Source organism: Pagrus pagrus (genome assembly GCF_965226575.1).
Source record: "Pagrus pagrus genome assembly, chromosome: 13".
In the NCBI taxonomy this organism is placed as follows: Eukaryota; Metazoa; Chordata; class Actinopteri; order Spariformes; family Sparidae; genus Pagrus; species Pagrus pagrus.
Genome location: NC_140197.1, coordinates 24,182,280 through 24,470,637, shown reverse-complemented (window position 1 = coordinate 24,470,637; position 288,358 = coordinate 24,182,280). Strand labels below are relative to the sequence as shown.

Genomic DNA, 288,358 nt, shown 5'->3' with positions numbered 1-288,358 from the left:
CTTTAACACTATTTTAAATAAAGTCCATCAAATAATAAAATACACACAAACACAAATACACAAACAAATGATAAATGCATTTTCATACAATCTACAGACCAAGATTGATATATTAGGACACAATTTCATATTTTATCAAACAGATAATGCATTTGTGTTTGTAGTGTCCAATATGTACATATTTGTAACTATTTGTTTTTCATATGGACGCCTCACAGCTCTTACGTCCATTATCAGACACACAGTAATGCCTTGTCGTCCAATGCTCGATGTCTGATTTTGTTTCGGCCTTTTCCCAGAATCACTACCAAATGTGATATTGACATTACTGAGCTCTGGGATGTAGGATTAGCCACTCAGGACCAGTGAAAACAACCCTGATCATAAATTGCTCCTTTGGCGCTAGCTTAAGCAGATGTGCCAGACCAATTTTAAATTGATTTGACTTTGTAACTTATCATTTCTTTAACCGATACAGTGTAATTAAATTTTTGCTAATTTTTGATTGTCTGGACACAAAGCATTACATTAGGTTAACCCATTGAGGTTTCATTGCATTAAAAATGTAATGCAACACAGTGAAAACACAGCCAGTGACAAGATGAACAACTTCAGATGTTAATGATTCCATCACATCCAAACCTTGTTTCACTTCTACATACGAGGCCAAACACTTTGCAGCTCTAATGATGTGTAACATTAGTGACATCTCCTGAGAGCACACCTCAGTTCTGTCTCTTCATTATTGCTGTTATATCTGATGATAATAGTTTTCCTCATGTAATGTTTCCTAATTGTCAATTTTAGACCAATCATTTAAAAAAATTAATCCCAAACTGCTGTATTATATTGCACATTCATTTTGTAAAATGTCTAAAATAAATGTCTAAAATAAATCCCCCTCTTTCATGATTCACTCTCCAGCCTACCAGCTGTTAAGGTTTTCTCACAATCATTGTGTTTATGTAACATTTAAAGTTGTGTCCAACATGGAAAACACAATGATTTATATGTAACAACAAAACAAACACAACTTACCATTACCATTTGCAGAAACAGTAATTATTTGAGACATACATTGTAGGAGACACATGTTTTTATTTGCTTGAGAGACCACAAACTCTAAATTCTACTCATCCTACAAATTCATGTAAATGTAAATCCATGCACCCGGTGGGAGCATAATGAAAAGGGCAAGTTTATGTGGTTTTGTTTTGTTTTCCAGAATGCCCTGTTGTCATATTATATCTTTGTTTCAAAGGTCTGACATAAAATAGCCAGTCATTATTAAAATGTGTCATATTGTGTAATGCTGTTCATGATAATATCAATAACCTCAGCAGGTTAATCAGTATTCAATTGAGATATGATTACCTTCATAACTGTCTGGGAAGAGAGGACATATTTATCTTGACTGAGAACTGTAACAGGCAGAAAATATGGTAACACACATGATCATACACATAATGTAGATGTGTGCAGGTTTTATGATATTATACAGTTTTGGTCAACAAATACAGCTTCTCCTATAACACATACTTTATGATATAACAACAGTGTTTCACTACATTGTCATTCATTATCTTTTCATGCACCCACCTCCATTTCCTCAAGAGAAGTTGGAGTTGTTGACAAGTATCTGCATCATTAATGTTTATACTGTATATGCTTCCAACTACACACTGTGTTACAAAACATTACTAAACAGTGGGATGTAAGTGTGAAAGTGTTATCGAGCAGGGGTCAGCAATTAGTGTCAACCAAGTATTTTATCCAATTAAGTCGGACCTGACAGATTTACAGCAGCTTAACCTGATACTCATTTGGCAAAAAAACAACTCATATACATGAAAGTATGTTCTGTGATGCACTTCAAGACCAGAAATGTATTTTATAGGTTTATCTGCACAATAAACACGGGTGTGCTTCATTTATGGTTCAGTCGAAGTGCTGCACCATCGTTTCTGTTGACTGCCATCAGCTGTATTTGTGTTTGAGAGAGACAAATCTGTTCTGGTCAAACAGACTAAAGCCGTGGAAATAAACTGTGTTAGAATCCACAGGATACTTGTTTTATGTGAATTAGTCCGTTAAATTTGATTTTCTATTATTTATTGTATGTGTTAGTTGTGTTATTCATCCGTTTGAGTTAATTAGCCTTCATTTCAGCACCATGCTCTGTTTCAATAGCCTGGAGTGTAACCATGCAAAGAAACCTCTGCTTTTATGCTTCCCATCATGCGGGGGCAGTTTTAGACGTTGCAAGGTCATAGTTATTATGATTTACTGGAGCCTTGCATTTATATTGTTATCTACGGTACATTTATGAGACAATTGTGTAAAGGTTCTTATGTTATCTATGAAGTTGCCCAGCCACTGTAGAGTACATCTGCAAGCTTGCTTGTAATCTGGGGTTCCCCTCACAAAAAAAGGTCAAAATTAATTTTCTGTCATTGTAAAATATTTAAAAATGCACTAACAGATAGATAGATTTTTATTTTCACAACAATACCACACCACTTGTCGCCACATAAAAGCGCAGCAGTAATCACCGGCCATAACGGCAAACAGGAGGATCCTGCTCTCTGCATATTCAAGAATGGACCGCCTCTTTATGGAGATCTCTCTCCTGATTGGATAAAGTGGGCAGGGATACCAGAACATTTATTTTCTGTTTTACTGCATGAGCAGGGGCAGGAGAGACATGGGCTACTGACAAAACACTCTGTAACAGATTACTGTTAGAATATAGAGCTATTTAACACTTATTTTATTAAAAATATATCTTTCACAGCAGCTTTAAGATGTAGAGGCATTGCACCTTTTTCCATCTTTTCAGCTGGTACGTCTGAGTTTAAACTGATAATAATCAGAAGAGGAGAAATTCACGATCATCAGAATCAAATACTTCATTTATATCCTACATATACAAGACGAGCACTTGAGATCGTCTGATGAAACCCTGCATGCTCAGACAGACTCTCGAGGTTTTCAGGGCAGCGTTGCTCAGGATCTCACGATGTAGAGCCGTGTACAATTTCTCAAAAGTACAAACGTAAAAATTCCAGACAATCAGTTAAGCTTGAGATCCAATTGCCGAATATAAATACCTCTTCTTTTTTTTTTTAATACATCATATTACCACTGCATAAAGTCTTACAATTTCATCAGCCTTGAGAATAGAAGATTCTGATTAATCCCTTCAGTCATCAGAATGGTCTTCAGAGGTAAAGGTTCTCTAACGTGGGGTAATGGGTGGGGGGAAGCAGAGGGGGATTATGCAAACTTCACAGTGATTAATTTTGGCCTGAGACGTATCTCCACTGATGGTAGCCGGGAGAGGAGCATATTGATTGATTGCAGCAGGGGGCGCGAGGTTCTGCACATTTACTTTTTGATGAATAGGCTGTCAGGGCCACGAACAACCAAATATGGCTCCGTAAATGAATGTTTAAGCGATTATGGTATAAGTGTAAATATTACACATCCATTAAGGAGGATTACATTTGGTGCCACTTTGAAGAGGGGAGGAAATAAAAGGGACAAGCCCGTAGAATATCCCACAGCAGAGTAGGTGCATGGAGAAATGTGGCTTTAATCTGCATGTATAATGTTTTAGAATCCCAAATAGGAAAGTCCTTGACATTAATCTGTGCGTGCGCAAGCATGCGTGCGCCAAAGTGTGTATGTTTATGTAGGCTGGTGTGTGTTTTCAAGAGGGCAAGGACTGCAGATGGGGGCTTTAAGTTGACAGAGCATGCCACTGCATCCACGCGCTTAAATTACCACACGATAAAAAGGGTGTCCGGGGTGTTGCACCGGAGGTGAAAGTGGGAATAAATGCCTGCTTCAAAGATGATTTGTGCTCAGCGCGGAATAATTCTCCCACCTAAGAAAAATCAATAGCGCTGTGTGCAATAGGAATACATTTGTGTCACCTCATGGGGACAAGGAAGTGAAAACACAGCTCAGAAGCAGGTTTCGACAATACACATCAAAATGACTAAAACCCAGCCAACAGCTAAACTGGTTAGGAGGCTCATCCTGGAGAGCCGCCAGTAATTAAGTACTCTCTCTCTTTGTCTCCCCGTATCTCTTTCCATCTCACAGCTCAGAGTGAATTAAATACATTTTTCCAAAATAGCACTTGTATAATCTTTAACTTTTGAAGCTTGAGCATTTGATCACTCAACACATGCAAATTTATTCACCATATTCATCATTCATTGTTCAAGTAGCACTTCCCGTCTCGTTTTTTATCATGCATTACCTTACATTCAACCCTCGTATCAGTAATCTATTTAAATGGGAGGTGGGCTATTTTGCTTGATTTGTCATTATTGGCGAACATACTTGAGTTTATGTACATAACCTGCACACATGGATGCAAGAAAACACATGAGCAGAAACATGAGCTACACAAAGACGTTCTGATTTTAAACATAATCAGAAATTCTACAGGGAGAAACCAAGTGCAATCTTTGTTTATATATTTTTTTTCTCAATGGCATGTCAAAACACTGAAATGAAAACAAATCTGTGAGCTCATTCTGTTTCAATTCGCCTAATTAACAAATATGAATACTTAATGCTTTCTCTGTCCCATAACAGCTTGCGATGTTTTCTTAAAAACATCTTGACTTTTGCCCTTCGCGGCTGTGTCATCTTTCAAAGACATTTTGGGACAATATGTGCATCATGCAAACATGCTGTATTGCAGAGTTTGCTGCGCATTTCCATATCCCCAGACACAACGTCCTCATCCTCACATTGACTACATGATAAACACCGGGGCCTCTGTTTGCCACTGATCTTCTGAAGAGAAGACAGACAGGAGATCAATAAAGCTCCCCACCCTCCATCCCATCTGTAGGCATTGGCTTTTCTTCTGTTCAAACCCCCCCGCTCTACCCACTCCCAACCCCTCTCTTTCCCCAAATTGTCACTCTGTCATCACATCCTCCAATAGCCCTCGTGCAGCCTCTGTGACGGCTCGATCCTCTGCCTTTCACACACACACACCCACGACCCTGTGCAGCCCTTCCCGCCGCCCCCACCTTCCTCTGCTCCGTCCTGCTTTATAAGAAATATAATCCCATTGATCCAAAACCCGATGGGAAGCGTTGATCTGTAAACACACGAGTGCTCAATAAGAGCTGTCCAGTCCTCTGGAGAGGAGACGGAGGGATGGTAGGTGTTAGGGAGGGTGAGGGGTGCAGCTGGTACTGGAGAGGTGTGCTTGAGAGGGGAGAGTAGGTGGTGCTGGTGGTGGAGGTGGGGGTCTAAGTATCTGTGTGTCTTGGCATCATTTATCAGAGTTATTGCTTTCTTGTCTTATTGCCGGGTGCCATCGCCCCTCACCTGGCCCTCCTGCTCCGGGTAAACCGTGCTCCCATCGCTGCCGCAGCCTCGCTTCGATAAAACTATGTTCCGCCTGTGCAATTAAAAGTCTACAGCTCAGGGTGAACAGATGAAAGGTGTGACATTTTGCCTTTGACTGACGATGAATTCAGAGTGACGGGCCGGACAGACGCATCCAGGCACGGATATGGATTTATTTTTTTCCGTTACGTTCCCACACTCTCCCCACAAGCCCTCTACTGCGCCCTCCTCCTGCTTCCCCTGCTGTCTTATTTTGCCTCTTTCCAAGGCGATGGGGCCTAGCTGTAAGGGAGTGTGCCCCACACTGCACCTCACCCTAAATCATTACTTGACAGTTTAAAAGGGCACAAAGCAATGGATGGCTTTTTTCCCTCTGTGTTTCCATGGTTATTTTCTTTCTCTTTAACCCTTTCTCTTTTGTGTCTTTGATGAAGTGAGTGGGTCTGTCTGTACTTACGCTTCTTATGTGTCAAGGTCATTTGTCATCGAGAGAGTGAGGCACAGGCTCACGAGCCAGATTGAGGGTTTTTTCACTGGCTCATGTACAAGAGATGTAAAATTGGGATTGTTTTTGGCTGTTCCATTTTTAGCTCCGAGTCCAAATACAGGATTTATGCGTTCCATCTGAACACGGGTTAACTCGGTCCATCTTAGCCACAGGTGGGGGACGCCTGAGCAGTAAAGGCTTTTTGTGGTCAGTCTATCGATCCCGAGCATACCTAGTTTTAGAGGATGCGGCAAAGTGTTACTTGCATGGTCACAATCAATAACAGGAAACATTCAGGAATGATCATAAAATGTTGGAGAAAAAGAACAAATCACAGAACTCAGAAATAATTGCTTGCTAACAATCATTTCACAGTGAAGTTATTCATAGTCACAAACTGCTCTTTTTTCTGCATCTGAGTCATTAGACATATATCTTTGCTCACGTTTCTAATGATAAGTCAAGACTGAGATGTTGTTACAGCCACAGGCAAAACAAATACATGCACACTATTACATAACATGGTAGTAAAAGGTACAACAGAGGTACTATAACACACTATTTTAATGAACAATCAAATTAATTTTGATTAATTGGAGACCGTAAAAGCCGTCTGACAGAAAAGTTCTGGACGACAACATTTATCTGCACTCAAACATGCAGCACATTTGCAGATACACACACACACACACCATTGATTGACACAGTCCAGAGAACCAGCAGAGGCCTTAAGGTCAAAGGCTCATTCTTGCTAATGACCTGTGAAGCGAACGGTACAGTTTATAAGGTGACATCAATACTGACACCTTGAACTCTACTAACACAGGTTCCTACCAGTGTGTGCCCACATGAAAACACTCCATCTTAGGATTCTTCAACCCAAAACCAATCAGACTTCAGAAAGCAGTTAGTGGAGTACATCTGCTGGAATAGACTATAATCAACACTGAGCATGCATTCTTGCTTTAGGCCCACCCTGAGCAATTATTTAGGGAGGTTAATGTGACTCATGTTGTCAAGATGTTGGGTTCAGTTTTTAATTGTTTCCTGTTTTATTTTGTACAGTTCATCCTCATGTGTCATGTGGTGTTACTTCCTGTCTTGTCTTGCGTTCCCTCCCTTGTGATTATCCTGATTAGTTTCACCTGTCCTTGATTAGCCTCCCATGATTTTGGGTTTTTCCTCTTTCTGACTGTCTGTTGCTGTTTGAGCTTCATGTTTCATCTGCTGCCCCCCCCCCCCACGCATGTTGTCTTAGTTTTTGCTGTGTACATGTTTTTTTTTTCATCAAAGCTTGCTTTTCGTTCCATCGTTAGTCTTGCCGGAGTCTGCATTTGGGTCCTTTTTTGCTACTACCATATGTCACATGAGACAATCAACACATTCAGCCCAACTATCCTCCTGGTCCTATCTGGGCTCTCCACTTGTGGAAATGTCACAAATACCCCAAACATGTTGTCTCATTCTGCTCTGAAATGTGGTCAGTGGTGGTCCAAGTAGCATGCTGATCACACATGGGGAGTTGTTATCTCTAGTTTGACCTATGACCTGACACACAATGGGCAAGAAGATGGTGTTTGATTCACAATTAAGCAGAGAGGAAAACAATCTCCCTTGGTATACACACGTCATGCACAGAATTTGAATTGAATCCACGAGACAAGAATAGTTTCCGTCTATTGAGTTAATGGGCAAAACACAAGTGGCAAACCATCCATCAGACACCAACATGACCAGTCAGGACCATTGATCCACTAATGTTCCCAGTCAGCAGTAATCAGGTGGCTCTCAAGCATTTCAAACCCCCAGAATCCAAACACGCTGTCCCGCTCTCTGAGAAATTAATTTCCATATGGAGAGAGAAAAGAAGAAAAATATTGTTTTAACACAGGCAAAGGTTGAAAATGTAGTAGATCAGTCCAAGAAGTGCTGGCAAAAAGCAAATCTGACTCATCACACAAATGTGCGGTACTATTATGCATAATTTTAAACAAGAACACATTATCATTTAATGTTAGAGGTTTTTTTTTTTATTACTATAGTTTTCCTCAACCTGTGAGTTGTCCAGAAAAGAGGATCTCGCAGACGAGCAGAAGCCAAAAAAAAATTAATGTCTTTTCTCCAAAATCTAAGCTCAGATTGGATATTTCATTATTGTGGGTGTTGAGCCAGCTGTAACCTGCCTTTATTGCCGTTTTATTGTGCCGTCTTAGATAATATTGTTTTTCCGCTATTACTATCAAGTATGACATTTTGTGCTTTTTTTTTATATTTCTTTCTGGCTTTCCTGCCTTTGATGTGTCCACTTCATCTGTCTTTCAGTGTTTTTTATTATTTATTATAAGTTTATTTGGTGAGCAAGCAGGTGCTTAAGCCTTTTTCTCTTTTTTTTTCTCCACCACACTGTTTTCAACTGAAATATGCAAAATGGGGATCAGTCCAAGAAATGCAAGCATGGGAATCCAACAGCCTTTCCGTGCCATCATCGTTTCAATCATGCTGTACTGCTGGCAGGATTTGCTGGTGCAGACTTGGGTATATTTGACCTGAGTATCAGCTGCAGTTAGCAGCACTAAGGGTAGCTTTGGGCCAATGTTGGCTCTGGGATTCATCCGAAGTATAATAAATATGCTGTAAATAAACTTTTATGTCCCCACTGTGATGCTGAGCGCAATGAATCGAGTCAATTCAAGTAAATTAAAACGTGTTTTGTCAAAAGCACATTTCTAGTCTTCTTCACGTCTGCATCCACATGCATGTTCTGTCGGTGGGGCGCTCTGCAATAGTGTGATCATTTTAGTTCATGTTTTTTTCTTGTTATTGCCCAAAAATGACAGTATTAATTAATGTCATGCCATGTGTAAATAAAACATTCATTCACCCTTGACTCCATTATTTTCGATCTCCTTGGTCATGTAATCACCTTCTTTGTCACCAACAAATGGCTGCAATGGCCAGGGTCGACTTAGCAAGTAGACAGAAAAATCATAGTTTGGCAGTGTTCATACATATTAATTGTTGCATATTTGGTTCGAACTAAATATATGTAATATTACTGTTTTCAACCATCATCAACAATGTGATGAGCCTGGCACTGTGGTGGCTCATTTTTGTCTGTGTGCAGACAGACCTGCAGGATGAAGCTGTCGCAGACATGGTGAGGGATTTGAAGCCGGACCAGTCGAGTACACTGGCTGGGTTCCAATGAAAAACATCTTATTTTTGACATCAGTTTCTCTACTTTCCTGTAGCTCCAGCCATTTTTCACTTGAGTATTACTGCAAGAAATCTCAGCAAGGTGTTTTCAGGAGGAAGAAAAGCCGTGGGAGACGCATAGGGAGATGCAGCCATTGCTATTGTTATAGGTGATCATTTATAGATGAGAGTAGATGTTCTGCATCTGAAGGAATGCAATAAATAAATAGAGGTCCCTGTTATGCCATAACATACAGCAGTTACTGTAGTTGAGATTGTCCAAAAGTACACAAAGTAACAGCTTCAGATACCAAATGTATGATTTTCTGATAAAAAGCAACAAGCTAAGACTGAATATACAAAAAGTTGTTAGTTTGGTAAAATAATTTAAACTCCTGTGGACTCATAAGTGGATAAGTGGTCTCTGTGCTCCATCTGTTCCTCTAAATAATTGCATGTTTTTTGCTCAACTCCTCACCAAATGTACCATAAACCAATTTCACAACATCTACTAGCGACATATTTAAACCGCCTTTTCTCAGGAAACCTTTCGTAACAGAGAAATTTAGACAAATAGGATCTAGTAACTTAAGTATTGCCTAACAAAACTTTTATCATGGTACTGAAAAACTCATCGTCTCTTTCGACGATGAGTGATAGTGAGAAGTTTCACTGGTCTTTAGCCTCTATTACAGCTTGTGTCTCTGCTGGAGAACAAAGGTGTTCGACAAAGTACATGAGGAGATCCCTCAGAGGTAACCTCTACACAAACGCCCGAGGCTAGAGAATAAATATGCAGTGCCTTTTAACTCACTTACCTTTTGATTTCTCTTATTGTCCTCAGTCTCAACAACACCTCCCTAAAGGCCGCTGAGCTTTAACTGAAGGACTTTGATGCTGCAGGCTTTACTTAATTGTTTTGTTCACTTTAGAAAAATCATTAAGTGTTTGTGTGCGTGCCGGTGTGTGTGTGTGTTTGTGTGTGTGTGTGTGTGTGAGTGAGTGGGTGTGCGTGACGGGCCATCTTTTCAGCCCTAAGGAACCAGGGGAATAATCTCAGATTGATCCAGTAGAACTCCCAGGCTGTTTTGGCACCTGTGCAGATGGCAGACCTTAAAATATCAGTTTCCTCTCAGAGGTGAGAGCTTGAGAAAGTGAAGCACCAGGCTCCATAATAAAACTCACACCAACACGTTGTCATAGGAGAGAAAGAACAATGTGCAACGTGTTGCCACTATGCTGTGGGCATGACATTGTTGGAGATCTTTGAATGTGCAGAATAGAATGATTGGAAAATAGATATTATATATATAGAAATAATACATCTTAAATGTTTACCGTAATTTAATTATTGTTATTGAAATATTTCAGAGCCATTTTATTTATAGGCAGTTAGGTGTGTCCTTTGCTGAGAAAAAAACAATCTAAATACTGCATGTTTATGCTTTACTATATCCAAACAACCATAAAAAAAAGCCACTCTACTGAAATATTTATACAAAGAGAGAAGGGTGACAAGACCAGGGTGTTGCATGGCAGAGTCATGGGAGGAGGAATAAAGTGTCGCACACTCTGGATCCATATGCATTTTCTCTTTAATTCAGATGATGTTTGGGCCCGCAGGCCTTCTTCAGGATCAACAATCGACACAGCTGCAAAGGAGGAAGTGAGGAGAAGTAGTATAAAGTGCAACATGTCTGCATAAGGAGGAGGCTGGGAATGGATGGTCGGGTGAAACAACGGAGGACTTTTAATTCAGGAGCTTTGTTCATGTCCTGAAACCAGAAGTCAACACTGAAATAGTTTAACTCACTAATATAGTAAAGTTACGTCATGTACCTAAGGTCGTAATCTTGGTACGCTTGTAACTGAAGTTATTTTAACCCAAACTGCACTGTTTTCCTCAACCTAACCAGGTTACAACGAAGGTCCGGTGTGTTCCTTGTTCATGTTGTTTTGGGAGTCATTGGCAATCGACTTATTCAGTCGTTTTTGGTATGAGCATGTGCCACACCCTTGTAGCCAAACACATCTGATGGTTGAGTTAGGTTGAGAAAAAAACAACGACCAAGAAGCCTTCAGCAAACAAAAACACAACCAGTGTCAGAAGCTACAGCCAATCAAATGACTTTAAATGAAGTGACAAGAACCACCAGGTGTCATACGAGATATACATTTTACTAAATTTTTTGTTCTTAGTATCTTTCAAGTATCTTGCGGATTGTTAAAATTCTATTCATTTTTCATTAGAGATACAGAAAGAGTTAAACATCAGCTCTAAATGAACATCATAAAAACATCTATATATCCAATAAATTGAGATACATTATAGGACACATTTCAAGTCATATTGTACATTAAATCCATGAGCTGACGGGTTTCTCTGACTTTGGATCCCATCGTTTTCACTACTGGAGAGGAAAACATCCAGGTTACCTCCTCCTCCTGGAGTGATACCAGGCTTGATCAAGATGAGCTGCACCTCGCCTGGAAAGTGGCCGAGAGCAGGTGGCAGCAGCAGCGGGCAGAGACTAAAAGCTGTAGTTTAGTCGGACAATTTTTGGAGCAGTTTTCAGTCTTTACAGGAAGTCAAACAAAAACATTTATTCAAATGTTATCAGACCCATACACTGTTGATAAACAGACTTTTGGTTATAATCAGGTTATTATGTATATGTATAATCAACAAAGCCTTCCTCACATCTACCAAAGGAAGTATTTTCATGTTAGAAGAGTCAGGTAGTATTGAAGGACGGGACGCTGCTGCAGACTCGAGCTGATGTTTAACAACGGAGATACATTGGTGTGAACTGTCCTCTGCCGTCAGCCTCAGACACTTTACTTGGCTCCAGCTCCATCTTCCCTATTCAGGTCTAATAGGCAATCTCTCAGTCCCTACTATCTTCACCCCTGTGATGGGCAGCTAATTAATCACAATTGTGCAGTGCTGCTTTTTTAACTTCTTCCACCTTCCAAGCCCTTTTGTCCACGTGTTGTCTTTTCAGCCACAGAAGCGAATGTTGCTCTGCGGTCGCTCCAACACTTTGATACAGAGTGACATATCTTGAAAATTATTTGATGGATTGTCATGAAATTTCCTGCAATCATCTATGATTGAGGAAGAATCCTATTATGATACTTCTATTTCTCATCTAGTCCCACCAACAGGTCAAAATTCATGCTAACTCATGACATAATATCTCATATATTACACTTAAAGGTCATAGTGACATTTTCATGTAGACAAATCGTTTTTTTTTTTAAATAATACATTTACAGAGCTTGCAGAAAGGTGCAGAATAAACTCCTGTACTTAAAAACATTATCATGATTGTGAATTAATAATTTTACAATGTTTGTTGGGTCCAAAAAAATATTGTTTTGTTTATCTCTGTGTGTTTCTGGTGGCTGGTTCCAGCTTCTAACAAGGTTTGTGAGCCAAAGCTATAATGCCGTTGGTATCTCGCTGTATCTGGAACGTTAGCTAGTGCAGCAGACTGGCAACCAGTAGAGCGGGCAGACGATTCGAACGACAGCGGTGTTGTGACGAGAATACAAGGAAAGGGGGAGATGGAAAACCACATTTAGTTGCTGATTGTTGTTGTCAATAACACCTTTAATTTCTAATTTCTTCTGAAACATAGTACTTTCTACTTTGCATTTGAATTACACATTATTATGTGTATATGTGAGTGTAAATATATCAACAAATGATCATTGTTTACTGATGTGTGCTTAGGCCTGAACCTGTGATTTACATCTGTAGAGATGATTGTATTCTGATTATTCAGGTAATTTCTGTCTGATAGTATTTTCTTAAAAACCCTGAAATGAGAATAGATGGCATTTATTTCCACTTTAAACGAAAGTGACATCAGACAGACAGTCAGGCAGCCTGTGTGAAAGAAAACGAGAGGCAGAGGATGCCAGGAACAGAAAGTGGGAGGCAGGGAAGAAAAAGATGGGCAGATGAAATTACACCTGCAGGTCTGTTAGCTTTAGCAGCCTGAGTCTAGCAGTGTGATGTCCCATAACATACCCCAAGGGTCCGTAAGGAATAAAGAGTGAGTAAACCTCACATATCAAAGTTTCTTTTCTCTCACACTCCTGTTATTGCTCCTGTGCCTCTCCTTGACAGCCCTGTGATTCATTTCCTCCTGCCTGAAAGACGGGAAATGAATAGAAAGCTTGGATATTGTCAGGCGCTAAATGGGAAAGCAGTTGCTCTGGAGACACAATGCAGGTGCAGGTAAGAACGGTGAGTTCAGTTTAAAATGCCACTCAGTCCCACTGCACGGCACGCAGCAGCACCTGTCTCACACGGCTGAGGGAGGAAGGGGGGCCGGTTGATTGGGTGTACATTCACACATCAGCGTGGTTTATGTTTGAGTGGGATATTCATCTCTTTGCTGCAGGATCCTGACACTTTGTTATAAGCGTGCACCTTGGAACGAGAGGGGCTTTTTTCACATTTGCATTTGGCAATAAGAATACAACTGACCTCAGAGTTTAACCTCTTTTGATAAAAAACAAACTGGCAGCTGGTCAAGTCTGTGCGTTGCCTACAAGACGAATCTGCTGAGATTTTCAGGAGTGCATGTGGGTTGAGCGTACCCACAACACCTTTGATGTTTCCTTAGCACCTGCTTAGATGAGCTCAGTGCTGAATCAAAAACATGTATACTTGCCCACATGCTGACATGCTCACATAGCGATGTCAGCACGGGGACTGAATAGCACATGAATGAGGTACAAAGCTGAAATGTGTATAGTGAGGTTGAATGATGGAGCGAGTTATTTCAGTCAGGGGATCAAGAACTAAGTCCATATTCTGGACTTATGGACCTTTTATTTTTTTGCATAGATGCTGTTAGATCCTCGCAATTGGAGAACCTCCAAGGCTTGGGTGGGCTTGAAACTCTTGCGGTTGAATCATCATTACAAAAGATGAAAACACCTCCATCTTCGTGAAGAAGTCGAGAACTCCCCAAGGAAGATATGGTTAAAAAAACACTCCAATAACTAGGGATGGTTTGTCCTTAAAGGCAGAGGTTGTTCGAAAATTTTGATGAAAATGCTTGAACAGGCCAAGACAGGTAAGAGGGGAAAGGGCACTCTGTGTGTGGTGGTGGTGTTGGGCAGAGGATGGGCTCCGGTTATCTCCCTTAGGACGGGATCTCTTTTATCAATTTAATGTACTTGATTTTTGAACCCCATTTTTTAGGAATGCCTTGAGTAAATATCAACTTGAAAGGATGAACTGATTAGATTTTCGTGGTCAAAGGTCACTATGACCACACAAAACACATTATTTGGCCATAACTCAACAATTCATATGATAATTATGATCCAAATATCTAATCAGATACAATTATCAAGTTATGACATTTCAAATCCAAAAGGTCAAATGTCAACTTCATATTGACATCATAATATTATACTTAAAACATTCTGGCCGTTATTCAGTGCCAAAGCTCAGGAACAGCTCAACTTGACTGGTGCACGGAGGCAAACGACCCTGAGTAACTAACATGTTGGCAAAAACAAAAATGGTGCGTCAATGGAGGACGTCCTCCCGACCCAATCTGGTAGGTCCAGTAGTACTTTCCAAATTTTATCTCCAGTTCTTTGTAATGTGAGAGATTCATACAGTAGCATATTAGAAAAGTAATTATCATGTTCAAATTACGAATTACTATAGCTACTAGCTTATTAACTATGTTTTTCCTATTTTAACAAGACATTTTTATTTATTTTCCTAAACATAAGCAGACATTAACCATAGTGTCACTACATCACAATACAGATTTATTTATTTAGATACTTTAATGTTTGGAAGACATGGACAAATAATGTTGTGATCAGGGGCGTGCGATCAGCAAATGCTTTTATGTGTTGCTAAAATGAAAGTCCTAGGTTTCAAAGCTATAATGATTTAATGTCAACAGCTTCTTCTATGCTTGAGGATACTGAGTCACACTTGAAATCATCGAGCCTTGACATGTGTCTGAGAGGTGTTGTAATCTAAACAGCTTCCCTCAGGAACATCTGAGATAATCAGGATTAACATATGAAATCCAAGAAAAACACTGCTTGTAAGCGTGGAAGACATATGGACGCGTGCTCTCAAGCCATGTTAGAAAAATAGATTTCATCTGACTTAAATGTCTCCATACATTTTAATATGCTATGCATAAAGCTCCACAGTGCTGGGATGACAGTAATTTACCCCGACAGGCACAGAGGGACTAGGGGACGTCCAGAATCTGAACCAGGGGGGGCTCTCCAAGATGTGGTCTCATACAGGGAGGATGATGCTGTTTGTGTCGGCTGGTTCAGCACGGTCGGTGACCTTCTCTCCACATGTGTGCTCCACGGGGCCTCACTCGTTGTTTGTGATGGTATTGGTCTTGCAGGGACGTGCCGCTCAGCATGTCTGTGCCTGAGGTGGCTACCTGCTGGGATTTGGACTCCAGATGTGAGAGGGTGGAATGAATGTACGTTAAGCTAAAAAAACAACTTGTTTTTTTTCTTCTCCTATATGCTTCACGAACGGTTGAGCATTGATATGAAGAATAATTGTATGCACATTGCTTTTGTTTTGTTCTTTGCATGTCTAGCCATGTTCACGCTGTCAAACTGAATTCTTATCCCTCTATGTGGATGAATGGATGTTTGCATAGAGCAATTATAAACAAGTTTGGCTCATGGCCATATTTTGAAATTAGTGTTAACATGGGGAATGGAGTTGGATTAGAGATACATTATATATCTCCTGTAACACACAACCCAGTGGAGAAAGATGTTAATACCGTAGGGTGTAGAACATGTAGTAGGCATAATGTTCATGTTGTGATTGATTAACATAAATCTACTCTAATGGTTCTGACTATTAGCCCACCTGGATGTTTAGGAAGGATTGTGGTAACACAAAAAGGAGGTAAGTCCTAGTTCCTGGCTGTACAGCTGGTTGGATGTTTTCCACTGATCTGGGGTCTCATCTCTCATCTCGTTCAATATTCCTTCATTTTTCTCTCTGCTGTCTTTTCCTGGCTCAAGGCTGTGGAAAATAAAGTTGTTTTATTTCTGGCACATTTTTCAGGGGCTGGATTACAGCGTCAATTAACGCTCGAGTGGTCACCACAGCCCGTTTTCAAGACTTAACTAAATTGATAAATCAGAAACCAGCATACCAGAATTGTGAACTGCAATTTTGCCCCCAGAATTACTTTATTTGCAACGGCTTTAAAAAGAAAAAAGCTGCAGTATTGTTAAAAATTGTCATCAAACTGGCAATAGACAAGTTGTCTGCTTCCACGTGTCGTTATGAAGTAAATTTTTTGCACAATGTAATGGATACAGAATAATGAAACCACCGTCATTTACATTGAAACCCTATAAACCATCAGCGATCCAGATTAAGTCACAAAAACTAAAAACTTGTAGGGTTAGGAAAAGATCATGTTCTGGCTTACCTGGGCCTGTCGCCACTAACACAGCTGGAAAATGTCCTGATTAAATATACATGTAATGTGAACATGATATGAAACTGATGGACTGAGAGATGGAAACCAGAGAAAAAACAGGCAATGGATGCAGCAAGCATGACAAAAGGTTTGTGTAATCGTTCTCAATTACTAACCTCTGTCACCTTTAGGTGTCGTGGACTGATTTTCACCCTAAAAAAACCCCCAAGTGGGTGAGATCAATCAGAGAGATGCATCACTGCTGCTTGGCTTCTAACTGTGTTATTGACATTTATTTGTTGAATTTTGGGCTAAAATGTGTCGTAACTGCAGCACACTGGAGTGTGCTTTGCCTCCTCTACAGCACTTTCAAACTCCTGTACTGCACTGTGGGAGAGAATGCATTATTGTTTCTGACACTGGGGATTACAAGTAAGTTTTGTCTGTGCCAGAGCCCGCTGCTGCAGAGCTGGGCCGACACTAGATTTAAAAGTCTTCATGCCGGGATGTTGAATTAAACATTGCATGCATGCCATCCTCAATCTGCGCCCCTTCAAACACTCCAAGAGTGTGTAATTAGTCACACGGTGCTGTCTTCTCTTTTGGAGATGTGACACACTGAACACACACAAGGCTAAAGTAGGGATTACCGCATGTGAACAAAGTGTCCCACAAAGAGGAAGGACAATTATGACAGCTTAAATCCCACAGCATGTCCCCATGGTCGCCATCATTTGTCCAGGATGTTTTCTCTCCAAATTTGTTGCCGCTGCTGCTTTTTGACAATCAAGCCACCTGTCAATTACTGTAAAAACACTTGCAGGGAGATGAGTGCCCAGTGGAGACACTCCAAAAAAGTTACTCACTTTCAACCAGGATGCATAGAAGTGTGGATTCGTGACATCCCTCTGAAGAAGAGAGATCAAGATCTGTGCTTGTGGTGCCACAGAGTCAGAAGAGTCAAGTACCCCCCTGTAGACAAGCCATATGGCCTAGGAAGAGTTTCATGGGTGAATATGTGTGGCAGCAAGCACCATGCCAGTCCCTCTGCTGATTTCTCATTATCGAGGAATAAATAGAACAAGACAACAAAACAGTGGCCCCGTTGTGTCATACGCATTCTGACATCGGTGTGAGACAGATGGTACAAACTAAATGGCAAGATTTGAATAGTTGGGGAACTGGGCAGAAGCACAACAAACAGAAAACTGTGATGAAGAGAGCATTTATTCTGCCCTTTTCTCTGTGTTTTGTGAATAACACTATAATTTTCATTCTTTGTTTTTTTGCTGCACAACCGAGTGTCACTTTTAACAGCAGTCACAATGACTGCACCCGCACCAGTCTCCTTGCTTTATTGCCTGTGCAAGCAGAGCGTGTGTTTGTGGCAGTGGCGTGGGAGGCTGCAAGGGAGTCACTGGGAACAGCAGATGCCAGGTCTCCTCCAAGGTGGCTGACGGGCGTGCAGGCACGGCAGACAAGTGCAGGATGCGAAAAGCTGAGGCAGAAAGGCTACCTGTAAATATAGCACGGCAGCTCAGAAGCTTCGGTTTCCATTAAATAGCCATGTATTTCCCAGCTCCTGGCTTTATTGCACCGCTGCTGCGGGAGTAGGAGCCCAGGAGGCTCTTCAACATTATTAGCAGCTCACAGTACATAATCCCACAGCAGATTCCCGTCTATCTTCAGACCAGACTCAGATATACAGAGAGATGAGGAGTGTGAACAGGGAGGGCGGTTTAAGAGAGGGAGTGGAGGGAGGGCTGGTGGCAGTTGCCAGTCTTCGTGAGTCATTGACGCAAAGAGACAGAAAGCGAGGCAGACGTATTGTAAAGCCTCTGTGTTTCTCATCATGGTGTCAAGCTAATTCACTGACAGACACCAGATGGTGGCCTGTCTCCAGAGGTCCCATGTGTCTCACTAAGTCATGAGGCCAGACACGGCGCCAGTGTCCTCCTCCGCCATTCCTTTAGAAGGGGGTCGAAGCCGCCGCGTCCGGCCTCCCCGATGTCTCGGCCTGGTTCGGCTTCTGACGCCCGCTGGACACTCAGGTGCTGTTTGCTTGCAGAGAAACTGAGAGGGGGTGAAAAGGGGCAAATATCCAGTTTTTAAAACCAAAATATCAGTTCCTGTACGTTAGAAAAAAAATCAGAGCTTTAAATCCTCCATCTTCATGTCAGTAAAACATCAGAGCATTCATCATCGTTCAAGGGTTGCAGAGTAAATTTGGGCTTGCAGAACAGACACTGACTCATCATCATTTATGCAATATGGGAGAAACACACTAGCTGCTGATGCAAAACAAAAACAGGAATACTTATCCCTGTTCAGAAAGGTTGGGTAGGTAGCTCCACAGGTGACGTGGTGCTTATGTCTTGTTATGTTATGGTCTTATTTTGTGAATTATTTTGATGTTAAACTTGATGTTAAGAAAAGTTCAGTCAGACAACTCATGTTTATTAGAGCAGCAAAACATAGTTGGAGTTAGAGCATCTAGGCTCCGACCTCATCACTCCCCGCAGATATGTTTCCACAGGTATTGGGGAGTGATGAGCAAAACATCTTGAACCCCCCCACCCAGCTGGAGCCTACAGGTGGATGCTGGGGTGGTGGCGTCGGTCCATTTAAGTTGAATTTTTGTTGTGAGAAATAAGAGCATGATGCGTCACAGCTGACGTGATGGACTGTAGTGCCGCTGTTATTCAAGGGTTCTCATGATGTTCCTCTTGGGAGCGGCTGAGTCACACCACAGCCGGTGGTGAAAATTGGCAGGAAACCTCACGATTTGAAAATGTTTAAATGGGCCCAACCTTATTGTTCAGTGTTTCATCTGTGGATGTTTACTCACTGGGCAGCAGATTGCACATCCTGTATGTGAATTCATAAACAAATTAATAAATATGTCACATTAGTGAGGTATGGTTTCTTTTCCACTCGCAATAGGTGACAAACTGAGAGTCATCCAGTCAACAAACTGTCCCCGCAGCTTAAGCATTACATCTGAAGATGCTGGAATCACAAAGAAGTGTTGAGACTGTTTTGTTCCATTTGAATCATGATCAGAAGGTCAGAAGTGTGTGTAGTTTATTGTATTTTTAAAAAGAACATACAGCCATACGCATACTTTCACAGAAGCGACAAAGCCTTTGATACACTGTGTTAAGTTTAAAGAAACGAGACAGAAATAAGCAGAGGAAAAATAAGGTGGCAACCACATGAGTACGTGAAATGTTCTTCAAATAGATGAGCCATCAGGATACCGGCATCCCACAATTAGACACCGTACACAGCAGCTCATCACACACTGTGTCGTTGACATCTTGTGTCAGAAGGTGAAGATACAATCTTAATATCCTTCAGCGAAATGTCTCATTAACATGGTTAACTTATGTGGTCGTCACGATGCATGGCAGCATCCGGTTATTAGATAATCAGTAGATTAGAAGCGGCGAGGGACGAGATGTTGGAGAACAAATATGACATCACAACATTCCTCATAGCACGGGCCTGTCTCGTGTGTCAGTGTGTTGCTATGGCACAAAACACACCTCCTCACCCTGTGCACTCTGTGATTATAGGCTAGTGATGGCACAAATAAACAGTGTCAAAGCATGAAATGCCCCGCTCGCCTGAGTGTTTGTTCTCCTTTTAGTTTGCCATGTAGAACCTGTAATCTTGCCCACGTCGGCTTGTGTTTTTGCTCTCTAAGTAATCTGAAAACAAAGGTGATCTGAATTGAAGATTGCAGCAAGAGGAAGGAAATAACTGGGGTTTGTTTTATTTTGAAAGATATGTTTCAAATGGGTAGTCCAATCACAAATGATTAGGCACAATCACAATTCTTAGTTTGTGATGTAAACTCATTTTAAAGAACATCTGCACTGACTTCTATCCAGTCATATAACTACTACATATAACAAACAAACAAACAAACAAACAAACAAACAAACAAACAAACAAACCATGTTTATTGTTATCCATACCTCTGACAAAATTATCACTTTATCTTACTTCAGTACCAAAGATAATTATAGAAAATCAATAATTTTGACAACCCTCAAGCCTGAGCATTGTCTAAATGCACATTGGATGGATGAAATCATTGTTCCTCCTCAGGGAAGGTGCATTCAGCCTTCTGTATGTGCATGTCATTGCTTCTCATGTATTTTGCCTCTCAACTCCCCCCGTGGCAAAACCCCTGGCTGCCTCTGGCTGGCTGCTCTGCTATCCTTGCTTGGCACGATCGCTATCACTGCTCGCCACTTAGCATCTGCCTGCTAGCATCTCAGCAGCATTTCACATCCTCCCCACTTACCAAACTTCTCCTCCCCTCCCTCCCCTTGCTCTCCGCCCCTCCACTCACCCTCCTCTTAGCACTCTGCGGCGGCCTCTCTGCTGGCTGGTGTGACATTTGCCATTTAGATGAGGGAAGAGGGACGAACCCTTATCCAATCTCTGACCTTTCCCCCCCCCCTCTCCCTCTCTGGTGTCACTCACTGCCAATTTCACTGACAATGAATTTCGGAGACTAAAAGTTAAAGTCAGGACAGCCATTGATTGCACATACTGCCTGCAATTGACTTGTGTTTCGGGTTTGTTTGAGCTGGGTTTCTCTATCCGATGATATCTATCCGATTACCTGTCTGAACACAGTACCTAACAGCCTTGCTTAATGCAGATAACTGCTACAGCAGCAATAAAGGTTAATGAATGCTCAGTGAATGCCACATGCCATGAGCCGCTTTGGGGCATTAGGTATTCAGCTTATTTAGCGGTTGGCCTCATGATGATCTGCTGTACACTTTCTGTCCACAGCGGAGCAACTAGAAATATCCTCTTGAGACGGTATAAATATCTCATTATGTCTGCACTACATGTGAAGGACAAGTGCTTAAAGTTTAAACCCTCAGCGTTTTTCCTCTGCTGTATCCTAACAACTACCTTTACTGCCAGAGCAGTTAAAGAGCTGTTATAGTCAGGGAGACTGTCATTACACAACAGGGTATTACTAACCCAATAGCCAGAATTAATTTACGCTCCTTTATGTTTAATTTTATGTTGTGACAATGCTGTGTTTATGGTCTGGTTAGGTTTAAGCACAAAACCGACCTGGAAGGGTTAGGAAAAGATCATCGCCATTACCCGGCTGGAAAATGTCCCGATGTGGTTGGGTGCTTTCAAATGTTGAAATGCTGCCTTGAACAGTGGTTTCTAGTTTGGCAGCCATCACGCCTCGCTGTCACACCAACACCATCCCCTCCACCTCCTGACATGAAAGTCAACTCGTGGCAAGAAATGTGAATTTAGGCAGGCCCTCTGGGATAAAAGATGTGCAGGAACCAAAGCAAAAAGTGGTCATTATTTAGAGAGCAGGAGAGCCGCACCTTTGTTTCTTCATTCTATGTTTCAAAAATTCCCCAATAACATTACAGCACAACAGTTGCAGCAATGTCACGCAGCTGACTGCAATGGTCTACTCATAAACATCTGCACGTTCGACTATTGCTGATAGATCTGTAACAGTTACAGCAGCATCGTGCCCGTGGGGGCGTGATGCTGTCAGTTTTGGTTTAGAGGCTCTTTTCTGACTACCCTTGATTGTTCCTCTTTCCCGATGCATGGCCTCCTAAAAAACTTGTTCAGAGAGCTTTGTTTTGACACATTTGCATTTTAAATCAAATCTCCAGGCCTGAGCCAGCTAGCTACTGTCGCTTTCTGTAATGATCTGTGACTCGCCGCCGACTGAAGAGTGTAAAGGCAGCAAACTTAAACCTTGAACTTTCTTTACAAGTGATTCAAAGTCTCTCTATAAGCCTATTTATTCCAATTAAATGTAATACTGTAAGAAATAATGTGATATTAAATATATATTGTTGAGTGTGCCAGCTTTAGATTTAGATGGCACAGGCACATGTGGTTATGTAATCTGAACATGAAATGCCACGTATTGTATAAGTGTTAGTAGTATGAAAACATGCACATTTAAGGTATCTGTTGTACACAGAACACAAACACTGGCAACATTTTATTCTGGTGACTGCGCTGCTAGTTTAAGACATACAAGGGCTCAGGGGTTCAGAAGTGTTTGCTAAGATAAGGCCTACCTGACATGTCAAAGCAAGCGCCATCCAACAATCACCTTGTCAACGCTGTGATCTCCTTTCCCTTCCCTCCAGCAGCAGCAGCGGCAGCGGCAGCAGGGCGCTGGTGACACATATGGCCAATTATAGGTGGAAGTGGAGAAGATGATGTGAGCTGAAAGCTTGTTCACACGTGGCGGGTGTCCAGACGGCCAGCGGCTGCATGGTGGAGGGCCGTGGGAGAGAAAAACTCATCAATAGCCGAGCCCTCCTCACTTTTTCCTCTCCTCTTTTCTCCTCTCCTCTCCTCCGTTCATCCGCGGGTCTGTGGCAAATCAAAGACTACTTTTAGGCCGGTCAATACTGCCCCTTAACTTCCCTTTATTACTCCACAGCTAGAATAAGGGTTAGAGAGGGAGATGCAATATTCAGTTCATAAATCATGCAGTAGAAAAATGTCAGGGGGGTAATTGTGGTTTTCTAACACCCTTTAAAGGGAGGCAGATTTTATTAGTGGGTTAACGTCGCCGGTCGACCCCCATTCCTTCTCATTATGGGCTCATGAAGGCATCATCAAACCTTAAACGTTGCATTGCTTCTCAGCGGACGGCGGCCTCGTTTCTCAAATTCACACCTCTGCTGAAGATGCAGGTGTAAAAACAAAGTAACATGATGTACTGATGAAGAAAAAGATGGGATTGTCTTGGTCAAACTCATTACCTGAGCTTTTTTTATTCTTAATCATTGATTAGTTTTGTATATTCCTTTCTATCTACTGCTGTTTCCTGAGCAAATAAAAAGCCTCCTCTCTACACAAATACACAGCACAAATAACCCGAAGGATTGTCTCATTAAGGTGCTACAAAGAACTGTTTTCTATAAGTCTTATTCCCCCTCTCTCGGTTTCTCTTCTCTCCCTCTCCAATGAATTTCAATTGGCCAATAATTTTCCACCATATCCCCGAGTTACAGGGTTTTTTGTCACATCTTTTAGTGATTAAATGGATCGATTTCTGTTCTCTGTGGGTGATTAATCCCACAGGGTTAGAGAGATTACAGCGAGGGAGCCACAGGGAAGCCTTCTTAATGGATTCACACAGAGAGACTTCCATTCATAGGGCTAATGAGATTGGATTACAGGACCGGGGCTTCAGAGAAGAGAGGGAAAACTCACAAGAGGGAACTCATGTCCAATAGGATCAAATTTAGGAAAAAAAGAAGAGGGGCTTTATGATGAGAAATATCACGGCACATGAAATGAATGACCTCGCCTGTGTGCTGTCCGAATGACCTTTCTTGCTTTTTTTTTTTTTTTTTTTTAACTGTGATAGAAAAACTGAACACCTGCTTGGCTGGTGGGGGTTCATACCTCAGCCCTTATCTCATGTGATATTCTTGCAGTGAAGTCTCACATATGATTGATCATAGTCATTATTAACCAGTGGGACGGGTGAGCAGTGCAAGGGATCATTGCAGCAAGCCACTGCAGCCACTACAGTCGTTTGGGTGCCCCACATAGCCCAGCTGTTTTAGGCTGCAGTGAGGCTGTTTGGATGATGGCGATGGTGGGTGGGGCCTTAAAGCCAGAGGCTCATATCTGTCCTCCACAGCTGGAAACAGAAGCGAGAAGGGAAGCCGTGACTCTTGAGGTCCAGAGAACTGGAACTCTCCCTCATCCTGGCGATCTATGTCACGCCCCAGAGCTTCAAACCTCCAAGCAACCCACCGTACACTTCAGGAGGGGGGCGGAGGTGGAAACAGTAGGCAGGAGGTGGAGGAAGGAAAGCGTGTTGAGTTTTAAAACACATGTATGACCCACAGGGGGGGATCAGAGGCCCCAATCACAACTGGAGGTCATCCGTGTTACTGGGAGGGAATAAAAGGCAAAGCTGGCTGGAGCTGGTTACTCCAGGTCACTGCACAAGCGATAGCCCCATTTTATCCAGAGTGTATAGACTAAATGCCCACAGAGAGTGACAGATTACAGAGCGGAGAAGCACAGTCTTTAATCTTTCTCTGCTCTCTCAGTGGATCTGAGGCTCTGACGAAATGGCGTGTGTCTGTATGGGGTGTTTGTTGTGTTTTTCATAATGATTGTCTTATGTCACTCTACAATGGGCAATAAATGGATGGAAGCTGTTTATTGCATCGAAATGAGGAACTAATATTCGCTAGCAAAAGGGCATCAATAAATCACTTTCCAACGTTTGTATGTTCGGTCGATATTTAAAAAAATAGACTTACACTTATCTCGACAAATCATGGGATAAATGTATTTGTTAAGACTTCGGTGCATGTTTTGTATCGGTCACACCACTGTACTCAAATGAGTACTGACAGGTCATGAGGGTGCAATGAAGAAGCAAACAGGGCCCTGAGGTAACATGTCTCATCCCAGAGCAAAGGGCGCTGCTGACAGGAAACTGTGCACCAACTAAAAAAGCAGACAAGCGACCGGGTGCCCTCAGCAAACTGTCCCCAACCCACCCTGTCTGCCGCAGCCTGGTCAGGATATCCCTGACATCCCAGGGATATCACAATTTGCATCAAAACATGTACTTCCTCTTGGAGTCAAATCTCAGTTGGATTGGATTGCACATGCATGATACATGTATTTTCAGATTCAGCATAGGCTTCGACTCTACAAGGATACAACCATCTCTGACAAAACATCTAAGGCCAAGTCCATACACAGTCTCCTAAGCTTGTGTTAGCCACAGGCAACCCAAAAACCCACTGACTTTGAGTCGAGGGAGCCAGAAGCGCAGTAATGCTACCTGGATTCACTCCTGCGGCACTCTGTTGACATAAGCTAGATAGCTTATGTTAAGATTGTTACTGCAGCTACACTTTGTGTCGGATAAAAGTAAATCAACCCTGTAACATCACAAGAGATTGCTATTGCTATTTTTTTTTTTACACACTCCTTAATTCCACAGCTTTGCCGTCCTTGAAATGAAAACAGATTTGAATATTACTGCAAACACACACACACGCGGAAAACATTTGTTGTGAAATCAGGAGACACAAACTTTCTAACACCCCAGAGGGACAACCACTTATACATTTACAGAAGCTTTTGTGACTCACATGACTCACAAATCTGGGTGAGCTGAGCTTGTGTACTCACGCAGGGTTACGGTCTAGAATCCAGTCCAAGGTCAGTTTCGTGTCACCCACTTCTGACGTCACTGTGTTGCAGTTACAGGGGCTAATTATGGACCAACGCAGGGGGATTTCTGCCTCTAGTGAGAGCTGTTCACGTAGAGGGGTTAGCCGTGCTGCTGACTCCTTCAAAAACTGTCTGTCTGAGTGAGGCACTCATATATATAGTATATATATATATATATATATATATATATATATATATACACACACACACACACACACTCCATATACACATACACACAAACCAAGTGTAGCCTATATTTTTTGCAGTGCAGAATGTCTCCAGGTAGAGAGGCAAGAGTTTTCCCTCAGTTGCAGAAGCCATTAGTCAGAATGGAGGTGATTTATGGGTTGTCTCCTTGCAGAATTTAAATTAACTGCCATGCTGTATAGAGGGAGGAGGGAGGGTACTACCGCTTTTTGGGCTGCTCCCCTTTGCACTCCACCTCTCGCTCTCTCTGTCTCTCTCCTCCACTCTGTCTTGCTTTCACACTCTCTCCCTCTTTAATCTCACAGGAGAAATTTGGACCGTTTTTTAGATCCAGGTGTGCTGTCAGGTGGTCAGCTCACTCATGGAAGATTTCACTGGAAAATATGCCCAGCCAGGCCAAATGTTGTTTTTTTTTTTCCTTCTTAGAGGAAAAAGATTAAGCAGGAATCTGAATCATAAACAGACACATACAAGGTCAAGGTCAGCAGTTACTATGCAGAAGGTGCTGTCTCTTATTGACCAGCATATACTCCTGATCCAGCTGCAGTAACAGCTTCTAATCTTTTAATGTAAATATTGTTTACACACAATGTTTCCCACACTTATATTTTGTATGATGAATAATAAATGTGTGCTCACTGCATTACTAATCATGGGTTTCTCATTATTTGAGGAAGTGCTCTCTCTGCTCCCAGATCCATATTAATGATTTTCATATTAATGATGTTTTGTACTGTAGTCTCTCCTCCCCTGATGGCTATATGATATATAACTGAGCTGGGAGACAGGCCTGCAGTGTGTCCTGGGAGCTTAAGGGACAGGAACTTCATCAGAGTTCATCGGAAATTCCCTCCACGCTGCACATGATTCATCGAGAAGACTTCATATACATAAATACATACTTATTGCGTAATACTGTATGCTGTGTGGATGGTCCGTGCCGTGAGATGGAAGCTGCAGGGCAGGGCGTGTAGCTGGCTGGGGTCGGAGGTTGGGGGCCCGTGGGTGACTGGCAGCATGAGGGGAGAGGGGTGAGGAGTGAGGATGACTCCATATGACATCGCTCTGTAAGGAACCCAGGGTTTTTCATGACATGTTAGTGTTGTGAATACGGATTTATACCAATTTTATTTTTGTTTCTATTGATAGATAGATAGCTTTTACTGTATTTGTCCCTCTTTGCTGATGAGCAGATTCTTCACCTGCAGCTTTATTGCTTCTATCCCCAAAGCGCGCGCACACACACACACACACACACACACTCACACACACACACACACACACACACTCACACTCACACACACACACACACACACACACACACACACACACACACACACACTGCACTTACACACACCTCCTGATTTCCTCCTGCAGGCTCAATGGGCTCACAGTGATATATGTGTTGATTTCTATATGCATCTTTCCCCCCTATTCCCTTCCTTAACAATTATTACTTATAACTTAGAGGTTTTAATTAATATTACTATATAAACAAGACAATACATTCAGCATTTTGCATAATTTAGAGTTGTTTCAGGGTCTTTGTGTTTTACATGAAGAGGTGATTTGAGGACTCAGGTAACACAGCAACATAACAAAGACTTTTTATTAAGTACACACATAAGAACCTGGTCTTGTGGGAAATTAAAGTTAATTATGTACAAATTGGTCAATAAAGTCAGAATAAATCATTAAAAGTAGAGAGTATTGTTTCTATCATAACATCAGAACAATTGGTACGTTGGCCGAATAGGTTTAAAGGGAAAGGTGTGAATCAATGCATCTATGTTCTGGCAATTATTTCAGAGAAAAAGTTCCACATGTTAGAGAAAAGACTACAATTGGCTTTCTTGTCAAGAGTTGAGACGACTGATCCACTGTCACGTCTGCATGCTAAGTGTGAAGCTATCGATAGTTTAGCATGAAGGCTGGAAAATAGGGGAAACAGCTATTCTGTCTCTGTCCAAAGATAACGAGACCTGCCAATCAGCCCTCCAGAAAGTTCAATAATTATCTACATGTTGCATCTCATTTTAATCTGCACAAGAAACAAAGTGTCAAAATAACACTTCACCACCGGCTGCAAGACAACTATTGCTGCCCGAGAAGTAGCTCAGTACATAACTCCTAGTAAAATGGAGAAAGATCTTTTTACACTTTTCTGCACAGATTAAACACATTAGATCACATGATACAATTCCTGACAAAGATGTACATATTAGGTTGATCGGTCACTCTGAAATTGCCCGCAGATGAGAATGTGAGTGTGAATGGTTGTTTGTCTCCATGTGTCAGCCCTGTGATGAACTGGCGACTTGTCCAGGGTGTATCCTGCTTGCCCAATGTCAGCTGGGATCGGCTTCAGCCCCCGAGACCCTGTAAAAGGATAAACGGTTACGGATAATGGATGGAAAGGATGGATTGAATATCTAATTTCATTATAATGTAATTAATGAGAGTTAGAGGTGCTGCTGGGCAGATTTTGTTGCCTTTGTACAGAGCCAGGGAGGCTGTGTCCCCTGCCTTCCAGTCTTTGTGCTATGCTAAGCTAAGCTAAGTGGCTGCTGACGTAGGCTTCATATTTACCATACAGACATAGGAGCGGTTATGATCTTTTCATGCAACTATAACAAGAAAACCAATAGCTGTATTTCCTTCAAGGGACCAGTGTAGGTTTTAGTGGCATGTAGCAGTGAGGTTGCAGATTGAAACCAACTGAATACTCCTCATCTCATCCTCATAGCTATGTAGAAACAAAAGGCTAATTCTATGTTAACGAAAACAACATTTCTTATTTTTAGGTAATTATACACTACAAAATGTGTCGTATCACATTCACAATATACGTTCATGACCTGACTCATTATCAGGCGGTGGAGGGGATGGTGGCGGACTAACAGCAGTTCAAGACTGCGTTTCAACATTCGTCAGTGCAACACCACTGGATATTTTTTAACGAGACCTCGAGACATTTTCCATCCGTGTTCGTGGTGACAAAATTGAGCGTTGTTAACAAGACCTCGGGACATCAATTTAAGCCAAAACATGGTGTTTTCTTAACCCTAGCCAAGAGACTTTGAGCCGAAACCTAGCCAGAGCATAAGCACAGGGTAATCACAAGAACCAATTAAAAATTTTGCCTAAAGAAACAAAGTTGCAAAAGAAAGAAATGCAAAGTTTTAACACATCTTTGCAGAAACATACAATGCTTACATTTATTCTGGCAACTGGGTTGGATAAATGCGCTGCACATATGCAGGGGATATAACAGCTCACTCCGAACACTCATCTCCCCCCTTCATCTAACCTTTGGGAGAGTTGTCTATTGCACAGACGCTTGATCCTTTTCCCCAGGACAGAATATTCCTCTGTGGTTTCTCTGCTGCAGCCCTTCCATGCTGGGAGCAAGTCCAGGCCACAGAGAGCCTTCGATGGACTCCAGCTGAGGTTTTGACAAGCTCTTGTCTTCATGCCTGGTTGAAGGAAACCACCCTGGGACTTCCCCTGGGTCAGACAAGAAGAGGGGGAAGAAGGAGAACAAGCACACAACGAGAACGAGTAACACAAAAAGATCCTCACTTCTACACACCTAATATTTCTCTTACAAAGAAATATTTACACCTCTCAGTTTTAAATACTGATTCTGCAGCGATGTGTGGTGCTTAGTCAGTTATTTACCAAAGTTGTTTACTCAAAGCTTATCAGAGGGATCATAAAATGTCGAATTAACTCTGATGAGTGTGGAGTTCCAAAAAACGCTTGTACAAAGATAGCTTTCACACTCTCAGGGCTGAAATAACAGTTTGGTAATGTTTTTGTCTGCACTACAATTTCACACAAGCGCTAATTAAAACAATTACCTTTTGCAACCAGAAGCAAAGCACTGACAACATCTTCACAGATTTTGACCACCTGGGTCAGCACTCGATCCACACTCATTACTCATCGACAGACAATGCACACATTTTGAATTTTATGTTCTTGAAGCAGCATATTTTAAGCTTCTGACATTTTTTCAGTCTTTATAAAGAAAAGAACAAAAACGAGTTTAACTGTACAAAAAATATGCACACTGTTCCAGAAATCTAATATGAATTTACACTGTGTTTCAACAATCCTGTTATCAAGGATAAAGTCCTGTAAGAGTAAAATCAAATTCCTGTATGTCTTACACGACTAATGAGGAATGACAACGTTTGTATGGTGCTTCAAAACAACACTCAGGCGATAAATCCTGCAGATATGATGAGCAAAAATATAGAATTTTGACCTTTCTTCCAAAGCATGATCCAAATCAGATGCAAGTGGAGGAGGAAGGCGGAGTGCTGAGCGATGTGAAGTGTTTAAAGAGGAGATGAGCTTTCAGTGCATGCTGTGAGTGACGCTGCAGTCCTGGCCGAGGTGGAAAGGTCAGCCCATCATTTGGGAGCCTGGAGGGAGAGAAGTCAAGACCGAGTGAAGCCACAACCAGCTCGCTGCGGGCGAGGCAGACTGAGGCAATGTGCGCATGAATCATACGCACACATAATACCCCACATCACCACATTCATTATGATACCTGGATATATTAGCCAGCCCTGCAGCAGTGAAAAAGCAAGCCTGTGATTTCTCACTTCTCCTAGTTCTAGAAAGACAAAGAGTTAAACAACAATACATTGGAGCTCTGCGGCTCAGTGAAGGAAAAAAATAAAGATAACGTGTAAACAGACTATAAAGATCGAGCCGTGCACATCTTTACTAAATTGTCTGTACAGTATTCTACTCTCGGCTGATAAGCGTGTCTGTGCAATCAGCCAGTAAGCATTTCATAATCTTGCATACAAAGCATGCAACTGAATAGTGCATGCAATAAAACTGATTCGACTGCACATGTGACATAACATGTCAAATGGTTAAAACGTGGCGTAATCACTTTGGTATCCGGGGACTTTCGTGCAAACATGAATCCCTGAATGTGAAGGAACACCAGGCTGACTCACTCTTAAGTGGATGAGCTCTGGTCGGCGAGTCAGAGTTATTATGTCTTGTAAAAATGCAACGCTGTCACATGCTTTGGTAAACAGGGCAGACGTCAGGCTTGATAGGAGCATGGCTGCTGTAGTGAGGACGAACACATGGCCTCAGGGTATTCTGAGTGTGTGTGCGTGTGTGTGTGTGTGTGTGTGTGTTACTTGTTTTCCTCTGGAGTCATGTCCTTCACTGTTCCTGCATTCACCTGGATATTCTGAGCATTATAGCGCGTGTCAGCAAGAAATCACTGAGGCAGAGAAGGCTTAAAGCAAATACATATTAATTTTCTCAGCACATATATAAAACAACTCCTCCCCAGACTCGAAGATTGCCCTCTTCTCCGCTTCTCTCGCTCTGTCATGAACAATAACGCACACACCACACACACACCTTTATTCCACAGACACTTTGCAGAAGCCGAAGGCAATTCCCTCCCGAGCTCAGCCTTTTTCTTTTCCCATTTTCCTTTAAATGCACAAATGCACCATCTCCTCTTCACTCACCATCTTCAATTTTGACTTCCTCTGCCTTGCCGTCTTTGTTTTGAAGCCACCCCCACACACACCCACCTTCCCCTCCCCATCTCCAAACCACCTCAGTGGGTGCCAAGCAGTCACAGCAGTGGCTTGATCCTGGCACTTATGAAAGGAGCTCTTTGATAAGCCTCGGCCAGGAGCAACACAAGGGAAGCAATCAGAGACACAAACTCAACTAGAGATGAGGCATCTACTGTGTTTGCTTGTGTGTTTGTGATGTTGTTTTGTTTCTTTGACCTGTTAAACTTTCCTCTTGAAAAAAATAAATCCTTGAAAGTCTTTTTTTTTTTTTAACTTCTCTTCTATGTTCTGTGTTTTCCCCTTGTGCACTTCTGAAACTCCTGCCTCCCCGTCTCTTTGTAACCAGGGAGAACAACAAAGTGATTAAAAGCGTTTGAGGTGTGTTTGGATGTGGCTGAACGCTGGACACAGTGCTACTGAGGTTGTGGTTTCCTGTTCTTGCCTTGTCCTCGCATCCGCTCACTTATTGTTTTTCAAAAGCTTTCTCTCTCATGACAGTCCAGTCAGCTGTGCAGCACAAAACCTCTCTGAACTCCCTTCAATCACAGGAATTAAAGTACATACATAAAAATAAAATTACTTTTGTAATATTGTCCATTTTTACTGGTTATGATGATGTTTTACTTACAAACATAGCTGCTATGGTGCAGTTTTTCAATTTATTGCATCCTCATGCTGCTTATATGTCTGAGTGGTGCTCAGCTAAAGCATGTACTTCACCTACAACTTTTGTTCTACGTAACCAACACAGGAAGGACAGATTATAGAGCTGTGTACTCTGTAAGTGTGAGTGTTTTTGGTCAATTATTGAGTTTGAGTGAAGAAATAGTTTAAATGGGGTTGAAACCAAGGAAAGACAGAGACTAAAAAGATCAAGTCTACTTCCCATGAACTGTGATATTTCTGTTCTTGGGTAGGAGGCGCTAGAGAGAAGCGAACATTATTGTCATAGTCAGTGGGTCTTTACATTTAAACTTTACATTTACATTTTTTGACATTTCACATGTGTGAGAAGAATATTACTGAGCCTCTGTAACAAAAACATAAATCATGGTTTTTATTGGCCATAAGTGAGCAGATTGTAACGTGATGTGAAAAATGAGACCTCTGTCTCCCGCGGTTGCCTATACGAGCCTGTGGACGTTTTGTTTAAGTTGTTAAGCCCATTTAAAGGTGATTTTTTTTTTTTTTTTTTAGATTAAAAGTATGGAAATCCTTGAAAATAGGGATAATCAGTATCTTTATGATGTAGCACATGACTATTTGTATATTACAGCTGTTGCTCATAGAGAGCCAGATATTTCCTTGAGGAGCTGGTGGAGACCAAAAACAGAGCTTAAAGGACGTGGCCAGAAACATGATGCTAATGTTGCTCTGTGACTGCTGGATGTTTAAATCACCATGTGTCATATCAACAACTTTTTGCCAATATAGGATAATCCGATCCTTTCCGATTCATTTTTGCCACTTGCTGATGCCGATATATGCCACCGGATTACAGAGAACATCAAGTCTCTCCTATCAATTTATTGTTATGCTTGATGTCCCACATGTTTTTCAACCTGGTCACATTCACTGGGCAAAATATTTAAACCAGTGAACCGTGCGTTCTGTGGGCATTATTAAAGTGTCTTCCTATTCCTATTGAGATCAGCAAAACACACCACACCTGCAAAGTTAACAAAATACAAGGAAGAATTCTTCTTGCACTTTCTATCTTCTCCTATTTTGTGATGCCAAATCCCTGAACACTGCAGTTCTTATCACAACAGTGTTGCTGGTCCTGGTGAGGACAGTGAACAGATATCTCCCTCCTGCATGAAACATAGTGTGATACCTCTTTCACAACCCAATGGCCAGAATTAATGTTGGCAAAGTACAACTGGAGATGTCCTGATGTCTCGTTTAAAACATCCATTGGTGTCATGCTTACAAATGCTGAAACGACTCAAACTGCAGTCACCCAGCCTTGTCACTTCTTACTATACCATTCTCAGCGCCACCTCGAGATACGAGAGTCAATAAACATGTGATGTGAACGTGACAGGATGCGTGTTGGAGACATATCAATATGGTACTTAGCATTCAAATTTGCTGTGGTTTGCAGAAATATTGACTGTTAACATTGTATCCTAGAGACTGGAGTGTGTTTCACATGTCAGGAAGGAGCCTCATTCGTGTGTAAAACATGGGTTTTCCCCCCATGGAGCGTCGCCACAGCAAACCAGTGGGATCCGCTAGTGCAGCAAAAAGGTTGAGAATCTTTGTCTGGTTTCCCACCGAACGTGTTTTCTGGAACGCATCTCGCCTGAGGTGAAGCAGACCTCAGACAGGGACTTTATCTCTGCACCTCTCACGTGGACCCTGACTGTTTTCAAAAAGTTGAAAATCTGTCGCCGTCACATCGAGCCATTCAGGGTTTTAAAATATGTCACTTCCATTAAAATACATTTTGCCATGACTGTCATCGACACTGATGGATTCTCTCCCTATATGCTCGAACAAATCAAGCAAAACAAACCAGCCCCACTGATATAAAGCTCAGCTGTCACAGCAGTTAACTCCCTCTCCATGTTGTACCTCTTGCTCCCCTTCTGCCTCTCGATTGCTTGTCTCCCCATCTTCCTCATCTCTCTTTCATCGCTATCGCACTCTGTTTGTCCTCTCGAGTGTGCATTGATCTCTGTGGTTCAGAGATTTAGAGATTTGGGGCACAGTGATCTGACTGGCAGTTACAGCCAGCAGGTGTGGAGAACAAACAATGGCCCCCTAAACAAACCCCAGAACCAATTTAGGGCTTGTGTGCTCCCTCATATAGGCAAACTCCATGTCTATTATGAGGAATAAAACAAAACAGGCAAATATGCATTGCAGGCACACCTGGTGTGCCAGTTATTTGGGTATGTCTCACAAACTCTGCGCAGTGATAAATTAGACAACCAACTGGAGATGCCATAAGTTTGCAACTAAAGTTTAATGATGATGAAGAGAGAGAAACGCGGTGAAATAACTCGTGACATGTCAGGTTTAGTGGTGACAAATAGTCAGGCATCCTGCTCATTGATCCATCTCAATCCGTCACAGGAGCTCGGTCCAGCTCGGGCACAAACAGTCCTATCTAAGCCAGGAATAGTCAACCATGTGACGTGGAAAGCCAAGAGTCTGCACATCTTTATTCCAACCAGTGACTACACCAGCTGATTTCACTGATGAGCACACGTTTAAACAGGAACGTGAGGAGCGGAAACACCTGGAGTGAATTAGAAACCTGGAGTATCCTCGAAGTTATGATAAACAGCACCAGATACTTCCTTTCAGACATGATTGTCAGTGACTGAATATAACACATAATTCAGATCTTTGTGACCTTGAACTGCACATTGTGTGTGGTATTGAGCAACCAGCTGTATTGGCTTCAGTTTTGTGATTCAAAGCCAGAGATATCAGTGAAAGAAAAACGCCCGCCTCTGCTGTTTTTACCACTGCCTCTGTGAGGCTGACACGAACACTTTTTTTTCCTCCAAAGCGGCAGTTCATTCGGACATGGACGTGCCATATTCTCCCCATCCAACTTGATTTATTTGTCCATTTTGTGTTCTGAACTGTATTAGACCCAAAAACACCTCTCTGCAAACATAACACGTTTTTCAAATGATGACTGCGTTTGTTTGCCATCTACAGACTTTGTCATTTGCTTTCTTACTTCACCATTCATCACTCTAAGGGATGAAAATGTCAAACAAATGACATCACTGCCACATATGGATTTCTTTCTCCCTACCAGGACCCTTAATTTGATAAAAAAACATGAAATCGATACCTAAAAAAAGACACCAATAAGAAAAGGTGTCAGTGCATTCAGGTGGAGAAACAGGGTTATTGACACGGGGGAAAGGCAAAGAGGGGAATACAATAACAACAGCAGAAGAGCATCATTGTCGGTGGCCCCTAACAGAAGGATAAATTGGCGGCTTTTGCCCTGACAAAGTGCTCCTCTGTGACGTGCCACCAAAAGTTTTCAATTAGTCCTCCTGGATGTCGGGTTGCATGTATGTTTAAATTGTATAATGCTGTTCAATCTCTTGGCTCATGCATACATTCTTGGCATTAACTTTTGTAATTAGCACCTTTTTTTTTATTTGAGAAGCTGCTAGCATTTCCTGGCGAAGCAGATTTAAGTGTTGTGTCTGCGCACATACTGTATATGCATGAATCTCTGGAACCCACCTCCAGGAAAAGAAAAAAAAAAAAATGTCTTTCCACAGCTCCATCTTTATTTTTAGAGGCTGGATGCTGATAAGAGAGAGGAGAAAGCAAGGGAGTGAGAAACGGCATCAAAAGTGGGGAAAAAGGAGGGAGAGTGAGGAGAGAGGAAAAAAAGAGAGGGATGAAAGAGGGGGGAGCGAGATGGTCAGGGGGGGTTGTGTTGGTTCCTCGGCGGGTTCAGGAGAGTGGTAGAAAGAAATGCAGTGTGATGAGAGTCCTTCCTCTGAGTGAGCCGGAGAGAGAGAAGGGGATGTAACCACACCAGCCCCTCACTCGATGGGGGAGCAAAGGGGAGGGAGAGGGGGAGCTCTGCTGCTACTGCCGTATAAAAAGCCAAGCCTGAGAATCCGGCACCACAAACTCACCACACATACACACATACACACACACACACACGCACACACACAGATCCAGTGGCTGCTCTGTATCTCTCACCCTCACCCACTCTCATCATTTTCTCTCTCTCTCTTTCTCTCTCTCTCTCTCTCTCTCTCTCTCTCTCCCTCTCTCTCTCTCTGTCTCGCTCCCTCTGTCTCTCACTCCATTCCTCTGGGCTCTGCATTCTTGTTGCTTCTTCTCACAAGTCAGATTGTGTTTGTAAGTATGCGCTGAATGTCTCCCTGTGTATGCTTGGGCTTCCTTGGGTCTTTATGCATGTGTGAATGACTCGTTACCTACTTCAGTGTGACTGAACAGAGCAGAGAGGAGTATCAAGTGTATGTGGGTCTCTGTCTCACCCTCACACACTTGCCGGTCCTCTTGCAACTCTTCTCGGGATCTCTGGGTCCCTTTCCTCGGTGACAGGCTCCCCACATCAAGCAGTCACCATTTCTGCCCCCGGGAGACCCACGCTGGCTGCGCAGCCCCTTCCCCGACTCAGCATCGGGAGGAAGACCCTGGTGGCGGCTGCCGTAGGGGTTATGCTGGTCCTGGTGCTGGTGGTCCTCATCCCTGTGCTCGTCAGCTCTGTGGGTACAGATGCCAGCCACTATGAGATGCTGGGCACCTGTCGTATGGTGTGCGACCCCTACCTGAACAAGGGCACCCCAGCCAGCAGCACCAGCTCTACCGGTCTCCAGGCTGAGGCAGAGGCGTTGAGCGACCACAGCAACGTGCTTCCACCTTCCACCTTACTGCAGGGCCCACAGGGGAAGCCTGGCAGGCCAGGCAAGCCGGGACCACCTGGACCGCCAGGTGAACCGGGGCCACCAGGACCAGCGGGGCCTCCTGGTGACAGAGGGGATCAGGGAAGGACTGGGATTTTGGGTCTGGGGGGGAACGGAGCTATCAGCACAGCCACCTACAGCACAGTGCCTCGGGTGGCCTTCTATGCAGGGCTTAAGAACCCCCACGAAGGCTACGAGATCCTCAAGTTTGACGACGTGGTCACCAACCTAGGCAACAACTATGATGGCATTTCGGGCAAGTTCATCTGCAGCATACCGGGCACATACTTCTTCATCTACCATGTGCTGATGAGAGGAGGGGATGGCACCAGCATGTGGGCAGACCTCTGCAAAAACGGCCAGGTTAGTGCTTTGAAACTTTTTTCTGACTTTCCTTACCTGACTCCTCTGGTGCTCACTCTCCTCATCTCCCTCGCTGCTGCCTCCAGCTGCTCTCTCTTAAAAAAGAAAAAAAAAAAAAATCCATATTGTGAGAAGTTGCTTTTTCATAATGCCAGGGAATAAAAAAAAGTGACATTGCGAGGAAAGCGTGCGCATCTGCCGTGCGCCTCAGAAAAGCCCAAAGCGCACAGCTGTGGCACCCGGCGCGCCTGGAGATAAAGACGTGTTGACTGGTTGCAACCCGCGTCTCCTCTGTGCATGATGCGTCCTGACACCGCCGCGTCCCGCGATCCAAAGGACGGTCACAGCGCGCGCCGATGTTTGTGTCTTCACACTGTAAAATTTGGACACCGATCATGCGATCCTTTTTTTTTTTCCTTCTGACTTAGGATTTTACATGTAGAGGAATTTAATGGCAGTTTGTGCAGGAGCGTGTTTTAAAGAAGGAAAGCAGAATCTGCTGGAGTTGGTCGCCATTTAATTATAATTCATCGCAAAGTGTTAATTGTCGTTTAAGAGTGATTATACCGCATTTCGAGTTATGCATTAGTTAAGCATTTATTATAATAATTATCGTTTTATTATGATTTATGTTAAAATCCAGTGTGCGCGCCTCATTTCTGTCGCATGCAACTTTTAGACTGTGTGTGGTTTCGCGGCTCGCTGCGCTCTGAGTGTAAAGAAAGCAGGAGGAAATATTAAAAAATATCCGCCGGTAATATTTTGAACACCTGTCTTTACGAGCCCACCGGGTTAATGCAGCCTGTCCGCCGCTGAGCCCATCCATCCTCGCAGTCTTGTTAAACGCATTAGGACGTGGACGTGATCTATTCTCGGCTTCTTTGATGCATCGTTTTAATGGGGCTCTAATTTTATTTAGCGCCCCGCAGGGTCTTCTCAGGTCGGTAATGTGTGCCAGTGTAGTTTGCAGCCTTCCGATCAGCCGTCACATCTCTTATCTTCAAAGTGGCTCCCAAATGCGTTTCATGCGGGTGAAAAAGATGGATGTTAGAGCGGAGTTGTTGCGGATATTGTTTGCTTTGTTTGCTCAGGATGCAAATCTGTCTCCTGTAGCTTGTCGTGGGCATCGTGAAGGAAAATGTATGTAGAAAACAAATCAGAAAATAATCTGTGTTGTTAAAAAATGCTTTCACACTTGCTCCTCCAGAACAAATTCAGTGAAAAAAAAATAAAATAAATATATATAAGTCAATATATGCAAAAATGTAAATCCTTTAAATACTAAGTGGAGTTCAGTTCTGTGTTAAAATGTGTTATATTATTTAAATATCATGAGAAAGTTTAGGAGGTGCTGGCATTGCATCCCACACACTGTCTCCACACATGCCTCTCTAATGTTTAACTGCATGCCTCACGAGCTCAGCTGCACTTTATTTCTTGCCTCCATAATTTAGTGCTCAAAGTAAATTGTACACACCGAGAGACAGTAGTGCAAGGAGAAATACCGGTGACAGACATTTTTTAGTGTGCATGATGAGTGAGTCACTTTTTCACTTGCTCTACTTCGCTGAGGTCACAGGAAACGCATCGTTTTGAGTCTATTTCATGAACACCTGGAGATTCTGATTCAGCATCATCAGCTTGTTCTGCAGTCAGGAGCACAGCGGCGAGTTAAATAATAAATATAAGCTGCAATCCACCTAATTATGATCCCCAATTGTCATGGCCCAGAAGCCTCTCTGACCTGCTTCACATGTGCCCGCTTGTGAATTACTTTTATTTTTTGATTGAATTTTCCTGTTCTGAACTTTAATATCAAACAGAATCGCGTCAGTTAATAAACACAGAGTTAGATCAAGGCAGAAAGCTGCCGGGGTCTCACGTGACGAGTGCTGAGATCAAGAAAATGTGCAGGACGGAGATAAAATAACACTTGGCATCGGCCCCTGTGTGCCGTGAACCCGCAGTCTCACCGAGGCAGCGACTAGAGGTTAATTCCTTTACCCTCGCCAAGTTCGCGCCCAGCAAGAAAAAAAGAGAGTTACAGCGATCACCTTCTATATATAATGTCTCACTCAACAGTAATGTTTATGGGTGGGCGTAAAAGCATTGATATATAATAGGCGAAGAAGAACATATGTTCCTATAAAACGCCTTCTGTTCCCGCTTCATTGTGCTCCCAAGAGGAGGGTGCGGAGGTACTTAAGTTAGACGCGCGCAGTGTGCATCTCCAGAGACCCGGGTAATGTTTATAAAGTGGTGACTGCCTCTCCTTCTCTGTCCTATGCACAGCTTATAGAGATGTCGTCCGCTTGCTGTGGTGTTTGTGTGCCTGGTTAATGGAGAAGGCCCCAGAGCCTCAGTCTGCGTAAATGACTGTGAATGGTTATAAATGCTCGGCCAACTTATGCTACATCATTGATGAAGTGCTGAGAGTCCAACCGAAGCTCCTACAGCCACAGTGGTGCTTTCCTCAGCTCATTAAAGCTGCAAAAAGCTACATTGTGAGCCGGGACAGGGCAGGCCAGGGAATTGTGGACAATGCTGGTATTTTATCATCTTTTGGCTTTAGTGAAGCGGCGGGTTTCCAGGCCCTGCAGTGCCGCTTTGCTCCAGCATGTGCTCCTCCCACTCCAGGGGTTCTTTCAAGCTGTGTCTAACATCAACATCCATGGGTTACTTTTCCTCCTTCTCAAATTCTTCCACTTCTCTTCTTCCACTTCCCATTTTCACTTGGCAGACTGGAACACAAGGATCCCAACACTGTCCCCAGAACTTTGACACTTTTCAAGTCAGACCCAAAAGTGAGCTTCCTGGTAAACAAGCAAATAAGAAATCTATTTTCAGCACAGCACACTTTATCCGCTTTCCAAGTTCCTCTCCACACACTCTTTTGGCTTCTTCATCGCCTGTTCTTTTGCTCCCTTGCCAAATACTCCAACCAATCCGCAACTCTCTCCAATAAATCAATGCTTTGCTATAACCTGTCTTGGACACATCCTGAGAGACACAGCAGCGACAATGAAGACAAATTCATTGGGCGCAGAAGAAGGGGGAGAAAGAAAAGAGGACAGAAAAGACATAGTTATTGTGCTATTGTGCCACCGAGTCTATTTAATTGTAATTAAAAAGCTTGAACCAGATCCAGGATGTGTTTGCGCTTCTCCTCTCCATTCCCTTCTTAATATTGTTATTAATCCGCAAAACCGTTTCAGAGTTAATTAAAAGCAATGACTTCAGTGTCAGTCTCTCAAGAGGACCATAGTGAATAATCACTCTGTCTCCTCCTTTAATAAGCCTCAACGTCCTTCGTGCACATGGCTCTTCCCTAGCAATTACCGCAGCAGTCTCCTCCTCACATACCCACACAGCCACACATGCTCACACACGCGCATGCTTGCACCCACCCCACCCGCCTAACCCACCGCCTCAACCCACCCCGACTGTGCACTGCCCTCCATCTCTCCTCTATGTCAGGTCTACAGGAGCTCACTTTTCTGAAGGAGCAGAAAGTTTTCATCTGTAAAGGAAAAGTTTGCTTTCGGCACAACAGAATCCAGATTGCGCTATCACAGAATCGATTTGCGAACACACAATGCCATCAATATACTTCATTGCTCTCAAGCGATGCATCGCGCAAAAAAATAAAAAATAAGATGGAGCGGACCATCCTTCCGTTGGATTCTGTTTTTGCGCTCACTTCTCTTCAAAGAAAGGTCTTTTTTTTTTTTTTTTTTTACCCAAGCTCAGTTTCAGACGTGTGTCACTTCCTTGTCAAACCATTTGCCATCTCTAACTCCTCCAGGGAGGTCTACAGCTCATGAACACAAGACTGTTTATCCTTTTTGCTCTGCACACAGGTGAAACCCACGCATTGTGTTTAGCATGTGCTATCAATCCCCACATTAAACATAGGCACTGAGCCATCTGGATGAAGGTCTGCTCTGTTTGAATTGGCTATTGACGTACGCTCTAAGAAAAGGTCTGAATAACAAATAAAGAGATTTCCAACAGCAGCTTATCACTCAGGATGGGCTGTGGTCTTTATTGATTTTTCACGAGGTAAAAGCGGCTTTTATTTTTAGGAGCATTTCTCAATCAAAAATGTACGGAAAACTGCGAGCGACATTTTGCAAACGCACAAGTTGTCCACACACAGATACAGCAATACCTCCACTTGATTGATTTTAACATTCTGGGAATGTTCAGACCTGCTATTCTTCATCGTGGTCTGACTTCAGCACTGAGAGGCCTCTGTGTGTCTGCCGGGTGTAACAGAGAGACTCTGTCTGAAATAGACAGACTGGGTTTGAGAGAGCCACCCTCAGTCTCTCAGCCCCTTCGCCTGAGGTATTGATCCCCTTATGTGTATGTGTCCATGCTTGTGCGTGCATGTGTCTCTTTCCCTTTTCTGACAGACTCCTTTCTTTCTGTGTGATGTATACTGTGGCATTTCTTCTATAATCAGCCAGAGAGGTAGTGGAGGCGGACCTTTGGCCTTGATCTGCTGTGTAATTGGACATTGGATTTGACACTCTGCCGAGTGGAACATTAGAGCTGGCCTAATTAGGTGCGAGGGCTATCAAATGAAGATTGGCCCATGTTGTTAGGAAATACCACACAGATTGGAAATGTCAAGATGACATCGGGCTGTCATCTGCAGCACGGGGAAGAAAATCTATCATTTATTGGTGAAGTTTCAAAACTTGCTCGAAAGCTGCCCACCACTTGTCCGTAATAATTATATTACTTTAAGACATCTGACGCTCAGCTCTTCAAACGGAGAGCCATTACAGTCCAGGAGTGCACACACTCCACGCGCTGGCATCTCACAGTAAGTAGCTCATGAAATACAGCTATAATGTCTCGTGTATTGGGAGAGCAAAAACACGCGGTCTAAAATAGGCTATGGATTGTCTCCTGTGACTGGCTGACTCAAGGATGCTATGGTGTTGACTCACAAGGCTTCTTCATTATAATGAGGGCCATATGGGAGATAGACAAGTGCCCCTGGCCCTCTTATGCAAACATCTCTCTCTCCGTCGCTCCCCACGCCCCTGACATTTAGCCGTCCCCCGAATTCAGTTTGCAGTGATACCAACAATTATCCTGTCCCTCTTCACGGGGAAGCAGCGAGTCAATGGCTTCAAATGACTCACAGTCTGCTGCTAGAGAACTCAGTGCATTTAACATCTCCTGCCCCACCCCCTCCTTAAAATGAATATCGTTAAGACATCAACAAACGCCCCAGTAAGAGAGGATGAATTGTATGAAAAATGGATGTCACAGCAACGCTTACAGTCAGCCTCTCATCCAACACTTAAACAGAAACTCACTTTGCCTCCTTTGAGTGGAACCTTTTTTATTTAACAAAAAAGGGAAAATTGCTGTGCCGCAGGGTGACTAGGAAGCACGCTGGAAAAATAGGCTCAGGGTGAACAAAGGTTGAAAATTTTGCAGCCTCTCAGATAACGCTGCGAGCAGTGATTGTGGTCTCGGTGCTGGAGGCAGACAGTGCTGTGTGTCTCAGTAATTAACTGAGCGTGATGAGTCAGACACAAGAAAGAAAAGAGTGGCTGGATTGCAGGTCAAAGTTGACGCCTGTTCTTTCCACCACTGTTATCCTCCGACGAACCTCTTTCAGAAGGAGCTGGTTTTTATCCTTTTTGTTGCCCCTGCTGAATTGCGTTGAGTTATTCTGGCCTCTTGAAGGTTTCCACAGTATTTGGATCAAGTGGTGAACGTGATAAATGAGCGCCCCGACACCAGCCTCACCTTAAGCATTAATGTAAGCAATTTCATGGGTTTGTGCAGTAAAAAGCCATTCTGTTTCAGAGGAGGCTTAGCAGGTACAAAGAGAACAGCTGGTGAAATTAATTCAGGAAGCCTTTTTCTACTCTCGTCTGACAGATGGCAAATCTCCTGTTACCATTTCGTTCCTCTTATCATGTTTTCATTTACGTTCCTCCGACAAATAAACCTGCAACACATGGGAGACTCGCCGCTTTCTGACACAACCGTTCTCTCGCAACCCCTCGTAGTTTCCTGTTCTCATTATTTCAGTAACATTGCGTCTGGTGTGAACGTGCGCCCACGAAATAAAGCACGTGGATGCATGTGCATGTCTCTCCTCCATTCTCTGTGTGTGTGTCTGCATGTGCGTTGCAGTGAAATGTTGGACGAGGCTCAACAGTGGCGGCAAGCTGTCTAAGCTGCTATTAAGCATGCAGTTCACGGCTGGAATGTTCAAACACAATTAGACAGCAGTACACTTTGATTTGAAGAGGACCAATAGACTCGTTGATCCAAAATGGAGGCTCAACATCAAGTCAACAAATCCCTGTCAGAGAAGCCACGATCATGTCCTTGTCACAGTGACAAAGCCTCTTGTAGGAAAACTCCTTACAGGCTCCTCCTGCACCAGGAACAACGGATAAAACTTCACATGTTTTATGAACAGCATTCTAATAAAGGTTTATAAAACGCAATCCACTCAACTCAGACAATACAGCGTCTAAATGAAGTTAATGTCAAATGCCTTTTCAGTAGAGACTGACTGAAATGCCACTTCATTGAGGAGCAGTATTTCAAAAACTACCATAAATGACTCTCTTTTCTTCACATAAGCACTGACGTTATTGATGACTGTGATATTCACATCCACAGCTGTAAAGTGCACAAGCTACAGTACGAGAATCCACACTCCACTTTTCCAGGCACGCATTATGTATTAAGCACAAGCACAGCCTTGAATTATCTGTGGCTCCACTCAGAATATTATTCAATCAAAGCCATCACGGTGACGATGTGACTGATGCAAACACGCACGAGCAGCCACAAGGAAGACAACATCGCATGACACCTCATTTACCATCGCTGCAGCCGGCGCTTACGCCCTCACGCTTTGTTTGTCTTGTCAATGTTCCTCTACATATTCTGCGTCAAGGTCACGCACTGCCAGTCGGCTGTTTGTCCTGCTCATCTCCCGCTTTACATCTGCCATACCCTGCATCCGAAACCTCTGGCTCATATCCCTAACAAGTTCCTTGTGTGCACTGGAGACCAAAAAAGGAAAAAATAGCTCCGATAGGAGCTCCCTGATCATTATTTCAAAAACAGTGAGAGGTTTTATTCATGCGTGCTTATCATTGAAAGCAAATGAAGGAGGCCTAGACTGCAGGCAGTTAGTCTCAGAAGGGGATAAAAACCATTAGAGCAAAGAAACAAAACAAAACAAAAATATCATTGTGGAAGAACTGGAAGGATTTCAGGGATTTCAAGTCTGCTTTCACCAGGGCTTTCCTTATTCTGTGTCTGTTAAAGGAAAATGTTATATTTGTTTTGCCTCCCTCCCCCTCCAAAACAACATCAATCGTGCACTTGAAGATGTTCTAAATTTAGCTCCTTAAAGAGCAGATGAAGCGAATAATTTAAGCTATATTACACATCTGTGACATTTCCTGAGGTTATGTGTGAACACCTGAAAGACAAATATTTTGATAAAGTTTCATTAAAAAATCTCAACTAATAATCCTCCTGAGCAGTCATCACCCACTGCCAACCCAACGCGGTAACCCTCTAATAGGATGGTGTTGACTTTGCACGCTCGGGGCACATCATATCATATTAATATGCACTGGACGCCGGCATCTCAGAATCAGAACAGGAGGCTTTGTTTGCACACCGATATGAGCTGTGCAAGATTTAATCAGCAGGATAAACAATAAAAAAATGTACAATATTCCATATATTACTCCTGCATCTTAAGACCTCTCCACAGAATTTCATTAACAGGATTAGCCTTTAAAGCACCCGCACACTTCACACCAGTGTGACTTTATCTGTCCCTGGTATGTTGTTAAAGACACCCTGCAAGCCTCCCCCTTATTTAAACATAAAGAAGGTGATTTGGAAGATATAGTGAAGTTTGCCTCGCTTTCTATGCAAATATTTCTTTAATTAAGTGTTGTGCCCATGCTTGATGTTCTTTAAAATTCATCCGTCTCACTCTAAACGATTTGTTTTTTCCAGCTTCTTATTCCTTCCACCTTCCTATTACAAATTTGAGGTTTATTTAAAATCCCTGACAATAATGCTGTTAAAAAGGCTGATGACTTGTCAACCCTGCTCCTCTCTGCTCTGTTATTCAACACACTGAGCTGAAGGCGATGCAAAGAACAGTTCTCTCTTTGAAAATCATTCAGAGAATTGAATGTCTGATGGTCTGCTAGAGGACTTCAGAAGATATCCAACAGAATATTGGCCTAAAAGCACAAAAAGAGCACAGTTAGCTGCAAGTGATTAAAACATTTTTATTTTGGTGGAACTTTTGGGAAATGTTTTGCAGTCCATGCCGGCCCTCTGTATTTAATGTTGAATCAGAGAAGAACATAAACTAGCTGGATAATTCCTCCTACCAAGCAACACGGAGAAACAGCACTTAGACGGTTGATTTCTGGGGGTTACTGGCAGAAATGTTGTCGCACCTAAGATGAAGTGTTGAGAAAAGATCTGTAACACCATGTTAACGAAGCACGCAGCTCGGTTTGGTCAGGTTCAAAATGAGGTGTCACAGATACGGCACCTAACCACTTTAATGCTTCTTGCAGATTCCAATCACAGGCTTTCAATTTTGTGTACCAATTACAGATTGAAAACATACACACTTAAAGAGCAATTTGCTGAATATGACTGTTTCTCTACCCTGTCATGTTCTGTAATCGTGATCCAAACTACTGCGCATCCAGTTTCAAAAACTTAGCTATTTTAATAAGACTTTGCACGCCTCTGCACATCCTCTGCACACTTTTATGTCTCCAACAGCAGATTGTTAAAGAACAACTGACGATGTGCTGAGGGTTTAGCATAATCAGTGATAACTATTGTGGCTGAACAGATAATAGGAAGAACATCCTTTAATAACACTTAGCTTTAACAACAGAATGAAAAGAAAAAGACACAGTCCGAATCACAGTGACTGACTGAGGAGTCACATCTGGGAAGTGATGAGTAGAAACACGACAATATTAATAAGAAAACTGATGTAAATTCTGCCTATAAATATATACTTGATTTTAATATATCTATATGTCAAGAGAACCTGTTCCACGTTCCCTGTTAGCTTTGGCAACAGATCTTTGCTTTCTGTGCAGGAGATCTCTGTCAGTATCTGGCCTCTCCTCACATTTGTCAATATGCCTGTTGTGTATACTCCTTAAATAGGCCAACTAATTATTGGGCATCCTCAGTGCCGCCTGTTGGGCCAGCTTGTCGACACCCGCTCGAAAAGCCCCGATTTAAAGCTGTGTGGACAAACACAGAGCCGAGGCAAGGGCCGGGGTGTTCTTTGGAGACCCGATAATGAGCCACAAGAAAACACTTCAGATGCACGTAAAATATTGATTTTGATTCGACCTCGCTGACCGGACTAAGTGACTAATTGGCTTATTTAACCAGTGGCTACTTTAAAGGATGTACAGTACGCTCCTTTTTCATCTGAGGAGAAAATAATGATCTTTTTGTTCAATTGTGTTTTATTGAAGATACTACTGACACGGTTCTCCTTGTTAGTAAATGTTTAATAGCACTGAGATACTGTGAAGATGGCACAGTTTTGCTCCATAGCCCAGCCTGCACATGAAAATGAAACAATGCCTATAAGATTAAAGTACCAACCTTTAGTTGAAATATAGCCTCCATAGGGTGAACAGCTTTGGATTTATAACTGTAGTTTATGACCCACAGACCCACGGACCTGAGGCCTCATTAGTCAAAATATTCTTAGATTTATGCTTGAACTGAAATCATTTCCAAAGGTGTGCTTACGTTTGATTAAACAAAGATGCTGAGTGTAAACATACTATTCACACCTGTGATGTGTGAACCTCAAATCAACTTAAACTGACAGCACCTGCCTTGTCCTTACCATGCATAAAGCCAGCACAAATGAAGGTTTAGTCAAGAAAAGCCAAAAGAGAAAATCAAACTTTCGGGGAGACGAGGGGCCTCATTTATAAAACTTATAATCCGCGTTGATCTTATGTAGAAAACCACATACACGTTTCTTTGATGTACAAGTGATCTTATCTCTAAGCAAAGTCTAGACTTGACTCAGGTGATTTTCCTGCTGGTTATGTACACATTTTGCGCCTGAGCCTGCGGTGTAATTTGCGCGAGCTTTAAGAAAAATGTGTGGCAGCGACACACTCCCAAGCTGCGTGTTTGTCTTTGTCAACTCACAGAATAATATGTGTTGGTCCATCTCTAATCCCCACTAAACCGTCATCTGTGCTGGCATTATATACGTCAATTTAAGTTGATTTGAGATTTATAGATCACAGGTGTTTACAAATTGGACTCTTAGAACCTGTTTAAGCAAAGTTTAGAGTAGCAAGTTTTTATGCTAAGCATCTTTTATGAATCGAAACAAAAGGTAAGAAAAGATCTAAAGACTTAGTTCAAGCATGAATCGATAAATTGTTTTTGCCTTCAGTCCGGTCTTTAACAATTGATGCACAGGCTAAGTTGGACTTAGATCAAGTGACTGAACTGCAGCATGGTCTAAAAAGTCCTATGCTGTTCTCCTGACACCTTCTTAGAGCTTTGTGTTGTTGTTTTTTTAATTGGCTAGGCCAGGTGAGAAGTAACAGGAAAGGACACAGCCTCTACACATGGCACATGCTCTTCCAGCTGAGCTACTGTGGCACCCCTTCTTCCAGCTTTAAGATTATAGTCATTGTTTAAAGGGGAGCTGCATTAATTTTACACCTCAAAGTGTAGTTCCATGTCTTGGGGTCTACAGCAGAGACTGTTCATATCTGATAAAACTTGTATAAGGTCTTTTGTGGCTCCAGAGGGAGCTGCACAAAAGTGAGGTTAGTGGGCCTCTGCCGCCCACTCCTCATGTCTGATTGAGGCTCTTTGCTTGAGGCTACGTTGTACTGCTACTAGCATAACACACCCAAATCTCTGATCGAACGGTTGCTGGTTGCATTGTGGGTAATGTAGGCACCAGGTTGAAATGGACCAAAAAAGATGATATCTTTGGTTCTGCTGCAAAAAACTTTATTATTATTATACAATAGTAATAAATAAAAAACTTTATTATTATTATACAATAGTACAATAGTTTTTTTTTTTTTTTTTTTACATACTAGACTTAATGTGCTGGAATGAAAACAGAAAAAAAACTTGAACTCGCCCTCCAAATACTTAACAGACTGCACTGTACAGAAGTTTTTTGGACGACTACATTTAATTAGGCCTGGTTGGCTCATTAGACAAAGGCACACATTGTATGCTGGCAACATCCGGCCAAATGACCTTCTCTGTATGTCACGGCTGATTTCTCCGAACTTTCTGCTCGCTTTGCTTTTGATTTCATTCCCTTTGTATCTGCGGTGGAGAAACTTCCAGAGCAAGCAGTTACTCATCTTAAAAATTACAACTTTAATTTAGTTTTTTTTCCTAGTCATTCCTACTCATAACATGCACAATTAGTCTGCCAGACACACACACAAAGACTCACACATACGCTTGAAAACACGGCTATTGTTTCAGTGCCCGTTTGGCACTGCAGCTACTCTTTCCTCCCCTGAGAGAGAGAGCATGTTTGTGGTGGAGGTCTTAATTAGCCAGGACAGGTTATTTAGAAACGGCTCCAAATGTCCTATAGCCAGACTGTCAGACACACACACACACACACACACACACACACACACACACACACACACACACACACACACACACACACACACACAGTCAGGCAAACATAGATATAAAAATTCTCATTTCAATCATCCTTGTCACTCTTCACTATGAGTTATCAAATATTTCTGCTCATATTCAGCGGCTGTCCTCGATGTTTTCTATTCGATTGTATTTCCTCCACAATGAGAAGCCCTCAGAGCCGGCCCTGTTGTGCGTTTCTCAGTCTTTCTCTTTCTCTGGCCTTTTTGTTGCAAGGTTGAATGTTAGGTCTTCTGTGAATGACCACCGGCGTGATTGAAATCATAAATCTGTCTGACAGAAAAGCCTGAGGTGACTGACCCTCTGGTTGCTCCTGTAGATTTAATATCAATATGAAGAACTATTTGTGCCATTGTTGTGCCTGGTAATTCATTTAAATTCAAAATAAAAAAGTTTGTGAGATTAAGTAGTTGAAAAAATATACTGGAGTTTTTATTTTGATATTCCCGAACTGATACATTCTCCTTCTGTGAAACACACTTAGTTATTCTCTTGTGGTGCAGCAGCACAATGATTTCTCAGACTGGTCGCACTTTTTCATGCTCTTTTTGGTTCTTCTCTCATTACCTCTGCCAAGAAGTAAGAGAAAGTTTTTATGTTTTGTTTTTATCAATTTGGGTCTCGTCTGTTTGTTTGCGAGTTAATTAGCAGAGTTTCTCAGCACACATCAATAAAAATGCTGAACTTAAGGCCATGGAAGAAGAAAAATGTTACTTTTGGCTTTGGTGGTGATAACCAGGTGTTAATCCTTAAAAGAATATTTAAAATTAACAAATGCAGGATTGTGAAGCCTCGGTGGAGACCCGTGAGAGTGTTTTCAAGTTCCAAATACTTTCAGTCTTCAGTGTTCAACAGTTTTAGTTGATGAAAATGAGATGACAACTAAACTAATGCTGATTAAAACTCTGATGAAACCCCTTGACACATATGTCAACAAATAAAACCGAGACAGAAATGTTAAAGGAAACATAATTTTCAGGCTAATATTTTTATTTTGCGTTACTAATGGAATAGTTTTACACGCTTTATTGCTTATTCCCCTCTGTCTAAAACTGTTTTAGCTTCCGTCTCTTTAAGGCCGCCCCTCCCAAATACCCAGTCTTCTCTGATTGGTCAGCTCACACACGCCTGAGCCAGCACCCCTAACACCAACGGAGCAGCTGTGCTAAATTAAAGGCGAGACTACTGAGGAGGCGTTTCAGGTGCAGTGTTTTCTGTGGGAGACAGGAGCATCCGTTGGTGCGGACTTTGATCCATTTAACTTTCAAGGTCTTTTACATGCACAAAAACCTTTATGAAACACTGAAGGAAAGGAAACAAAAAAAAGTATAATAGGTCTCCTCTAAGGAGGGAAAAGTTGGGAAGAGATCCAATCAGAACTGAACTCAAAAAGGACAAAATTAGATAGTACTGACACCTGAGAAGTTGCTAGTTGACTTCTGCATTGCTGCATTTCTCATAAACTGTAGACCGGTTAATAGATGTTTCTTCCAGGACTATATAAAAACAATTAAATAATGCTTTATATTGGTTGGAACTGTCATTGCAGTCGAATGATCAACTAAAATCTAAGACTAGACTAAGAAAAAAAAATATATAATTCAGATGACCAAAGTGTGAGTAAAACTAAATGACATTACAACTAAATGACAAATTTACTATCAAAATGAGAACTTGTCCTAATACGTTGTGTAGCTAACCAGCCTGCCTGCTCTCCTACGTGTTCGTCTGTCCCTGTTCTTCCAGGTTCGTGCCAGCGCCATTGCCCAAGACGCTGACCAGAACTACGACTACGCCTCCAACAGCGTCATCCTCCATCTGGACGCAGGGGACGAGGTTTACATCAAACTGGACGGAGGCAAAGCCCACGGAGGCAACAACAACAAGTACAGCACCTTCTCTGGCTTCATCCTCTACGCAGACTGAGAACAGACAGACACAGAGACAGTCAGACAGGAAGTGATTGAGAGAAAGAGTTGTACGACACAGGGGGGTGGGGGGTGTGTGTGTTAAAAGCCGGAATGCTTTCTAGTTTTCCTAATTCTCTCCATCATCATGGACACCTCTGCTTCGTATCCATCAGACGAGACATCCGGGCTCTGTAGCCGAGCCTGGGTGCACATCTCCTGAGGACACACTGAGAGGGGCCGAGTGGGAGGCATGGGAGGAGCGGGACGTGGGGAAGTGTTGTTTTCTGCGCTCCTCGCCATGATGCCGACATGTCAGGAGCTCCTCGCTTTCAGTGTCCCTCCTCTTCAGCCCTGCTCCATTGCACAGAAATATCAACGACAAAAATGAAAACCCTGCAGAAGTGGATGATCTCACCTCCTCTCTCCACAGTGGCAACAGTCAGCTGTGCTGTCAGTGGACTCAATTGACTGAAACTCGTAGTGTTGTTCCGTGCAATTTTACTTAGATTGTGTTTTTATTTTGTAGACATGCATAATATTCTACACAAATGAGATTTAAAAAAAAAAAAAAGAAGAATATATTTGTCCCTTGTGAAGATATTCTGTTTGACTGAGAGAACAGATTTGTTGAGATGTTATATGTGATGCAGCTCAGAGATCTAACAGCTGGAAAAGAAAATCTTTAAATTAAGACTGTCAGTATTTCTTGGCAGTGGGTGTTTTTCTTCATCGCTGGGTACAGCAAGGTAACTATATATTGTTCATGTGGAGAATAACATTTCTGCACCTGTACCTTCCACTGTATCTGAATAAGGAAACATCTCATATCGACAGTATCCTCTCCTCAAACCACCTCACGCTGTCTCGCACACACAAACACAATGTCCTGCTGCTGTTTGGATTAAAAGTAGAGTTCAAATCGTCTCTTCGATGTTCTAGTTTTATGTAGACGCTCTACTCGGCACAAACAGCCATGTGATCAAGCAACATCTTCACATTCGGAGGTAACCCAGTTGAAGAGCGCGTGCGTTCTTTCTTCTCCTGTGCTGCGCCGACCTCCGAGCCGTCTCGCGTGGGACAACAAAAAAAAGTGTCTTCAGAGGCGGAGGGAGAGAAAGTTACGAAGACAGGAAGAAGAGAGTGAGACGGTGGGGAGGTAGAGGCGGAGGGGTTCAGGCACAGTAAGAGTGAGTGGGCAATTTTTCTGTTTCAATGTCTCTCAGCTTCACTGGATGTCATCCATTCATTAGCTGCATATTCACTGACACACAGGCATTATAGTAATATTTACTCAACATGGCGGCCTGACAGCTTGCTTGAGAATGAAATTGATTGGGTGAGTGACTTGGTCTGTTATGACTGCACGTTTGTGTGTGTGTGCGCGTGCGTGCGTGCGTGTGTTTGTACGTGCGAGTACGTATGTGTCTGTGCATCTTAGCATGTGCCGTGCCATAGCTACATCGTTCCTTTTTCCAAGAGTTATTCTGTGCTACAGCCAATGACAGATATTTTACTCAGCAGCCAATGAGATTGTGCTCTGTAGGGTGGGGAGCCTCTATAGAAACGATGAGAAGAACAAACAGCTTGTAAATGAAATCTATGACATGTTTGTCTATCTTATCTTTTGGAATTGTTGAATACATTTAAATAATAAATGGGATTTTTTGAGCGACTTGTCTCACGAGAATTCTTGTATCCCAAATAAGGCTAATTAGAGAAAATGATCTGTAAAGGATCTCATTTGCTCTGTGAGACTAACTAACTACGGCGCAAACAGCATGACTGGAGATGTGTGTTTCTTGTTGTGTTTAAACTCAGAATTTTAACAGTGGCCTGTCAGTGCAAGCATTAAAAAAAGATCCTATCAGCAAGTCCCTCATCTCTCTTTTCTCTCCAAAAAGTGAAGTATATTTAGGTTGATGGGTGTCGAGGGAATGTTTACTGTGTTTATTCTCCCTCCGTCCCCTCCTAAAGTGATCCTGTGAGCTTCTCTCCATCTGTAAAGGTGCGCTTGGAGATAAAGACCCTCCAACTTTAGCAGCATCCACCAGTGGAATAAAATGCAGTACTCGAATGCTGATGAGTCCTTAAGGAAATGCAGCCTATTCCTCAATCGGCAATCACGGCATCTTTTCACAGATTCTCATCAACAGAGGCATGATATACCCAGCAAGGAAGTTCGGATGGAGGAGAGAGGACAGGGGGAGGAGAGATTGAGCGAGAAAGGAGAGGAGCGGTATATGGTTTGACAAAGACAGATGGAGACACGAGAGAAAGAGTAGGCCACAGAGAGAAGTAATGGGGAAGGGATAGATAGGGAGGGAGGGTAAAGAGAAATATAAGGAAGACAGACAGAGGGAGAGGGGGGCCCGGTACCGATTTGGGGTGGAGAGGGAGGAGGGCTGGATTGTTTTCAGGGTAGAGTGATTCCCTGTCGGGGCTGTGTGAGGTGTCAGGAGAGATTAGCTGGCGTGAAGCTGGAGGAGAGAGCTTGAGATAGCTTGGATTGGACAAGTGTCAAGGAGTGGACATTCCTCAGACCTGGCAGGAATGGGATGTGACACTGGCTGCTATGTTGGTCTGCACTACTCCACGCTTAAGGGAGCCAGTCACCCCTCTCTGTATCATTTTATTTATTTCCCTGCAGTAAAAAAATCAGGCTAATGTGCTGAGAGATATTTGAGCCGTGTTTAACGGCACTTACATCTGTAAATTGTCTCCACAGTAATTTCAAAGACATTATTACCATCGCTGAAAAGAAGCATCTAACACCTGCGCTTTAGTGTTTGACACCAGGTTAGATTTTGTTTGAAATGTTTTGATTTACAAAAAGTGGGAAGTGGCTGCTGTTCAGCACAAATGGACTGAACGCTGTTGGAGTTTCTTGTAAACACAGATGGTGAAAGAAGTAAAGGGGCAAAAGAAAAATTGATTTCCTGTTTCATCTTTTGACAAAAAAAAAAGGATCCGCTTTGCAAAAGGGAGCAACGTGGAAAAAATGTGTCTCGCACTTTAGCAGCTCAACTCTTGGAAGAAAGAATAATAAAGCAGTTTGGGTCAAAACTGTAAAGGGCTCAATGGATAGAAGGTGTAAAGAGGTCTCTACTGGACCGGATGATGACCCTGTTTATTAGTTGACACTCCTTTTTCATGTGGTACAACCTCCTTACCATCGGCGTGTGGCAAAACAAACTCACGATGGATGCAAACAGGGAGAAAAAAAAGATAACACGACTTAACATGAAGAAATAAAGAACTGATAATGATCGTGATGACATACCAGACAGTCATAGTCTGCTGCTTTGAAACTTTCCTAGCAGAGGTTATACATGTAAAAAAAAAACAAAAACGTATAAGAGTAGAAAAAGCAGACAAGACAGAGGCTGAGGTCTTCCAGAAAAGATTTCACTCATCACAAATTCCTGTAATGGAAGCAGAGAACCGTCTCACTAAGCTGAACCATTTACTTGTCCTTAACCTTCAGCTGTCAATCAAACCTTATGCCCAAATACTTTCTAAATCTGTTTGCGCAGTTGATTGCACAACAGCTCCTTAACAGTTTCACAGTCTTTTAAATGTTTTTTCTTGTGGATACACCTGGCAGATGTTGACTGATTGCTCATTTGCTCAGTTCCTCTCTAGCAAGGAGCAACTGTGGTGACTCCGGGGTTAGTACAGTAATGTCACCTGTATATTGTCATGAGAGAAGATGGGCCCAGGTGTGTCTCATGCTGCTAAAACAGGATGCACCCATTTGCAAGCAAACCGTGCTTGCAAACTGAACCCATATGGGAGGATCCTATACGAAAATGTGTTTCAAAAAGTGCTCGTGTGTGAACATCTGAGCCTTTTGATGATGACTCTTTCACACCCAATCATATCACCTGTTACTAATTAACCTATATTTACAAAAATCACTGAAGTTGGTGGGGTAAAACATTAAATATATTGTCGTTTTCAACTGAGTATATGTCAAAAGGGTAAGCAAATGATCACACAAAGTAGTGTCGCCAGCATTTACAATGCTACAGTCCCAAAAAGGAATGTGTCTCATTTTTCTGTCGTGAAAATAACTGTTTGTTCTGCAACTGTCCACCTGTCACTGACGATACAGTAAACGATCTTGGACACTGCGATAGAGCAAAAGACCGGCATGTCCTGTCTATATTCTCAACTGCTGCTGCAAGTTTCAAGAAAATTTCAATTAGAGGGACGATGAAGTTGAGTGAAGTTAAATTAGGTGAGGGGCCATTTGAGAAAAAAGGCCAAATCCTAAATCCTTTAAATCCCAGTCTCTCATTTGTTAGTTTAATTAAACTAAGGTGTTGATTAATGTGATCCTGACAGTCATATTTCATTTTATATTAAGCAACTTTAACAGCAAGGTTTCACAGCAGAACCCTGTGGGCAGAAACTGTTAAGCTCACGAGTGCAGCCAGTTGAGGTCAGAAAATTTCTTCTTCTACAGTGATTACTTTTAGAAGTCCTACTTGCATGCACTCTAGCACCATCAACGTCTTTCTATGTTCAAGCCTGACCTTTTTCTCTCACTCTCTTTTTTCACCTACTTTCTTTTCTCCTTACTGGGCCCTGCCGTTAACCTGGTATGACACACACAAAGGTCAGGAAAGCAGTCAGCTGTTAGTAGACCAATAGGCCTCCTCCTGCTGCCCCAGAGCCTCTACTATACGCACACACACACACACAAGCATAAACGTACACACAGAAACCGGATGGATGATAGTGCAGTCACACATTAGCACTGTCAACCTTGCTCTGTTTGCTCCTACCGCCGCGCATGATTCCCCTTGTCAGTTTGGGTTGCGGCCGAGGAGGAAGCCGTTCCCAGTTGTCCCTGGATGGTCTGATGCTGCCAGGCCAGGTGTACTCTGCAGTCACTCCCTGTGCCGGCTGGGCTGAGCTGAGTCGCCCAGGCTCTTATCTGCAGGCCCACCCTTGGACTCTGTGACCCGGTGACCCCACCTTGCCGCTCCGCCGCCTTGTATACATTTGTTGAACACTGCAACAACATATTCCTTTTGTTGACTCACAGAACTTCAGACACCTCTGACCCTCACTCCTTTCTCTGACTTCAACTCGCCACAACTGCTGTCTTACACTCTAATCGCCTTGTGCCTTTGTTCTTCGCAAATGTCTGATCGCGGCCTGCATTTGCCCTAACATGCTGCGGGCAGCAACCGACAGAAGGAGATGTGGTCAATGTTTCTCTCTTTCTCCGTCTCCTCCACCCTCACAGTGAAAACACCACGGTATCCTCACATGTTGCGGCGCCGCATCTCCAGAGAACGCACTGTAAAGAGAGATAAAAAAGCACAAACAAACATCCAACATGCCTTTTTCTCCCCTTCAGCAGGCTGAGTGCATTAGTGACCTTTTAAAGTGCTGTCTCCCTAGTGCTTTGCACACACCCCAAAGAAGAACAAACTACTAATAGGGCTAAAAAGCTGACACACTTTAAACAAAGATCAAACCATTTCTTGGCTATGAGGCAGTGCTTGCTACATTAATGGAATTCAATTATGTAGCCAAGACAAACAAACATCTCTGTAGGAAAACAGCAGCCAAATGTGTAAATGTTTGCACAGAATGAGGACCAGAATATGTAAAAATACTGTTTTACTTCCTGCATAAAGTGTTCAGTGTCGCAGCCACGCAGTGCTTCAGGATCTTATATAAAACGCTGTAGATCTGTGCCATAATCCACAAGAACCTCAGTGACTTTTGTGTTTACCTGTTAAACAGCGATGGGAAACAAAAGGCAGAGATACAAAAGGCAGAGACTCTGGAGAAGAGATGCAGATGGAAAGAGACGAGGACACTGAAACGCAACTGTATTAAACACATTCAATTCAGCGCGTGGTTCAAGGAAAAGACGGGGTTGCAGGGTACGTTCGAAAAACAGCAACTTGCAGAAATGGAAGTATTTGTTTTCTTCATCTGCAAAATGACCTTATTGGTTAGAACCGTGGGAGGCAGTAAGCTCACACCATATGACTCTAATTGCAGCAAATCTGTATGTGTGTGCGTGTTTGTGCTCGTGTGCAAGCTCGTGTGCACAGAGTGCAGTGGAGTTTGTGTGAGTGGAAATCAGACGGAGCTACAGGGCCTACGGCGGGGAGCTGCGACGAGGTGGATGAGGTCAGAATTGCAGAGGGCAAATGTCAAAGAGGAGATATTACCGTCCACATTACTCCCACTCAACCAGGATAGGCTATTACATGGTGTATTTCAGACATTAGCATGCAGATAAAATAGATATTGACAAGTAAGAGAAACATTCACCTTAGCTGGCAAATTAAAATGTTGTTGATAATACATGAAGGCCCTACATGATGTCTGAGAGAGACGGCGCTACCAGGAAGTAATCAAGACAAACTTCTAATATAAAATAGCCTCCAGATTCTTGCATAACTTCGAGCAGTCGGCTTGTACTGAGTAATAACTCCCCAAATTTAGCTCAGTTTGCTCTCTCCTGCTGCTTCTCACAGTCTGATGGATGTGTGGCTTGCTAGTCATGCCGCCTTGTGTCACCTGTGCTGCGTTCACTCCGGGCAGGGAGGCAAAGAGAGAGCCATGGGAGGTCTGGAGGAGGCCAGAGAGGGAAAGAAATAGACATCTGTGATTAACACATACAGACACGTGTCACTGTGGAGCATTCGCTCGGAGGCTCGCTGGGAGACGCTCACACACAACCTGCTCCTGACAGCAGAAGTTTGCCTAAATAAAGACACGGATAAGAGGATGAGAAAACCTTGGGAGGCCACGATGAGCCAACCATCACGTTCACATGGAGATATGAGCGTTCGTAGTCCATGAGTGTAAATCAAGTAATCCACTGGTTTAAAAAAAGGGATGCATCTGTCTTCACTTTGCCTTCGAAATGTGCTACAACAATAAATTGTTAGTGGTGTTATTTCGAAACATGAAAGGACCTCTGGAGACGCGCCAAATTAAGGTTTGGGGGTTGAAACGACAGTTCCATTATTCTTTTCTAATACCATATGTTCTCGTTACACAGCGGTCTCTCTGTCTTTCTCTGTTTTTGCATACTTACACAAAGCATTATCACCCCGACTGGCAACCCTCACCAATTTTCAATCTTAACCCTCATCCTAACCTTTCAGCATGCCAGCCGTTAGGAATTATTGACAGGGGGACACATTTTCTAAACTCATCCACTCCAACACCACCACCAACACTGGCAGTTTCAAATGAGTCCTTTTTCATTAGCCTAGTAGTGACACAGATGGAGTCTCTAACAACCATTTCCAAATTCACTGTTGTACACCTGTCCAGGCCATGCTTCGTTTCGCATTCATATTCTCATAATTAAAGCTCAAAGTGGATGTGAATTATTTAAATAAATACAGGTCTTTTCCCTCTTTTACCTTTAAACAAAACAAGGAGAGAAAAAAAGGTCAAAAAGTCAAATCAAACACCGATTACAGAAATTACAGCAAGGCATTAAATCACGAGATAGGATCAGAATTTAGTCTACATCCGTCAAATTTATTTTCAAGGGCTACATTAATCAAAGTACTGTTCAAATTGCGCTCGCACCTAGTTTCTGATGGAGTAGATATGATAACAAATGAACAGTCTAATTTTCTTGCTGACTTCAGGCCGAACAATTCGGTAGTTGCAAGCGTCGTTAATAGCAGCAGGCTGCAATAAAGCCTTACAGGCTGGCCACACTGGATGCTTGTATAGTGCAATGTGGCTGCAGCGCGGCTCCTGCCTGCCCTGTTTACATGTTTGCCTTTGATGATTATCAGTAAATATGATGACGTGATTTTCCTTTTTCCCTTCTGATAGAGTGAGAAGGCGGCACGGGGAAAGAGAGGGAGGGAGAAAAAGAAAAAGCGACTGCACAGGAATGAAAACTGCCCTTCACCTGTTGTGTGTGTTCCCTTCGTGTCTGTGACATATTCTACAGACACAGACATTAAAATTGTAGTGAAATGCTGGTATGATGTTGATATTACTTCCTACAGGTCGTTTACAGGTCTGTAAAAACTAGGCGAGTCTCCGAATCTCTAGACAAAGTGCTGCTGCAGCCTCGCTTGACATGCGTGTGTGAAGCACGACTTGTGCTGAAATGAAAAGCAAGATGTTACACCCTGCACACGCACTGCTCATGCATCCAGTGTGGCCAGCCTGTCATAAAGGCAGGGCAGCAGTATTTTATAATCTAGTTAGAACACACTAACGTTACCTACGGTGAGGCTAGCCAAAGTTTTTCTTGCTTTTTCACTCTTTCCTTTGGGCCAAAACTTTGACCACAGCATCTTCGCTCCTCTCATTATCTTGTTGTCTCTGCACCCTGGCTTTTTCTCTATAAGCCCCTGTTTTTGGGAGGTATTTTGACTTTGCTGGTCAGTTCACATTACATTAGTGGCAGATGTGTGTTCTGCAACGTTACATCTGATTGAGGTGTTTTGATCGAACCATTTCACAATAACAGCAAGGGGCGGGGTATCAGCTTTTAATGATATTAAATACATGTATTTGTCGTCTAAATACATAAAAATTGGATTGTTAGTAATATAGTTTAGTGAGTACATTTTTGTAGTAGTAGATTGTAGAAACCATTGGGGCCCCTGAGGCCATCTGTATATAAAGCGCTTATTCTAAGGTAATAAAAACACAAATCCTAGTGTGAGGTGATTTTTAATTGCAAAGATGTAGAAACAAGCAAAACAAGCAGTCACACGGTCATACAGACTTAAAACTAACCTCCAGCTTAGCCTCAGCCCTAGTATCTTATTTCAGTGTGAAAACAAAGGCGAATACTCAAATTATTACCACCGCCAAATGTCTGCTGTAAACACCCATCGCATCTTAACTTCCAGATTCAACTTTGACTTGCTGTTCTTGCTGTAGCTGCAAGCAGATAGTATTCCTCTGCAATGAGAGACTACTAATACCATTTTGTTCACTTTCAGTTTTGGTTTGACCTCCACAAAGGTTCAGATATTCTGGCTTGTTTACAACCAGTCTGATCTCAGTGAGTACAATTACAGCCAAACAGATATGATGGCAGCCATGCAAAACTAAGAACCAAGTTATGAAAAATCCTTTAGCCATCACAATTACATGCCTGACCCAAACCCTGAACCGAAACCTAATTCTGAATTCACAAGGTCTAAAACTGTAATTGGTTTTCACAATACAACAAATACATGAGCAGACCTGTACGAGTGGACAAGGTTGAATTGACTGCAAAATGGGGAAAATCTGACACGAAGACTGGGCTGGACTCGACGACGACTGCAGAGGCAACAACAAATGCTCAACATCTCTTTAACCGAATACATTAACCTGGTGATTGGCTGGGAATAAGAAAACGTTTCGAATAAACAGAAGAAGTAATGAGCCCCTGCAAGGTGAATGAGACCACAGGGGACGACAGAAGGGCAAAGGAGGCCTGAGAGGGAATAAAACTAAACCAACACCAACACCCCTCACCTGCGTCTGGCTTCCAACTTCTGGTGCCGATCCTGATGTAAACTTAAAATTGTTAAAAGGACGCTTTGAGGAGTCTTCGTCTCTGAGGAGTTGCACAAGCAGAAATACACACACGTGGACACACACACACACAGACACACACACACTTGAGGGAACGGCTCCACGGAGAGATTCACTGAGCCATCTGCCAAATTAGGCCATGAGCCATGAGCCCACAACTTCACTGTTCTATTCAATTTTCAATTACTGGGCTAGAGGCTTAAGCGCAGGGTCTGTATACATGCATTTGAACACAGACACACATTAATAGATATTTTTTTCACACATGCATCCAATATGAGATAAGATGAATCATGCAAACGCGACTGAGTTAATCATAATGTTTCCATAATGGATAACTTACACGGTGCCGCCGCTTTTTTAGGTTTTCCGTTCTTAAATTCAACACTTGGACGGAAAATGCAGCGAGAGATGCAACGTCTTGAGTGAGAAATCAGCTCCAGACAACACTGACAACACTGGTCTACATATATACATACACATGAGCATACAAACATACAGTAAATTCTGTTCGTTAACCGACACATAAAGACGCCTCTGTTGGCGAGAGCTGCTTCTGTGCCAGCTCTGCACGTCCCAAAATGTCAGAGGCATACATAGCAGGGAGGGTGTGAGGTGATAAACGCACCCGACTGAAAATGTCAGAGTGTCACCCGTTGCCATGACAGCCGGCAAAGTTTGGCAGGGACTGGAGTACTTCAGCCAAAGGCCAGATTACTTGCTGAGGCTAATTGAGCCTGTGGTTTCTAGTATGACTGTATACAGACGTGTGCTATAAAAAGATGTTGGAGAATCTGCATTTCTTTGTATTAACAAAAAATAACAACAAAATAGCCCTCCTACGTAATTAAACTCTGCCGGTGACAGTAATCATTCAGAAAAAAATGAGTCACAGACACCAAAAACAGGTCTGAAACATATTTCAGAACCAGGGTGTCGTTGAGGATAGGAGAGTTGTTCAGACGGTAACCTGAGGGAAGAGGGCAGATGGAAGGAGGTGAACGCTATTTAAGGGAACGTTCAGGGTCTCTGTGGTCCTTCCTGCTGATCAGTCATCAGTAAGCCCACCCTAAGGCCGCGGTTACATGTAAAACCTTTTAATGCAGCTCGGCTAGTCCGAACAAGGTCACACAAAGTTGCTTTACCGACACTGTAGCAGAGTTGACACTTAAAGCTGGGGTTGGTAAGATAGATTTTGAAAGTTTCCAACCGATAAATAAATCCTACCCCCCTCCTTCAGGCCTCCCCCCAAAGCCTCTCCTCCAAAGCACATGAACGTCTGATCATCGGATGGATCGCTGCCTGACTTCAGCGACTACCCTGTAGATCTCCACGGCCAGCTGGGAGATCTGTTGGCAGCTGCTCTCTTGGCTTTTTTTTTTAAGTCTAATAAATACATAAATAAATAACTAATCATATAAATACAAGGCTACCTGGCCTGGCAATTACTGCTGTTTGTTGTAGGGTTATGCTTTGTGCTAAAATCACTGCGTTTGCCGCTGAACGTGAGCGTGTCACTGCAGCAGCGACTTGTTCTTCGTCTCAGGGGCTGTGTTCTGTTAGCGCAGCATCACATTGTCACTGCTTACTGTTTCCAACTACTTCATGTCTCATTCACTTGTAAGAGAAAATTGTCATTATACTTAAACAACAAACATGGCTATCGTCAGTACTCCCCACTGTCAAGCTAGGGTGTTAGCAAATACAAACTAAACTGATGAGGGGATGAGGCGCAGGTGGATAGATACTGTAGGTGGTATAGCACAGGTGAAGAGAGAGGAGAAGAGAAGCTGAACCGCTGGGGAAAACACCGGGAACAGGGCAGGGCTAACGAGGCTGATGCAGGGCAGGTGTGGAGGGAAACGCAAGCTGGGGAGGAGCCATTAACACAAAGTGCAGAGACACACAAAAAACCCCAGTGAGAATAGGGCTATTGTGTTGGATTTCATGCTGTACAGTGTACAGTAAGGGTTTGTAGGCAGGATATCTAAAAGAAAATAGATTTTAGTGGCATTTGGTGGTAAATGATGTGAGGTGCTAAGACAGAATTAATAAGTCAACCAAACAATCTCAACAAAGCGTCCATCGACTCACTTACATATATTCTACAACAACATATTTACATGTATTTTAAAAAAAAGCTTCTTTTTTAAAATTTTGTCATGTTTTCAAATTGCTTTATGCCAAGAAATTCATAAATGCAGTGTGAAGTTCCTGTCAACTTTACACAAGAGTGATAAGATTTGGACCTGCATTTCTCTCACAGGTGAAATGAACACCTGCCTGTCTTATTTGAGTATAAGCTCCAAATAATCTTTTGCAAATTAAAATGGAAATTGTGACATTTTTCGAAGTATTTATTTTCACCCGAAAGGCAAAGTGTGTGACTTTGAGCCAGTGTTTGTTGCTCTCTGGCTGTGTGAAACAGCTGCTGCCTGCGTTCCTGGAGGCGGGATTGAGCCTCACAGTTGACTAATTATTATGGCAATGTGATAAATTACTATAGTTGGATAAAACCTTGTGGCTGCTAACACTTACAAATGTTCAAAGCACTTCAACGTGATATCACTTCCGTAGTTTGAAAGCTTGAAGGGAAGTTTTGAAAGACTGAACCTCGGTTCAGAGAAATCATTTGCAGTGGTGCTTTAGGTTCAGATTAACACCTACACAATCTGTAATGTAACTTCAACTCTGCAAAAGCTTTCAGCCTGTCTGTTTCCATGTCTAAAATGCATCTTGCAAGCAGCTGTTTGAACACACTGTTCCAACTGATTTCACCATTCACACTAAATATAAATAAAGAACAACAAAGTACAGGACACGATAACCAATACGGGCAACTTCTTTGACGGCCAGTGGAGAAAGTCCCCAGACTCAGAGCTCAATTTTGTGGGTGGTTGAGTTAGGAGAAAATGTACAAACTCTGTGAAACGCTGTCAACGCACAGCTATTTGGGCCTTTCTGTTTATTCGGCAAATGTTATACACAATGATATTTCTTCGAGACACGTTCGAGGTGTGAACTGAGGGGCTTAGAGGTGTCCCGCTGTGATCACATCAGTTTTGAGATGCCACTGAGCCTGATCTTTATGCGATATCAAAGAAAGATTAGTAGCTACATTACATGGAAGCTACAAATTCCACAAATACAGTAGAGGCTCGGCTTACAGGTTATAATAGATGGATAAACATCAGAGTTTCTTTTTTAATTGCAGACGGTAAGCCATCTGCTTTTTCAAGGCTTTTACAAGTTCCAGTCACTTCAGGAAAGGGCTGGATGCCATTTCTGTAAACAACATTTCATGTTGTGACCCTGACCGGTTGATGTGCAACAGGAACAAGACAGACAATACACTAACTTACCAGTTTCAGCTTTAATTAAAATGGAGTTTGTAACTTTAAGACACATTTCCACATCTGCACCATCTGGTTTTTACTTCTTAAAAATGATTCTGTTTTGATGTGACGTGATGTGAGTGGACACGTGTAAGTGTGTGCATGTTTTCTCTGTGTCTGTGTGGGTTTTCTCCAGATTCGCTTACCTGTCTGTGTGAGTCAGTCCTGTGCTGTGCCCCACCTCTCATCCAACGTGTGCTGCCCTACAACCTTGAATATATACTGATGTAGAAAATGGACGTGCACATTTAACCTGCACAGCTGCGATATTAGTGTTTGGTTCGGTTCTGTCAAGAAATTATGCATCATCCATGTTTCCGCCCTGAAGCTGCAAAATGAGGTAATGAATCTTCATTAATTGGCTGAGGATCTTTTATAGCAGTGTACTGGATGTCCCTGGACACTGATTACTGCATAGTATTCATAGTAATATATTTATTTGCCTTAAAAATGTCTCTGTTACGAAACATGTAGACATTTCCGCATAGGTATAAAAGATTATTCCTTTTGCACTGTCCTGTTTGGTTTGTGAGTGTTACATACATAAGCAATGGAAAAAGGAAAAAGGAGGTTAAAGAAATATAATAATAATAAATAAAACAAATGAATAATAATTTATCATCCACTCTTGTGATGTTCAGATAGATGTAAGTACTGTAATCCCTGAGAGAGTTTGGAGAAAGAAGGTGAAGATAAATCGGCTTTCACAAACTGCAAACTAGCAATAAAAAAAATGGGAACAGCCTAAAAAATTAAAGGCTTTTAATGCAAGAAATAACGTAGAAACACTCTTCACTCTGCACTCACTGTTTTAATCCTGACAGTGAGAAGTAACTAATGTCAGTATATTGTGATGCAAGCGAGCAGCCACAGTCACAACCTGTAATACGAGCAGAACACCACTGTGTCTCCGTGACACGTTAAAAGCTTTGCCGTTCAATTTCCATTTCACCATTGAAATATTTAAAATGAGATAAATAATGTGGACAATGAAAAGTGAATTAGGAGTTAGGCTGCTGCGTGACACTTTTATTTTGAGCAGATCAGAGCAGCTCCTGTTTGTTATAAGTGAAAAAAACAGAAATGAAAACAGACTGATCATAGTGAGTTCTCCCTTTTAAACGGCACCTCCTCACCCGTACGAACAGGGTAAGTAGGATATATATTTTTCCTTTTGCTCAGGGGAGAGTCGTCTGAATTTCTGACAGCCCATGGGAGGGTATTTTTTTCTCCTGATTTATGTTATTCAGCTGTTCCTAGCGAAAGTTGTGGGCAGTGTACCAGCACATTGACTCTTGAACTTTTTCCACATATCAATGAATTTATTTTTTCCCCTCGCTCCAACAAATATACCTGTAGTATGGATCATTTCAGCGGGTTCATTTGATGGAATCTGACGTCTTTGCTCGTACGGCTGCGTGTTTTATCTTTACGCATCGCAATGACAAGAAGTCGCGCTGACAAGATGCACCAAAAGCACGTCTTTTATCCCTCTGGCTGTTTGCTCATTATTTGATTGGAGTTGACTCAGCCCAAACAGAATCAATTATGAGGATTTGTGCGCTTTGTTTACTTTGTTCTTGGAGAACAGACAAATGCTCAAAGCTCCACCACTCCCCACTTAATACGGGTCAGTGTTAGTGTAAAGACTGAGCCTGTATAAATCCAGAGGTTATGAAAACCCTCACACACAGGAACAAGCAAACAGATGACTGATATTCTGACGCAGTAATTCTGACATGGCGTACATCAAACACACCCTGACAACACTCAAGCTTGTGCAACACAATCACCTCCTGATCTGCAAAAGGCCAAGTGTTGACTTTGACAAAGGCCAAATCACTTTTCACTCTCCCCCAATCCCCTCCTTTCCTGTCTTCCTCTTCTCACCCTGGCTCTCTGTTACCTGTATTACCTAGTAGTTGATGGTGTACGGTAAGATTGCAACTAATGATTATTTCATGGTTGTTTAATTTCGACTTCTTTCTTACATAATTGATTCATCATTCAGTTTATAAAATGTCAAATAAATTGTGCAAAAATATAAGTGTCAGCCCAAAAGCACAGTCCGAAAACAGCCCAAATTATTATAACATGAATGAGAGAAAAGCAGAAAATCTTACTCCTCAATTGCCAAATTTAATGCTGATTATTTTTCTTTTGATAATTGATTCACAGCATTTCCTGCAGCTTTAGTGTTTCACCGTATGTATCAGAAAAAGGTACACCTGGCAGCGTGCATTAGATGCTAAATTGTGGTGTCTATTATAGAGAGGTGTCTATTCTTTTCAAAACATGTTTTTTGCTCTGTTAAATGCACAGCATTGTTTGGGCTTTTCCAGTATAAAGAACCTGGTGGCGAGACAAGATAAAAACACGTGTTGGCATCACAGTCTCCAGGGGATAAATGTCCAGTGTACCTGAAGCTCTCACTCTGCCTGGCTTTTACCAGCCGGCGTTTCTGTCCAGGCCAGTGGATTCTTCCTGGATAAAATCTTTTTCTCTCTCTCTGTCTCTCCTGGGCTGTTTCTCTGTGGCGCCACAGGGGAACAGTGAGACCCAGAGTGAGCCTCCGAGAGCAAATTATGTACATTTAAATGAACCGTTTCCTTGAGTCTGCTCAGCTCAGCGCTGAGAAAGAGTTCAGACGGAACGGAGCTGGAACAGGAGGTTGAGAGGATGTGTGTGTGTGTGTGTGTGTGTGTGTGTGTGTGTGTGTGAGTGAGTGAGTGAGAGAGATAGTGTATCAGGGATACATACGGTGCAGCCCTGAGTAGGAGTGTAAAACTTGAGTGGACCCCAGGCCCTCGCTTAGCCTTAATAGCTTTCCTGTCCACCTCCTCCTGCTGCATTAGAGTTACATTTCCACTCTGGAGGGACGTCCCTTCTTTTATATATTTATTTATTCTATTTTCTATCCCTGCACAAATGCATCAGCTTCATCCACGCAATCACCTCACAGAGGTGGTACTGCAAGGCTCACTTCAAAAGCTGCCTAAATGTTCCTGCAGGGGTCTGGCAGCAATGGAGAGACAAGGAAAGTTTCAGCAACCATCAGTCCTGCTCAGACACACACACACACACACACACACACACACACGCAGACACACACCTGTGGCTTTGTTTCACATTCAGACAATGCATCACGGAGCCTCCTTTGTTTGTCAGGCTGTTCCATTATTTACCTCCTCCCCTTTCCCATCCACCTGGGCCTTCGGATGCCATTTATCATCCCTGAGAAACCTTGTGTCCGCTAGAACTTGAAAACCTGATGAATAAGTAAACTAGTTCCTCCACACTGCCACACACTTCCTGTCCTTTTTTCACAGGAACAAAGACAAAAGAGCTGGGATTGCAGTGCTGCAGGCTTGAGTGGACTCCACTCAAAACCAGACTGTACAGGCTTTTGCTCCTCTGAAAAAAAAACAAAACAAAACAAAAAAAAACTATTCCCTGACCTCCAAAAGACTTTCTTTGATTCTCGAAGCCTTTCAGAATTTTTCTACAAGTCATTAAAGTCATTAAGCTACATGATAAGACAAACTAAGAAATGGTGGTAAATCGCTCCCTTGTGAGATTACACCGCCTCGTGCCTCATCCTCTGCTCATGTACTATCTGCTCTGTAGCTTAGCACAGCCCACATTCAGCTTCGGTCTTCAGCTCCGGCTTCCTCCAACAACTTCCAAACAGTTTGCTGTTCGGCCAGCCGGCGCTACCTAAGCATTCCTGTCGATCCAATGAGCTGGAGTCAGCCAAATAGTGATCTGCTGTTAGTTATTCAATTACTCCACCCGGCTGGCCTCCACTCCCTCGGGCTGCAGGTGGGGGGTACCGGGGAAGATGGGTGTGAGTGCCGCTCCCTGCAGAGAGAGACGGAGACCTCCCAGCAGTATCACGCTCATTTCCCACCATAATGGAACAGAATTAGTACGGATTTACTCAATTAAAAAAAACAAGAGTCGGTTGTCATGTCATTTCCCTAACTGCCTCCAACCTGTTCCCCCCTTCTCCTTTTCTTCCTGTCTTGTGGCTTGCGGTGAATGTGTGTGTAAATCCCCGTGAGTGCCTGACGTGTGTTTGAAGTAATTGATATTGTGAAAGTATTCCCATGTGGACTGTAAGCTCCCAACAACTTTTAGGCGCACTAATACCAACAAGGCTCTAAGCCGCAGGCATACCCAGGATGAAATATCTGCTGTGTCTGCCAGGAGACAAATCTATTCTCTGCTTTCAGTAAAATACTGTCTATGCGGCAATATCTTATTTGTAGGCTGAAACCAGAGTCTCACAGGGACCAATTGAAGCGAGCTCTCTCCATCCCTGTGCTTTGTGTGCTAATTACAAGGGTCAGAAAGACTGATGGCTTAACAGAGAAGGTTATAAGATGAGGTTATCATGTCCGACTCCCTCTCCTTCTTCCTTACGCTCCCACTTTTTCCCTTTTTTGTCTCCAGTTCAGCCCGTTCTGCCTCTCCACAGGGTGCTCATGGATGAATAGACCATCTCAGCTGACTATCAAATCCATGAGCTGATAATGGCTGACATGGGTGAGTTTCCATATCCTCTGGATGCCATGCCAATGTTTGTGCTCCAGGTAGCACCAGTGGATGTACACGGAGGTCATGTGAAGGATCTGCCTTCCCTCCTGCTACCCTTCTGCCCCCTCAGGGCTTTCTCTCTCTCTCACTATCTCCCTGTCTGTGCTTCATGCTCGCTATCTTTTTTTCTGCGCGTTGACACAGGAGTCAAGCCTCCTCTTGCGCGGCTCAAGCTCAGTGGGGATAACACGTATGGCATGACGTGTCATCCCCCCCACATGTGGCTGCGCAATTAACACCCCGCACATTAACGGGGAAGAGCTTCACCCAGCGTGTCGCAAATTCAAATCAACCATCACATTACAGCTATCTTAAATTCCTAACCTCCTCTCAACCTTGTCACGTCGGTATGAGAAGGTTAGAGGAGAGTCAGAGAGACAAAAAGACAGGCTCACATTTTCCACCTCAGCCTCACACTCCTGACTTCACAGATGTTTCTGCCTCTGCTGCCTGAAAGCATTTCACAGTCGTCTCTTTTTTTGCATCTTCGAGGAATCGGCCATGTGTCAGCAAACATGGTGCAGTGTTGTGTACAGTCTATCCCACCAATTACATCATCAGGATTTAAAAGCTGAGATATGCAGATTGCAGAGCGATTACCCTACACTTACAGCACTATGTGTTTTCACTCACCCATGCAGAATAAACGTGACTCCGTATTCATCATCTCAAAAAGCACATATTAAACCATTAATGCAACGCACGCCCTCGCCTGCCCTCTGAATAACCTAATTAGTCTTCAAATGAGATGTCGGCTGGTCTCTCATATTGTCTCATTTCACAGAAATCAGGGGGGTGAATCCACCGAGACAAGACAGATAGCGCAGCTGTCCTAAGAAGTGCTTAACTAGACCTCGGCACCATGACGATCCACGAGGGATCATTCACAAATCACATGCACGCAGCGAAGATACTGATGAGCATACATTCCTCATGCGAGCAAACACATACATACGACTGGCACACACGCCAACACACACACGCCACTCGCTCCAGGTCCTAAATGCACAGGCTGGCTGGGTAGGTGGGTGGGGGTTCCCAGTCCCCGGAGTAGAGCTAGCACCCTCAGGTGATAATTAGCACTGCAGTTCAGCGACCTTGCTGAGGTTCAACCACGAGAAAAAAGAGCCCTGAAAGTTTCAGTCTTACATATTGTTTCCCACATACAGTATACAGAAAGAGACAGAAGATGACCATGAGAACTGGATGAGTTTAATGAGTGAAACTGCATTGTTATATCAATACAATGTCAACAACAGACTGCTTGACTGTGAGGGACTAGCTCTCTAATACTTTGTCAGAGGAGGCTCTATTATCTATCAAGAAAGAAATGACAAACATTTAATGGTTTCAGCTTCTCTGATGTGAGGATTTTCTGCTTTTCTCTGTTTTAAAGCATCATAATCTGAAAATGTGAGAGTTTATAGACTGAACAATTAATGAAACAAAGACATCGCTTGATAATGAAACTGACAGCCATTATAGTTAGTTAAATACTTTTTGTCAATCGATCAACTCATCGATTAATTGAATAGCAATTTTAACAGTCAAGAGAATCAGCCATATACAGTTTACAGTAACCCCACTAACATCCTTTTGTTTATCGATTGCTTACCTGTAATATAAAAATATGATGCTAAATGCAACTTATGGACCTTTCAACATATTTACATATGTATTTACATAATCCTGCCAAGCAATGACAAATATACTGCATTGACATTGCATGGGTGCAGTCGATCAACTACTTAATAAATCAGTGGTGTTGTTTTACAGACAAAGCAGCATTCATCTCACTCCATCAGGGAGCCAGCGAGTCCACAGAGCTGCTGGATGATCGAGCATCAGAAGCCATCACTATCACTTCAGATCGCCGGCAGCCTTCGCTGCAACTGAGCACGTGTGTCTCCCAACACCCCGAGTCCCTCAGGGTCACCTCCACCCACCTCTCCTCTCCAACACAGAGCTCTGGCTGTTGTGACAGCCCTGCTGCCATGGGAGCATCTATTTTGGCGCAGACCTTGATCTTGGTTGACTTCACATTCAACCCTCAGTTTCCGATCAGATGTGCCACACATATACTCTGGCCTGATCAGCTGCAGGATCTCGAGTAAGTGCAGACCCTGGTGGGAGGAATAGGTAAGCCTCTCTGATGGCCAGAGCTCGGGGTTGGGAACCAACCATCATGCTTAGATGTAAGAATAGTCCACCTGTGCCAACTTCCTGACAGGCAGAGATCGAGAATCACTAAGTTGCTCATAAAAATGACTCAATAATGATGGAGATGCAGGACAGGATCACCAATTCAACCCGAAATTACCCTCTCCAATACCGTTCTCCTTTTCTAAGTGAGTCACTCGTCTTCAACACACACACACACACACACACACGCACACACGCACAAATCTTCAAACTCTAGTGTTATTGCAGATGTCCCACCCTCCACAGGCGGATAATTACAGTGTTAGTGATGGGGTGAGGTGGAGGGTTGGGTGTGGGACAGACTTGGGGAGGGGAGGGGTAAGGGGAGAGAGTGGAGCAGCACAATGATTCATCACCACAGTGCTCAACACACACCCCTCCTCGGCAACATGCCCGCTCCAACCGCCCGCCAGCAGTTTGGCAGCGTGCCTGAGAGTGACAAGGTGACACTGGCTCTTTTTTCATGTGCTGCAGCTCCACGCCACTCCAATCAAACCGCGAGCAGCACCTCTGCTTCACAACAACACACCAGCCGCTGACTGGCAGGAGGAGAGGCGAACCAGAGCTGCGAACGGACATAAATCATTCGCTGGTTGACAACTGCCGCCAAATGTTGATTGCTTTCTGGTTATCTTCAAACCCCTTGTTTCATTGTCTGTGTTTGTGGCAACATATGTTTAGCGGGGGAAAGTGTGATGGAGATGCAAATGGAAAACTCTGTATCTATAAAGCTTTGCAACATCTACTACCTATCGTTATTGTTTTGTGTATAAAAAGCATGTATTGTTGGAAAGCTGCTTATGAATAAGAAACCAAAACACTATCAATCAAAACAAGTGGGTGGCATTGATAATGCCTATTGTGTCTGAAATGTGATGTATAATTAGGCGCAGATTGTGTTACCAATATGGCCAGTCATTACCTCAGCGCCCTCATAGCTGTTTAAAGGGTTTAACAATGACCATCATGGACAGTTTCAATTCATGTTTGCCTATTCAACAATCAAAACCAAAGCGCAGCTCCACTGAAAAGAGAGCTGGCTCCTTTTCCTATAATTCAACACGGGACAGCTGGGTACTCATTATCACTCCGCAATATGTGGATTTCTGGGCTCAACAGTCTGCGATTTAAAATAGAAGAAATGATTCAAATAAAACTCATTCTGACCACTTTCTTTTTTCATAAATGTGTACTAATATGTGATTTAGCTGGCAGGTTAACAAGCTTTTCCAGAAATAGACACCCGAGGTAACACTGTGGAGCAGTAACAACAGTGACATCAACACTGCATTTTGAATGCAAGGATTCCTAATATGACATTCACCATGACTCCCTAATGATTCTCTCTAATGTGCCTCTGAAATGCATCTATTGACGGCGGCGCTGTCACTTCACCATGAATTGTTTCAAGGTTGACCTAGTACTGAACTTAGCTTCTCCATTTGGCCTCTTGACAGCTGTATCTCTACTCTACTATGTGCATCACGATAATGGTCAAACAACTGCGACCACATCCCATATAAAGAATGATTGCTTATGCTCGGAGGATCATTTTCAGTGCCAGACATGGCAGAATTATTCACTTGAATTAGCAGCGCTGCTGTTGAATCGTGCATTCTCCAGCCTCATCCACTGCAGCGCTAACAGCAGCACTCAATATTTGACTAACTTCAACAGGGGCAGGGGTTATACTGTAAAATCTTTAAAATCCAAGTGTTGAAAATGCACTGCACAGTTTTTTTTTTCCCTCTGAGGGCTAAAAACACCCACAGCAGATGATTCACAACATACTGTGATGTTTGCATTAATTTTTTAATGCATCATTAGGTTTTCCTATGTGACCAACAGGATGCATGTTGAGGAGAGCAGCAGAGTTAATGTGGGTTATGGTAAAAGGATGTAAACTCCTTGTACTACCAGATAATCTGTGCTCACCTTCAGTCCACCCGACTACATCTGAAAATTGGCATTGCCAGTTTCACCTGCTGCCCTTTGTATTAAGCCACATTATTACTGTATGCTTCAGGACAGTGACTGACTGTCTTCCTTGTTAAACCTTAAACTACTGCGTCTTATTTTTCAAATGTGTGTTAGTGTGCCAGAGGCTTTTTTTCCAGCTCACACCTATTTATGTTGCTTTGGCAGATCACTTCCTCAATTTAACAGAATTAATAGTCCAAATCACTCAGAGAGCACTTTATTTGTCACGGGATTTCAAACACCATTAACCACCTACCATTAACTTCTCAAATGTCACAGGCCAGTGCCTGATGATCAAATCACCAACCCCGAGCCAGAGCGTCTGACACTAGCTTGGGTCGCAGCCCGAGCCTTCGCAACAGCTTACACCAGAAGTGATGATTAAGCCCTGATCACACCTGGTATTGAAATGCGTCTTGGGTGATCCTTGTGCCTCGTCTGCCGGGTGAAAAAAATATTATAAGAGGTTTGCAAAGACCTTTGCGTGTGGTCAAAATTAAATCAAATCAGACAGCGTGTGTCATGTGTAATCCAATCTGCCTGATACAAGAAGCTCTTCTTTCCAGCCAATTTGAAGAAGACGCAGTTTGGTCTGAAACCAGTCGGTATTTTCCTTTTGCGATTTTGCTTCACTTACTTTAACTATTTATTACTTAACTACATTTTTTAATATGCCCTCGCCAATAAGAGCCTTTTAACTACATGCATGGCTCTGTGTGAGTGTCTGAAGCAGTTTTTCATTCAGCCTGTTGTTATTTCGCACATTAATATGATGCCGTCGGTGTGTGAACAAGAGCGTACTTAGCACGTCAGCTGAGTAGGCGGTCCTTCAGTGTAGCCTTAGATCCGTTTGTCAGTGCACAGTTTTTATAAAATGTACATGTATAATGAATTGCAGTGTGTTGCTGACACAAAAAAAAACTCACAAAGAGAAGGACACAATATGACTCACATTGGCAATGAATGAAAATGAATGAAAACTAATTAGGCCTCCCTGTAAAGTGGACCAAATTTAAAATGGGGAAAAGATTACAATGAAGTGTTTTGTACACACAGTTTTATTGATAATGTCATTCAAAAATGAAGAAATGTTGTGAAAGGCCCACAAACCTTATAAAGTTTTAGTGATCTGCCTATCATCTGTAAACAGAAACTAAGAAAGAGCTTCACACGTTTAAAACAATAACAGGAATGCAGGAAAAGTACAATTTATATGTAGGCTGTAAGCTCCGTCTGCCTCCGTTAACAACTTCTAACAAACGCAGAAGAGAAAGAAATTTCCTTGTCTCAACCAGATGCTCTCTTAAATGCTCAAGGACAGTGTGTGTGTGTGTGTGTGTGTGTGTGTGTGTGTGTTTTTGTGAGAGCGAGAGTGTGTGCGAGTGTGCGTGCATTCCTTCTGAACTCAAACACAGCTAAGTAGTTCATTCCCACCCAGGGATATACAGTAACAAAGGGTCAAAGCCTTCCGAGGCGATCAGATACTGCGGCTCCTCCGCCATAAACGGACACCGCAGTAATGCAGGACAGATTGATTTCTACGTATCGAAGACAAACAGTGTTACCTTGTGGAAGGCATTGTTTTTCTTCAGGGCTGATGTTGATTAAAAAGTGTAGAAAAGAGAGGATCGATTTGCATCTGACAACCTGGAGGTAAGCAGAAAATGATAATGAAGGATCTAATTGAACTCCTGTGCGCGGAAGAGGAAATAGATGAAGAGTATGGGAAACAATGCTGTACGGAGGGGCGTGCAGAAATCGAAGTGTAAGGCCTCATTCTTATAATTAATACACTTGACTCATCTGCGGTCCGACAAACCATCGTGAGTAGGCAATTTGATAATGGTTTAAATAAGGAAGGTTCAGCCACACACACACACACCAACATATATAGAAAGCCAAATCCGTGCAAACAGTAGGAGGTGTTGTAACAGTTTTCCAACAGGAGACATTCACGCTTTGATGCATCTGGAAGGGTGCTAGCTAACGCCCCTGACTTCCCATCCCATATGAGAATTGTGGATGACTTTGTTCGTCATTAGCCATTCACACAAACCCCCAGCTCTGCATGTGAGCCACTGCTTCTCCGCCTCCCACTGAGATCTCCTCTCTCGAGTGTCTAAACTCACACCTTTATTCCCCGTCTTGTCAAACCCACACATCATGACACAGTCTGTGACCACATGACATGTCATCTGCCGATATACCTCTGTTGTTACAGGCAGCAGGTGCTGATTACTAAGGATGTCACCCATTGTGCCCCGTGGTATCACACAAAGGTATGTGATCACGACGAGCGCAGAAACTCACAGTGTGTGCCCGATCCAACTGGGTGGCGGAGGAAACGTTCTGCCACAGAGACGGCTAATTTACAGCCTTGCTCACACACAGGTAATTTTGTGAGCTAATTGTTTGTCTTGTCATGTTTGTCTGAACAGTACGTGATATGGTGAAGGGAAAGTTTCACCATAATTCTGGCATTAGAGGACTTTCTGTGCAGTCACGGCAAAAAGTTATTTATCCATTGTCACAAAACAGGTGGTGCTGGAGGCTTGGTGAGGTAGGAGACCATACTTACAGGAACTGTTGCAGCTCGCACCATTTAGGGTAGGGATGATGTTGATGTTGACGTATGATGTTGATGTTGTTGTACTTCTTGCAAAGACATCTAGTTGTGTCTTTAAGAGGCCAAACCTACAGTGCATAACTACATAATTAAAATGCAATTTAGTTTTTTTTTTTAAGAAAAGATTGAAAATATTGTATTGAAGAAATAAAAACACAAGGAAAAGCACAGGCAGCCCCCTCAGGTTACACCTGCTTTGCCAACGGCCGACATGCAAATTACGATAATGGATCAATATTGGCGCCCCTTGAGGCTTGCATTGAAAGTAGGATAAACAAGTGTACAGATATCTTTACCAGGAAATGAATGTGCTCGCTATTTAAAGGCATACTGTATGCAATGGAGACTCTTGTTACGGATAAATCCTCTTTTTAAATCCTAAGCATTTATTTCTTTGTTTTAAATGAGCATGATGTTTCATGACATTATCATGAAGTTATTATATAAAATGTGATCTCTTTTATAGACCGATGTAAACATAGAAGTATTATAATCAATGACTATAGAATAATTTAATGAATAGTCGTCAACATTTCTAGTGAATAGGCACTGAACCTCTTATTTTGCTAACTTTTTTCATGCTGACAAGAAAAATGTCTTGCAGAGCAAACCATTTATCCAGAGCAACTCAAATCTAGCTGGCCTGATTACCAGAGCGGAGATGAATAACCTCTAATGTGAAGGATATATTTATATTTCTGAGTGTGACAAAAACTTTGTGCTGGAGCTGGTAAGTGAGAAAGTTGTGTGACACCAGCAGGGGTGTGCTCGGCACCATTGCACATACAGCAGCCGGTAGCCGGTGCAGTCGACTGTGGCAGGAAGCGAAGAACTCTGCAGAGTGGTCTGATGAAGCTGTCCGTGGTATTGTCTGCTGTCACTGAGAAAAAGTGGGTGGCTGCTCTCCTTTTTAAGGGCAGCACCCTGAAGGCTTGAAGAGGCTCATTCTGATTGTCTGAGTACGAACCTGAGTGGCTATTGAGCCCTGTCAGAGAGACGCTTGAGTAAAAATAGAAGGAAAATATAGATAATTATCGAGAGATTTTAGATTCAATTATTATTTTCCTCCGTCTTTTCGATTCTCATGTAAACAGTGCCTTCTCTTTTGCAGCCATTCTGCTAAAACTGACTTTCAACTGCGACTGTGTGTGTTGTCCCAGCTGTGGATGGAGTCCGACATCACTCATTAGGCACTCAGTTTTGTGACACATCCTCAGCCAATTGCGGTCCTTTCACAGAGTCCAACAGACTTAACCAAATGTCATTACAAAAGCCACAGCAGCTGTTTACATTCTGCTGTTGTGTTTGTAAGGGCAACAAAGTGAAGCTCAGATAAAGTCACTCTCAAAGAAAGCATGAAGTTACTCATGCTTTTAGGTGGGAGTACGAGCAAAGTGGGCGAGTCATGTGCCTGTACGGTCTGTGGCCAGCGGACATCCGCCTGTGCATTCATCCATGTTGATACAGCGTGAGCCTCAGCTTCGATTGAGAGAGAGAAGCAATGCCTCTGTTCTACTACTAACAAGAGCGTGTCATCTTCAGAAATAATACCTCCAAGCTCTGTACTGGTTAACAAAATCTACTGCTGGACTACTTTGCTTACAGAGCAAGAGAGAAAACACTTCAAACCTCACCAGTCATCTCAGTGACAGACACTGGGATCTCTCCAAGAGTGAAAAACACCACAGGTTAGTGAATAGGCAAGCTGACCAGCCAGCTGGTAGGATGGTAGACTCACACAGCTCCACAGCACTGTGTCAGCGCCGGAGAAAGGTCTGTCTCCACAGACCATCATTCTGGTATAGGGGGAAAAGAAGCCCTGGCTTTTTTGCAAAATATTGCCAGGGGAAACTTGTTTTGCACGTGGGGATGCAAGCCCTGACATTAAAAACAACCAGACCTTTGTCATATATTTTGTTGAATCATATGGTGACATTATTCCAGTGGTTCACCACCAGCAAAGCCAGTTTGAACACAGGATTATTTGTGTTTATTCATGTTACTCGTGCGGTGTTTAACTGCCCCAAACAGCCAGAGGACTTTATTGTGCACAAGCCATAAAATGACGTTAGCAAGCAACAGCACACATGATGGTATGTCTGTTCTCTCTCTTCTCACATTACAGCACACAAATAAACTGACAATGGAGGTCACTTCAGTGGATCAGTGCTACAGTCTGGTTGATAAACAGGAGTGAGGAAAAATCCACTTTTTAATCTGAATAGATGAAAAGTCATCTCTGAGCTCCACTTCCATTGGTAAATAGATCCAGATATGAGCCAAATCCAATCTGACTTTGTTTTGTTTTGACAGGGAGCCCCCAAGCGGCAGAAGTTACATCTTATGTGTTTAAAATGGATTAATTCCTCACAGTCAGTCCATTAGCTAGAGCAAGGCTAACTTGCCATTTTTAGCCTGCAGTTTGCTAGCCAGAATGTTGTTGTCTCTCTTAGTGACAAATGTATTAAACTACAGTCATTTGAGGGTTTCATCTCGGTTCTTTTTTAAACAGTTTAAAAGCTAAAAATCATAGTGCTACGACCCAAATGTCACTTTTAAACTACGACGGCTCGTTTGTCAGACTGAAAATAAAATTAATTACGTCATTGTAAACATATTTTGCACACGTTGTGCGTCTCATGGTTTTGCATCAGCACACTGTGTCCATGTGTCTCATCAGCTGGTCTATTTATTTATTTATTTAATCTTTATCGTGTCAATTTTAACTATTGTTTCGGTATCGCATATCGGGATACTAAACTTGGTATTGTTATCAAAGTCAAAATGTTGGTATTGTGACAACACTAGTCTGCAGGGGCTGCCACCACCATGTCCCTGGTGTGGTGTACAATTAAGCTAAATTGTAAGCTATAAAATCATATTATTTTAAATTCAATGTATTTACTTATAAAAAGTCAGTTTATTTCTCACATTTGAATTAATTGCCTAAAATTAAAACAACACTGCCTCTGTTATGTGTGAAGCTGCTTGTCAGCTGCTGCTTTGGGCTTATTATCACCTCTTTGATCACATGTTTTTGTAAACTTCACTCGAGGAAAACCACAGCACCAAGCACAATTGCATAATCAAGTGTACAGATGATGAGGATGAGGATTTCTGCATGTCTGAGTCTGCACTGTATGCCCATTTCTTCATTTCATGAATCTTGACTGAAAGCTGGAGCTCAAATCCCCAAATACAGAAGCCTCCACAATCCAAACAATTCCTATATTTTATTAAGTTTTATTTCAAGTGGCAGAGCTGTCGATATTGAGGTTTACCACCGTTATTCATGAGAGGAGGATGTATGTAGCACAGCCCTCCTCAGCCAAGCAGAGAGAAAACAAGAGACAGAAATAGAGGGCCAAGACTGAGGGCCCATTTTCATTTTAATCAGTCAGCTTGTTGGTTCAGTTGGCTATGAGCACTCTACAAACAAAACCAAATGGCAGCTCCTGGCACTGGCTGAGGCACAGAGACTTTGGGCAGAGTGATGAGAGAAGAAACATACAGAGAGGGAGTTGGGAAATCAAGGTTTCATTAAGCTGGCCAAACACAGTAAAACTCAGCGGTGATCAGCCACTCCAATGGACGGCTGCTGAAGACAGAAGACTGCACAAAACTGGACATTTCTTGTCTTTGAGCCCTACAGTGTCTGCGACAATGACTGAACACACTGCAGGAATTAAAGCAGGAGGCAGAACAGACAGGAAGAGAAGTGTTTCATTACCCCAAATGAAGAGCTCAGATAAGGCCGGCTCTTCGCTGTCCATTTGAACTGGTCCATATGGTTAATAACAGGGGCGTAACAGATCTGTGAATGACATGTTTGGAGTCATAATGACATAATGAAGATAAATTGACTCCTTTAACTACGACCATGTCTCATAACCTCCAGTATTGATAACAGCTTCATTATCCCTCCCCCTCTTCCTTCCTCATCTTTTTAAACTGAGCCACGGGTCCTTCTTTGCAAGTGCGCCTGCTGAACTGCAGACTGATGAAGTTCACGGCGTAGACAGCCCAGAGGGACGTCTGTGTCAATCACCACCCTGTGATCTACGGAACGCGTGCGCAGGTCATGCTACCAGGCCGTCCGACTACATGTTAAACAATTAGGGAAAAAGCTGCCTTTGCACCCGTGCTTAATTGGGAAAACGTCAAGCTCCCCAGCTGAAAGCAGCCTGACATATTACCCTGATTACTGTCTCACTTGAAGGCTTTCCCATTACCTAAGGCATGTCTCCCTGTCTCCTTCCCCTTTCTCTCACCCTCCTCCTCAATCTTTCTCTCACTGTCTTGCTCCTCCACTCGGAGATCACTCTCTGCTCCTCCATGTCAGGGCTGCCCTTTTATATACATGAGAGGCAGAGATAGCAAACTGAAGAGAGGTACCCATATTTTTGACTATCTCCATGATACTTTGTGTGAATTTTGAAAAAGCAACCGATATTTTGCCTTTTCCGAATTTTCTGTTGGATGAGATTTGGTAAAAACTGACAAAGATTGAGGGCATAAAATGTTTTGATTGATATTAAAAGATGAATAACGAGGCTTGTGTACTGCGTGTTAAGCACAACAGCATCTGAGTTAATTCTCCTTGGATAACAGGAAAAAACTAAGTTAGCTTAGCTTCACCTAAGTGATGTGGGACTTTGAAGGTCAGACTTGGTTCAAAGTTTGCTTTGAGATTGAAAAGGTTCTGTCCCACCACATTTAATAAGCACATGCCTGACTTTATTGGGACTGATAAGCCTCAGAGCTTAGTATATGCTAGGCCTCTTCTTCATGTATGTGTTCCTGCATCAATTACTTTCCCCAAATCTCTGAGAAAAGGGTAAAATGTAGACATAAACATCCATAAGCCAAACTGAAAGCGCGGAGACATAGTAGTGCAATGACTCAAACTGCTTCGTGATAATTACACACATTTGATAATTTCTGCAAAACAACAAACAAGCTCAGTTCTGCAGCAGCCGTGGGTTTATTTACATTATCCGCTCCTCTATCACGAGTCCGATCTCACCGTCAGAAGCGATGTCCCACCATGATAAACACTTTTAGGCTTTGAACTCTTTGATAAGCAGCACAGCGCCGTCTCTTAAGTCTGATAGCCATTTATGTAACAGGGTGTGACATAAAAACAGGCAAATTGCTGGGACAGCTGCATCAAATCTGTGCTGATCAAGATGAATTAGCAAAAACGCAGATACTTCTCTACTGATTAGATAGGATTGTCCATGGTATAACATATCCTTCAGCTTTCATGGCCAGCTCCCAACATTTTCCTCAACTCTCTAAATACATTTGATCCCGCTTCTATAAACTAATTACTGACATATGCTGGATATGCAGGTTGACAAAATAAAAGTCTATAATCTCTCTCGTGTCTTGATGCCGTACGAGCTAAGATAGCTTATAAATGTCATGTTGCACGAGCTATTTCAAAACGTTATATCAAGGTTTTCACTCAAAGACTCGAACACTCAAGGCTTATGACAAATAGCTGCAGAACACCAGGGACATACTCGACTAAAAATAGATGTTGACGATCTTACAAGTGCTTGCGACTATTGAAGTCTCATTTGAGGCCACGCTGAACAGATGAAAGGACCTTGGGTCTCTCACCTGGGTCTGGAGGTGTAGCTGAACTTTCCATGCTCTTTGGAGCTGTTTGATTTGATTCAGTAAAAGTCTTTAAATTATTTAGGCCTGTACAATTTCAACCAAATAATTTATTTCATTAATATATCATCTGGTTAAGTAACAATAGAAAATGAACCATTTGGCTAACACTTTACTTTACACACATTTTAAGAGATGTTGCTCGGTGTGCATTGTCCCTGTAAAAAAATGCATTAAGGTGATTCTGAAATATCAATAACAGTAAACTGCAATTGTTTGCATGGTAAAGCTTGTGCTTGCTGGAATATTGAAAGCAGTAGACACTGATGGTTGGTGATTTTGCTGATGAAATTCTCAGTGTGATAATATAATCAGAATATGCTTCTGCAATTGCTTCTAAAGAGCCATCATTTGCAAGGGAAATGCTTAAAAATGTGAAAATTATTCATGGTTTATCCTGGTCAGGGTCTAATTCTCAGGCAAACATTACTCAACAAACGTTGTTTTGATCCTCAGATCTGCTTTCTTTTTTTTTCTCTCTTCTGTCGCGTTCAATTTTGAGGAAAATAAAGACTGCCATTTAATAAATCTTCCTTAGGCTACGACTGCACTCACTCAGTAAACTCTCCACTGTCTACAACAACTTTTTCCTGACTTGACACTTTGATGGGAGGCGAGCTGATAGAGGATAGGAAAGGCTTGAGGCTGAGGCAGACAGACAGACAGACAGTTGACGGACACTTCTTAACCCCTCAAGGACTCGCTGCATTTTTCTACTCCAGCTTGTTGTACAAGTCATTGCTTTTTAATCTTGAAGTCAGACCTACTGCGGTTTCCTTAGATCACATCTTAGCGGGAACATCAACCTCATGTTTTGATACGTGGAGGTGAAATTCATGATGAGCTTGGGCCCGAAAACATCTGAGAGACTATCGAAAAGAGAATTTCAGTAAACAAGGTAAATACAAACAGACATATCCTCCCTCTTGATTTCTTAAATTGTGAAAATGTTGCATATTTCATCTCTCATTATGACTTTGTGTTGTTTTGTGCACCCATGCCTGTCATATTAACTTATAAAATCAAAACTAAACCGATACAAATACTCTACGTCATGTGGAGCTGAGGTGGTGCTTACCTATTCCCTAATACCATGAATAAAAAATGAACTAACTAGGAATAGAAAGCGGCAGGACACAACAATAATCTCACCGGACAAACGAGCAGAGGAAAGAAACAATGCTGTCCTTGCTCTGTGGTTGGAGTGCATAAAGGGTGAATATCTCCACAGCCAGAGAGTCTGTCACTGCGTTGGTTTTCACAAACACTTCAAATGAAATAATTAAAAATTGTCAATTATTTGAATAACTTACTCATCTCAACAGAGTCCAAATTATGTTGGATTTAATATGTTTCAATTTGTTATCAATAGCATCCAAATATAATAAACAAAGGTGGCTGTTTCGTTCAAATGTGGATATAATCTTATAATCGAATGTCCATTACCCTTCATATTCAGCTTAAATGGGTAAAAACAAGCACAGTACTGAATTCCTCCTTTAGCTCACACATGGAGTTAGAAGGGAGCTAAGTTGTCCCAAGGTGTTTACGCATTTCCAAGCTAGGAGCAGCGTGGCATTTGCACTGTCAATTAACAAACATTTCATAAGTCAGCCTGAAAAATCCAACAGCGTAAGGCCACTTAATGTTTGCCACCCTCGGCTCATTGAACACATTCTCACAAAATTAACCTTCTAATACCCACAGTATATACTCATCAAGTCTTAAAGGAGTATGCGGCGAGAGCAGTCGACAAATCAATATGGATACGGGTCGAAGATGGATACATGTCTGAAATACTGACATTTGTGGCCTCTTAAATTCCCTGGTATATAGAGTACTTAGAGACGAGGCACGCCCCTGAATAAATGTCAAACTGAACATTTTCTTGGCATTACCCACTGACCCATATAGAAGCCCCTTGCCCAAACATTTCCCTGTAATGTAGTACTCAGCCTTTCCCAGGAGCTGCCTTCAGAGAGCGGGACTGTTAACATGCTGGAATGAACACCAAATTCCTTTTAGAGCGCTAAAAACCTCCGATGGTCCAATAAAGGCCTGTCCTTCTATAATGGCTATCTGAATCTATTTCTAAGTATTGTTTTCACAGGGAATAAATGGTAAGTAAACCGAGCCCAGTGTAAGATATAGTTCAACTGGGAGCTGAAATCATTTTCCTGCAGAGTTTCTTCATACCAAAGTGTGAAGGACTTTGACTAATGAGTTTAGTGAGGATGTGAAACGTGTATCCTCCTCCAACAGCAAAGGGCAGGACCAGGCCTCGCATCTGTAAAAGCTGCCTCAAGATCCAACCAGCACATGTTATTGTGTATGTAAGCGCACCAATTAAGAACTTCTCTCCTAAAAGACGGAGAAAGCCAGCACATTTCTCCTCCGCCTTATCTTGTTGTTAGAGTGGCAGATTGGCAAGGCTACTACCAGCAGCAGGTTTGTAAGTTGGCTTAATTAATATGTGGAAATGGCTGTGGCGGGTAATGAGGGATTTACACAAGCACACGTTCTTCCTCAGCCAATAACCCCTCTTTGCTGTGACAGCCAGCCAAGAACAAACACACTATGGTCTGTAGTGTATGTGAAGTTAATTTTTTTTTTTCTTGAGAGTATCAGAGGATGTGCTCTAGAGATGCAACAATACCATTTTTTCCTTCTTATATCGATTCCTGTACCTGAACTTTGTGTATCGGCAGATACTGCGTACCAATCCAATACCAGTGCGCTAAAAAATACATGTACATGTATATTTCATATCATATTTTTGGTGAATAGTCTACACCAAAAATAGGAACCAAGCTTTAAATGTAGAAGGGTAATGTTTCATACATAAAGGCTTTATTGTGGATCCAATTGCTTTTCTTAAAAACCTGCCCCCCTCTACCTCTAGTTGGTCAACAGACTCAACCAAAGGGATCATGGGACTGCCAGTAGACGGCTGACAATCATCCTAACAACAGCAGAAATTGCTTTCACCATAAAAAATGGATATTCACAAGACATTTAACGCTGGACTTCTTCAGGTTTGTTCAGGGAAAACCAAGAATAGAGATAATCGCACTGTATTTCTGTACCATGAGTCTCTGTGGCAGCTGTTAAGCTAATTTTTAGCTCAATCACCAAGGCAACAAAAGACTGCAGACACAGACAAAACAGAGCACAGAAACAATATTGGGAAATAACTAAGATGTGTGTGCAATGTTCACTAATCTGTCATCAGGCAGCAACTACTAAAATCTGTAACTGAAGGTTGCTTTTGATCATCGAGGATAAAGTCCATCACTGCGAACGAGCAGTACAATGTGGGTGCCTGAGAACGAGTAGAGCAACCAGTAATCAAAGTGAAGTCAACACTGCAGACTTCAGATTGACATCGTTGTAAATATAGCCAATGTGTAGGTGGTCAAAACTGCTCGCAAATGAATAACAAGCAGCCATGACCCAAGAGAATCACAGAAACAGCGTGAGGCTACTGCAGCATGAAACGTGGTACTGTATCGGCTGTCACTGAATGTACTGTAGGGGCGTGTACGAACAACACTCTCGACTGTGAAGTGTCTCGGAAAAAGAAGGAAAAACAGGAAACAAAGCTGATAACAAACACAGAACTTTATTGGTGGGAATCCCTTGAGGGCAATGGCATCACTCAAGCATTTAATTGGATGGGACTGACATTTGCAGAGCAGGGTGTTGTAGCATTTGTGTCAGTGCTGAGACACAAGTTGCTGCCGTACACATGCATCATGCTCCACTGACTCAGGAGGGGCAGTTTTCCTCCTCAGAAAAGAAAACTCACAGTCACACTCGGCGGAGTCGACACACACATGCGCTCACATTTCAGTTAATGGGCGACTCGCTGAGACATCGAGGAGCGGCTCGGGTAGAAAATCAATAAGTGTGATCAATCGGCCTCCACATTTTCATCCGCCAGTGTTTGAAGACATTCTTGACTGTCAACTTCACACAAATGTCACGAGGCTCATTAATCAACTTTAATAGATATTTAAGTGCCCTTGACTTATCTGCTGTATCATTCTGTAATTACAATCCTTGAATCCAAGATGAGGGGAAGAAAATGGCAAGTGCTTATATGATGTGCGCTTCAGTTATTCAAACCGGCTTCAGACCGTAATGCACTGAAAGATTTAATATGACACAATGCTCCATTATTTAAACGGCACAGCTCATGCCCATAGCACTAATGTTTTACCAGGAGAAACAAAATGCATGGACAGTATTCATTTCTGCTGGCTAACATATACAACAAATCCTCATTCGTAGACAGAAACAACAAAACTACAACAGGACGGAAGAAGAGACGAGTTTTCTTATTAGAAAAAAATGTTTGACAGTATTTGTCACACACTGCAGCATGATCTTTTTGATACTCAATCTGCCTTGATACAGATTTAAGTTCTGCAGTAGATCTTTGTTTGTGAGACAAAATGTGCTCTTGATGGACGTCTTCTTGTCAAAAAGTGTGAAAAGATCAGTGAAACAACATTATGCAAGAATTGGTATTTACAGTTTCCGAGTGCAGTTCCCTTTTACATCATTGTTGTAAATGACACTCCCTCATGGGCAGCTGTATGTCTGCATTTGTTGACGAGCTGAAGGATTTTGAATCAGCATCAGCAGCCAAAGAACTAGAGGCTTGAAATTCACATATTTTTGGGAAAGTGATTGTACGTTAGACAAAACCACAAGCACAAATAAGCAGAAATGTCTACTCATACAGGTATTTAAAGACATTTTTGACATGCCTACAAATCTGCCCTTAGTGAGAGAGTTTACGCTCCAACTTCAGGATAGATAGATCTTTCTATCTTGAAGTTGGAGCTTAAAAAAAACATTTTAAGATAAAAAATGTTGCATTAGGTCACTTTAAATGATGAAACAATGCACTGCAACAGCTTGGAAAGCTACTTTGCAAAATCTGTTTTTGTGTGAAGATTTTTTAATGTAAGAAATAAAAATGTATCCAAAACTACAAAACATAATGATCATTTTAAATGTCAAACTGAGTTATTGAAAACCTGGTGTCCTGGTGTTCCTGATTCAATGTTACCATTTTAAGAGGATCAGCATTATTGATTAGTATTTTAAGTGGCTAACCATCAGCACAGAGCAGCCTGTCAAGTGAAATCTAGGTAACAACTCCTTCAAGACTACTGCTATCTTAATCTCCTCGAGAGAAAAGAAGACAGACAGACAGCTATATGTGTATATATATATATATATATATATATATATATATATATATGTAGAGAGAGAGAAAGAGAGAGCGAGGAGGAGGCAGCACAACAGAGATAGCGGCAGTCAGAGGGACACACTGTGAAATAGTGTTAAATATGTAATGACATTTATGTGTAGCCTGTGAATATAAGATGACCCCACGTTTTTATGTGTAATTTACTGAGGGAAAACACTGTTATATTGGGGCCTGTGAGATATGACACATAGACGTGTGATGTGAGAGAAACTTTAATGCCCTCTACTTTTCCGTCTGTATACTTTCACCCTTATCTGTGGCCTTGTTGTTATTTTCTCCTTATGACTACAACATCTTCCCTGCACTCAACAGACACAGCTGAGACCATCATGCTGTCTCTCACAGCACCTGTCCTAAAAACCTCATAGTGTGATGGACGAACAGACCATCTATATGTGTCCTGTTCCTTAGCACTCTTGTTGTATTATTACGATAGCAAATATTACATAGTTTGAGTTTCCATTCATGTTGATCATCTGGTTTAATGATCATTTGGGAAAAATTCAGATAATGTTTATAACTTAACAACCTGTGAACTTGGTGTAATCACCAAAACTGGAGACGTGCTTTTACTCCACTGTTACTGTAATAGGAAATATGTAAGTTTGGATGTCTGTTTCTTTTTTGAATGTATTTGTGTGTATGCAGCTGTCTGACTATCTCAGCTTGTGTGATTACATAAAGTCTGCACGCCAGCTGTAACCAACATCGCTTTATGCCTGGATCTAATAAAGCCAAGCTCATAGGCTCAGTGTGTTTCCTCTAGCATGCAGTGTACCAGGGTGTGTATAATACCTTCTGTACAAGCACCAAATGCTTCTCCTTCCTCCCTGATCCCACATCACCTCATCTCAACTTCCCAACTCTGAAAAGTTAGCCTTGTGAGAGCTTGTTCACACCAAAACGAGACGAGCGGGGTGGCCGCAACAACTGGGACAACAAAGTACCCTCACTTTCACAGTCCCACCGAACCGAGTGCTGTGTAAAAGTGTAGTAATTGGGGGTGAACTATCCCTTTAAGAGATGGGTACACTATTGTATTACATTCTCTGGACATACAATAGCCTGATTGTATTGCATTTATTGTGATGAAGTGTTTTGACAAATGCCCTATAAATAAAGTTTATTATCTAATATATTTAACATCTTGTTGCACCTGTAACGACACAAACCAGTGATGTCACAGTGTCCTGGAGCATTTCATCACAGTAAGATGCAACATTAAAACACTGGAAGTCAGGAGAAACATGACTGTCACCAGGTGTTTACCTTCTGTTTAAAGGTGTGGGTGACTTTAAAATTCTAAGTTTAAAAGAGCCTAAATTGTCAGGAGAAAATACAAAATACATGATTTAGTTGTTTTTAGATTGTAAGATTCTTCCCCTCCATCCTTTACTCCATTGATCCTCCTCCCCTGTGCTCCACCTCCAGACTAAACAGACCCAACGCCACATGATCCTATTGAGTGATGACAGACAGCCTGCCACCTCCGAGCAACCAGTCCTCGGAAAAGTTGTGCCGTGTTTATTGTATGTAATGAGGCATAACCTGCAGTACTGAACAGGGGACGCTGTCAGGAAAGGCAGAGACTCACGGATATTTTGGAGTTGTCAAAGGTGTATGTGAGCAGAGCATGCACACCATTTAATTTAGCGAGGCGATTGCTTAAGTGAAAAATACACATCATTATATAGAAAAACATCCTCCCTCAGTGATGGAAAAAAGCCCGCAGGAATACAGAAAAAAGCAAATGAATGATGCGGTTATTGTAACCAAATAGGCCAAGTGGAAGAAATGGGAGTTCCATGATTTATAAATAAAGATGTGTACTTTCTCACTTCCTAAATGGAGGGCCAGAGGACGGCCAGCGGAGGGAATGAAGGCGAGAGAGAGAGAGAGTGCTACAAACGTTTATCCCCTCGTAAACATGGAGTTTCACTCAGCTCACACATGTGGAATCGCCACTCTGGTCAGTCTGATGCACTGATGGAGATAAACCAAAGTGACACCACGTCTACATTTGAGACGTTTCAGCAATCTCCTCCAACTCTTTTCTCATCCTGTCTCTGTCTTTCACTGTCTTTTCTGTCTCCGTCCTCTCAAGGGCACCTTGCCACTGTGAATAGACACATCACTGTTGTTCTCCCTGTTCCTGCCTCTTTTACTCCGTATCTTGTTGTCTCTCCACTGATTATCAATGCAACACATCTAATAAGATCCATCAGCCCACCGCTCTCCCGGCCTCTCACACCCACTTCATTTACACGGGGAGTGAGAATCAACGACGGCCAGTAATTTGGGATAAAAAGAAGATGGATGTGCTTCTCTGTGAACAACATGCTGAAGAGCCCCACTGCTGCCTGTAAATGGAGAGGACCTGTGGGTTAGGGACTTGATAGAGCCCTTTGCTATCTCCATCTTCATTCAGCAAACATTAACATAAGGATGGTGTTGTTACCTCTTCAGGCAGTGTTAGATTTTGCAACAAAGACTTTACTTATAAGTAAGTGCAAATTAACATCACCAATTATCAACAGCGCAGAAGAAATGCAACAGTTTCGAGATTCAAGATTACTTTAATTGCCCCTTGGGAAAATTGTCTATAAGCACAAAGCCTGCCACATACAAATACATACAATTATAGTTCACTAACAGGCATAATGTGAATGCAACACAGTCCTCATTTAAACCCTCCTTATATCCTGAGTTAAGGAGATTCACTGGCAGAGGGATGAAAGAGTTTTTATACCTATTTACGTATCTTTTTGTGTATTTATTTGGACTAATCTACTTGATGCGTACTGGTTATGGGAGGCATCATCAGTCATTTTCCTAAAATACTTACTAATAGTCTTCTTAAAGAACATTTTGAGGGTCTGGAGGGGACCAGTCTTATTTCTTATTCAAAAAGGTCCCATGTGATGCTCATTTTTCGGGTTCATACTACAAAACAAATGATTTTTCTCTTTGCTTTATTTGTGCAGCATCTCTTTAAGGCCCCCCTCCTCTAAAACCCAGTCAGCCCTGATTGGTCAGCTCTTACAGGCCTGAGTAGGTACTGCCCACAATGTTTTTACATCTAGCTATGTTGGTATTATTGCAACCTTGCTCATGCTGGAGGCGTGTCTGATAGTAGATACACAAATAAAGTCCCTGCTAGACATCTGTCTGAGTCTACTAGGAAGGATGTGTGGCTGCAGGGTATTAAAAGACAAACTGAAGTTTACAAACAGGAGTGTAACATAGGCCTTGGAGTTTTCAAGGTATTGCAAAACAAAATGTATTATGTATTATTTGAAGGCGCTACATTAGCATATTACAGTACCACCAGAAAACCATTATATTAAGATATTAGCAGGTTGAAGGCAAAAGAAATGTTTCTCACAAATGTGCTTTTAAGTGTCAAAAATATTAGCAATAACAAAAGCAATGACATGAAATAGAAGATATCCACGCTATATTTTATACGTGTGTGTTTAGCACTTGATTTTGTAACCCTTACACGCAGACTGTACAATACAAACAATTCAATCAGAACATTTTTATTTATTTCACAATTTCAGTAAAAGCACAAAGCCCTGAAATGACTCTAATCTTTAATGTTTTTCCAGCGGTTAGGGCCCACATCTGTATCCTTTCACCTGAATTCACAGCAAATTCAAAATGATGTCATGACAAACACGTGAGTGAGCTGGACAATGATGTCAAACAAATTTTCTCTCCTCTCTATCGACGGGACGACAGGAGGGTTCCCGCTCCGTTTCTCAGCACGGAGCTGATCCCAAAAACGACATGCCACGATGGCTCAGTGTCACCCTTTCTGTGACTATTTTTAACACAAGATGGCAGGAGGTGGGAAATATTGAAGAGATCTCCCTCCTACTGCCATCAGCGTTAAAAAAGAAAATAAGAAAAAACTTGCCACTGCGGCGACTAATGTGTCCTATTGTCATTGTGAACACAAGTTGCTGATAAATATGCAGCGGCAGCTGTCAAGAAATCCTTCGGTAAATTATTATCCCATTATTCCACAGCCAGTTTTTATACGTATAATGCATTCATGTACTGTATTCCTCTCTACAACATGGGTTAAGCTGGCTTCAATCATTATCCGTGAATTTTCATTTCAAGTCACTGGGGAAGCGACTGATATTCCAGCGCTCAGAAGAACTAGCGTATGTAAGAAAATATTACAATAACTGATGCGCTGGGGGCACTTTCAAGGCCTCAGAAGCCAGAGCTAAGTGGCGATAATAATAGTGATAAGTGGTACTCACTCACTAAAGTCACTAACTTAGAACTTTATGGATGAAAGAAATGATTAACTATCACACTGAGAAAGAGAATTAGTGGTTAGGTGGCAGTGCATGCTGGAAAAAATACCCATAATTCTTACAAGGTATCATGGGGCTAGGAATAATGTGGATAATACAAAGTAAAATAGGTGTATTATAATCATTATAAGTGACAGAAATGTTTTTGGTTGTAGGAGGTTAGTTTCACACACAAGCTATGCTGTAGCATGTGAACCTTTCAGAGTCGCAGCATAGCAAAGAAAAGTTGACACAGCCGGAATGCAATTTAATGAAAGATGGGAATGCTGATACATGTTTGAGCTTTAGGTAGACAAGAAGGTATGTCTTCTTTGTAACAAGGCAGTGACCAAGTATGCTAACCTTAGCCACCAAGAAAGGCAACAAAAAGTCAAAGAATTAAAAGGCAGCCTGTGTTCTCGACAGATGAGGCAGCAGCGAGAGACAGCTTTATTGTGCCTGAAGAAATCACTCGATCGTCTTTTTCAGAAGGTGCATTTTTGAAGCATTGTATGCTGGAGGTATGTGAACAAGTGTACCCTGAGCAGAAAAGGGCTTTTTACAACGCCAGCTTGTCAAGAAACACTGTCGAAGACCGAGTCAGGGGGCTTATTAATTATGTAATGTGATAACATGTAGATACATTTATATCATCTTACATTCACAACATGAGGGCAACCATAATGCTGGTCTTCAATATACCACTGCTGGATCCACCTTAAGAACTAATGGCATCGTGACTACATGACAGGGAGAGGCTATCACTATCTCATCCATAACCCCAGGGTCAGCAGCTGGAAGCACTAACCAAAGAAGCTGAGTAACACAGCCGACATCAAGGCTGGAGATATACCTGACTTTATCTCCTTCACACGTCTCTCTGCCGTGCCATCTATACAAGCACAGGCTGCTTGGAGGGGACAGTGCAAATAAATGATACACTTCTGGATAGAAGGTTATCTTAAATAGACTGACTACAGTTCTTGAAGCTGGCCTGCCATGATGGGTCTTGCAATGAAAAGTGCAGCCCCCACAAGGCCCTGTGACATGGACAACTGCTGAAGGGCTGTCCCCAACAATCACGTCTTCCGACAAATGGGCCAGGGAACTGAAAAACACAAAGGGCAGCAGCCTAAAAATAATTACTGAGCCTGTAGAGATCCCCCACTTAATATAGTGGCCTTGAACAATCATCATCAAGGCATCAGATAAAACAGAAATAAGATTTGAAAGGGATAATGCTGAAATAAAACACATAAACACATCTTGTTAATCGTTTTACCACTTTCCTGTTGAGTCTCCTCTCACCGCGTCTGTTCTCCAATTAAAAATGACCTCTTCTTAATTTGAAACATCCTTTTCAAGCCTCTCCAATAAACAGTCCTTTGGAAAACTAGTAAAAAAAAAACAACCTATTGTATCTCTGCAGCCTCCCGTGGGCCACACTCTCTATCTTCACTGCTCAACAACATCGCCCCAACAGACACATGCATCCCCTTTCTATAACCTACCCTCCTATGTTTGCCCGTGGACACTTATCATCGATGCACACAACATCTTTTCCAGCATCCCCATCGATCCCCTTATTGAAACAAGCCTCATTTGCAGTCTCCTTCTTGACATTTTTTTTTCCCTCTCCTGTCTCTTTCTTTTCCAAACTCTGACAGGCTGTGCAGATTTTGGCAGTTTGCTGTTCTCCCCTAATCCTTCGCCAGACTTTCCTCCTCCTTCACAAATATACAAGGATTTCAGAGAAAATGCAGTCAGACATCAGATGGTCACAAAAACATTCCAGCTTGTGATATACAGTTTTAAAATGGTAAAATAAGAAAAGTCAGCTTCTTCACTTGGTTACTGAGTTGATATAAAAACGATGATGAAGGTGTCCTGATACTGAAAAATGATAGAAAAATCCAAGCCCATTGTAGTCTATATCCTGACACATGGAGCACATTGTCACTCAAGAAACAATAAAGAAAGACCAAGAAAGAATCCCATTTAAAATGTACAGACATTCAATATTAATGGACATTTGACAGCCAGTATTTCCATGGCCATTGGAAATTATAATGCAGAGGTTAGCAACCTGCAGGTCAGGACTCCCACAAGGGGACTCAAGTCAAATTTAATGGGTCAGGAGATGATTAACAGGATAGAAAAGGGGGGAAAATATATTTCTTTTGCACCAAATTATACAGACTGCAAGAATTTCCAAAACTTTACTTTTTCCTTGATAAATACTGAGTCGTTTAACCTCTAACAATTATTATAATAGTTAAAAAAAACACTCGTTTGTCGGGGTTAAACAAAAAGGCAGGTAAACAAACAGAAGGCAAGCTTTACCAAATCAACCTGTAAACCAAAAGTCCATCAAATCCAAGATACAAAATACAGAGTCCAAGCACAAAAGCTGGCAACAAAACAGAATGAGCATGCAGGTTAAATGACTACAAAAATAACAAAACTACATAAAAGTACCTGGGACACAGGTGAACACAGAAAAAGGGCGGGAAAACACACAAATGGAGGAAATGAAAAGCAAAACATGACACACAAAGACAGAACTTCAAAATAAAACAGGAAGTAACTGAACCCCAAACTGAAAGCATGACATCGTCATCATGATTGGTACACGTTTGCAACCTGTGATGAGGGTCCACAAGCCGAAGAGGTTGAAATGCAGCCGGGCAGGAGAGAAAGAGCTGGTACACAAGAAAGAAAGATGCCATGTCTGTCGTGCACTTTGGCTTCAATCAACATGATAAACAGGATAAAACAAAGCTCAATGTAAATATTGCTTGAAATACTAGAGCAGTGCAGTCTAACTGGGAGTGTTCAGAGCAGTTTGTGGCCAGTGTCAGAGAGAGAGAGAGAGAGATGACAGTCAGGTAAGCAGTTAACCGTGATTGTTATAGTAAATGTTCAGTATGAGCTACAGTACAGTTTCTCAGAAAATAAATGCTACAGTTTCTCAAGCAGCAGCTGAATATTGTGATGTGAAGGTTGCATCTCACCTCTGATGGAGCAAAGAAGTCTTCTGTCTGGAGTATGGTTACAACAGTGAGATTTTCACTGTATATTAACCATCTCAGAAAATTACACAATAATTTAAATGATATTTAAAGGTGTGGAAATGTCCCCATTCTAATATGCATCTTGGTGCAGACGTGGAAGATCCTGCATTGATGCAGAGAGAGAACATAACCTGGAGATTGCAGCCCACACAAAATGATAGCCTGCAAACGCTGAATGCTTTGCTGGACTTTAAAAGTGTGAAGTTATGTTGCAACGTCACTCTCTTGCATTCAGTTGAGCGTTAGGCTAACCTCAGAGATCGGCAGCTGAGCACATTTCGGATTTTATTAACGTACTGCAAAACACAAACTGGACAAGTCGCATGCTGTGTGTAAAACCTCCTTCACAACAACTAGGAGCCATGTTAGCCCTTTTCACCCCGAGCTAACGTCTGCTACCGTGAAGAATACATCGAGTCCAGCCAGTCTGACAAGAATTGAAGAGGGGCTTCCAGCTCTTAGAGAGGTGTGTGCAGCAGAGTCATGTTTGTGGGGTTTGGCACATTCAGAAAGTGCCCTGTCTTACAGCTTCTATATGGAAATGATATTTATGCAGACTACAGCACACTGCAGACAGATTTATGGTGTTTTTTTTATAGCTATGTACTGAAATGGGTCAGAATATAGCCCAGTAGCTCTGTGGGGATCTGCTGGTAATAACCGGTTAGGTAACGGTTGTCTGTGGGTTGATCACTGCAAACGAACCCTTTCACATAAATGTAATAACGTGTTCCATAGTTAACATAAAAATACCTGATTGTAGTTCCTTTAAAGGCACGGTCGCAGAACGATGAATCATATTTGGATACTGTGAATCAGCTTAAAGTGTGTTTAACTAAATAGCGAGTAGCGGGGGACACACTTGGATGAACTCAAAGGTAAAACCTCTCCCTTTTGTAATCTTAAACTGCAGCATCCTGGATTCCCTAAAAGAGAGGACACTGGAGAAACTACTAATCTGCAAGCTGACACACATTGTCTGGCATCCTAAGTCCGACTGCCAAGTCAACCAAGATACTTCCTCCGAGGATAAAAGTGTTTTTTTTCCCCCTCCACAGTTGAGATCCCATACCCGGAGACTCAGCACAGCAATGTCCTCCCTTTTCCCTTTTCCCTCCTTGCCTTCACTCTAATCCAGAAAATGCATATTCAGCCAGAGGAAACAAAGGAGCAGAAGACGAAGAGAGTGAGCGCGAGAGGTTGCGAGAGAGACTGAGAGAGAGTAGAGTCCTGCATCTCAAGCCCTCCAGAGATCAATTGTACAAACTTCTCCATGAGTGCTCTCCCTTGCCCCTGTACGCTCTGAACTAGCCAAATCAATGCCCAGGCATGTGTGTTTGTGTGTGCATGTGTTATTTAGACAGGAGAGGGAGCAGGGGAGGACAACTCCGAGGGTGGAGGAGAAGGAGAGAGAGAAAATGGAGGAAGTAAGAGAAGCAGCAGTAAACGATAAGAAATTCCTCAGATCAGATATTTCTAAATGTCACCGAGCTGAAGTGTCTCTCGATGGTGTTGTGTAGAATATAAAGGCTTCCCGGTGGCGGGGACGACTCTCATTGAATTCATCACTGACTTCCACACTGGGTATTGCTCCTTAGCATGCCACATAAAAGCCTTTTCATGTCTAAACCCCCTATCCCAAACACACACTCCTATCATATGTCCCTCGATTTTCGATGATCATGTTCTCGTTCAGGAAAATGCTTCGATTTGCACCGGAAACATGAATGTTGTCAGGTTCCTACATGGAGCCTCAAACAGCATTAACATTTAAACACATCTATCACGTTCCTCTCACTGTTATTGTAACAAAGAAGTCGGATCATTGTCTGTATCCTCCCACTCACTTATAATACCATCATTTTCTAGTGATCGATGTCTTATGTGTTAGTAATTATGATGGGACTATTTATTTCTGCTGCGCTGCCAGTTTGAATATTCTCAAATGGAGATTTAGAGGCATTTAATGTCAGGTTTGTGGATTTGTAAAGAATTAAATCATCGTTTGATTGTCTTTATTTCAAATGAACGCCGATGTTGTTGTTTTTTAGTTACTTTTTAAATACTGCTGGAAAAAGAACATGAGGGGTGCATATATTACAAACTCGTCTTTGTGATTTTAAACAACTTTTTCACTGAAGAAAGCCAGCGACATAGCAGAGTGTCTCCTTTATTAAGGCCCCTCACACTGGGTCTTAGTGGGAGATTTTGGCTTCACGCCTCCCTGCCACGGTTTCAGCAAATCGGCTTTCTGTGGCCATGACAGTCATTAGCCTTGCCCCTGGCAGTAATCCTCTAGTTTCTGTCTCTAATGGAAGCAGGAAGGGTTAGTAGCATTCACTCCGTTACTCCTTCTGCTGCTCAGCCCCATAGGGAACCTACAGGCTGTCCAAAGCCAAAGCCTGATGCACCTCTTGCTCCGCGGTACAAACCAACACCTAAAAACATCAAAGGCCTCTCTCTCACTTGATGTAAGTTGTTGTTAAGACAAAGGCACCGATGGAAAGTTGTGGAAAATAAATGAGAAGATTCACTTAAGAGCTGTACTGTAGTAAAGTCTGAGGAACTTGTACTTTACTGGATCATTTCCATTTTGTGCTTCATTGAACTCCTCCACTCAACCTTTTGATCCAACTAAAATTATTTGACAGATGCAGTTACAACTTTGGACTTTATAGATTAAGATTTGCCATAAAAAACACATGCAGTAAGTTTAAAACTGTGTCTGGAGTCTCAGAGTGAAAATGATTGAATATTTCAAAAAAGCAAAGATTACAGAATACAAATTTGTTCATTAGGGTTTGGCTTTCCTTCTTTTATTTCCCCTGAATCACCTCATTTCTTAAGGTGTTTTCCACACTTGTAGTTTGGTTTGTTTGGTCCAGACCGAGAGAAATAAAATGACACATTGGTGCATTTTAGTTCTAGTATGGTCCCTGTGTATTTATGTTCAGGTAGAGAGAGGATGAAAGGGAGTCTTCTCTGATGATTGAAGGTTTATTACTGTGGGGTTGCCTTCACACACTTTTTAATAGACTTAATGAACTGACATAGTACATGAAGTAGGATACAGCACAGCAGTTTTAACAGCTTTTGATGTATTAATCAGGGAAAATGATTGTGCTGGAGTGCAGTCGCTTAAAGGCTATCGATCGATCGTCGCTTCCTGAACGGTTCACGTTCACCAGATGGATTTATGAGCAATTTAGCTTTTGAAATCGTGTTAAAATCATAATACATACTACATAAACTAGCTCCACCTCAACTACCTGCAATAATAAAATGCTGCTTACTTATTGTTAATATCTCTTATATATAAGAATAAATCAGTCACATTTTACTGCAGAATGAGTTCTTTTACTTTTGATACTTTCAGTATATTTTGCTAATAATACTTTTTCCTCGGTGGGATTTAGAATGTAGAAAAACAATTGTACTTTAAATGAGTATTATAACACTATTAGACTGGTACTTTTACTTATAAGTAAAGGATCTGACTATTAGGTGAAACACTAACGAGGCCTGAATAAAAAAAATGCTCACGTCTCAAATGTATCTGATGGTCAGCAGTTGTTGTTGTTGATAACCATAGTCAGACATCTTAGAAAACCAATACAAAATAGTGACAAATGGAGAAAACCACCAGGTGATGAATGGCAACCTGCCCAAAAATATATCATTTTTACACTGTAAGCAGTTAAGTAACAACTGAAAAAAAATTACTGACGCAAGAGATGCTGATGCTGCATTCACTGTAACATTAGAGGCACGACTTTGATGAAATCACGGAAAAGTTTGACCTCAAGCTAGAGCGCAGGAAATGTTGACCAGAACTCAAAACAGGCTAAATGTTGTTCGTTAGCTACAGATTGAAGGCCAGGCACTGACTGGAGGGATAAAAGAAGATACTGTCATCACTGGAGTCAGACAGTGATTTAATTTAAGCCGCGTATCCATCACAGCTCAGACCTCAGGCTACATACTGATGGTGTTGATTTGAATTGTAGCAAATGACAGGACCTTTCGTGCCGGCAGTGACCAAGCGAGTTCACCAGCTGTCCATGAAACCTCAGTGACAAAGTGCAAATTGCACGCAAGAGAGGGGTCCCAGAGTGGGTCAGGGCTGTCATCAGCCTTGTGATCAGGCTGTAATTTCAACAGTAGATATATATTATCATAAGAGCTGAGAGAGTCTGGCTACTTTAAAGACCCTGAGAACTTTTCTGTTCAGCTTCGACTTTATTTTCTGACAAAGTTGCAAACGTTTAATTAGAGAATTATTTATCTTTTAGCTCTTCTCACTGATCTGAAACAGCTGGGGCTGATCAACCCACCCAGTTCTTATGAAGCATATCAGCTGTGTTTTTGAGCACCAGAAGATGATTTTTAACTTTATGATCGTTGCTTGTTTAGTCATGAATATTAAGTGTTATATAAATCTACAATAACTGATATGTATCCCCAGCGCATGATCTGATATCGTCGTGTTGGTGTTGTTTCTGGAACATCATAATTAATGTTGCTCCAGGACGATCATTGCAACGGACCATTTATGTATAGCGACTCCAAGAAAAAGACCAGAAAGGGTCTCTTTTAACCCTAACCATGTTTTCCTAAACCTAACCATGTAGTTGTGTTGCCTAAACCTAACAAAAGCCCTGGTCTCAGAAAGTGATAGTCGTGAGCTTAACCCCTCGGCCATGACAGTTGAACCTGGTAAGCTGAAATAATAGTCCAATCTTAATTATGATGATCCTGGTCACCAAGCTGTACCCCTTCATCAACACCACAAGTTATGTTACATGTTAAATTTTAATACAATTGAACTGTTTATGTCAGTAATCATTTCCTAATTGTGATAATAATGGTGATTTCGTGGGGAATCCAACCTGGTGGCAGCCATTAAAAACAGCTATATAGAAGAAGCTTATCTTCTTGCTGATGGTCTTGTTCGCTTATGTAGGTGATAAAGTGGCATCAGTATTAAACTGAGACTGCTCCATAACCATTTAAACTGTTAAATGTTCCACTACGTTCACTAGCTAGTCGCTAACTGTGTCTGCCTGCCGTTTGGTGACGAGCAGTTGGTCTACGGTGTAGGCAGCTCCCTGCTGCAGCTGAAAACAACACTATGATAGTGGTGAGAGTGAACCAAAGCAGTAAAGCTAAATGATGAGCGGAAACTCACTGTAGCTGCTACAGTAGAGGAGCTAATTTCTTTATCACTACAAGTACTTTGTAACATTTTTTTTATCACATTGCCTTTTGATGCGTCTCATGTGATCTTTGACCCTTTTTGATTTGTGTCTGTTCGACAGCAGAATATTGGAATCTGATATATTACGGTGCCGCCTTTATTATACTTGCTCGGTTGACAGATGACAGTGATATGTGGCCCGCTCACACATCTCTCTCCGGACAGACCGGGAAGGGAGGAACAGACAGCTCCAGGACATGCAAAGGGACGGCTGTAAACCTTGCGGTCCTCTGCTGAGTTGAGGCTGGGGGATTTCAGTGTGTTTCTTCGCCGTGCTGAGTTCCTCTTTACTCAAGGCAGCTCAACTTCACTGCAAATGCTCTATTGTCAGTTTTGAATGCATGCTCCAGGGCGTCTATGTCATAATTACGTTCTTATACAACTAGGGCTGTACCCAAGGACTAAATCCTTTGTTGGTTTATCCTAGTGTGTCTTAGTGACCTTAGTTGATAGGTTTATAAAATGTTAGAAAATATGAAAAATGTCGATCAGTGTTTCTTAGAGCAACAATGTAACAATATGTAACTTTTTTACAGCAGCTTCAAAATCATTATGACGGTACAGTGTCTTGTAATAGGGTGAACAGTGTCTCTGGCACAGACGCTCTGCCTGCCTATCACTTGTCTCTGCTGTAGCAGTAATTCAGTATTTCACTGGGCCCATCTGAGCTGCCTGTTTTGTTTCAGATGATTTCAAAATCTCTCTAAATTGACTGCAATGGACTCAGATCACTTGTTGCTTAGGGTGTGGAGACTGGCTCCCAACTAATGAGTGAAAGCAGCTTGGGGCATTTCCTTCATAGCCAATCAGGGTGTGATTACGTCCTCTTCAGGTGGGGAATGGCACCCAGGTCAGTCCGGGCTCAGGTCACCTCTCATGCTGATTCTGTGTTTGACACACTGTAGCCCTCATCCAAACAGATTGTCACCCAGAAACTCTGCTCTGTTCGTGCCCTAGTTGAGGGAAGTTTTGAGTAATCTACAAACTATTTGAGTGACGATCAAAAGTCACCATTCAACTGGGTTATCTGCATCAGGGCCACAATTATTTATCTGAGAGCTGCTCGCCTTTCAATAGCCTGGCGCCTGCCGGTTTCATTAGCTGTTTGTCTTAACTGAACCCCTTGATGTCCAAGCCCTTCTGTGTCTTTTTCCCCTATTTAATCACATAGGGGATTTAAGAGGCAGTAAAAGAAGTATATTTCAGTTTCATTATTCCCTGAAGAGGCATCATTTTTTGATTATTATGAAAATATTGGTGACTGTTGCTATCCCCATAAATATATATATTTTTGTTTATATTCTTATCTACATAATGCTGCTTAAAGGTCCAACATATACTGACATCAGGAAAGTAAGACCTGCAAATTTTATTCAAATTCACTTGACTGAGTAGTCCCCGGGTCTCACAAGTAAAACAGGATTCTTTAACAGCATCTTGAACTTACCTACGGCAGCTTTATGATTTTTATTAGCAAAACACAACATCTGTGCCTCTGACATTTCCCTGTGAGACATGTTCGACAGGTAAAGCACAACAACGCATGTTCCTGGTTTATCCCCCACTTGATGAGTATTTACACAAAGCCTTTAACTGTCAAGATGCTCCTCCTGCCCTTTGAGAAACCAAACATGGGGCGCAAACCTTTATTTTTAAATGACAAACAGATTGTGACTGATATCCCATCCCCATGCTAGGGTGGGATCCATTCATCATTTTCATTTATTTGTTCATTTAATTCTTTGTTTGCTCCTTTGTTTTTGTTGGCTCATTTGGTCTTCTGTTTGTTCATTCATTTGTCCTCTGTTTGTTTTATTGTTAATTCATTCATCTGTTTATCTGTCACACGTCCTGAAACAACACTGATCAGATTTTAATGAAACTTGAGGAAATTACTGTGATGCGTCTAAGCTCTGCGCGTTGGTCGTAGCACCCCAGCCGTTCCCAATCTCATCCCGCTAGAATTACAAGATGAAATAAGCAAAGATTTTTGTTATTTATGGCCCAGTGGGACGGTGTATCATTTGTTGAGAATGACACATCTACTGCTGAAGTGTTTGTTTGTCACTGTGTTTTACTGTCTGCACTTCATGGTCTGATTCTTTGATTGATTTTTTTTCTTTCACTTTTACTTTCCTTCGTATTCACCGTCTGAATGGGGTTTCTAAAGTGGGGTCATTCTTTCCTTTTTCATTCACATGCATTCTTCATTCTCTGCCGCTCTACGTCCATCCTCTCTTTATGTTTGAACTCTTTCTATTTCCTTGCGTGGGCTCTGTGAGAGATAAGTCCTCGGGGTTTGTGATGAACTATTTGTTGTATCTCCTGAATGCCACAGACCTGACATTATTGAACACTCTCCTGGCAAGAACAGGACACACAAGGCTCCAGGCAACTACATGTGAACACATGTGAGCGCAGACACATTCCAACTTAAACTAGGGACTAAAGGAGCTCCAGAGAGGTGACCGGGGCAAGGACGAAGTGTGGCTGTACCGAGCATTAGAGATGAAAGTAGCATTCATGGATAAAAGGACAAGCATATTACAGGAGCCACAAGAGCTCACCTCTCACCCGGTTGGCTTTGATGGGTCCAACTCCAACCCACTGCTGACTACTCATAATCAATCACATCTCAGCCCAGGTCCACAATTAATCAATCAATTAAAAACCCACACAAAGCCACAGTAGTGTAATCAATCAATCCAGCCTCTGTGGAGGGCCATTATTGAGAGCCGGGCATCAGATCTATAGGGGCCGGTCCCCAGATGCTTTTGGCCTAAGTCACATGCCTGAATGTGGATGGGAGGAAAAAGAGAGGAATAGGGAGGTGATACAAAATGCTGGGGTGTGATCCACTACAGGGTAGAGAAGAGGCTCTGAACACTCCCATGATACACCGCCAGTGCCTGAATATTCATGCTGAGGAATCGGGTACCATGGAGGCGCTCAGTTATTCATTATGCTTCTGCAAAAAGAAACACACCATCGTCCCACTGCGATGGAATATTAATAGTTCCCATTAATAAAATATCCCCCTCCCCATCTTAAGTCTTGTCTTCAACTTTCTTGGCCATTGCACATATCGAGGCCTGGGACATTTGGGATATGACCATGAAAGTAAGCCAGACAATTGTCATTTGGTATATCTATAAACCAGAAAAAAAATTATTCAAATACTCCACATCCTTACCATCTGGTCCAAAGTGAGAGAAAGTGTCTTTTTCCTCATTTGGCCAAAGCCGTCTATGAGAAGAAAATAAAAAAAAAAGATAGTGTGGGAGGGGATGGCAAGAACAGCTCTATAGCTGTATACTCAGAGGGGATGAATGTTTAATTTAGAGCAGCCTGAAAGTATGCTGACATTTCGCCATTGTTAGGAGAGATGAATACATGCGACACTGTCTGCTGAGGAAATGGAAATGTGCATCAAGGCTGTTAAAAATTCAACTGCCTTCCTCACCCAGACATGCAGATCTAGGCTCAAAGTACAGTAGGCAACCTAACATGTTTGCCACTGTAAGTCTCCTCTGATTAAGTCGGTGGATGTTGTTGTAACGTCATAATCTCCATGTTGCTCTACATCAGAAACAAGGTACACATTTCTGAAATTCGAGCCCTCCTCCCTTTGCTTTTATTTATCCACCGAGCAGCAATTCCACCTCCCCTCTACCTAACCTTTGACATCAAGCCACTCAGAAATTCTCGTAAGAATTGGGACTTTAACCTCTGCAATAATGTGACACAGCATGCAAGACTGCACAGCAGCGAGATCAACACTACCACGAGGCGTCCTCGCTTGTATTTATTGAAAATAGAGGGAATAAAGGAACAACAAATGCAAGCGTACTCAAGTGTACTGGGACTGTTAGCTCCCTGACAACACCCAAGAGGCTATGGGCCGAGATTGGTCAGCCCGTGGCGAAGCTGTGACACAGAGCACGAGAGTGAGAGGAATGGGAGCGGGAAGAAAAGAGAGAAAAAAGCCAGAGAGAAGGTCAAGTACCTGCCACTCCTGTCAAACACTTCTTATAACAGCTGAGCTGTGTCCAGCAGGGTGGCTTGCTGCTTTCGGGGCCTTTCATCTCAGAGGTGATGGGTGATGAGGACTCTTCTTCCTCACATTTTTAGTCTGTCACAATACATCCTGCAGTCCTCGCAACTTCAGGACACCGCTGGGCTGCTTGGACCTCTGGGAAAATGTGTGTCTGCTGCTGCAAAGGGCACAGAAGATACTTAATAAGGGACAGCCAGTCCCACATGTCAGTCTCAGCGTAAGAACCCCTGTTGAGGCTGTTGTTTATTCTGTTAAACTCTAAATAACAGCCTTCATTGCACTGGAGAGTTTCAGGATACAAATCAAAGGGGAAATTTAGCTGTTGTTTGTGTTGCTACTCTGCTGTCAAGTGGATTCAGACTCTGATGTGCGTAAATGCATGCATTTGAGCATTTGAGCATTTGAGCATTTAAGCGGTGTGCCTTTGTGCAAGCAGAACTATCACCGGGCTTGCAGGCCTTTACCTAGAGGCAGGAGGAGCAGCTGGACCGATGGTGTGACCAGTTCAGCACAGAATCACAGCCCTGGATCGGCAACAGAGAATGAGACTCAGACTGAGGTTTCAGAGTTGAAAGGAGTGTCTGGCAGTCGGAGGAAACATTCAGACAAAGACACCAGAAAAGAATGAGCTCCTGCCTGACCACTGGAGCTGCAGACCAGCAGACTGTGACTGACTGACAGACTCTGAGTCGAAGATGGCGATGCGGTCACTGCGCCACACCAAGCCAACTGGCTCGTTCAAACAGGATCTGTTTTTCCGACCCCATGGGGACTCAGTGAAGAACTTGCTGCCATCCCTGTATCTGAACCCTGCTCAGGGCTAGCGCAAAGAGAGAATTAGGAACAGGGTTTAGTTTTGGTGGGTTGCGAGTTTCAGGGAGAGGAGTTCTCAGAGGTAGCTCCAGATAGCCTCATCTTTAACACTCCCCTCCTGCTCTTCCATCCCCAAGACGGAGTGTCAGAGGACACACGGTTGAGCCAGAAGCACCTGGCAGCTCCTTCAAACCGGCAGGCAGATTGAAATTGTCGCAACAGGGGCCGGGAGCAAGAAGAAAGCCGGCAGATATCTCCAAAGAATGGTCTGGAATTCGCGGGCTTACTGCCGCTGAGAGCACACGGATGTGAGGCTGATGATGGGGTGCTGGGAGGGAAAAGAGGAAAAATGAGGTATGGAGGCAGCTTCAGGGATGAGGATCTGTATCTAAGAGATCCGACTTAAATTCATTAGATGTAGATGTATAGATTTTTAACACAGTCTTCTCTCAACATAAATGACACATTTTCAGCTGAAAAGGGCAAACACATCTAGAATTTTCAAATGTCGTGAGCAACGTCAAGGACTGCTGCTCAGTGTGGTTGGATAGTTGCCATATTGCCATGGTAATATTTGCCACTTATTATATCAACCCAAGCAAAAATCAAACAGGAAGAAACCAAGGAAAGGCTGCAGAGAAGAAAAATAATTTCCACTTATATGACCGTTCCTAAATGAAACAGCAGCAGCCGAACAATAACAGAGGTTACTCCTGTGATCACACGCCAGTCTTCTTATGTACTGTCACAAATGCACAGCTGCAGGACATGTTGCAACATACTGTAGTTATGTTTTATAAAAGTTAACTAACTGTGCTTCTGTAGCTCGACCAATAAGATTGTGCTTCAGCAGCTCTTTCTGTCTGTGTAACTAAAACTCCTGTCTAGCTTTGACAGATCAATATACAATAAGACTTTGGGCGTGTTTGCTTCATTACTTATTTCAGTGCTATGTGCAGTCTATTCTGCTCTGACTAATAAGATGGATGTGGACTAAATGGACTTTGTTAGAAGCATTTCCACCATCATGTTTCAATTTATCCCTCGCCATTTTTCTGCTATTCTAAACAGCGAGAGGTGTCAATACAGAAAATCACGACGCATATTATTCACTAAGTTCAAAGACTGCAACATGGAGAGGCGTCTGGATAGATGATTTTTTACCCTGCAGTGGTTAAAATGAAGAAAATTGATTATCAATATGCACGCCCATAAGTGTGTCTACAGTATACCATCTTCTGCCATGCATCATCAGCAGTACCCTGCTGTTTAAAATAGATTACTGTGTGTACTTGTCATAAATGATGGATTGTCATGAACTGGATCCATACTCTCACCAACCATTTCACCGATGAGCAGGGAGTGACACAAGGAATAGATAAACACAGTGAAGCTGTCTCAGAGGAGACAGTTGCTCTTTCAAAGGCCGGACAATGTAGACTCCACTGCAGAAAACTGTGGCTGGAAGGAAAAGGTGTTGCGGCGTATCTCCATCTCTGTTGGCTTATCCTTGCAAGGTGATAAATGCTGCCATTTACAGAGGTCTTTAAAAAACATCAAATGGATTTAGTGGTAAAGATTGATTAATGGGGAAAAGAATAGCTTTTGTTTACTGTTTGTGGATTGACTACACTTGCAGAAGTCAGCCATACCAGTTTCTAAATACGCACATAATAGATGAATGAAGATCGGCTATTGTAGATACAAAATAATGGGAACTTTTCTGATAACTGTATCATCTCAAAAGGGACATATTTTCCAAAATCTGGGGGGGGTGTGTGTGTGTGTGTGTGTGTGTGTGTGTGTGTGTGTTTGTGTGCGTGAGGGGTTTTAACGGTGGATCCTCTGGCAGTCCTCTACCTTAAGTGATGCCTCTCCGCTGTTTATGGCAATAATCTCAGTCACAGCTGCGCCTGTAGATCGTCGTTCAGCTCAAAATGTTTTGATAACTTTGAGTAGCGCAGTGGGACAGAGAGGCTGAGCTGCAGACTACATTTTGTTTTGAATGATAAAGCAAAGAAGCTGAACCTTGAGCAGATTGTGGAGGACTTGCTGCCGCGCTCAAGGCTCACAGAGTGCTGCTCAGACAGGTGAGTACAACAACAAACACGGCGTGTTGGTTGTAGCACTCTCTCCAGAGGACAACGTCGATGTTGCTAAGCAACGTAGCATTGTGTGCATGTGTCATCTGCATTTTTTACAAGCACTGTGCAGCTCTCTTCTTGTTTTAAAATGCACTAGTTGTCTTCTAATTTGCTTTCCAACAAGAAATGTTGACTCACTTAACACTGAAGTTCTGACGCTCACAAGCCAACTACCTATCACCTTCTTACTCTGGTGGGCGGGGAGCTGTGCCACCCTCCCCCCTACCCTATGAATAATGTTGCTACGTGACTGCTGGATTTGTCTTAGCAACTTAAAAGTTGACGTGAACAGAGATGGATCTGCTATAATACAATACTATTTCTATTTAAAATGAAACATATGTTACATACATTTAATTTCAGCAATAAATGCACAAATTCAATCTGTTGCATTTATAAAGAATATGGAAATATGCACAAGAAAACACAACCTTTCAATAAGACAGCGCCTCTTGTTGATATTCCCTTGCCCTTTAATCACTTGAGGCTTCCTCTCTTAACTCATCCATGATCCGCTCACTCCTCCCTTCAGATTATGTTGGAGGGAAAAACCAAACCTCAACCTTTTATGAGCATTAAAGATGGTGAGGAACTTTTCCTCCAACCCAAATGTTAATCGTAATCGGAAAACACTGCTATAAAGACGTGGCTATCGCCATCCACAGATTGCCTCTGACTGTTTGTTCCCTCCCCAGTTCTCAGGGCCACTGTGTCCCTCGACTATGTTTGCGGCTGTATATCTAAACAGAGAGACAAAGGCTATGAAAATCTTCAGACAGAAACTTTTAAAAAGGAAAACCCTAGTCGCTAAATTCTGTTCTTCTCTATCCCCCATTCTGTTTCTACAAAACGCTTCACTTGTCACCACAGACTCCCAAGCTCCTTTAATAAATGCTCCAAACGAAAATGTCTGGCTTTGAGTGGCAGAGTGTGACTGTTTAAGACCATTGGGATTCTGGTGTAATCCTACACGGAAGACGCGGGCATAACCCGACTTTAAAGTCGCCTTGTCGCTCCACATCCAAGCGAAGAACCTGGAGAGGAGAGGCTAAGGACTGTGAAGAGGGGCTGTTGTACGTGTACATGTTGGCTTTCCAGGGAACCGGGCTCTATTTGATACATGTTGAGTGGAGAGACCCATATGTTTTGGTAAGGCCTTGCATCTGACATTAAGCTTAAAATAGAGTGAAATGTGGGTTACTTCCACTGAGGGGGTCCCAAGGATGAAACTTTGAGGACTGTCAGTCAGTAGTTGAAGCTTGCGTCAACTGAACAGGTTGCTTAGGAACCGATCAGGGAGAACAAACATTGAACAATATTGTAATCATCAGCACGTCACTGCAATTATCCACAGGGAAATGCTTCAGTCCATGGGATTTACGAGCAGGGCAGAGACCCGTGGACTGAGAATGGTCAAGGGTCCAGCTGAGTGCAGCGGCACAGTGCAGTGAATTGCATTTCATACTAAAGGAGGGAAAAACAACTTTACCAAACTTTCCAGTTGCTCCTTGTTTTGTTTTTTTTCCCCTCATTCCTTTGTCTTTTTAGCAGACAGCTGTCTGAGACAAGATGCTGCTTCCACTGGAGACCTCGCTCTTTTCACTCACACGCTCGCTGGCTCCTAGTTGCCATGGAAAAGCCCAGAAATGGGGCAGATAACAGTTCAATGAGGGAGCAGAGACTTGGGAGGGTCTGGAGGGAGGTAGCAAGTTTCTAGGGCCCGTCCTGTCAAACCATCAAGCTCTTTTGATGCGTGAAAACGAAAAAAGGAAGACTGAGCAGGAGACAAAAATTTGAAAAACAGGGAATGAGAGGACGAGAGCAAAATGGGAGGAGGGATCTAATCTGTTGACTGAAGTTAAATTTGTGTTTGGAGACTTAACAGCATTTAAAAAAACCTGATATACGTGAATAGAAAAAGGAAGATCTATCTGTGTTGGGAATATTGTACACCAGGTGTAATTTTAAGTGAGGGAAAACCAGAGTGAAACCCTGATGAAATATGATCAAGACGAGTCAATATCTTACAGCCAGAGAAATGACTCACTGAAATACAGGAGAACTCAGCATGATATCCTGTCTCCCATTTCAGAATTGACGGTCTATTATTAGGATATTAATAATTTCATAAGTACACCTTGATGATTAATTACCACACAAAGTCAGAGCAGGTGAAAATAAGGCTGCCTGGCACTAAATGCCCATCTATCAAACCAACAAATCAAAATTTAATCTTAAAAAATAGAAACGGGCTACATTTCCTGAAGAAAATTTGTGTGTGCGCTTGCTTAAACAGAGTATCTTTAACATCCAACAGCTGGAGTGACGATCAAACTCGGGACCTTCTTACTGGAGATTTACGCAACAAAGGATGAAATAACATGCAGTCACAATAAAGTCATCCTGGGAAGCAGGTAACAAGTTGAGAATTAAACCACCACCCTCTGAGAAATGACTTCATACAACATACTCACTGATTATGAAGCTTGCCCAAACCCCAAAGTAGGAAAGAAATACTATGAAATATGCAAACAAACAGATATGGATGAATAAATAAATACTCAAAGGTTTGAAGCTCTCTGACATATCGTTGGGGATTTGCTGGTGACAGCACCACCTCACTTTTTACAGAAGGTTTTGAAATAGCACTGTCAGGAGCGGCCCCTCGGAGGTTCTTGAGTAAAACACCTGTCTGAAATCAAATTCTCCTTTATTTCTATCCCTCCCAGAGACTGAGGAGCAAAGACATGGGACTCTGTTGTCTGTTTCAAACGTGCAGCACCGCGGCGCATCAGATGAACGCCATTTTGTTGTACTCTTGCAGTGCCCGTTCAAAATTTAGCCTGTTCAGAAGGGGCTGATTTGCTTAGCCTCTGGTATTGCTGCTTGCAGCTTTGATGAGACCTGCTCATCCAAAGTACTTCACGCTCAAGATTAACTGCAAAGGATCATCAAAACACAAATTTGCTGATGCGTCATTGTCAAAGTTAATCAGCACCGTTGAGATAGAGGGCTAAACCTAACTGTCTCTGTTTTAGGGCTGCGTCTAACAATTATTTTTTAGCAATTAATCTAACAATAATAACTGGCAAATTAATGTTTTGTACCAGCGCGGGGCAGGGTAAATAACTGAAACTATTTACAGACTGTCTAACAGTAGTTTAAGACACTTCACTTCTCACTCTTACATGGCAGTTAAAATGCTGAAATTAATTTTGTTTATTCAGCTTATTAAACGTGTCACTATCCCCTCAGCAATACCTGATTGGCTACTGTAGCTATGCGCCTGCAAGGCCGCCATATTGGAGAGGTCAGGATCCAACTAATGTTTACTTTTAATGATACCTTTAACATTTTTCATCCATGATCCGTGAAACATCCTGTTGGCATGCTGATGTTAGACTTTTGCTCAAAGCACCGCCGTGCCTACAAGCACAGCTGCACCGAGCTGCTAGTACGACTGTGGACGCTTCTTAAGGTTTAAAGCGTGAGTTAAGACTTCAAAGTGTGTCGAGGAGTTTGTGAACACCTCACTGAAAAACTGAAGAAAATGTCTGACTCACGCCAAACACACAAAGTCTGCCACTTGTAATTCAGCTTCTGGTGATGATTAAGATGAGAGGGGGTCAAAGAGGATGAGTCGAAAGATAAAGTTGGATGATGAATGACATAAGAAGAGTGAGTACATTTATAGTCAGGAGAGATTGATTCTTCGAAGAGACTAAGGAGAAACGGGGTGGCTCCAGCTCTGACACTGATGATCCTTCAATTCTGGCCTTATTCATCCGTCCTTCCTCTACCAGGCTACCAGACGCCATGATTGACATCATTCTTCCGTCTCTGTGATTACAGCATGTCTCCTTTCCCTCCTCTGTACGATCAGTCTTCTATCTAAGCCCCAACACAGCTGTCTGCCAGGCCTTCTCTGCTGGCGCTGTCCGAGGAGGACAGCAGGCATCAAGAGATTGTTAGAAAGAAAGGATATGTGCGATCAGACAGGCCGTGACACAGAGCCTCTGAATTTGTCACAAACACTTACACCTACAACCGCTAGACCGTCTCCAGCACCAAAACTGCTCATGCAACCTCAAAGATCGTGTCAGCGGCAGTCTACCATGGAGGGGAAAAATAGATGTAAATAAAAACAAATAATTTCTCAGCAATCCTCCTTTGCTATCGTCTCTTTTTCTGTTTAAAACAAGCAGGAGGCCCTCAAGTGATGCCGGAGAGCTCTAGAGGAAAGAGAGAGAGAGAAAGTTTGAAGGACCATGGATGAGAAGAAATGGCAAGACACAGATGAAAGACGAGTGTCACACTGAGTTGTCATGGGACCATCGAACAGGCATGCGTGTCCAGCAGGCTTGGTGTTACATGTGAGAAGATGATGGAGTACACAGCCATGGCCTCTGAGGAGCAGCCATGCTCGGAGGGCAACAACACCAGCATGGAAGCCAAATCCCGACCGTGTTAAACAACACTACTGCCCTCTGGCCTTTTGCATTTTCAGGCCATTTGAGTGTCCAAATAAAACCTGTCTTTCGTTTGTTTAAACCTTAAGGAGCTACAGCCATAACTCCGAATTTAGAGTTGTGTGTATCCTGTATTGTTAAATGTTTTCAGCTAAATGTCTTTTTAAAGCACTTGCAGGCAAAAGTCACCTTCGTTGAGATTTCCACAGTTACTTTCTTGCTACCGTCTTTGAAACAGGAATTAAAGAATGGTGTGACCGCTGCAGACGGAAAAGGAGGAAAAAGGAAGACATTTTACTTCTGCACCCCCTTCTGTAAATTCAACCAGCATCGACCAATGGGAAATCAATGCGCTGACTGCTGCTGTGAAATGTTTGGAGGTGCGGTCCAAAAAATGTACCCGCGTGGCTTCAGACTCAGAAGCAAATCAGGACACACACACAGGCACGCACACCTATACTCACATTAACACACACGCATACAAGGACAATTAAATAAGAAACAAATCAACAGGGTGTCTTTTTAGGTAGATTACTTCATTGCCAGGGATTTTTTTCAGACCCATGAGACAGCCTTCTCTAAGTGTTTCCACATTAAATGAAAAGACACGAAACCGATTTTAATCCAGGGATAAAAACTAGACACCAACAAAGTTTTAGGGAGAAACTGTCTCCTGTTTCACTTGACTTCGTAAGGCTTTCCTCACTGTCACACCAGAGTAAATGGAAGATGCAGCTCTGTACTGTAACACTTCGACTGAAATATGAGTCATTTTCTTTATTTTTTATACCATCTGGGTGTTTCTAACATAACCCCAACCATCTGTGTCAGCACACATGTACCTGACAAAAATGTTAACTTTCAGCAGCAAATATGACGAAGGTAAAATTTAACCGAAAAATACTTTGGCATGGAGGAGAACAGCTTAGATAAAAGAAGAAAGGAGAGGACCGTAGTCAGGGTACCTTTGTCATCATCCATCATCAGGTTAACCTAATTGTTTAAATAGCAAAGATAAAACGTGCAAGAGTTGCAGATGGGTTGGGTTAGGTTTAGGAAAAAATTATGTTTGGTAAGTTTATGCAAGTCAACGATGAGATTTGGTGTCACATGGGACACGACCTGCATTGTCCATCAACCCCAACCTCCTTTTTTAAATGTATTTTAACGCAATCGTTTTCAAACAAACTTAATGAGAAGGATTGGTGCATCATCTTGGACTCTGGCGTACATACTGCTCACAATTTGAAAATCGACAAAAGTTGTGTGATTTGTATGCAGATTGAAGTGACATGGACACTAAGCTTAGCATAAAGACTGAAAACAGGAAACAGCCAGCCTGGCTCTGTCAAAATAATAACAAAAAAACCTACCAACACCTCTAAAGCTCGATAATTATCACTTTTTGTTTAGTCCCAGTGCTATCTTTCCTCTCATCCAGCTCTGATCTCTCATCTCAAGAAATTTCCCAAAATGTTGACATACTCTTTTAACAGCCAGTAAAAGAAATGACACTGTCAATACAGGATCCAAACTGTATCACTTCCACCAGCTCCTCATTTATTTCCCTTATTAAATGGCCATCGACAGTGCAGATGGTACTAAGTTCAGCATCACACTTGTTGGAAATATCCACAGTACTTGAACAGATAGTGAGTCATGTATTTACTTCAGTGAAGAGCTCTAGGCTCTGAGGATCATCTTCATTTTGCTGATGTCATACAGTACCCGCCATGCACGATACCGACACCACCACTGTTAAAAAAATAGCTTGAAAGTAGACCAATTAGATAAGTAAAGATTATGATAAAGATAAACCAGGGTCACTGTCTGTGTGTGATTGTCTCCTGAGCTGCTGCCGTCAGCTGTCTCACTCTCGCTCATGCTGTTCAGTTCTTAATTTAGCCCCCACTGAGCCCAGGCAGATTACAACGGCCTACAACGGGCTGTGGTGTACTCCTGCGCTGCACTCTACAAGCAGGAAGTGGAAGAAGGACAGGGGGGTAAATCAAGATACATCCCTGGGTTGATAGATGCCGAATGGAGCCGATAGAGAACATGGAACAAGGTCAACATCCATTAGCCATGCCTCGAAGTCACCGATGGATAACTCCACACCAGAAGGGTCAGCCCGTGGTGTTGCTGTTAACACCTTTGCTTCACATGGGATATTTCATGGTGTCTGCAAGTGTAACACGACAACACACACTTGTAGGGAGGCATATAAACGTGCAAAAACACGTGTGTCACGCAGATACACGCTGGCCAGGTTTCCTGTATTCCTGCCATATATCTGAACCGCTTGCTTTCGTGTGAAACAAACTTCACAAAACACACACAGCAGTAAACATGTGATGCAGTCATCTTCATTGATCATCAGTGATAAACTGGGGTGGGTGGTAACCATAGTAATGTGGATATTGAATGCGCTGGGAGAGAGGAGCACCTTCACTGCAGATGCCAAGTTGCCATCTGTCTCGAAGAAAAAGTCGCACCATCTATCCTTTGACCATGATGCACTGATGACAGAGCAAAACCCAGAACACCAAGCAGTATCCAGGGACAACTGCTGGCCACATCTGGCCACACTTTTTAAGAGAACGGTTACATGATGACATGCTTGCTGTGCCTCCCGAAAAAATACTAAGATCTCAAATAAAAAAAAAAAACACCTCTTGCATATACTGAAAAACTCCAGTCACATATACTAAAGGTGAAAATGTTGTTGGCTCTGTGATCTTATAATGATAATTCAAATCAAACTGCTAAAGTTATTTGTTTATTTATTTATTTATTAAGTAATTACACCAGAGATAAAAGGAAACATTTGTAAAATTGAACTGCATCTTACATACTGCAAGTTTATTTTTCTTCACCATCCATATAGTTAAAATTCACAGTAACTAAAAACAGCACCCATTATTAAATAATTAACAGTATAGTACGGTCCTTATCAGTGCACATTGCTAACAAATATACAAGCATGAATAAACGACACCAGACACGTATGTACACACATTTAAATTGTAAACACATTAGCTCATTGCATCTAAAAAATAGGATAGGATACAGCACAATGTTTTCACTTCACACAGACAGCGCTCTTCCCATCTGCCTGACAGGAGCGGAGGTCTTGCACCAACAAAACAACGGATGGTCTAACAGCTTCTCAGCTATAAAAGCCAGATTTGGCGTCTTTCACTGCCCGCAGTCCTCCAGGATCCCAAACCTGCGCGGCAATGACGGCGCCAATGTCATGCTGTCACCTGCGCTGAGCCATTATTACACAGGCATTCTTAATAGCCCTATAGATTAAAGTCCAGAGGAACAAGACACCAACAGATTAAAAAAAGAAAGATAGGAAAGAGGATGATGAATTGCCTCAGATTGCCAGGCAATCATGCATAAATTACTAGGATGTGCTAAGGTATAATAACCAGCGCTGTTTTAAGTGATCGCTCACTCTCGGGGAGCTGTTTTGTAAGGAAGAGTGGGTGGAGATGGAGGGGGGAAAGAGATGGGTGGCGGCTAAAGAAAGGAGCGGGTCGTAGCTGTCTACTCAATCACATCACCGTCAAGGGTATCGCCCTGACACTGTCTCCACTCTGTGCCCTGAGCATCCCCATGAATCTCCTGATAGACAGACGCAGCAGTCAACCAGCACCCTCATCCCCCCAGCCGGGGCCCCCAAGGTTCCCTGGGCATGTCTCTGTGGCCCCACAGGCTGCCACTGGGAGCCCAGGCAACAACTGATTATTCAGGATGTAGGCTAACAAGAATCTGCCATGTGGATCTCAAAACAACATGTTCTGGTTGTGAATACATCATGAAGCGGGGGGAACAGGCTGTCTTCTGCGTCGTTCTCTCTGGGTGCGCTGCACTTTCAGTTGCTGAGCAGATTGTGGAGGAGCAGCTTCAGGTAGGGGGGATCGAAACCAAACAGTTGACTGTAGCATCTGTGTCAACACAGCACAGGCTTATATTGTAGAGAGCAGTACGTAAAATAGAGAGCAGCTTGGGCCGCATTTATCTGTCCGAACCCAACTGAGGGAGTGGTAATTGAGCCCGACTTGAACTCGACAGGCGTCCTCGAGCCCAATGCAGTTAATGTAAGCTGAAGCACAGAGTTTGTGTTACCCTGTCACGCCATTGTTACCATGGTAACAGCTTGCCTGTTTACCCGAATTTCAGACATGTGCTGTGAAGATGATGGAAAAAAAGATATTGTTCTACGAAAATAGAAATTGAAAAGAAAAATATAGATTATTTTATATAGTTTATATCGATGTTTACGCGTGTACCAAACTGGAGTTACATCCAGGCAGTAATTATTAGTCCTATTGGTTTTAACACACACACAAACACGTAATGTCATAGCTATCACAAGCAGTTATAAATAAATCCCCACACTTAATAGGACAAATGGTTCCAACTTAGACAGCAGGTCCATAACTTATAATAAATTATATCACTCTGTTACAAGACAGTGTGCCATCAAAATGATTTTGAAGCTGTTATTTTAAGGGAAAAAAGTGACGTAATGTTGCTTTAAATAAATATACCAAGTTTTTAGTGATGACCTGCACTGATGCTGAGAAAACATCTTCCACTCATCACTGCATCTGTTTTGTTCTATACTCCAGAAAAGGGAACTTGTATTAAAAAAACTAGGAAAACTGAACTTAAATAAACATTTTCAGCAATTCAAGCAGCCAGTTGAGTACAAAAAACAGTATATCATTAACTCAGTGGTAGACGTAATCAGGTTTGTTTATTCGAGCAGCCACACTTTAGTTTTTAGTTCTGCATCATCTCATATATCATTAACACTGAAACAGGAATCGCAGACCCTGTCATTTTGAGTATGTTATTATTATTGTGTAATATTTGTCTCAAAGACTTCACCACATTTTAAAACTTTGAGGTATATCATGAAGTTTGTTGATGAAGGTTCTCAGTCATCAGGTCATGGTAATTCTAAGTGCTGTATCGCAGGCAACTGGACGTGTTTCAGTTTCTTGAAGACCTTTCACTTCTCATCCAAGAGGCTTCTTCAGTTTTAACTAACTGGAGGGGAGTTGCAGGCTTTTAAACTCTGTGTGGGAGTGTCCTTACAGAGTCGTTAAGGACATGTGTGAGCTCTGAGTTTCAGAGTCGTTAGGGCCCCTTGTGGGTCATTGACTTAATCGTCCTTTATGTGGGTTGCTAGGGCTAGGTGAGCCCAGGTGTGAATGGTTGTTAAGCTGTCTGGGGAGAGAAGTCAGTACTGCATTGAAGGTGTGTGACAGACAAGTCCTTATCATTTTACTGGATTTGCAGACTCTGTCCTGTTACAATGAAGGATGCTGCAGTGCCACTGTGGAGCACTAGAGCAAAAAATCCCATTGGTGAAATGTAAGAAATGTATTATTAATCAAGTACATCTTCCCAAGTAAAATTCAACGTATTTGTGTGTTACCTGAGTATTTCCATTTAATGTAACTTTATACTTCTAATCCACATCTCCAAGACAAATATTGTGCTTTTTACTCTTTTACTCTGTTTTCTTTATTGGTTGAGAAGATTTTTCTACTTATTTCCCTGAAAAAAACAATTTAAAAATCTTCTTGACTTAGCTGGAAAATGCCTCGCCACAAAGCTGAAAAGAGGGCTGTTTTTCTGAGAGAAACACAGCTTCACAGGGCAGTGACACTACAAACATATTATGATCATATAGAATATGATGCATTGCTGTAGATTAAACTCTTCAGCAGTATATAAAATACTTAAAATCAGCTCAACTGTAAAATCTACATCAGGGAAATGCACCAAAGCATTAATGTGGCACTAATATTAATCTAATGACATATAATAGTGTTTGTTTTGTGTATTGTTCCATTATGTGTACCCCGCCACATCAGTGCTACTGTCTGTGCCATCTGCAACAACTCAAACAGCCAGTGAGCTTGGCAGGAGTTCAGGCGAGCCACGGTTGACTCTCCACCGCAGGGGGCCTCACAGGGACCATCTCTCAGACTGGTACAACACTTCAGGGCCCAGGCATTCGTCTCCCTCCACCACATCCTTCTTCATCAGCATCACTTGGCGTGCTTCTCACTTAAAACATGATACTGCAGTCCCTGGTCCTTTAAATCCTTCGTATCTCTTTCTCGCTCCCTCTGATTGCTTATAGCCCAAGTGGTGTAGTAATGCTAGCGCAGCAGGGAGCTGGGGAGCAAAACAAACTTAGGCCACTTAACTCAATAGTATTCACAATGGCAAATTAGGCAGAAATACAAAAGTGGCTGCCAACCATCCCACCCAATCAAGCACACGCACACACACAGGGAGAGCAGGGGAGTGTGTTTGTCCTCTGTGACTCATTATAGGCCTGATAATAAGCAGAAAATGGAGGTGAATGGGCAAAATTGTAAACGGATACACTGGTTAATATTTACATGGCACTTTGTCTCCATCATATCCTATAGTGCACAGCGCACGGTGAGAAAGGAGGATTAATAGTCCCATTTTTCCTCCCATTAATCCAAGAAGACACTATATAGCAACTCCCCTCCTCCCTCTCCGTGTTTTTCTTTCTCTCTTTTTTATCCCCAATGACCCCGAGTTCAAAGTAGAAGCACAAAGCAGTGTTTGTACAGATGAGGGCCCTCTCCAGCAGAAATGAGAAGGCAAGTCTGTCAGCCCTTGTCTCTGAATAGCAGGTGGTGAAGACAGAGTGAGAACAACAGAGTTTATGTGGGAAAGACACGGCGTGTCGTGATGGCAGGACAGCCGCGGCCTCGGGGAGGAGTCGGGGAGATGGGGACTCAAATAAAAACACACGCTCAACCCCTTCAAACGCCACATGCATGCACGCACACACTCACGCAGATATGGAGAGCTCATCTGGCACTGACGTACACGCACATGAGCTTTAAGTGCAGCCTCGGGTTCTTCTTAGCTTAGCTACATAGCTTAAGTAAGTTAGCCAAGGTTTACTCCAATGGACCGAGCTCCAACTGGATCACACCTGAGGCTTAACGTCACACACAGAATAGAGGCCACTAACCAAGGAGCCGGTTGCCAAATCGTGGACGGTTAAAGTGCTGTGGGGAACGACACAGACTTGGCACCACATACATGTCGCGCTGCCATCACTGGTCTATGCAACATCACAAATGCACCAGGCATGCACACAAAGCATGCAACATGAAGAGGCTGCTGACCTGAGAGGCTTGAGCTCGCCTCCAGGGTAGAATCAGTTAGTATCCAACACTCACATGTACTACTAGTACATACTACACCAAAGTACACATTCAGTGACCCGCAGTGACACACGCAGAGGACAAACTGGATCTGTATGTGTTTTTAAGTGGCAGTTCACTACTGTACCATCAACCTTGGAGAAAGAAACTAATAAAAGTGTGCTTCTGTACCCTTTCCTTGTCTCTATTTAATTTGCCCTTTAAATGAATTTCCCATAGGTGTTCTGTCTGAGCAGACCTAAGAATAATAAAGAAATAATTGCGGGAGAAAAAGAAAGAAATTGAAAGCAGTTTATAGCTCAAACATCGCACAAAGGAATCATGCCTGCCAGTAAACAATGGTTTGGAAATCCATCTGAAATAAAAATGCTATCTGCCCTTGACCTTACTCTATATAGGGACATCTGTGCCTGAAAACTGCAATGAATTCAGCACCATTCTTCGTTTCAGAGCAGACCATGAATGGTCAGCGGCGTCACTGCAACGCTGTTTCTTTCAAAACAAATCAATGAGGGTTGATGCCTAAAGTTGTGGCTTTCACTACATCTTCGTTGCAAGTCCCTGCATGTAAGGCGAGATATCGAAGGTCTCAAGTGCCTTTCTTTAGTCTTCTCCACTAGCCGGTTTCATGTGTCCTGTCCTCACACATTCCCGGCAAATCAAGAAGGCACAAGAGCAACGACAAAGACAGAATGTGGGTGTCTACAGAAAAAAGGAGGTGACACAATCAGGTGCGAGATTGATATACATCTCTTTGTACTTGGTCCAAATGGGCCAAATCAATAAAGGAATGGAACACATATAGCGTCTCCTCACCCAGAATAACAAGTAATAAAGGCAGAGCGAGAGAGAGAACAGAGAGGTATTTGAGAGAAGGGCAACAAGGAGAGCAAAGGGCAGGGAGGACTGCTGCTTCTAAAGGGTGAGCTTGTTAGTAAAAAGGAGACGACATAAAAAGCACTGAATGAGCTCCTACACTCACCCACAAATGGATATGATAACACACACTGTATATTCATGTGACAGGCGATCGTGTCCCTGGGTATCCTGGAAGAATGTGTCCCTGTGACATCAATATAACCGGAGCGGTTAACGTGCCAGGATTTGCCATTTCGCCTGCCGTTCATTCTCCACGCAAACCAATAGACCAAACCTTGCACTAGGTGGACGGGAGAATGGGAAGGGGGAAGGAAAGAAAAACAAAAGCGATTGATATAAATGATCTGCCGGCCGCAAGAGGCCCCCAGGCAGGGGCGAGCGAAGGTCTGCTCGATACCAATTGATCGTGGGAGGCCCAGGCATTCGTCTTAATTCTGACTAATTAGGGCAGTGGCTGACGAGGAGGGGGTTAGAGGGACAAGCTGTTAGTGTGTGTGTGCGTGTGTGTCTGTGCGTCAGTGGGACCTCCCAGATTACAAAATCAAGCCCCCATGTTTACAAAGCGTGGAACAAGTGGAGGATTAAGGAAATCAGTTTAGGAAACAACAACCGTCACCACATTAGTGTTGCTGCCAAAATAATTCCCCTGTCTGCAGTGGGTTGCCTGACAGGCAGAATGGGAGTAAATCCTCTCACTTTTTTTTATTTTTTTTTATTTTTTATCTTGTTTGTGCGAGAACTGCTGATTATCTTCTGCCAGCACAAGTCTGGCCTTTGGTAGCCAAGAGGCAGCCGAAGAGAGACGCTTCTTCTCGCCTCACCCATTCCACAGATAGACATCAAAGTCTTTTAATTGGCAGAAAAGAAAAAGTTAGGCTTGATCACCGGAACAAAAAGCATGATTTAGGAGCACGGTCCTCAGGAGGAGGGCGCGTGGTGCGAGGGTGAAAGAGGCAGGACTGTGCGGACCCTAAGGCAAATTGCTTTAGTCTGCCGTCCTACAGTAGTAAATAGCAGTGGAAACCTGAGAATGTGAGGGGCTGGAGGGCGTCTGGAGGCAAAGCCCTTTTAAAAATCGTAGATTTTTTTTTTTTCGCAGACACTGAGCTGCTGAGAGCCTGGCTTAGACTCTGATTTCTATCTGTCACTCCCTGAAGATGTCGGCAGTGTGAAGTGGAATGTGGCAGGAGGGGGGTATCGCCGCGAACGAGGGCAGCGGCGGGGACGACTCTACCTGACTGGAGATCACAATCTGACGACAGAAACGCACACAGAGGCATTCATGTGAAGGTGCGCGAGCGGGACTCACGCAGGACTGACCGCGCAGACAAAAGTGACAAAATATCAGCGAGTGAAAGTGACAGACAGGAAGCGTATCTGTATCAGACAAGATCCCATTGTCGAGGAGAGACAAAAAAGCTCAGACAGGCCGGGCTGACCTGCTCCCTCTGTCACTCACTCTCAAAGGCCAGGAGAGACTGACAGATACACTTGAATATCAGCTCCTCACTCTTGTTCTCTGACACATAAACTTCGCTGCCCTTTACACCTCTGGCACCCTGTTCCCTGCCAGCTATTCATATCCTGGCCCGCCTCGCTTGCTGCTCCCCTCGGCTGTTCTCTATCAGGAGTTCACAAAAAGAAAGCACACAAACTATCGGGTTGCGTCTGGATATCCTCACCCAGACTATGGCTCCAGAAACAGTGTCATTCCACTCACATCAAATTAACCAATCAGGTTGGACATGCCCCCTGAATTCTCCGCTCGTCAGCTCAAGTGTGATGTCCTAATGACTGCCTGGCCGTCAATACCGGTCCACATAACAGTGGGCCCTGAGGGGGACAATTAGGGAGAGTGGGAGATGTTTTCCCTGATAAATGTTGTCACTGCTGGTATTGGTACTAATAAGCTGTAATTTGCTGTTGTAGGCTCTGATGACACACACTGTAACAGCACAACTGTAGACAGATGGGTGAGCCCTACAAGGCTTTACATTAAAGTGACACAAATGCCTTCATTAACTCAGGAGGCTCGGATCCACAAATAGGTACGCAGTGTTTATGAGATTAGTCCTGTGTGACTTACTGGAAATTCAGCAAATGTGCGGTATTGTGCAGAAGAAGAGGAAGAGAGAGAGGAAGACAAATGTCATTATGCAGTCACACCAGGGGGGTTGTTGTGATTATTACAGCCCCGATTCAGCAGCAATTCTGAAAACAATGTGATGAAATTGGTGGTGGTGGTGAAGAATTCATAATTCTTTTAAGAGCTCACGGAGAGTCGTAGTACGTTTGAAAGTTTTATTTTGATAAGTAAGTGTTAGTTGAGGATTCTCAGTTGACTTTTTTCTGCCATAAGTGACATTTACCAGGTGGTATAACTTCTCAGGCTGAATGCCAAAAATAAAACCGTAATTTCAAGATATTAGGTTACTGATGGGTCGGTTAAGGCATGTAACAAATAATCTGCTCTTATTTTAATTGGTGGGGCTCCTTCTGGCATTGGTATATTTGTAAGGAAGTTTTGTGGCTGGGGGCAGATTTTATTTGACCCAAGCTTGTAACAGTAATTTAAAACTCTTTATTATTTTAAAATTGTCATAAAAAATTAGAGTGAGCAGTTATATTTCCACGGTTCGTTCTGATTTGACCATACTTTGCAGAAATAGTGAGAGAATATTGCAAGTTCTTGTAAATAATGCCAGGATTGTTTGTATTTTTATTCATTCTTGCAATCACAAAGCTGTAAATTCTTGCAGAGCCTGATTATTGTCTTGATCATTTATTCTATATTAGAGTATGAATGTAATGACAAATGCCCATCCCAAGTTACCAACACAAAAAAGTCCAATTGACACATGACATGACAGTGAGTCCCAGCAAAGCAGATCCTCATATCTACGAGGCTGACTAGAACCTGTGAGGCGCTTTCACTTGATAAATGACTCGAGATTAATTTAATATCAGAACTGTCACAGATAAATTTTCTGCTGATCAAATTATTGATTAATCGGCTACTTGTGTCAGCGCTGCTTGATAGCTGCTGATGGTTCGTGAAAAAAAAAATCTCGAGATGGATTTCCTCTTCAACATGCATGAGTGTGTGTTAATCTCTCTCCCATCAGAATGAAAGAAAGCTCTCCTGACTGGCTGCGAGCGGAGGGACCGTGCAGAGGAACAATAGCGGACAGATCATCGTGAAGACACTGTGAGAACACAGGTGGCGTGAGACTGCGCCTCGCTGTCTGATGTGTGGGTGAGTGACGGCTACCAGTGGAGCAGGGTTGACTCAGCCCATCAGCAGACGCGACACCAGCGCCAGTCTGCAGCGCCAACCAACAATCAGCAGGAACGACTGAGCATAAGCCTCGCCGGACTGCTCTCCCTCTCTCTCTCTCCAACTTTTACTTTCCCCTCTGTGACACCACCCTGCCAGAACAGTGATGGGAGGATGTGCATTGTTGTCAGCGTGACAACACAGTGTCACATAAACTGTCATGTGCTCGTTCGCTTGAGTCAATATTTACCCTGATTTGAGTAGCCTTGTTAGGCTGTCTGTCTGACAGCAATTCATCTGATTACAGACTTATTCAAATTGGGCATAGGCGGGGAGAAAATCCATGGGAATTTGTCTGGATTGGCGGAGCATTTGGGGTAATATAGGAGAATATCGAAGCTTGCATGTAAACACCAACAGTACCGTCAGATTTCACCCTGAAGCTGTTTGTAAGGAAGAGCGGAAAAATTGCATTCAGCTATCAACGGCGAAATAACAATTCATTTTAAAATGAGGTGACTGATGTGTCACAGTGGATAATAAGTGATGACTGTGGGGGCTGTTCTGCCTTTAGCAAGCACACAACCCAGTCAGCATTACATGCATTCACTTACAGAGACCCCTTAAAAGTAGCCTAAGTACTGCTAAATCTACAGTATCCATTTCCTTTTCATATCATCCCTCTGAGAAGCCCCCCAAAATCCATCCTTTATGGTCCATACCAAGCCAGGTCTTCAATTTAATTCCCCATCTGTGGCCAGCTTGAAATATTATCCAAGAAATGAGATCCGTGCCCCTGAATACAGAGTGTGAAACAGCATTGGGAGAAGGATGGAGACATGGCCTGATTCTGTGGCTAAGAGGCATGCCTTAGTGGGGGGAGGAGGCCTGGATCCCCTCCCCAAGTGGCATGGCTAAATATTTGCCCTCCTCCACTTGGCTGTCTAGACACATCCACTCAGCCCCCTTCCCATCACTCTTCTGTTCTGCTCAGAAGCGGCGAGACCTGGCTCGGTCAGCCAGGCAGGGCGCCAAAGCCACGACAAAAAGTTTCTCCTCACTGCCAGAGGTCACCGAAGTTCAACAACCTGGAAAGAATGAGCTTTGCATTTTTAAAACCTCTGGGCCAACATTTGGGGACTCACGTGCACACTGAGCGAGGGACAGGCGAAAGAAGAAAAAAAAAACCTCTGTCAAATGGTCTTTGTGCTTCCCAATGATTCGGAGAAAGGAACCCTCAGAACTCGACGAGCGGTCTCTGCAGACTTCTCTGAGCTGGTGTTCCATATTCATTACCTTTTCTCCACACTCACATGGCGGGGTTTTAATTGCCTACAATTCAGACTAAAAAGCTAGATGAGCAGAGTGAAAGCACCATGTCTCCTGAGAGGAAGATGTGGGAAGTCCACCACCAGCACACTCAACCTGATAAACGCATAACTACTAATAAGAGCCCTCATTAAACATAACCAGATTATTCCCCTGGCTCTCGGCTCAACTTAATTTTTCTCCTCCGAAGAGACACGCAGTCGCTTGGCTCCAATAAACTGAAGAACCGGCGCGCAAACGTAGTTGAAATACAAGTACAAATCATTAAACAAGTCACACAAAACATCTCCATCAGACCGGGCTCCTCTTTATCCATCAGAAGTGTCGACTCAGACTTGAGTCACTTCAGTTTGCACAAGGCTAAATCAGCCAGAGCCACCAAAACTATCGTGATTAGTTACTTTTCAGATTGGGATGTTCCATTAAAAGACATTATAAAATGCAATTAATTGTTAAAGATAAAACAGTTGTTATTCACCTTTTTGGTCTGGTATGAAAGCAGTGTCTAGATCTTGGGGCACCTGGTCTGACGCATCAGTATTCACAGTCTGATAACTCGAGCTGAAACAGTGAGTCGGTTAATCAAATCGAGTCGAGCGCCACACAATTAATTGCCAACCATTCTGTTAGTCGATTATCTGTTGAAGACATTTTTCAAGCCAAAATGTAAAACGTGTTAGTAATCGATTATGACGATTTTCTGCTTTTCTTTACCAAAACAAACCATATTGTCGACTTACGCTTATCTTATTTTATAGATGAAACCATCAATCGACAAAATAATCTGCGGATCAATAATGAAAATCATTGTTAGTTGCAGCCCTTGTGCTTTTACTTTTGGTACTTTAAGGACGGCTATCTGATTATACTTCTGCACTTAAGTGGGATTTTAAATTGATTGTGGTTGAAATTTAGTGGTAAACTCAGAAATCATAGTCACTCAACTTAGTTTCACTCCATATTTTGCCCCTGGTCATCCACAGCCCCTCTACATTGGCTCTATCCCCCAGTTTGAGAATCAGCGCCCTGTTTCGCGTATCAGCGCGTATGTTTCCACAAAGATCACGTGGCTTGAAGCTGAGAGCTAGTATCCTTTTCTAACATGAAATCAGTAAGCCCTATACACAGTAAATGGGGTGAGGCAATCTGGCTTCCAAGATTTGATATCCCTAATGATGTTGTGCAAAATCGATAAGCAATCAGCAAAGTTTAATAATGACAATCTGTCACTGATGGATGGACAGCAGTAGCCGAACGTCACCGCTGACACTACTGTCTACTGTAACGGTGACATGAAAACTGTCTCTCTCGCTTCTCTCGTCACTTCTGCCGCAGACAGATTGCAGTTTGCATATCTGTAAACGTGTGTGTGTGGGTGTGAAGGGGGGAAACAGACAAGCGAGCGAGAGCAAAAGTCAGAGTGTGTCTACTTATGTATGTGTGTGTGAGAGAGAGAGAGCGAGTGGTGATAAGGGAAAAAAAACAACAAATGCCAGATAAAAAAATATTATTGGAATTATTATGTTGTGTTTTTGTTGTAATTACCTTTTATAAACATTTCAAACAGATAACTCACATCATCCACTGTATACTCTGAAATTATAAAACGTATGATAACAATAATAAATAATGACTTCAATAGTACTATCAGTTATATTTAATGAAATGTCACATTGTTGTAAAACTGCCAATTATTTGATTTCACTTAATTTCACTAATTATCTCACAAACTGTAACAGAGAAAACTGAGAAGTTGTGAATGAAGGTCTCTGCACTTCCACACGCCGAACTCAACTAAAGCTGATTTAACTGGCTCATTCAAGATTATTCATAAAGATTCAAGATATTTATAAAGCCTTGAGGGGCTTTACAATCTGTACAGAATATTATTCAACAGAATTACCCGGCATTTTGAACTTTCAGCATCGCTACAAGTCCAGCTACCATGTGATGAGGAAGCAAACTGCGAGAGAAGATGAGGAAATGTGCCTGTTACACATGCTGTTTTTCATTGCTCTGCGCTGCCTGGTTGTTCTAAGCTCTGGTTATATTCTGTCACATTAACGTTGGGATAGAGGATATGTTGACAGAGAGAGGACATTGCACATTGAGACTGTAGGGCTTTTCTAAGGCTGGTGGCATTGGGACATGAAGACAAGTGTGTATTTGTGTGTGTGTGTGCGAGTGTATAGAAGGAGAGGGTTGCCTGTGGAGCGGAGCATGTGGATGCCCACCCACTCAGCAGCCTCGCGGCCCTCGTCATTTCGCATCAATCCACAGCCCCTCAATATAAATAGGACAGGGGTCCTAAAGCTATGCAGTACTAAGAGACGCAATGGCATTATGCATCGACCCTGGACCCCTCAGCCAGAAATATGACTACAGCAGCCTGTTGTAATGGCAGATTCCCTCTAACTTGCACACCACTGAGTTAACAGGGAAGTATTTTGGCAGTTAGTATACACGAAATCAATGTAACTTACAATTCTCTACTCCCTACAATAAGACGAGGCAAGTAAGCGCCTACGGACATCAATGAAACGGCAACTTTGGAATCAGAGCTGCACGATATTGGATTTTTGCCAATATTCAATATCTTCCAACTCATTTTAGCCGATATATGCACATATTTTTTACCACCTAAAATCTAGTCTCTCTCGTAGCATATGGCCTGAAAATAATATCACAGTATTTTTGGGCTATATCGCAATACACGATATATATGTAAATATTTTGAAATCTCATCAAAAGCGCATCATAAATGCTAGGACTGAGCAACAAAATCAAATTTCACATGATTTTTGAGCAAATACTTCAATATCGATGTTGCGACAATCAGGGAAGTTCAGCAAATTACATCATTTTACTACTAAGAAGCCTTTAAAACCAGAACAAGACAACATTTATGCCACTTCATGATAAAACAAAATCCAAAATTTAAGAAGACAAATATTCTCATATCATGATAAGAATATAATATGGATATGTTGTCCAGTCCTAGATGGTGTGCCGATATTATTGCGTATCCCTGTCAAGACTTACCTCCAATTTAAAATTTGCAACAAGTAAAAATGTTTGTCCAAGAGTTTATTGCTCCTTTTTGGTTTCATGTGCTGCTGTCGGAGCTGTCGCACACGGTCAGCACCTTCTCTACAGCAGCTTCATTTCCACTGCAAGACACACACGGCCATCGGCACCTGAAACATCAAGCAAAGCACGGGTTAGTTGGAAAATAAGGGTACATTTTGTCACTATTACTCAATTCATTAATGTATAATATACAGCTGGGACACAGAGACCGTCTGTTTGGTCCAATTTAAAACATCTGCCGAACACTATTAGCGTGAAAGCACAAAAGCAGAAACTAATGAGCATGATGCACCAACTTTTCAGTCTGCTTTCACAATAGTTTAAGGGTGTTTGATGAAAGTTAGTTTAAATTTCGCCCGTGGAAAGTACAAAGTGAGCTAGATACGGGAGCAAATGTATCTGAGCTGTAAGGAATTGAAGGTGGTGCACTAAAATAGAGAGTACAGTTCCACACGGTAGCCTCCCTGTGGCGTCACAGAAGCTTCACACTTCATTACTGCAAGGCCAGAGATGTGTGAAGCCATTATGTAGGAGCTGTAGGACGGGGTGTGCGTGTGTGCACGTGTGCATGTGTGGGTGTATGCTTGGGGTATAGGAAGTGTTTGTGGGGGGTACCTAATAACCCCCCCCTTGCTCAAAGTGCTTTCTGGAAGCAGGATCAAGCCATTGACATGGAAACACTGTTTAATATATTCAAACAGCTGGGAGGTGTTGTCTGCTGTCCCAGTGTCAAATGAAAGAGGACGAACAAACAGCTGGCAGGGCATTTTCTGCTTACAACTATACTTTAACAAACGGAGTCTAGTACACATGCATGGAGCAATTTGCAATGAATCATGTACTAAATAAGCTCCAAACTACTGCCATGCACCTAAATCCAAGAGTCAGCTGTATCCTCTGACTCTGCCATGACAGGAGCAAACAAATCTGTGTCCTCTACTTCCACCCAGAGGCCAAAAGCAGAATGTCACACTTCTTTATTCTATTCACATCTGTATTTCATCTGTTCCTCCATTTGCTCAGGCAAAACATCAGTAATGCAAAATTTAGAGGTAAATCTAAAACAAAATGTGACTTATGCTTGTGTCTCACTCAACCTCAGTACCAATAATGCATTACAACAACCAGCTCAAAGGTTTACGATCATACAAATTAATCATCGAATAATTCTTTCATTCATTTTTTTCCCTGTATTTTGTTTCGTTGTGATAATGACAATACTCTGCCAAAGTCTGTTTGACGGCCAGCTGCCCACTGAATTCAAACAGAATAGCTGGTTATTTTTGAAATCAGCATTTCAATTATACCAGTCTACTGGCATGCCTACGAGGGAGTGCACGACTACTTCTGTAAACTGTGGAACAATCGAACATTAATTTTCAATCAAGAACTTCGGGATTTGTGGCAGTCTCCCAGGGCATTTACTGTATGTGACTGCCAACGCTGAGCATTTAGCACTGATTGAAATTTTGGCTGCAGAAATTAATTCAACGAGCCAGTCTAGCAGCATGACGGAGTTATCACAGCCACTTTTATTCAAATGGCAATGACAAGACCTGTGTTCCCGAACTGCAAGCTGTAATTAGCTTGTATGTGCAACTAATGAACTTTAGTTCTCAGATTAACCCTGCAGGGGCAATGTGGGTAGATGTGGCGGTTTGATATGAGGGAGCAGTGATCACAGAAGACAGGGAGGAGACAAATGGAGAGAAAAATATACAAGCTGTATAGAAATGTAGAGGATGGATGGATGAAGGGAGGGATGGATGGATCGTGCATACAAGATTTTTTGTTTAGTAGTTCCACATTTACATTAATGTGTTAGCATTTTCTTCTTTAGCAGCGCCTGTCAATAATTACATCACCAACTTATCATACAAATCTTATTGCACATTTCTTATCTCAATGTGACCTTGATCATTTTTACTGCCCCCAATATTCTGTGTGTATTGATCTGCACTTTTGTGTTAACAGAGCCTGAGAGTCCATTTTATTTTGTGCTTTTCTTTTCATGTTTTATGTATTTAGGATATTTTAATATGCCTTTTCTTATTACAATCAAATGTCTGAATTCTTACATTGCTTCTTGAAAGAGTGTAGCCTACTTGCATCAATATGCCATAATATTATCATATCATTATCTTACTGTAATGGCATAAAATGGTCTTAAAATGACAATAATATCATTCAGGCGACTTTTCTGGGACAATATCTCGAAGAAGAAAATCAACTCATAGTGACTGTACTCTTAATGAGAGATGCATATTTTTTGTTCCAGTGTTTTGAGTGAGTAAAGAGCTTGAAGTTATAAGAAATAAAAGGTGTGTTGCATTAATAAGTAAACTGATGCAATTATTAGAAATAAATGATTCAGAGATGGCAACGATTAAAACAGTTTTGTTTTTTTGTTTTGTTAAATAGACAGCCCAAACATGACTAACAGAGTTTACTTCGACCTTTTCGGCACTTGACAACCACAAAAAGTGTGTTAATGGAGTCAACTTTATATATTAACTTATTATTATATGACTGCCAACATGATTCAGTTACCTGAAACTCGTCGATAGCAGGTTTAAACTGAACGAAGTGCTGAGTTCGTTTTTCCCCATCTTTTTGGACAGGCAATGAAAAAGGACAGCCGTGCGCTTCCGAAAGACCCCAAAGGGCCAAGATGGCTGCGCCCGTGACAGACGCCGGGGAGTTTGAAAGCTGGCTAAATGATCGTCTAGACTCGCTAGAAGTGGACCGTGAGGTGTATGGGGCGTACATTTTAGGGGTCCTACAAGAAGAGGAGAGTGACGAGGAGAAAGAAGATGCGCTTCAAGGAATTTTATCCGCATTTCTGGTGAATATCTAAAGCGGCATGTCCCGCTCAGCCACCGAGGCTGTGCTTTCTCATGTGTTGCTGTCTGTCTTGTCGGCACGGGTGGTACCAAGTGACAGTGCTGATGTCAGCTGTCATTTAAGGAAGGTTTTATCGACGTTAAACGCAGCAGTGTTTCTTAAACTACAGTCCAGACGCAGGCAGTGATATTGGCTGTTTTCTCATGCCACACCAAGTCCCAGTTAAAAATCTGTAACTTGTAGTTTACTGAGGTCTTGATTAGCGCTGGCAGACATTAGGCAACATATGACTCAATGCCCAATCATAAATCAAGTTCTTGTGTTTTCACAAATTCCACTAAGAAAGAAAAAGCAAATCCAAGGTGCTGTGTGGCACATATACATGTTGCCAGTTGGGAAACCATTTGTATATTTAGAACAAGATGCCATGAGGAGCTCTGGCAGACTGTCAGTACACCAGCTGTTATTAGCTTAACAGGGAATAACAGTTACTGCTCACAGAACTCACATAATACATCAACTGTTTATGTGCTGTTTTTATATCCTTGTACACTTTGGCAGTCATGCTGACTGCCTCTATCAGCTGGTAGACAAAACATATTGGATCACTTTATGCATCATGTACTGGCTGTGAATGAATCCAGTGGGTGCTATTGTCATCTGTACAGCACCTCACTATGCCTCATTTAATAATAACAGGCCATGTTGATGCAAGAGCATTGTTTACCTGGTTGTTGGGTATATGAGCTGTTATTAATTAGTACTTGTGCTTTGTGTGCAGGACGAGGACACCATGGAAGATGTCTGCAAACAGATCATCAAGCAATGGACAGATTATCGCAGCCGATTAGCAGCCAAAAAAGATGACGATGGTATTTATGCAACTTTGATTTATCCACATTCATAATCTCGTTGAAATGTATATTATTTTCTCAAGAGACCGCCAGTAAAAAATCCAAATTCAGCTGCTCTTGGAAATATTAATCAGAAAGGTATATTTCAACCTTTAATCTATGAAAAGAGCTAAATTAAACACCTTGCAGTCGAAACTTGCACAAAAGATATAAAGAATTAATTTAAGCATTTTGAAAGGCAGCAGTCCAAAATCAAGCACGCAGTCTTGTTAACTCGTTTAATTCTTGAGTAAACAGCAAAGACAGCTTGCTACCGAGTCAGTCCTCTATACCAGTTAAACATACAGAGGCATTCGCTCTCATTTGCTTTGAGTTGGGAGCAGAGTGCAAGACGCTTTTCTCACTTGGAGAGATTAACATTTCCTGTAAAAAATAAACAAAAACAGTTCCTGAGACTTCAGAAAGTTTTGTGTGAACTGAAGAAGTGTTAATTCTGGAAACAGGTTGTTTACTGTGCACTTAACCATAAGGGTCTGTATGCTTTCTGGAGCCTCTAGCTCAGATCGGTACCCTCGTGGCTCCTGCTCTTAATCTACATTCATATTGACAGTGAAAAGCAGGTACTTTTATTGCAAGTGCTAAATGTGATGCTTTATTTACTGTTTGGCTGTGTTCTGTCATACCTTCTCTGTAGCTGAGGTCCAGGCCATCGCAAGTATGATAGAAAAACAAGCTCAAATTGTGGTGAAACACAAGGAGGTATCCGAGGAGTCGAAGAAAAGGAAAGAGGCCCTGCTCGCTCAATACGCTAACGTAACAGACGAAGAGGAATATCCTTGATTTTGCAAATTGTTGTGCTAGAATAGTCCATGTTTCTTTGACCATACAGACTGACTGTTCATTAATATTTTCATGAGGAGAAAGCAAATATTTTAAGTTGTCTCATCCAGTGATTGTTTCCTTCAGACACATTCAGTCATATATCTCAACATGTCAGGTCTTTCCTTAACTAAAGCACTGAAGCTGAAGAAGAGGAGCCAACACATATCCCTACTGGAAAAGAGAAATGTATCCTTTTTAACGCTCTTTATGATCAGACGCTGTTTAAAATCACATGGAATTCAGTGTTAATGTAATAGTTGCATAACCCTGACTGCTCCTATCATTTACACCTCCATAGTGGTAATATGTAGGAATGATAAATTAGCACAGTACTTTTGCTTTCATCCAGCTGTCCTTTACTGAGAGTGTCAGCCCTGTTTAAGAACACCAACGTGGAAGAGGTGCTAAACAGACAAAAGCAAAAGCGAGACCAAGCTCGTGAAGATGCTCAGAAGAAAAAGGAAACGGACAAGATGCAGCGGGAGAAGGACAAACTGGCCAAACAAGACAGAAAAGAGAAGGAGAAGAAGCGTACACAAAAAGGTGAACGCAAAAGATAAAACCAAGAGACAGGACACTTTATATGTGATAGGATTTTGCTACAAGACAAAAATGAACAACATCCATTGCCTCTTTTTAGCTAAACCTCATTGGCACCTTCAGTATGTTAACATGTCGTCATCAGACTCTCCTTGTTAATTACTTTCTGCAACTCTTCATGTATGTAACGAACATCGCACTGGATGTTGCTCACGTCCAAAATCAATTTTTTTTCTTGTATGCTGATATGATCAGAAAGATTTTGTCTAGGAATAAAATTGCAAATCTTTATATAATGGTGATTGTGATTGAGTCAGTTTTATGTTGTTGATCATGAAGTATTGACAGTTGGTCTGCCATTTTGTCGCCGTTTCAGCTTTGACATTTACCCCTGAATGATCATTATTATACACCTGAAACACAATTGGATTGATCACGGTAAAGAAACTGTCCATTGAGTTTCTTGTATTTTTCTCTGTGCCAATATCTTGCAAATGCCTTTTATTTTCTGCACAACCTCTAAGTAAAGGCAAGCAAGTGTTCATTTCATACTTGTTTTAATTTTACTGTCCATGCATTTTGTCTGAGTATAAAATCAAAGGAGTGGTTGCCAAGTTATACCTCACATATATCATGTACCATAATTTGAATGGTCATAATGAGGTTCATCATCTTTTTAAATTCATTAAAAAAACAAACATTTTCAGCCATTTTGATTGCTTTATTTTAAAATCTTGTTAACAGAACAAGTAACAAGAAAAAAACACAACATGAACATTTAAATGACAGGAAATGGAACAACTATTCAGAGTACTACAGACTGATGCTTCTAGAGAACTGTTGCTTGACCGTCCATTACAAAAATGGATCGCAACTTTAGTTCCTGAATGACAAACTGTCTCACTGATGATAATAGTATAACACTGTCTGAAAATAATGTGGAAAGTGGGATTAATACATATAATTTAATTAAAACAACAAACATTTGCAGATTAACAGTTTTCTGATTACAAGTTTGTAACAACAGAAGAAGAAATTAAAAGATTCAGAAATTAATTGGAACATTTCAGGGAATATTTTATAATTTAGCATGTGCATATTAAACTACTGATACACAAAATCGACTAAGCTGCAATCAGAATTACTTTTTAATTAAGCAATGTTACATTTCACTGATGATAATGATATGTGCTAATCATTGTTTCTAATGGAAAATGTGATTAATACATTTAAATCTCAAACACTGAACTTTTTTCAGAAGCTTGAGTTTCTTTGGCAGAGTTCAAACTTAACCAAATTACATTTGGATACAACTTTTACAAACAAAAAACTGAAGCTACAGAAATTAATTGGAACATTTTATTAAATATTTTAATATTTAGCATGTTTATTTTAAACGACTGCCCTTATGATTCAATTGTTGGTTGAGAGTACCTAGAACTAAGGTTCCACGACGTTCCAATAAATAAGTAAAACAATGAAAAATTCACTGAAATCTTCCTCATAAATAGTGTCTTTAAATACAACGGTGATGGAGCAAGATTCACGTTAATTTGGAACTGACACTAATTAAATGAAATGAAGATAAAGATGCAGCAGGATACATTACATTTAAAAAATGCAGCCATCATCAAGCTTCAAGTTGCTCATCTCATACTCTGGAGTGATCACTATGTTGCAGGTAAAATGTCACTGTAGACTTGCAGGTAACATTTGCTTTCTATGTCACCCTGGTGCCTATGGGGAATTTATAATCAGGGCATGAACTGGAGTGGAATGTTTTTAATTTAATCAAGACTTTAAACTCATGCTTGGTACCTATTAAATCATAACTTAAAACAGTATCCCTCAAATGGAGCGGGGCTCCTCTCTGTGCCAGTGGACTTCCTGTTAACATGGTGGTCCTGCCTCTTGACAGGTTTCAGTAGTGTCATCTGGAGACCACACCATAGGGCTGTGCGGAGCTTCCTTGTGGTAGCAGCGAGGTCCTTCAGTGCAATGACCAACAACAGGGAGTCTATGAAACAGAAGCAAGTTAGGACAGGCAGCATTTAGGAAAGAGGCACATATGCCGACCACTGCGAAATAATTTACCTCTGTCCTCTGTGAAGTTAACTCTTTGCCGTTGGTGTTTGGAGATGTTGGCAATCTCCTCCTTACGTCTGGCCTGGGTGATGCTTATAGCCATATGATGCCTGTTCAGTGCAGTTTGGATGTTGATATGGAGGGGCATGTTTTGCAGATAGGCCATTCTATCCAGAAGGCTTGCCACCTGCAATGCACAAACATAGTCCACCCTTATATTGCTCTCTCAATCTGTATATTTTATGTGTTACTACAATATTGTAGTAGAAATATTTACTTTTTCTACCCATGTGTGTTTTTTTTTAAAAAATTCACTTAATGTGCCGCATCAAGGGCGTTTCTCCATATAACATGTTAAAATAATGTCAAATCGTTATTAAAAAATGAGTTGAACTTTTAAGCGAACTAAAATTTACAACCAAAGACAACACAAAGCTTGGGCATGTTGGTTTGCAGGTCAATTGGTGGTATTTTTGGAAAAATTCTGGAAGACCCAGGTCAATGCTATACTTTGTATCTAAGGATATTCATGGTCCAAACTAAGAAAAATTAAACAAACCTCCAGGACACTGCATTGAAAATAAGTAGTTGTCTCTGGATAGGACTAATAGGTGTGCAAAAGAAAGCCGCAAATATCACTTTCACAGAATAACTAGGCTGCTATGACCAAATTCATCTGTAGATGGCAGTATGGAAGCAATTAAGTCAGGGGTCTCACCTTTCCTTGTTCTTTCATCTGATTAACAATGAGGTGGTCGACTCCTGTTGGGTTCGGTGGAGTTCTGGGTAGGTAATGGTTGGTCACAGCTGCAGTTCTTCTACCAGAAAATGACTTGTTAAGGACGACCTCTGTCTATAATAGAGAACAAGTGAGAACATGATAATTGAACACTTGCACAACAGTAACACTTGCACAACAGTAAAAAAACAAAACATTGTTGTTCTTGTTGGTTTTGTCAAATTCAGGTTAATAGACAACCCCATAGTCAAAAATTATATAATAATTAGAATCATGTAAATAATTATAATTTGCAGTGCTCATTTGAACATAAATGTGGTGATAAAACATTTGCATCACTTCCAGGCAAAGGGAGCAGACTTTATCTTTACTAAATTCACATTTACTTACTGGTTAAGGCCTTAAAGACACTGGCAATCAGTTACATAGTATTGATATTAATTTTTTCTATATATGTAAGTGTGTCTGTGTGTTCGAAAAAGACATTTCATAATCATTATTCAAACCACTAAAAAAGTGGCACCAAAATACTGAGTAAATACCAATAAATTAAAGTAGCAGACCTAGAATAGACCTAGAATAATTCAATAAAGCAAAATCTAGACAGCCAATACTATTCCATCAACTAGACATCCTCTAACTGGACGCATAATCAGATTTGGAAGCATACCCTCTTTCTCTCCTTCTCCAAACACTTCCACTGCTCATGGCACTCGTCCAGGTAGAAGTAAAGCTGCATCACAGGTGTTCCGTCATTCATCGCCATTGAAGTTGTCATGGCAGAGGCCATCCCATGATAAGTGTTCTCTCCTCTGTGGGTCATCATGTCACTGACAAATGAGTTGAAAGCTGCAGACTCACTGACTGACATCATATCACCCATATCCATGCCAGGAACACCACTTCCATGAGGTAATGTTGATCTCGAGCTGAAGGTAGAGGAGTTGATGGGCATGCTGGAGTGCGATCTGGGGTCATTCACAGGATACATGAGAGGCACGAGCTGCTGTGTATTCCCTGCACAGACCACACTGTTTTCTCCATAAAATCTCTGACATTGCATGCTGCCCAAGTGGTCAAAGTATGGACTTTGTGAGAGGGCCTGTCTCTTATCACCCCCTCTCATGTTGGAGTTGGTTAGGGGTCTTGCAGAAAAGCCTTCTCCTGGAAAGCCAGACATTTGCATCCCCAGCTTTTCCTTCTGCATATGTGGCCTAATCTTGTTCTGTATCTGGTCCTGCTGGATGTGATGCTTTGAATACTGGTTTATGCTCATGTTAATGGGGAGAGAAGTGCTCTGTCTGTGCATGGTCGTCTTATTTTGGTACTGGTTTGGGAGGTTGAAAAGTCCAGGGGATGGCTTGTGTTGCTGGAAGTACTCTGGGTTTTGAGAGCTGAAACCAGGTAGATCTTGAAAAGCATCATGCTTACATGTTTGGTTGCTCACTCCTCCATTTCTGCCCATTTGCACTGTCCCGAGTTCTTCCATCAGCTGTTTGGGAGTCTGCATTGCAGGAGCACTTTGTGTTGACACTGCAGGACTGGTGATTTTCCATTGTTGAACCATGCTGTCTTCATGGTGCATTCCCACTGTGTGCCTTTGCAAGTTTGGCAAGTCTCCACGACATAAGCTATCATGCTCACCAGCCATGAACGACTGAAAACTGCTGACCAGTTGGGTAGTGTCTCGAGGCACACACTGCTCATTCCTGATCGGCTTCGCGTTGCTCTGGACGTAGTCGTCTTCACAATAAGGATGACAGACTGGGCTGTTCACTTCGCTTTGACATCTGAAGACATCACTGATGTCAGGGAAATTATTCAAATGCTGACTATTCCCTCTGCCTTTATCAGCTGACATGTGGTCATATTTGCTTTGCTGTATATGCGGCAAGTAGGTGTTTCCTATCTTAGGTATTGGTAGACCTGGTGGCAGTTTCTGTGGACGGAGGTGATAGTTGTCTCTGTCTCCATTAGTCAAATTAAAAAGCCATTGTTGACTGGTAGCAGGGCCATTAGGGCCAACATCTTCGTCCACTGACTGTCCCTGTGCTTTACTAACAGCTTCACGGGATACATAGTTCGGAGAAAAGGTAGGGTTACGTTGCTTTTTATCCTCTGATGGAAAATACTGCAGCAGTTCTTCTCTCAATGTCTTTGGAGACCAGACAGGATTACATAAAGGCAGGCCCCTGAAAGAAAAAATAAGGACTTCATTTAATGTTAGGGAATATGCAACTACAAATCTAAAAGATCTTTTTAATGAAGATAAATATTAAAAATTCTATACATTTCATTGTTCAACTTTGTGGTTTAACAGCCTGAACTCATACAAAGCATCCTGCAATATATAACCAACCCAGCAGTATGAAAATACAAAAACTTGACATACCCTTCACTGTAGTAGCTGTCCTGTGAATCTGCTTCATCCAAGATATTAGACACTAGGCCCTGCAGATCAGTCTCCCCATCACAATCAGCTTTATCAGTGGGTTTCCTTCAAGGAAAAGAAAATACGTCCCTTAAGTTGCACCTTTCTCTTCAAAAACATTTAAATAACACTATGACTAACGATGAATAACCACACACTTATCCTTAACATAGCTAAAACTGAATACCTGCTTTTACTGCTGCTCTGGGCACAGTTCATAAGGCCATTGGGATCATCATGAGCATTGTGAGACCAGGGCATGTAGGATGATGTGTCCTGTTCCTGCAGTGACACATTTGGGGTGGAAAAGGGCAACGTACGACAACTGTTCCCACCAGCTACATTTACATTGGCCTGAAAGACAGAGAAGCCAGTGTTAATTATTCAATCAACCAACCAAAGAAAAAAGGTGACTTTATTCAGATTGATTACGACACTTAACCATACTGCTAAAAAGGAGTGTAAAAACAAAAATGAGCTAATTAAAAACTGAAATTATCAGTTCATTAATTGATAATAATGAATCAGCAAGTATGTTGATAATAAAAAAAACGAATTACTTTTTATGATTTGCTACAGTTTTATGTTTCATGTCGTTGGTTTATGTTTCATTTTATTTGATCGTGAAAATGTTCTCAGGTCATACGATTAATGAAAGAAAACAATGAATGATTTTCTCAGCTTCAGCGATAATAATAAAAGAAATTCAACAAGTTATATCAAACAAAAAAGGAACAGGAAGGGCTTGTTCTGTCCTGGGTTATAACTTAATGGGTTATGGGTGACATGAGCAATTACGATACATGTTTCAATAGTTTTCCACCATTTATTGCCGTATAATAACCTTTAACAACGGTCTACAGGTGCTGGTAATATGCCATGTCATGTAAAATTAGCTTACCTGACGCTGATATGTGGGAAAGCCTGAATTTGCCAGTGTGCTCTGATGCCCGTCAAATGCCATTTTGAACTCTGTTGAACTTGGCCTTATTCTTTACTCCATCACGAGTCTGGCAAAACGCAAGGCACTCAATGTTAAATCAATGTTAGCATCTGATATACACTTACATGACAGCGGTTTGGGATCTCTTAAGAGTCAACCGAGCGAAGCTAACTGTTCATTCCGTGTTAGCAAACCAGCTAGCTATTTTAGCAGGTAAGGTTAGCTAGCAAACTGACATGCGGCCTCAGTTAATTTGGACTAAACTTTCGCCCATGTTAAAAAAATCTTCCTTGCCGGTCAAACTTGGCTAATTTTGCCTTAACAAACCGAGTTATCTGAGTAAAAAAAACACATACCTCAGTCGGTTACGTGACGGGAGTCCAACAGTTTTCTTCGCTGTCGGTAACCCCAACCGCTCTCGTGCCCCTTCGGCCGGAGCGCACTGTAGTTCAATATTGCCCTCGCGACCTGTGTGCACATTGGCTGAGCCCTGAGGAAGTGTTATTTTTGGTCCAATAGCATTAAAGCAGCAGATTCAAGGGCATAGCAACATCTGCTGCCACACCCCCTCCACACAGGCCACGGTGTAGTAGCATGACGACACAGGTGCCACCTGGCGTGTATGCAAATATTTATAATTATAATCAATAATAGTGATTATTATTATTATTATTATTATTATTATTATTATTATTATTATTATTATTATTATTTACTTTCTTTCTTGCCCATTATCTCTTTTTTTCTTTATTGAGTCTCCATTGCATTGTAATAATTTCATTATCGGCATTAATTTGAGTATGTTGTATAGTTTTATTCAGCTCAGTTATGTTTTTTTCTTTCTAAAAAGCACATTTTACCAATTTACTTTCTTACACTTACTTTACTGATTGGCTAATTGATCGCGCTGTTATGTGGAAAATGAACATTACATGGACAGTGAGTGCGCTGAGTCTTTCTCCTCCTCTTGAAAGTCTGGCTGGGACACGCAATCCAGCTGTGGAGTCAAGTGTGACAGCGTTAGCAAATAGACGACCAGTGCACGAGCGACTTTGCCTTCAAAATAAAAGCATACACTTTGCCAACGAGCATTGCCTTTCAATCGCTGTCCACTTCCAATGAATATGATGCTATATTTAATTTCGGTATGTATTGTATGACTTTGATACAACATGAATTATATAGATTAAGTGACATTATTATTACTATTATTAGGCATTAAAACTAAAAAAATCAAGTTTGGGTGTCTAAGTTTTAGTTTCCAATGCGTTTATACCCATGAACTATTAATAGCTCAGGCTCTTGATGAAAAAATAAACAGGCCTGAATACTAGTCGTTTATTATATTTATAATATTATAATTTTATAGCCTATTCCAGTAATTGTGCCACTCTGGAACGTGATAAAACAATTAGACGTTCATGTTTGTCAATTAAGATATTATTTTGAAAGCTAGTACGTACGTTTCTGCTACAAAATCACATAAAGGTAAAGTTATATCAAACAAAAAGGGATCAAGAGGAGTTTGTTCTGTCTGATTATAACTTAATGGGTTATGGGTGACATGGGTACCTATTAACTATTAAGAGCTCAGGCTCTTGAAAAAAATAAACAGGCCTAAAAACTCGTCGTTTATATATAAATATATTTCTAATATTATAATTTTATAGCCTATTACAATTTTTGTGCTATTCTGGTACCTTGGCAAAACAATTACACGTTGATGTTGGTCAATTAGGTTTGTTATTTTGGAAGCTACACACCGGAAGTTACATTTGTCATTGTGGCTGCCTTGACATCGAGGGAATCGGAGTTGTCGAAAAGAAAAAAGTCAGCCAGCAGTTTCACAGCGGAGGCCAGGCACCGAGAGAGCAGCTTTCTTGTGTTGCCTGCCAGAATTTTTACATACGAAAGTTACTCCCATTCAAGAACTGCTCGCAGAACCGATGATCCAAACCAAAGACATTTACAGCAAGTTTATCGGGCTGAAGTTGTTGTCTTAAACTTGGGGAAAATGAGTTTTTGCAAGACGTGGTGTGTTGCACTCCTGCTGCCTCTGCTGATATCAGCCCAGTACCAAGGGGACAACGGAATAGTCGTCCCGGAGCACGGATTTTGTCAGCCGATTTCAATCCCCCTGTGCACGGACATAGCCTACAACCAGACCATCATGCCAAACTTAGTGGGCCACTACAACCAGGAGGACGCAGGGCTCGAGGTGCACCAGTTTTATCCTCTCGTAAAGGTACAGTGTTCGCCGGAGTTGAAATTCTTCCTGTGCTCCATGTATGCGCCTGTGTGCACGGTTCTGGAGAAGGCCATCCCTCCGTGCAGGTCCATCTGTGAGAGAGCCAAGCAGGGCTGCGAGGCTCTCATGAACAAGTTTGGCTTTCAGTGGCCGGAGCGGCTGCGCTGCGAGAACTTCCCCGTGCTGGGAGACGAACATCAAATCTGCGTGGGCCAAAACGACTCCTCCGCCGCCACCGTCCCACCCATCATTCATGTCCCGGGGACCCAAGATCCCCCCATGGTCCCCACGCACGAGAGGCCTTTCCGCTGTCCGCCTGTTCTCAAAGTCCCCCCATATCTGAATTATAAGTTTTTAGATGAGAATGATTGTGCTGCTCCCTGTGAGCCAACCAGGAGCGGTGGGAACATGTTCTTCAGCGACAAAGAGATCCATTTCTCCCGCATATGGATTCTGGTCTGGTCTGTGCTTTGCTGTGCATCTACATTATTCACTGTAACCACCTATTTAGTGGACATGCAGCGCTTTAGATACCCCGAGCGCCCTATCATCTTCCTGTCTGGCTGCTACACCATGGTCTCCATAGCCTACATAGCTGGCTACTTCCTGGGGGACAAAGTGGTGTGCAATGAGAGCTTCGCCCCCGATGGCTATAAAACCATCGTCCAAGGTACCAAAAAGGAAGGCTGCACCATCCTCTTCATGATGCTCTACTTCTTCAGCATGGCCAGCTCCATCTGGTGGGTCATCCTGTCTCTCACCTGGTTCCTGGCCGCAGGTATGAAGTGGGGCCATGAGGCTATCGAGGCCAACTCTCAGTATTTTCACCTGGCGGCCTGGGCAGTGCCGGCCATCAAGACCATCAGCATCCTGGCCATCGGGCAGATCGAGGGCGATGTGCTAAGCGGCGTCTGCTTCGTCAGCCTCAGCAACCTGGACCCCCTCAGAGGCTTTGTGTTGGCCCCTCTCTTCATCTATCTCTTCATCGGCACCTCTTTCCTGCTGGCTGGTTTTGTGTCGCTGTTCCGAATCCGCACCATCATGAAGCACGACGGCACCAAGACGGAGAAGCTGGAGCGACTCATGGTGCGGATCGGGGTGTTCAGCGTGCTCTACACTGTGCCTGCCACCATTGTTATAGCCTGCTTCTTCTACGAGCAGGCCTTCCGATCCCACTGGGAGCGCAGCTGGGTGAGCCATAACTGCAGGGGCCTGGCCATCCCCTGCCCTCTGCAGACCGGGCCCCGCATGACCCCAGACTTCACTGTCTACATGATCAAGTATCTGATGACACTGATAGTGGGTATCACCTCTGGTTTCTGGATCTGGTCTGGAAAGACTCTACACTCCTGGCATAAGTTCTACACAAGGCTGACGAACGGCAAACACGGAGAGACCACCGTGTAGAGTGATGTTGCTGGGACTGATTGTGTATTATTACCTGTTTCTCATGTGATAGGTAAGTAGCACAGTGAGCAGCTATAGGTTCTCACAGCATTCGTACTCGCCTCAGCCTTATAGCCACACATGCATGCCAAACTGAGGGTCAGGGTTTGACAAAAGGGCAAGCTGTATAAACAAGGACTGAACCTGACTGTCTGAACAAATAACAAGCATGGCTACGGACGCCATGTGCTGAAATGCTCTCCTCCCCCTCTCTGGCTCTTTTCTTAGAGCCCAATAAACTCAAAGGAGTGATGATCCCCGCAGCCGAGAACACAGAGAGAGGGGACACGAGCAGTAGGAGAATGGCAGTATATTATCTCTGTAAACATTTCATAAATGAAATTGTAAATAGTATTTGTAAAAACATGAAATTTTTATATTTGTATTTAAAGAAAGCGAATACTTCTCATCATCTGCCAGTGTACCTGCTTTACCTTCGCACTGTAAAAACGCCACATCCTGTAGATCTAGTCGTGTTCATTATTTGTTGTTTGCTGGTTATAAATCCCGTGTTTTTTTTATGGATTAAAAGAATGTCTCCATTTCAGTCTGTTGGGTGATATCCAAGAAGATTTTTCAGTCTAGCTCGCTGCACTTTGACTCCTCTTTAACCAAAAACATGTGCTGAGACTGAGCTCAGACTCAGATATTATCAAGTGCTTGATTTACTCAAGAGGAAAGTGATTATTGAGTATTTTTCTTCATTTTTTTTTTTTTTTTTGCCCTTCCTTATGTTCAGTATTCTTTTATGATGAAATAATGTTTTGATAACTAGTTATTTTCTTTGATAAAAGAACAGCCATGTTGTTTTTTCAAGGGGGTTGAGGGCTGTGTCACACCTGAACATCTGTTGCCTCAGACTGGCAGGCAACAGTAAAAGATTATTGGAATGCTTAATGGAAATTAGCTCCTCACACAAGTATGTAGCCATCTGGTAAATACCGCAGTGAGTTTGAACTGAAACTGTCAATTAAACACACTTCTCCTGTTAAACTCTTATCGCCCAAATTGTCAATGTATTATGAAACGTTTCACATCTGCGTGTCTCGCGTCTGAGAAACCGGTGCCAACCTGTAAGAGTGCGACAGAGGCCTTCCTCACACACGTACACCAACGTCGCCTTCAAGTGCTAAACAAAACAGGGAACCTTTTTTTTTTTTTCGCCTGTTGTTAGAGAGGGCTGGGTTAAATCAACAGGAATCATCTGGCAAGAAAAGTTGCGCTGTTGCATAGGTGTGAAAATGTTCCTGCCTGCCTGTTGGGTGAAGGGAAAACAAGGGTGTTCAGCTTCGCTCTAGTGTTACTCCTCTGGAGCCACCGTGCTCGGTGCCAAGTTGGAATCCCCCAAGCCATGAGCGGCTGAAATTGAACCTTTCTCTGCAGTGATGTCATGAAGTAGATGGGTGTGTTGGAGAAAGCTGATCCTCTTGCCTCAGAGCAGAGGCTCTGGGCTAACAGCAGGCTGTTTGAGAGTTGCACGCACATACGGAACAATAGTGTGTGTGTGTGCTTTTGTATTGTTGCTGCAGAGGTTTAGATTAGGGCTGCAAGATATATAAAGTTTATAGGGGCACAGAGTACAGACACAAAATAGGCCACGGACCCCCATTTGATAAGATTTTATCCTAAGAGATTTGCGTTAGATGTTTTGTTACAGATAGTGTGTGAACCATATGACCAAAAAAAGTCATAAATACTGTTATTGTCAGAGGTGGAAGAAGTACTCAGATCAGAGTTTTCTTAAGTATAAGTATTAGCATCAAAATATACTAAAAGTGCCAAAGGTAAAATGTACTCTTTAGGTAGAATGGTATGTTACAGAATAATGTTATTAATACTTTATTACAATGTTTCCTTCACCATCTTCCAGTACACATTTGTATACTTTTTATACAGTCAGGTTAATAAATAAACTAAAAAAGAGAAAGCGTGGGAGAGTGGATATCGGCTTTGGTGATGACAGAGGGACTTGTTTATTGCTCATCTTGGGCTCGTATGAAATGACAGGTCGTGTTATCGAGTCTGTGTTCGAGGTAAATCTTGTAAATCATCTTTTGTTTGATCTCTGATTGTAAAAGTCGGTTTTTCCACATCACAAAATGCGTTCCATTTTCAGTTTTATTCAATTATTTTATTCAATTCAGTTGGTCAGTTTTGTCAACCCTTTAAGTCAAAAATATATTTTTTCTCTCAACCTCTTCCCCAAAAAAGGTTTCAAAATTGGACACCTTGAAAATGCATGTGTGCGGTTTGCTTCTTGTTTGCTTCTCTCCAGCAACTAGACCTGCTGAAGGATTATTATAATTATAATTACAATTATTGTTATTCTAAATATTGATGCATTCATGAGTTCATGGGATTAATGTTAAAGCTGGTTAAGGTGCGTTAACTTTATATAGTTTGTCTGCTCGCTAGTTTGTGAATTACTCCTCAATACATTTTTATTTGAATCTATAATAGTACATCAACATTTATTTGTTGATTATATTACACATTATATTATATATATTGTATTATTAAACTCTACAAAGTAAGGGTGCTGTTTGTAAGAAAAGCAGCCCACCCGTCCTACAAACCCAGCGTCAGTTTTTGACGAGTTGGGAATGAGACTCAAAAATCCACTTCTCCCACAAATAGCACTATTAAGTACAGTGCTTGAATAAAGGTACTTTCCACCTCTGGTTATTGTGTTACAGAAGGACAGAATTATAGTGAAATAAATCTTCCCCGTTTTGATTGGACCCTACTCTGTGAACCACTGGGATTACAGTAGTGTAATTACTGACAGAGCATATTGCAGAGCCTTACTATAAATGGACCTCTCCTATGTCTCATGACCTGTTGGACAAGTTGATGTTTGTCTTTCTTGTATCCTTATCTGGGGATGAATAAAGAAGGGTTGTAATAACAGACAGGTAAGAGTGATTAAAGGTAGAAACAGACACTCTGAGGGGGGAAAAAACATAAATCTACCATCTCACACCCCCTCGGCCTCCACCCTCCTTCCCTCTCTCTGCTCAGATGAATGGGGGGAATGCGAGTGAGTCAGTGGAGCGGTGCTGGGCCTTTGCCTAGTGACAGACAGTCTCCTGTGTGCTGCTCACTTCAAAGCACCGCTGAAACCTGACTAGCTCCTTGTAAACAGTGCCGCCTGGCCCGAAGGCCCACTTCCTGCGCTTAACTCAACTTAATGGCTGGCTTGTTTGGCTTTGCGCTGAAGCAGAGAAACGAATGAAGAGTGAGAGAATGAAGACAAGCGGCATGGGGCGGGGTGCTGGTGGTAAAGAGAGTGAGATTGTTTTAGGGTTTATGGGAGGAGGGGCTTTGGAGAGCATGATGGAAAATTCTGTATTATTTGGTTGCTTTTGTCTTTCTCCAGGGGAAAACAACAAAGACAGGGAGAAATGAGGAGAGACGTGGCTGTGATTTTGTGAATATTTCAACTAAATCTTTGGATCACAGGCAAAAAGCTGAACGGAATCAGATGTCTGTGCATTTAACTTATGCCAGGAAAAAAAAAAAAAAAAAAGCTCTTCACACAGTAATTTTCTCAGTAAATCTTGATGAGTATGTTGCACGACTCATCTGGGGGAGTTTTATTTAGACCAGGTGGACCTGACCTTCTCTATACATGCAGAGAACCGTTTGAAAATGTAAAACCTGCAGGTTTATTTAAAAACACTGTGACAAACCTACTTTATCCAACTTCATATTAACTGTACAGGAGGTGGTTGCTATCAGAGGAGATTATGTGCTCTTTTAAAGTTGGTGCCCAGTTTTTCAGTGGCAGCCGTCTCTCATGTTGTTGATCTCAGATCTTAAATCTTGCGTGCAGCCATTTCCTGCTCGCTCGAAGGCAAGAAGGGACAAGCCACGGATCGGGGGTAAGACAGGAAGAATGCTCCTGGAGTTGATATTATGATGTCGCTCTTATTGGAAGAAGGACTTGGCATGTCAGAAAAGGATTGTGTTGTTAGTCACAAGCGCTGGCTTTCCCTCTGGTACTGTGGAGCAATTGTTCATGTTTGTGCAAAAAACACCAGTGACTTTTTTTCACTGTAGAATAACAATATCGGGCCTATAAAGGGGCTTACGAACAGACAAAAGAAATCAGGGTTTGGGAAAAGAAAAAAAAATGGAGGCAAAAAGGGGGAAAAAACTACCCAGACATGTAGTAAGACTGTTTCTAATCAAATCTTGGCGCACACTCAAGAAGAACTCATGCTCCGAAGGCTAACACTAGATTAGTTGCAGTCATACATTATCCTAACCATAGGAGAGCAGCTGAGAGTTTCCAGAGCACACACAGAACTACATCTATCTGTCTTACTCTCCCTTGAAATCTCTGCAGGAAGTGCAATATGTTCTTTCTCCTTCTATCGTTGCTTTCAGAGGCGACCACTGTGAGTGGGATGGAGCGTAACAAGTTGGCAGGAGACTGAAGGTTTTAAATGTGCATTTCAGTTTCTGACTTTGATTCAGGGCCTCCAGCCATAAATACTGGTTCTGACAGTCACCATGAGGAGGTGTCCTGCTTTTCTCCATTTATCTTGTGTCCACTCAAATCGTTTCTTTAACCTGACGTTGCCACACTTCTGAGACATATTTTTCACTTAAATAAGTGTATGATGAATGCAGGAAAACTTTCAACTATTTCTTAAAACATCGGAACATATAAAAGTACTGATCCTCTCCAACTATGGCTGTTTTTGCCATTAAATAAAAACATCCTTTAGCAAAAACTGGTCGTCCATAAAATATGCCTGAAGGATTTTATAGGTTTTAATATAACTGCTATAATTTGTCCTCTTGGTCTCTTTCGGGTTTGCATCATGCCTTACAAGATATCCAGCTGTTCTTAAATCACTAAACACAGCCTCTTATACCTCACTGCCTAAATAAACAGATCATAATGTGTGCTATCTGTGCAGCAGAGGTAAATACAGTAGAAATTGTGGAGATCAGTTCTGCCAAACAAGCCTCCTGACTTCTTGGTGGCTCATTTTCATGCCTCATACACACCCTTTGTCTGGGTTTTTATAAGTGCACAGACCTCTCAGGAGCTCTGACAAGAAAACAAACGCATCGGACTCATCGAGAATGACTTTGCGATGTTAGGGGAGTTTGTTTTGCCTCTGTCCTCCGGGGTGAGGGTGTGCTGTATGTTATCAGGGTAGAAAATGAGGGAGTGCCTCAGAACCTTTCCAGCTGCTGAGCAGAGAGGTGCTGACAGCTGCGTGACATATATTTTGGGAGCCTGCAGCACGCATGGGGATAATAATGGGCTTGATTGGGAGGAGTGTGTGTGGATGGAAGGGAATGGTTAATGTGCATCCAGACACCACAGTGTGTATACAACCATGCCACTCTCATAAACTTTCGGGGTGATGGCAGAAGGAGGCATGAAGTGTCTGGTGTTTTAAGCTACTGTGTTATGTCATTGTTTTCTATTTTTTTCCCATTTTATTAGTTTGCAGATTTTTAGCTGAGCAGCCATACAGACTAGACAAGTCTTTAAAATATGATTATCAGGGCATATTCTCATCCAAACTCCCTGCACAAGAGTTTGGCATAACAATGTCAGTCGTTCAGACACATGAAGCTACTAAGATGGATCACCTCTTAGAGAATACACTGATAGCCCAAAGCACTCTGTTTGATGTGTCATGTTTCATCATGTCTTGTAATGAATCCAGAGTGTCTTGTCCACAGCTGAGTCTGTGCTTCAACAATGATTTAAACATATTCTGTCATATTTTGACTTATACGCACAGATAAAGGCACCTTTTGAAACAGTTGGACCTGCAGCCTGACCAGTCTTCTCACCTCCTTTACAGTGTTGTTGTGAAATACTGAGTTGTTAAATGTTATTTTGGCTCATGAACAAAGCCTTTTCTGATCCAAACAGCCAGTGGGTGGAAGTAAGAGATAATAAAAATGAGATATAATTTCTTGACATAACAACAACAAAGGATACTTGTTCTGATGAAGCGGTTATCTAAGCCAAACAATTCGACAGCTGTGGGAGTAATCACTGAGCTTTTAATTGATGAGTCAATCGACCCCCTGTAGATATGTTACAAGGCAGTAAAATCATTCTTATTGGCCCATTAATGCAATATCACAGCACTCTGAGCACCTGCATCTGCAGGTAAACACAGCGCGTTGAAACGAACGAAGTGGCTTTAATCCAGTCTGTGGCTATAGATACTCTCCCGTGGGCCCCAGAAGGGCCTCAGGCTTCGACGATGACTTATTGAGTCGGCTCCTCTCTGGCGAGCACCGGCCCCCCTGTTTTAATGGAGGCGCTCTTAACAGCTCTTTCTGAGGAATTTACAGCCCTGGCCCCGTCCCACTCCAGTCCAGGAGAGGGAAGGCAGGGAGGGAAGCACACTGCGGCCTTGTCCCAACAGAGAGAGCAGTGGAAATGTACAGCTTCAGGCAAGGTGGCAGCAGAGCTCCTGTGTGAGCGCGTGTGTGTGTGTGTGTGCCCATCTGTCTCTCTATATCTGCATGTGTGTGTGTGTCTGTGTCTGTGTGTTTACTTGGCTGTATGTGCTTCTGAGCTTGTGTTCATGTGTGTAAATCTAAGTGAAGGAGTGAGTGGTTATAGGAGGGCTCCAGCTCTGTAGGTTTTCTCTGTAATTTCACTCTCTGCGCAGCGTAATCGCTTCCATGTGGGCCCTCACCAACAACAGAGTGGTGGAGGGCCTCATTGCAAAGGTGGGAGTTGAACACAGAGACACATTCTGGCTCACAAATGCTCTCTCTCGTGGAGAAGGACCGCCAAGCCTGTACACTAATGTAACAGAAGGCAAGAAGATTACCTTTTTTAAAAGATTTGCTGATTATTAAAAAGTACATCTGACTGAGTGTTATCAATATTTTGAAGGAGATTTAGAAAACAGAAAAAATACTGTTTGTAACTGTTTTGCCATTTGCTTATCAAACCACAGTGTCATGTCCCAGGCTTGCAAAAAAAAGATAAGCTCTTGTGACTCCAATCTCTCAATTTGTGAAATTGCAGGAAGTCCAGCATGGCTATTTTATGCCCATTTGTAATTTCCCTCACAAGTTTTGTGGCTTGTCTTGCATCCTGTGTATTTGTGTGGCGGCTCCTGCCACACATGTTGAACTGACGCCCTGCATTGCCCTGGAGAGGAGCGCGGGGCCAGACAGTCACGGTCAATGTGTGAAACCAGCAGAGCGAAAAACAACAGGACCTTTTGCACAACAGGGTCAGCATTTAAAGACACCTCTACAGAGCTCATTTGCTATGTCGGCCAGAGGGAAGAGGAATTAGGAGGAACATGAAATGCTGACAGGAGAGATGGTGTTTTAAGAAATATGTGCACGTTAGAAAGAGCAAAGACAACTGTTGTCTGAATGAGATCTGAACCGAGACTGAATTCTTACATTCCAAACATTTCATGCAATGATCTAAATCTGTAGTTCATATCTTTATCTTTGTAGTGATGGTGAACAACACCCCCTGCTGTTTAAGCTCATACACTGCTACAACACACACTTGAGATGAAACGTACCCTCTAACAATAAACTACGCAGTTATTTGGTCTCCTGTTAGTTGTGATCCATGTATAAATACTGGATGAGATTGAATTCGACACATTTCCCCAAAAGAGGGACCTTTGCAGAAACTCATCCACTTCTGTGGGAATAGTGAGCGGTGGTATGGCCCAGCAAGCCACACAGCAGCCTTGGCCTCTCAGTGTTACAGCCAGAGGCAATTTATGACTGTTTGTCCTGCCAGCCTGGGAGCTGCTGTGGGAGAAGTCAGGGGTCACTGGTCAGCTCAAGTGTTACATTTTTCACGGCACCTTGAAAGCCTCATAATATTCTCACAATGTTCTCTGAAAAGTTGCACGTTATGAGTTTTATAAAGTAAGCAAGAGGAGGCAAGTAGAAAATCTAATTGGTGCAGTGGTAGAAGAAGTACACAGAGGATAAATACATGTACAAGCCATGCATTATTAGTACAAGTACAAGTACAAGAGTATTGGCATCGATATATGCTTAAAGTCCCCATAGTAAAAATATGAATTATGCAGATTGGTCCATTTCAAACTCATTTTTATCATAGCATGGGATTATACAGTACACATTATTAGTGCATAGATAAGCAAGCATCACTTTAACCACACAGCTGGTAATAGTAGAGCTGACTTTAATGATCTGACATACTGCTGGGTAGCTCTTGAATTATCCCCTTGCGTTCAATTAAGTCTTATCTTAATCTGAAATACTGCACCATAAATTATTTGTTTCTTTTTTAAGTGCAAACACATTATTTATATAAACTATACAGACAAGATAAGCATATATCTTTATTGCTGAGGGTAAGGGGACAAATGCAAGACCAGCAATGGAATACAAGTTTACTAAAACCATATACTCTATTGCTTAAATATTTCCATCCCATGCCGTCTTTTACTTCTACTCTCACTTTTCTTACTTGTCAGAGGAAAATAATATTTTATGTTTTACTCCACTACAATTACTTGACAGTTTTTCAGATGTTACTTTGCACATTTTCTGCATACTAAACATACAAAGAGCTTATAAATTATCATGTTGTCTTGTGTTTCTTCAGCCAGGAAAACTATCACGCACATGAAATCCTCAATTTTGAGTCAAAACAGCCCAGAATGTGAACTGGTGACAGTATTTCATCCTAAAGATAGAAACATTAGAGAAAAGAAACTTAAACTACCAAACAGTAAACTGAAGTACATCTGATATGGGAATTAATCAATTAGCCAATTTATTTGTAAGAGTTTACAGGTTTGTGCTGTTGGTTGGGAAAAACAGGCATTAAGGAGGTTTAACTTTTAACATTTCACCTTCACACAAAAGTTTTAACAGAGTAAAGAGAGATTATTGGGACCATGTATTTAGTTTTTGTTCTAATAATACTTTTATAATGTAGTAATGATGATTAGTAAGATGACAAGAGTTTAATAATAGATAAGGATGGTTATAGGCTACTGCTGGTGGGCACACAGTTGGCCTCTAGAGGGTGCCAGTGTTATCTTCCTCAGTAAAGGACTGATTGCTGCCAACAGCTGCACTGAGGTGGTGGAACTATTAGCTGAACATGCAGTTTTAGATCCTTATTGTCAAGTTGACATAATGATTCATCGTTCAGCCTTTTGCCTGTTTCTCTAAATAAATGTTGTTTTCATATTTTATGCCCTGCCTTTTATTGGAATATCTTCAACCGGATTCAACCTGTCACAGTGCATTAGCATTGCTTGTGGCAGCAGGTTTTGGTAAAAGCAAACATAGAAATGTCCAGAGGGCATTTCAGTTCACATGGGCAAAACCCGTTTGTTAAAATGATGTTTGACTCGTGCACCTTAATATGGACATATGATTCACTGACTTATTTCTGTGCCTTTTGTTCATCATTACAGACGAGATGATGCTGTATAAGATATTAGAAAAGACATATGCATAAAAAAGAGAAGTTCATGTATTGTAAAATTTTTAGATTAATGCTATGATACTAACAACATGTTTTGTGTTTTTTTCAGCATGCAATGCATTATTAATGTCTTTTCCATTGCTTGCTATTGTTATTGTGATACATGTGTCTACTAGTGTCATGCTTTCTCATCTTTGTACAATTTTTATTATTATGCGCTTCATTTTTTTTGTCATTAATTCAGTTTTTTATTCGAAACATTATCTGTAGTTTTATTATCTTTGTCATAAACTTAATGACAGCAGTCTGTGTCTGTAATAATCTTTATAAAACAGATGTCAAGAAATATTCTGACACATTTTTCACAATTGGGAAATCATGGTCAGGCTGCAGAATCACATCTTGCTCGTCAGGATTGTGTCAGTAAAATCTAGCAAGCCAGACCTTTTGGTGTTTTACAACACAAAATCCTTGGGTTTACATTTGTGCTGGGATTTACATGCACAGTCTCAGGGTCATAGTCCAGTGTTTTCATGCTTTCATTCTGCCTTTCATAGGAAAATGAATCATTATTTACCTTGAGCTCGTCCAATCACATTGCATCAGTTTCACTTTTGAAGCCCTACAAAGATTCCTATTCACAGGCCGAAACCCCCCCTTCACTCTGCTGTGACTATCTCCAGTCTACATCTATCCTCTTGATTTAGATTGAGGATTCGTGGTGGATACTGCAGCTCTGGACAGACAGGGACTTTTTATCACAGTAGTCAGGACAGAGAGTAGACCAAACAACACTCATACATCAGCTGCAGCATGTAAAGGAGGGAGGGCAGATTTAAGGGCCAGTCAGCTTGTCTCTCTCCTGCTCTGGACTCTATTGTGTGTACTAAGTGGCCCTGTGCCTAAATTACATTAATTATGCTCCTATGGGTCAAGGCTCTGTGGGAGAAATGCAGCGTTATCAGACTGTTTCCTCTTAATGAGCAGCTCTGCAGCTTCAGGGTCTCTGCCTACTTTCTCTTTCCTCCTCTCTGCGTGTGTTTTCTTTTTCCCAGGAAGCTGTCACATCTTATTTAAAGCTTTAAGTCAGACCTAATTAGATACTGCGTCTATCACAATGTGCTACATGTATACAACTGTGGTCTGTTTTTGTGCTGTGACTCTTAATTCGGAAGAATTATTAACTTCACCTGGAGTGTCATCCAGCAGTGTCTGCTATAATAAGTTCCTGAGAACATGCGGTGTAAGTCATGATTATTTGACTATTTACTTTTCATCAGTCAACGCTACCTTTGCAAGTTGGGGCCTGTGGCTACATGATAATCCCAAACAAGGATTAGAGGTTTCATCTTGCATTCTGACTAAGGCCAAAGTCATATATCTTATCTGCAGTTTGATATGAGTTTGGCATCTGTTGAGTAATAGTTGTGGTCAATCTTCATTTAACAATGAAGTTCTAGTGAATTATACTTGTTTTATTTTGACAATGACAGAAAAAGTGGAGACGGGATTGGGCTTCTTTCAAATGAAGATTTAGAAATATGCTTTATAACTTCTACGATGAATTTCACAATTTCGGCCACTACCACAAATGTATGCAATTGCATGTAAAAATCTAACTCATATAAACATTTTACAACAGTGTCTCTGTGTGTGTGTGCAGTCTTTTGGTAAATGTTTGATTTGGGAATTCTTCCCTCACAGAAACTAAAACAAGCCCCTCACAGTGCTTTTCTGTGTGATCACTGATGTGGAATTTAGGGAGTTGGAATGGGAGCACAATGAAAAGAGACACTACAAAATCCCCTCAGTGGGCTTTTGGTGAATGTAACCAAGTACATGTACTCAAGATCTTTACCTAAGAGCAAATTTGAGGTACTTTATTTGAGTGATTCCATTTTTTTTTGCCATTTCAGAGGCAAATATTATACTTTCCACTCCATTACATTTGTCTGACTGCTTCAGTTATAAGTTATTTTTCAGATTGCAGTTTTTCATACCCCTCCCGTGCAGTGACAGCCATGTATCTCCAAATGTGGTGATTTTAAATGTTTGTTATAAAATGAAGCATGCATTCTCCTTAAATAAGGCCAAAAGGATCCTAAGCATCCCCTAATGCAGATTGTGTCATCTACTGGCTCACGACACATGTTCATCACGGGAACAGCAGCAGGCCCCCTTGCGAGACCTCTCCAGTTGCCATAGCAGGAAGTGGATGTGTTAAAGGGACGCTGTTACCCTGGAAACGGCCACCTTGTGTGTACTGTAGCAGGGCAGGCGCTCACACTTATAGGATTTACAAGCCTGTTGTTCACAATCACAGCTTTACAATCCACGGGCGTGAAATGAACCTTTGCATTGTCGGCTTCACTGGCATCACAAAGTTCACTTGCAGCATTGATAAGTGAGAGGGCAAACAGTAAAATCGATAAACGGCAGCGCATTTAACAAACATCCCACAATACGACCTTTGGCTGGGTGGGTAGATAAGCCCAACCTCTTCTTCCCACAATCCCTCTTTCTGTCTTTCCTTGTTTATGTGGGGGGGGTTTTATGTGTAGTGTGTGTCTATTAGCCATGATAATGAGGACAGGGGTTTGAGAAGTGGGTGGGAGATCTGGCTTTAAACTGACTTTGGAGAGATAAGGAGATTCTTGGCCTGTCTGCGAAGGCCAAAGCAAAACAGAAAGATTTGTGATGTAGGTGGAGTTAGTGTAGATGCAGGGGAGGGTGAGAAAAGAGGGTTTGAACATGTGCAGAGAAGTGTGAGGGCTGAGGGCAGAGCCGCACTGGCTTAGCAGGCAGTGTGAGTGTGTGTGAGAGAGAGGGACAGAAGTGTGTGTTTGTTTTACAGACGAGAGAGACATCAAGCTGCAGAGGGCCACACAGCAGTGACTAGGAGAGGAAGCGTGATAATCAGCTTGGGAAATGACTGTGTAAATTATTTGTTGTTCTCACAGACCGGGCTGCTCTTCAACAGAAATGAATGGTGATGCCAGCAAACAGCGTTATGTGTCAACCTTCAGGATGCACATCACGTCGCCTGGTGCAACTTCTGCACCAGGGAACGGGCCGGGAACTATTGACACTACATGTACTGACTCAGGTAAGGGTTGCATGAGAGAAGGAGAGGAGAGATTAATAATTTAAGGGTGTGTGTTTGAGTTGGAGAGAGCTCCAGTGGTAGCATTTACCAGGCTTTAAATGTCAGTATTTTATAGGCAAGTCAGGACATGGTGATGCCTCCTGATAACGGTTTGTTGGACTGCAAAAACAGCCTACAACAAATCTGTTTTCTTGGTGTAAAAATACCCCCAAAAACTTAGGTCAGTCACTCCAAGTTTGTTGCTTCAAAAGTTAATATCTGGTGTTATCTTTGTCCTCGTCCAAGTATGTGATTGTTTATGGTGTTGGGGAGCTTTCACTTCCATGTCAACACATCATTTCTCGGGTTTCTCAAAGCTTGAAAGCACACTTCCTTTCTCTCGCAAGTCAACTTGACCACATGTGCAGTTTTTAGAGCAGCTTGTGAGCCGTCACTTCAGCTGAGTTATGACCGACATCAACGACCTGCTAATAAAAGCTTCAGGTTCTCGGCAAACTTGTAAAAAAGAAAGGTCAGAGAGTCATGATGTGAGCAATGCGTGAAAATTCTCCTCTCAGTGTGTCTGTGTGCAGAGGTGCAGCTCAAGGTAGTTGGCTTGATTGAACAGCAGCCAGTGCCTGTCCTCAAAACATCAGGCTTTACAGTAATTCAGCACTGTAAACACCGGCTAAAGGTTGATGGTAAAACACCTGTTTTGTTAAACCATAACTAGGATATAGCTTAACATGGTATGAAAGCACGAAATCAGTTTTGGTCAATTGTTACACAATTTAGTTAAAGTGCTGTTGTACACCTGACAGGCCTCTGTAATAGAAATACCTTTAAATTGTACTGATGATACCAGTCTGTGCAGCCAATGTGCTTTTGATACATTATGGGAATACCCGCCCCCATGTGTCAAGGACTCAGCTCTGGTTTCAATTATTGCTGGATTGAATGTAAGACTTCCAGTGAAGATTGCAACATTTCTGCATTAAAATGTCGGGACTTTGATGAGTCAATTTGTCAAACTGTACTTGTACTATGTTTCCTAACATGTCCAAACCCTGAGAAATCTGTTATTCTGTTCGGGGTGACAACATTGAGTTTCATTTGGTTGTCTTCCAGGACAGAGTCAGAAAGTGAGGAGGGAAGTCAGTGAGCATGACTAAAGATAACATGGATAAAATCTTAACTCATCACCTCATCCATAAACACCTCTGCCCGAATCACATGAGGTAGATTTTCATTGGCAGTTTTGGTTGTTTAGCCATGGAGACAATAAGTCCCTTGATCCCATTTAGTCTTTCGTTTTGTTTTCATTGAGAGACCCCTACTGGCAGAAGTAACATACTGTGTGTTTATCACGAAATGTGTATTTTAAGGTAGCGCTCAGATGTGTTGTGAAGTTAAAAAGGGAAGGAAGAACGAGAAAGGAGAAGAGAAAAGATGTGGCGTGAACTGTAATGGTAAATGAGAGGCTGGAACATTCTCTGTAACACTTACAGCAGGCCTTATTTCAAGAACTGAGGTACTCACTTCAAGGAAGACAACGCCTCAGATCATCAGAGTGATAATACAGTAGTTTAGTGTGTGAATGAATGCAAAACAAACACAACACATTATATAATAATATTTGTGGTCAAAAATGGCATTATAGTTATAAAGTGAAGACTGAAATTAAAGGGTAACAGGCTAAAATAAGAAAAAAATATGTGCAGTTGCATGTGTTGCTCTTGTTTTCTGTATCTGACTCCTCCCCTCTCCTCCATATCCAGGGTCTCTTAACCCCTCCTCATGTAAATGCCTGGATCCACCCGTCTTCATAGAGCCTCTGGAGGACTGCTGCGTGGACGAAGGGGGTGACATCAAACTGTGCGGGGTCATCACGGGCAGTCAGCCAATCAAAGTGTCGTGGTTGCACAATGGTGAGCAGGGACACTGCTGCACTGCTGCATCTCGACGTTTGCTCGGGGTCCAGTGTTGATAGAAAGCACACTGAGGCCCTGATATAGTCACTAAAAACAAGCCTTGCATAACATGGTGTCTTCTGGTTTATTTAAAAAGTTTTTATCAGTTTATGTGAATTCACCTCTTGAATCCTTACATTTAGCATTTAGAAGAAAAATTCATCACTTGACATTTTACATGTACTGTTTCGGTTTCGGGCTTGTAGCCATAATGTTTTCTGTCTAATGTTCTTCACATTTCCCTGAACTAAGCCTGAGTAATTACTTCTGGAGACTTTGGGATGTTTATTATATTTCAAAACAAAGTCTTGCTTTAAACAATGCCTGGCCATGCACCAAGCATTTGTAATGACAGATCCACAACAGGGTTCAAGAGGTCAACAGCATATTTTCTCCTGTGTCCGGCGTCATTGTCAGCCCCTTCCTTTCTCACGTGCTTTCTCTGTATTGTTCTTTGTTGCACATTGCATTCGATGGAGAGAGTGTTTCTAGCTTGTTTGTTTGCTCCTATTGGCAGGTGAAGTGGCCCGTTTTGGGAAACCCTCCTTCAATGGCAGGGAGGTGAGTTTTGTGGTGAGAGAGTCCCTGCCAGAAGATGCCGGGGCTTACACCTGCCTGGCAGAAAACAGCGCGGGGAAGACATCCTGCTGCGCTGCTGTGTTCGTCAGAGGTGAGACAGACTGGGGCGCATTGGAGACTGGTTAACGCTTTATTAGTTTCTAATATGACTTTATAAGTGTTAATTACAGCATTATAGATGTGTTTTTTGTTAAATTAGAAGACATTTACACGCATTTTTACAGTTTATAGACTCTTGTTGTCTACCAACTTATCTATTATTATCACATCAAACTCACTAAATGTGTTTGTAATGCTCTTACAAATACTATTGGGCTTTATTTACATTTTTCAGCAGTCTAGAAAATGTTAACAAGTTTCTTGTGAGTTCCTTAAAATGTCTTATTTAACAATAAACATGTTTATGATGTTATTATTATTACTTATAGAGTCTTATTAACACATAATAATGTTAATAAGCATCTTGTAAGGACTAATGAGGGCCTGTTAACGAACACTCACTACAAGGAGCATAATATAAAGCATTACCTGAGATGTTTCCATAATGGTCTATAGGTCTTTTAATTAGTCTACAACACCTTTTGCTGCTAATAAAACTCTTCTTAATGGAATATTTATTCTGTTATTTACTGTGTTGACATTGGCCAGTTTCATTTCTGATGTTCTGTGGGTTTTTCACCTCCCTTTCCTCTTTCTGAAAACCAATCCAGACTTTGAAACTATCTACAGTCTGCAGAATCGTGTCTCAAGTATCCCCACTTCTGCATCCAAGAGCCTTACAGAGAATGGAGGGTCACCACAGCCTCCCAAAGATGAGCCACAGAAGTTCAGAGGATCTACTTGTACTTCCCCCACAGGCTCTGATATGCTTAGCCCCATCTCATCGCCAAGAGGTGATCCAAAAATCATTATTTTCACACATAAATACAAAGCATTTGATCAATTTAAAGCTCAACACACAGTGCGCCTTTCTTCCTCACAGAACATATCTTGGCCTCTTTACCATTGTTAAAACCTCTTCCGGATGTCCATGTTATATTTTTAAATGAACAGGAAACGCATCACTTCCTCTCCTTGTGTGATTGGTTGTCAGGACACATGCATAGCAGTCAGGAATTATGCGGCACTTCCACAACAAAGTGGCTTTTTCGATACACCCACTTAAGGTTCACAGTCCCAAGTGAACGCCATGTAGGGAAGTGGACAGTGCACAGTTCAGTCTGTTCACTGATAGCCATAGAACAGAAGAGCAGAGCCACACCTCTGTCCTCGCCTACTAAAACCTACCTGCGCTTTATCTGTCTCTGCAGAAGTCATCCCAAAGAAGAGAGCCAACTCAGGAACAGGTGAGAAACACATAAAGATCTTTTTTTCCCCTCCTTTCTTGCTGTTTCTGCCAAATGAACAGGCAATGCACCTGTCTTTCCATTATTTATTCACTTCTCATTTTCTGCTGGTTCACTGCTGTATCATCTGATTTGCTCCTGTTATTTTAACCTATCGGTTAGAGTCTGTTTTGTATGTGAGCTGCTTTTGATGCTGTTGTGGTTTGCCCCGGGGCTAGCCTTTCTTTTTTAACCTTTGTTCTTGTTATAATGTTAATGCTCTCAGCTATTGTGCTCCTATTTACCTGAGGCTGCAACAATAGAAACATTAAAAGCTCTGATCTGAACGTCTGTTATGACATTGCATAGGACATGCAGTACTGCTTTTTATGGTTGTGTTGTTTATGGTTTTATAAATTTGATATAAGTGGTGGCTGGAGAGGGAGAGGCAATAAAGTAGCATCAGACTCCCTGTTAAGGAAAACCATTTAAACATCGTTTTATCAGATTGTCAATAGTCAAATTAACCATCCCGATGCCACAGTATTTGAATACCGACAGTTCGAGCGATGATATTAACTCCAGCTCATATATGGAATTTTCTAGTCTAATGTAAATACAAGGTACCATTGTGTACCCATAGGATAAAGTGTTGATAAATGTGAGTTGTGTTTGCTTTCATTAAGGATATTTGTCTTAGTAAATAGTGTGAAACATATTGTGGAACAGGGATGCAGTTGTCTTTAAGAACAGGTTCACTCAACATTGTTTAACACTTGATTACACAAGGAGTGGTTGTACTTGTGTGGGGTAGGTCATCTGTGTTTTGCATATTGTTTCCACTTGAGACACTGCAGTGTGCTATAATAATAAGGGTCTCGTGGGGGGAAGTAATACACTCACATTCTGTACAACACTAACCACAGATCACCTAATCTCATCCCCCTACCAGACATGTTCTCTCTCCATCTTGTCTTTATCTCTCACGCCACACTGGATAGTTTCCTTCCAGTGAGGCCTTCTGATTAACAGTGAGCAGGCAGGTTCTTAGTCAAAACTCTCACTTTGTTTTGTCTTTGCAGGTCCAGCGTTAAGCTTTGAAAAACCTCCACGGCACGTCAAGGTGGAGGTGGGACAAACTGCACGGGTGACGTGTTCTTTCGCCGGCAGTCCTCCTGTGGTGTCCTGTTGGATCAGAAATAAAGAACAGGTGTTGTAATTTTAAGGCTGGTTGACAAAATGTCCACTTCAGTCATTATTTGTGTCCACCTCAGAATAAATGTTGGCAATATGTTTCTGCAAACCGCAGATATGTTGAAACTTTATGCTGTGAAAACGCTGTGCTGATTGGGTTTAGGCACAAAAAACTGTCTGGACATCTCATTTAAAATATATAGTGGTTTCACATTTACAAATATCAAAACGCCATCTCAAACAGCGGTCTCTCAAGCTGTCACGCCTAAAAATATCTGGTTTTGTTGGTGGAAAATCTCGTTAAAAATATACAGTGGTTTCTCACTTACAAATGTTGAAACATCGTCGTGAATAGTGGTCTCTCACTTGCCAACCATCTCGTCGAGCTGTCACGCCACCAACCTCCCCTCTTCCTCATAGAAGTCAGCTCATATACAAGTAATCTGAACATTACATGACGTGTTTTAGAAATGTTGATGTGATATGTATGAAACGCAAACATCTAACATATCCGTGGTTTGCAGAAACATACAATGCCAACATTTTATTGTGGCAACTGACTAGCCCCTTCTTACACATTGTATATCTGCAGATAGTGGATGGTCCAGAGATTTGGGCAGAAAACACACATCTCAGCAGCACACTGGTTATAGCAGAGGCTAAATCACAGCATACAGGTCGCTACACTGTTGTAGTGAGGGATCGCAAGAACTCTGCACAGCACACGCTCACCCTTTCTGTCATAGGTAAGAAAACACACACTCCGCAGCATCAGGACCATGTGAAATGTTTGCAGTTACTTGAGCGCTTTATTCATCCTCATCCCACCAGAGAGGCCCCAGCCTCCCGCCTCCTGTCCTGTGATCTCCCCCATCTCTGCCACCAGCCTTGTGCTGTCCTGGTCAGGCCCCTGCTACGACGGAGGCAGTGCCGTCCAGGGTTATGTGGTCGAGGTAAAGAACCAAGGACGTGTTGAGTCCGGGGACTGGAGCGAGCTCACTGCCCAGTGTAAGAGCACCTCCTACAGAGTGAGCTCTGGACTGCTGCCTCAACAGGAGTATTGTTTCAGAGTTAGAGCCTACAACGAGGTGGGAGCAAGTGAGCCAGGGCCAGTGTCAGCAGTGTTTAGGATGGAGCAGAAAGGTGAGTGATATGAGCACCACATTGGAAAAAGGAGGCAAATACAATGAGTCTTATATTAAAGCAATTGTTCCTTTTTGTGTAGATTTAAACAAACCACAAGAAGAGGAGGCCCCACAAGCCTTTACCACTGTCACTATTGATTCTTCCCACAAAGTCACAGATCACTTCAATATGCAGGAGAAACTGGGAATGTGAGTACCCGTCAGAAACAAACCCTATTTTCCAAGCAAGTTCTCCTAAGATAAACACAATTACAAGAAGTGAGACAATTTGTACTGTCCATATATACACTGCAGTGGTAGCCAAGTAAAACCTAATAAGATGGACATAAATGCAAGTTGCTGCAGTTCTGGATCAGATAATTGGGATAATCCAGGGTTAGAGTTTTTTTTTTAATTGTATCAGTCTTAGAGATTGACACAGCATTTCTTTCTTAAGGCCCAGAGATTATAATGACTCTCTTCATTAGGGGAAAGTTCGGCCTGGTGTACAAGTTAACCCACAAAGAAACAGGACGCGTGTGCGCTGGGAAGTTTTACAAAGGCCGACGTGCCAAGGAGAGGGAGGCTGCCCGTAAAGAGATAGAGTTGATGAACTACCTCCACCACCCCAAACTGGTCCAGTGCCTCGCAGCATACGATCACAAGCCGGAGATGGTCATGGTCATGGAGTTGTGAGTATCATCCTGAAAGCCCAAACTGCTTGAATAAGGGATATACAAAGAAATACTCTTAACTGTCACTGTGGTTTGTCTTTCTGTAGTATCGCAGGCGGGGAACTGTTTGAACGTATCGTTGACGACAACTTTGAGCACACAGAACCTGCCAGTGTGCGCTACATGAAGCAGATCGTGGAGGGGATCGGCTACATGCATCAGCAGAACATCATCCATCTGGACCTCAAACCTGAAAACATCGTGTGTGTTGACACCACTGGCACCTCCGTTAAGATCATTGATTTTGGATTGGCCAGCAGGCTTGGTATGTGAAATGAAACTCTTAACAATGTCCTTGTCATTCCTGTTAAATGTTTCAAAACCAAACTGTGCGTGTTATGTTTAACAGATAGCAACACACCTCTGAAGGTGATGCATGGGACTCCAGAGTTTGTGGCACCTGAAGTGATCAGCTATGAGCCTGTGTGTTTGGCCACTGACATGTGGAGCGTTGGGGTCATCTGTTACATATTGTGAGTATGGCACTTTCTACATTTACAGTTTGACATTTTGGGAAACATACTTTCTCACTGTCTTTTTCGAAGGGTTAGATAAAAATACCACTTTTTGTCTGTGCATGAAATATGAAGCTGGGGCCAGTTAGCTTAGCTTAGTTCAAAGACTGGAAAATGCAGGAAAAAGCTAGCCTGGCTCTGTCCAAAGCTAACAAAATCAAACTGTCAGCACCTCTAAAGCTCCTCCTTGAGTCTCAGCTGGATGCCTGGCACTCAAGGAAGTTACTGCTTCCCAGACCGCGACACGACCCCCATAAAACCTTAACCTTAATGTGGTTTTACAGGTCCAAACAATCTAAATGACGTGTTTATTAGTGACGTTTGTTAATTAGTGAGCTTTAGAGGTGTAGGTTAGATAGCTTAGATTGAGAGGTGCTTGCTGTTTCCCCTGTTTCCAGTCTTTGCGCTGAGCTAACCTGACCAGCTGCTGATGGTATATTAATGTACATATGTGAGAGTGGTATCAAACTTCTCTTAGTAAGAAAGAGTGTTTCCCAAAACATAGAGCTATTCCTTTAAACAGTGTCTTGTGTCCAGCACATCCACTGTATTTCTTCCATTGGTGATCAGTGAGAGAGGATTTGCCAGTACAGTAACTGAGAACTTGTACATCAAACTGAACTAATCCACTTTCCCTCAAAGGCTCTCAAACAACTGCAAATGAACTGTTTTAATGGTGATGGAGCGACTGCCTGCTGTTTGAATGTTTTCCTGACTTCTAACGCCACCTACTGGATGTAGGTTGAAACTGTCAATATAATGACACCGCTGTCTGTCTTTCTCTTCAGGCTGAGTGGTGAGTCTCCTTTCCAGGGTAACAGCGATGCAGAGACCCTGGCTTTGGTTACAGCAGCACAGTGGGAGTTTGATGAGGAGAGCTTTGATGAGATTACAGATGAGGCCAAAAATTTCATCAGCTCCTTGCTCAGCAAGGACAGCAGGTGATTTTCTCAAACATATAGCTAAAGCACAGCCTCCTGATTCTATCTCCACTCATAACGTGTGTGTTTTCCAGGCGGAGGATGTCCTGTGAAGAGGCACTTGCCCACCCTTGGATGGCAGCATTTGACTCTGGAGATCTCACCACCACCAAGAATCTTTCCAAGGAGAAGATGAAAAGGTTTCTAGCCAGGCAGAAGTGGAAGGTGACACCTCAGCACAGTACATTTTCTTTGAGTTTGAGGTGCTGTTTTTGTTTTCTGCTAAAGACTCTGAATTTCTGGGTTACACAGAAAGCAGGTAAGGCCTTGTTGGCCTTGAAGAGGATGGCGCTGCTGTCTAAAAGTGAGAGCACTGGATCTCCTACCAGCCCTGGAGAGGGTATGACACTCACATTATTTTATTATCTTATCAGTTCCAACTTAGTTTCTTGGTTTAAACTTGCTGTCCTGGGGTTTCCCTCCTCTTTCACCTACTTCCTCCTTCCTCACCATCTTTGTCCCAGGCTCACCCCTGAGCCCGGAGGCAGAGCACGCCCTGCAGTCTCTGGAGCGCAAGATGCAGGGGCCACCCCAGTTCACCCAGATCCTGGAGGACCAGACTGTAACTCGGGGATCCAGTGCCCGTCTGTCATGTCACCTCACAGGTACACACAGCTTCTTATCTCGAGGCCTTCAATCAAAAGCTCAAGCTTTACTTCTGTTACTCTTTTTGACATCATGTCGCAGAGCATTGACTTAAGATGAGGACGTCAGACTTGACTTGAACTTTCCCCTCAAGACTTAACATTTGTCTGTCCTCACCTCTCCATCTATCTTGGCAGGATATCCTGACCCTGAGGTGGTGTGGCTGTGTGGGGAAGAGCCTGTGGTGGAGTCGCCCTCAGTGCAGATAGAGTACGAGGAAGATGGCCGTTGTACCCTGGTCCTAGCCAAAGTTGGCCCAGATGACAGCAACATTTACACCTGTAGAGCCACCAATGACCATGGGGAGACTTCCTCCTCAGCCAAACTCACTGTGCAAAAGTAGACTCATGATATCCATGTATGCAAATATAAAATGTTTAAACATAATGTTCTTGAGTGCCTTGAAAAGATGTATTGTACATTCTTATTTTAATACAGAAGGGACCGAAGTGTACATTCTGTACTGTGGCTGGAAATATAGTTTATAAAATGTATTATTGTACAAAATATATAAACAGATGAATGTTACAGAGCTTCAAACATAGATAAAGGTTGATATTTCTTCTTGGGACTGAGATGTGGTTATTCATTGTCTTCAACAACATGTTGTTTCAGCTTAAATCATGAATCTATTTCTTACTTTGGCTCGTGTGTTAATAATGTAAAGATCCCCTTCAAAAGCTATCAGTTGGTAATACGAACAAATTGAGATATAAAAAGCAAACAGGCCTGAAATTTGATACTCTTCAAGCTTTTGTTGGGTAGAAATCTGAAGAAAATGAACAGTGAACCTAAATAATTGACCTGAGAAAGACATTAAACACGGCTTTCAATAAACCAATTAAGCAATTCAACAAAAGTTTTTTGTGTGTAACAGAAAACAGTGTATTGACCTCACAATATTCTTGTAAGAAATCCGCCTGTCATACATGGTGTATATGTGGATGATTGCCATTTAAACTTTAATAATAATAACTAATGGAAACATTCAAAAAGTGTTCTCACATAGACGACGCCACGGGTTCACGTCAGGACAGCTGGCACAACCATCCACAGTTAACTTCAACTGCAGTCTTAATTACGGTTTGTCTTTTCTTATTACAGGTGTTTCATTTTGGCTAATTACCCTAGAGAGCTGACAAGCCTGGCCAAAGATGGCCCAGAGGACCCACTGACCTTCTACACAGCCAAATTATTGTTCAAGGGTAGAGTCTGTGTATGCATGCAAAATGATAATGGAAACACAAAACCTCACAGGCTCCAGAGTTTTGTTCTCTTATATTTTATTGTCTATTGTGTGTACAAGTAGAAAATATGAATTCAAAACATTATATTGATGAAAGTCTCAAACAAATTGCATTTTCAATTTCCTAATTTGCAGTTTGTGTGCACGCAGCACATCACTTTGTCATGTTCCATGTTCAAAACTACCACATCACAGCATGATAAAGTGAGGTATTCCCAGCCCTGAAGTCTCATTGTTTGAATTATGTAGTGAAGAGCAGAAAACCACTGAAGGTGTTGTAGTTCATACCATCGTCATAGAGCACCCTGTTTGTCATGAGCTCCACATACACATTGTCTCCCACCTCAAGGTCGATGACCACAGCGTTACTGCCCATGTCGTTCGCATCAGACCCTGAGGTGTCCCAGACAGATGTCAGCCGCACGTCGTTTTTCATGAGGCTCACAACAGAGTTAGCAACAGGATTGAGGTTGTTGAACATTGAGAATCGAAAGAAGTACATTCCCTTGACCACTGCCGTGAAAGTGCCTGTCGATATAAAGAGAATGGTTACAATTCAAGAGCTCTCTTATATCTTTCCCCCTCTACCTCTTTCTATCTCGAGCAAACACTACCTGTTGAAGGATTGTAGCTATTGCCAGTGTTGGAGAAGACCCTCTTATACTTCAGTGGGGTAGCAGTGGTGAATGGTCCAATATCTCCACTGCCAGAATCCCGGAGAGCTGCAGAAAAGGCCACCTGAGGTGTGCCTGAGAAGCAGAAATTACCATACAACACATCAGAGTTAAGAATAAATACTAGTATTATAAACATTTGCTCCATGTTACCTCCAATCAGGCTCCGCAGCTCCAGGACATCGTTTTCAGCCTTTTGCAGCTTAGCCTCCAGGTGTGTTACTTTTTCTGCCATGTCTGCGACTTTCTTTCCCAAAGCTCCCAGGCTTTGAGACATGCAGTTGAGGGAGCAGGTATCAAATGAGCTGGTTGATCCTGAGCACTGATCGACTTTGTCATTGTTTTCAGTAACTTGTGCATTACATAGACAGCAGCTGAACACTAGAAACACAACTGCAGTCTTCTTCATCCTTGCCGCTTAGAAAATCTCTGCTTCTCTGGAGTCGTCCTCTTCCAAGCCTCCCTCTTTTATACTTCATCTGACATTTCAGGAAACACCCATTTATTGACTTCTTAGTTGAGAAAGCTGGGAAATTACACAAATGTTAAAACATGGAATAATGTGTTTTATCAGCCTGAAGTACAACAAGTCCAAAGAGATCTAAAAGCTGATATTGATTAGGCAAACTAGGTCAGACAGGGCATTCTGCAATTTGTTAACCCTGGGCTGTAAATGTCCGACTGCACTCGGGTTAACAGAAAACTCAATGATCTACAGCTACGCATAGTGAAGATACAAGCCCTGGTATACTTCATTAATGATCAAAAAAGATCTTAAATATCAAAGAAATTTATAAAAATAACGATCAATGCATTCTTCTCAATGAGAAATTGCCTTTTACAAAGAAGGTTGACTCCTTCGACAGCACTTGGTACTGACAGTGTTATCGATGCAAAGATCATGTGATACAATGTCAATATAGAAGTTATTCAACAAATTAGACTCGATACATTAACGTGAAGCTGCCACATTATGTATTTGACTTTTTTCGTCTCATTTGAGTATCATAGTTTTGCAGACCTGTGTGCATTCAATAATCAATTTAGATCATTAAGAAGGAAGTCAATATCTGCATTGAGATTGTTGCTACATGAAATCAACATTTAAATGTAAGTCACTCTTCAACACTGGACTGTTACTATGACTCTGCTTAAAACAGATGCTGCTTAATTTATCGCATAGTTTGTCATGAATACACTGTGTGTTTGCTTCATGTCTCATATCATATCTTTGAATTGTATGAGCTTCTATTTATCCATGTGTGCATCATGTCTCGGTATGTATTGCCATGACCTCAGCTGTATATTTCTGTACCTGGTGTTTAGTTTCATTCACATTTTCAGGAAATACTACCAAGATTCCAGACAAGATGTAATGAGTGCTTTTTCATTTTTTCCCTGCTTGAATAAAAAAACAGGGACAAATTTATGTCAAATGATTGCAGCAAAAGCAATTGACCATTGGACGTCCAGTTTTTTACTCTTTGCTCTTGTGGTCATGAGTTGTTAAATCAGCACCACATGTGCTTTTACAAGTTTCTTAACATGTAAAACAGACGACCACCTACTGAGTAAATCTAGTTGCTCTGAATAGTGTGTAGCAGGACGTATTGACTGTAGCCTCGGGTTACTGGTACTGTGCTTATGCAACCGTTCCCGGACACACGGGCTTTTTTCCAATACTCTTGCCCAAACACAACAAGGAGAATAGTAAGCCGTTACACATACGATACTGTACACCATTGACTGCAGTAAATTAAATAGTATATTTAAACGGGAAAAATAAGATCAGACATTGGTTTATCAAAATAAGAGCTTTTTAATTCCACCGACATGAAAAAACTTTTAACCCTTTCATCGCTGAGCAGGTGTCACTTGTCTGTACATTATCCCACCATTTTTAAAAAGGAAACATTTGTGTTCAACATGATAATTTAAAAAACAATGAATTAATTCCTATCCCTAAAATAAATATATATATGTACAAGAAAGTAAATAAATTAGCTTGTTTTAAGTACATTCCACGTGCATGTCAACTCAAGTCGACGATATGAGTGAGTGCAAAAAGAAGATCCAGTCTCCTGCGTAAGACAAGTGTTCATGGTGGGTAGATCAGGGTTTGGTTTAAAGTCCGAGTGGAGGTCAAACCGGTCGCCTCATGCCGACCGCCTCCTCAGTGACGCCTCCTGCTGGTTCCTGTAAAGCATCGCCGCCCGTGACTCGAAGGCACTGACCATCTGCTTAACCACTTCGTCAAAGAAGATGCTGGCCAGCTGAGAGTGCAGAAGAGACCTGAACTCAAATGACACCTACAGAAGACAAAGAGGGGGGACAAACAGGCTCTTAGTTTATTTAGTTTCGAGTTTAATTGATTTCTTGCAAGTTTTAAATGATAAAGACAAATGTCTAGAGGTTAAAAACCGATCGCCTTAAACAGAGTTAACAGTAGTTTTTGACTGTCTGACTTCTTTTCCTTTCAAGGTTCATTGATAATCCCTCTTATTCAACATGTTCTGTTGAGATTGGACGACTTCCTGGCTGACCTCGAGGTAATCCAAGCCCACATTGAGGTCAAACTTCTGTCAGCAGCTCCTTAACGCTGTTCCCTACCCTGACAGCTATTTCAGGCGTCCAGGGACACCAGCAAGCCACTCAAGGCTACATTTGGAGCATAATGAGATTTTACACTACGCTTCCTTCAGTCAGTCAGTAATCCATTCACAGCGGTACAGGAACAACGATTTGTAATTAGTCTTTACTCCAGCATGTAATCTTGTCTCTCAAGTCCCACAGGCAATTTAGTGAGCTTGTTCTTTTCATTGATTCAGTGACACTGTTTTATCCCTTTCATTGTTCACATTGCTCTACTTTCATTGCATACGTCTACTCCTAATATATATTTATTTCATCTTATAAACTTACATTGAACTCTACTTTGCAGGAGTTCGGTAGGTCTTTGGCTCCAGGGGCAAACCTCCAAATGGTTTCAAGATGGCTGAAGAGGGATCCGTCAGTGCACACGGCCTGTTCAAAAGAAATGTACTTATTATACTTTTACTTATTAAGAGCTCAAGGATCAGGTCATCTATTGCTCTGATAAGGTAGGTATTTTAAGAGATATTATCTGGAGCTACCAAAAATTAGGACTTACCCGGACTTTGTGGTTTGGTACGACAGTGACTTCAGAGGTGTAGCGCTCCAAGATGGGGGGGAAACCTATTTCGAGCTCTGCCCGGACGTCGCCGTTTCGTCCCTTAATGACCCGCGACTTCTTACACCAGGGAACAAATTGCTGGTACTGGTCGACACTGGCCACCACATTGTACATCTGCTCTGGAGTATACCTGAGCACACAGTTGCATAAAGTTAGATGCACATACAATGAGATGAAGTTGCCATTTTAATACAGATTTTGTGAATTTCAATTATTGAGCTCGTCTTCATTTTATTGCTCATTTTAAGTGTATTTTTGTAACCTTTTTTCAGGTTTATGTTTACACTTTACACATTTGTTAAAGTTGAAATTAACATAGAATGCTCCTGATATTATAATTTTATGATTGTCAACTAATAAATATAATTGTTTCTAACCTCTTAAATGAAATGTTTCTTTTTAAAATGTGTCTTTACCATGCACATCAACAAAACCTGTCGTCATTTTACTTCAACAAGTGTGAATTTATATCGGGTCACTCACTCTAATGTCCGGCACTCGGTGTACTCCATCCTGCGGGCGCTGATAGGAGCAACCAGGTTGATGAAGCTGCGGCTGGGTACGCTGACGGGGGTTGCGGGGCAGAGAGGCAGACTGGCCCTTCTTGCAACCAGAGCCCCACAGGAGCCCAAGTGTCTGAGGGAAAGAATATATGGGAACACTTTAATACATTTTGATGTAAGTGAAGGCTCCTGCGCTACCTGATGAATGAATCTATATTTCCCTGTGCCTACTTTTAAAGGATAGCTGAACCAAAGCAAAGCTAGGGACTGAAACCTAGTTCGATTTCAAGCTGCTATGAAAAAGGAGTTCATAGTACTTTGTAAAAGGCAATTCAGTTGATAATAGAGAAGCAATGGTAAAGAAAAAAAGGGGGGAAATCCCATGGCCCAAAACTGCTGATAGTTTCAGTAGTCAACTACACAAAACATGACAAAAAAGCAATTTAACTAATCACTATGCAAGATGAATGTAGATCAACTAGCAGCAAGCTTCTGCAAAATGTAGTTAAACTAGTTCACTACACACTGACACTGCCTGTGCATTTATCCTTGGTGCACAGTATCAAATAAATAACGAAGCATCTGTTTATATAGGCTGAAAGGGATTTTTTAAGGGAAAGCGAAGCATGCAATGACAGTTTTCTGATGACAAATGACTATTTCCCTGCTGTTGATGATGAACCTGACACATCAAATTTCATTTCTTATTGAACTCAACTCATTACATAAAACAGAAGCACCAGAAGAGGGAGTGATGAGTCTAGTGACTGCAGGTTTGTCTGCTTCACTCACACACTGGAAGTTAAGTCTACAATGAATTCATAATTAACTAAATATATCCGAAAATGTAAATAAACGCTGATTGACACCAATCATGTGACTCATCAACCGCGTGACTGACACAACAAGCATTATCAAACTCTGCTCAGTATTCCTCCTACCTATGACCACTCACCTGAGATTTACTCTTTTCGTGTTTCCTCGCGCCACTTTTGAGGAGTGGGCTTCAGACATCTCCAGCAGCGCCTTGAAGAGGAGAGGGGTCGTTTTATTGGCCATGGCGGAGTTTCTGGATAAAACCTCAAGCAGCTTCTCAGGAGAGACGTCGGTAGTTTCGCTCCAGCAGCTGTAACAGCACCCGGCTTTGTCCTGACTGACTGACTGACTGACTGACTGCTGCTGATGAGCCGCTCTACTTTCCTGTTAAGGACAGCGGTGACGTAACCGGAGGTGCCATTGGCTCTCTGGCCAATCACAAGAAGGATTGATGAGTTTAAAAGTTGGAATTGATCCCGCACCTAAAGGTGAGTCCTGACTTATTTTTATTTGGTCAAGGTGATGAGTGAGTTGTATTAGTAGAACAAGAGACTTGATCAATTAAAACTGTCCAATCACACTGTTTTACAGTATTGTAACGTATTGGACATTATTCAGTCAGTAGAAGTGCTAATATAACAAATAGTATTGTTATTATTTGATGTATTATCAGTCAGTTCCTTTAGACCAGTGCTTCTCAAAGTGGCGTCCGCTGACCCCCACGGGTGCTTGAGGGTGTCCCCAGAAAAAAAGGGGAATCATTTAATTTCACTATAATTACATCTATTAGTAACACAATAACACAATATATGATTATTTTGGTCAAAGGTTTCAAACACTTTCTGACATAAGATATTATTAATTTGTGGTCCGTTGTCTGATTTGTGTCAGTTTAGGGCAGAGGTCATCAAGCTTTACTATAAACAGAGCCATTCTTTCCCCCCTCACTCGCCAAAAAATCTGTCTGGAGCCACAAAACACATCCTAAACAGTTTAAATTGACCCATCAAGGTTATAAATAGGCCCTAATGAGCATTCATTAATATCTTCACGTGTGGCTACTCTGCATTAGACTATTTATTCTCATTATGTACTTGGCATTTCCAACACAATAATACCATGTTTTGGGTGCAACAGTTATTTTTATTGGGGGATGCTATAACCAACAAAACAGAAAACTGAACACTTGTGAAGTGAAGAAAGTATTCGCTGGCGTGTGCGGGTTGCCTTGTTTGGCATGTCTTGTATGAATCATTTGTGCGTGAATCACTGACGGCCAAGTTCACGTGGATTTGAGCGATTTCTAAGAACAAAGTCTAAATGATACTGTGTGGTTGAGATAGTGAACAAGCAGGCACATTATGTACACGTGACACACTTGGACTTTGGTGCTACAGAGGAATAAAGTTCATCATCAACAATCAAATGACCGGAAACAGACTAAATGTAACACATTTTACAACAGCCTTTACCGAAGTCTCATTATACTGATTTGCATACTACTACAGGCTCTGAGAGGCGGACACCTTTAAGAACCACCAGAACTGGTAGTGCAGGATCCATTTTAGGATCTTCATACTGGAATTAGGGCACTTGATCAGCGGAGGGATTAAAGAGCCTCAGTCAATCCTTTCAAAGATAGGTCGGAAACGTAACTCGTAGATGTTCAGACAAGATAACCTGCCGCGGGTTATAAGAGAACGCACTCAAGGGTTTAAGCGCCACAGCCCGATCCAAAAATGACACCAGGGATGGATGCTGTTCCAGCTGGCCCTCACCGAGTGTGTAATCCAGGAGCTTTATACAGTTCAGTGATTCCAGAGCTAAATGGAGGCGGTTGAACTTCCTCACAATGTATCACAAGAATTACAAAACAAAGGCATTTTTAAAAACCTTTTTAAAGCATTTAAATGACCTCTTTTACATTTAGATTGAAATCGAAAAGAACTGAAGGTATTTTTCTTTTCCTACTGCTGTTTATCCAGTTTGTTGTCTCAGGACATTCGTCAAACTCACTAAACTGCGCAACGGTGGTGTCATGAAGTCAGTGCATCGATGTCACTGTTTTGTAAAGACGTCATGTATGTGTTCAGTTCACTGGCTTTTTAACAGATGCATTAATCATTGACAGGCCTTCCTTCAACCGGCCAAATAACTTAACTGAGTATAAAATATATAAATTCAAAATAAGATCACTTGCCTAAATCGTGCACACCTTTCCGTTAAAGACCCGCGAGGATTCCTGTTAGACTTCAAGGATTAACGAGGCTCGTCTCAAAACTGAATATGTGACATCATCTCTTCGTGTGTCCCTTGTGACAATATGTACAGAGGACACAGAGAGATTCTGGGTCAAAGGATTTTTCCAGACTAAACTTGTTGTTGCAAACATGACCTTTTCTCTCTTTTTCCTTTTTTAATACACACGCTGGATTTCACTTTAACAAAATACTGTATCTAATTGATTAATATCACACAATATCTGCCCTGAAAGAAATATTTATGGGGTAAAAGGGTAAAAATGCTGAATTTGAGTAGTTTTCCTTGTGTTCCTTGTGACACTTAACCTCTTTTATCATACATTAACCACTGTCTCCTTTACGTAGGGAGAGTGATAGTGAGTGTATAAAAGATGTGAGTCAAAGTCATTTTGGTTTGATTCAAATGCTTTATTCATTCATCACTCAAGGGCCATCATTAGGAAGGCATGTCAGCACTAGAGAAGAAATACAACATAGACTATGATTCATTCATGCACTAATTGTGCTCTCACTGTCAGCTGAGAAGCTTTTCTATTGAAATAGCTAATCAAAAATGACATAACCACATTCTGGGTGTGTTAACAATGTGTTGAAAAACCTATCCCAGTGAAAATATGCCAACCAGTGTGTTAAGGACACGAGCAAACTACAAGAATGCAAAAGCTGCTGTATAATTCGAAGCATAAACCTTATCAGATATTAATCAACCAACCAGAAAAGGGTCTATTTTTACGTTAATATGTTTATATATTGATAAGCTTTATAACTTTTGATAATACAAAAATAGTACCATGGAGTCGCTTCCCTTCTGGGAACTCTACTCACAGATCTCTGAACCTACTGCCCTTACCAGTTGAGCAACCGCAGTGAGTCAGAGTGCCCCGACTTTGTATCAGAAATCAAAAATGAAAGAGCACAATGTTAACCTCTGCTAGTGAAAGAGTAAAAGAAGGGCAGGTCCGCACATGAAGTCGAGGCCTGGTTGATAGCAAGGCATGTGCAAAATTATTGCTCCTCAGCTGAGAAAATGATTTTGCTCATTGCGCTGATGTACCGCGAGCCATCTGGTTCTGTGATCTTCAGTTTGATGAGAGGTGGCACGACGCCACTGGTGAAGTATCTGAACGCAGGGCTGGGTGACTGGATGGCATCCAGAAATACCTTAAAGACAGAAACGCACACACACAAGCACACAGGTCTCAGTGGTGAGATGTAGATGTGCTCTTATTTTGACACATTTGTTGTGTAACTAACCTGTATCAGTGGTCTGATACTTCTACAGGAGTAAGTACATTCTACAAAAAGTTACTTCAGGTAAAAATCATGGTATTAAGAATAGCTAGAAATAGCAAATCTTCCTGCTGATGGTCTTACAAACACACCTTTACAATGTCCTCAGTGTCCTGCGCTAAATTTTGGAAAACTGAGCCACAGTGCTGCAGGTATTTCTCATAGAGGCTGAGCGTGTGGGCATCGACCTTATCGAGCGATGCATCCCCGAGCTCTGCCTTCTGCAGGTTGACCAGGAAGTCGGTGTTGACTGGACCGCACTCAATGAGACTCACACTGCGGGATGAAGCATCGAGTCAGTTGTGTCTCAGTTAATCAATTTTTCTTTTTAAATTAAGGAAAGAAAGTGCAGCAAAATTGGAAACTCACTGGATATTGAAGTGTTGCAGGAGGACAGCCAAACTCTCACATGCTCCCTCTACTGCAAATTTACTGGCACAGTACACCTCATTAAAAGGGAGACCTGCAAGAGAGCGTGAAGCACGGAGATGACTTGTTTTGGCAATTTCAAGCATGGCAGCAAGCGAGCATCATCATGATGTAGTTTTGTGATTTTTATCAAACCATGTCAAAAAACTGCACGTGTAGAACATCCAGTGATTCCTCAACCATTTGCTTGTCTCACCGTGAAGCCCTCCGGTGCTGCCGGTGACCAGAATGCGGCCCTTGCCCTGAGCCTTCATGTCTGGAAGGAAAGCCTGGATGGTCTGGATGGTTCCAAGGAGGTTGACCTCCATAATCTGCCTCATCGAGTCCAAGGACTGAACCTCCAGCGGCCCCATCAAACCCACACCGGCATTGCACACTGTGAGTAGTGAGGATGAGCCAATTAGCACACACAAAATGCAATCTTAATCAGAACCCTCTGATACAAGAACATACCCAGAATGTCCACTCGTTTCTCTACAACCCTGTCCCTCGCATCCAGGATGGACTGCTGATCTGTCACGTCCATTTGGAGTATGTCCAGCGTATCCTTGTGCAGGCCTTTAACGCACTCTAGAAGACGCTCCCTCTTGGCCATGTTTCTCATTGTGGCATAGACTAAACAGAAAGCGGCAACTTGTGACTTGTTTCGATACATATGTGAAAAGTAATACACACATTAGGCTCACAGTATCATATACAGCTCATGCAGCAGAAACTGTTTTTTACCCACTGCAAGCAAGGCGCTTGAGCTTTTAAGAAATACAATAAAATGACTGGTCGCTGTCATCTCTGGTTACCTTTGAATGTTTTGTCGGGGTCAGAGGCCAGCCGGACCGCCAGGCTGAGACCGATTCCCGAGGAGCAGCCTGTGATCAGCACAACCTTCTTGTCCATGGAGCCTGGTTCAGTAATGCTCTGCTTCAATAGAGAGCAGCTGCAGAAAAGAGATGGGAGGACTCGTTTTATATTTTACCTTCACAAGGGCAGTTCATTGTAAACATCTTCCTGTTATCAGCCCCCTGGAGTCCTCCCATTTTTTCTCATGTCCTTGTTCATTGTTTTATCTATTCAGACGTGGGAAACGTTAATGTCTTCGTGGGAGGAGTTGTAATATAAATGATCAATGATGTGAGTGTAAATGAGATGTCTTAATATGACCGCTTACTTGTTTTAATAAATTGTAGCTTTTGAGAAAAATAACAAAAAAACACACACAAAAAATACCCTGGTACATTGAACTTTAACTTTTGAATAGCAGCACTTATAAAACCACCAGGTGGCAGCGAAACCTCATAATATCACTTCTCAACCACACCATGAGTAAAGTCACATTGTCCTCTGGCTGCTCCAGTGACAATATCAAGAAAATAAATAACACTTGGAAAGACCGGATAGGAAAATCAAGTGTGTACTCTTTGTTCTTTGATTTCGAGACTTGCATTCTTTTCTCAGGCTCGAGAAAAATCTTTATTCGAGGTTTTAAGATGCAGGTTTAAACAGGCAAACCATCCAGCGCTGCCATTCTGACTGGAAACATCACAAACTGGCACGGCTTGTGCACGGTCCAGAAAGGGAAAGGCCCAGAACATCATTGGTAACCATCTATAGAGCACTGGTGAAGTGAGGAGTCTGCACAGAGCTTAAAGGATACTAAAAGACAACACTCACCCCAGCCACACTCTGTTCACCCTGCTGCCATCTGACAAAAAGTACATAAGTATCAACTACAGTACAAAACTAAGATACTTAGTATTTGGCATTTGGATTTAGGCATGTCAAACAAAGGAGTTGCAAATCTGCATATAAAATGTAGTTGCACGTGAGAGGGAACGAAGAGGAAACTTGGCCCAATTTAAAGCGAGAAACTCCAGCCAAAGACCAGGTCCAGAAGTGTCTATTGTTCAGTTGAAGTAATCCATCATGCAAGTTCTGAGTTGTGGCTGGAAAATATTTTTTGTGATGTCAAGGCGTCATCATGTGCATGTGATTGACTTTTCACTAGGTGGCGACAAATCTTTGGGCACTCACCTATCAGAGTGACCGAACCTGGTGCTGCGTTTGGATGAATTCTCTGAAAACAGTGTCACTCATGATCAGGAAATGTCAGACAGAGCATATGCAATATGTAATTTAACTTTTTTCTGTTAAGACACTTCTTGAATAATTGTTATTTTGCTGCTTGAATTCAGAGCCAGTGTGAATGTTGATACTGTAAACAAGCCTCATGTAGAGTACATTATTTAAGGCAGTCGAGGCACTGTCATGGTTTTATCTGGAGTACCCGATGTGCATTCTCCCTACAGCTGAGTTTCTGACCAGTCAAAAGTACTTGCATCTGTATACAACATTTCAGCAGCCTGATTTGAAAGAATTCCTCCGGCTGATGGGAACACAAACCAAGTAGGAATTTCCGGCCATTTTGTTGCGTTCCTCCCCTCAAGATGGCATCAGCTTGGCTGCTGTCCCAGAGTCTGTAGGACAGATAACAGCAGGCCTTGAACCTCTTTCAAATATCTAGGACTCCCAGGCATTGTTAAAAATCTTGAACTGCTTGACCTCAGGCGTCACTGCGTTTTAGCTCTTTTTATGCATCCATTTTGTATTTTCATTAAATGTTTTGCCATATGCAAACTTCTGTGGCTGCTGTGTGCAAATTGCTTTAACTTAGTGGAAAAGAAAATGCCAGTAGAGAATTTAAACTCGTGATCTTCTGCATAAACTTTCTGTCTTCATTGCTCACTCTGACCCGTGCACAATGAAGGGTACTCATGAGGTGCACTTCATCCATTAGTTGTCTTTGACTCATCCTGACAGCATGGTACAGTCTATGTGCCATGGTTGAGTGCAGTTGGGCAGCCTCCTGCTACACGTGGCCTACAGTCTCCCTGTGGCCCAGTGTAATTGCCAAGAGTGGAGGTGCACAGTGGTCTGGAAAAGCCTTTAAAACACCTCCTCGACAAGATTGGCCCACAGCACAGAGAGTAAACAGACTTCTGAAGATCTTACAGTTGCTCCGGGAAAGAGCAAGGGCATCCCACGTGCACAGCCGTGTGTCTTTGTGGCATTTTTGCAAGAAAAGTAACGTGTTCGTTGGAAGATGTGGAGGCAGCAGGCTGGCCTCGTGCTCAAAAGAGGGAAAAGCAGTCATGGATTCTGCACCGTGACTGCAGCGGCAACAACGAAATAAGTATCTGCTACCGCTTCAGGAGGGAAAGCATAACAGCTCCCGGGTGTATGTCCATTCAAGTGCTTGCCCTGTGGAGGACCAGGCCAAGTGAGTCACATTGGGATGTGCTATTCTAGGGCAAAGACACATAATGAGTGCACGGTGCTGCCACAATACAACATTTGTAACGACACAGAGTGTCTTCAGGAGCAGATGTACCTGGCAGGATGTCCCATGTGAGAGTAGTGAGCAGAAGTGAAACAGCTGAAGACGTGTTGTGTGGTGGATGTGGTGAAGCTGAAATGTCGCATATAGCAGCCTAAGTGAGACTACTTTTACTGAAGGCGTTTCAGCTGAACTGAATAGTGCAGAGCTTACATTTCTCAGAGTTTCTTCACAATACAGAAACAAGATAAGGCAGTTCAGTGACCTTTAGAAGCTGATAAGATCAGACCTGTTATAGTCACAAAAGCAGATGACACAGTTGGATGATCAGCAATTACCACGCCAGGAGGTGACAGAAGAAAGAGCTACATTTGAAGGGACGTTACGTAAAAAAGTAAAGCCTCCTTTTGACTTTGGAATAAGATACATGATAGGGTGATTGTGCGGAGCAAAACCTTTGCCTGGGCAGCGGGGATGTCGACAGACTGAACACTTAGCATAGCTGGATGATTATCAAAAATGATAATTTAGTTGTTTTCTACTCACCCTCAAGCTGATGGGAAGTCAGGTGAAAAACTGAAGGAGCTGGGGACTTGTTTTATAATGTAAAAAAACAAATGAAAAAAAAAGAAAGAAAACATAAAATGGTGTAATCAAAGTATCTTGAAGCCACCAGATCCCAAATTGATGTCATGAGACATTATTTACACTCTTTTTCAAGCCGAAATCTTCACTGTAGCTGCTAAGCTAAAAAGTGTTGACACAAACCCTGTCTGAGGTGGGTGCACGATTTTGACCTCTGAGGGAGGGAAATAAGGTCAAATCAATTTGGTATCTCAGAGCTTGTGTACATTTGGATAACCCTAACCCATACAAGCTGTATGGAGCCAGTTTATGTGCTTGTTTTCTTTTTTTGGTTATTTTTTTATGATTTAAAACAAGTCTCCATCTACTTCAGTTGTTTAGGAGAATGCTGCAACGCTGTTTTGGCTTTTAAGGTCCGGAAATATTTTGTGAACTACGAAACTTCCCGTGACCTTCCCCTCGACATGAGGGCAAGTAGATAATGACTTGTGCAAACTTATTTAACAAACAACTAATGGCTGTGTGGTGACAGTATTGCATTATGCAATGGATTTCAAATGTGTAAACCCAACACACAATTTCCAAGATACTCTACCTCACCAGCGGTTCCAGCTGGGAATTACTTCTGCAGTTGCCTGAGGCGTAGTTAAATTGATTGTGGGACAGCTCAGTAATTTGTTCAAATATATGATGTGATATTGTTCCACATATTGATTCAGCTGAAAAGCAAAGAAAAATAGGAACTCAAAAGTAATGGTTGCTAAAAGTAATGACACATGATCGCTAAAGTCATGACTGGTTAAAATAGCTAAACGTGGCGGATAAACAACTGAAGCAGCTAAACGCAACAAATTAATAGTTGGTACAAATGCAAACTTAACTTGTCCGACTTAAAATTGACAGTTCAACATCATGACGATAGGACGTTACCACTTTATTTACATAAATGCTGACAAATGCTGCAGCCAACAACAAAGAGCATTTAGAAGACAGCATTGTGACAGATCTAATTGGTGTTTTTGGCTGATGATGTCTTCACGCTAATAAGTTCATGCTGCAGTCGAACCACAGTTTGACTGATTTGGTCTAGACTTGATGGATGTTATGATTATAACTATGAGTCTGCATCTGATGAGGTAGAGTTACTGTGTCTCTGACCCTTTCCTGCCACTCTTCTCAACACACTGCGGATAGATTTAATCCATATCATTTTCTCCAGCTATGGCTGTAATAATTCATCAAAGTCTGCAGCCTCTCAACTCTTTCACTTACCGAAGGTTTTGCCTGGAGACATGTTATTTCTGGTGTCTCTCCAGAGTTTCTTCTATTTCACTACGTATGCATGAGTGTACTGTAGGTCTTTGCTCACTGGTAAAGTAAGTGTCCAAAATAAACTGTCAGGGTTTGAGAATGGTTTTGTGCTTGTGTGTGTTGCAGTTGGATATAGTGCTCTTATATTAAATATTGCAGGGGTATGTGGTAAAAATAGAAAGTATCCCGTTCTGTGAAACCCATCCAGCCTGCAGGACAACTGGGACTGGAGTGAGAGATTGAAAGAATTCCCTCCTCTGAGAATGTAATCCAGGATGATAAAAAACCCAAACCAAGGGCGCTATAACTTTATATGCCTGCTTATAAACTGCTGACTGACGAGACATGTGGCCCCGACTAATACTTCTGTTCTGTTGACGTATGGCACTTCAATAACGGGTAAAGAGAGAGCCTGAGAAATCTACAGCGCATTTTTCACAAGGTAATATAGAGTTAGTGCGGCTCGCTCCTCTCTGGTAAAATCATCAGGGCTGAAAGAAGAGAGGACGTGTGGAAAGTATGAATGGTTTTGAGCACACAGAGGCAGAATCAGCACATTTTACATTTTCTAATATACAGAATAGAGTTTCCTGCAACCATTTTAAAGATTTATTCCTATGTAATAGTTCAACAATTGTGCTTACATGCAAGTTCTCAAAAAGAGGGAAAGGCAATCTGTCTAATGAGAAAGCTGCAAGTCCATTATTCATTGAGGTTGCTGCAAAAACCAAGACAGGGAGGAACAAATATATAGTCATAATTCAAATGCAAGAACATTCAAACCTTGCAGAGGTCCCAAGGGCCAAACCTCCATCCAAGAGCAAGGTCAAAGGTCACTGAGTCCTGTCATGAGGGAGCATTGGGGCATCATATTTTATACATGTATATTTTCCCAGAGTTTTCTGATAGATAGATATATGGGTTGATGCAGGGCTTATGGTTGCCTGCTGGACACGATGCTTTACGTCATCTGCAACCTTCTGGGTCAATGCCTGACCCGCTGGCTTTGCATTCCACACGACCAGTGTGTGTACAAAACCTCTGAGCTCCAGGAAACGGCGGGGATTGTGTCATGGGAAACGTCCCTCCGTCTTGAATCGACCACTCGAGGCATTCTTTCTCTCTGATACATGGGGGACATCCTGTTCCTGCTCTTTCTTGGCCTCAAGGCACTCGTCCCGGGACTGGACCTGACCTTTATTTAGCTTGGAGCACTAATGTCTCAGTCAAGGCTTCGGCTGGAGGTCGACGCGGGACAGTTTCAGCGTGCATGCATACCTCCAGCAGCTGCACCATCATGGTTCACAAACGTATCTGAATTACGTATCAGAGAGTTGTTCCATTGCAAGATCCAGCTAGTTAGATAACATACATGAGAAAATTTAGACTGCAGATCTCATCAGGAGAGGTTTGCTGGGTCAAGTCGCTGGCCTGGCTGAGAAAATACACTTGGAGACAGGAGACGACTATGGTTGCACTGGCAGCTTAAAGGAGTCAATAATTGAATATGAATCATGAAGAAGTAGATAATATTCTTCACATTTTGGACGGCTTTATTCCTATTTTATAATATCATCCAGTACCACACATTCCAGTGTTTCATCTTCTCCTTCTTGGCTGTCTGTCTCTTTGCTCCAGGTGCAGCAGGCGGAGAATGCCAGCCGTTTCATGCATCAGTACCTCACCTGTGATGTGGTGAAATGAAGTGATGGGTGGTGTGTCGGGGCACGGCAAGTGACTCAGCCATGCTGGTATTTACCAGGAATCATGTTAAAAGAGCTCTTGGCAGTAAAAGCAGGCATGTTTTAGCACCACCACTCTCACCGTGCACAGTTGATACGCTAAATAGCTTCTTTCTCCTCATGCCCCTCACTCTCTCTTTTCTTTTGTCTGAATCATGTCTGAATAACGCTTCTCCATGTGCCCTCTTGCCTTCCCAGAGATACCGATGAAATCAGAACAGCTCTCCGCCCACCACCTGGTTACCTGCCTCTGTTTACAGCTGGGTCTGAACACACAGTAACTAAGCGTGCAGACATAACATGATGCATCACGCATGACAGTAAGTGGTAAGACATCCTTCACAAACCTTCCCGCAAACATAAACATCACACCGCACACCCTGTTTTTTAAAGAGACTGCAAGCATTCTCATTTGCATTTTGCAGTCATACGTGCCCCTGCCTCTCTTTTTCTGAAGCTGTTTCCTGTGTTCTCACGTGTGAATGCTACCAAACCCACTTCCCCTGGCTCTCAAACACATGCAGTTCTCACAAAAGGAGATTAGCGTGCTCTGCTGTTGAGATATGCAGCACTTAGGCCTGAATAATGAAGTCTAGCTCTGATATCTCTCTTAGCGGCTGCATTGTTGCCGTTTTCTTTTCTTTCCAGCTGTTAGAGGATACCCCACCTATTTTATTAGCTTGCATAAGCTTGCCGTTATAACCTGATAGACAGTCTCTCAGTGACACAGATCACAACCCATTTTGCCAGCTCATACCACAGTTGTATAATAGCTGCCTCCACTTTTAGTTCCCATGAGCAAAGAACACAATCACATACGGTTTTACACCTGTGGTATGCAAACCTGGTAAATGCTTATCACCACTTTTTTCTTCCCCTTCTCTAATTGACGCCTTCAGAAGATCATATTTCCTCAGCGCCCTTTGTCTTCTGCTCTTGGCACAGGCGCAGCGTGTCCCACACTCCCACAGTTGAGAGTTAATCCTTGTTATTACCTCAACAAATGCTTCTCTCACACGCCCGAATAGAAAGAAATGTCACCTGGCCTCATTTCTGACATACCTGTTTTGGTTTGTCATGGGTTTTTCCAACACTGTGCTGTTACCGTTGGTTAACTACTCAACGTATTTGTCTTTATTTGAAAAAAAAAAAGGTGGCGTGGATCAGAGGTAGCCTTGCCCGGCAGTAAAATCTCCACCTCATACAGTATCTGTCACACAAGTCCAGCTGAGCATCTGGGTAACATGCACGTTTGTTTTTCTGTTTCACTTCCTGCTGCAGTTCCTGTTATTTTAAGGTAAACACTTTTTCGTGGCAAAAGGAAATCTTTAAAAGCTGTAAAGTGAGAAGTCACCTTTAAAGTTTTTCAACTGTCTGTGGCAATATTTCATGTGACAATACATTACTGTATGTTGGTATTGTTAGGGTAGGCTATAGTTCAATATGTAGAAGATATTTATTCTGAGGACCATGTCAGCAAGGTCTAAAGATACCAGATTAACTACAGCAGGAAGCCTACAAATAAATATAGGTTTAATAGGTATATAGGTATTAATAGATGATCTGCTCTTTAAAGCAAGACTGTGAAACTTGAGAAAGAAACAACATTAATCTCCCTCTTGACATCATAAGCAATAAAATTCACCTTTGCTCAGTTCAATGCATGTGGGACTTTTGCTGCTACAGCCTCACTTTGCCTGCGATGACTGGTAGCTAATGGTCGCTGATGTTAGCTAATGTTGTCAGGCTCATTCTTTTTTGGCATCCTGATTTATGTGCAGGTTCTTGAATCTTAAATTTCCCTGATCATGAAGCCACCAGGTGCACTTTTTTGGCGTTACATCCATAAAACTACTCATGCCAGTTTCAGGAGAAGGGGTTTTCCACATTAAAAAGGCCAACCAGCAATAAGTAAGATGTTTATTGTTGAGTATTTTGATTAAAAATGTGGTTATCATGGCTTATAGGATGAATATGAGTATAACTGGCCTTCACGTAAACCTTGCCGCTTCCCAGCTAATCCAGCTAATGTTTGGGAACTAGCCTCGGCTCTCTAAGAGACATCCGTAAATCAGATCAAGAGAGCAAAGACAAGTAAAAGTGAAATTCTATAATTGCGCATATATCAAATTAAAGAAGATTAATATCCCTCTTAGAATCAAAAATGCTTTTTGGCCGCCGTAGCACCAGAGAGAGTTATTTATTATCTCACTGACTTTGTTTGTTTTATTCCAAATAAACATTGGATTATGTAAATCTGCGTTTTATACACAACCTCCCAGTCTGAGCTAAGGATGCGGAGACAAACATTTCCAAGGACCATCTGGGTCTTATCACCTCTCAACATCATTTCCTTCACATAAAATTGCCAAGACCAGGAGCCAAGTCCCTTAAGTGTGCTCGTGCTGACTGTAAATGGTGCTACGTGCTTATCACACATCGCTCCCTATTTTATCATGTCAGTGACCCTTCATTTTATCGCTAATGTGGATGAGAAATTCTCCTCCGTCCTCCTCCTCCGTGCTAACACTCTCTCCGCGCTCTAATGCATGTTGTCTTTTAAAGTGATTAGAAGGAGAGTTAAAGGTGAAGGTACATTTCGGCAGAGATAGATAGGGTCACGGTGACTTGCTGGTACATTTCTCAGACTTCGTTTCGGTAGACTGCATTTAAATCTATCTTTCAGTTATGAGATGATGGAGCAAAGGTCAGTAAATGGCTCTGGGAAACGTGCTGCGCTGCATGAAACAGTAGGAGTCGGCCAATACAAGCAGATCACTCGACCGTATCTGGGGCGAACATTTTTGCTGACAGTTTATCATACTTTAGTAATTATTATGTAAGTATGTAAGTGTATGTTTTGGCCTATAATTTGGGTTTAGAAAGCAGACTTCTGAGGCGGGAGATAACGTAAAAGGAAGAGGAGAGAAGCCCAATGATTATTAGCTGTCGGTTATATAAGATGGTTTTTCCGACCCGAGAAATGAAGTTGAATTCTCAGAGTGACATGCATGGCAATCTTCACGGCGGGCATGACGGGAATGCCATGGTGTTACAGCCTAATATGGGTATTATACTGAGCCGATGGGCCAGTTCGACTCTCAGTAACATTCCAGCTCCTCTTGGTTTCGGTTCATCAAGCTGTGATGAACTCACCTTCACATTCCTTCCGTGTTTACAGCTCATTTCAGGACGATGAGAGGATTAGGATGGGCGGTGTCCACGTCCTTCACACCCTTTCACTTACACACAATGAAGTGAAACAGTTCTGTCCATTAGGACCGTTTCATCCTGAAGTGAAAGGTTGTTACTGTAAGTGTCCTATTGTTTGAAAAGCAGGTATACTTAACAACGGCTGTTGTAAAGTTATGACTAACAGCTTTATTAGCAAAACGTTTTCGCTTTGGGGATGATTTTGGGGTCGCCAGGTTGTGAATTTAACTTCCTCTAAGATGTTTATTCCATCACAGAGGCTCCTCCAGTGAACAGTCCAACCACTTACTTTCCAAGAAAGAGCTGCAGAGCCTCCAGTGATGGAAAAAGTCTTCAGATCGAGAAATAAAAGTACAAATTCAACAAACAAAGCATCAAAAGGTCACAGGAGTTATGTAAAGATTAACAGGAAAAGAAAGAAGAAAGAAAAGATTCTGATAGACAAATCTGTCTAACCAATGTCTCTTTGGTTAATTTCCAACATCTCGTAGACATCTGATAAAACTAAAGGTTAGAAAATACTGGATTCATCTTTAAGAATATGTTGATAAGATCATCAGATGTTTTTACGAGAAATCTGAGTAACGAGTTTCTAGATTTGTCAGATAGATGTAGTGGAGTGAAAATATCACTCAGTGGTAGAGCTGTGAAGCAGCAGGAAATGGACTAGTCTCATTTCACAACTGAGAGCCTCCAAATTTAACAGTCTGCTTCAACATGAGAAAAATATCATCCCCTTAACTGCAGACATTGCGTATTAGCAATTGAGTAAATCACGAGTTTCTAAATCGAAAATAAGCCAGTCTGCAGTTGCAGTTGTTAGCAAAGACAAAGTCATGGTGAGGTTAAGAAAATTACTGAAGAGGCTTGATGCTACCTGCTGCATAAGCTGCTGGATCAGCATGTAACACGTGCACTTAAACTCAAAAGAAAAACGTATCTTTTAATTTATTTGCAACTTTAAGTTTAAGTGCATGAAAGCAACAAGGAAACGCACCTCTGGGCCTCATCCTTGTGAGCTATGAAATTACTTAATTCATGACTGTCTTGGCTGTGTGAGTTTCACAGTAGGCTCAGCCAGATCATATGACTGATCTGTCTCTGGCGTCTTTGATCAGCGCTTTGGATCGCACGCTGAAGTTGACATCTGCTGTTCTCCTCATTATCGTTGTACTTCAGACAAGTGAAGTGACATCAAAGGTGCTGGAACACTCTTACATGAGAGAGATGTCAGGCTAGATTTGGGGGGGGTAATATTTTTTAGGAGATTTATATTCTCCTTTGTGTGATCTTAAAATCATCTTTAGGCAACCGACCATTGCTGCAAAATGTACATTTTATCAAAAAGCTTAGTAGAATGACGATATCTAAGTCATCCTTCTTATTTTGATAGCTATATTTGTAACGATCACATGTGATGTGACTTTAAGGACACTTCACACACAACAGTTGGCTCATGAAAAAAAAAAGCAGACGAGGCCCTGAAGTTGTTTTTTGAGTAAACAATAAAGTGATCTGTAGTTTCCACATCAGTGCTGGAGTCTCAGTGTTGCTTCTGGTTTAACAGGGATGTGGCAGCAGATTCTTGTAGCCCGGCCCTACGTCAGCAGGGGGATTCCTTGAGATCCAACATCTGGGTGCTGCATTCTTGCCGTCCCTACACATTGCCATCGCGACGCGCACGAGACACAACAGTTCGACAGTCGCAGACAGTCTTTTCCTGTCCCCCGCAGCTGGAGTGAGGGTGTGAGAAACATGCTCACTGAGCTCAGAGTTATGGCCAGAGAGGCGAATGGTTTCACAGAACCAAATAACCCCGTCCCACATTGACGATGGTCCCCTCTCCAACAGACACTCCACTCAATAGATGAGGAAGAGAGACAAAGGAGCAATTCAGTGTCTGTTAACACAAGAGGCCCTGTCTATAATAAATACAAGGCTATGAATGAAAGATGTGTCGGCTTTCTGACCAAAACGTGAAACTCCAACTCCGGTTCCCCAGACAAATCATTGGAATTGATTAGGAAGATTATGTTAAAACCTAACAGATGGTGCTAACCTTTGCCTTTAGTTGTGGGGTTTCAGGGTTTTTGAATTAGAAGAGGGCCTGTCAGGGGCGGGTGTCCCATCAAAGTGGGGACACACCCTCCGTGCAGCCACAGACGTCGAGCTGAAGGGTGGCTAACTCAATCTGAATTCCTGCCAGAGTGTTTTATGTTCCCATTCAGTCTGAGGAAGGAGCTGCACTGGACGCTCTCTAACTCTCCACATATTATTTAAAGGGAAATTCAGTTTGCTTTTAAATATTCTGTTCCCAGTTGCCACCAGCTCAACATTACAGTACATGTTCACTTTTTAAATCCCTGACCAGGTTGTAAAACAAGAGTGTAAAAGGATCACTCCTGTATAAAAGTAGCCAAACAAATTCCTTCCTGTGGAAAATGAGATTTTCTGAGTAAAGCGTGGTGAGAAATCTTCTATTCATTTGCGGCTGTGGGTCACTTGCCTGATTTGTGATGCGATCAGCTGAAAAGCTGAGGGGGGTCGATAAAGAAGGCACTTTTAACACAGAGGCCTGGAGGGATGGATGAATAACTGGCTGTCGACGTGAGCTATAAGTCATAGCTGTGGGGTCCTCGAGTGCTAAGCTAGTGGAAGCGTACACATACACACACTTAAGCTGAGGTGCCTCCCTGGGAGGTCTTGTAAGGATAAAAGCAAGAAAGCAAAAGAAAAGTGGGCGAAGAATCTAAAATTATGGGAGCCGGATTCTTGTTTAAGTTCACGGGGGTCTCAGCCAGCCTCAGGATTTACTGAGGCCGAAGTGGTTTTTGTTTGTGTGAATGAGAACAAAACACAGGAAAACAGTAGCCGGCTTCTGGGCCACAGCCAGCGCTCGACAAAATGGGATGAATTATTTCCGTGGAAAAAGAGGCCGATGCTCGAAAACCCTCTTCATCATTATTTCGCCGTTCTGAGGCTTTGTGGGAAGCCAAGAAAATAGATTTCTTAGCTGTGGATTACAGTTGAGTTCAGGTGAGGAAACACAGGTATTTATTTTTGTATAACTCAAGTTCATTTTCCGTGTGCTTTTGTGCCTTCTGTGTAAAAGTTGGTCGGTCTCTGTCCAACTCTTGAGTCCACGGGAAATATATTTCAGGCCAAAATCCCCCTAAACACTCCCAAGTCAAGATACATCAAAACCTTGTCCTTAGACTCATAAATACTTTTAATCTAATAACCCAATCAGCACCCCAGGGGCAATAAACCAATGAGCTAGCTTAGCTTAGCGTAAAGAAGGGGAAAAGGCTCATCTGGCTCTGTCACATAAATACCAGAACCTGTACAGCTCATTGATCAACGGGTTATGTCTTGTTTATTTATTTCTTGTTGCCGGGCAACCAATGGGAATTCCAGGAAATCACTGGATTATTTCGTGACCTTCAGGCAGAGACAGGCTAACCGTTTCCCCCTGTCTCCAGTGTTTGTGCTAAGCTAAGCTAACCAGCCATTAGAGTGACATAATCTTATCCAAATCTCCGCCAGACAGCGAAAAACTGAATTTTCCCCAAAATGTCAAACTATTCGTTGAAACTGTAAAAAAAACCAAAGACTTGTCCACAATGTGAATAGAGGAGCGGCCATGAAGTGTGACAGTTGGAGCAAAAAACAGAAGGTTATCCACTTTGTACAACCTTTGACCTGAACCTCCCCTCACCTCGTTCCTCATGCAAGTCTCAAAGGGCCACACAGCCTGCTGATTACACGTGGTCAAATACACAACACCACCGCAAACACACACAGGACAGCACAGGCAAATACAGATCACACGTGTCTAAGCAAAAACTCTGGCTCTAACCTGTGAACTTTTAGCTTTATGCAGTTTCTACCTCAAAAATTCCACTACCGTTGTGTTTTTGGCCCATCATGATTTTTCACCTCATTTTAAGCTGAGACCTTCCCATAAACCAAAAACCACAAAGCACTCCCCGCTGACCTCGCGGTGGGATTGATATAAGGCCGAGGTTTACCGCTTTAAAGATCCTCTTGGCTATGGTTTAAAGCAAACTCCTCCTCCCACGCACATCATTCTGGTGCCAAAAAAAGGAAGAATTCATTAGACTCGAGGTCATGAAACTCGTGAGCCATTTGTATGTTTTATTTGATAATAGTCTTTATATTGTTATCACATGAAATATATTTTCTTATTTCTGGGTTTGTGGACAGAAGATGATGAAAGCTGGTGCCGATGGAAAGTGTGTGTGTGTGTGTGTGTGTGTGTGTGTGTGTGTGTGTGTGTGTGTGTGTGTGTGTGTGTGTGTGTGCAGCTTGTTGCGCTGTCACTATGGCGATACAAACAAAAACAGAGGACTGATGCGGCACGCTTCAGCAGGTAATCATTAGTAGCGAGCCGACCTCTGACCCCTGCCATGCCTCAGATGACATATGGTCGCATCTACCTGCTGTTGACTGAGTCGCTGGGCTGTGTTACCCAGCGCGATGTGACCTGCAGCAGCAGTTTCTAGATTTGTTTCATGTGGTTTGTAGGCTCACCGACGCAGGGTGCAGGTTTATGTACACAACACGATTTTCAAGTAGCAGCAGTACAGCTTGTGCTTCCAGAAACTCAAAAAATGTTTCCCAGAGGTATCGTGTGTATGTCTGTTATCTCCGATAGCTGTGTGGGGGGAATGTTTCCCCTTATGAAACAAACTGACTTTTAAAAAATAATCAGGAAATTCCCTTGGCAAGAGCCTGCCACAACAAATAGCACAGAAATGTGTGCAAATGATTGTACTGATTTCCTTGCAGTCATTCATCTAGTGCTTGTTTACAGTTCTTAATTCAGGGGTGTCGGGCTTTACAAAAGAGTTTTCTGTAAAGCATCATGAGTCGTCTGTTGTCTTTGTTCCCCCTTTCAATTTGTCTTCCTTTCATGACATTTGTTTTCTCACTGGTATTTCTGTCCGCGAGACTGACGCGCTCCTTTTTCTTATTACTTACCGTCCCACCTCCTCCCACCTCCAACGTTTGGTTGCCAATTAAAATACATTTTTTCCATTTCTCTCCTGAGTCAGACATTCCAAGTGGATTTCTCTGCTTCCCCATTTCCTCCGTTTCCTTCCCTCATCCTTCTTCTACCCACTGGCATGTCTTCTTCTATCGTTCTCCTTCACATTTGTCCCATTTATTTCCCTCCCTTCCTTGCTGACTATAGTTTTATCTGACCATCTCAGAAAGGAGTGAAATTCCCTCCACTCCCCTCCATTTTTATCTCGGGTTGGTGGGAAATCATGTGTATTACCGTCAGACCGCAAATGCTATTTTTTTTACATGTCAACAAGCCCCAACTGAGACAACACTAATTTGTTTTGGCAACCACCCTACACAGATAAGCTTTTGATGGATGGTCACGGGTGCAGGATTGTGTTGGCCGGTATTTTTCACCAGCTCCGAGAAGGTGTCTGCTTTTTAAATCCCCAACATTGTATCCAAACCTGTCTGACATTATCTGAATAATGCTAGTATTATGTAGGGCATAAAGCATGTACAGTGGATTGAGCTGTGAAAGGCTTCATGTTGCCTGTTGTTGGATTAATGAGACAATGATGTGGCTGTGAAGGGGGAAGGAGACCGGAGACAGAAGCAACAGCTGAGAAAGCCCTTTCAGTTTCTAAGTTGGTCTGTCTGGGCTGACTGTCCACGGTTAAGCCTGGCTGCATCTGTCAATGCCCACACCCCAACAGCTTCTAGGGTGGTGTAATATCTAAATCTGAATGGAGCTATTTTGGCCAAACCAGACAGGCTTTGTCAAGCTGGAGAATTCTTGCACGTGGAGTCAGCGGGACAGCTCATCAACCTGCTGCCTTCTATACTTGTTGAGACAGATGAAAAGATGTTTTAATACCTTTAATCCGATGAGAATACTGTAGTGCACGGCTAGCTTTTGTCACAGTATCACTTACACAAGTCTCGCTAATTCATCCGCCTGTGTTGAACATGTTTATGCTGTTTTTTTTTCCCCCTTTTGCCTGAAGGAAATAAGCACTTTACCACAATCACTGCCTTTACGTGCAAACAGTGTCTAGCAGTCGGTGCACAGCTATGGTTATGAATTCCTGGGAGGTCACGCTGCCAGAAAGCGAGGCAGGATGTGGCAAAACGTCTACCTGAAGGCAGCTTTCATCTTCTCTCTCTGTCTCATCCTTCTCTTCCTGTGCTGCTGTTTTGCAGCAACCCACACAGCGTAAGCTTCTCAAGACAAGAAAGAAGCAGTCGCTGCAACCAGCGGAAAAACAATCCGCTCGAAAAATGTCATATTTGTGGGCAAAAAAAGATGTGCAGTTCACACTCAAGCTTTCCACTGCAATCAGTCAGTCTGTAATTTAAATACAAGCGTTCCCACTGCTCTCCTCTGTCTTTCCTCAGTGTTTCCCATCTGTTGCATTTATTCTGGACATCGTGTCAATTTTTCCCCATTGGTTTTCTGGTCAGGAGACATGAACCAAAACCAGCTGTTCAGACTTGATTAACCCTCTAAGGTTTTGCCCCATTGAAAATATTAGTGCTCTGAAGGTGGCTGACCTTGCTCCCGTTGCTGATTGTAGCCCCAGTGGTGTCAAACATGTCTGTGGTTTTGGGTGATTTGTAACAGAGATACAATCAGAGGTGCACATCGTACATGTATGTAAGCCTGGAGGGAGGCTTTTGACGGATGAGGCGCCGATGGGATCCGAGAGGAGTTAAAAAACATGTTTACTCACTCGCTTGAGACATCAGTATGCAGGACTCCTGTTGGAACAGAGAACTAAGCCTGCAATGTTGTGAACACAACACTGACATATCATCACCTTTTAGGTTGATGTCTAACTTGTTTAGCAAGTTGTTGTTAACTTACACATTGAGCAGTTATGGAGCGACAAGTAGTATTAATTTGGAGTCCAATTTTCACTCTCTCTTTTTGTCTCTACCAACTACTGAAAGAGAAAGATCTCCTTCTTTAGCTGCTAAATGCTCTCCTGTGTTCCCCAGCTAGTGGCTTACTGTGTCTGTGTCCATTTGGTGCTGAGCAGTCAGTGTACAGCGAGCTTTTTAGATGAAAAGAGCTGCAGATTTTAGGTGACATTTCTTGAAGCGCATCTCTTCGAGCGACTCCATCTTCACGTCTCAATTGATGTCATTTTTATCATCAAGCTAAAATGATGCAACTAATTAATTACAGATGCGCCTTCATAAAAAAAACACATATTAAAACTTACACTTGATCCTTTTTAAAAAAAACATCCTATCCTTAATCATAAATAGTCATTCACATCCAAGTTGAGGATGCTAATTAAGGCCTCACCCCACTTTCCTCCAGGGCTGTTTGCCATGTGTTATCTATAGATTACAAACAAGTCAATGAGATCTCAAGCCTATTCCGATGTCTTATTTTTATCCCCTCTTCGGTGTTTTTCTCTGTTGCCAAAAGGATTAGGAACTTATCTTCTAATACCGTTCGAGCGTCAGCTCTGCACGTCATCCTGCAGTCTTGAGGTGACTGACTTTCAAGTCCAATGTTGGAAAAACCCACTGAGTCTTCACTGTCAGGCCGCAGCGGAGATGTTTGTCCTCTCTCTTTGACCACAGCAGTTGATGCGGCAGAAATGCCAGGGTTAGTAAGGGAGAGAGAAACGCGGGTGGTGTGTTTAGCATTTAAATCCATAGGAGCTATTAGGCTGTTTGGTTTTATGAGGTGCGAGACCTTTGCTGCTCTATTCGGGCTGCTTTACACTGAGGTCGCCGCAAACAGATTAGAGATCACACCAGTGTGCGACCTTGGCTCACCACCGTTACACCACTGCACGAATGATTTATGGAGTTAATAAAAGCATGACATCATGTATTAAAGAGGCCTGCTGTTAGTCTTCCCTAACCCTCTAAGTGGTAATATACACTCTATCTACACAAGCAAAATAGGGTGTGCCAGCGCAGAGACATGGAGCTTTTTTGCCAAAACATCAGCTGGTTGTTAATTACAAATTACACAACACATGACAGATAAGATGTGCATTGAAGCCCTGTATAAGCAACCGAAGAAGACAGGGAACACTTATAGACTGAGGTGAGATTAGCAAGAAGACCTCCTGAGTCTGAAACCCTTCATTACATGGATCATCTCTTTGCATAAACAATGGTTTACAACTAAGAACCATAAACAGATCATTTACACAGCTTGCAATCACACACTATAAAGGATTCAGCGTTTTGCAGTTTTGTAGTCGTCTTGTAGGCTTTGTTAACGGGGCAATTTCCTAAGAGAGGTCGAGGGCTTTTTCATTCTCACGAAATGTTGTTTGTATGAAAGCTATTATCAGCAGCCATCAGGTGGTTTCATTCAGACTGAAGGGAAACCACGGTACAGAAAAAAACAGAATGAGACTCAAACACATTTTAATCAGTGAGAGTTTAACCTCTTCGATACACCGTGTATCAAGGACTCCTCAATCATCAATCAAATATTTGAGCTCCTCCGTGTAACTGGTGGAAACTGGTCACTGTGCTCCTTCAAACAGAAAGGAACAGTCTGGGATATTATCAGAGCAAGACATCTTAACATAACTGTACCGGCCTTCGAGCAGACTCGTAAAAGAGCAGCAGCAAACATTTAACAGCACTGTGTCACAAAGTCATGAGAGAAGAGCGCTTACATAATGAGACCCCCCCCTTTCTTTTTACACACCCATGGGCGACAGAAACGAGTGGGGGAGAAAAGAGATCTTTGAAAATGTGGACAAAAGACTGTCTGTCTCTCTAACACATTTACCTAAGGGAGTCATAAGAGAGCTTAACAGTGTACATGTACCCTGATCCTGCTGGGGTCACTTCTGTAACACCGGATAGCCTTTGTCCCTCCACCCGCAGCCTTTTACCTCCTCTGGCTCTTCGGCAGTATGAAGATGAGACGTCTGCTCGATGTGTTATAGTTCAGGATCATTAATACAAACTCAGGTAAAAGTTGAAACATTATCACATACCCCTTGTAACCTAAAACCCTTTTACACATCCTGTTCTAGGTAGGACTTGTGCCTTTATTCTACCCTTCGCTCTGTAGAAAAGGTCTGAGTGGCGGCAGAGCGAACCGACATCTGTGTAAAAACGCTGAGGACAGGGGTTATATGTTTGGATGATGTTTTATGTGTGCGACCCACCATTTCAGGATGTACAAAGTAGCTAGGAGAAAACTCAAACTAGAGCTACTTCCTGCTTCCCCTTCTACAGCATATTTTTGATTGTGAAAACACATTTCTCACACAAATCAAAATGGTTTGCCAGGTTTGATATGATGCATTAGCAGAATGTGCATGGCTAGCAAAAGCACAGCAAATCCTGTCGGGGAACCTTTATCAGTAATTCGCCGTAAACATAGTTGTCAGATGGTGGGAATTATTAGAGTGTGACACATCAAAGGCCCTGATTGACAGCCAGTGGGGAGGAAGATAACGGGGGGAAATGGTTCGCTCCCTTGTGCAAAGCAAACCACAACTAAACACCAGCGCACCACCTTAAAAATAAAAAATAAAACAAAAACAAAAGTAGAAATTATTTAAAAAGAAAAGCTAATTGTTTTATGGTATCAGTTAGACCAGGGATGTCAAGACAACATCCTGTCCGGAGAAGATGTTAACATAGTGTAAGGCTATTCCACCTTGAGATAAACTTGGCCTACTTTAAACCTTAAACGCCTCCGCTTGTTGAAAGTATCTGATAAGGTAATGTAGGCGAAACTTCACACAATAAAAAAAACTCACACGCTACGTCATGTACAGAGTGATTTGATAACACCTGTTACAGAAGTTATTTTGCAGGGAAACGGTTACAGGTGTGCCCTGGGGTTTTGGCTTGCCCTGTGGTGTGCCAAAATAGTTTGAAAACCACTTTACTGGACACTGACGCTGTTGTGTAATGCACCACACCTGTCACACCTCTGCTGCCTCGGGAATGTCTGCATGCAATCTAAAATCCATCACATCCTCATACCAAAAGTTACACACTGGGGCAGCATTATGTTGTTTGGTTTGGTGTAACATAACAAAGCCTTCATTGCGTCAGTATTGGGGAATCTCTGTGCAAAAAGAATGATAGCTACAGTCCTCAAACTCCCTCTTTCACATCAATCAGATCCATATCTTGGACAGTTTTTTAGGACCCAGACGTCACTCGACAGTCAAGGCCTTGTGAAAAATAAGAGCTGTGTTTTCTGACCCAGTAACGACAAGGACTATTTGTTCCAGTGGCTCGGAGAGTGTTTGCGTTCCCCAGGTCACGGCTGAACTTCTCATATTTATGTTAGCTAAACTGCAGGCTGGCAGGCTAAATCGCTGGTATGTGTTTTCATTAGGTCTCTGGGGACGGGTAGAGCTCCCTCACTAACGTGGCTCTCCTGATCTCTGACCCCCGGCTTTAATGGGAAGGCTGGCAGAGAAAAGAGGGTCAAGGCTTCAGAATGGGCTAACTTAGACTTAAGGTAATAATTTGAGAAGGCGTAGCAGGTTATGTAACGTCGTTGCTGGACACTAATGACTCGGTATGGCCTGAGGAATGTCCACTCTCAATAGGTCTCTTTTACATCAGTTACTGTTTATGGCAACAAAATTAGCTTTGGTATGGTAAGATTGGACAGATCCTGCTCTGTGTGCTAGATAACAGCTATGTAGGGCATGTGACCAACCACTAGCAATGTGCTCAGACATGGGCTATAAAGCCAGCACAGAGGGACCTGTCATCCTGTCCATTCTCTGCTTCCCTTCCCTTTTCTCAAGGCAGCGCAAACACTTGTGTCCTCATTTGGAAACATGAGGAATACAGACGGGTGTGAGTTCATTCCTTCTTCAGGAAGATAATGACGGCAAGAGTGCTAAAACAATAAATTATCGTTATCTTAATATGTCTTATAAATCTCTTATTGTTTAAATGATTAACCTAAAAACATAATCAGCAATTAAAATAATTGTTTAATGTAGCCCTAGATGGCAATAACTGATATACAACAGAAGTCTGGTTTCTTTACCTACTGCTGCAGGGCACGACAATGTTTTTGAGGAAGGCAAACGTCTGTCTCATGCGGTCTCCTTTGCGGTAGGCAACCACCACAAGTTCCTTTATTGTCTGGATCTGACTTTCAGCTAAGGGAGGCTTCCTGTGTGCGTGCGCACTGTTTCGTTTGCTCGGGGTCAGTCCAGGCCTTCATCTTTCTACCAGCTTCAGAGTTTCACAGTTTAAGCTACAGCAAGCCCCTGGAGCTTAGGTGACACATTTCCCGTGGAGCCCAGCTCATCGTCACATTTGCCTTCCCCACAGGCCATAAATACCTATCATTTTTCCTGATTGGCTTCTGTTCTGGCAACAGGCTGATTTGCATCTTGAGTTTTCTATTTATGGTTTTAATATCACACCTGGATCACCTGTGTGTGTGTGATCATCGCTGGACTTTCCATTCCAGGTTAAGAGTCGTTGGCTGCGGCAGGCACGCTGACGAGTCGACCAACGGGATGCTTTGAATTCTTCTTTAATGACTCTCAGGTTCAATGGGTTGACAAACAAACTCTCGCACAGATAAGAAAAGCTCTGCAGGAAGCTCTCATACCCCAAGGGCCGCTTCATATTCATGACTGGGCGTTGTGTGAGAAAACTTCTCACCTGTAGCACAGTCGAGCCCAGAACTGGCAGTACGCACCACGAACGTAAACACATTCCAACAAATAACTCGGAACATGCCTGAAATATTTGTTTGCACATGTGTGTGCATGTGTTTTTATCTGAATATGAACTCAGCGTGTTTCTGTTGGAGTAAACTGCAGGGTCGGTGGGTTCAACGTTATTAGTAAGGAGGGAAAGGGTTAATCACCTTGATTAAATCGAGTGCAGTCAATGATGAGGTTAATTAACCATTTAAGTGTCTAATTAATTAGTCATTTTTAATCCTTTGTCTGCCTTTTTAAACTGGATGTTTCATCAATTTAAAGCTGCTATTTGTAAGAGAAATAGATTTGTGTGTCTCTTTCCCAACTTGTCAAAAACTGATGCTTTGGGATTGAAGGACCGGTCGGCTGCCACCCCAAAGCATCAGTTTTTGACGAGATTCAAAAATCAATTTTTCCTCACAAATAGCACCTTTAAGGCTGACAAATGTCTTTAAATCGTATTATTAATCTGCTGTAAATCATAATGGGGTAAAGCAGTCTGACCATCTGCATGTTGATGTGTTTGCTTCATGTGTTAGGATGGCAGGCTGCTCATTAATTATGACCACAGCTTTGTTATTTTAAGAAGGCATCATGGGAACTCTTCAACTGAAACTAATGATGAAAGTACATGTTTATGTTTGTGTACCTGCACCCATAAGCTCCTGTCACTTGAACGCACCACTTGCCAGCTGGCTGCACCTCGGGTCCGTCCTCTTCGGCACACGCATTGGCTCTGGGAGCTGAGCGTCAGCGCAGAGGGGCCGGCACCGACGAGGAGTTTATTGTCAGGAATGTGTAGTAGCGCTCAAACTAATTTACCACACCGACTGTGCCGCACGCTCCCGCAGGGCAGCATCCTCTTGTCCGGGACGCGCTGACTGGATTACCTCCCGGTAGTTTGACACAACAGCTGTTGGCTTTTATCATGCGAGTTTTTACTTGAGCTGATCAGAAAAAAAAAAAAAAATCGTCTCTGCTGTGTGCGTCTTAGTTGAAGAAGATTGATTTAACTTGTAGCGCGACATCAATGCCAAATCCAGCAACGATGAACAAAAACGGAATGGTGACGAAAATCCACACGAGGATAAGAGCTGACCCGTTCACGGCCAACTACGACCTGGTCGGCAGAGAGCTGGGCAGGTGAGTTTGTTTGCTGCATGACTGCTTTCCAGCGCTCATGGATGAAGAACTTATCCGTGCGCTGTCGCGATGGAATTTGCAGCGATATCTAGATAATCTTGTGTAAATCTGATAATCATATTAGATTTGTTTTCTGCACGTGCTAATGAGGAGCGTGTTAATTGAGCATTTCCAATCCTGCATTCCTTGCCCCGGTGGGGGGAAGCGCAGATGGAGACGCGCTTTGGCACGCGCAATGGTAATGCGCTTTTGTGCGTCTTGGATGGATTTTTCTGTAGTTTTTCAGCTTTATCCGTTTAAGAATTAGGTGAAAAGTTGAGTTAAGTGAAGTTACTGGAGCTGGAAAGTTTGTCTCTGTGTGTGGACTACACACACACTGTAGCACACACTGTTTCTGCCATCTAAGGGGTGAAAGCGTCGTACAACCTGTGCTACTGTTGCTGTTGAAGCTCACAAGTGTGGTCTAATAGAGTGTGTAGTAGTGAAAATGTCAACTTTTTCATTAGTTTGCAATCACATTTGCAAGAGTCACAGTATTACAAGTGTGAGGTAAAGTGATGAACTATGCAGCGAGGCTTATGAGAGAACAGTATATAATGAAACAAAGTAACTCCCACGGCTTTTGGTGATCATTTGTGTGTATAGACCTGCGACCTGCTCTCCATTCCTCTACCTGTTTTTCCAGGAGATGTAGCATGAAATATGGCATCTACCATCAGACACTTTTCTCTGCTTCTCTTCAGCCAAACGCATCCTGTGGGTTTTGTATCCCAGATACAGAAGTGCACATTCCAGTGGTGTTTGTGCGGGGATTCCCCAACAGACCAGACAATAATGACTTTCCTCAAAAGCCATTTGAATTAACACATTCTTTGGTTTCACTAAACCCGACAGCTGTTTGATTCTGCATCTGTCTCTATAACTCAGATTTTCACTGCAGGCTTGCTCCTCTGCAGAGTGTCTGCAGGAAGCAGCCAGCTTTCCCTGTCAGACACCCTGGGACATCCTGGGACAGCAGCCGCGACCCATGGGGGGTTGACTTGAGGCAACGTACAGTATCTAAATGCCCCCTCTCCCTCCTCACGCCCTCATACCTTTAGTCTACATCCTCCTTGCCTTCTCTTCCCATGAGTCCAGTCAAACAACATCCTGAGATCAGGTCTCATAATCCCATTAAGTGCAGGAATGTACGTACTGCTGCATGCCAACAGATCAGCTGTATAGTTCGTACATTAGGTGGGATGTTGACAGGAAATTCCTCCACCAAATGCTTCCTTCAACTCTTTTGAAGTTTGAAGGAACAATAAGGCTCATTAGCCTTCTCCTCAAAACCTTCTCATCACCGAGCTTTGCATCGTGAGTTATGGTCCCCTGCGGACCTGTGCAAAAAACATGTGTTGTGGCCAAACTCGAAAGCAGAAAGAGGAACTCATGGTGTGTGTCAGTCTGTCTGTGAAACAGGCAAATGAGAGCTGTGAGAGCTGTCATTTCTCATCGCACTTCAGTCATGAGTCAGTGCCCCGCCGAGGGAGACGAAACGCAGACTCCACAGGAAACCAATTTCTCAATCAAATTAGCACCATCTTCAGTGCCGGGGAAGTTGTGTGCGTCAGAGTAACGTTTCATGATTGGTGACAGACCAGTTTCAGACAGTTTAGACAACGTAGTCTCTACTGGGGAGAGCCCTGCAAATCAGCCTTTTGATCTGCATAATTGTGTTTGTGGATCTTGGCAGAATCTTTGAGAAAGCACTCGTTAGCATTGCTCAGAATTTCTACTGTAACAGAGCACAAAGCACAAACAGAAACCAACTTAATGTGTTAAATATCACATTAAGGAATTATCTTATAAATAACCAGGAGGTTCTGTGCATCTGCCTAGTAACATGGCAGAGTGTGAACGCAGCCGGCTGGAAGATGGCCGTGTTTAGTAACCTCTGACCTGTTGACAGCCTTTGAAAAGACCTCCTGTTGCTCCTTTCCGTGGCCACCGCTCATTCCTTTTCTTTCCATATGTAGTTCCCAGCCCACAGTGAGCTGCTCTGAACTTGGCTAATTAAGGATGAAAAGGCTCTGACGGGTTTTGCCTTTTCACTCCGAACAATGAGTCGTCACCATTCTGCGAGACTGGGAAACGGCGAATGAGAAGAAACAGGCCTCACAGCAGCCGGGGCGGTAGCCAAAACAGAACCCTGCTTTGGCCAGAACAGTTGCTGTTTTTGGTCCGCAGCACAGTGGGCTTGGAGTAACGCTGTGTGGGAAACTGACTGGCACCATGCTGACTGGACCTTTCTGACTTGGCCACTTCATTTAGATTCTGCCCAGTTCACATCTATTCACATCTTGCGGTCACTTTTCCTAAGCCTTCTGCTGCGTATCTGTATTGTGCAGCTCATTAAATCATTGAGATTTTAGTTGGACATCTCGCATGCTGTCTAGGCTCCAACCTGACTGTAACAGCAGTGACCCCCTGCCTGGCCTCCCCCAGCCGCAGTCAGGTGGGTGGTCCAGGTCTCGGGGCTGCCTTGTTAGCAGACTGGTCAGCTTTTGTACGATTGTCAAAAGGAGACGCAATCTCTGGCCGATGGTCTGGGCAGAGGTGTCAACACGATCCATTTGTCCCCGCTGCTGTCAGCTGTGAAGAAAGAGAAGTGAACAAGGCCTCATTATCAGCCTGGGAGGGGCGGCTGGTGATTGTGGTCGCCTTGACACAGAGAGGCAATTCTGCACACATCGGACATCCTGCCCGCACCCACGGCTGACCCTTAACGCCTCCTATGAATCCATCAATGTATATGCAGAAGCATGAATGGAAGTGATGAGGTTGTAAAAGCGGATCTTGTTTTTAATCTCGTGTGTTCCCGGTGACATCCAGCAACCCAGCTGTCGCATCTCTTTGTTTTTTCTTGACCCAAAAAGTGGCTTGAGCATCATCAGGTCCCTGCCCACTATTCAGCAGCTCTTGCCAAAACTGTCAGCCTTATCTCCCTCTTGTGAGTCTCTCCTGCAGGCCTTGAGGAAGAGGTGGAGAAAGGGGGAAATTTCCACTGAATGTCTAGTGACGCCTCCTTAGCTAATCATATCAGTGGTCAGTGGCAGTAGGCTTTATTTTCAAATGATGCCACTTGAACTTCTTATCTCTGAACCGTTCTTTAACCTCGCCCACACTTTTGCACTCGTGGCTGGGTTGGCGGGTTTTTTCTAAACGTTGCACTGTAATCTAGGTTTCACCTCATGGCAGTTTAACTGTAACGATTACTGTGTGTCCAGTAATTTCAGCCTTTCATTTGCTGCAGCTCAAATGACCTAAATTTAAAACAGTGGTCCAGTTGGCTACTTGGATACAGAACAGAACCATCTCTGACCAAATATATTTGAAAAGCCAGTAATGTGGTTGTGATTATTCTGTCTCCTCACTAATCTCTCTCCCCCCTCTTTGTTTCCCAGGGGAAAGTTTGCGGTTGTGAAGAAGTGCATTGAGAAGGCAACGGGGAAGCAGTATGCTGCCAAGTTCCTGCGAAAGCGACGGAAGGGCGCAGACTGCCGCATGGACATCTTAAACGAGATCGCCGTGTTGGAGTTGGCCAAGGCAAACCCCTTCGTGGTGGCTCTGCATGAGGTCTACGAAACCACCACCGAAATCATCCTCATTCTGGAGTGGTAAGACAATACTGTAGATGTTACAAAAACAGCACAAAGGGTTTTTAAAAGTTCACTGAGAAACAAAGATTTAGCGTCGGTTTCGAACAGAGTCTGTCACGTGTCACGCACACACCCTTTCACCGCCGTTTCTAAGAGAAGACAGCGATGGTGCTATTTTAAATGGCCTTTTAAACTTTCCTCACTTGACAGTGTATGAGCCGTGCCAGGAAAACTGGGATAAAATGATTAGGCCCTCAATCATTAGGGAGATGAAAACCCTTTAATCATCTCTCACTAAAAACTTTCCATGAGTAGAGTTTTGCTCAAAAAGAATGTTTGAGGGATTTGAGGACCAGACTGGCTTCCAGGGAACACCCTAACATATTTATTCATTTCTACCTAATAAGCAACTTTTGAGTTGGGAAAACCTCATCAAGTCACACGTACACATCGCGCTACATCTTGTGTTTGCAGTTTTGCATGACGGGAACATCACTGCTTTGGTGTTTTCACATGAAGTGTCAGTTCTTTGCGTGCAGTTTGCCTGCAAGTCTTCTACCCAGAAAAAAAAAAAAAAAACCCACACGTGTGAAATGTGTAGCCTTCCACTATTGTCGCATGGGCTCAGCCTTATATGGAAATTCTCTCTCTCTGTGGTTAGTTTCTCGTCTCTTCGCAGCCGCGACACATCAGTTTCTTGTTATGCTGAATGACTGTCAGGAACTGTCACTTTAGAGATCAATGTGGCAAACCTGCACCATTCTCACTGTGTGAAAATAACAACATAGGCCATCAAATTAGTTGGTTAGACACCACTGTGAGAACATCTTGCTCAGTACTCTAGACGGTGTGTTGCCTGTCAACATGCAGGTGAACTGGCCAGCAGCTGCTGGTTCAGTGACCCAGCAAAGTCATCCCGTCTGTCTGGCTCTGCTCTGTTGTGGTTGGGTGTTAAATGACATGATGCATATCCAGTGTTCTTGGGCTGCCCTAATGACGGCCTCTAATGAGGATTTGGAAAGGACGTGTAGCATCTAAATTACCTTTGCTCACCTCATTACAGAGAGATAACACTGGGCTGTTAGGCTGGAACAACGTTCCCCTGACCCTGTTCCTGAACTGCTCGCTGTTCAGGCAGGAAGCCCTCTCCTGCCCAGTCCTCGGTAGTCGTCACCCATCCCAGACGTGGAATGCCTCTGCAGAACAAAGGCCTCTCTGGAGGGGGGGGCTGAGTTTGACCTCTGACTGAAGTGTGAAAGGGGAAGTAGCACCACTGTTCACCCCTGCATGCCTGCAGAGAAAACATAGCAGGAGGTCAGTCCACACTGGTCCACAGTTCCTCTTTAGCTGCCAAATTGCACTGTGCTGGCAAGTCTTTGAGTGTAAAATCAAGCAACCTGCATGTGCACAGCATTTTAGTAATTATAGGGTTTGGTTTTTAAATGTCAAACCGTACTTTTGTTATTATTTATTGCACTTTGCTTCTGTCCTAAAAAGCTGCAGGAGCACTCGCAGCGAGAGCCCCAAAAGCTGCATCTACAAACTGTCTGACCTCAGCATGAGTTTCAAGAATTGCAAACCATTTTCCATTTCCTGTGGGTTTAAATGTAAGCAGCAAGCAAGGCTCCCAAAACTAGCACACCCCCGTGCTGGTATAAAGTGCCGTGCACATACACACTCTTCTGGTAGCCACAACCACATCCTTGGTAATGTCGGAGAAATGGAAGCGAGAAGTTGAATTCTGATCATCTTTGAAAGTGTATCTCCAGCGTGCGTCAGTACCACAGAACCCCCTAGCATAATGACTAGTTTAAGACATGGTGAAAAATGAGCGCGCATCACCTCAGAGCTCTGAACCTTTTTGGTGCACAGTAGCTCAAACAGTCATAGTGATAAATCCTCCAGGAAGCATACTCTTTCATTTCCTGCTTTTGACATATATACAAGTGTGCTTTAATTGGACTTCACTGAAGTAAAGGTCCTGTCCAGAGAGTTCAGCCAACAGTACGGGTCACACTTGTGGTGACACGGTGCTGATAAGTTGACGTCAATAAGCACCCAGCTTTGTGGTCAGCCAAGAAGGGCTTTGACCTAATAGCTTCTCCTGCAGGACTAAATGGAGGTTAAATTGGTTTAGCGCTTTGAAATGGATAAATATTTGTGCCTCTTTCCAACTTGATATCCTCTTATTCAGAGACAGAGTTTCATATGTTCTTGGCTCTTGTCTTCAGTGGGTTGTTTAGCTTCTCCTTGCCCTCACTCGTGTTGGCTGCAGTACTTTCGTGCAGCTCTGTGCAGGGGAGGATGTCTCCTACACGCTCATGTACATTAAGTCTCTTGGAAGGATGGAAAGCGCAGAGACAATATTTAGACTTCAGGGAACTATCAGATCATTCCTAAGTGCTTGGCCAGAATGTGTGCCGTCTGTTGAATTTAAACAAGATGGTCTTTATCGAGACTTTAAATCGTCTCAGGCCTTCTGCCGACAGTTTAATGAAGCTATTGAAATACTTTCCCATGTCAAGCCCCTTAATTGTTCAGTCAGGTACGGTAATCGGTCAAATCTGTGTTCAATTGATGGATTCAAGTTCATTGTGAGAGGGAGGTATGTTGGTTTTTCTCAGTTGCAGTTTAAAAAAAAGAAAAAGCATCCATCAAACCGCACTCATATGTCTTTCATTTCCTCTCCCAAATGAAAACACTAACACCAGACTTGCTTGCATTTGGTATAAATGTGCACATCAGTGTAAACAGATTGAGTGCTGAGTTTCATTGTCTGCCTCCACTGCTGTCCAAACTCTTGGGGGGGTTGTTAAGTGGGATTGAGCATGTTTGCAACAAGCGGGGTAGGTGGCAGGTCAAGTATTTTGTGCTGGGAGGGAAAAAAGAAAAGATTATACGGACCAATGACGGATATCCCTTAAATCCCGAAAAACATGGGTGCTATTTTCACAGCTGAGGACAGTAAAGAATGCAGGGTTAGGAAGCTAACAGGGGATTGGGCAGTGCTGGTTATGTAACAGTCGTGCCCAGGGCCCTGTCCTAAAGTTTTCCTCTGAAGATGAAAAGCATGTGTGCCATCTAAATCCCCCACACATGGCTCTAGTTTTTTGGGTGAACTGTCAGCTTCAGGCATCGATCTGACTGATGGAGCATCCAACGTAAATCCACCATGTCTCCACTTCAGTTAACTTTGTTACACAAGCGCGGCAAGACCAGACAGGAATCTGACTTATTCCTTCAACAGCAATATGAGAAGTCACCATCGAGTTGTCTAATTAATAAATTCCACAGAGGGATAAGTACTCACACCTGAGTTGTTTTGAGTGAACGAGCATAAAAAACCATGCAGGCTGAGGCTCATAGAGCGCAAACTTGGCACCTTCTGACTACTTTTTTTAGAGATCCGTTCCTTTCTACTTAAAGAAAACCTTTAGGCTTTAAGCTGTCCTACACTTGCTTCTGTTTGCCCCATTTTAATTTATTAGGTTAGCCTGCTATACATCAGGCTGTAAAAGGCCTTATCAGAACCTGCTGTAAGCTGATATGACCCTCCTTATCTGCTTTAATATTCCTGGGAAATGGGAGTACAAGCACAGTCTGAGTACCTAATAATATATTGATTCATGCTGAACTCGCATGCAGTGTGTACATGTGGATGGACTTTGTGCTTCCAACCAAAGTGCACTAGCGAGGAGACAGAGCGTTACATAATCTCAAGTGGAAATGACTTTGGGTTCGTTCACTGAAATTGTGTTAATGGGATGGGTTGGAAGTTGCTATTGTCAACTTATGAGATTCAAACTGAGAGGAAGGGCGTGTTTATACAGTTTAGGGCGCAATTTATTATGACAAGTTAAAATGAATAATCATAGCTGAAAGTATGCCAAACTAAACTCCACTGGGTGGCTATCCATGTACAGTTCTTTCTTCTCATCTTATCCTTGTTTTGTTTTCTCAGTTTTCCTTCCTGTGCTTTACTTCCAGTGCCGCCGGTGGCGAAATCTTCAACCAATGTGTTGCCGATAACGACGAGGCCTTCACAGAGAAAGATGTGATCCGGCTGGCCAAGCAGATCCTGACTGGAGTGGCCTTCTTGCATCGGAACAATGTGGTGCACCTGGATCTGAAAGTAAGTGAAACATAATATGACAATATAGGGCAGGGTACTCCCTCGAGTGTTAGACTGAGGGGGAGGTATGATTTCTGTTATGCAACCGCAACTCATTCAGTGTGTCACGACCCTGTTCCCACAAGGATTCAGTCGATAAAGGAGCCCTACTGAACTATCATATTTTCTCAATGGGGCCCTGAGGTGACACGACAGTCATCACTGGGATTTTCTTTCTATTAACCAAGTATCCGGTTTCTAATTACACATGTTTATGATTCTTTAAAAAGTGAATAAGCGGCTAAAAAAAACCCGACATGTGTTGTAGATTAAATGATCAGTTGAAATACATCAGACTGATGCTTTAAAATATTTTGGTGTATAATAACATAGTGTGAGGTTGAGGGTTTCCAAGAGGTGACTCTCATGCACCCTTCAGCCACTCCTGAGGTTTGGCTGTACTGGCCCAGGCCTGACCCTTCTCCTCATGTGTTTATCTTAGAGTTTCAAACCAACTCTGGCATCAGGCCACTTTTCCCCAGGATTAAGCGCAGTTGGACGTACGCTACAGTATTGGCGCACACAAACCTTGGACCCATCAAAGTGGTTGGCAGAGACATCCTACCTGTTTACAGTGTAAACTGATAGGCTTAGAGGATGATGTCAGAGCAGCAGCTAGATGCTGACTGATGAACCAGAACCCAAATCCTCTTCAGACCGTTTACCACAAATGCTTTGACTCATTCACACTGACATGTAATTAATGACCTCAGTCGTCTTGAATAGTCATTATGTAACGAACCTGTGTCTAATCTGAGCGTCTGTACTTTCCAGCCCCAGAACATCTTGCTGACGATTGCCAAACCTCTGGGGGATATTCGTATTGTGGACTTCGGCTTGTCCAGACGTATGGACAACATCACAGAAGTCAGGGAGATCCTGGGCACCCCAGAGTATGTGGGTGAGTCCTGCTCTCAGCACCAGAATACCCAGAATCACCTGTGTCTTCTCAGTCGGAGTGCCATTTATCATGACTAATTGGGGCCATGTTTTTTTATGTTGCAGCACCCGAGATCCTGAGCTATGAACCCATTAGCACTGCGACAGACATGTGGTAAGTGCCGTGGTTAATGAGTCCATTTCCACTCATGTTAGTGGGTGCTATGCAGAACTCAATTAGTCTATGCCTTTCTCCTGGGAACAAAGACATATTCAAGACAGAGACATCACCTCCCTAATGTGCAAAAGACAGTCTAGACCTTTGACCACAAGATCATTCTTGCTTCTTGCAGTTAATTAATGACTACAGCGATACAGTGGAAGACAGCCAAGTGTGTCGCAACACAGATTCTGTAAAACATCCGAGAAGACAGATTTCCTCATAACCTCTTGCTCTTTGTTCCTCTTTCTCTAACAGGAGTATCGGGGTCCTGACCTACGTCATGCTGACGGGCGAGTCGCCCTTCCTGGGTGACGGCAAGCAGGAGACGTTCCTCAACATCTCCCAAGTCAACATCGACTACTCGCAGGACACATTCGAGGGGATCTCCTCCCTGGCTGTTGACTTCATCAAGTCCATGTTGGTTAAAAACCCCAGGTGAGGCTCTTTACAGTAAAGACTTAGATCTGATCAGATGCTCTCATTCCAGCGAAAAACTAAAAGATTTGCATCAGCATCACTTTGAGCTGACTTGCACGCGAAGGATGTGAGTCAGGTTCACACCGGCGCGGAAGTACATCCGCACACGTCTGAATGAGTGTATGTGGTCGCAAGATTGACGTCACGTCAGCGAGAAGTTATTTCCTCCGTTGCAGCTGGTGGTGGTTAACTCACCGGGTTTTAAAAAGAAGTATTTTAGGACAGTTTTGACACCAAACAGTGTCACCATGTAAAAAAAAAAAGAAAAGCTAAACAAGGGGGATTTTTAAGGGAAGCTATAAAACCACCACCACAAAACTCTAACCCTAATTCTGCTTCAATACTTAATGTGTCAGAGCCATAATCTCCAGTCAGTATCGTTTAATTGCAGCAGATTAACTGGTAGGGTTGGAAAAAGTGGAAGATTCCTCAGTGTCTGAGTAATCGCTGAAAGATGTAGGGGAAAGAATTGAGAGCAAGAAAGTGCTTTTCTGTGGTTTTCCGTACCAAATGTTGAAAAGAAATATGGCCGACGTCTCCGAGAGAACAGATTGAGTAAATCGGAAGATCCAGGCAATCCATCGGTTATGTAAACTCTTCGGGAATTTCCACTCATCCTCAGTGTTATTGTGTTTGTGTGTACAGGAAGAGAGCCACGGCTGAAGAAAGCCTCAACCACCCCTGGCTGAACTCGCTCCCTCACCCCCACTCCCACCCGCACCTCCATGCCGGGTCGGACTCCTCTCTGGATGAGCCGGAGACGAGCCAGTCGGAGTCGGAGCCCGAGAGCCCAGCTCCCTCACCCGAGCTGGACTTGATCGGGTCATACCTCATGTGCCCGGGCCAGGGCGAGTTGAAGACGGGTCGTGATGCCTTCTCCTTCAGCGAGCCGCCCTTTCCCACACGGCCTGAGATACAGCAGGAGCTGATCTGCTGAACGATGCCTCGCAGATGGAGAGAGATTGATCAAATTCAAACCTCCACGGAGCAGACGCTGAAAGCCAGTGAGCCTGCAGCTTGTTGGTCTTGATCCGACTCAGGGCCATGCTATATGGATGCTGTATGCCTGCTGCTGGCTGCTTCTACTGCTGTGATGTCTGTGAGCTGGGCTATGTGTAGTTTGATACCTCTGTGTGTGCGTGTGTGTGCGTTTGAATAATACACGCCACTCCGTGCTGATTTATGATTGCACGGAAGGAATGCGAGAGGAGAAAGAAGTGGGAGAAGATACACAAGGACTTTGTCGCAGGACTGCACTGCTGCCTTAAAAGTGACAGAACTGAACTGGGGTTAGCTCAACACTGTGGCTAATTCACCCCTGCACGCACACTGGTTTCTCTTTTTACCCAATTAGCCTTTTGAACTGGGTTTCAGAAAAGAGGCAGCCTGCCGCTTCCTTGGGAAATGACTTCACTCACCGAGTGCTCTCATCAAAACAAGTTATGCTTCAGCTGACCCAGACATACCTTCTGTGATGAGCTGTGTTGAAAGAAGTTAAGGGTTTTGACAGATGGTTGTTCTTAACAGAAGAGTTAAAGCAAAAGGACAGCACATACGCTGAAGCCAGACGTTAGCTGTTCCACTGTTGTGTGTGTTTTATTTATGTGTGTTTGTTGTACCACTTCACCCCCTTAAATGTACAAAGCCACATCAATGCCTGAGTTTAAAATGGAAATAGTAGCATTCTTAGGACAATCTTGAGCACTTTTTATGTTGTTATTGGACTTCCGTGTTATCATAAGAAACCAAAGGCTCATCAAGCACAGTCAGCTGTCTCACAATGTACTGTAGATACAACCATTTTTCACCACCCACTGTTTTGGTCACGTTACCTTCTTTTTTTTTCACAAAGTGCCAATTTTTCAACCTCACTTCTGTGTTAATATTATTTTTCTTTGTCCATTTTTTTTTGGTTTGCTATTGCACAAGTTGCACAAGTTTTTATTTGTACTTAACTGCGAGGTTGCCACTCGACTTCGTGCTCATCAGATTTTGCGAGAACATCGGTCTCGGAAAGGGGGAACGGCGGGAGCTGAAAGCAAGAATTCAAGTCATAGATGAACAACGATGGTCAACTGAAGATTTGTATAAATATGTGATGTTTGCCTTCGGATGCTCGGGAGCAGAGAAACTGGGAAGAATTTGTCAAAATAAGAACTGAAATGTATATTGTGAGTTAGTATTAAGATTAATCTGAAAAGATTGTTGTGTTTTTTTTTTTAATAGTGTATGAATGTTAACATCATTATATCATGTCTTATTTTGTACATTAACTTTTACTTATTCCTGTGGTTTGTTTTTTTTTCTGCTCAAGAATTTCAGGCAGGTTTGCACTTGTCCCTGTGGACGTTTATGTTAAAATGAATAAATGTTGATGGCATGCGTTGCAAAATGTAATGAAGAAAAATACATGTGCATTTTGTATCAAACTCTTCTGTTTGTGTGCGATTGTTTTCTAGAGCAACAATGGAAAATAAATCTAACGTGGCAGAGTAACTTCACTTTCCAAGCAGTTGACTTTTCTAATTTCTCTTGGGATAAAAAAAAAATGTTCTATCTTAATTTAATTTAAGAGTTGATTCTAGATTCACACACAGAAATGAAACATAATCCAGGTTTGCTTTTCATCTACACAATCTGTGCCAATAAATCATTTTCTAGTTATGTTACCTGCTGGCTTGAGACTGAAATATCTCACCAACTGATGGGTCGATTGCCAAGTGGCAATTTTAGGTGATCCCCTGACTTTTGCTCTAGTGCCACCAGCAGATAAACACAATCAACCAATATTAGGTTTAAATACCTGCAACATCACTGACATTCCCAACGGGCTTTGCTGTACTTTTTGTTTAGTGCTAATAAGTAAATGCTAACAGGCTAAACCAAACTATAACATAATTACAGGCCTACCTGCTTAACGTCAGCATGTTAGCATTTAGCTCAAAGCCCGGCTTGCGTGGTCGTATCATTCCCTCTCACTTACAAATTGGACACCGCAAACTCCCAGTTGAATATCTTCAATCAAAAGTCAATTTGCCCTTTTACATGATGCCAAATTCATGAAAATGAAATGTGAAGGATGTAAATTATCAGTGGATCTCTGATCTTGCAGAATTCAGCTGCTGTATGTAATTCAGTTGCACTCACTGGCATTTAACAATTTCAACAAAACCGAGTACCCTCTAGGAAAGTGGTTTTTAACTGCTTTGCTAATTGACCCTTTAAAGTGACGCAATGTCTACTTGCAACCTCTCATCAGAGGTTATGTCTACGGCGGCCTAGTCATTAAACCAAAGATGAAAAATCCATGCTCAGATTGTTTCATTTGATTAGTTTTTAGAAAACCTTTGTGTCTCGTGTAACGGCGGTTTCGGGGTTTCTTTCCCTCTTATTCTCTCTCTTGTTAATCATCCTGCGACCCCTCGGACTGAGACGACTCTTTGGATATTATTTTTGTATTTTATATATACAGCTCAGTGGTCCTCTCTGCCTGACGCTGATAGATTACCTGCAGTTGTACTCGGAAGAAAACCAGATCTCATATCAAAACAGATTACCTATGTTTGGACCCAATCACATGCGAAGCATCTGCTTTTCCTCTCAGCATGTCTATTTCAAGAAACAGAGTATCATAAAGAGCATAAAAATCCTCTCTTGGGCCCGTCTTCCATAAATATCCAGCAGCCGCTCTGAACAGGAAATGCCAGCATCCTGTGAAGAGGAACAGAGTAATGCTTTCCACTGTAGTAAATTTTCTTTCTCTCTCTGTCTTTCTTTCTCGTGCACACTCTTGTGCTTGTTTACTTGTGTCAGGTTAAACAATATCCCTCCCTGACAATCTCCTGAATGCCTGCTTTAATGTGCTCTTCCTCTTGTGGTCGGCACTGAGCCAGTTCAGCTCTGCTTTGAGAAAGCGGGGCTCCCTGCAGGGTCCTGCTCCGGTGGCACTTGGCTGGACCGACCGCTTCCCCTGAAGAAAATCCTGCTGAGGAATGCCAGAAATGTTCATAACTGGCCTCCGTCCTTTTTTCAAACCTTGTCCTTTATGCCTCTCTTCCCTCCTATAGCCTCATTGTGGGGTTGTTTTCTCAGTGGGGGGTAGCATTGTTTTCACGCTACACTCGCCCTGCACATAGAGACACATAAACATACCCAGTTATGAAGTGCTTGATGAAGTGGTTGTTTCTCAGAGGGACTCTTAGCATCAGTTGATGTGACTTTGATACTTAAGGTGACCATTAGGGGATGATTTAGGACAGATGTGGAGACAATCTGTGCTGTCGGCGAGAGCTCCACAAAATCTGAGAGCACTTCTGCAGATCCAAACAAATACAACGAGCAGACAAAAAGTTTACCGTGACAACCTGCTCTCAACAATCTTTGTGGCTTGAACTACGGTTGTGCTTAATGGTTTTCTAGGGTTATCAGGTAGTGCTTTTAAACACCCAGTGAGGCGCAGGACTCTGTGTGGTCCATTTATCTCTCTTGAGTCTGTGCAACGAAAAGCAAAACAGTTAACGTTAATAAAACAAATAGTGATTGCACTTTACAAAACCTGGTGTCTGACATCTGCTGGGCTGTGAGATGTTTTTTCGCTGTGGGCACTCAACGGGAGTTTCATCACACGCTAACCAGCCGCACATCCTGAAGACAAGTCTGTCAGCACCTCCAGTCATAACACATTCATCCCTGGGGGTTAGCGAAAATCCAGAACTGGGATTTCAAAATGTTAACCTCCCGGGAGGCTGGAGAGGCTACGTTCTACACTGCATAGGTCAAAACGTTCAGTTACATAACCAAAAATTGTTTGACAGCTGGTGGAAAATTTGAGTGTTTTTTCCATCCATGTGCCACGGGCACAACAAAAATGGATTCATGACTGTAATTGAATATTTGTTTATGTAAAGCACTTATCTTCCTCACAGTCAAATATCTGAATTACATTTTTTTTTTAGATATTTTACATAAAGTACCACACGCAGCCAGATAGTATCAAAAAATAGACGTACACAATAGCAACAGACAGCACAGAGATTATTTTGCATGGATTACGTAAGAGAATTTGCAGCTTTCCAAATGTCTCTGCGTCATCGCTCTAAAGTTGGCAGTGTCAGTCTGTCAGTCCACCATTTTGGTCCAGACTGAAATATATTTACATTTTTGGCTTTAACTGCTTAATCTTGACAACTGTGTGCTGGACTCCGATAGTAGAGATATCCACGGTGCTCAGAGGATGAATGACTTTGGCTTTTCCTCTGGCGCCATATCTCAACATCCACTGGATGGATCGGCACAAAATTTGGTACAGACAATTCCCAGATGCTAATTTTCAATCATTTAGCATGCTAACATGCCAAACTATCAATCACTGATGCTTTGGCTTGGTCGCTCGGGTTGCTGCAAACCCAAAGTCTCAGTATTTGACGACCTGAAGATGAAACTCAACAATCAGCTATCTTTATCCAGAAAGTTACATTTTGTTCTTTAACATCAGCATAGCCATACTGAGCCATGGATGTAAAATGAGGATTGGATGCAGCATCAGGCGGAACCCGGTTCATTCTTACAAAAGCTGCTCTAGGCCACATGAAGCCAAAAAAATCAGATGTCCCAATAGAAACTTCTGCTAGCCGAGCCGGCTAACTTCCCCACCTTGAAAAGGGATAAAATGATTTATTGTGGACTAATGTGGTAAGCCAGTGGGGCAAAAGTCTCTTTGGGTCCCTGTGCATCATGTGTAAATACACGTTTTGGCTACTCTGCAAAACTGGCTTCAGAGGCTGGTACTTGTCATGTGGGCTCGTTTTGAGACGTCAGCACGCTGGTATTAGCATTTACAGCAAAGCATGGCCTCACAGCACTGCTAGCATGGCTGTTGAGTCATAATCTTGTTTTTTATGATCCCCTTTCTCTTCATCTTTCAGTTAAAAGCATGTTGGGTATTTTTTGTCGCACATGTGGTGTGGTGCTTCGTGGTGCTCTGTGATACTTCAACCCTTGTTTTGCTTTTCCAACTGTGTGTGGCACTTTGTCCCAAATAGTTTGACCCTTTCGTGATGCCTGAACTGGATCTGTCTTTGTATTCAAACCAGCACACGTGTATATAATTAGATGTCCTACTGCTGGAGTTCCCTTTTGTATTTATCCCATTCTTATGTTCTAGGCCAACCTGCTGCCTCCATGACTGGCCTGTTTCCACCACTCGTTAGACAAACGACGTGTTCCCGGCTTCTCACTCTCCATCTGCTTCGGTTGCCTCTCTGCGTCTCCTCGAGCTGTCATGTTTTTTCGCTCTTCCTGTCTCTCTCAATCGGACTATCTCTAGATCTCTCTCAGCACACCAGCTTTCTCAGAAGTAGGTCCGCTTGCACCTTATATAATGTGGAAATTCCTTTACGCTTATGTTCCTGATTATACCGCTGTTATGAAGCACACTGATGTCAGAGAACACCCTGTGTGTGTGTGTGTGTGTGTGTGTGTAGAGGATCGGAGAAAAAAACGTCTATCCTCTAGGGTTTTGGAAAACCTGCAACAGCCTCCCTCTCCAACTCTGTTAATCATTTATTTTCAACTGTTTCTGCCCTTTAGAAATGTAGCCATATAAGCCGATAATGATGATGTATGGCTGATAATAAAGAAATATTTCATCCCTTTAGGAATCTGCTCAGCCGACATCCTCAACACTCTGACCTCCTGCTACATTCCAGCGTCGACCTTGATGCCAAACTTATGATCTTTAAACGATCCGCGTAAAGCCAACAATAAATTCAGGGACTACGGCCTCTTGACGCTGATGGATATCAGTAGCTGGTATAAGTCGACCTTAAGAGGATGAAAACAAGAAACAAATCCTCACATTTACCTGAGATTCTGCCTCTTAATCCCCAAAATGCTGCGGTCTTTCATAGAGATAAGACCAACCGAGGCAAATAGAAAGCCTGGCTGAAATTCTCCCAGGTGTTGACCGGGACAAACGATGGAGAACATTTCTTTCACGTGTCCCAACAATGCCTGCAAAAGAAAAAAACAGAAAGTAAGAGAGAGCATTTCCAGGGAAGGCAAAACACTCGTAACCGCTGGCAATATGTTTCTCATGCTGGTGCATTCAGAGCAGCGAGGGAGGCAAATACCTTTGGTTAAGCAGAGCTATTTATTCTGTCCCTGGAAACGGTCAAAGAACAACAAAAGCATTCGCAACAAAGAGCCGCACGACCTGATGCTGCCGCCTGTTTTCCCCTGTCTGCGGTGACTGCAGCCTCCGTCGACATGGGGGCACTAATGGCACACATCATACTCACAAAGCCACACAATGGGCACACTCAGCTCGGGGAGAACTTTTCAACTCGAAAGCTGTGTGAGAAACCAAACCAAAATAAGGGACACTGCTAAAAAGGTTCAATTTCATTGTGGGTAAGCTCATGGAGAGAAAACAAAAACACTGGCAGTTCTGTTTGGGTTTGCAGGACGCGGTGCACACGAATGGCCACTCACATGTACTTAAACTGTAGATTATACACACACACACACACTCGGCCGAGTACCCACAGTGAACTGTGTCCGCTGACTCGCTACAAGCTCGGGAGGGAGTCCAGGTTTTCAGACTGACGAGGAACAGATTCTAGCGGTCTGGATCTTTTCGAGCTCTTGATTTTCAACCCACAGCGCTCTCCTTGTTTACTACAGTACCGGATTAGGGAGTTATGTGGAGCACACACAGGCAAGTACCTACTTTAAGGATCAAGGCACGTGCTTTACGTCAGGGATAGGTTAATAGGTTTTTCTCTCTCTTTCATTCATTACTATGTCCATATTTGTTTATAAGATAATGTAATAATCAACACAGAACTCCTCTTTGGCATCATGATGGCTCCTATTTCACCACTAACAACGATACAGTCCTGACACAATCAGGTCATTTTGGAAAGATATTAAATAATAAAATCTTTGATAGGTAAATGTACTGTTTTGATGAAAAGTTTGAAACACTGAACAGGAGTCTACAGCCATGCTAGCGCTCTGTGAGGCTGCATGCTTATATGTTATATGCTTATATGCTTATATGTTAGCAGGTGTAACCATGTTCACCTTCTCAAGCTTCACTCATGCTTTCCACACTAACCATTGCACAGACAGGAGGTGACACAGAGTCGTGAATGGGAAGCGTTTGAAGCTTTTATACTCCTCACTTTGGCCACCAGCAGCTCCTTGAGGTTCTCAGTTTTCTCCACCAATCCGCATCTGCATAAATGTCGGTTGGGCAGGGACAGGCAAACACTCACAGACGGTGTGACATCACTTTGGCCGTGAAGACTTGGTTAAGCACTTAACCAAATTACAGCTGAGGCTGACGAGAATGTCATAAACTAAAGTGTTGGACAAATGGAAATTGTTACATCATGTACGAAATTTCATGACAATCCCTCAAATAGCTGATGAGATATTTCAGTCTGGACCAGACTGATGAGTCAACCAGCAGACCGTCACTCCCATCCCTTGAGCCATTTCGATAACGCGGCTTTGTTTATTGTAGTGGATGACTCTCCTTTAATTTAGAAAACATGCTCGGCTGTCAGAGGCAGGTGAGTGATGATCGTCTGACTGCGATGACTTGTTCTCTGTATCTGTAATAAGGCTCTTTCTGGCAGCAGCATAAGTTAATCTGTGTTGGCAGCGTGGGTGAGCTGCCGCCTGTTGACGTGTTGGTATTATGAGTTCTTCGGGTGCGGTTAAAGATTTTGACACAATGAAAAACAAACATGTCTTTCTCTTGAATTCGGTGACTTTTCAGTGGAACTTGTTGCCTCCAGGATTATTTTTCCATGGTTTGCTGGAGCCTGGAACGATTAATTAGTCGAAAAGTCAACTGTCACATCTTTTTTACGTGATTACTTGTTTTCTTTCTTTCTTTCTCCTCATTTTTTCTGCTCTGCTGGCTTCTGGTGTTATGCAACTCTCTTCCACAGAGGTATGGAGACGTGTGCATGTTTGTGTGTGAGTGTGTGTGCTCAACTTTGTCACTCCTGTCAAATTTTCATATTGTCTTGAAGCTTCCTGGTGTAATCGGCCAAATCAGCGTGTGAAAAAAGAGCCTGGAAACAATAGCTGGAGGTCAGACGGGTCGTGGAAAGCTGTTTGAGGAACAATGTTATCTGGAGACCTGGTAATAAAATCCCAGTAGTGTGGAAAGGTACAGGCCCTTTGAGTAGAGAGCGGCTTCCGCTGTCCCAGACTCACCTGGGCCTTCTATTAGCTGAATGGACCTGCCTGTCAGTCAAGTCTGCACAAACAGCTTTACACTCTCTGTCAGTCAGATACAGACTTGTGGTGAGGACAGCCTGTCCTCACCACATGACAGGCCTTATTTTTACCGGGCTGCAGATGAATGTCAAGTGAGATCAGGACCTGGGAAAGATAAGATGTCTCAGCGCTCTTTACACTGAGAATCAAACAAAAAAAAGGGCCCATTTTTGATCAGTTTTTCCATGTTTTTGTGAATTACCTTATTCATTTTTATTTCTATCAATTACTTTTCATCTGTTCTTTCCCTGTTCTTTGTTAATCTGTGTCAAACGCATTGCAGTGTTGCATAAAAGACACAATTTCTTCCACAGCAACAGTGCGGTGGCATGTGATGTGAGGTCGTCTTTGATTATCATCATTTGTTTGTCTGGAAGTTTAACGCTGGGCACGAAAATGTGTGTGGGCGGAAAACAGAAGAAGAAAAGAACATCAATATTATTCTGCAGCTGCAGAGTGCACGGTGCCTTAAAGGAAAAATCCTTCTCATCAGTCTGTCATCCCACAGAGATGTGAGAGAAGTTTGAGTCATGCCAGCGAAAATAGGGCGAAGAAAGATTCCTTGTAGGTTCGTTAAAGGTCCAGTGTGCAGGATTAATGAGGATCTAATGAAACTAATGATCACCTGAAACTAATAATTGTGTTTCCATTGTCTGAGAGTGAGATTTTGATATCTACAGAGGGAGCGGCTCCTTGTTGCACCGCCATGTTTTTACAGTGAGCCTGAATGGACAAATCAAACACTGGCTGTCGAGAAGGACTTTGGTGTTTTTAGTGTTTTGCTAACCAGCTAGCCCCGTCCCCTCCTGGTCAAAAGCTCCTGTGCTAGACACCAACACTCCCCCGTCGCACCAAACCTCAAGTCTGGATTGATGGCTGCACGGCTAACTGAGCTAACTAGCTAATGGTAGCTAAAGTTAGCAGCAGTTACCTGTCAAGCGTTACATATTGCACCTTTAAAGCTGTCACTCTGGGTAGGGTGAGATGATTTTGTTTGATGCAATCTGCAGCTTCACCGCTAGATGCCACTAAATCCCGCACACTGGTCCTTTAAACACATGTAGTACGAGACTAATGACTCACAGTATTATTAGATTAGTATGAAGGGTGTTTTCTACATTATAATTACAAATAAACATTAGTGATTTCTGGATCAATAGTTAGCATTGGTGTAGCTGTTTCTAACTTGGTGATACAACATCCCAAACTGTTGTTTTTCAGTGCCTGGCTCAAGAGGACACCAACACTCGCAGCACTACAGCAGCTGCAAAAGCATCTCTGTTATCCCACAGAAAAATCTACTATAACCTTACAAGACACACAACATTCCTCGAGACACTTTTCTGCCAAACTAAAGTGCACTTACTGTTTGCCTTAGAAAGAGGAGCAAAATAATAAGCTCGGTCTCGTCGGGGTTCATGCTTTGAAAGTGCAGCGTAAAAGTCCCTGGAAGTGTAAACACAGCAGGATTTCTGGGGCTCTTATGCAAGCTTGCCCTCACCCCTGGTTATACATGACACGCTGGGAAATATCAAATTAAATGAGCTTCACCAAAAAAAAAATTGCAAGATAAATAAAGAGCTCTATTATTACTTACTGGGCTGTTGTGGCTAATGGCAGCCATCTCCATTGAAAAAATACACAGCATGGAGAACATGATGTTCCTCATCTCAGAGCGGCTGCTTTTTATAGTGAGGCCTCCCAAGGTGCTGTGAGGATGAGACACTGTTTTCAACTTTATGTTGGCGCCTCAAAAAACCTTATACAGCACAGTTAAATGTTTTATTGGGTTGAATAACAATGGTGGTACATATACTCAAGTATACTTTCTACTACACTACATTTCAGAGGCAAATATATTCACTTCACACTCCTTTTTTTTAATAACTTGTCAGTAGTTACTACAGATTGAAATGGGCCTTTGTGCATGATAAGAATGTTTACTTTCAGTACTTTTCAATCCATGACTTCATGTACGAGTTTATTTCTACACTGTGGTATTGCTACTTTTACTTAAGTACAAGATCTGAGTACTTCTTACATCACTTCTGATTGATGAATAATTAAATATTGTGTAACGCTAAATGTTTTCTTGGGTGGAGGCACAAGTGGATACTTCTGTTTAGACTCATTATAACATAATTGCCTGTAGACGGCTAGACTGAGGGAACCCAGACGATTACTCAATGATAAGTGACGTGTTCAAGAAAAGGCCCATTATGCACAAAATACATAACAGTACATTTATTTACATTGCAGTAAAAGTCCTTATGGGTAATTTCCTTTAAGTTTGCCAAAATAAATGCCTGGTATCCTATTTCAGGCACAAAGTTCGGCAGCACTCAGGCAAGAAATAATAACAATTCATCTGTCACAGACGACTATAAGTGCTTTTATTCAAACTTCTAACAGGGGACAAAAAACACAACACTCATTTCTCATGGACCCCTGCAAGTGCATAACTGGCTCTACAGCACCACCAAGAGGTGTAACAACACACTGACAACCAAATCTGCTGGACCTACAATGTCTGTGGTATTTTTATTATTTTTATTATTTAAAAATGGATTTAAAATAGTTTTTGCAATCTTATTTATAAGACATGTAGCGACTGTGCCAGTGTTTTTCTGAAATTGTATTTGCTTTATTCTTTGTTTCAAGCTACAAACAAATATTTATGGGACACTTGTAACCAAGAGATGATTTAAATAAGAAAAGTAAGTTTTTAGGACTCAATTATGAGTATTATGAGCACTTTTACTTTTCATACTCCACGTTATTTTTGTTAATAATAATAATAAAGGCTAGTAGTGTCAAGGGTCTGAATGCTTCTTCAATCACTGCTGTAGATTAAGCAGATAAAAAGCATAAGAGAGAAGACAAAACAAAAACCACAACTTGATCCAGCTCTTTCCAATTTATTGACAGAGATGCACAATTAATGTGGTTGTTAAATGATTTGAGGAATGAACTCTACTTGAATATGTCTGCTGTATGCTGTTCTTACTCCCTTCTGTGACATTTTTTAAACTTTTTAAACTTTACAATTGTTTTCAATTTATACAATCGACATCAGCATAAGGAACAAAAACTTTAACCAGATTAACCAATGAAGTGCGTTGGATTGTTACAGGATTTGCACCTTTAGATTCCCCTTCATGCTCGATCCTGAACAGATCAGTGAACACAGGGACGCCCCCTTATGGCAACGTCACAGCACGAGATTAAACGTTCACTTCATCTCCACTGACATCTTGACGCTAGTTTAATTGAATTCCCTTTACAGCTCAGAACGTGAGGTCAGTATGCAGTGTAATAGAGGCATCTGTGTGCAAAGTAGGTGTTTTTGAAATCAAATAGGTGCTCAGTGCACAAGATGTTGATCATTGCTGAAGAACAGTGCCAATGCAGCGAGAAAGAGATAATCTTGATACAACAACGTGGAAAAGACAGACAGGAATCACTTTACTCTGAATAAGCGTCTGTCCACATGATCAGTCAAGACATCTGCACATAACACAACGTATTTATGACCGGTAGTGCAACACATAGAAAACAATGCAGGTTTTTATAAAGGAACAATTTGCATAAATAATATTAAACTAAATACAACACAGAAACAACAAAAACTTTGCTAAGACAAGACAGATAACACATAATGCTATTTTTCTCGCAGGAATGAATGAATGAATAGTAATTTCTGAGCAGATGTTTCACATTTCGGTATCAATTCTAAAAAGTGATGAGAAGTTTAAAACAAATGGCAGTCGGACAGATAATCTTTAGGAGCGTCCCTCTTGTAGATGTGGTAACACTCGGAAACTGCATCACACACAAAAATCACTATTCAACACCACACAGATTATCAAGAGATAAGTGACATTAAGAGAAGAGGAGAAGCGGTCAGATCTCATTCCTCAAACCTCCCGTCCAGGATGCTTTCGAAGGTGAAGGGGAGGAATTTGAAGCCCTGGCCTAAGTAAAACTTGTTTTGAAACTCCACCCTGTACAAAAAAAATAAAGATCCAATTAGAAAAACAATGACCAGGAAGCGTCTCGTACAATAACACGGGGACACAGTGGTGATTGGCTGTCGGGTTGGGTAATGCTGAGCAGGGCAGTTGAGACTGGTGACCCATGCTCTTCATTCCACAGTCTGAACCCAACTACACCGGCTCATGTCTACATCCCTGCTTCTGGACCCGGTCCTGGGACCAGACACCTAAGCTTCTTCCCTTCTGGAAAATGATCAGGCTCTATTTTTAAAAAGGCCGATGCTAAATGACGGCTGGGTGACCTTTTAACTGAGGAGCAACGAATACCTGCCATTCCATAGTCTGTCTGGTGTATGAAATCAGGCGAGGAGGGGATTGTCGTATTAAAACTGTCACTGTCCCCTGCAATTTCTGTCATGTTTCTACATTTACTTAGTATTCAATGGTTAAGGAGTCCTGGGTATCGCATAGAAAATCTCTGGACGGAATAATACCACCTCTACTTTGGCTAACAAACTAAAAATAAAGATTATAATTGGTGTTTTATATAAGCTTCTCTGCATACAATGTACTGCACCTGAAAGTCCCTGACGGCCATTTAGTGAAAGCTGAGTCACCCAGCATTCCTGTGTAAAGGGTAATTATAGAGAAGCGTGGATGCAACACTGGCATGCCCTGGAAATGTACCAGTGGATTAAAAGCCAGGATGACATTCAGCAAGGCCAGACAAAGACATTAATGAGGGGACAACAGAGGAGTCGCAGACTGCTCTGCACACCACACATGCAGGAAAAATGCGCTGCGTCTACACACACCAACTGCAGCCAGACATGTTTCAAGGCCACAGGCCAGGAAAGGGAGTGGGAGAACTTCTAATTGGGACACACCATTGTTGACGGTCAGACACACCCTCGTGCTGTAAATGTGTTGTTACCTAATTTGTTGGGAATTCTCAACAGTGTAACTAAAATAAGCATTATAACGTTTGTATGTTTGTACTGTTTTATTAATGTTTTATTATACTGTTTTATTATGAGGTAATTGGGGTTTGGGCACCTTTGATACAAACTAATTCCTCACTCTGATACCATTTTTACAGTCAGGACCTGTGCTCAACTTCGACTTTGTTTTTTAAAAAGTTTTTTCCAAATAAATGGCTGTAATTTAGACTTCAATTTATAACTTGTGTCGCTTAAATAATTATTTTACCTTTCTAATACAAAGAAGCTGGTCCTGGATCTTTAAGTTGAAAGACATAGGCTGAAATGGTCACCTACTGTGTAAAATTAAAAACTAGCCTGCAGATGGAGCTATATCTCTGTGGTTTACAATACTGTCCTGTACAAAACTGTACACTGGATCTAAGACATCAACCATAGGTTAAAAAACAAATGAATAAACACCGTTTCAAGCCTTTAAACAGTAAATATAATAATCTCAACTGATAAAAACACATGAAACTGAGATCAACATTGACATTAACGGGTGAAAAAAGAAAGCAAATGAAATACACATACCAATAAACAAGAGCAATATACAAAAACAATTACACAACTTACCAGTGCAGTCGCAGGGCATGCAAGAAGGCTGACAGGCCTTCCATAATAAGAAGAATGGCAACTGTGAGAACAGCGAAGAAGTAAAAGACTATGGCCAGAAGGAAAAAGCCTCCGAAGCTTCTGGAGGAAAGGCCGATGTGCATCACCATGGACCACAGCACCTCCGACAGCTCTGTGCACGGGACAAAGAAAGCACACAGATTTGAGAGGCCCTGCATTTCATTTGAGTGCATGTCTACTTCTCATAATAAACTGCTGTAGTAATTTGTAGGCAGGCCTCGATGATATAAGTGTGACATACGTGCATGAGCCAGACTGAGGGCCCACAGCCTGAGATAGGAAGCAGTGTTGGAGATGCAGCCCAGGCAGTACTCGATGGTGTGGATCGCCTGATGCACTGCCATATCCGCAAAGTTAAACTGTTGGACAGAAATGTAATGTCAAAATATAACCACGTTTCAGCATGAACCTCTAGAAACAACCCGTCTACAACCAGTCCTGAGGTCCACACAGGAGGGAATGTGGGTTAACCGTGTGTGCATGATTGTTCAGGTAATTGACAGGAAAGCCCTTTGCCACTTGAGATCAGCAGACACCAGTAAATTAGAAGTGGAGGCATCGCCGTCGTAGGACCCTGTGAACCCAAAGAATTAGCTGCCCCACCGATGCCTCATGCACAACGCCGTAACTACAAGGAAACACCGGCCCTACTGGCGCCCACAGCTTGAGGAATGCCTGCAACCCACGTTTCAACAAGTGACTCCTGGAAAACACCGACTACCACTTACAAACACACACACACACACACACACACACAGAGAGACAGACACAACTAAGAGCAGCAAGCAATGGTTGACAGTATACATAGACAACAAAGCGAGGGGCAGAAAGGGACAGAAACGCTAGAACATGCAGGGGATATGTTGATGGGTGGAGGTGCAGCGTGAGCTCCTGTCCTACCTCTTCCTCCTCGCGGGCCTTGACAGCAGGTGACAAAAGGCAACGCTTGGTTATTGACGACACACACACACATAAATTCAGACAGACAGAAAAGAAAGTAAGGGGAGAAAGCAGTTACTCTTAAAAAGGGAAGACGGGCAAAACCAACATTACAGGATGACAACACTCTGCTCACAAGTACATTCAGGGCACTTTAGGATCAAATTAGGGGAAAATATCAGTTTTGTCTTTTAAGAGATCAACATAAAACAACTCACACAATTCAGTACAATCTGTTTCCTGGTAGTTTTAAAGCTCTTCAGGATGTAAACAACCAGCCAGGATATTTACAAGCAGCTTAAGAGCAGTAGATCTGAATTGAATCTCTCAACAGCGTTTACTATAATCTTCACGTGGCAGCCCGTCAAACCTTTCTGAACCATCGGACCTTCATCTATATTTAATTGCTTTTATTCCCCACAGGGGAAGTGGAAAGATGAGTTCTCTGTTTCCAGCCGTGGCTGAGCGACTGAATTATTCAAAGATACATGTAGATCCTATTCTCCTGGTTCTCTTTTACCTCAGGTTCCTCCTCGGAGTGCTGCGAGAGCTGGTCGTGCTGAATGATTTCAGCCTCATCCTCAGTGGGCCCGTTGCCCACCCTGATCCCTCCAAAGTTCTGTGTACCCTGTCATAGAAGATGGGCAAATCAACAAAATTAAGAAGGATTGAATAATTAATTAGTGTGCTTTTAACTTGGGTACAATAAGTTATTTAAGTCTACTTCATCTTACCAGGTTTTTCCTCCACAAATGCTGTCTCCGCAGAACCAGAGTTTTAACTACTAGCATACAGGGAACACAAGCCAAGGCGATAACCACCAGGAGTGATTGTATGCCCATCTACATATTCGGGGAAGCAGAGAGAAAGACAAACATTAAAGAAGGATAATTATGTTGCTGTGATGCATTTCAGGACAAAAGGATGGACGTGGGTATCTAACCTGTCCTCTGTAAAGCGCTTTGTTAGTGGGGTCGTTATAGTTGAAGAGGAACATGTTAATAAAGGCGATGAGGAGGCTGGGAGCATCCTTGGAGGTGCTTGCGTCGTATGAGAGCCACTTATAGAAGATCAGAATGACTAGGTATCCAAACAGACTGGCCATGAAGATGATCTCTGGGATGAATCCCAAGTAGATATTCAGAGGCTTCTTGAAATACCTGCAGAGAAGCACAGACAATCACTTTGTCACCTCGGCGAACTCAAAGAAACGAGAAAACAAAAAACAAGAAAGGCGAGTATGATGATGATGGGGATGAAGATCTTACAGGTGGTTGAAGAGACTGAGACTGACTCCGAACAGCATGTGAATGACTCCCAGGATAATGGACATCTTCATCTTGAATGAGTTCAGGAACGTCAGCTTGTTGGTGGCAATGTTCCATATCTGAGGAACAAAATGGTCGGAGACAGTGTGAGTGAAGCCGACAAATCGAATATCACAATACTTTTAACTTTTTTCTTCGTTACTTAATGTTCAAGATCATTTAATTGAGAGTTGGCTTTATCTTTTAGCGAGTCTGAATCACATTGATACTAGTTATACAAGCAAGTTTATATAAATACTACCATTAACTGTTAGGTTTCTTCAACAAGCCATTTTTATGAATACATCTAATCTAATATAGGATCATTTAAAGCACGTAATGAGTTACAAATAAGTACGTTTCTACCTCAAAGAATAAAGAGAACACAGATTACAAAAAGAAAATATTCACCGGATCGATGCCGATGGGGTACGGCCCTTTGAACACTCCATCTAATGCTGGGTCCAACTGCAAGACTTTATTGCCTTCCAGTGTTGCAAACCTAAACAGGAGAACGATTTTTGGTTTTGTGACTTTAATTTCAACACACCTCCAGTGATCAATAGGTTTAAGCGACAGTCAGTGACTGCAAATTACACTTACGTCCAGTTGCCTCCTATTCGAGCGTCGAACATGGGCCTGACACTCCAGCCAGAGCCGAACAAGTTGAGTGACTTGGAGAAACAGTCGTTGTAAATGATCCCAGTGTAGATTGAGAAGACTCCCATCAGCAGGATGATGTAACGCCCTGCAAACACCATGCTGAACATCTGCCACAAAACAATCAATGAGAGATGAATTGAGTTTCTCAAACAAGAAAAATCTCTGCAATTATGAACATAAATCCACAGAAGCACCAAACACTGTACAGCTCTGGGAATAGTGATAGGGGCTGATGAGATGGCCATGATGGGATCCATACCTCATTATCGTTCTTCTGGGCCATCAGCCTGCTCTCTCTCAACACAAGGTACAGGGCAGCACAGGTCATGAGCGTCCCGTGGCCCAGGTCACCAAACATAACCGCAAATAGGAAGGGGAAGGTGATGATGGTGTATGGCGCTGGAGACGAGGAGTTGGGGAGGCAGGCAGCACATGAGGGGAGGGTGGTGTGGCAGGTGAAACAACATATGAGTGAAACATGTCACGGTATACAGCATGTTCCAACAAGGTGATAATGGGTGATGATGCAGAGTAGGCAACGAGTGACTGTAATTTAATATTACAGGCAGCTGGGTAAACAGAAAAGGTCCAGTGTGCAGGATTACGAGGGATTTAGAGGATCTATTGGCAAAAAAGGAACATGATATTCATAATTATGTTTTCATTAATGTAAATCACCTGAAACTAAGAAGCACTGTTCTTGTAACCTTAGAATGAGCAAGAACAAACAAGCCAAACACTGGAGAGGCCTGTTGTGTTGTGCGTATTTAGTTTTAAGCATAGACGAGGGAGAGACAAGGGTACTTTGTTAGTTGCCACTAAATCCAACTCACTGGACCTTTAACACTGATGGTCTACCAAGTCTGGCAAAGAAAGGCGTAGCACATGCATACCTGGGTTAATCTCCCGGTAGCTGCCAATTCCATACGCGTCCACAATGTTTTGGAAGCCGGAGGTGAACTTGTTGGTCTTGTTAAAGGTGGGTGGGGTCTGTTTGGTCTGCATCCTGTTGAGGATGGAAGGCACAGTGGAGCCGCTCTTCTCCTAAATGTCAGGAAACACAAGATATGATACGCTTTCACAGACATTATACGCTCTCACAGACATTAAAATATGATTAAATAAAAGTATGAAATTCATTTATCCGAGCAGAGTTCACAAAGCCTGCCAGGACAACATTGTAGAAGTAGTGGTACAGATACGATCTTGATACAGTACACCACGGCCTCATGTTTCCAGATAAGCAGAATAAAAACAGCTCAGAGATAAATTGATTGTAGAGACAGTTTCATGCCTTTCAGGCCCAGGTCTCTGTTGCTGTGTACAACAAAATATCCAGTAATAGTTTTATTCCAAGCACTTTTCTTCCTTTTCCTAACCTGGTCTCTCCATTACCCACAATGCAACGTGATTGCTGACAGTTCAGTTGGAGATTCAAGTGTGTTATTCTAGTTGTGGCGAATGTTGTCTCGATTAGCAACCGTCAAGCACAGACAAGAAGCAGCATAACAGACAACTCCCTATACACAGTATATATACACACACAGTAGTTTCAAACCGATTCTGCTACATTCAATACATAACCTTAAACTTGAACCAGAGTCTACTTTCTAAGAATAAAAATGGCACCTTGTGTGACTGTGTTGATAAAATATGAACTGGACCTACTAAATAGTGGATATTTTCTATAAACATAGACTACCTGGTGCTCGGTCACTCACCGTCCCCCTGCGCAGGGCAAACTGGATGGAGTCCAGGTCAGAGACGGGACACCACACCTCAGCGATCAGACACTTCTGAGTGACATCAATGTTGCAGAGGTTGAGGGTGTGGTAGATGGCCTTCATCTTCCTCACCTTGATGAACCACACCCTGACTGTTTTGGCTGCAGCCTGCAGGACCCTCTGCCTGTGATCCTCAGTCTGGTTTAGCACCTTTGGGGGCAGACAAGAGTGCAGCGGTCAGAGTGAAATCTTTTACATGACTTTACCAGAAGTGTTATTCATGATTTTATAATCACATTTCTTGTTTGATTCTGAGTTTGTGTCATCTGTGGTATGTTGTTTATCTTCAGCTCATAGTTATTGTTGCCCATATTGGCCAGGACACTTGTTAAAGAGAGATTTTGAAGCTTTTTAAGGCTAAAAGTTCTCAAAAAAAAAATGTCTAGCAGACATTACATAACCTAATCTCTACAGTCCTGGAGCCAAAAATATCCGCCGTGGGAGCCAACACCTAGTCCTGCCATTCTGGTTCACCCTGTGTTTTTTCGGGAAGTACAAGAAGATCTAAGGGAGGGTAGGTCATTTTTCTCTTGATTAGAAATGACAAACTTCTTGTCACGATGCCCAGTGTACACATATTAATCAAAATGCTACTGAAAAGGTTAGAATAACAAGAAAACTAAATAGCAGCAATGAATCATAAAATAATCTAAATTTAAAGGCCTGATCAGTTGAGTTGAAAAGAAGCTGTCTAAACCCTTAGGTTTTCCCAAAACAGATATAGGATATTCTCAGGTATGCAGCTGTATGACTCACATTTAAAGCTGAGTCCCATGATCAGCAAATAGCAGGATATTTAAGCTCTGTGCTGTCTGCCTACAGGCGTAGTCTCGCCTGCTGTCGAGAGGCTTAATGGCCCACACATAACTGAATGATGTCCAAATAGCCGGCCATTCTTCCGCATCCATGCCATTCTGTCATTTAACTCTCGTGCCCACGTAGCGACAAGCATAACACTGCATCCACAAACACCAAGATCCTCATTCCCGTATGTAAGGCCTTGAGAGGATACCAATTGATTCGTCAAACAGCACGCATGTCAAATATCAAGTATCTGTCTCGTGCAAGCTGTTTCTGTGGCTGCAGCTGTCAATGAGCCTATAATATCCGAGTACATGACACTTGAACAAATGCGATTTCTGCGATATGCGAGACTGTGTGGCATGATGTAAAACGCCCATATAGGCAGATGTTTCCTCATATGATCACATTATTTTTATCATCTGAGTATCTGCTAATTAATCGTTGAGTCCGTAAAATGTAAAGAAAAACTGAAAAATGCTTATCACAATTTCCTAGAGCACAAAATGACATCTTCAAATGTCGTCCCTTCATTCAGATCTACACTAAAAGTTAATGGGGTCTATTCTGGGCTGAGACCCATCCTCCATATAAGTTTCATGGAAATCGGATCGGTAGTTTTTGTGTAAATCCAGCTGACAAACCAACCCACTTATAAACGGACACAGGGGAAAACCTTCTTGGCGGAGGTAATAATTAGAGGTCAGTTCTTATTTGCCAAGCTTAAGGAGGGAGGGATTCCCCCGGGCTCTACCTTGCGCTTCAACAATTCACCTGGGAGAAATTCAACACTGTGGGGACAATAACAGCAGTGTTGTTCCTATGGAAAGGTTCTGTTGACAAAAGGATTTGACTTGCAACTAGAAAATTTACGGTACAAAGTGTCTCCGCATGTTGTTGTCACATAAAGAACAGTTATGATTACCAACTACCATCTCAAACATCCTCTAAGTATTCATCTCACTCTCAGTCACTATCTATGATTCATATCAGTGGCCAGTGAAGCACACAGCTCTGTTTCCTATGAGCTGTCATTTGTGCAACACGCATTAATCAGTTGCTTATAAAATATCCGGCTTTGAGACGAGACAGGAAGCCGGGAATAACTGTCAAAGAGCAGATGTTGTCCTCATGCCTTATGAAATTTCCTCTACTGTCACTTTCCGTTAGAGTTCTTCCTGACAAAGCAGAAACAATTAAAAAAGAAAAGAGAACTAAACAGCTCAAGTGCATCTTTGAACAACTCCGTGTTAACGAGTCATCAATGTGTAACGGTTCCTCTTCGTGTGTATTTACCATTTGCAGGTCTTCAATGCGTGCATTCACCCCTGCTAGCATCTCTTTCCTCTCCTGAGGTGTTTCTGGACATGGGTACAAAGTTGCTCTGAACCTGAAGACGGATGTAGAAGCACAGATAAGGATCTGGAGCTGGACAAGAACATTTCATAAAATTGTACAAATGTTGCACAGTCACTAAAGTCACTTACCCCTCACAGATCTTCTTGACTCGATTCTTCAGTTGGTCTCCCTGGAAGAAGATGATGAAGACAGACTTGTGGACCTGGTCACCCTGTTGAAACATAAGTCAGTTAGGACTGAAAAAAGAAATCACTTTAGTTTTCTACTCAATTTATTATAAAACTTAAAAAAAAAAAAATTCAGATTTTCAATTTATTTCAGAAATATTTCAGATTTTTATTTATTAAACAGTGCTAACCGTAGTTGGGTCCTCCAGAGGATCTTCAATGTCAGCCTGCCTCAGGAACACATTTCCTCGGCAAACTCTCCACAGCATCCTCTCAAATGTGGGAATACGTTCCCTGCCAATGACTCCGGCCACAAATCTGTAACATGGAAAAATGTTGTCACCACTGTTGTTGGTTGTATGGATAAAACTTAGAAATACAGTTAAAACTTTGGCCAACAAGTCAAAGAAACCTCACAGGACCAGTGTGGGATGTATTGGCAATGTGTTTGTTAGCTTGGTATGAGCCCTTCATCTATATTGGTAGTGGGTTCTCCTTCACGGAGTCCGCCATAGACCTTATGTGAATGCTAAGCAACCTTAATTTTTGCTTTAAAAAAACCCCAAGAAATTATCTAAATAAAAGATAAATAACCTCTGAAACAAATTTCTTTCAGAAAAAACATGTCTATCATCACGATATAAGACAGGTTGGCTGTGCATTGTCTGTTTATGATTATTTTTCAAGAAGCTGATCATGTTTCAAACATTGGCTGAAATGTCTCCACTAACAGGAATTACATTTGCGAATGTGGATTCTGGATAGACTTCCGCTTCAGGTGACCTTTGTTGCCTGACTAAGCTGGTGTGTGGGAGGTGACTGGCTGGTTGTAACACTCTGGTTTCAGACACAGATGGCTGAGGTGCACAGCATGGAAACCTCCAGGAAAGCTTATTCTGTCTGAATCAGGGAAGACCACAAAAGCGGACTCACCCCAGTCTGAGAGGAGCTCTGTTGGGCTCACTGGGGTCGATGAGGGTCGATGACTCCTCCAGTAAGCTGGGATCCTCCATCTGCACGAGAGTCAGTTCACATCATCAGCTACAACGGCACATAATCATTCCTGGGATTGCATTAACATACTGTATAAACATACTTGCTCTTATAAACATCTCAGACATTTTATTTACATGACTGTTGAGAACTGGACAGGAGAAAGTTATAACAGCCTGTTAATGATTGAACAGCTACGAGTTTGGCTGAATCATTCACCTCATTTCATGCTCACAACAACTTGTAAAGTTGACTTCAACAATTTAGTGAAGGCAATTAAGTGGAACTGATGTTGGGCAAAGTTCTTTGCTCCCGAAAATAAAAAGTATACACAGAATAAATTCTGCGTGAAGTGTTATGCAGCAGTGGAATTACAGGATATTAATGCGAATAGTTGGTGTAAATGGGCCAAGGCCATGTGAGCATCTATAAACGATCACGAGGTAAACACCTCTTGCCAACTCAAGCAGAAATAAGTGCTTCTTTGTAAGTGAGTAGAGAGTAGAGTAAGTGAGATCAGTGCAGACGGCTTATCAAGAGAATCTATTAGATAAGTTCTGGTTTGACAATAACCTACCAATGCATGTGAACTACTTTCTATGTTCTCATATTGTAAAACCATGGCGCTAGACAATTATAAAGCAAAAATCCCACTTCTCTCTCAGGCCACCACAAGGTTGTAAACAGTGTGCACAGTGCAGCTGACCTCATCAAAAAACTGCTGTGTGCGACGCAGGATGTGTTTGAGCTCAGTCAGTTCCAGGAAGTTCTTCTTTAGGGCCTCTTGGTTGGTGTTTATTTCCTTCAGCTCGTTCTCAAGCTTCTCAAACGTGGCCTGTGGGGAGCAGACAAAGGGTTTTGCAAAGGACCGCAGTAGACGACAGAGCTCACGGTTTATCTTTAAGAGAAAGACAGAGCAGTCACCTCCAGGTCGATCATGTCTCTTGGGAAGGGGACTTCAGGATTCTCTCCTGTGTCAACTATTGGGATGTTGGCCTTCTTTATTTCTTTTTCCACAAATCCTGCAAGATAGGTAAAAAAAAAAAAAAAAAAAAGGGATACAGGTGTACATCCTCCTGGTGAGTACTACTTTGTAGGGTCCTTTAAAGGCTTAAGATTTAATAATGAGTGGCAACATCATTAACTTCCATCCAAGGCAGCTCTGGCACAGAATATCTACGCTCACTTACTCAGTTTGCGATCCATCTCCTCACAACGTCGCACTTCATTGACAAACTTTCGCTGGAAGACATTCACATCAGGATTTAGCTGAAAAAAAAAGGGAACATAAGTGAGGATCAAGCAACAGAACAGACCGTCATGTTCAAAGACATGTCTTTATAAATAAAAAATAAAAATTGTGCATCATTTCCATTTGTATCCACCGACTCCCCTCCCATTAAAAAGGTCCTTTTTTAAAAGTCTATCAATAAACTCTTTTAATCATTTGAGAATATCATAGTTATTTTTAAGTAGTGGAGGGAGTCAGAGTATAATTTGATGGCATGAGCAGGATACAGCCCATCTTATATTCAAGCACAAAGCTTCCCTCAGGGATTGTCAGGAATGGGTTTTCTCATGTGTTGAATGAGGGGTCAGCTGGAAGCACATGATGAACACGATGCAGAAGGCATGCACTTTCTCAACAATGTGACTGATGTGATGCTAGGTACTAGTTGAAGAGTTCACCAAGTTTCAGTTGGTTAAAAAAAGGCAATATGTTGATAATACACACAGAACATCATGATTCAGAGGTCAGCAGGGTAACAGTGGACTTACATCACGAAACTGCACCATCCCGATCTCTCCCAGTTCACTGACACAACAGTAGGCAGCTTCCGACTGGAGGAAGAGCTGAGCCAGCGTCATCTCTTCACTTCTGAAGAGTTCCCCCATGTTGCTGAAGGATATGAGCGCTCAGCTCCCTTAAATCAACCAGAACCTATAGAGACTGAACATTGAAAATGTCAATTAATGACAAACACAAGCAAACTTGATGTTCAGTTTTAAGGGAACAGCATTTGGAGACAAACTCTAGCAACACAGATGTGAGAAGTCCGACATTCAACACTCGTCTCTGCATTGCACATTAGTGTCAAGATCACTAATGAGGGAGGCCTGTGTCACTTGCGTGTTAGTCTTGCACAAGTGTGAGAAGCTGGCATGTGACTAGACATGAAAAGAGAAAAAAAATATTTCTGCTTGCTCCCATGCTGATCTCATGATCAGTGCAGGAATGCAGTTACGCTGAGTTTTCTCGACTGTAACATTGCAATATAGGGTACATTAGGTGGTGCAAAGTACAGGTTAGTAGTGACTGTTTGCAGTCTGCAGGATCTGTAATGTGTATCATTTGATACTAAAGGTTAAGATTTTCTCAGAATATCTCGCAGCCAAGCAGCAAAACCTCCTACTGTGAAACGACCACACAGGGCTTATCTGTGGATTACAAGGTAGCATGTGACCTGTAGCTCTAGTAAGCCTCGATACTCCCACTGCATCAACTGGAAGTGAAAACTCACCGACTGAACACAGCAGAACAGATAAAACACCATGAAACTAGAACAAAATACACCGTGTACACATTTCCTATTCAGCTCAACCTTTAACACAGCAGGCAGCTGAATTAACCAGTTTAGCGACGTCCCCTGACAACCGCAGCTCCACCTGTCAAAGCTGGTGTCAAACAGCTAATGGCTACTGACACACAGTATTAATGTGTCGCTGTCAGAGCAACTTGGACATCGATCCACCAAAACCATCATCGTGATATAATAACGTAAGGTTAGCAAAGCAACACAGTGACACGGTTAGCCAATCAGCGAATATCAGCGATAAGATATACACTGTAACGTCAGTTGACGGGTGCTAGTCAGATTAGCAAGCGTTTGTTCAAGTCTACTTACAATATAACGAAACAGACAACGTTGTACACAATAACATTAACTGTAATATTTATTTCTGACATTAGGAAGATAGTTAACTAATCGAGATAACAGCTAACCGAGCTCGGTTTGACATTTAAAGACTGTAGTGCTAACAAGATAGCTAGCGTTAACGCTAACTAAGCGCACCTGTTGTCCGATTTGACTTAACCTCGCCTGCAATAAATACATGAACGCTAATATACTTTCAACCGTTCGTCGTATCAACTACCTTATAATTAGGTAATAGTTGTGAACTCAGTGACAGCCCTTACTGTTAAGTTGGAGATTGTGTGTGTCTCCTCTCTGCTTTCCTTCTCAGTTTCCTCTTTGCTGTTTGTTATGGGTTGGTCGGTGGCTGGTTTGTTTAAAGCGTACGGCTCCTCTTCTTCTTCGTATGCTGTGAAGTTCTACGGCAGTTAGCGCCCTTGACGTTGCAGTACCGCCCCCTTCTGGACAGTCGTGTAATTACTCCTAACTCCTATAAAACCAGAAATGCATTTTCTGCCCTCCGTCTCCCTTTTTTAATTTTTTTTAATTTTTGTTATTATTTTTTTTTACCTTAAATTAAGAAAGTCCATCTCAAAACAATTCACAATATCGATCCATACATTGAATTCTTAAGAGCAATGTTAAATGTGGATAGAAATTAATGTATATTTTGATAAATAGATATTGAATCTCAGGATCATCTTTTTTTCTGATTTGAAACAGAATCCATTAGTTCATTAATGTAATACCTTTTTTAATAGCATATGTTATCATGAAAAACAAGTATAGGCCTATGTGAAATTTTTGTGTCATAATTTTATTATAGTTAAATTTTATATTCTCTATTTTTGTAATGAGTGCTCAGTGCCCTCCAGAGGACACCATGCGTAACTACAACCATGTCTGTCTTAAAGGTCTTATTTAAATGGTCCTGTGTTGGTATAATCGTTCGTTTATTTTATTAGTGCTCGTTGACGACATATAACATAACTGTTAACGTGCCAAAGTTGGGCTAGAAGGCATATTTCCATTTATTGTCTAGCTTAGATGTTTAAATAAAAGCCTTATGTTATAACAGTCTTATGCACAACACAAAAATAAAGGTAGTACAGTATGCATTCATAAACTACACTTGTAGATGGCTGCAATTTGAATGCGTTTTTAAACACAGCACACATATACACTGCCCTCTGGTGGCCACTATATGTAATTACACGCTATTTTTAAGGTGTAATGCTATACTAGTTTTTTCTGCCTTGACGCTGGTTGCGTGAAGTTGTAATTACTGATCGTGGCTGCTAGAGGGCGACAACGTAAACTCGAATACTATGTATTAGTTACAAAGTGAAGTTACAGGCTGATTCTAATTTTTCACGTGTATCGCTAACGTTACTTATGCTGTCTACTTTTACTGTCAGAGAGGCTGGCTACACCTGACAATAACTCTTTTACAGTAAAGCTGACAAATAAAAGATATCTATCACTGCTTGTGGACAAACTTGCTAGCAAGTGCTAGCTATCACGGGCCACTTGGTTAGCCATGAAGACCCTCGCCTGGCGGCCATCGCTGCCAAGTAGCTAAGTAGCTAGAGAAGGATAAAACATTTTTCACAAAGGTAAGACTTACTGAACAACTATATCGAATATATTACATAGTTTATTACTTCTTCTGGATAACATTATGGTTAATGTGACATTTTTAATAAATTCCGTTACATGGCAAACGTGACTACGTAATACTTACGTATAATGTTAATATTAATCTGTATATAAGTATTTATTTTTCCACATTGAATAATGTGGAGTTGTAGATTTAGTAATTTCGACGTTAGTTTCTGATTGCTCAAGTATGGTCATGGTATTTTGAAGGTGTCACCGGAAGTCAAAATTTGCCATCATGGCTGGCATTTATGCAGATTTGAATTATCCTACATTAGGTTGTAGTTCCTAGCAAAAGCTAATAACTAATAACAAAGCTCATAACTTGGTGTATCATCAAGGTGTAGAATGCAAATACATACAGAGCATAACTTTTTTTTTAAATAAAATGACGTTACTTCCTTCCTTGTCGGTCACAAATATTGCAAAGAAGCACGTTAAAACAAAATAAAAACTTACCTCCATTTTGCCAACATTCTTCTTCTTCAGCGGTTAATTGTGGGGGCAAGTGGGCGGAGTCAAACGTTTAACTCCGCCCACATTGAGCCACTCCCCGATCTGCATCCAGGGGTACTTGGATACCTCTAATATCAGTATAATTGACTAATACACATTTGTCCAGTCTCAAATTAAACCAAATTTTTCAAGGATTTGCACATTTTGTTTCTGATCTTCAGAAAAATAAGAGACTAGACCCAGCTACAGACTAACATATTCCTCCAAATCATGTTTAGCTAACTAGCTTAGCCTAGTCTTTCTCAATATCTAAATCTCAGAATACTAATATCACCTGGGCGGTTGTAGGTTGATTGAGATGTGCATGACCCTTGACCTCGGACTCACATATATCTGGAAATGTAAGACAGATTAAGTCAAAAGGGATTTTAATGCCACCAACAATAGACTAATTGGTGAAACATTGCTTATCTTACAATATTTACTTTTTTATTGTTATTTGATCAATGACGTGGTTTGAAAGTTTCTTTTTGTTATTGAATTAAAGTTTGTGTAAATGAACTTACAAACATGGAAGATTACTTTCTAACACAAATCACACATGAATATTGTGGAACAATCAACATGTCTGCAAAAATAAGTCAAAATCTTTAAGGATTAGCATGATCAAGGTGATGTTGTGCAGTCTATCCTCAAATGGTCTCCATAAGTCAACACAAAATATCACAGGGGGGAGACTAACAACGATCTGGTGGCTTATATCACAGGATTTTCCAGCAGCAGTTACACACAATAAGCGTTGACATGTAAAATTGATTAAATCATTCTGTGTTTCCTACATAGTTACCATGATTTCAGAGACTATGAGATGGGCTGGACTGATGGTACTGGACCTCGCCTCTGGTGGCCCTCACCGCTCCCTGTTTCAGTGTCATGTCACCATGAGAGGTGGAGTCTGTAGACTTGCTGCTGCCCTGTGGGGACAGAAAAGGGTGGAGCCCCAGCAGCCAGGGGGGGAGTCTGGGGTGTGGGCCGGGTGTAAGAAGGGAAAAGTTTGACTGGGTGGTTTCACAGGGAGCAGAGGCATTTGAGTCAGGGCACACATGCCTCAGCTGTGAGAGGCCCAACTCCCCTTGGCTGGCTGGCATCCCAGAGCAGAGGCAGAGAGAGAGACACAGTGTGTGAGAGCGAGGGCGAAGAGAAAGTTTAGGTGTGAAGTAGACTAGAAAGAAGCAAACAAGTGGTAAAGAAAGTTGTCTGAAAGAAAATAGAAAGGATTAGGAGGAGATTTCTGTGCAGCGTGGCTCCTGCAGGTTGTTTTTCAGCAGTGTATTTTTATCTGTAGTGAGTGTGCAGACCGTGCGTGATCGGAGCTGACAGCCATGGCGGATACAGGTGTCAAAAAGGAGCACGCAACCCTGGAAGAAGTGGCCTATGATGACGAGGAGGTGGCTCTGGTGGGTGCTGCCACCGAGCCGGCAGTAGATGACGATGACCCTGCTGAGGAGGTGGACCTGGTGCTGGCCACCGGCCCCGGAGGCAAGAGCGAAGCTCAGATGAACGGGGTCATGGTTCTGTCTCTGCTAGACAAGATTATCGGGGTGGTGGACCAGATCCAGCAGACCCAGAACGGGCTCGAGGCCCGGCAGGAGGCCATGGAGAAGTCAGTGTCGAACATCCAAGGGGAGCTGGCGAAGTTGTCCAAGAACCACGTCGGCACGGCCAACACGGTCAACAAAATGCTGGACAAGGTACGGAAGGTCAGCGTCAACGTCAAGACGGTGCGCAGCAACCTGGAGAAGCAGGCGGGCCAGATCAAGAAGCTGGAGAACAACGAGAACGAGCTGCTCAAGAGACGCAACTTCAAAGTCCTCATCTACCAGGTGAAGTGGTGGGGGGTTACTTGAACACGGCAGTGTGCATATGAGCTTCTCCTTTTGTTATTTTTATCATGAGTAGCAGCAAATACTCTTTGTTTGAGAGAGAGCTGTGCAATATATCGATACTATATCGTCATCCTGATGCGAGACTTTCAGATTTCGGATATCGTTAGATCGCGATATGGCATAAGTGTTGTCTTTTACTGGTTTTAAAGGCTGCATTGCAGTAAAGTGATGTCATTTTCTCAACTATACCTGTTCTAATACTTGTGAGGCACCAATAGACATCCTTATAATATTGATATCGAGGTATTTCAGCAAAAATATTGTTAAATTATATTTTTCACCCCAAGTCCTTGCATTTATGAAGCGCGTTTGAGATTTCAAGATATCGAAACATGTATCGCGTATCGCAATTTAGCCTAAAAATATCCCAATATTATTTTAACGCCATATCGCCCAGTCCTACTTTCAGAATATGGTGGTCAGACTTTAACACAAATTTGCTGAACTTCCACTCACAGTACATGTTCATATTCCTGAAAAGGGGTGTGTTGCATTCCCCTCATGAGAAGGGAAAGTTGGTGAGCGAGTGTGAAATGCACCTGAGAATCTATCAAACCATCCGAGCAACCTTTTGACATCATCTCAGCAGAGTGAGTTAGAGTCTCACTGTGGCTCGAGTCGACCCTCGTTAGTGAAAATGAGAAGGGGCTGTGATCCTACCTCAGGATGGAGGATGCTGGCCAAAGCTTCGACTCTGTGCTTTCCGTGACATAAATGTCTGAATCACTCTTTTCCTAAATGAGGCCTTATGTTTACGAAGAACCAGTCACTGCGCCGCTCTGTTTAGAAGCTGTTGTGTAGTTTGTATTCACGCTCCTCTCACCGATGAAGGGAATACTATGAGCTTCCCTGGAAAAATGAAGGCAGATAGTGACCCCTCCCACTGCGAAGGACTGCATGATTACCTAATGAAACTATATAAAGACCAGTGGGTGTAAATACAAATATAAGGCCTATAAACACTGGCATGAGGGGCTACTTGAGACAAGACTGGAGACCAACGCCCCACTTCTGGGTGCTCAGAGGACAGATAGTTGGCAGGCTGCTGCCACTTGAGATGAAGATGTAGTTTTTATTATAAAAGATTTCCCAGAAGTGGGAGTGAATACACGGTGCCCAGTAGGGCTACAACTAACACTTATTTTCTGTGTTGATTGTTTTCACGGTTAATGGACTTGATTATTGGTCTGTAAAATGTCAGAAAAATGTGGATTAGTGTTTCTCAAACCCCAAGATGACGTCCTTAAAACGTCTCGCTTTGTCCACAGCTCAAAGATTTTTTAGTTTGCAGTTACAGAGGAGGCAAGAAAATTCACATTTAAGAAGGTGGAAACAGAGAATTCAAATGGATTCATCACTTAGCAAAATAGCTGACAACTAACCAATAAATCATTGCAGCTCTAGTGCACAGAAGTGCCCCTGAATACCTGGAGGCAGTATCAAATTTATGTTGGGGAGCATGGTAGCTCCTCCTCAGACAAACAGCTGAGATCACGAACATCTTAGAAAGAAAATGGGTAGAAATATAAAAAAATAACGAAGGAAATGATACGAATTCTCGGGTAAGAGTGGACCAAATATTGGTCTAACTGCTTCAATGTGCTGCGGCTAAACTCACAGCTTCTCATGCTCAAGAAATCACCTCTTAACTTCTGTAGTGTGCTCGCTGGAAAAGTGAGAAGATTTTCTTCAAACACATTAGTGATGGTGAATCTGAGAGGTGCAAGGCTCTCGTGAGTAGAGTTGCCCTCAGGATCTGCACTGGCAGGCAAACGTTTTCACACCCCCCTCCTCCTGGGATGTCCACTGTGGGAGCAGGTTACACTATTGGTATCTAGCAGAAATCCAATCATAGACACTGGCCTTAATAAATTACTCCGTAAAGCAGGTGTCTCCTGCTGTTTGTGACACTATGTAGTCTACTGCAAGCTTCTTTTACTGCAAGTGCAATTGTCAGCGTAGGAGAGTGTGCATACAACAGTTTGAACGTGTGTTTTTACTCTGACTGAGTTTTGTTTGTGCTTTAGCAGACACAATCAAAACCGTTGTCGTTGTCTCACCTGTAACGCTCTCATTGCCATCAAAACTTGATTACTGTCACATTTTCGAAGCGGTTGCAGGAGCTGCTGCAGCTCCCATGTTGCAGTAGCTGTTTCGGGCTCCCATGTTCTATTTATTGCCAGAGGAGGCCTGCACCGGGCTCAGTTTAATTCACTGACAGATAGGCTGGTCAGTTATTGGCAGCATAGCAAATCAGCACTGGCTCTCAGTCAGGTTTCACCCCTTTCCACTGTCTGTTTGTGTGCTAATGTGTTAGAGGGGGTTGAGTTTAGAGATAGGATGAGATCAGGGTTAGGCATGTAGAGGTTATGGTTTACTTGGTACTGCTAGTGCAGTGTGTCTGAGTGTGTGTGTGGCCATTCCTCACTGATATTACCTTTGACCCACAGTGTCAATGTCAAGTGAAGCTCACATGTGAGTAAGACAGGTGAACCACTTCAACTGCATTAACTTTGTGCCCTGCCTTATTAAACTGATACCAGCTTTAACTGAAGGTGCCGTATTTTTCTCTGCTGTCCCTCGGTCTCAATCTGCAATCTGAGAATAGACACATACTGCAGAATTTGTAGCACGGAAAGACTTTGACAGTGATGCTTTATAATTAAACCTGCAGTAGCGGTAGCACGCACGATCCCCCGGCAACAAGCAGGGTGGGGCCGTGAAGACACGTTTACCAAACGTATATTACACACACCGGCAGAGCTTTGATCTTTTAATAAAGTAGAAGTAGCAACGCCGCAATGTAGAAATACTATACAAGTATTATTATAAGTATTCAGCAGGTCAGGTTAAAACACAAGATTTTTTAAGAAATTAAATCCAAATGTATTAGTGGGTATATTGGGTGCATTGTTATGTGCTGGTGCACTAAAATGAAAAAAAGAAGACGCACCAGTGCAACAATGTAAAAGTAAGGCCGTGTATTTACATGTTTACTGTATAACTGGGGTCATCTGATTATCGGCCTGATATTCAGCTGATTATCTAAATCAGTGTTTTTTAAAGTGATTGCTGATAAAATAATTTAAAAAGTACAATTTTGCCTCCAGCATGTAATCGAGTATAAAGTAGCAGAATAGAGTGCCTTTATACACAGTACCACTAGCATCATCACTAATTTCAACTACTTTATGTACTGCATGGTAGCTAAATTATACAATAATTATACTGCAATAATACTTAATTGATTACAAAATTGTGTAGGACTTGAGTAAATGTACTCTGTATACATGAGTAATGTGAAAACGATGGTGTTACTAGAGTCTGTACTGTGGACTGTAGACTGTCGTCACTCTTGAACAGAGGAATCAGCAAAGAAAGTCCTTAGTTAAAAGATTGCACTTACATGTTCTGAGTTGTGAAATGAATTTGAGATGTACTGTGTGTTGGAGGCAACACATTTCCTTCCTCTGGACTTAGTGGAAGCGACCCTGCAGCAGCTGAGGGTCCTCCTACTGCTCAAGGCTCAACCAGCCTGTCATCGCAGCTCTGTAGGCTGCAAAATGGCCAACGATCTGACGCTTTCACACCCTGACTGCGTTTCCCCACTCTGACTGCGTTATGTCTGATATTGCTGTCTCTGAAAGACCACTTGTCTTTCCACGCGAAACATAATGATTCGAAATGAGTCCAAGTTTTCCTTATTTCCCGTTAGTCTCATATTGCTAGTCATTTGAATGTTTTATTTCAGCCCCACAAGTCTGATTTCCTGTTGTAATGTTTTCTAATAGCAGTAGCTGTCAGGAAATACACTGATGAAATGGTTTATGAATAATATTGTGGTTGCAAATGCTGTAAATGTCTCTCAAGAGGCCTTTCTGTTTCTGTAGCAACTCCATATTCAAACAAACAAAGGAGCGTTTGACTTTTTGAACAGCTGAAAAGTGATTCTGCTGGAAAATGACTACAATTACAATTAATCAGTATGTTAAAGGGTTGTAGAAATAGTCATATTTTTTTTTATTATTAGAGCTGATTGATGGCAGGAGGAGAAAAGGTATCTTGTCAGTTAGCTACAGTAGTGCTGGTGCCCTTTTCCAAATAGCTGAGGTATATGCTCATCCTCAGACCAGGCAGGCAACAGTAGGAGACTTGTGTGGAGTAGGGTGTCCTGCTGCGTGACAAACTTTTTTCATTTCAGGAAGTTCTCAAAGGTAAAAGTATCCTTTGGCCTCTGTGCAGACACCTCAGTTCACCAATATCACTGATGCTCAGTAAACAGGTACCAGTGAGGTCCTAGGCGGTTTTAATCACCTGCTGCAGAGGCTTCCTGCCCTAAGATTGTAGTAAGACATTGTTGTATCCATCCTTTAAACATTTTAAGTCCAGAACTGTTCTGCTTTTTAGCAGTTCAGCCTTTTACCAGGTTTTACATTGGGAATGATGTCTCACGTGGACAAGTTGCCACTAGTGTGTGTGTGTGTGTGTGTGTGTGTTAAAGAAGCACTGCAGTTTCTTTCTAGGGGTCACATGTCTGTTTCATAATGCACATTATCTGTTTTATTAGGTGGATTAATCCGGTTGATGCAATGTGATAGTGTTTGTCCATCAGAGTGTGAGACTGTACTGCTGTGAGTCTGGATTCAGGGTGTATTTGGCTGCAGTTCAGGGACAGCGATAGCCATGTGGTCGACTCTATCAGAGAGATGTAAGTCTTCTCAGTTACAGTCTACTTATTCCACACCAACCTCACAGGGCTTTCAGAGCTCAGATCGCAGCCAGCGAGCCACAGCCCACTTTTCTTTAATAGCTTTTAACCCTGACCAGATTGTAACAACTTCATTTCACTTACTCCAGACACAGAGATCCAGCCAAGGCTTTTTTTGGCCACTTCAGCTTTCTGGTATTTAGCTAAACCCTTGCAGGCAGTTTGTTTGGAACCAACTCGACCAAAAAGCACTCGACCGGCAGAACCAAGTTAGCATTGTGATTCATCCCGCTGGTATCCCCCTGCCTCTCCTGTCAACATGCCCACTTGCTCTCCTCCCTTCTTCTCAGTTTCTCTCCCCTATCACTCCCCACTATCAACTTAGCCGTTTCTACTCCCACTCAGTCATCTAATCCAGAACCAAGGGCACTCCTCATTCACTATTTGCTACAGCCCTTGTACACTTAGTCGCCCCCTTCCACTCTCTCCTCTGTCCTTGTCTCCTGCAGCGCTCTCCTTTCCCGGGCTAGTGGAAAGATATCTGGCAGGCTCCACATTTCACTGTTGCATGTCAGCTTCTATGTCGAGCCGAGTTCGAGGAGTCCAGTTGTTCATGTTCGTGGGTCGCTTATGAGAAAGACCAGGGCATTCATGACAAAGAAACAATCAGATATACAGTATGTGATATTATAAAGAAGTATTTTTGAAGGTTAAGATAACCGTTGATGAAACATTACTTTGCCAACACAGGTGTGACCTCCGTTCAATTTTAAATACATCTCCTAAAAATTTGCTCAAGGAATAGTTCAACATAGTTCCTAAATGAGAAGAGTTAGATAAGATGATCAATACCATATCTAATGTATTTACACTAAATATGAGGCTGCTGCCATCAACCTGTTAGCTTGATAGCAAAGGGACCGGAAACAGGGCGGGACACAGCTAGCCTGACAAAGTCTGCCCACCAGTGACCCTGAATAAACCAAATGAACCTCTAATTGAACATGTTATGTCCTGTTGTTTTAATCCACACAAAAAATGTAGGCCCAAGTATTAAAATGACTCATTACTGGACTGTTTTGTGGCCAGGAGTGCGCTCTCTGGAGTCAGATTGTTACCGTGAGTTTGCCAGGAAACCAGAGGAGACTCCAGGAAGTACAGTCATGGTCTAACGCAAATTGTTGTTTTGTTGTAACAGCCTAGATAGAGCCTGTCAATTGATTATATAATTGGATTTGTTGCCTTTTGATAGAGTTAGGCGAGCTGTTTCCTCTATTTTTCGGTCTTATTGTTAAGCTAAGTTAGTCATAGCTCCATATTTCATATATGTGAGAGAGGTATTGTTCTCATCCAACTCTCAGCAAGAAAGAAAATAAGTGTATTTCCCAAATAATCAGACATGTCCTTAAAAGTCACGCTTCTGCCCCATTCCTCTTTTCATCTTCATCATCTTTCTTTCAACATCGTGGAGCCAGAACTGAGTTTCTCTTGGCATGCTTGACCAAATCTGGATGTTGTAACACTCTGATTCTCTCTCTCTGTTTTCTATGACACACTTACGGTTACACACACATTTCGTACGCCACAAGGAACAAATGACAATATTATTTTTGTTTCATTTGTAATTGTTTTACATTTTGAATAGATCTAAAAAAACATTGTCCTTGCTTTGAAAGCCCTTCTGTCTTGGATGTCACTGTGGAAAATGATCATGTACTGCAAACAGGAGCGTACCAACAAGCATCCTCTGCTATTATTCATCTTGTTTTTCTGTTTATAAAAAGACCGGCCATTCTGAACGCTCGAAACTGAAAGGTTAAGGGTTGGTCTGACATAATTGGACTCACTGTAATTGTATAGACTCCCATTCAGAACGTTTGCTCTCTGCTCTGCTTTCTCAGATCGAGTTTACAACACTGTGTGCTGTGTGTCTGACGTGCAGGAAGAGGATTTGCTGATAGTGTTACTGTAGCCTTTCCTGTACTGCTCATTGGGATATACAGTTTGTACAGCAGAAAGTTGATCCCTGCTATTCACTTCAGGACCATTACAATCGTTTTTCAGGGCCACTTCGAGTCGGTGGAGAAAAAAGTTAGTCTGGAGTCTGTGAGTTGTTTCTCCGAGGACACGCCGAGCTAGTTGTCCTATTAAAATAACTACATTTTATGTGTCCTGATTCCTGATCAGCCCCCAGCTGCCTTCTTGTCTCACTGAACATCCCCATCCCACAACCGCAGACAGGATTTACCAGCTGGAAGACCGATCAGGTCGCCCCTCGATTTGAACAGTTGTAGTTGTCATCCAGCGTCTTGGCCGGCAAACAGAAATGTGTCCTCATACCACATCGTCACAGCCCGGTGGAAGCTGACGATACCCTCCGTGCTGTTTATTCCAAGATTTGTAGGCACACCCTTCGTCTATGAGGCCACAGCCAAATTATCTGAGATAGTGTATTAAAGGAAGCGGCTATGTTGGTTTTGATTATAAATACACCAGCAGTAATGGAATGATATGGTGTAGTGTCCTGTTTCATTGAGTGGGTCTAAATTTAGCAGTCAGCAGCACCAATTGATTGATTAATTGGCTGGATACGTGTTTGTGTGGGCTTCTCTCCAGATAAATGTGTTGTTGGGTTCATGCAACTGGTGTGCACTCATTATATCTACACGTGTAATGACAGGTAATTCCTTTTTTTTATTTCTTATTCTTTTTAGCATTAATTGAAAGGATATCCCGATGAAAATTCTTCACGTGGACATTGTTCCTGGGCAAACACGATACATACTGGGGCTGGATATCTCAAAACTTTTGCAAATAAAACTTAAACTACCTGCAAATAGCGTGCGAAAGCAAAGTCTGGTATGCACAAACCTTCAGTCTGCAGTGCAGCAGTCAGGTTACCCTGGTGGTAAATTACCCAATGCTGCTGCGGCAGCTCGCTTTTCTTGTCACTGGCATGTGAGTTATAGGCTGTCACCGAGAGCCTGCCAGGGCGCTCTGTGGGTTTTTGCACCCTTGGGATTAGACTTTGCATGCACATGGATGTTTCAGATGATTCATCTATAAATAATATAAATCATTCTTAAATGATGTTATCGGTGAGATGCAACCTTCGAAGGGGAAAGTTATCATTTCGGCCCTTATTTTATCCATATGTTCTTGGTTTGTCACTTAAATAAGCAATTTTATAACACACAGTTTGTCATGAAAAGAAAGCATTCATCCAAAGTTTGGGAAAATATTGTTTGCGTTTCAGTTAAATAGTACTTCCAAGGACTTACAGCTACAAAGACACATAAAACCTCTACAGCCTGTCAGATTTTCCATCTATATTGTCCCAGTCACAGTATTAAGTATCACAGAAACAATAGCTCAATTCAGAACAAACCAGTGTGGGTGACTGGCTGTGTTCCTTAGCTCCCAGTGTTATCTGGCAGGAGTCATTGGTCATTAATGACTATATTGGCCTTTTTCATGCCCTGTTTTTAATAACACATCCTGTGCTTTGCACAGAGAAGAATAAGGACACTGTTTCACTTTTGAAAGCTCTTCATGCTCACTGCAGAAGGACATGCAATTTCATGCTCGTGCCTTCCAACTTGTACCTACTGTACCCCTTTAGTGTAAGTCTGAATGGTACCGTCACAGAAAAAGGGATAGTTATATAATATGTTCCAGCACTGTAGCTGCCAGTTCACACACAGACGTAAATGGAAAAGTAAATTTTCTATCTTTGCATGGGACTAACTCTGGGATTCCAGTGGTTTCAGCGTTATGGATGTGGGAAGGCTGAGCTGTGGAAAAGGGCTTCCCCCTTCAGGTCCCCGTGTGCGAAATCACAAATCACTGTGACAGACAAACCAAGGAACTCCCTTCCTGTGGTGTGCACTGTAACATGACATCGCCATGTTGGCCGTGTGGTACACAGAGCCCCTTTCTTTGGATGAATCTGTCTATAGACCGAGTGGGATTGGTTGTTAATGTTTCCATTACCAACAGGGATCTTAAACACAGCACCGCACGAATAGGTTGTTCTGAAAAAAAACCAAAAGAGTTTCGAGAAACAGAATTTGCATTGTTCCCTCAGGCATGAGTCACCCAAAAATGCATGAGATAGTAGGCAGCTGGACCAGTCATCTGTGAATTGTTTGAGCCTTATTTAGGAGAGTGGCGGAGGCATCAATACTAAGGACCAGAGCACATAAGTGTCCTTATTTTAGCCTCCGAACACTCTATAGGGATCAAAGCATCGCGATTCAAGCCTCTGCGGGGACTATAACACGCAAACCTGCACCTCTGTGTCATGTCAATCTTTCGTTTGGCCTTTTCCCATTCTGGAGGGGCGGAAGGGTCAGTGATATCACTCATTGTGAAAGCTGAGTGCACAGCTGCAAGGACTGGACAGGATCAGACAGCTGCCCCTGTGATTCACCGAAGAGGCCTTTCATCACACTGCCTTAAAAGGAATGCCGTGTGTGTCTGTCAGTGTGTGTGTTTATCTACAAGCCAGTGAGTTGCTAAATGTCCGCATGCATGTAGGTGGATCAGGCTCGTAATGTTAATGTGCATGGATTTGGTATCTAAACAAAAGTGTCTCCACTTACCAACCACTCAGGTATTGAAGAATCAGAATCAGAATATATTCCTTGTCTGGATAATGTTTGACACAATGTCATTGGTGCATTACTGAAAGAAATACAGTTTTTTTTCCATAGCATGTGTTTTAATCATAACCGTATACATTTAACTGATCATTATTTTAAGTTTTTTGAATAAAAGCACAGAATAATAACTGTAGCCTGCAGATCCACCTTGCAATAGCACAGAGCAGACAACGGGGTCATTTTTGATTGCATAAACCGTGCAATCAAAACACACATCTTTTTTAGAGACATCATGACGTGGTATGATGTACAAACAACATATTTAAATAACTAAGCAAGACTATTGGACCGGGTGAAGGTCTTGTAACAGCAGAGAGAGACAGAGAAGGGGATGGAGAGAGGCTGTGGTCTCTGTTGAGCTGATTGAGAATAGTTTGCTCTGTTGTCCATGGTAACAGTCAATGATTAAATTATCCCAGAGACCTCGCATGAGTCAGACGCAGAAACATTTGCCTCTGATAATATTTAGACAACGAGAAAGCATTGCTGTTGTTATATGAATGCCTTACATTTTTAGATTTTTTTTTTTTTTTTGAAGATTACATAATTTTCCCCATCGTTTGAGAAAATAGTTTTTTAATAGGTTGTTGCTGTTTAGCAAAATCTTTCCCCTCAGTCTGCTGGGTTTTTTTTTTTTAATTGCGCCTCCTGTGTTGTTCCTCCCACTGAGAGACGGCTCAGACAGTTGCTGGCTTGTCTGAGCAATTCAAACACACACACACACACATTCAAGAACCCACTCTCCAGCCATCTTTTCCATGAGGTATGATTCACGCCACTTTTGGAGGAAAGAGACATTAGCAACAGACCACCTTCTTACTGAGTAGAGCACACATGCACTCAGTCACCACTCCCCTGGTACCTGTCTGTATACACACACACACACACACACACACACACACACACACACACACACACAGTGCCGACTTTTCCATTGCTGGTAAGTGGGAGGAGAGAGGAAGGTTACACAGGCACACTAATGGACTTACCATCTTCCTCCTCAAGCCTCAAGCTCCCCGTCTCTCCTTTTGTAATCAGGCACAGAAACCCAAACAGGGTTTGCTGATATTATCACAATTTCCACAGATTCAGATGTCTGAGCAATGTGTCTGTTTTTGGTAAAAAATGTAAAATTCAAAGAGATGTCTGTCAAGATTGTTTTTGTTTTGTTTGTATTTATGTTTAAAAACATTACTATCGACATTTATAATCTATACAACATCTATAATGTTAGCAGCTTTTTCTTAAATTACCTAATTATTAGCATCAGTATCGGCCCATATGCTCTATCAGCGTTATTTCACATCACAAGAAATATTAATGCACCGACAGAAGCTTACAACTTGACAAGTTTGTGAGGGATAATGTCAAAATGTGACCAGTAACCAGTTAAACCAAAAAGCCTTATTCACAGTCATTAACAAACCCAGAGTCAACACTGTATGGAAATCCTTCGCCGTGTGTTGAGTTGTGTTTTCCATACATTTTCAGGTTTATGTCAGAGTTTGGCTGTGTGCAGTGATGATTAAAATTAAGCAGCACATAGCTTTTGTGAGGTAGGGAGCTGACACGGTCCTAGGCCAGTTGTAATATCAGTGTTTTGTATGACCTCAGCTATTCTCAGGATGCCGTGCACTGCCGTTTTTCCATTGGCCGCAGAAGGTTCCTGTTCAGGCTGCTACTTCTTATGAAAAGTGCTCACAGTTTGGCTTCATGGAAAAAAATGTTTATAACTGGGTTTCTGTGGTTGAGGGTGTGTGTACCTGTTTCAGCGTGAATATTTACATGCACGCACAGTTATTTACTTGTATGTGTGTGTATTATACACAAATGTTGTCTTTCCTAAGGGCTGTTTTTTTCCAGGAACACAAGAGGTACACTTTTGTAAATGTAAGATTAACACAGATCAACATTTAGCCCACCTGCCAAATTCACCCTACAGCAGCGAACAAGTTTTGCCAGGGACATATGAAGTCACCTGGACAGCTTCTTAGCAGCTATTCACAGTCTAAAGTGTATTTATGTGATTAATGCCACTGTGAGTACACATGTTTACTGTGTGTGGGTTTATTTTTAAAGGCTTCATGAAGTTCTAGTCAAACGTCTGGTCACATTCAACACTTTGCATAATTTTGTCCCATTCGGTTTCCCCGTCATATTACATCATTCTGACAGAATCTATGGAAAATTGTGGGGGTAGGATTATGTGCTAATGCATTCAGAAATATCTCCCAGTAATCAGTGCATTCACTTTGCTCTGCATTCATGTCGAAAAAGCAGCTGCAGAATTTATTTCAGTTTAATTGTAATGCGCTCACAACGACTGAGAACCTCATGTCTGTATATTGTTGTAGAGATGTCAGCTGCTTATCCAGCTAAATTTCACCACCCCCAGAGACAACATGAGCAGGTGGTTTCTATGGTGACAGGCAATGTGTTTATCTGTTGCTGTGTGGGAGGCGAGGGTGTTGTGTGGTTAGGGGGGGGTGTCGGTGGGACTGAACGCTTCGGTGGCCGGTAGCCAGAGAACGGTAGATGGAATCCAGAGAGAGGGAAAGGCCAGCCCAAAATAAACCCATACAGAGCGGGTCGGCCGGGCCCACACCATACACGGCACCAGATAAGGAGGCAATGCCCATTTTATGATGGATCATATGGCAATATTTGAACTGCCCAGGGAGATTTGCCGATCACATGACCGAACAGGTGTTTTGTTTTTCTTACAGAAGGTTGATATCCAGTAGAGAAATCTAAATATTGCACATTACTAATGACATAACACTACAAAACCCAGCTTCATGATGTATTTGTTGTGTTCAAACCCACATTCTACTTTGATATTGAAAGTGACAAGCCAAGATGTGTCTCAGTTGAACATCTCATAATAGATGAGACCACACTGAAGACAAAGTTAACTGTCATGCTACCTGATCATGTGTTAGCTTTCGTTTCCTGTACACTACTCTAGTATGAGCAGTGTGTATCTTATCCCCCTCAGATGTCCTGCAAGTCAAGATGCTAAATTGCAGGACATTTATTTGTGAAGTAAATTGCCATTTGCAACGAATACAGCCACAGAGAGTAAAAGCAGCAATGATTTTATCATCTAAATTGACAGCTAGGCAGGTGGGAGAGAAAGAGTGATTAAGCTTCAAATGAGAGTGGGTGATGAATATGTTTACTCACGTCAGAGGTGATGCATACATTTAATCTGTCACCATGGTGATTAATTTGGCAAGTTATCGCTGCCCTATTAAACTGTTTTATAATATTCTCAAATGAGTTGGTGTGAAACCTTATGGTGGAGACATCTGCTAACAGTCAGCGGTGCTTTTATATCTGTTTCAATTATTCATGTGAGATTCAGTCTGCATGTGGCAACAGGCTGAAAAACACTGTGATTCATCCTGGTAATGCTAAAAAATGGTGAAGACATGGAAATGAATTAAAGGATGCTTTCATTTTGCTTTGTTTTTCCATATTTGAGGTTATTTACATAGAAGATGTGCTTAACCTTTAAGAGTTTAGCCAAAGACTTAACATTGCATGAAAGCTGTTTTGATAAGAACTATTAATATGATGGCAGAAGTGTCTGCAGTGGCCATGATGATGATGACTTAATCCCATGTTTCTACTAATTCAGTGAAGATGATGATGCTGCAAGTATTAAAGAAGAGAAGCAGTGAGGTGCATCAGGGTGGGACCTCTAATCCCTCTAGGGGTCACAGACATGCTGTTAGCAGGATAACATTGTTGGCATAGTGCTGCCTCTCCCTCTGTGGATATCTTGTACCACAATGACAGTGTCCTGCCAAACAATATGGAAATATCGTTGCTGCAGTACTGATTGATTGTTTGCACTCAGCATTAAAGGAGTGCAGTTTGTTGTTTTAACAGGTGATATGCCTTTTTAATGGAAAAACCTTTAGCAACAACTGCACTGTAAACATGCTGACCTTGTTTTGGTCAATTGGTTTTAAAAGTTAAGGTTTTTTTTCTGCATTGCTCCATTTAGTACTGATAGTACGGCTGCACGTGTGCGTTTACACAAGTTATTTGTCCGACCCGGTATGAAATTGCTGTACTGCTGTGCTGCAAATTACATAGTTGAAGTGAAACCGCACTAACCACCAAGTCTTTCCATTGAAGTGAAAGCAACAATTTAAATTACATAACATCTATAATTTATAGATCTTGGTAATCTATACATTTTCTAAATATTTGTAACAATAAAATCCCATATAAAGTCCTCTTTAATTACTGGATTTGACTAAAAATTAGTCCTTTAAGTCACAATAATGAAAGTGTGTGAGTTATAGAAAAAATAAATTGCAGGAAACAAACCTGTGGTTAGATGTTAAGCCTGTTGGCTTTAGTTTCAAGATGACTGTACTCATAATATGTTTTCATTTTAGGCCCATAGTTATATTATGTGTAATGTATGTGACTACACTAGCTTATGGTCTTACCTTTTTTTAAGTTTATTTTTTAGGAAATGTGAGATAACTGGGTCAATGGTATACATTGTTGGTATACCATTGCCACCACTAGATGGCAGTCTACACTAGCTCCCAGCAGTGAAATGTTGTGTGCACTTACTGTGTAGATGACATGTGTAGTATCATTCTCACCTTTTCAATTTAATTTCTCAGCCAAAGGCCATTAACTTCCCTTCCTCAGGCTGATGATTTTCACTTGACATATTAAATGAAATTCCATAATTTACATTAATCACACCATACAATCAGTGCAGCAGCGTGTCTGCTAATTTTGGAGTAAATGTCAAATTGAAAAAGTTCACACATTGTGTTCCCTTAATATAATGCAGCTGTGGCTGAATAGTCTTGTGTTTTGCTTATCGTTCCTATTTTTCTTCCTCAGGACCAAGTGAAGCCACCGAAGACATCCAAAACCAAGACAGCAGAGACGGTCGTTGAAGGTAAAGCCGTGGAGGGACTGGAGCAGATACGTGAGGAGGGACAAGAGGGTGTCCCAGACAATCTCAACCCAGACGAAGAGGTGGAGATTGAGGAGATTATCGAGGAGTCTCGTACCAAGCGTCTTCAACGCACCACCAAGCAGCAAGTGGACAACATAAAGAAAGCCTTCTCCAAAGAGAAAATGGAGAAGACAAAGATAAAGACCAAGGAGAACTTGGAGAAAACCAAACAGAGAACCCGCGACAACCTGGAGAAGACGAGACAGAGAACCCGCGACAACCTGGAGAAAACCAAGCACAGCCTGGAGAAGAAGATTGGCAAGCTCGGGACCCGCATGACCCCCAATATGGAGCGTCGGGCAAAGATGAAGAGCTCGAAAGACAAGGTGAAGAAGTCCCTCACCCCTGACCACACAGTCTACGCCCGGTCCAAGACCACTGTGTACCGTGTGCCTCCCTTCACCTTCCATGTTAAGAAGATCCGAGAAGGGGAGGAGGAGGTGTTGGAGAACACAGAGATGGTGGAGGTGACCGAGGCCGAGGACCAGCCAGGGGGAGAGGAGAACGGGTTGGGTGTGCACGTGGAGGTGGAGGAAGGGGAGCTGGTGCATGTAGACACCCCGGAGATGGAGGCTCTGTTGGAGGTGACTGAGGACTCTCAACTTGTCAGCGTGGAGCCAGACCACCTAAAGAAGGCCCAAAGCGAATAGAGCATCCCAGCTCTGCGGAGAGAGATAAAAGGAAAAAGAGGGGAACCGAGTCTTGATGAATGAGTCTAATCACAAGGACACAATATTAGTCGTAGGGACTTTCTAGACGTGATCACAATCTATGACGTCTCATCTGTTTTCTGATCTCTTTTTATTGTTCCCAACAGGAATGACTTTCATATTTGCTCCTCTTTAGCATATAAATAAGAAAAATTAAATAAAAACAAAGCTAGCTTTTGAAAGATGGTGCAGGCTGACTGGTTATCTTAGACCTGTATGTTTGTTGTATTTACTGTTTGTTGTTGGTTTGATAAATAGATATATAAGGCTATAAGAAAAATAAAGATATAAATAGTCTTTGCTATTGAGATGTATAATATAATATTTGCCATGTATGATATGCACCTTAAGAGGTATGGTAACAGGAAGTTGTTGGCAGGATTTGTGTTTTAATGGATGGTTTCAATGATGTTATGAGCGTGTGCTAAACAAACAATTAACGATAAGGCAAGGCTCAGGCCTACAGAGGGGATAAAGAACTGAGGAGACAGGTGGAGAAGTAATCATTGACTTAAAGAAGAACATGTTAGAAGCATTAGTGAATAAAGCTTATATGCTGCCAATCACTCAGGCATTGTGCCAAATGTTACGATATAATGTTTATTACAAATGCTATTGACTAAAAATGTAGCTTAATCTAGCTAAAGTACATCAAAAACATTAAAACACTAATAAATTAAACTGTTAGAGTATTTAAACACTTACACATAGCACTATATGAAAGTTACGTCTATGAACTTGTAACAATCATTTTTAGATCTAATGTTTAATGTTGCAAAGCAGGTCAATATCCTGTATAGACATTTTTTGTGCTTTGATTAAAAAGTTTGTGAGCAAAGGATTATGAAGACCTTGAAAACGCCATAAAATCACCCTGCTATATTTATTGCATCTGGACATGATGTATATTCGCTGACTTCCACCTAGCACACCTCGCACCGAGGAGAAGAAAAATGACTTTGTCACCATGGTCACAGCTCATCACAGTACATTTGCACATCCCTATTAAATTTTCTGAGTGTAATTGCAGGCAGAAAAATGATGGTCTGAAGAAGAAAATGACAGTTTAATGACTCAAGACGTAACACGTGGAGATGCAAATATCATCCTAAATGCAGTCTAAGTGAGACGGCACACTGCCAAGTTCTAGGAATGGCAATGAACCTTGACAAATGTCAGAACCGTGGGGCAGCATGCTCTTTTTCACAAATGTTTTAGCAGAACCCGAGTACAATCTTGTGTAGTTCTTCAGTATTATAAAAGGAATATCCTTCCTGAAGCCATCTGACCATAATTCATAAATGAGGTTATCATTGCGTATTAGAGAAGATGATCATGCAGGATTAGAGGACTTCATGACAATTGGATTGTAGTTATCTGGGCCTGATGTAAAATTGCAATAGCAAAGTTCAATCATTGCCAATCATTAATGGTGTAAAACGAGCACACAGGGCTGCAGACATGACAGGAAGAAGGTGCTCCTATTGTCCTCCCTGGAGACTGTGTGATCTTGATGTGGTGCAGACACGCAGAGGCCCACTGCGTAGCATGGAACACCATTAAAATAATCAATGGGCTGGGGAATGCAATTAAGAAGAGTGCTCCCTGCGAGCACTGAGCAGGGTAGAGAGCAGTGAGAAGGACGGAGAACAATGGCGTGTGATCATGTGTGTGTTTGTGTGAATGTTTGTGTGTGATTGTGAAAAGTAAGTATGTGCATACCATATATCCACACTGACATTTTGCTGTAACTCCAAGTTAATGTTTCATAAGGGCAAATAAATCAAATACAGGCTTGTGAAATCACATAGGCTTATGATTATTATAGAAGTATCCTTTTTATAGATCTTTTGTCAAACATGTCCTCATTGTTTAGCACATTGAACACTGAAACACTTGTAAGATATTGGTCCCTTTTTAAAAAAAAGAAGTGTTTGTTTGCAATCATGTATATTTTGCCTTGTTTTGAGCTACTGGCTATTAAAAAACAGAACAAGCCAGCAATAAGCGTGAGGTAGGTGATGCACAGCCTATATTAAGACGTTGTTATTGTTAAAATAATGATCAGTTACACAATTGTGACACAATTGCTCTCGGTGTTATTGATTCATATACAAATAATGAGCTAATAATAAGCTTATCCGTTCTGTTGTGTTTAAGGCCTCTTTTGCCTAACCACTTCAATAAAAATAAAAGCTTACTGAATAATAAATACTGCCTTTTTTATTGTCCTTAATTGTGTGAGCATTCTACACTATGTATAAACTCGATTAAATATATTTAATATATCATAAAGAATTATATTAAATACATCACATTGTGTGTCAGATTATGTGTTTTATTCTATTTGTTTACCTACTGTGAGGGGAGGCTTGGGCCCACTGAACTGTGATTAAGGGATGTCAATAATGAACAGCACTGGTGTTATTAAACTCTTGATGACGTCGACACTGCCAGTAACTCAGATGACTTCCAGCCTGGCTGCTCCGTCGAACTGCTCGTCCTCCCTCCGCGGGAAAATGAGCGCGCGGGCCTCTTCTGTGGTCAGCCCGTAGGGAGGTTGCGCTGACGGGAACAGCGCAGTTGCGACAGCAGTAAACACGACGTTCTCAACCAACCTCATCGTCAAATCCCGCCCCTCTCGCTCATACACCGCATTCTGATTGGCTACGGCGGATATAGCGGTTAGCATTGGCTGTCAGAGGTGTCAATAATGTAGTGCATAGGGTTTGTGTGGCTGGAAAGACTGCAATGGGCTCGGTGAGAGTCTCTATACGTGCAACGGAGAGGTGTTTCCCGTGCTGGCAAGCTAAAATACAGAGTTAAGGTCTTTTTCTGTGTTTTCTTCCTCGCTTTTGTGCGTTCAAGTTGTACAAAAGTCGCCACTGACTGTTATTGTCAGTGTTTTTTAGTGGAAAGAGTTCATTTTTTGACGGAGAAACTTTACAAAGGATTAACAGCGAGCTAGGTAAGCGACTCAAACGACTTCTCCTTTTAACCATGTAATAAATCCTTTTTTTCTTCTTAGATCCGAGGCAGGATTGTTTTCATTATTACGCTACAGCGGGCTACTGTAATGCACGGATATCTCTTCTATCCATAATGTTACTGAAGTACTATTGCAGCATTGTGACAAGGTAATAAGTTATTCATGCTGTGCGGCCATGATGTTACAGAAGTTATACTACGTTTTTTCAGTAGCACCCAGTACTGTTTGATCCTTCTGGGGTCGATACAACTACAGCTAACTGTCAGTCGTGATCTCGTGAAATTATGTTTTCTGTTTTGTTTTCTGTGTCGCCTAGTTTTATAAGGACTGAAAAAACAGCTTAAACTTGACCTGGATACATATTAAGTCTGTGAAATTCAGGTAAATCTCACGTGTTTTCCTTTAATCGTCACGCCCATCTCCGTCCCATCCGCGGCACAACATGTGTGCCACCTTGCACTGAGATTCAATCCGTCCATTCATTAAACTGGGTTCAGAGATATCCAGTGCAGGTCTTCACATTAGTCTTTGTTTTGAGGTGTGTGGCGGGGTGTGTTTCTTCTAAATACTTTAAGAGTAAGAGTTTGTCAGCACTGCTCGAGTCATAGTGATACAGTAAGTGTTATCAGGCTCCTAGCTTTGGTGACAAGTGCTTTATTTCTGCCATGATAAAGAGATGATACGCATAATAGTTGCCCATTGTAGTCATCTGTTTTTACAGGGACCATTAAGTGAAATTCTGGCAAGGTGACTGCTTTCTTTGTTTATTCAAGGAAGTACTTCCTGGAATATCACTGACATGATTTAAGGAATCAAATTGTACTTTACTGTAAGTGCCACAGGACTACAAAGCTTTGGAAACTGGACAGACAGCACACATTTGGCCGGCCTAGCAAGTTTCTGACAATGCCTTCATACCATGAGATTGAGTCTCAAAACTCAGACAAGGACACTTGCGTTAAAAATGTCACGTTAAGGCAAATCTCTTAGCCCGTCTTGGCCTATATATATGTAGTTGTGAAAGAACAGCTTGTTTAAAAGAGTCCTTGAGGCTATCATTTGTAATATGTGTGATCCAGACAAAATGCCTAGGTAATTTGTCATTGTGAAACCTTTCAATGTATGAACTTACAATTTAGAGTTGCTACGATTAGTTGATTAATTGAAATAAAATCAAAGTAATTGCCAACTATATTGATAATCCGTTAAATCGTATAAAAATGTCAAACATTTACTGGTTCCAGCTTCTTACATGTAATAATTTGCCGTTTTTCTTTGGCAGCTATAACAGAAAAAGGAAGAGTCCTTGGGTTTTAGTCTGTTGGTTGGACATAGGAAGAAATTTGAAGATGTCCATGTGGGCTCTGGGAAGTTGTGATGAGCATTGTCATGATTTTTTGACATTTTATTGACTAAAATTACTAAAAAAAATTAAAAACGGATTCAGTGATGAGGAAAATAATTATTGCAAACCTGTTACCTTCTAAATAAATCTTTGCCTCTTATCATCTGATCACTATAATCCTGTCATCTTTCGTTGTCTAGCAGCCATTGACTTAGTGGCATTAACAAACATGGTTAAATGATTGTTAGACAGCATAATACCACTTCTGTGAATGTAGAAACTGGGTCACTGATAATCCTGCACAAAGATCACAGAGAGACTCACCCATAGGTCAGAACAGTCTAGCTACCTAATCTAAGTGGCGCATTTAGTAGTAACCCTGGGATACAATTTAATATGTGGAATGATATGATGAAGGTAGTGGATTAGTTGAAGGCAAATTGCGCCAAGACGTTTGTAAACAGAATGAAGAGTCTTGGGTCTTCTCTGTAAAATAAAACACCAAGCTGAGGTAGTGTTAACCCAAATTCACCAGAAATAGAAAGTAGGAAATACCAATTCAGATGGTGCAAAAATGAAAGATATCCTCTCACTATTGACGATGACTCAGCGACTCTTTGATGTGATCCTGTTTTCACATGGCCAGAAATTCACACCATGCAGATGCACCTTTTTCATTTGTTCATGAAAGAGGAACGTATGTCACATGGAAACCGTCAAGTTTGTGGACAGCTGCGTCAAGTATTGTTTTAGCTGAATTTTTGCGGTTTCCCTGGGACCCCTGAAATGATTTGGGTGAAACTAAAATACATGATATAGATTCTTAAACTGAGATACCGGTCAGTTAGGTATACCTGTACAGTATTACGTAGTGCCTTTACGATTACATACATTTCCATCGTTAATGTGAACCCAACTACTCAATACCGTTTTCAATTAATTAAAAACCTGTACACACAGTGCCCGTACAGGAAAAAGTCACAGAACACATAACAAAACATTTGTAATAACGGTAATCTGTGCAGTCTTGGGTTGAAAATCTGCTTGTAGGTCTGTGTATTTGTCTATAGCTGTGGTATTTTAGATAATATCAAATGTATAATTAATGGAGATTATATTGTTTTAAACATGTGGTATCGAAGTACTGAAACAGCAAAGATAGCCTTAGTGGAAAATAAAACAAATAACATTTTTGCAGTGTAATAATGTTCAGTTTTTGTTGGCACTCTGTGGGACAACCTTGATTAACTCATTAGTTTTTATTGAGGCTGTGGTTGGTGGTTATATATTGGATTGTTTTATACTGAGAGGGGCTGTTAATACACTGTACATGAATGGGAGAGGGAAAAGCATGAAGTGTATGGACTAATTAATTGTTAAACATGTACAGATGCAAGTTGAAGTACTTGTTTAAGCTTTTTTAAATGGTAACAGCATTATCTTTGAAATGTGTGCTGCCTGGCAGGAAGCACAGTATCCTATCTCCTGAGAACATTCAGCAGAGTTTAGTTGTTTGTTATCATGTCTGAGTCATCAGTTATCAAGGATCAGAGCTATGCTATAATTCTGTTCTTATATCTGAATTCTGCTTGGTGCACTGCGCAACACGGTATTGTGCAATGTGGCTTTCCAACAAGTATTGACTAATCTCCCTTTGACTCTGATTTTGGATGATAATGCAAATGCTTCAGTTGGTGGTCATTTAATACGGATGCTGGAGGAGACAACTTTCTTTGACTCTACTGGTTATTGTTGGTGTACCATTTAAAGCCCTTCAGGCAACAGTGTAGCTTGCTTTTGGTAAGATGAGAAGGCCAGCTGAACCTACCATGAGTCTTTGCAAGCAACCGAGTTTGGATTAATGAGAGTATATCGTTCAAGTTGCATTGTGCTCCTCAGATGAATATGTCGAAGAATATGTTTCGCTTGTTTTGAATCCATGCTAACAGCTTTCTATAAGCTCAGAAAAGGAAGTGTGGTTTTCATTGTTGTGTGTGGGGCAACACCTCAGCCAAATATCATTAATGCCTATCTGCTTAGGGACTTGACAGCTGTTCACATTGACCTATATTTCTTGGTAGAGGCGAAGTGTTTCACTGAACAGGAAGTGAATGTGCTGAATAGGAGGCCTCCCAAGGGCCTCTTATAAATTTCAGAGAAAACCTCATTTAGCTATTTCTCTCTCGTCAGTTATTCTGTAAAGGCACGTTGTTTTGCGTTCCTTCCCAGACATATTCTCTGAGCGTCTTGCTTATTTTATATTGTTACCCTCATCTTCTTTTTGTAGGTTTGAGGAGGTGTATGTCAGGATGGCCCAGTGGAACCAGTTACAGCAGCTGGAGACCAGGTATCTGGAGCAACTCTACCACTTGTACAGTGACAGCTTCCCCATGGAACTGCGGCAGTTCCTCGCCCCCTGGATCGAGAGTCAGGACTGGTGAGAAATAATTGAATTATTTGGCTCTGTTACGAAAGCATATTTTGGTTCTTCTGTTTGCTACATATGCCATGAAATAGCTTTTATTCTCCACTCCCTTCCGTCTGGCAGTGGGCCACTCACCATGAATTGCTGATAGCTTGCCACACCAACAGCTTTTGTGTTTTATTAAATCTTGGTTAACGCCTTCTTTATTATGCCATCTTCTTCCCGAATGACACCATTACAGGGATTTCATGCATATCACGTATCGGACTTCACCTTTTCTGTGTTCAGTGATGAAGCTTTCCTCTAAGATTTTTCCTTTTTTTAAGGGAGAAATTAAAAAGTAGCAAAAGACATTCACTTCTTTTTTGTTAATTACTTTCCAGAATATCTTAAAAAACTACTGTACAGGTTTCAGTGAAAATTGTTGGGAGTGAGTCGATGGTAAAAGTGATTATTATTTGTGTAGCTAGCCAATCTGGCATCAGTATTTGGGCATTCTCAAAGAATTATTGCCACCAGCAGCAAATCAGTACGGTTGTCTATCACTGTGTATTTTTGTGTAGACCAGATGCAGAATTTTCACCAGAAAGAAATATCCAGACTTTTGTCCCTTAGAAGGACCTACAAATAAAAATATCCTGATTATCTCTTCCTTTACAAGGGCTTACGCTGCCAATAAGGAGTCACACGCCACACTGGTGTTCCACAACCTCTTGGGGGAAATAGACCAGCAGTATAGCCGTTTCCTGCAGGAGAACAATGTACTCTACCAGCACAACTTGCGAAGGATCAAACAGCATCTGCAGAGCAAGTACTTGGAGAAGCCGATGGATATTGCCCGCATTGTTGCCCGCTGTCTGTGGGAGGAGCAAAGACTGCTGCAGACCGCCACCTCTGCTGCACAGGTAGAGAAGAGCTGCGCTAACCTAGCTGTAGCATTAATAATGCATCAAAGAGCTTCGATTCATGAATTTCAGCTGGTACAGCAGTGAAATAGTATACCCTTTAAACCGCATCACATACATTGCACTCTGAAGTATCGACATAAATGGGTTGGCACAATGGTTTTACATGTTAGTATATGCTTTATTCTCTTGCAGGATGGCCAGGCAGCCCATCCAACTGGGACAGTAGTGACAGAGAAGCAGCAGATACTGGAGCACAACCTTCAAGACATCAGGAAGCGCGTGCAGGTAAGTTTCCATCACAGACTATTAAGTATTTGAATATGCAGTTTATAAAAAATCCTGAACATCATCTAACTTTGACTAATTAGTCTGTCTTGTCATAATTATATAAATCCATCTGTTTTTCTTCAGGATATGGAACAGAAAATGAAAATGCTCGAGAACTTGCAAGATGACTTTGACTTCAATTACAAGACATTGAAAAGCCAAGGAGGTATATTTTAATTAATATTTTCTTAGATTTGGCTGTGATATTTAACTTTCAGATTAATACTTATTTGCTATAAATTACATGAATATATTTGGTTGCTGATCTATGTCATGTCCCTTCTCTGTCCAGAGTTGTCCCAGGACCTTAATGGGAATAGTCAAGCAGCTGCTACCAGACAGAAGATGGCTCAGCTTGAGCAGATGCTGAGTGCCCTGGACCAGCTCAGGAGGGTGAGTGACTATGCTTGTGTTGTGAGTTAAATTCAAAGATACAGGAGCAAGAATTTTAACAGTTTGGATGATCTCAAATGCTTTCAGTGAAGACAAGAAGACAATAATTGATAAACAAAAAATAAAAGAAGGCTGTTCACTTGCACATTTGAGCATGTCCAAAAGTTTATGAGTGGCATAAAAGTAATGAAAGAACTTGCAAACAAATGGAGCAACACCTCTAGTTTTATAGTGATGTGTTACAGGGACACACCCAGCTCATGATTGTTAATGGGAACAAATTGCAGAAGATTTTAGACATGACGCTCAGCCTCTGAAATGCTGATTATGAAACTGCAAAAAGCTGCATCACACCCACAATGTAGAGACGAGCCCAGTAGAATCTGATTATGACCATGTCTAATGCTTCCTGTGCTTGTTATCTTGTAGCAAATCGTGACAGAGATGGGAGGTTTGCTGACCGCCATGGATTATGTACAGAAGAATTTGACAGATGAAGAACTTGCAGACTGGAAGAGAAGGCAGCAAATTGCCTGTATTGGAGGACCTCCTAACATCTGCCTGGACCGCCTTGAAACATGGTAACTAGGATACAAGTTTTAAGCAATTTCCTAAATCGATTTTTAGGTCACATAATTAATAATATTTAAAAGCTTCCAAAAAAAACAAAATGTATGTTTTGTAGTTGATGAAAGCTTTATATAAACAACATTAATGGGTATTTTCTGTAGAAATCAGGTAAATAAGATATTTCAATCATAAATTCAATGAAATAATAAAGTTACTTATTTGAATCAAATAAAAAAACAAAACAGCCATCCACTTTGCTGCTCACAGTACAGTCAAGTCAGTTTGACAGCTAGAGACATGTTTCATTAAAACATTTAACTTGAACTGGGTATCATTTTTCTGACCAGGATCACATCCTTGGCTGAGTCTCAGCTCCAGATTCGTCAGCAGATCAAGAAGCTGGAGGAGCTTCAGCAGAAGGTGTCCTACAAAGGCGACCCCATCATCCAGCACCGGCCCGCCCTGGAGGAGAAGATCGTGGACTTGTTCAGAAACCTGATGAAGAGGTACTGCATGTGACAAATCTTAACTCTTCAAGTGTTGACAGACATGATCTGCGTGGATGATAATTATTGACCACAAGCCTACACTGAACAGACTGTTACATCTTAGTTTGGGTCCGAATTGGATATTCTTATAATAAAGTGAAATCAAATCAAACCTTTAGAAACACTCAATGGGGGACAACTCAAAGTTACAATTACTAATGACACAGGGCTTTCTGTGAATCTCACAATATTCATTTGCTAAATGTAATGACATCCGAGCCATCCCCATTCACCCATCAGATGGAAGACAAAGATGCACTTAAGAGCTGTAAATCATTCTGGGGAGCCTTTGGGGAAAGGGACCTTTGACCTTAGATTCTCTTCACCATATGTCGCTATGTTTTATGGAGTTTCTCCTCTGAAACATGATCCACTCTTTCTTCTAGTGCCTTTGTGGTGGAAAGGCAGCCTTGTATGCCCATGCATCCAGACAGACCTCTGGTCATCAAAACAGGAGTACAGTTCACAAATAAAGTCAGGTAAAAGGCACACCTGCAACACACATCAGAAACAACATGTGTGTTTTTATTTGAACAATTTACTGAAAGTTCCACCGTTGCATATTTTATATCCTAATGAATTGTCCTATTTTCTCTCATATATTTCTAGGTTACTCGTTAAGTTCCCTGAACTCAATTACCAACTGAAAATAAAAGTTTGCATTGACAAGTGAGTTTTTATTTATTTGGGTTATCTATCATTTTTATTAATTCTTTATCAGTAAGACACTGACTTTGACGACGACCTTTGGAGAATTTACCACTTTACTGATTTAAATTGTTTGTTTTTCAGGGAATCTGGAGATGTAGCTGCCATTCGAGGGTAAGACTTTCAGAATTTAGACCCTGATTATTTACTTTGTTACTCTAGAAAAGAACCTCACTTTCTGCTTTTTCTTGATTTTTTTTTTGTAGGTCACGAAAGTTTAACATCCTTGGCACCAACACAAAAGTTATGAACATGGAGGAGTCCAACAATGGCAGCCTGTCAGCAGAGTTTAAACACTTGGTGAGTTATAGAGGCAAAACTCTTAACAGATGACACTAATGAAATTCTCTGATAAAGGGTCGCTAAGCAGCACTGACTTCCCGTTTGTTACAGACCCTGAGAGAACAGAGGTGTGGCAATGGTGGCCGGACCAATAGCGATGTAAGTACTATTATTGACCCTTGGTGGGAATAGTGCTAATGCTCAGATTGCTTTTTAAAATAAGATCATTTGTATGCAGAAGAGGTTTGAATAATCTGCTTTCTCTAGGCCTCCCTGATTGTCACAGAGGAGCTCCATCTTATCACTTTTGAGACAGAAGTCTACCACCAAGGCCTGAAGATTGATCTGGAGGTCAGTATCATGTCTCTATGTCATGAACTTACTAAATAAATACAACAACACTTTTCTTTTGCAACCCATACAAAGTGAGACGAATGACTCATTAGCAAAATCTTCCGCCTCCGAACACTGTCGCCACCCCAGCTTCTTCATGGGCTGTTAAAGTTGAACCTCCTACGTCAACCTAGTTATTGCCCTGACCCCAGTGACTCCACTGATGGGGTAGAGCAGAGTAAATGCCAATGAATATGTCTGATTTTTACAACTTTCTGTGCGAAAAAACATTTTTCCTTATATGCAGACACCTGTCACTCGGGTGTCAAAGGAGTATGTTGTGACCAAGTTAACCATCATGTCCAGTATATCAAGCATTATGTATTTCCTCTAAAGTCCAATGCGCTTCCATCCACTGGTGTGAAAATACACCACGCTGAGTGAAAATACACCAAGCTGTGTTGTCTCATAGCAACATCCACAGCATGTGTAACACAATAATGTTTGTGTTCATGGCAAGACAGAGGTCTCCCTCTGACAGATGGCATTTGTTTGCTGCGAAGACAGAAGATGGGCCGAGCCAAGTCGGCTTTACATTATTAGTCAAAAGATGCAATTCTGCTACTGTTTATTGCTTGACTGATTGAAGTTAAACCCTTGGCCACAACCAATTTGCTGGCAAACTAGAACATGCATCTTCTGTGGCTTTCACATTTCTACATTCCTGGATCCGTCCTTTTATCCTGATTTGCACCAAAGATTAATAGGGTCTATGCTGGGCCGAGATAAATCCTCCTACAAAGTTTCATGGAAATCCATCCAGTAGTTTCTGTGTGATCCTGCTGACAAACCAGTAAACAAACAAACACAGATACGGGTGGAATCTTGTCCTCTTTGGCAGAGGTATCAACAGAAGTATGTCCTAAGGAAGTCTCATTATGAGAATGAAAGGGCAATGAAAAGGAAGCTGAACTCTTTCACATCATGAGTAATTGTCTGCAAGGGATAACCAAACTGTTTAAAAGAAAAAGAGATCATATTAACATATTGAAATAAATGTTTCCCCCCCTTTTGTGCAGACTCATTCCCTGCCTGTGGTAGTCATTTCAAACATCTGCCAGATGCCTAATGCCTGGGCCTCCATTCTGTGGTACAACATGCTCACAAACCACCCAAAGGTAAGACAGCACCCTCTGGTGGAAAGGCGCCGAACAATGCTTGGAAAGAGTGTTTCCACATTATAGTTGTATATAAAAAATGAGATACTTTAAACTATGTTGACCCGGGTGTCTCTGTGCAGAATGTGAACTTCTTCACAAAGCCTCCAGTGGGGACCTGGGACCAGGTGGCTGAGGTGCTAAGCTGGCAGTTTTCCTCTACCACCAAGAGAGGCCTGACCATTGAACAGCTCACCACACTTGCTGAGAAATTACTAGGTGAGGTGTCGCACCTGAAAGTCTCTAAAATGTTAACCTTTGCACTGTGTCATATAAATTAATGTATGATGTTTTTTTCTGTGATTGTCCAATCCAGGGCCTTGTGTCAACTACTCTGGCTGTCAGATCACTTGGGCCAAGTTCTGTAAGGTACTTACCAACCACATATGGTCATATGGTTCAGTCTACCATCTTGCCATTGTGTTGCTTCAATGTGAGTTATTTTTTCTCCTTCCTCTTCGCAGGAAAACATGGCTGGCAAAGGCTTCTCCTTCTGGGTGTGGCTGGACAACATTATTGACCTGGTGAAGAAGTATATCCTGGCACTGTGGAATGAAGGGTAAGAGGTCGTCCTTTGTTTACAGTCCCTGAGCGGTCTTTGGAAATGCCTGTTAGCTGCATTTCATATTATAGAAGGTGTTTTTTGGAATGCAGTGGTCAACAACATTAAAATAGACTTGCTATTTTAAAATTAGGCATCTATTTATATGACTTCCTGTTGCTTTTCTACAGGTATATCATGGGCTTTATCAGTAAGGAGAGGGAGAGGGCCCTTCTTAGTCCAAAACCTCCTGGCACTTTCCTGCTGCGCTTCAGTGAGAGCAGCAAGGAGGGGGGAATTACATTTACATGGGTAGAGAAAGACATCAGTGGTGAGTATTTGGGGACTTTTTCTCACAGTGTTTCAAGGATTTACTTTATTTTCTGATGTGAAACTGAACTTTCTTGAATTGCTTATAGGAAAGACCCAGATCCAGTCAGTGGAGCCCTACACCAAGCAGCAGCTCAACAGCATGTCTTTTGCTGACATCATCATGGGCTACAAGATTATGGATGCCACAAACATCCTGGTTTCACCTCTTGTGTACCTTTACCCTGAAATCCCCAAAGAGGAAGCTTTTGGGAAATACTGCAGACCAGAGGCGGCTCCTGAACCAGAGATGGGAGGAGACCCTACAGGTAGTAAGTCACTGCTTTGTTCTTTGTGCTATCTATGCCGTTTCAGAGAAACTACACATATTGTTTTGTATGCATGTTATTTCTTTTAATGGTGGTCAGTAACATTTTCTTTTCCCTGACAGCTATTGTGCCGTACTTGAAGACAAAGTTCATCTGTGTTACTCCGTAAGTATCTGTCACTCCTCCCTTATCTTTTAGTCATCAGTATTTACGGGAAGATCTCATGCGACCCAGTGACCTCTGCTTATTTAATCCTTATTACTTTCTGTTTCTTTTTGGAAGTACAAGTTCTCTGAACATGCTCACTTGAGATCTTTTTTCATGTGTTGTCGCTAAATGTTCAAGGAAAAGAGAACAGAGAACTGTTTTCACTGTCACTGTGAGTCATCAGAGACATTGGAGGAACCATCACCCTGTTCACACCAAATACTGTGAACTCTGATATGTGCAAATCGTGTATAGATTCAGTTTAGACAGGTCACAGTTTATAGCTGCCAAAACCAAGACCATCGTCTGTTCTCAAACTAACCCACTCATGGTGATACTCTCAATATGTATATAACAAGGACGCTTGTTGATCTTGTTGCGTTGCGGCTACCCCGAAATGAACAATCAATGTGTGAGCCTCACCATGTGGGGTGAAACTAGAAGGCTGTTTTCATGTTCATTGCTGAAAGTGTACATTTACTTTGTGCTCAGTGAAAATCAAATTTTAAGAGGTAGGCTTATGAGCATGATTTGTGACATCACAAATAGTTTGGAAGCCAATCCTGATCTAATGATCATCATACACAAGTATGATGTGGAAACCTAAAGCCTCCAGTGCACACACACTAAGAATGGTCCATACAGTGAAGTAGGAGACATCTTGTGTCAAGCAGTTAAACTTATGAAATAAAACATATTCATATATCCTAGAATTTTAATGAGAGAAAGGGAATAAATGCCCCTTTAAAGGATTTTTATGTGGTACAAAAAACAAAAAAATGTCACTCACACATTCAAGAATTGTTATGTATGCCTTAAAACGTGCATTTTTATTTAGACACTTGCAAGTATGAACATGGCCAAAATGATGGAAAAAAAATCTAAACAGCGACAAAGAAACACTCTTACCTCAGAAATTGTATGCATTCCCATTAGCAGAGGAAAGATTTATTTATCAGTTTGATAATTGGCTTGATTCTCTGTTTCCTGCTTTGTATATGTTAATTTTCTCTGGTTTGATTGCCCCTCTTTGACAGGAAACTGAATATCGTTGGGTTGTGGAGAAAACAAGACATTTGAGGATGTTATCTTGGACTTTAAATAACACTGTGTCATTTTTCACCTTTTTCTGACATTTTATAGACGAACAACTAATTGATTCATTGAGACAATTAGCAACAAATTATGAAATGAATCATTTTTTTCAGGCTTAATTAGAAAGATTACAATATTGAAAGTAGCTAAATGAAACATGGACTCTGAGTTGATCTTGCTTTTGACTGAGATCAGGAAAGTGTATGCGCAGGCCAGTCAACCATGTGTGCTTTGGTTGATCGTGGGTTTGATGGCGTTGTGAGGTTTGATCAGTGAGATCCTGACCTGTCTCCGTAGGTGTCCCTCCGTGTTCATGGACTTGCCGGACAGTGATCTGCTTGGGAACGGATTCCCAGGGTAGGCGCTCGGGGGGGCGGGGGCGGCATGTAGGGCTTTGTGTGCGTCTTGTCACTTTGTTTGTGTGTTTGATAGGTGGGTTTCAGGGGCATTCGTGCAGTAATTTCTGTTTCTCATTCTAACTCACCGACATTTTTCCTGGTCCTAATACATCTCCCTGCCATCCATCAGTTTTTCATTTTGTTTGAGGACCCCAGGCATTTGTGCCATAATTCCTCAAATAAATCATTTTTTTATTCAAACAATCCTAGCATGAAGTATTTGTGCAGGGTTGTTTGAGGAAAACTGGTTAGAAATTTAAGCTAATTTTAGTTTGTTTTTTGTTTTTTTTCGACAAAAATAATTTCGTAAGCAAAAAGCCATTTCAGTTTGAACAGAGATGGAAACAAAAGGACAGAAAATTGTACTTTATTAAGCCCGTGTAATAATGGCCTGTTCGATCAACCTTAATCCACTGTGCTAACCATAAGCTGTTGTCACGTTGACATTTTCATTAACATTAACAGTTTGCAACATGCTCAACATCTGCCCAGGTTTAATTACTAATGTATTTTGGTATTTATATCCAAATATTTATCAGTATTTTACCACATATCCATCCCATCTCTCATCTGCTCTCTTTCTTGGGGCATGATTTTGCACACTGACATGAATGCTGAGTCATCTTGCTATGATTAGACTCATTACTCACCCGTATGTGTCTTAAACAATGTAGTCGAATCACACCCCATGTATTTATGGTAGCCCTGCGGCTAGTGTGATGTACACTGACATACAAAAGTTAGTTGGTGACTAATAGCTATCATTTGTGGTAAAGTGTGACGACAGATGTTGTCACTTTAGTTATATTGAAAGTATCGCAGGAATCCATGTGTACGTGTGTGTATGACCCTTGGTAGGCATTTCAGTTTGATTAATAACATTTTATCTCTTTTTTTGTTTATTTTTTCACAGCACAAACTCTGGAAACACCAGTGACCTGTTCCCCATGTCGCCTCGCACCCTCGACTCCCTGATGCACAATGAAGCTGAAGCTAATCCAGGACATTTGGGTGAGTCGGTTACACAGACGGTGTACATGCTCGCATATCTTTGCAATGATAGTCCCTTAACCTTAACCAACACAGCTACATGTCTCACGTTCCAAGAATGTCCTCACTGCAACCTCAAATCGGTCCTCACAAAGATATGAGTAGAAGAATAATAACTTGCACTGCAGGACTTGATTGATAACTAATACTAAAAGTTGTCTTTGGATTTCTTCCACAGATTCACTCACTTTGGACATGGATGTAGCATCACCTATGTGAAGAGGTTTTCGTTCCTTCTCTGTTGGGATTTGATATTATGTTGTGATGGAGGATTCTCCCTCCGTACACACACTCTGCCTGTACAGTTCGTTCCTTTTTCCTGTGTAAAAATGACTCACTTTCACACCAGAGGGAATTGATTTTAAAAGATGTTCTTTTAAAAAAGTTTTAGACTATCCACCTGCAGCTGTGTGAAATGGTTGACTGATACTGACCTGTTGTATTTTAAACAGCATTGTGCTCCCATTCAGTACTTTACCATCTTCATAGATATATTAAGTACATTTAAGTATCTGGAATTGTGTTTTTGGAAAGAATTGTATTTTTGCGTCATTGACTTTTAAAACGGTTATGAATTAATGTGTTTTCTTTCTTTGAATAAGAAAATTTCATGAGAATAATTGTTGTATAAGCTATGCCGCTTTGGAATTGTGCTTTTGTTTCGTTTTTATGCATTTAATGGTCTTTTTCAATACGTTATGTCGCATTTTTAGTCCACGCCAAATGTAATGTCACAGGTGTGCCACTATACCTTGGTTTCTTTGAGTGTAATAGTTTCTGTTTTATGTTTTTCTCCAAATGGAATATTTCTTATATTTCATGTTAAAAAACTGTAGAGAGAAAAAAAGACAAAGAATTTAAGATGTTTTAAAGACAATTTTCTTGTAAGCTTTTTTCCCCCCATAGTGTTGTGAGAAAATATGTGACATAACCAGTAGAAGTGGTACTCTGATAACAGTTTTTTTTGTCACTGCCACTTCAATACTGTAATTTGTGATCACGAGAATTGCACTTGCTTTTGAAATTGGGGGTTTAAATATTTTTTGTTGTGCCTGAATTCATCTGTAATGTAAATCATTTATGAACTACTTACTGTAGGAATAACTTGTAATCAACTTAACCATGGATGTTAAAGAGAGATATTTCACTCTAACAGAGTGTACATAGTGAAATATGTAGCGGTTGACTTTTGATCTTTCATACAGTTGAGCAAACCCTGTCAGTTGAGTTTAATCCAAGCCACACGTTTGTCTGTCATGCCATAAAATGTCAAGAGGTTTTCTGTAAGATATGCTGTAACTATTCATTATTGGACAGAAGGCAATAAAAACAAGTTAGCACTAAAAGTCGTCAAGTAATCTATTGGTGTAAACGTTTATTTGTAGGTAAATTTGCCAAACGTGCTCAAGGATTGCAAATTTACATTGTTTAACAGCATCTCAGACTCAGAATAGTTATCACACTTGATTATCCACATTTTCCAGAACATTGTATTACCATGTCGCCTCTTAGACAGGAAATTATTGGTGGACTCATAAATCCAGAAAATACAGTGCAACTTTTAACAGATAACTAATTAAACAGCCAGATAAAAGCAGCAGTCATGGCTGAACTTTGTTTTTCAACTTGGTATAATTCACTACTATATGTATCATTTGATGTGCAAGGAAAATATTCTGTTTTTCATGTTTGAATATTTAGCTGAGCCTTAAAATGATAATGAATCATGAAGACGATGAGTAAAAAACAGATACCAGATCAAATGATCCTGGGTGATGACATCGCTGTTTCAGATTCAGTCTGGACCGTGATGGTGTAAACTCAGGACACACGTTGAAGTGAGGTCAGCCGTCACAGAAGAACCAGCAGACATTATAATAGTTTTCTTATCTTGCTCAATTTAGTGTAAAACAGGTTTTATTGGAGACTTTATCCTGAAAGTAAGCCGTGCCTGTGTAACGTTCAAGGGAATGGTTGAGAACCAGCATCAGGAAAGGGAAATATGCAGCAATGCGCCACTGTAGATGGGGAAACCACTGACGACAGATCATTACCAAAGAGGAACTCCAAAGATTTAGGAGAAGCAATAAAGCAAAATGTTATGAGTTATATGCAAGCAGTTAGCTCAGGGCCTCTGTTCATCTGGCAAAGCCTGCCGGAGGGGAAAAAGAGATGAGGTGTACTGCCGCAAAGATTGTTTTCATGAAAAAAAAGTGGGAAAAATTGACTCACCCACAAAAAACAAACAGGCTAACTGAATTAGAGAGGTCCTGTCTCTTAATTATCTTGGGTGCAAATTCAGCAACACAGAAAATCAACACAATGCTCTTTTTTTTATTGGTATTTAAACAAAATCCAAATAGAAATAGGGAAAATACTGTAAGTGGGCCTTTGGATGTATTATTGCTGCTGATTGGAAATAATTGCTTTTTTCAAAAGGCAGTACCAGTTGTAATGTTTGAAGGTTTTTTTACTTGTAGTTTCTGGAATTTGAATGCTATATATTGTTCAGAGGTGACCTGTCATTGCACTTCCTATTTTCACTTTGAGTCCAACAAGCTGTGCCTGTTTCTGCCTCAGATGACAGATCTCTCATCAGAGGATCACTGGACTTCCCTGCCTGGAAACCCCATGTCTGCGTGCGTGCAAGCACCACTACATCTTCAGCTATAACGCAGCACTGATGCCATCAGCACGAATCTGACTGCCGGGATTCCCGTGAGTCCTTTGGAGAGTACGTGACAGCTGAGATAAGGCAGCTAACAAACAGTGACAGTAAGGAAGCAGTTTCTGCATCACTGGGCCTCTGCTCCACACCGCTCGCTTGCTCTCATGTGTGAATTGCTTGTCTCTGTGATAGGAAATGAACACAGTGGTTTGAGGAGAAGAGGGGGTGTGGAGATGTACAGTTATTACCGTCAGCAGCTGCTGACTCAGCTGTCTGAGGAAGCAACTGTCAGCCTTCAGTTGATGTCTGCAGCCTATCAATCTGAAGAATCAATGGAGCCTCAACAGGGCGCAGTGTGTGTGGGGACTGGCTTGGCTGGTTGTGTTTGTTTGAGAGAGAAACTGCTAATATGAATGATGACTTTTGACGTAGATGTGGGAAAATGAAGTCATTTATTTCTGCAGCATGACACGGGGAATTTTCAGTTTAATTACTGTCAGCAGCAACGTTGAAAACAAACTGTGGACTTTTTTGTTTCTTTAGACACACATGACACAGATTTTTAACAAAGTACATAATGAGGCACTCGTAATTAAATGAAAATGTTCTAGCTTATAAAAATGAGTGTCTGGGCTGCTCTATGTTTTATGTTGACTAAATTTGAGTAGACAAGTTGAGGTAATTTTGTAATGATTCAAAACAAATAAACTTTTCAGTTGTATTTTAGTTTACATAACTTTATCATGATTCATTTTCTATTGAATTTTCTGGTTGAGGCATAAATTCAGCTGGAAGTCATAAGCTGTATAAACTTCATCTCCATTCAATCTACCCAAAACATCCAGTTTATAACCACGCTATGACATATTATTACTGTTTAATGTCTGCTGCAACTGTGTCTGTTGAAGTTACTTTGCTTCTTCAGCTTTTTGAAATGAAAGTACTAACCTTTATCACTGTTAGCAATATTTAAGTACACAACCATGACTTATCTCAAAATGTGGCCTACTAAAGACACACAGCAAGGTTTCATCATACGAGCTTTCTTCAAAATATGAAACTGAAAGGTATGAGGAGAGTTCAACGCTCGAACAATGCATGCTGGGAAGTTCATTAAAGCTAATAAGCTGATCATGTTCCTATGAGCTATGACCTATTGAACTCAGTACCGTATCTTCATTCAGCTCATTAGTACAAGTTATAATCAAGTTAGCCGAACTCGTGTTTATAAGTTCCTGGAATCAGTCTGAAAATAAAATAAAAATTAGTTTAATCAATTTAAACTGTTGGAGTAGAACAATTTTCTTGCACTTACCAGACAGAAAACATTATTATATATCAAAATGTAGCATATTGTGTTAAACTCATATGGCAGTATGTTACAGTTTAAGCTTATATGTTGATGTTTCCACATTAATCTAGTACTGTATTTTTATTTTTGTATCTCTGTGAAAAGATGAAATACCTCACAATGAACACACTCTTGATACTTAAGATAATCCTGCTGCAAATACTACTGCAAGCATGTTGATTACATGGCTTTAATTTTCCAGTGTTTTACTGAAGTCAGGAATTAAAAGACTTTCCCCACCATTGCACAGAGCACTGCTGGTACATAGCAGTAGCTCTGTGAGGTTGAACATGTGACAAAAATACAGTAAAATACTTTTCCTCCAACAATCAACGTGCTCGCATGGTGGCCTTGACAACAACGTGTGGCTCTCTTTTATCTGCATGAGCCTCAGGCCAACATTATCCTCTAATTAATTTTGGCAGGTTTATCTTTGGTCCCTGCCACCTCGTCTTCCTCTGCCTCTCCCTCAGTGTGTGTGTGTGTGTGTGTGTGAATTAATTTAAATGTTTCTAGCTCACACATATGAGGCCTGAACCTCAACCAACACACCTGATTTTGTGTGATATTCAGAAAAAAAACCCCCCAAAAAACTAGATCCGTTTTGTACCAGACGGCGTCGCTATTCTCCACATCGAGGGCGACAGATTTGGGCGCGATGCTCTTGAGTTGGATTGAAGATTGAATGCACATTAGATTAGATGTAATCTAATCAACCGGTCTGCTCCTAAAGTAAGTGCAGCACACAAAACAGCTCTGATCACGGCGAGCCAGAGGAAAGTGAGTCTGAGTTCAGCGACCTGCACCGAAGTGTGCTCTCACTTTTTATTTATCTAAGCACATTATTATTATTATTAGGCTGTTATTATTATTATTATTATTATTATTATTATTATTGTTGTTATTATTATTATTATTATTAGTAGTAGTAGTAGTAGTAGGATGTTACTATCATTGTTATTATTGTCATAGTGCTTTATTTATTTATTTATTTTTAATACATTTTTCTGTGCATGTTTGATAATTTACATGATGCCGCACAAAATGTCAACATATTTTACACTGACAGTGAGTTCAGACAATGTGAACAGAAATAAAATTAAGTAAAAATTCACAATTATACACAGATAATATAAAATAATTAATATATCAGGTTTCTGCAGATACAGAAGATGATCATATTTGTATTATTATTATTATCATTATTATTAGTAGTAGTATTATTATTAGTGTTTTCGCTTTATCTTTTATTTATTTATTAAATGAATTTAACATTTGAACAGTGAACACAAATAAAAACGAATAAAATACATTTAGAATAATTCAAAGATGCGTGTAATAATGAATAAATAAGGTTTCAGCAGATAACGACAAGCGATGAAAACACCGAGTCTCTTGTTATCATCGCCTCCTGCAGCCTGAATCCACCGTTCGTCCAAACCAATCAATGATCAGCGGGACAGAAATCTGCAGAAAGTGTTGAACCCTCGCAGACATTCAAGAGCCACCGGAAGTGGGCGGTTTATGTGTGTGTGTGTGTGTGTGTGTGTGTGAGTGAGTGAGAGTGAGAGAGAGAGAGAGAGAGGGAGCTGTGAACTAAAGCGAACTGTTGCAAACTAGACGGCTGACTGAGCGACTGACTGACTGGGAGATCCCTGTCGCAGCCTCTCCGCGCAGTTTATGAGAAAGGACAGCAGCTCGGGTCGCTCCGCGGAGGTAAGGCTGACACTTTCCCTCGTCTTCTTCCACCGTGTTTCGCGTGAACGGGGTGAACGTCCCCGCCGACTGTCCCCGTTGCGCAAGAAGAGTCTTGACAGCGCTTTGTAAACAAACTGCGAGTGCGGCACCGCTGCCGGACGCCGCGCGGAGGAGAGCCCCGCACGGATGCGTGTAGTAGCGTTTCATGTCGGGGGTTTTAAGGTTCCTGCGACTTCTTCCCTCAACGCTGTTGAATCAACAGGCAGCTCCCCTTCCTATGATAATCTCCACGGACTTGACAGCGTGTGTGTGGTGCCCATGAGCGCGCTGTCACTGTCTCTGTCTCTGTGGCGTGTGACTTCTACACAACTTACTGAATTGTCACTGTAACACACTGTGTTTCTGTAAAGTGTGAGTTTATCTAACCCACACGAGGCGTTTAGGTGCCAGCCAAGCTGAAATAGGACCATAAAGATAACCCGTGCCTGCAGCTCTCACAGCCAGCGTTGACAGGCTCTGTCGGTAATGAGCGTTATACAGCTCTCATGAGCCTAATCACGGTGTAATGGCCATGCTTTACAAGTCTGACAGGTGAAAGCCTGACTGAGAGCTTTTGTTCACTGAGTCTTTGACACCACCACCCTCAACTTTGCCGCATTCAAGTCCAGTTTGAGCCACTTTAATCGAGAATTGGTGGATATTTCTTTGACTTTCAGAGAGGAATCCTCGGTGCTCATTTGTCTGACTGCTGTACAGATTAAGACTTAACACGTTCATGATGTAGATATTCAGGGCACTGTAGTTGCACTGGTGCGCCTGAACTTTTTCATTTAGGTGCACCAGCACATAATTCAGGTGCACCTAATTGATGTGAACACGTGATGTAAATGATTGCAAACAGTAACAAAAAAGTGGAAATGCATGTTTTTCTTCAGCTGAATCTCGCTCCTAAGCTCTACTTCTCAGGCGCACTGGTGCAACCAATGATAATGCCCTGATATTATTTTGATAGATATGAGTTTTGCAGCACAGTTTTCATTTTTGGTGAGGAAAGCTATAAATCATATGATGAGTCTGTGCCAAACAAACAAGAGCAAGATGTTTAGGCTGGGGTGGTACGTCATTAAAAACACATTTTACCTTTATGAAAACATCGCAGCGTCTGCAGTTTGGATATTGAAGCTCCAAATATTGCGATAATATCTCAATTAATTGTTCAGCCATAATTACTTTAGTTTAAACCATGCCGCAGGTTAATTGTTTTGGTCCAGCTGTAATATAAAATAAGCTCCTTCAAATATAATTAAACATCTTTTTGAATGGGTGCTTTCACGTTTGGTATTTTCAATAATACATTTACTGTTGATAGAAGAAGTAGAAGATACTTTTTTCCCTTTTTTCTTATTGTATCTTATGTTAAGACAGACGATATGCAGATTTCTTAGCAAAAGCATGAATATTAATAAGAAGAACGGCACTCAGTAGACACATACCTCTGCCAACACCAACAGTAATTGCTAACCTAATATCAAACTCGAAAGCTTAACTGCCATGACTGCTTAACCATTATTTAAAGGTCCTGTTTGTACGATAGTTGATTTTTCAGTCTCAATCTCAACTTGTCAATGACTGACGCTTCAGGCTTTCCAGGTCGTCCAATACTGATGCTTTGGATTGGTGGGTCGGGAATGACGCTCAAAAATCGTACAACCTTTAGGCTCACCAGATCTAGGGCAACAACATAACTTCCTTGGTGGATGCAGTAAACCTTAAAACAACCATAGGGTATTTAAGGTCAGTATTGAATACCATAAATACAGTTCCAGTCCCTATGGCAATATTTCAGATCGCCAAAACAATCACTAAAAGCTCCCTGTAATTTCACACCCTAGAGCTCCACACAGACCCACAGTAAGCCTTTACACTACATTTATTTTGCACTTTAAGAATGTGGCTTGAGTTGTTGAAATGTTTTTCTCTGGAGAAACATATATGGTATTTATAGTAGCCTGTATGTTGCTATAAATGCAAGCTCTGCTCATGTGCTCACTGTCACGTCCTCAAGAGTAATATGGTCATTCCGGTTGGGTCCATGTAAGGACTCCTGATTGTAGGTTATGCTAAAACAAAGGATTGGTTGTTTCTTTACATTGACCTGTTGATATTTGTTCTGAGGAAGCGTGAAAAGGATAATTCATGAAGATCAGTACAGAGCTGACTGTCAGAGCTGTGACACACGGCTGAATCAATCAATACCGAATGAAGACCCCCGTGTTTGTGCTTACAAACAGAATTGAAATGTCACTGGAGCTTTGATGTCTCTGCGTCATTTCCAATGAGTACGGTTTGCGCTGTGTGTGTGTGTGTGTGTGTGTATTTGTATGCAAATGAGCGTTTCTGCAGTGAAATCACCTTCCTGATACACACCCTTTGTTGTTCCGATAAGAGTTTGTGTGTTTTCCTCCGACAAACCTCGCATTTTTTTTTTTTTCCTACAGCCAAACTGGCGTTGACTTTGTCCCCTGTGGCTCCAAGTCATTGAGAATTACATGTTGTGATAATGTCGAGGCTGCTGCGTGACGATGAGCAACATGACTGCTCTATGAGTCGTTAGCACTTCTGACACCTTCCTGTTTGGCTGTGGGATAGGTTTTCAGTAATGCTGAAATTAGTCATTAATCAAAAATCAACAACAACTTTGATAGTTGGCTCATCCTGTTTGTCGTTCGCGGTTGCTGGCTGCGATCCTCTCTTGTGTGAAATCGAATACCTTTTGGCTTCACACAAAGCAATTGGAAGACATCAATTTGTGCACTGAGAAGTTGAATAAGAGATGATTTAACCTGTTTTTTGAAATGTAATTGACTTCATATTTCAGCTGTCCTTGTCAATTCTCTTTCTATCTTCCCTCGTGTTGCTCATGTCTTCTCTCTCAATCATTAAAAGGTTCCAGTCAAGCTGTAATCTACTGGAAATAATGGTCAATGCCTTTTAGCATTTAACCTGGTTGGCAAGCACCATGTTACCCCGTGTGCTCCCTCTGTCACTGCAGTGTATGGGAACGCAGAGTTTTCCCAGGTTTCTGTGAAAAAGAGAGTCTTCTGGGTTTGGCACGTGAACGTGGCACGCTGGCCAGGCATGAATTGGCTGGCACACTGTGTCCCTGACAGAAAGACCCAGATGCAGGAGCAGTGGCGGCAGGGGAGACAGGGTAGCCCAGTGTTTCACTGTGCCATGTGCTTCCAGCATGGCATGTCCTTAAGCTCGTCTGTTCTTCTCACTTTTTCACTCGCCGCTGCCAGACAAGTGTAGGGTTCAGTCAGGCTGGAGAGGCCGATGAGAAAACTGGAGCGCTACAAGTAGGGGGGTGCAGGGAAGGACAGCACAGGAGACATGTTTTCAGCATTGACATCATGAGGAGCTGGAAGTGAGCCGATTAGAGCAGTGGTTTTGATCTGACTGAGCCATGAGTCAAAGGTGTTCAAATCGCTTATGCACTAGTGAATGTGCCTAGCATGGGGATCCTCATCAGTCCGAACAGAGGAGGAGAGGATGGACCACTGAAAGATAAAGAGAAGGAGACAAAGACTTCAAGAATCCATTGAAGAATGGTGAAAATATCACATGAATAAAGTGTGAAAGTCAAACTTGGGGATGAACTCTGTGTGAAAGAGAAAGGGAAACACATTCAAAGGGAAGTGATAAGGAAGCATGTGGTGACATGCACCCTAACCTCCTCCCCCTTTCAGTTGGGCTAACGCTAATCCACTGGTCACGTGACCATGAGCTTTTAGCTTGGTCGAGGCCAGGGGTGCTCTGATCCATCTGTCGAATAGCGTTGCTGATTGTTGGCATCCACAGCCTGTACTCCTGTCCCATGATCACTGCTCCACACAAGACTCAAATTTGATTGCCATCAGCTAGTTACTTCTGCAGGGTTTTTAAAAAGCATTGTCAGTCCCTCTCAGTGTCAGTGTCTTTCCCATGATCATTTACTCTCCTTTCTCTCTCTTTAACTTTCATTAAATTCCTCTTCTTGTCAGTGCGGAGACTAAGTGGTAGGAGGATGACAGTCGACCTTTTCAGATGCTGAGAAGCATGATAAGGCCTTGGGTTATTATCTCACTGAAACAACAACAATAGCCAGAGCGCTCAGAGGCAGGTTTACATTCAGCCCTGTGAAGGAAGTCAGAAATAAGGAGAGGAAATATATGCTTGAATTCCCTCACTGTTGCTGAGGGTGCTTCCCTTTTTGTTACTGCGATTTGAAATTGTGTAAGGAGAGGTCAGCCCAGGACGGATACAGGATGGATATATATGATCTGCAGTGGTTATTCTCTCTTCTTTTACATAAACCCAATCACCAGAATACATGTTGGAAATGTATGTTTCTGCAAACCATCCATATGTTGCCAACTTTATATTTCTTTATGTTGCAACTTCACATTTCTTTATACAGCAACTTTATATTTCTTTATGTTGCAACTTTATATTTCTTTATGTTGCAACTTTATATTTCTTTATACAGCAACTTAATATTTCTTTATGTTGCAACTTCACATTTCTTTATGTTGTAACTTTATATTTCTTTATGTTGCAACTTTATATTTCTTTATGTTGCAACTTCACATTTCTTTATGTTGTAACTTTATATTTCTTTATGTTGTAACTTTAGATTTCTTTATGTTGCAACTTTATATTTCTTTATGTTGCAACTTTATATTTCTTTATACAGCAACTTTATATTTCTTTATGTTGCAACTTTATATTTCTTTATACAGCAACTTTATATTTCTTTATGTTGCAACTTTATATTTCTTTATACAGCAACTTTATATTTCTTTATGTTGCAACTTCACATTTCTTTATGTTGTAACTTCACATTTCTTTATGTTGTAACTTTATATTTCTTTATGTTGCAACTTTATATTTCTTTATGTTGCAACTTCACATTTCTTATGTTGCAACTTTATATTTCTTTATGTTGTAACTTTATATTTCTTTATGTTGTAACTTTATATTTCTTTATGTTGCAACTTTATATTTCTTTATGTTGCAACTTCACATTTCTTATGTTGCAACTTTATATTTCTTTATGTTGCAACTTTATATTTCTTTATGTTGCAACTTTATATTTCTTATGTTGCAACTTCACATTTCTTTATGTTGCAACTTTATATTTCTTTATGTTGCAACTTTATATTTCTTATGTTGCAACTTCACATTTCTTATGTTGCAACTTTATATTTCTTTAGGTCCAATTTTCTATTTTATGTTGTGGCGATGCTGTGCTTATGAACTAACTTGACAGGGTTAGAAAAAGATCGTGTTTTGGCTTAAAATATACCTGTCTTGGTCGTGGCAAACACGGCAAACAACACCATCATCCTCTCCGCCTCCTGATATGACAGTCAGGTCGTAAACATGTAATGTCAACATGATATGACACGTATGGTAGAAATATGAATATGATACGTTGGCCTATGACCGGTCCAAATGTGAACGTGTCAGTGTTTTGCAGAATGTTCACTGCCAACATTTTGTCCTGGCAACTGGGCTGTTATTACCCCTCTGCAAGCCCAAACACACAGGAGCTAAATTCTGTTGCAACTTGCTGCTGTGGCACCAGGCAGAAGCACACACAATTTCCCATGTTGTCTATGGTTCAGTGATAATCAATATTCAGAATTTTGTTTATTCAAGACCTGCATTCAGAAGCTCACTTGTTATTTAAAGCAAGTCACATTGCAGGTCTTGAAAAATGTCCCTCTACTGTAGACCTGTGGCTTGATACAAGCTGTTACCTCAGTACAGACACACAGCCGGCTGAGGGTCGGCCGCTCGAAGGTTAGTAGAAGCCAGCTTGTAAGCGTCTGGCGAGTTCCCTTTTTTTCTTTGGGTTCCCCAGGGCGGTGGGGGAATCTGAGTGAGAAAAGAAAAGTCCCTCCTCTCTCCAGAACAAGCATCAGTGTGCTCTTTCAGTGAGAATCTTAACCCCATAATTTCTCTGAGAGAGCAGCACACACAACTGCAGCTGTGCCTCGAAGCTCGGGAATAAAATTATATTCTCTGCAGTTAAATTATTTCTTCAAATGTGAGTTTAATAAAAAGGTTGGCTGCTTTTGAATCTTGGACGTGTCATTTGATAAGTTATTGATCTCGGAGTTTTGTAATAACGGAGTTGTAAAGTCACACTGCACAATTTCCTTTGTGTTTTATTAATGCCTTAAGCCGTGAGTCATGCTCCATCCGTCATCCATGAATTATGTGAACAAATAGCTTCATCTTTGCCCTCAAGTGGATCCTATCACGTGAAGTTTTGAATCTTAGGAAGAGACAAAGACACTTGGTTAAGTAGAGTTTAAAACATGTGCGGGGCGTGTTGTTGTTGGTGGTGGTATGGTGGTTATATTAGTGTCAGTAAATTACTTCAAGTTGTTCTCAAGTGTTATTAACAAAGAAGGGATCAGTATGTTAAGTAAGTATAAATGGAAAAAAAAACTTGACATTAGTTCTGACAAGTGTTTAGGATTAGGCACAAATCCTTTCCATATTTATACATCAGGTGTAGTAATACCTCTCTTTGTGGCACCAAAGATTTGACTAAATCTCTGTTGGTAGAGTCTTAGCAGTTTATTTCTTCTTTTCACATCCACATTATTCACACTGTGGTTTGTGACCTTATATAGCCTGACCTGCTGGCCTACTTCTGAGGGCAGTATATTTTATCACCCATGGATGCTGTATTGAGAGCACTGCCATCTGATAGTATTTGTCGGTTAGAGAGGGGCCCCTGCAGTACCACTGAAACTATGAAATTAACCAAATTTGAAGTATTCGAGATTCAAGTCTTTGTTGTCATTTTGCACAGCAGCGAAACAGCGAAGCGGCTCTCCTGAACTGAAGTGCAGAGTGCCGAATATAAGATTAAGGGCGTAATTAGAAAATAGAATAAAATAAAATAGTTGTGAAGAAAATACCAAAGAACAGACATCAAACGTATTGTCAACATATTTTTTTTCCACAAAAAAAACAAGAATAAATAGATAGTATATAAAACAGATATAAAATAGTTGGCACATAAGTAATAAAGACTTCTCAGTGCAGGCTTAGTGATGGAAAAAAAAACAATTTACTTGTCCTTAAATGCTCCCTCTAAGCCAATATAAGCTCTAAATAGGTTAAGGAATGTGATACTGATTTTAACATTACTTGGCTGAACACCACGCACACATGTGACCTATCAAATCTACAGACGTTTGCAGTGCTGCTGGTTTACGCACAGACATTATGTGTATCAAAGCAAATCAAATCAAATCAATTTTATTTATATAGCCTTAAGTCAAGATCACTTTGCCTCAATGGGCTTTACAAACTGTTCGGTGAACGACATCCTCTGTCCCTGACCACTGATTCAGTCCTGAATTGAGTTACACATACATAATATGTACAGCGGCCCACCTTTCAGATCTTGTGCTGATTATATCAGGTAATTTTGATATGGTGAAAGTATAAATGACTTCACTCACTATGTTTACATGTTAGAAAAAGTCAGATGATTGTGTTAACGAGGAGACACAGTTTATGTTGTCTCAGCTGAAGGAATGAAACATTTTGAAGTACATGGATGGAAGGAAAACGCAAAGTGGCAACTTTTTCAAAATACCGACGGCCATGGTGGAGTTGGACATACCTTCGTTAATAAATCATTTCTCTCCTATTGCTTGTATACTGGGACAATGGCAGTAGTCCAGTTAAATGGCCTAATCGAGCTATGACCGCAGCTCGACTTAAGTGTGCATGGAAACGTACTGACTCTGTTCTCCTCAGCCTCATTTGGTCGTGATACACAAAGTAACCTGAGGCCAGTGCATCGGTCCATCTTTATGTTTAACCCTGTTGGCAAAACAGAAAGCATATGGGATTGCTTTGCGATTGCAGGTTGGGAGGGTTGCTCAGGTTTTTGTGAAGATAAGCTGGTTATGGTTGGTGCAAACGTTGACTGGGGTTGAGACGAGGGAATCCAATTATTTATTCTCCATCTGTTCGATGGAGGCCAGTTCAGGTTAGTTGCACTTGAGTTCAGTTTAAAGCTGCAATATGCAACTTTTCACTTTGATGGAAAAAGTGTAGCCTAATCCAGCCATCCTCATCTTCAGACTGTCAGATTCACCCCCTAACACCACAGGTATAAAATAAGTAGACGGGAAAGAACCCACAAAAATGCTAGTTGTCACTTCTCACTCTCGTTTTTTTTTCACACACAGTTTGACCGCAGATTTTGCATTAACACCAACGTCACAATGAGAGCTATGAGGCAACTCATTACAGTAAGGTGTAGGCTCCAAGAGTGCAGGTTGAGCCAAGGCAGTGCACTATAGGTCAACCGGGCCAACAGTTTATCAGATCAGGAGAACAGGTAATTGGCTGCCATCAGGAATGACTTGAATACCTTTGACCACATAGATCACATAACTAACCTGGCAAATAAAGTGGAAAACTGAAGGTGACACACAGAAAGTCAGGTAATCAGAGGAGGAAAACTCATGCTCAACTCATTTGGTGCTAGAGCACTAATGGTATTTTCCTTGCAATTCCACTATGTCAATATTTAGAGGTTCATCAGCAGGAAAATCCCCTTAAATAGCCAACAAGCAATACATACCAGTATCACACACAGGCAGTACATTTTATTCATGTTTACAGTGTGAGTAGCTGTGATATTTCTGCTTATTTAAAGATAAATATAACAACATGATGTGCATTTTTCTGTAATTTACAGCATTGCTAAACTAAGCTGCTTACAGGCCAGACAGTGGAGTTTATGCTGGGTTACTATTATTTTTATGAAGTGGCTTTTTAATTTGTCCAGTTTAATTGAGATTTAAAAGTAACTGATGACCTGATGAGCTAACGGCAGTTGAAAGTCCCGAATGATAATATTTTCTTATCTTGTAGGAACAAGTCATGGCTCTTGTGCAAATGCTGATCATAATAAACTTGTTCCCACAAGATAACAACTTGTGTGCACAAGAGGAAATACCTTTTGGATTTTAAGGGCTTTGTATTGGACTTCTGAGGAAGATACTGATTGTTTTTTGAAGAGTCTGAAAAGTCTCTTGTTCATGCCTGTTGCCGGCTGAGACAGATGGGAAAACCAATGGACAGCCCGCTGACAAATAAATATCTATGTTTGCTGGGAGAGATGGTGGGTCAAAAGAGGTTGACCATAAATAATGTCACCAAATGTGTCTACATTGGCAACACACGGAGAGCATCATGTTCATCTGCACATGGGAGGGACAACATAAACAATTTAGCTCGGTTGTTTGTGCTGCCATTATTCATGAAGCATGTTAGAATTGAATGCGTGTGTGTGTGTGTGTGTGTGTGTGTGTGTGTGTGTGTGTGTGTGTGTGTGTGTGTGTGTGTGTGTGTGTGTGTGTGTGTGTGTGTGTGTGTGTGTGTGTGTGTGTGCATGAGACATGTTTGCATCTGTTTTGTTGTACTAGATTTAGGTCATTGATGCTCCCTTGTGTCTGGGGAAAGAGCTAACATCTGTGTAAGATTACTGTAAGGAGCATTTGATTAAAAAATGATTCTGATGACTTACCAGGGAGAACAGACTTCTCAATTATTCATGTGTATGTCTTATTTATATATTGCTGTACACTGGATTAAATGGTGCTGGATTAGAGCAGGAATTGGGCTGAATGATCAACCACAAATATTGTCTTTCCCTTATTTCTCTTTGTGTGACTTTTGCTGCATTTTCTGCTCTTTTTGCACATGTGCTCATCACAATCTCTTAGAAACCAACACCGTAGGGTAGTAAATGCTCTCTATCTGTCTCTTCCTTGCTCGCAGAGGCACCGTGCAATATAATGCAAAGTCAGTGTTTGGATTTGTGGAGCTGTTATCCCATATTGATCCTGTGAGCTCATCTGTGCCCGCGGCAGTGTCTGCCTAACAAGGCTCTCAGATGAGCTCTGCACGAAATCTCCAGCCAGCCCTGCCACTCCCACAACAAAACAACATTATTATTTGCCTCCTGTAAAATGAAATAAGATAAAGAATCCACATTCAGTCTGTAAGAGGTGCCTATGTGACCTTGCTTGTACCAGATGTTAATTTCACACAGATAAAGATTCACTTCTCTCTTTTTTTATGTTTTTGTGTATTCTTGCATGCTGCACAGTGTTTCCCTCACAATTTATGTGTGGCAGTGGGTTGATTGGCCTTCTGGGGCAGCGGCGTGCGACAGACGGGTTCAGTGAAATGGAAGTCTAACAAAGGTTTTTTAATAATAAATAAATATTTACATACATTTCACATTTTTGAAATATATTCAAGACACTTGAACTTTGCTTTTGGTGCAGAGTTGTTCTCCTTTTTGCACAGTTTGCATTCCCTCATAGAATGATTCTCGCTGCTTTCGGCGTAGGAAACCAGTCCAACCTGAGGTGTAGTGTTATCTGTTTCAGTATCAGAGTGCACCTATGGTGTGTGTGCGTGCACATGCATTGTTAGGTGGTGGCTTGTTTCATTAGGCAGGTTATGAAACATCACTGTTACTGTGTAACTGTGGCAAGTTTACAGACATTAGTCAACAGCAACTGCCCACAGGATCAAATGTAAGATGTAATGTAAGACTGCATGAAAAGCTGTGTCATGTTGAGAATATTAAGCAGCGGCCAGCCAAACATATAGCTAAGAAGGCAGTACCCTATAGATGTAGGAGGTTGTAATTGTCATTAGGCAATATAGGCGAACGAACAGTAGTTTGTGTTTTTAATGATTTAATTTACTTGTCTTATGCCGAGCGAGTAAAGCTGCATTGGAAACATCCTTTCTGAGGGAAAGTTGCAGTACAGACTGAGACTGAAGAAAAAAGGGCTACCTGCAGCTACAGGAACTTAAAAGGTGGACTGTTTTCTTGCATGCTATTTGATGTATGAGTTGAATGTCTGTCAACACACTTAAATCTGACAACTTTTGCCGTGAAGATCCATGTCTTGATTGAAAAAAAATAATTTATCTACCTGTGCAGGTCGCCCCAGTATGGGGAATACTGCTCTATATGTTACGCATTGAAATTGTGTGTATACATTTGTTTAGTGTCGAGTTTCAATCTCAAGCATATTACTGCTGACATATAGGTCACGGAGAGATCTATGGTTGAGTCAAAGTGTCTCATTAGTGTAGGCTTGTTGTTTGACTCATGTTTAATCTTCACCTATACATATGAAGAAACATCAAGGATTCAAATCCGCCCGACATCTTTGACAATTGGATCCCATCTGTTGCTGTCTACCCCTCTGAGGCGTTTGGCCATGTGAGTCAATCACATGCGCTGTTAAATATACACAGAGAGGGCTTGAACAAGACATGCGTGCGGCATGTTGTGTAAATACATTGTTTAGCTCCACCGTGGCTCATGGTTATCATCACAACTCATTTAACACATTTTCCATTCTCACATGATCGGCTATCCCTGCGCTTTTGTTATGCACACAGCTAGCCACGAGGCAGCATGTGTATAGAATTGTGAGTTATAAATAGATAGCCTGGTACTGAAGGGTTCATGCTGTTCTCTTTTATATTCGCCTTTTTTGGCTGCTTTGAATTGTGGAACATGTTTCATTAAGGGGAATATATTTGATCAGACGCAATCTAAAGCAAAGCAGGAGAGTTTACTTATGAATGAACCACAGAAATGACGTCTAAACTTGGACGATAAGAGGAAAAGGAAGTTCATTTACAGTGCAAGCTACCTATTTCTAGTTCTATTTTAATTGCTATCTCCTGGCTAACGATGATTGAATGTCCACTTTTCTATTTCATTCTTCGCGTACATTAATCAAGAATGAAGAAATAACGTTGCTCAGAATGACATGCAGTTCCCTGATCTGTTGGCATTAGCTGGCTTTTACTGTCGTGATGGTTTTGCACGCAAGCAAGAGTCTATCCCTTTTGTTTTAGGCTTATTACCGGTGGCCAGGGATGCAAATAGAAAGGATGCACTGAGTAAGGAGGATGCATTGAAGAGGCGGGTAAGTTTAGGAGCATTTTCATTATGCTAAAGCAATGCATAGATGTTCATGTGAACGCGCAGTGAATGAGGAAATGACATCATGCAGAGAAAGCAGGGGAATGAGGGTGATGGGGGTGGCTGTGGCACTCTGTGTCACTTCAGTGTCTGTGCTCAGCTTATCCAGATTATCCCTTTGCCACTACCATAATCACTCAGACGCTACCATGCACACAGCACCATAAGGTGGAAGCCTTTGTTTTCCTTGTGTAATGTGGCAGAGATCGAAGTTCTGTCCTGTTTTTTTCTGTTGGTAAAGAATGGTCCTCCTCTGCCGCGCTCAGCTCCACCAATGCAACACAGCAAGGGTATGACATTTGGATTATTGGTTGATCAGCTCTCTATGTTTGAGGGCATTGTGTGTGGTTCACTGTGCTCAAAAAACGAACATAAATAGAAGAGAATGCTTTGTGCTTTGTGTCTCGATTCTCTCTCTGCAAGCCAACCAGCGTTGCTTATGCCGAGTGGATCAAGTTAGCAGTAAGCTAGATCAGATATTCATATGATTGTGGCCAGATAATCGTCAAAACCAAATCACAGGCTGTGAGGTTTAATAGAAGCCCGACTCGAGTTTACAATCGAGCTTTAAGTTAAGTTTAATAAATGCAGGCTTTGTGTGCCCCGAAGATCGAGACAGTTTTCTCAGTATACAACACAGTTTATCGACGCAATCAAGCTGCTGTCCAGATGCTTCCGTATTTCTTAAGAGGTAATTGAACATTTGATCTCATGTTATTAACCATCTGCTTTAAGTTTGGTGTTTTGATCAAAGAGGAAGTAATTGCATGAGTGATGTGCGTGGGAGAGAATAAGTAAGCTTAAATAGGAATTTCAACCAATGAACGAGTCATTCGTTTTATCTTTTGCTCTGAAGAACTGTTAGTCATTTGGGTGATGATATATGTTTTATGCTTGGTTGCCTGTGACGAGGAATATAAGGGGATTTTCTGACATGCCTGTGATTTAAATGAAGGAGCTTTTTTACTTTTGGGACACCAGCTACAAATAAAATTATGGTTTTATATTCTTAACAATAAGAATTTACCCCGCTGGTAGTAAATAAAATCGGGTCTGTTTATTCTCAAACCCAGTCTTGTCTGTCATGAAGTGGTGCTGGTGCTGGCGCTCTGGGGCAAAGACCTCCGTGCGATAAAGGTGGAGCTGACCTTTACTAGAAGCTCTGAGCCTGCCATGAAGAGAGGGGAGACTGGTAAGGGGAGCAACGGTGCAAGGGGGGGGATGGGCCCCCGAGCTCTGGTGACTGGGTTAGATACTGTGTGTGAGAAACTGCAGCTATCTGACCTCTGACACATGACACGCCGGGAAGATCAAAGGGCGAAGTGCCTGCGTCGGTGTTTAGAGGAGCACCGATGGAGGAGAGAGCGAAGAGCAAGAGAACACTGAAGTTAAACAAAGAGACTTAAACTTGGAGAAGCGACAAGTTTAACTGTAAAGCTGTAAACTCTTTCATTCAGGTGCTGCATGTCACTGATGTTGTCATACCAGTTTGTAGATGTTGCAACAATACATAACCCCTATTTTTCTTCTGCATCTCAGAGCGGCAGCAAAGATTGAGTCTGCATGACCGAAAGAGGAAATGGACAAGAGCACGAGCCCCTGAGTTAATAGAGTTAGAGCATTCAAGCACAAATAAATTAGGTGTAACTTTGAATAGAATTTCTCAGACTAACTCTGTTAAAGTTAGGCTAATGAATGTAATTGCATGTAAATGTCAAGTGACTGCCTCCGGTGAACGAATTTAGCAGCACACCCTTTATTCCAGCTGATGAAAAGCATCGATTCAACTGCCTGAAACCTCCGTATGGATGCGAGCTCACGCAGCGCACGGCCGTCTCCACCCAGCTCCTCACGCAGCAGGACGGCTGAGTCCACACCAGCCGGAGGTGTGCAGCGAGATCCTCTTACTATGCATCTGCAGGGCAATGACTGTAAGTCACTCACAGTGAGTCAGGTTTGGGCTCTCTGTCAGCTAGAAACAAATGTTATCCAACAGAGCAGAAAGGATAGAAAAGGCCCGCAAGATTTAGTATGTGAGTGAGATTATAAAGAAGCTGCCTTGTCAACAGTGGAGAGAATGGGCAGGGAGTCAGCTGACCTGCCTACAAGGAATGTGTCAGTGGAAACACAATAATATACCGTCTCTGTTCAAGCAGGGCTCGGATATTGTTCAGTCGGCGCTGAGAGACTGAAATAAAAGATGTAAAAATGGACTACAGTAACGTTGTCACCGGCCATGTCAGTTCCTGATCGGTACTGCTTATGTGCAGCTCTCTCAACAGAGGTTAGAAGGAAGCGAGATGGCTCGTTAGCTACTTCCTTCCCTTCTACAACCAGGTAAACTAGTGAGAGTGCAAAGAGGTGATCCTTCGAAAGAGTGAGGGAGTCCTGCAATGACTGACTGATGATGATGGTAGGCAGACATAAAGTGATATGAGCCCAGTGATTTCAGAAGTAAGCACATAAAAAAATTATAGATACTATAGATATATATGGATCATTTTAGTAATGCTTCCGGTTAGAGGGCTCCTTGTCCTCTAACCCAGTCGATATTGAAACGTATCGAATCCATTCAAGTCGAAACCTTGTGAAATTGAATGGAATTGATTTAGAAAATCAGTGGCGATACCCAACTCTACTTGTTTTATATTGACATAAGCCATGTAATTACATGTCATTCATCCTTTAGACACACTTAGTAAGTGAGGTTTCCATTGCACGTCATTCAGCACAGAGCTGGGACAGAGAACAGTTAAAAGCAGAACTACATTTGCATCTGTAAGTCATTGTTATTGAGTAGGAGTTCATTCACCCTATCAGCCACCCTGGTGATACAAGCAGCGACATTTTGAGCAGCTGTGATAGCAAGGAGTTGACACAGTGCTGTTGTTTCAAACCCACAGGAGCATCTTGTTTTGGAAAGGGGATTTCTGACTCCAGGCTTTTCTCTGGTTTTAGAAATGTTGCCATAGTAATCAGAGTTTTTCAGGATATTGCCGATGTCCAAATAAAAAAATGTACATCTAATGTACATGTATCCTATATGTAGCCATTTAAACTGGAAATCCCCAGTCCCACGGTTGCCTGCTCACTTTCAAACCTGGTCCAGAAATAATAAAATACACTTTTCAATTTTGTGAGATTCACCTCAAAGTTTCATTTCCTCCTGACTCTTGCGATCAAACTGAAATTCCAGTCTCAAGCCCAGCGGGGGTGCAGGTTTACAGCAGGACCTCCTCATTTGCCCTACCCCAGGAATATATAAACAACACCCTCAACTGGGGCCTCATCACAGTTCCTCATTGACCCCCCACACATCCCCTCCCACAGGTCCTGTCTGGGGCATCCCCAGCTCCCTGACGTGGAGGGCCCCTATGATGTTTGTTCACTTGTCAGATGGCATTTAACAGACTGTGTGGCAAGACGACAAGGCTGGTTTTAGAGGATGGGGGTCAACGGAAATGGGTGTGCAGGCTGTTTTTTAAGCTGTGAGAGCAATGGAATATACTCTCCTGTATATGTTTATGAAGGATTATGTTAATCCTCTTGTTTAGATTGTTGGAAAGGCTAAACAATGTATGAACTGATGGATAGATTAACGGCAGACCTCGAGTGTGAGTTGGTTATTATGTTCTCTAGTCATCGCCTGACCCCAGACAAATGGCAGAGGTGCTGCAGCAGAAGGCCCTGCGACGCTCAAGACACACTGATAAAGTCATATATCACAGAATAAGACACTGTTGGAGAAGATCTAACCAGTGTTTATTTTACTGTTTTAAATCATTATATTTCTAAATTAAAGGGTAACTCCACCAATTT

The 288,358-nt window shown here is 42.0% G+C and overlaps 12 protein-coding genes and 1 long non-coding RNA gene across 19 annotated transcripts; 7 read left to right on the top strand and 6 right to left on the bottom strand.

Moving 5' to 3' along the window:
* Positions 1-28,193: 28,193 nt before the first annotated feature.
* LOC311267448 lies at positions 28,194-30,482 on the bottom strand. Its single transcript, XR_014623841.1, has 3 exons — positions 30,263-30,482; positions 29,300-29,496; positions 28,194-28,368 (listed from the first exon to the last, which is right to left on the bottom strand). It is a non-coding gene; the product is annotated as an uncharacterized lncRNA (long non-coding RNA).
* A 6,174-nt stretch (positions 30,483-36,656) lies between these two features.
* On the top strand, positions 36,657-52,684 carry c1ql1l2 (complement component 1, q subcomponent-like 1-like 2). Its single transcript, XM_084372367.1, has 2 exons — positions 36,657-37,354; positions 50,849-52,684. Exons 1-2 carry the CDS (start codon positions 36,746-36,748, stop codon positions 51,026-51,028), a joined length of 789 nt encoding a protein of 262 aa, XP_084228493.1. The 5' UTR covers positions 36,657-36,745; the 3' UTR covers positions 51,029-52,684.
* A 76,243-nt stretch (positions 52,685-128,927) lies between these two features.
* Positions 128,928-131,700, top strand: ccdc43 (coiled-coil domain containing 43). The gene is made up of 5 exons (XM_084371663.1): positions 128,928-129,123; positions 129,904-129,994; positions 130,671-130,806; positions 130,995-131,044; positions 131,231-131,700. Exons 1-5 carry the CDS (start codon positions 128,950-128,952, stop codon positions 131,416-131,418), a joined length of 639 nt encoding a protein of 212 aa, XP_084227789.1. The 5' UTR covers positions 128,928-128,949; the 3' UTR covers positions 131,419-131,700.
* Positions 131,701-132,105: 405 nt separating this feature from the next.
* On the bottom strand, positions 132,106-138,094 carry moto (minamoto). The gene is made up of 8 exons (XM_084371662.1): positions 137,953-138,094; positions 137,555-137,663; positions 136,841-137,007; positions 136,615-136,719; positions 134,893-136,414; positions 134,202-134,336; positions 133,493-133,670; positions 132,106-133,415 (listed from the first exon to the last, which is right to left on the bottom strand). Exons 2-8 carry the CDS (start codon positions 137,615-137,617, stop codon positions 133,225-133,227), a joined length of 2,361 nt encoding a protein of 786 aa, XP_084227788.1. The 5' UTR covers positions 137,618-137,663; positions 137,953-138,094; the 3' UTR covers positions 132,106-133,224.
* Positions 138,095-139,451: 1,357 nt separating this feature from the next.
* On the top strand, positions 139,452-142,252 carry LOC311268265 (frizzled-2-like). The gene has a single exon (XM_084371801.1). The coding sequence runs from the start codon at positions 139,611-139,613 to the stop codon at positions 141,249-141,251; it is 1,641 nt and encodes a 546-aa protein (XP_084227927.1). The 5' UTR covers positions 139,452-139,610; the 3' UTR covers positions 141,252-142,252.
* Positions 142,253-153,515: 11,263 nt separating this feature from the next.
* On the top strand, positions 153,516-163,599 carry mylk5 (myosin, light chain kinase 5). Its single transcript, XM_084371050.1, has 17 exons — positions 153,516-153,841; positions 155,599-155,748; positions 156,308-156,460; positions 157,080-157,262; positions 157,680-157,715; positions 158,777-158,904; positions 159,481-159,634; positions 159,720-160,031; positions 160,114-160,222; positions 160,501-160,704; positions 160,794-161,011; positions 161,096-161,219; positions 162,050-162,202; positions 162,277-162,406; positions 162,494-162,581; positions 162,706-162,846; positions 163,024-163,599. Exons 1-17 carry the CDS (start codon positions 153,718-153,720, stop codon positions 163,227-163,229), a joined length of 2,613 nt encoding a protein of 870 aa, XP_084227176.1. The 5' UTR covers positions 153,516-153,717; the 3' UTR covers positions 163,230-163,599.
* Positions 163,600-164,373: 774 nt separating this feature from the next.
* LOC311268509 (complement C1q-like protein 2) lies at positions 164,374-165,145 on the bottom strand (the record flags this gene model as incomplete). The annotated part of the gene is made up of 3 exons (XM_084372188.1): positions 164,960-165,145; positions 164,747-164,881; positions 164,374-164,660 (listed from the first exon to the last, which is right to left on the bottom strand). The coding sequence occupies exons 1-3, from the start codon at positions 165,081-165,083 to the stop codon at positions 164,374-164,376; spliced, it is 546 nt and encodes a 181-aa protein (XP_084228314.1). The 5' UTR covers positions 165,084-165,145.
* Positions 165,146-166,605: 1,460 nt separating this feature from the next.
* Positions 166,606-169,706, bottom strand: LOC311268660 (coenzyme Q-binding protein COQ10 homolog, mitochondrial). The gene is made up of 5 exons (XM_084372412.1): positions 169,479-169,706; positions 168,504-168,656; positions 167,958-168,150; positions 167,729-167,830; positions 166,606-167,115 (listed from the first exon to the last, which is right to left on the bottom strand). Exons 1-5 carry the CDS (start codon positions 169,580-169,582, stop codon positions 166,963-166,965), a joined length of 705 nt encoding a protein of 234 aa, XP_084228538.1. The 5' UTR covers positions 169,583-169,706; the 3' UTR covers positions 166,606-166,962.
* Positions 169,707-171,994: 2,288 nt separating this feature from the next.
* hsd17b1 (hydroxysteroid (17-beta) dehydrogenase 1) lies at positions 171,995-176,764 on the bottom strand. 2 transcript variants are annotated; one of them, XM_084371033.1, is made up of 7 exons: positions 176,705-176,764; positions 174,117-174,253; positions 173,773-173,934; positions 173,516-173,695; positions 173,260-173,353; positions 172,983-173,166; positions 171,995-172,761 (listed from the first exon to the last, which is right to left on the bottom strand). In XM_084371033.1, exons 1-7 carry the CDS (start codon positions 176,719-176,721, stop codon positions 172,606-172,608), a joined length of 930 nt encoding a protein of 309 aa, XP_084227159.1. In that variant the 5' UTR covers positions 176,722-176,764; the 3' UTR covers positions 171,995-172,605. The 2 variants fall into 2 exon arrangements, with proteins under 2 accessions (XP_084227159.1, XP_084227158.1); XM_084371032.1 differs by lacking the exon at positions 176,705-176,764 and adding an exon at positions 174,988-175,059.
* A 19,288-nt stretch (positions 176,765-196,052) lies between these two features.
* On the top strand, positions 196,053-208,267 carry stk17al (serine/threonine kinase 17a like). The gene is made up of 7 exons (XM_084371826.1): positions 196,053-196,367; positions 199,814-200,026; positions 203,996-204,140; positions 204,954-205,080; positions 205,185-205,233; positions 205,537-205,716; positions 206,404-208,267. The coding sequence occupies exons 1-7, from the start codon at positions 196,255-196,257 to the stop codon at positions 206,693-206,695; spliced, it is 1,119 nt and encodes a 372-aa protein (XP_084227952.1). The 5' UTR covers positions 196,053-196,254; the 3' UTR covers positions 206,696-208,267.
* A 9,690-nt stretch (positions 208,268-217,957) lies between these two features.
* On the bottom strand, positions 217,958-232,000 carry atp6v0a1a (ATPase H+ transporting V0 subunit a1a). 3 transcript variants are annotated; one of them, XM_084371987.1, is made up of 22 exons: positions 231,882-232,000; positions 230,462-230,633; positions 229,873-229,951; positions 229,607-229,704; positions 229,389-229,517; positions 228,623-228,702; positions 227,881-228,007; positions 227,651-227,733; positions 227,460-227,553; positions 225,300-225,512; positions 224,472-224,622; positions 223,838-223,977; positions 223,519-223,685; positions 223,327-223,417; positions 222,877-222,995; positions 222,552-222,768; positions 222,343-222,450; positions 222,129-222,236; positions 221,570-221,614; positions 220,911-221,028; positions 220,610-220,781; positions 217,958-219,059 (listed from the first exon to the last, which is right to left on the bottom strand). In XM_084371987.1, the coding sequence occupies exons 2-22, from the start codon at positions 230,576-230,578 to the stop codon at positions 218,966-218,968; spliced, it is 2,550 nt and encodes an 849-aa protein (XP_084228113.1). In that variant the 5' UTR covers positions 230,579-230,633; positions 231,882-232,000; the 3' UTR covers positions 217,958-218,965. The 3 variants fall into 3 exon arrangements, with proteins under 3 accessions (XP_084228113.1, XP_084228114.1, XP_084228115.1); XM_084371988.1 differs by having other exon boundaries at positions 221,570-221,587; XM_084371989.1 differs by lacking the exon at positions 221,570-221,614 and having other exon boundaries at positions 231,882-231,999.
* A 2,772-nt stretch (positions 232,001-234,772) lies between these two features.
* On the top strand, positions 234,773-252,545 carry cavin1a (caveolae associated protein 1a). The gene is made up of 2 exons (XM_084371669.1): positions 234,773-235,595; positions 249,912-252,545. Exons 1-2 carry the CDS (start codon positions 235,095-235,097, stop codon positions 250,677-250,679), a joined length of 1,269 nt encoding a protein of 422 aa, XP_084227795.1. The 5' UTR covers positions 234,773-235,094; the 3' UTR covers positions 250,680-252,545.
* A 938-nt stretch (positions 252,546-253,483) lies between these two features.
* Positions 253,484-268,059, top strand: stat3 (signal transducer and activator of transcription 3 (acute-phase response factor)). 4 transcript variants are annotated; one of them, XM_084372483.1, is made up of 24 exons: positions 253,484-253,707; positions 257,361-257,510; positions 258,160-258,403; positions 258,599-258,691; positions 258,818-258,899; positions 259,026-259,126; positions 259,556-259,707; positions 260,044-260,202; positions 260,631-260,723; positions 260,854-260,913; positions 261,037-261,066; positions 261,159-261,252; positions 261,346-261,393; positions 261,502-261,585; positions 262,647-262,745; positions 262,868-263,003; positions 263,101-263,153; positions 263,249-263,343; positions 263,517-263,656; positions 263,745-263,963; positions 264,086-264,128; positions 265,563-265,622; positions 266,577-266,674; positions 266,892-268,059. In XM_084372483.1, exons 2-24 carry the CDS (start codon positions 257,383-257,385, stop codon positions 266,930-266,932), a joined length of 2,352 nt encoding a protein of 783 aa, XP_084228609.1. In that variant the 5' UTR covers positions 253,484-253,707; positions 257,361-257,382; the 3' UTR covers positions 266,933-268,059. The 4 variants fall into 4 exon arrangements, with proteins under 4 accessions (XP_084228609.1, XP_084228608.1, XP_084228611.1 ...); XM_084372482.1 differs by having other exon boundaries at positions 263,745-263,966; XM_084372485.1 differs by lacking the exon at positions 265,563-265,622.
* The last annotated feature ends 20,299 nt before the right edge of the window (positions 268,060-288,358 follow it).

What these genes read in the sequence shown, in the direction of transcription:
- c1ql1l2 (XM_084372367.1), top strand. Translation starts at nt 36,746, where the DNA reads ATGCTGGTCCTGGTGCTGGTGGTCCTCATCCCTGTGCTCGTCAGCTCT. An exon ending in ACCTCTGCAAAAACGGCCAG is followed by an intron (nt 37,355 to 50,848) that starts GTTAGTGCTTTG and finishes CTGTTCTTCCAG; the next exon opens with GTTCGTGCCAGCGCCATTGC.
- ccdc43 (XM_084371663.1), top strand. Translation starts at nt 128,950, where the DNA reads ATGGCTGCGCCCGTGACAGACGCCGGGGAGTTTGAAAGCTGGCTAAAT. An exon ending in GAATTTTATCCGCATTTCTG is followed by an intron (nt 129,124 to 129,903) that starts GTGAATATCTAA and finishes CTTTGTGTGCAG; the next exon opens with GACGAGGACACCATGGAAGA. An exon ending in AACGTAACAGACGAAGAGGA is followed by an intron (nt 130,807 to 130,994) that starts ATATCCTTGATT and finishes TAACTAAAGCAC; the next exon opens with TGAAGCTGAAGAAGAGGAGC.
- moto (XM_084371662.1), bottom strand. Translation starts at nt 137,617, where the DNA reads ATGGCATTTGACGGGCATCAGAGCACACTGGCAAATTCAGGCTTTCCC. An exon ending in TTCCCACATATCAGCGTCAG is followed by an intron (nt 137,008 to 137,554) that starts GTAAGCTAATTT and finishes TCTGTCTTTCAG; the next exon opens with GCCAATGTAAATGTAGCTGG. An exon ending in TAACTTCACAGAGGACAGAG is followed by an intron (nt 133,416 to 133,492) that starts GTAAATTATTTC and finishes TCTGTTTCATAG; the next exon opens with ACTCCCTGTTGTTGGTCATT.
- LOC311268265 (XM_084371801.1), top strand. Translation starts at nt 139,611, where the DNA reads ATGAGTTTTTGCAAGACGTGGTGTGTTGCACTCCTGCTGCCTCTGCTG.
- mylk5 (XM_084371050.1), top strand. Translation starts at nt 153,718, where the DNA reads ATGAATGGTGATGCCAGCAAACAGCGTTATGTGTCAACCTTCAGGATG. An exon ending in CACTACATGTACTGACTCAG is followed by an intron (nt 153,842 to 155,598) that starts GTAAGGGTTGCA and finishes CTCCATATCCAG; the next exon opens with GGTCTCTTAACCCCTCCTCA. An exon ending in TAGCCAGGCAGAAGTGGAAG is followed by an intron (nt 162,407 to 162,493) that starts GTGACACCTCAG and finishes TGGGTTACACAG; the next exon opens with AAAGCAGGTAAGGCCTTGTT.
- LOC311268660 (XM_084372412.1), bottom strand. Translation starts at nt 169,582, where the DNA reads ATGGCCAATAAAACGACCCCTCTCCTCTTCAAGGCGCTGCTGGAGATG. An exon ending in ACCGAGTGCCGGACATTAGA is followed by an intron (nt 168,151 to 168,503) that starts GTGAGTGACCCG and finishes CTGTGTGCTCAG; the next exon opens with GTATACTCCAGAGCAGATGT. An exon ending in TACCAAACCACAAAGTCCGG is followed by an intron (nt 167,831 to 167,957) that starts GTAAGTCCTAAT and finishes TCTTTTGAACAG; the next exon opens with GCCGTGTGCACTGACGGATC.
- hsd17b1 (XM_084371032.1), bottom strand. Translation starts at nt 175,034, where the DNA reads ATGTACTTTTTGTCAGATGGCAGCAGGGTGAACAGAGTGTGGCTGGG. An exon ending in GAAACGAGTGGACATTCTGG is followed by an intron (nt 173,696 to 173,772) that starts GTATGTTCTTGT and finishes CACTACTCACAG; the next exon opens with TGTGCAATGCCGGTGTGGGT. An exon ending in CTGCAACACTTCAATATCCA is followed by an intron (nt 173,167 to 173,259) that starts GTGAGTTTCCAA and finishes TTCATCCCGCAG; the next exon opens with TGTGAGTCTCATTGAGTGCG.
- stk17al (XM_084371826.1), top strand. Translation starts at nt 196,255, where the DNA reads ATGCCAAATCCAGCAACGATGAACAAAAACGGAATGGTGACGAAAATC. An exon ending in GTCGGCAGAGAGCTGGGCAG is followed by an intron (nt 196,368 to 199,813) that starts GTGAGTTTGTTT and finishes TTTGTTTCCCAG; the next exon opens with GGGAAAGTTTGCGGTTGTGA. An exon ending in ATCATCCTCATTCTGGAGTG is followed by an intron (nt 200,027 to 203,995) that starts GTAAGACAATAC and finishes CTTTACTTCCAG; the next exon opens with TGCCGCCGGTGGCGAAATCT.
- atp6v0a1a (XM_084371987.1), bottom strand. Translation starts at nt 230,578, where the DNA reads ATGGGGGAACTCTTCAGAAGTGAAGAGATGACGCTGGCTCAGCTCTTC. An exon ending in GCATTGAAGACCTGCAAATG is followed by an intron (nt 225,513 to 227,459) that starts GTAAATACACAC and finishes CTGCCCCCAAAG; the next exon opens with GTGCTAAACCAGACTGAGGA. An exon ending in CGAATAGGAGGCAACTGGAC is followed by an intron (nt 223,418 to 223,518) that starts GTAAGTGTAATT and finishes TCTCCTGTTTAG; the next exon opens with GTTTGCAACACTGGAAGGCA.
- cavin1a (XM_084371669.1), top strand. Translation starts at nt 235,095, where the DNA reads ATGGCGGATACAGGTGTCAAAAAGGAGCACGCAACCCTGGAAGAAGTG. An exon ending in TCAAAGTCCTCATCTACCAG is followed by an intron (nt 235,596 to 249,911) that starts GTGAAGTGGTGG and finishes TTTCTTCCTCAG; the next exon opens with GACCAAGTGAAGCCACCGAA.
- stat3 (XM_084372482.1), top strand. Translation starts at nt 257,383, where the DNA reads ATGGCCCAGTGGAACCAGTTACAGCAGCTGGAGACCAGGTATCTGGAG. An exon ending in TGCTCACAAACCACCCAAAG is followed by an intron (nt 262,746 to 262,867) that starts GTAAGACAGCAC and finishes GTCTCTGTGCAG; the next exon opens with AATGTGAACTTCTTCACAAA. An exon ending in AAGTTCATCTGTGTTACTCC is followed by an intron (nt 264,129 to 265,562) that starts GTAAGTATCTGT and finishes CTGTCTCCGTAG; the next exon opens with GTGTCCCTCCGTGTTCATGG.